The sequence below is a fragment of the Heliconius melpomene genome, chromosome 13 (genome assembly GCF_056956725.1).
Source record: "Heliconius melpomene rosina isolate 202511_hmr_F chromosome 13, ASM5695672v1, whole genome shotgun sequence".
NCBI classification, from domain to species: domain Eukaryota; kingdom Metazoa; phylum Arthropoda; class Insecta; order Lepidoptera; family Nymphalidae; genus Heliconius; species Heliconius melpomene.
Window position 1 is genome coordinate 12,305,664 of NC_140401.1, and position 243,793 is coordinate 12,549,456.

The 243,793-nt window shown below is 31.7% G+C and overlaps 20 protein-coding genes, 1 long non-coding RNA gene and 1 other non-coding gene across 39 annotated transcripts; 11 read left to right on the forward strand and 11 right to left on the reverse strand.

Moving 5' to 3' along the window:
- Positions 1–20,171: 20,171 nt before the first annotated feature.
- On the reverse strand, positions 20,172–27,103 carry LOC146532990 (uncharacterized). 2 transcript variants are annotated; one of them, XM_085196577.1, is made up of 3 exons: positions 27,038–27,103; positions 25,176–25,237; positions 20,985–21,134 (listed from the first exon to the last, which is right to left on the reverse strand). In XM_085196577.1, exons 1-3 carry the CDS (start codon positions 27,064–27,066, stop codon positions 21,001–21,003), a joined length of 225 nt encoding a protein of 74 aa, XP_085052703.1. In that variant the 5' UTR covers positions 27,067–27,103; the 3' UTR covers positions 20,985–21,000. The 2 variants fall into 2 exon arrangements, with proteins under 2 accessions (XP_085052701.1, XP_085052703.1); XM_085196575.1 differs by lacking the exon at positions 27,038–27,103 and having other exon boundaries at positions 20,172–21,134; positions 25,176–25,243.
- Positions 27,104–31,638: 4,535 nt separating this feature from the next.
- LOC146532991 (speckle-type POZ protein-like) lies at positions 31,639–33,332 on the forward strand. The gene has a single exon (XM_085195435.1). The coding sequence runs from the start codon at positions 31,848–31,850 to the stop codon at positions 32,865–32,867; it is 1,020 nt and encodes a 339-aa protein (XP_085051561.1). The 5' UTR covers positions 31,639–31,847; the 3' UTR covers positions 32,868–33,332.
- Positions 33,333–37,942: 4,610 nt separating this feature from the next.
- Positions 37,943–64,800, reverse strand: pod1 (coronin). 4 transcript variants are annotated; one of them, XM_085195432.1, is made up of 23 exons: positions 64,662–64,800; positions 63,829–64,211; positions 62,944–63,130; positions 61,014–61,217; positions 58,515–58,736; positions 57,834–57,961; positions 56,687–56,827; positions 50,527–51,051; positions 50,074–50,110; positions 49,224–49,340; positions 48,837–48,957; positions 48,378–48,476; positions 47,995–48,092; positions 47,558–47,671; positions 46,937–47,182; positions 46,233–46,492; positions 45,803–45,924; positions 45,515–45,653; positions 44,741–44,872; positions 44,237–44,311; positions 43,759–43,894; positions 43,048–43,157; positions 37,943–42,865 (listed from the first exon to the last, which is right to left on the reverse strand). In XM_085195432.1, exons 2-23 carry the CDS (start codon positions 64,135–64,137, stop codon positions 42,773–42,775), a joined length of 3,615 nt encoding a protein of 1,204 aa, XP_085051558.1. In that variant the 5' UTR covers positions 64,138–64,211; positions 64,662–64,800; the 3' UTR covers positions 37,943–42,772. The 4 variants fall into 4 exon arrangements, with proteins under 4 accessions (XP_085051558.1, XP_085051557.1, XP_085051560.1 ...); XM_085195431.1 differs by having other exon boundaries at positions 50,002–50,110; XM_085195434.1 differs by lacking the exon at positions 50,527–51,051.
- A 596-nt stretch (positions 64,801–65,396) lies between these two features.
- Positions 65,397–71,829, reverse strand: LOC146532993 (ras-related protein Rab-30-like). 2 transcript variants are annotated; one of them, XM_085196091.1, is made up of 5 exons: positions 71,778–71,829; positions 71,416–71,619; positions 71,015–71,198; positions 68,990–69,141; positions 65,397–68,697 (listed from the first exon to the last, which is right to left on the reverse strand). In XM_085196091.1, exons 2-5 carry the CDS (start codon positions 71,584–71,586, stop codon positions 68,596–68,598), a joined length of 609 nt encoding a protein of 202 aa, XP_085052217.1. In that variant the 5' UTR covers positions 71,587–71,619; positions 71,778–71,829; the 3' UTR covers positions 65,397–68,595. The 2 variants fall into 2 exon arrangements, with proteins under 2 accessions (XP_085052217.1, XP_085052218.1); XM_085196092.1 differs by having other exon boundaries at positions 71,688–71,828.
- Positions 71,830–73,255: 1,426 nt separating this feature from the next.
- On the reverse strand, positions 73,256–74,351 carry LOC146532994 (putative RNA-binding protein EIF1AD). The gene is made up of 2 exons (XM_085195863.1): positions 74,138–74,351; positions 73,256–74,056 (listed from the first exon to the last, which is right to left on the reverse strand). Exons 1-2 carry the CDS (start codon positions 74,258–74,260, stop codon positions 73,724–73,726), a joined length of 456 nt encoding a protein of 151 aa, XP_085051989.1. The 5' UTR covers positions 74,261–74,351; the 3' UTR covers positions 73,256–73,723.
- Positions 74,352–77,289: 2,938 nt separating this feature from the next.
- On the reverse strand, positions 77,290–91,573 carry PolG1 (DNA polymerase gamma, catalytic subunit tam). 3 transcript variants are annotated; one of them, XM_085195866.1, is made up of 18 exons: positions 91,475–91,573; positions 90,929–91,124; positions 90,538–90,692; positions 89,882–90,081; positions 88,964–89,112; positions 88,433–88,646; positions 87,435–87,958; positions 86,724–86,939; positions 85,336–85,441; positions 84,965–85,095; positions 84,491–84,660; positions 83,851–83,974; positions 82,991–83,195; positions 82,179–82,351; positions 81,611–81,746; positions 78,551–78,719; positions 77,848–77,964; positions 77,290–77,499 (listed from the first exon to the last, which is right to left on the reverse strand). In XM_085195866.1, exons 2-18 carry the CDS (start codon positions 91,070–91,072, stop codon positions 77,304–77,306), a joined length of 3,129 nt encoding a protein of 1,042 aa, XP_085051992.1. In that variant the 5' UTR covers positions 91,073–91,124; positions 91,475–91,573; the 3' UTR covers positions 77,290–77,303. The 3 variants fall into 3 exon arrangements, with proteins under 3 accessions (XP_085051992.1, XP_085051990.1, XP_085051993.1); XM_085195864.1 differs by having other exon boundaries at positions 91,209–91,561; XM_085195867.1 differs by lacking the exons at positions 77,290–77,499; positions 77,848–77,964; positions 78,551–78,719 and adding an exon at positions 80,488–80,676 and having other exon boundaries at positions 91,209–91,561.
- LOC146532996 (uncharacterized) lies at positions 79,276–80,534 on the forward strand. Its single transcript, XR_014878628.1, has 3 exons — positions 79,276–79,720; positions 79,921–80,064; positions 80,266–80,534. It is a non-coding gene; the product is annotated as an uncharacterized LOC146532996 (long non-coding RNA).
- A 430-nt stretch (positions 91,574–92,003) lies between the features above and the next one.
- On the reverse strand, positions 92,004–93,741 carry AP-1mu (adaptor protein complex 1, mu subunit). Its single transcript, XM_085196056.1, has 2 exons — positions 93,582–93,741; positions 92,004–93,433 (listed from the first exon to the last, which is right to left on the reverse strand). Exon 2 carries the CDS (start codon positions 93,423–93,425, stop codon positions 92,157–92,159), a length of 1,269 nt encoding a protein of 422 aa, XP_085052182.1. The 5' UTR covers positions 93,426–93,433; positions 93,582–93,741; the 3' UTR covers positions 92,004–92,156.
- Positions 93,742–94,057: 316 nt separating this feature from the next.
- Cyp40 (Cyclophilin 40) lies at positions 94,058–106,294 on the forward strand. Its single transcript, XM_085196057.1, has 8 exons — positions 94,058–94,340; positions 95,152–95,289; positions 96,822–96,928; positions 97,273–97,455; positions 99,013–99,132; positions 99,572–99,734; positions 100,417–100,520; positions 101,150–106,294. The coding sequence occupies exons 1-8, from the start codon at positions 94,268–94,270 to the stop codon at positions 101,402–101,404; spliced, it is 1,143 nt and encodes a 380-aa protein (XP_085052183.1). The 5' UTR covers positions 94,058–94,267; the 3' UTR covers positions 101,405–106,294.
- Positions 106,295–108,723: 2,429 nt separating this feature from the next.
- Positions 108,724–124,950, reverse strand: Cep97 (centrosomal protein 97kDa). Its single transcript, XM_085196055.1, has 15 exons — positions 124,582–124,950; positions 124,354–124,511; positions 123,867–124,011; positions 122,865–122,980; positions 122,139–122,338; positions 119,810–119,893; positions 119,043–119,199; positions 118,306–118,384; positions 117,670–117,828; positions 116,469–117,015; positions 115,898–116,019; positions 115,465–115,550; positions 114,909–115,022; positions 114,014–114,081; positions 108,724–113,602 (listed from the first exon to the last, which is right to left on the reverse strand). The coding sequence occupies exons 1-15, from the start codon at positions 124,583–124,585 to the stop codon at positions 113,512–113,514; spliced, it is 2,130 nt and encodes a 709-aa protein (XP_085052181.1). The 5' UTR covers positions 124,586–124,950; the 3' UTR covers positions 108,724–113,511.
- A 205-nt stretch (positions 124,951–125,155) lies between these two features.
- On the forward strand, positions 125,156–135,294 carry PIG-B (phosphatidylinositol glycan anchor biosynthesis class B). 4 transcript variants are annotated; one of them, XM_085196360.1, is made up of 10 exons: positions 125,156–125,304; positions 125,657–125,928; positions 126,078–126,303; positions 126,499–126,646; positions 127,254–127,382; positions 127,744–127,896; positions 128,983–129,084; positions 129,484–129,663; positions 130,082–130,307; positions 132,966–135,294. In XM_085196360.1, the coding sequence occupies exons 2-10, from the start codon at positions 125,665–125,667 to the stop codon at positions 133,053–133,055; spliced, it is 1,518 nt and encodes a 505-aa protein (XP_085052486.1). In that variant the 5' UTR covers positions 125,156–125,304; positions 125,657–125,664; the 3' UTR covers positions 133,056–135,294. The 4 variants fall into 4 exon arrangements, with proteins under 4 accessions (XP_085052486.1, XP_085052488.1, XP_085052487.1 ...); XM_085196362.1 differs by having other exon boundaries at positions 125,206–125,299; XM_085196361.1 differs by having other exon boundaries at positions 125,263–125,389.
- A 705-nt stretch (positions 135,295–135,999) lies between these two features.
- LOC146533001 (hemicentin-1-like) lies at positions 136,000–166,590 on the forward strand. The gene is made up of 46 exons (XM_085196058.1): positions 136,000–136,289; positions 137,072–137,301; positions 137,381–137,503; positions 137,908–137,997; positions 138,231–138,371; positions 138,635–138,800; positions 139,143–139,327; positions 139,933–140,005; positions 140,078–140,106; positions 140,471–140,586; positions 141,510–141,631; positions 141,967–142,107; positions 142,260–142,373; positions 143,072–143,341; positions 143,685–143,857; positions 144,340–144,508; positions 144,694–144,954; positions 145,349–145,421; positions 145,624–145,832; positions 145,972–146,134; positions 146,601–146,725; positions 147,055–147,223; positions 147,389–147,483; positions 147,967–148,120; positions 148,535–148,656; positions 149,397–149,540; positions 149,831–149,965; positions 150,233–150,345; positions 150,770–151,003; positions 151,552–151,705; positions 152,093–152,210; positions 152,308–152,518; positions 152,687–152,906; positions 153,391–153,696; positions 154,823–155,100; positions 155,273–155,500; positions 161,344–161,506; positions 161,661–161,777; positions 162,149–162,243; positions 162,565–162,687; positions 162,951–163,064; positions 163,431–163,530; positions 163,834–163,941; positions 164,361–164,489; positions 164,827–164,952; positions 165,229–166,590. Exons 1-46 carry the CDS (start codon positions 136,019–136,021, stop codon positions 165,303–165,305), a joined length of 7,077 nt encoding a protein of 2,358 aa, XP_085052184.1. The 5' UTR covers positions 136,000–136,018; the 3' UTR covers positions 165,306–166,590.
- On the reverse strand, positions 165,484–168,407 carry LOC146533002 (uncharacterized). Its single transcript, XM_085196071.1, has 6 exons — positions 167,991–168,407; positions 167,670–167,881; positions 167,317–167,369; positions 167,138–167,236; positions 166,809–166,909; positions 165,484–165,853 (listed from the first exon to the last, which is right to left on the reverse strand). Exons 1-6 carry the CDS (start codon positions 168,047–168,049, stop codon positions 165,754–165,756), a joined length of 624 nt encoding a protein of 207 aa, XP_085052197.1. The 5' UTR covers positions 168,050–168,407; the 3' UTR covers positions 165,484–165,753.
- On the forward strand, positions 166,411–166,572 carry LOC146533003 (U1 spliceosomal RNA). Its single transcript, XR_014878728.1, has one exon. It is a non-coding gene; the product is annotated as a U1 spliceosomal RNA (small nuclear RNA).
- On the forward strand, positions 168,342–172,928 carry LOC146533004 (centromere/kinetochore protein zw10 homolog). 2 transcript variants are annotated; one of them, XM_085196069.1, is made up of 5 exons: positions 168,342–168,460; positions 168,571–170,082; positions 170,642–170,845; positions 171,047–171,312; positions 172,698–172,928. In XM_085196069.1, exons 2-5 carry the CDS (start codon positions 168,576–168,578, stop codon positions 172,908–172,910), a joined length of 2,190 nt encoding a protein of 729 aa, XP_085052195.1. In that variant the 5' UTR covers positions 168,342–168,460; positions 168,571–168,575; the 3' UTR covers positions 172,911–172,928. The 2 variants fall into 2 exon arrangements, with proteins under 2 accessions (XP_085052195.1, XP_085052194.1); XM_085196068.1 differs by having other exon boundaries at positions 168,397–168,504.
- Positions 172,929–175,378: 2,450 nt separating this feature from the next.
- Positions 175,379–178,531, forward strand: LOC146533005 (uncharacterized). 2 transcript variants are annotated; one of them, XM_085196066.1, is made up of 2 exons: positions 175,379–175,512; positions 176,093–178,531. In XM_085196066.1, the coding sequence occupies exons 1-2, from the start codon at positions 175,498–175,500 to the stop codon at positions 178,310–178,312; spliced, it is 2,235 nt and encodes a 744-aa protein (XP_085052192.1). In that variant the 5' UTR covers positions 175,379–175,497; the 3' UTR covers positions 178,313–178,531. The 2 variants fall into 2 exon arrangements, with proteins under 2 accessions (XP_085052192.1, XP_085052193.1); XM_085196067.1 differs by lacking the exon at positions 175,379–175,512 and adding an exon at positions 175,519–175,650.
- A 964-nt stretch (positions 178,532–179,495) lies between these two features.
- On the reverse strand, positions 179,496–180,857 carry LOC146533006 (UPF0587 protein GA18326). The gene is made up of 3 exons (XM_085196072.1): positions 180,512–180,857; positions 180,026–180,145; positions 179,496–179,660 (listed from the first exon to the last, which is right to left on the reverse strand). The coding sequence occupies exons 1-3, from the start codon at positions 180,759–180,761 to the stop codon at positions 179,545–179,547; spliced, it is 486 nt and encodes a 161-aa protein (XP_085052198.1). The 5' UTR covers positions 180,762–180,857; the 3' UTR covers positions 179,496–179,544.
- Positions 180,858–181,303: 446 nt separating this feature from the next.
- LOC146533007 (uncharacterized) lies at positions 181,304–186,865 on the reverse strand. The gene is made up of 8 exons (XM_085196065.1): positions 186,571–186,865; positions 185,624–186,489; positions 185,356–185,490; positions 184,181–185,009; positions 183,489–183,633; positions 183,162–183,225; positions 182,846–182,907; positions 181,304–181,913 (listed from the first exon to the last, which is right to left on the reverse strand). The coding sequence occupies exons 1-8, from the start codon at positions 186,807–186,809 to the stop codon at positions 181,788–181,790; spliced, it is 2,466 nt and encodes an 821-aa protein (XP_085052191.1). The 5' UTR covers positions 186,810–186,865; the 3' UTR covers positions 181,304–181,787.
- Positions 186,866–187,098: 233 nt separating this feature from the next.
- LOC146533008 (E3 ubiquitin-protein ligase SH3RF1-like) lies at positions 187,099–214,774 on the forward strand. Of its 5 annotated transcripts, none has more exons than XM_085196059.1 (17): positions 187,099–187,439; positions 189,876–189,998; positions 199,071–199,241; positions 200,290–200,381; positions 201,627–201,741; positions 202,251–202,350; positions 202,510–202,636; positions 203,434–203,524; positions 203,743–204,677; positions 204,969–205,153; positions 205,652–205,806; positions 206,152–206,293; positions 206,368–206,432; positions 206,791–206,972; positions 208,241–208,369; positions 209,029–209,130; positions 209,618–214,774. In XM_085196059.1, the coding sequence occupies exons 2-17, from the start codon at positions 189,885–189,887 to the stop codon at positions 209,793–209,795; spliced, it is 2,883 nt and encodes a 960-aa protein (XP_085052185.1). In that variant the 5' UTR covers positions 187,099–187,439; positions 189,876–189,884; the 3' UTR covers positions 209,796–214,774. The 5 variants fall into 5 exon arrangements, with proteins under 5 accessions (XP_085052185.1, XP_085052187.1, XP_085052188.1 ...); XM_085196061.1 differs by having other exon boundaries at positions 206,155–206,293; XM_085196062.1 differs by having other exon boundaries at positions 203,446–203,524.
- An 8,553-nt stretch (positions 214,775–223,327) lies between these two features.
- On the forward strand, positions 223,328–228,216 carry LOC146533009 (uncharacterized). The gene has a single exon (XM_085196122.1). It carries the CDS (start codon positions 223,423–223,425, stop codon positions 223,840–223,842), a length of 420 nt encoding a protein of 139 aa, XP_085052248.1. The 5' UTR covers positions 223,328–223,422; the 3' UTR covers positions 223,843–228,216.
- A 1,837-nt stretch (positions 228,217–230,053) lies between these two features.
- LOC146533010 (uncharacterized) lies at positions 230,054–230,716 on the forward strand. The gene has a single exon (XM_085196417.1). The coding sequence runs from the start codon at positions 230,054–230,056 to the stop codon at positions 230,675–230,677; it is 624 nt and encodes a 207-aa protein (XP_085052543.1). The 3' UTR covers positions 230,678–230,716.
- A 1,977-nt stretch (positions 230,717–232,693) lies between these two features.
- Positions 232,694–242,560, reverse strand: LOC146533011 (nucleoporin p58/p45-like). 2 transcript variants are annotated; one of them, XM_085196415.1, is made up of 13 exons: positions 242,342–242,560; positions 241,833–242,038; positions 241,238–241,321; positions 240,174–240,305; positions 238,700–238,750; positions 238,108–238,179; positions 237,287–237,417; positions 236,653–236,797; positions 236,118–236,261; positions 235,849–236,007; positions 235,389–235,511; positions 234,961–235,044; positions 232,694–234,279 (listed from the first exon to the last, which is right to left on the reverse strand). In XM_085196415.1, exons 1-13 carry the CDS (start codon positions 242,419–242,421, stop codon positions 234,155–234,157), a joined length of 1,536 nt encoding a protein of 511 aa, XP_085052541.1. In that variant the 5' UTR covers positions 242,422–242,560; the 3' UTR covers positions 232,694–234,154. The 2 variants fall into 2 exon arrangements, with proteins under 2 accessions (XP_085052541.1, XP_085052542.1); XM_085196416.1 differs by lacking the exon at positions 238,700–238,750.
- Positions 242,561–243,793: the final 1,233 nt, after the last annotated feature.

The window sequence follows — 243,793 nt, forward strand, 5'->3', positions numbered from 1 at the left end:
GTTGGTTTGCGGCACATTTCACAAACACACACATACATATAGACATACACACATATGTATAGATACAAAGACTCGACTACAGGAACATGGACATCTTGTAAACACTTGTATGTTAGTAAACACTTCACGTAGACACTGTACGTGTTCCGCTCCTCAATACTGAAATGGCCCCAAAACCCAACCAGCTGTCAAACCTGATAATATTTAATGCATATACACTGATAGACCGTTAGGATACAAGCTTCAAACGATTGTATAGAATATCGATGGTTAGCACTATGGCGCATTGCAGTCGGTGGTTGTGAGTTCATAGTGGACTTGAGAAAGGTTTGTATAGCTTCGTCAAGGTACTAAAGCTAGTTTTGTTCTTTGCTTCAAGGTACTCGTACCGTAGATCTGAATATTTGAAATTAATTTTATTTGATACTTCTACGCGATCTCGTCATCCTATATGGGTTCCATTTTCACTTTTTGAGGTACAGAACCGTACGATGTGGCGTAGCTAGGGGGGTGCGAGCAATGCGGTCGCACCGGGCATCAAAAGGAAAGGGGCATCAAAGTCTTAGACCATTTTAAAGGGCATCAAGTCCACTAAGCCGCACCGGGCAACAAATACCCTAGCTACGCCACTGACATTACGTATGGTTTGAATGATCGCTTGGACGGTTAATAAGAGACGAGGCGAGGCGTTTTCTTATCCTTCGTGAGTGCCTAACGCTTTGAAAGTTTTTAATATATTGTTATAATGATTATTTATTCGGTAAAGAATAAATTGTGAACTGCTAACTATTGGGTACAGACACAATGCTTAACTACGGCACTTTAGCTCCCTATAGCTGTCGATAAAATTTGATATCCCTTACAAAACCCCACGGAATCGCTTCGGTGATTTTTAGCGAGTTTCCGAATCAATTAAAAGTTTAATTTGAATAATTATTAGGACCCCATTTAATTGGATTTCTGTGTTTGACGTATATTAATGTTATTATAGAGGAAAGGTGCGCCTCAGAGATAAAGTTTAGATTGACCAAAGCAAATTAGGAGCAATATTATGAGTTTGGAAATAAAATATGGACGCCAACATCTGGCAGGACAAAATATTTCCTGGGGGATACTTACCTATTCTAAATTATTATAAAGTTGAAAAGCTTGTTTGATTTATCGCTCTAATCTCGAGAACTACTGGCTTGGCTATATGACATCGCGTGAATTGTTGAATTTATAGAGTTACCTCGAGCTCTTAAAATCAATCATGTGTCATACGAGAAAAAAACGGTGTCATACGAAAGTATCACATTTATTTCTATTTGACCACACAGGTGGTCCCTTGTCTAGGGCGCCGTTCGCTTATGACGTCCCTGGCGGAACCCTACTACCCGCTTTGTCTTTCAACCCGAGATAGGAAACGAACATACGTATATATGAAAATAATATATATACTTATACAAATACAAATTAAACTTTATAAAATTTAATTTAGTTATTTATAATGTAAACATGTAAATAAATAATCGCGGTGATGTGTTGCGGACGTAATTGAGAAAACCACGGGCGGCGGTCGCCGGTTTATTAAGTCCATTTACAATGTTTTATATAACAATGACTCGCTAATAATGGCCTAGCGTTCATTATGTTCGACGATTGCCTTTTTTAATTAAATACCACTTTATTTGAATGTAATGCTTATTGTTAGGGTTCCGTATCTCAAAAATTAAAAACAAGATCCTTATCACGCTGTGGTTCAACTGGCTATACGTAGTGTTTAACATTCCGTCCCTCCTCCTCTTCCTCTTTATGCCCAATTTTCGAGACGCGTGTTGAATACCGGTACTCAACGCCGCGATTTGTGGTACCAGAAAATAGATGCAAATAATTCATCCGTTCGAAAGAGAATCAAACCCACAAACATCGCGTAAGCAGTCACATAGGCTGTACTACCTTAAATATATTATTGTATATTATTTAATACTTCTAATTTTTTTATAGAATTTCCTAGCAATTGTGATGTTCAAACCTGAAATCCTAGCGTATATCACGCATAGATCCCCAAAATGCAGGCAGGTGTACGTGTGGCACACAAACTTGGACTATAAATTGTATTCTTTGAGCCCAGATTATCTCAGTCCAAAGTGCTTTATTAATTACAACAGACAACATCAATACATTCTTATTTCTATAACAATAGAGTCCAAATTCCCACACAAAAGTAGAAATAACGCGCGAATTTAAGTCCTAAAGCAAAGATGGATGACCAGGAATGGGCAAAAAGGTATGTTAATTGAATTCGTTCTGTACTGTGATTTTTTGCTGAGATTTACGAGAGTTGACCGACGCAGGTGAAATTTGGAATTAGGCTTTATATTTGGAGAAAGAATATGGAAGTTTATTGGATACTTCCGTAATATTAGAGTTTTTTTTGTACTTTCACTCCTATATCACTTTGTTTTATTCGTTGAAAATTCTAAATATATGAAATGGAACTCCTCGCCTCCTCCTCCACTTTATTTATTTACGAGTTGCTTAACTTCTTCAATTATTTTTTATTTATTTTTATCAAATCAAGCTAATAATGAACGGTATTTCTACAAAACATCTAACAGAGAATTATCCAATATAAAATTCCTTTCAAGTACCAACAATACGTTACTGGCAACACAATACACTTGAATTTCGCGCTGCACTGCCCACGAATAAGCTAAAGCGAGGCTTAGGAATAAGAATTGGTTTTATTGATAGCGTCTTAAAAGCTTATTCCTTTTTTAGTTTTAGTCTGTTTCCCGCATAGTAGGGTAAACAAAGAAAACCATATTCCAAGACACTCCTTTCTTCGCTTTTTACGGAGATATTCCTCGAAGTTTTAGAATTTTAAATATAATTTACTTAAGAATTGAAGCTTATCAAGTGGCCGTCGTAACGTAGGGGCACAAGCATGAGACTATAAATGCGAAGGTTGTGGGTTTAATTCCCACTCGCGGGAATGAAATTTAATATTTTAATTTGTTCGCTCTGGTAACGAGTCAATAGCAGGGCGTTAAGTTCCTCCACTCACCACGCAATACCTCGAGAATACGGCCGAAAGTGAGGAACGGAAGTGTCTTAATGGAAACGAGTATCTTAACACTAGTTTCCAAGGTTCCCTCTGTCTACCACTAGTGGCATGTGAATCGTGACTGACTTCAAATATGGAAAAAATGGAAAAACAACACAAATCATTATACAACATAATACATTTACATACAAAATCATAATAACATATATATGTAATTATATCAATTATTAAAACGTTTTCTGGCTTCCTATATTGAGGTCTTAACAGTTAAGCGATTAAGAAGAAATATGTAATCCGATTTTCTTATTGCTATCAGCTCAAATCGACCAATTAATGTATTTAATAGGAAAATAAAGATTTCCTCCACTGTATGTACTTAATATTTTATTCATCGCTATTTGCCAGCATCTCCCGCATTTCACGAACGTTTGATAAACAAACCTAGTTAGCGATACTCCGTGATACTCACTGTTGAGTTCCAATGCTCCTGCAGTGGCACGTGAAAAGATTTTAAATATAAAATTAAATATGCTAACATTTTTTATTCACAATTAGAGAACCCAGTGTGAAAAAAAAGAATTCGAGATAATACATATTACATCACGTAACACAACGCCGCACTCTATCTTTAGCAAAACTGAGAACGAAAAGGTGTACCTATTAGATTCTTGCAATAAAGATTTAAAATCTTCACTTTATAACAGGGAAAGGCATTCTCATGTAAGCATAAGTACGTTTAATGCAAGAAGAGTAAAGTAAAGGAATAAAAATTGTTTTTCTCGAAAACGTCTCGAAGGCAGAGACGCAGTAAATAATCCTCAATGTACAAACACCATTAAACATGGGGCGCTCCACGATGTTGTTGTTTTTTCTCGCCTTCAGCGTCTCGGCTGGCTAATTGTGATGAATGGAGGACTCCTTGCGCTTTTTACTCCTCGGGATGGTTACGATACTCTTTTATTTATTTTTTATTGAACACTTAACTTATTTATAAAATGCAGATGGCGCCGAGGCACAAGGCTGCGTACGTACACGTGATAGGTTGTGGGTTCGATTCCCACTCGAGGAAATGAAATATTTAATATTTTTATTTCCGCCACTCAACAGCTAAGTATATCTTCACTATATCATAGAAAAATATCATATTCAATAATTTAAATATGTCACACAAACGACAAAGCCGATCTCATACGGAAAACAGATATATGACATACATATGTCTCCATATCTATAAGATCTTATAGAAAGCAAGTTACTGATGAATCACCTTGGTTGCTTAATTATGTGTAACATAAGCTCAAAGGGAAGATTATTGTACTGTTAGTTTAATTGCTATAACAATATGTGTGCTAAGATTCTGTTTTGTTGGCATGGTACTAACATATTTTATTTGTATTATCAATTTGATTCATTGTAACATGCAATCATCATCATCATCGACAGCCATCTTTTGTCTCCCCCAAATTCTCCCCCAATTCTAACTACTACACGCGATCCTCAGCTCTTCGGACCCATCCGCTTCCCGCCAACCTCTTTAGGTCGTCGTCGGTCCATCTATTAATACGCAATAACCATAATTTAAATTAATTATAATAAAAACTTAAAATACATATTAGTTGAATAAAAAATACTATAAGAACTAAAAAATTCACAAAATATTTGAACTTGATCTTTTAACATATGCCAACAGCACGTATCTAACGTAAAGTGTCCCTTTTAGTTTTACGACATTTTGGTAACATTATATAGACTTATCGCAGTCGTCCCGTCTACATTAAATGCAACAAGACGCCGCAAAGACCAACACTGCGCGTGAGTTACAGATTCATTTCGGTTATTTATAAAGCAATTGAATTTTTCCACTTGCCCAGATGTACAATGTCTATTTGTTAACTAACTTTGGGATTCGGTACTAGTCTTAGGTTTTTCTTTATAAATGTATAATGTCCTTTCTAGTCCAGCTGTAAGTTCTTTTACCCTATACATAGCTTATACATCAGAGAATTGTATTTTTGAAAACAACTTTAAATAATTTAAAATTGATCTACAACATACAATTAGTTTTTTTGTATAAAGAAATGATGAAACCTGACATCATACTTTACATGCATACAGGAGAAATGAAATTGAAAAATAACATAACTCTCGTGTATGACTTACATCTGTATACATATTTGCATACAGAAATACTTCTAATGTAGTCATCTATGCAAGACAAATTTTAATAGTACATATAACATAAATACATTTAAGCTTTTCAATGTTATAATATAAAAACTGATCTTAATAAACAGACAACAAGCTAATAAGCATTTCCTTGTTTATGAAGAGGTGCGGAACCCTAAAATGTTTTATATCGCTTTGACGCTTCTTCATAATTAAATTTCAAAGATCTATTAACAATTATTACTTTTTCGCTCGCAATTATTCAAATTAAAAACATAATTGACCTTGAAATTTCATCAAAAAAACACAAAAGGTCACGCGGCAGCGAGAAAGTGAATATTAATTACGTTGAAGCACAAATGGAATTTATTTAGGCACATTTTCTTACAAAAAAGTAAGTTTCTTTCTAGCTTTGTCCTTTGTTGTTTTATTTTAAATTAATGAAACTGGTTGTAGCTGGAATTTTTAAACCTGACATCTAGAAAGAGTTGGCGGTAAGAGTGATGAAAGGAGATTCAAATTCCACTTTAAAGTATTATTATTGTATGGATTTGAACTCGTCGTGTCGCAGTGGAACAATTTATGATTGAAAACGCGACAGTTGTGTTTGTGGTTACATGGTCTCGGGTAAATAAGGTTCCCCACCGGGAACCTTTCGGTTATATAAATTATATACCTAAGGTTCCCACACTATTCGCCCGATTTTTCAGAAAAGGATAGACTAAGCTATTTAAAAGAAATCTTTGATATATTACAATAACATACAATCAATATAAATGTAGAGAATCTTAACATGAAGATAGAATATGCTTTTATTTTCACTCCAAGCCGAAGTCGTACTCATATTACTATTATATTAAAAAAAACATATTCTTATATTTCATTTAAAATATATATTTCAGTCGCCTTGTATTTATTTCTTTAAGTTTTCGTTGCGGTTTGCAATGAAAACTCAAAGTAACAGTCCATTTGAACGCAACGCGGACCGGACGTTAACGCGGCACTCGACGACCCTCAAATTACACTGCATTATGACTACATTTCAAGAAAAGTGGAAAAGCTTTTAAACTGAAAACGAGAAAATGTAACAAAAGTTTTCCACGAGAAATCATTATCTATACCTCTTTGCTAAAATTGTGAGGATGAAGAGTTCATTTGGTTGAACACGCTAATCTCGGGAACTATAAGTGTGAATTGATAAAATCATTATGTGTTTTATATTTAAAGTACATTAAATTTATTGACATAAGCTATCCTTCTAACATGATAAATGTAAAAATATAAGAAGATGAATGTTTCTTCCACTTTCATGCAAAAACTACTCGATAAATTTATATTATTTTTACAATAATAGCTTATACATAACAATAAAATGTAAAACACAATTTATGTACAAAAAAAATACATAATTTGGCTAAAGTATAACAATAATTTTTAGTAAGCTATTTTATATCATGTAAAACATGTCGATGTAATCCACTATACGTGGTGTGAGTGTTATCTCCCAGACTTACAATGTGACATGTATCATACAAAACTCTAAGTCATTTCCGTTTACCAAAGCAGGCGAAGCCGCATGCATAAGCTAGTCTTCGAATTTGTTACAAGTTCAAAACAAAGCTACGTTCCCTGCAAATCCCGCTATGGCAATAATGGGTGCAAATTTCCCCGGATTTGCGCAAATCAAGCTGCTGAGCCCAGGATTACCGGCTATACCTTTGACAATGTATTAGTAGTGTTATTATAATTAACCTTAAATCGATATCAAATGGCTAAATAATCGTTGTTTCTTGCTTATAAAGGCGTGTACAAGTAAATAATATAATTTACTTATGTAAAACTTATGTAAACGAAGAGATGTTGGTTGGTTGGTTGGTTGAATTCATATTGCAAATTCAATTTATAACAAAACCACGAAGTGCAAACATATTACTCACAAATAACCGTAAAACACATTCAAAGACCAACTTCATGCAGTTTCTACTGAGTTTTAAGAAAAATTTTATAAAGGAAATCCAAACTAACAAGTTGAGAACATGTAGCATGTAGTAGCATTGCCGTAGTGTACTGTACAGTACACACGTACCGCGACGTGCTGCGCCTTACAAAAGTCCTAAAAACTTGGAACCAGCTGTCAAAGTTAATATTATCGGGCACAAAGTCAAATAAAAACACGCCTTGTAGGTTGTACGCCTTATATGATATGTCTGAGTGACGGACGTGTGCTACATATTCTACGAATCCAATTAACATGAACAGAAACTTTTACTTTGCATATTCTTAATAAAAATTTTGTACTAAATTAGATTTTTAGGCAATTACTGTGCTTGTAGATTATCTTTATGTAACTTTTGTTGTGTTATTCTTATATGAACAATTTTGTGAGCTTTTATAGAGCTTCTCCATAATGTAGTTGTTTTCTTTTTCATTTTTATACTTTCTTAAACGTATTATAACCGAGTTAGAGTTCATTGATAATCACAATGAACAAAAATATTAAATTTCAGTTGTAAAATATAACCTATATAAAATAAAAATATCATTATTAATTCATATACCTACTGCCTTCGAGTACAACAAAGTAATCCTACAAAATATTAATCATTAAATTTTAAATTTCTACCATCCCTTTCCATTGTTAAGTTAGGCTTTAAGGCCTAAATAGTAAATTAAATACATAAAAGGACATAAAGGCGTGGTCTACCGCCATTTTGTTTAGCAGTTGTCATTTTTAAAATGTCATTAGCAAATGGCGGTGGCGGCCTCGTTTTGTTATGCCTTGATTTATTTCGCACTCGGCCCATTATTGAGTGCTTGAAAATATGGGTGACATATAAATAAAGATGTATGACGTTTTTTAAATATAAATAAGGACGTTTTTTTATTATTTTTCTGTAATTTTTATTATAATTTTAATTTTAAATTCTTTTTCTTTATTAATATTTTACTATAGGGATATCTTTTTAAAGCAAATTCTTATTGAAAATCAAATACCTATCTTTAGAATATATTATGTGGGTTAAGTAATTGCTTCATAAATAGATGAAATTATCTACAAATATTAACAAAGTAAAAGATAAAGTATAAAAGTCATTATCATCATTTATTTCTAATAAAAACATAATTACCCATACAACATCACGTCTAGACAGTAACTTTTGTCGCCTTCAATTTTCTGGTCATCACAAACTTTTATTAGGTTCTAAGAGATACAACTTATTGTCGTTTGTTTAAGGCTTAACGCTTAACGGTAAAGCCGGCGCGGCGTCGCGTCGGTCGCGTAACGAGACTCGCAAAACAAAACTTTCTCAATCTAAAAAAACTTTGGAAACTGGAACTCATTCAGCAAAACGATCGTTTCTTTTATATAGAGATAAATTATGTTTACCAAATTCTATATCCTTTTTAGGTTTTTTGTTTACATTTTGGGATTTTTGTTTTAAATATTGACGGTAATGTAACTATGAGTTGAATTTTAATATTCAAATATATAGCAATATGTCACATAATTTACAACCCAAATGTTTTCAAAAGGCAAGGTAAACTTCCATTTTGGTTTGGATGTTTTTTCTTTATTTATAATATAAAACTTACTTCTTGGGAATTTTTATAATTTAAGGTGAGCGAAAAATATTCTTTTAACTCTGATTATAACATTTTCGTACAAAATGTTAAATAAATAAAAAATGTGGCAATACAAAGCATAAACGCTCTTATGATTAGACTGTGTTGACTTAAAACTTTTATTGTGCTTCAATTTTTTTTGTGACTACAGACATAGATTAATTTTAATTTTTTTTGTATTATTTTCAGCTCCACGCGATCTTGAGAAAAGTAGAGAAGACAAATAAACAAACAAACAGACAGCCGCAATAAAAGGGATGATGATGATCCTATTCATTCAGTTATTTTTTATAAAGTAAGGAACCCAAAAATTGATAACAATTTTAATGAATCAATTATATAAAGAAAATACATAAAACATAATAGAATAGAATTTAAAAACAAGGCTATAACAATATAGCCTACATCAAAATGAAGCGCTAACTGCAGCTCGTCTAATGTTGAATACCTAAACAACTAGAATATTCACTGAAGCGGGACAAGTGAGATGCATCTTTGTCTGGAGGCAAGTAGACAGCGAAACAACTAAGCTTCTCTAGTATTCTAATTTAGATTTCACCTCAGGATATAGCGCCGTCCTGGTGGCTTTCGTAGTTAGATTATATGAAAATATACATAAAATATACATTGGAGGTTGTCGTGGAGCAGAGGCACAAGCGTGAAACTGCAAACGCGACGTCTGTGGGTTCGATTCTCACTCAGGGGGATGAACTACATTGAGTTCCACCACTTAACATGCAATGCCTTCAAAATTTGGCGGAGAGTGAGGAATATATAATAGATATTTGCTGCTAATATTTTTTTGTTTTTCCTTGATGAGAACCTAGTGAGAACTAGTGTGTGGAATTCGGAAACCAGAATATGGACACTCCGTTCTTTTCGAATTTGAGACATTTTAAGAATTGACGACGAAATAAAAATAACTCATTGCCCCGAGTAGATAAAACCCACAATCAACACGATATAGTCAGCTACTGTCCCCATTCCAACTCGGGGACCCATAGTACTTTTTATATATATATTCTTTGTTATTTTATATTATAAAGCCTTAGAATATGTATGTTAGCATAATCTTAGAACACGACCAATTATATACTTATTGAATAAGGGAACATCTTAATGTGATTCTAGACAATGCCTTTCATGGAAGATTTACGGCTTCGTGATTTAGTAATGGAGCATTGTGTAGGAGCGTCGCAAATTAATTATTGTTATAGAAATAATAGATTTGATTAAATTTTCACGTTCCACATTTTATACTTGGTTTTGAATGCTGGTTTACATGGCGTTTAACAGATGACTTAACTGTTAAGGAGTGAATAAGGGATAAACAAAACGTTACTTTTTGTAATCACATAGAAGGTCTATGTCTTTTGTGGTATTTTTTTTTAAATTTCCGTTTTTCTATATAATAAGCAATTTTTTAAAAATATTATATAACGCTATAGCGGAGAATGAAGTGTCTTAACACTAAGTTCCCTCTGCCTACCTAAAATAGATAATCATGTAATTAACGCAGACTTAAAATTACTCAAATATTTTTGTGAGTTATTTTGCAGAAACACCAGCAATGTGTCATTCATACATACACAAATATGTAAACTTATATCACCCTTCTGTTTACATCGCGGGTTAATAAAATTGAATTCCAAGTCACCTTTAAAAGCTAAACAAGTGTCTATCTAATATAAACCCAGTAGCAGTAAACACTTCACGTGGTGTACGTGCTCAGAGTGTCAATACGGATGCAACACAAATGCTTATCAAAGAAAATATGAACAGAAAATTAATACATGCTACCTCTTGTCCTAGTACTATATGTAAATACATATCTTAAACAAGTTCATTTTTTTATTAACTAATGTTTGGAGCTTTGGAAATATATATTTTTAATTAAAAATATAATACTTAGATCTCAGTGCAAAATAAACGGATGCCTTTAAAAAAAATTGACTTAAAAATGTATACAGCAAAAAGGAATAAATAATCTATCTATATATATAAAATCAAAAGGTCACTCACTCATCACGGAATCTGAGAAACTACATGTGCTAGGAATCTCAAATTTTGCATAGGAGTTATTTATAGGACGTAGGTGCTCGCTAAGACGGGAATTTGTAATATTCGACTTTTAAGGGGTTGTTTTTGGGGTTGAAAGTTTGTGTGAAACTTCGGTACTACAAATGCTAGAAGTCTCAAATTTTGCATGGACGTCACTTATGAAACATAGGTACTCATGGAGACAGAAATTAATAATAACGTAGTTCACGCAGGCGAAGCCGCGGGCGGGCCGCTAGTAATTTTATATGGCGTAGCTACTAACATTTAAACGTAAATCTGAAGCCCTGACCACTTCTTTTGCGTCCTGGAACTTAGTCCCACTAAGATTTAATATAAAAATAATAAATATAATATTATAATAACCTTTATGTACCTTTGTTCGTCAATCACGCAATGTGGCTAGAAATTGGCATACAGGATATTGCTACCCATCTAGGTTATGAGCTATCGTTCATAACCTACATCCTTGGACAATTCGCATATGAATATCCGGCCTCAAATAAGGCAAAATCTATGTGTATTTGTACGTATATTACGATGATAAACCTATACAATTCATAAACCGCATTATAATTTTCTCTTTATACTAATATTCTCTATCTCTTGTTGTAAGTTCACAGGTTAAGTGTCACAGGTTGTAGGTTTGATTTCCACTCGAGCAAGTGAGCTATTTAATATTTTTCTTTCTTCGTTCTGGTATCAGGTACAATGTGCCGTTGAGTTCCGCTATTCAACACACAATGCCTCCAGTGAAAGAAAGTGAAAAGAAAAGTCTTTCCCCGGAAAGTGGGAAGTGAAGTGTCTAAACACTAGGCTCCCTTTGCCTTTCGCTATATGCGTGATGTAACATGAATCTTAAAAAAAGCTAATATTCTGTATAAATCTGAAAAGTTTAATTGATTAAACGAACTAATTTCAGGAAATACTGATTGGAATTGTAAATTTACTCCACGGCAGAATTCGACAGAAAGTGGGAAACGGAAGTGTCATAATGGGAACGAAGTGTCTTAACACTGGAATCCCAGGTTCACTCTGCCTACCCTGCTATGTGCGGGATACAGCGTGAAGCTAAAAAACCACAAGTACAATCAAACCTTGTCTCACTGCACTTCACTCTAAAATGTTATTTGCTTAGTTCACAATTTTTAGATATATAAAGGATGCGTGCCAAACAGCAAAATATAGTATAGTACAAAAAATTCGTAAATTAAAAAATACCTTTTCCGTTTAAAGAAATTTCCTTGAAATTTTTGCCTGAAACATTTTACTTTTGCTCTTTTCAACTCATTTACAATTAAACACTGACATGTATTCATTGTATCGAGCATTATCGATGAACGGCGCGAGACAAATTCGATACAGAATTAAATTTCACGGTAGCGGAATCATTTCGGCAAAGTAAAAGGCAATTTGAGTGATGTTGTCACAATCAGGCACCGCCACGGAATCGATATGAAGAAAAATGTTTACTGTTTTAAAATGTATGAGTGTAATCTGTGCTGTAATTTATATCTAAAAAATTGTTAATTATAAATTTACTTTTAACTTATACACGCTAGATCCAATGTATGGTAGAGTAGGCAGAGGGAAACTGGAGTTAAGGCTCTCCGTTTTCCGTATTCCGTCTAATTATCGAGACATTGTGTTTTGTGTGGTGGGATTCATCGCTGCGCTCTTCTCTTGTTACTACAGCGACTCAATTATAAAATTTTATTTTGACCTAGTAGGAATCGAACTTCAACAGTCCAACGGCTTTTACAATTAATTATATTTTAAATACATTTTTATTAGGAATACATTATATTAAATTAGGGATTTATGATGTCATTAATTAACAGAGCAGGTACTATTTTAATTAATTATATTAATATGTGTATAATTTTTTCCTAATTGTTATAAGAAGTAGAAAAAATAGTCTTTTATTTTCTTTATGTTATAAAATAACGTTAAAGTGCAAAACAAACAATAAAGAAAATATTAGTGTTCTGTTAAATGCCCCATATTCACTATTTTTATTCATTTTCCTCCATCTCCTTTATAAATTCTTTTTATTTTTACAATATTAAAACCAAATTTTAAAAATATCCAAGTCAAATGCTATATAGGGCAGGTATATAACAGAAAAGTAATATTTAAATACTAAGCCGCCCGTCCGCTCCGGTCCGCACCTAATTCACGGATAAAGTCCAGCTTTAGTTAAATTGGTAAAGTTTTCTTCCTCACTCACTGCATCTCGAAAATCTTAAGCATTAAAGCCTTAAATAAACAACACGATAAAAGTTGTGTTCTATCAAGAACGAGCTACCGAAGCGTTCGTAAACTGTGTGATGAAATAGTCTAAAAGCACTTTGCTTAAAACATACTAGCTTTCAATGTTAAATGGAAATGACTAAGAATTGTGTACAGCCTTTAGCCAATAGTTCCTTAATTAGGGTGCTAATAGACTAAACTTTTCGGCTTTTAAAAATTAACGACTCTATTAAACGAATGAACATAGTAATTATATGAATACAAATTTCATATAGCTACATGTTTACTATACTCTAACTATCTTATAAATATTTAGAAATGTATGTAAAAAATAAGATAGCTGCACTTAAACCTACATACTCGTATATATATTAGAAACAGTCCAAGTGCGCTCTTAAGCTCTATCTCAATTAAGCCATACGTTCTTAACATCAAAATTCTTACTCGTATAAGAATCTTACAAATGTACTGATTATAAAATATAAATAAGAAGGAAATTAAGTTTTAAAGTAAACAAAAAACATTACGAATAAAAATATACAAAATAATTATAATATACATTTAAAAACTATAGATACAGGGTTTTAATAAAAGGAACTGCAGTAAAAACAACGATGCTAACACCTTACTCGTAAGCTTAAAAGTAAAAACTTAAAAGATTAGTCTTACTTTCCATCCGTTAAGAGCTAGTGCATATTTTTTTGCTGCAATTTAATATAAATAACATTGTTATTTATAATTATTAATGTTCAAACAATTATAATTATTATAAACTAGTTATTTTAGTTAAAATAAATAAATCAGCTTCACGCTGTATCCCGCAGTGGAAACTTAGTGTTAAGACACTCCGTTCCCCACTTTCCGCGGAATTCTGGAGGCATTGCGTGTTGAGTGGCGGAACTTAACGCCGCCATTTGACTCGATACCAAAGCAAAGAAATAGAAATATAAATGTAAATAAATATTTAAATGTAATAATTACTTAATAATCTGTAGGTTAAATATATGACACGTCTATCTATCATCTAACATTCAACGTTATTAATATCTAAATTGTAAGACTTCTTGAGTATAATATTAATAACATTTATACGTAAAATATAATAAAACCACAAGACGTAGGTTACGAAGATTTATTAATTCATATACAAATATATAGCTTTAGTTAATTTAAAACGGCCATTTCATTACGAGGCCATTACAGCAAGGTGTTTTAAGGCAGTGTGTACACTAGGAGGTCTGACCGCTAAAATTTATTGTTTCAATTAACCCGCCCCCGTACAAGTTTGCATAATATACCCACTCAAGTTATCAAGCTGGTTCTAATAAGAAGCCTCGTTTTGTGCATAAAAGCATATTTTGGGTAGCGAAAGCTCCCGCTTGCAATGTTGCAGATTTTCACGAAACTTTTTAATAAAGCTTTAAGTTCGTAGTAAAATATTTATTGAGCAACACTTAAGTTTTTATGTTTCTTCTCTTTTAAAACATTCTAAGATATGGGCAGTACTTTATTGGCAAATTGCTAAGATTCTATTTTTTCATTTATAGTGAAATATACTAAATACTTTAGTGCTATAGGCTCATGATACTTGGCTCAGTCGAACAACGTTGTGTCAGGTGTAAGACAGCGTTAAGTTTCGCCGCACCGTTTGAACAGGAGGCAAAAAGTGGAATTTTTGTAAATAAATAATTCCAAGCACTCAGATTTCCCTTTAATATACTAACTTTATTTCACATAAAAAAATCTTATAAACCTTTTTATTTACATTTTCAACCCCCCCACCCCCCCCCCACCCCCTTTAAACAAATTAAGACAGCGAGTTATAAATCCAGGTATCCCGGGACGTCGCAGTCACGGGTTGAATAATTACAGCCATTCGGCGCCATCAGTTACCGACGCTCAGATGACTATCAAACTACAGCTTACTCTGAACTGACGCGGACGTTGCTAGTCTATTGCTAACTTAGTATTCAAATGTTGTAAACTATGAATAAGGTATTTTATACTATACGTATTTTATATTTTTATGTTAAGCATATCCTGTTTTCTAGTTTCGTATTTACAAGATAGTCACTTTTCAAACATTTTAGAGTTTTTTCTCTTCTCAATCTATCGGTTTTCACCAGTATCACGCAAAATGGAAAAGACACGGTTAAGATTGGTCAGTTATTATTTAAGAAGAAATACATATACATTTAGGAAAAAATGTGTTCTGGGCGTCAAAGCTCAACTCAAATTATTATCCCAAGTGGAGATTGGAGCACTGCATCTCAAACATTAACAAAACAAATAGGATTTTTTTTATAATCCACGCAGACGAAGTTTCAGGCGGCCACTAGTATACGAGAACAACTAACTTGATACAACACAACATCATTCCACAACTACTTTCAGGATCCAATTATCTGTTGAGACAATTATTTATGAAATAGAAAAATAGTAAATTAAATTCTATTTCATAAAAGAACAGAATGAAAGGAAACAATTGACTTCAGTCTCAAAATCAATATAAAATTACATCTTGCAAGTAGGTGATCGATACAAAAGAAATTGCTCTCGTATAGTTGTGTTTCACATTCTCTACTTCTATGAATGTACACGCTCTCTTTTTGTACCACAATGTTTTAAGATGTACGAATATATTTATTATGTTTTTTTTCTCGAGCTTCTTTCTTTCTTATCAGGTAGGCAAAGGCAAACTGATAAAAGATATTAAGACCACACTCTCTCCCAGACTCTACAATAAAAAATTTGAGACATTGTGTGTTTATTAGCGGAAGTTAACGCCGCGCTGTCTTATTTACATATTAACGTATATAACGTGGTTGAATTGAATCCATCAATATGATTTTTCCGTTTTATAGTCAACTAGTGGACCCGAACGCGGCTACGCCCGCTTGTACTATACGAATATTTATGAAATTATTTTTAGTTTTGAATAGAAAGATGCGTTAAGCAAGCTCATTTTGGGTGACGTTTTCTAAAAAGTAACTTTGCAAATGGTTACTTAGCAAAGTAGCAAAGCATCTCTATATGACTATTTTATCACAATTAAATTAGCGGTTTAGCCCTGATTGCGTAAAAGACAGACAGACAGACAGACTGAGTTACTATCAAATTTATAATATAGGTATGGATGTTATCCATACGAATTCACAGTTCCGATCTAAAACTCATATTATGTAAAATAAACATTTTATTATTAAGAAACAATAGCGACAACTCCATACAATCTTACATCGCGGCAACATAGTGGAATGGAGCAACTTTTTCGTCACAAATGAATTCCTTTCTCATTGGCGCGTGACTTGCATGAAACGTATGTTCTTTTGACAACGTTACTCCCTAACTAAGTATTGTACGCTATATGACCTAAGGCTTTGTTATTAGACCCCTAAAAACAGATCGCCTTATGTGGATTTGTTCGTAAAATTGCGAATTCGCGGCGTTAAACCTTTTTTTTTTGGCTCATCTCGCTATTGACGACGTTTAGTGTACTATAGAAAACTCGTTGCCTTAAACGTGACTAAAATCAATGATAAGCTGTATTTATCGATAATGTAACTTAAATTTGGGGTTAATGTGAGGAAAATTATGCTTTTTTCATTCATTTCATTGTTCGGCTGAAGCTTTATTAGATTTAACTTTTGGTTAAGGAGAAGTTTTCACTTAATTTTTCCTTTTACACGTTATAAAAATAGACTTTGAATAAAAAGGGACTAATGCTAACATAGCTTATGCCTATATCAAGGTTTTATTAGACTTTGGATGTCACTGTTGAAACCATAATAATAATATTGAAATATACAGCTACGCTCTTTTTCCCTTAGCAGGATAGGGAGAGGAAACCCAGTAGCAAGACATAATCATAAATATTACAAATTCATATAATAATAAATATTACAACGTTTAATTATACATCCTCATATATTTTTAATAAATTAAGCCTTCTTAAGCAATTTCTATCCACTTTACCTCGAGCGAAAATAATTCTAATGCCGGAGACGTGAATAATTTACATAAAACTTTTTTTTCTAAAAGCGAATTCAGATGAAAGATAAAGACGATGAAGGGAACACCTCTTTATTATTTTTCCCTTTTTCGTTCGTTTTTTACGTAAAAATAAATTGATGTGTAAATATTTTTTATGGACTTGAGCGAGAACGGTCGTGTGTTTCTTACATTACACTCATTTGCTGGAGCCATTTAAATTACTATTACAGAAACCTTCACTCTGTAGAAAAAAATATCTTAATTTTTTTCGTTATGAATTTTTAGAAAAGTCTGATAACTGACTTTAGTTTCTATATCTATTTTAAAAAAAAAACTGTTTAATAAAAGATTGCTATAGGTAGATTTGGTTGCTATAAATATAACAAACGACGTCCAGTGTGGCACTCCAATTCTAAAAGTTGTTTTTTAAGCGTTTCATAGTTTGAAAGCTTTATTGATTTACTAATTAGTTCTATTTCTAAAAGTCTATGTATTGCTTAAAAAAGGTTTCCTATATATAGATTTGGTTTATAACAAAAGGCGCCCAGCTTGGGACTCCGGCTCGTAATATTTTAAATTCAAAACAAATTCGAAACGTCGTACTTAAATGTTTTACCGTCGGAAATCGAACCCACTCAAGTATCGTTCGGGGGAAGAATGTTTGATGTGAAACGTTTAACTGTACCAAGTGACCACTTACGTTGATGGTCCTCTAAAAAAGGTAGCTCTCGTTTTTGTCAACATACAGGGTGTTACGCTTGGCTAAATAACGCTTTTTGATAGAAAATGTTATATAGAATTATGCTCTTTGTAATTTTGAGGATAAAAGTCTATGTAAAAGGACTATACAGTATGCTTATTTATCCATAATTATAATGATGATGATATCGAGTTTAAAGCTTGGCATAACATTAATTAGTGATTTATGTGTAGTAATGTATGTGATTACTGGTTACTCAAATTTAATATACGCGACTATTGATTACTAAATGTAGGTATGTAATTTTAGAAATTTTAATTAATCTCTAAAGATTTCACGTTGTGTTGTTAATTTCATCTATCGATTTAAAATAATTTAAATTTTATTTTAAATTCAATCTGTGATTGATTGGCGCAGACTGAAAATGATGTTTTCGTCGAATCATTAGAATTTAAACTATTATGTTTTGATAGTTTATACAAACAATTGCAAAATAATTAATTATTAAATCTATTGGGTACCGAAGTTGCTGCGTGCGATACATTCAATATTTGCGAAAAAAAATCTACTTCGCACTGTATCCACAACTGGATAGGCAGAGAGAACCTAGTGTTAAGAGATTTCATTCCCCACTTTCCTCTGAAGTTATCGAGGCATTGCGTGTTTAATGGCGGAACTCAACGGTTTTGCCTTGCTACCAGAGCGAAGAAATGGACATATTAATAAATAATAAGTCATTTAACCGAGTGGGCACAGAACCCACAACTGCCGCGTTACTGTAAGACCCTCGAACCTCTACGCCATAATTGGACCGAAAAATAAACAATTATAATTTTAAAAATATTCAATAATTCATTAAAAGTAATTAACACTTCGCACACGGTTTGATACATTTGGTTAGTTCAAAGTGAGCAGACGATGTTTCGTCGGTAACACAAAGCGTCGCTGGCGGCCACAATTACACTTGTTAGGGAGCAAGGGCAATCAAAGAGGCTGTGACCTATATATGGACGTTAATTACTTGCACGTTGTATTGGTTTCCTAATTACTAAACACATAATTAGATAATTTTTTGTTTGGCAGACTTACTAGTCTGCTTTACCCGTTAAATCTCAGAAACCGTCCATGAGGTGCAGGTTCAAAGCATGCTACGTGTAATTTTTCATATGCTTTCTAAAATAATTATAATTTATAATTAATTAAATATAATATATTTTTTATTATAACACTTTAAACAGGTTTAATAATTACTTTCATTTACCCGTAATCCCGCATGCCGTTCACTCAATGCGCGATATCTCGAAAATGAAGTAGAAAATGGGAAACTGTTTCATTTATTTGTTTTACTGACAAAAGAGAGTTCATTATATATATATAATTCATTTATTTAGCAATGGTCGCCCGCAACTATGTTTGCATATCCATAAAACTTCTATTTACTACCCGTTATCATTAACATTTAGAGCCAAGAATTTGAAACATTGATTATGTTGAATTTAACTCAACGCTTTATTTTAAGGAACGGGAAAAGTAAATAATTATTCCTCCAAGTGGCAACACCTTTCCCGTTTACTGCCAGAAGTCATCCTGCGCTGGAACAGTCTCTATTATCAATAATTATATAATATGTCAACGAAAACTGCCGACCATTACAAACAAATTAATGTGACATTTCCATATTTTTTTTTTTCATTAACTTTAGCTGGTCCTTCAGCAGATGTTCGAATACTTCAATTTTTATATGACAACAGGAAATTTCAATCACGCTGAGTAACTTTTCTTAAGGCAACATTTTATTATTTCTTTTGTTTTAGCTGCGCTATTTTGGTTCATCACCAGATGTCTTGATCTTTAATTTTAATGTGTCAATGTCAAACTTTTGCAAAGACGGTATCGCTATTACCCGACTACAGCGAAGCCCAAAAGGAGAGTTATGTTTGAGCACGTATGTATGAGGGTACATATGTCCGTTCGTTTGTTCCCTTATAAGTGTTAAATCAGTGAACCGATTTTGATAAATGTTCTTAGCAGTTCAGAAAATATGCATGTACAAATAGGCAAACGGACAGACAAACAAAAATCTAAAAAATATATAGATTCACATTCTCTAATAAAATAAAAATACAGTAACTATATTTGTATATAATGTACAGAAATATTTTATTCCCGTTTTAATATGGTTGGTATACATAACAGTACAGTAATTTGAAACGACAATAGAATGTGTATATTAACCTTTGAACTGTCAATTAACTTGAGATCTTCGTTGATTGACGATTCAAAATCATAATTTAGCGCCAAACAGAATGGAAAAGACAAAACAATTGATTATCATCAACAATTATTTAATATTTTCACAATTCACTTAACAATAAACACTTATAACAAATAATCAATTTATTACACATTTATAATACTTTAACAAATTGTTGTATTAGTCGTCTTATTTAACCTAAACAAACTTTTGTCGACACTAAAAATTATATCATTATTGTTATCAAACGTCATTGCACCTATAACTGGTATATGCATTACTTTAACAATTGTCGATTCTGTTAATTTTGGTCCAATTATCACTTTATAAACACCATCTACCCACCAAGCATATATATCGTCATTTCTATCGACTGCGAGACCTCTGAAAAACCTATTCTTTGAAAGAGATACCACTTCAGTCTTGTAACTTGCGAACAAACCATACGTACCTAAGAATACGATAATATTGTACTTGTTGATAACAAAATTCGTGATAGCCATAACATCAAGTAAAACATCGAACTCATCACCTTTCTTCTTAACTACTTTAAACTCACCCTTTCTAACAAAGTACACATGGCCCTTATAAAATAAGCTTATAATTACATCACCTCTAGAACTATACGGCGAGAGTCTGTTAGCATTGACATCAAATTGGTAAACTCCATCGCTCCCTCCTAAATAAACAAAAGAATTATCTTGATCCAAGTCAAAAGTACCAAAATTTAACATTTGCTTGCCTCCAGACATAATAGTAGTGTTTACTGGATTGTCCATATTAACGAAACCTATTTTATAGTATTCATCATCTTCAAAAGCTGGAACGAAGCTAAAATACAAAGTATTCGTTGATCTTAGTATTCCTAGTTTGGTTATAACTACATTATTACCAAAAGGAGCCTCAATGTCGAAGAGGTAAGACACATTGTAACAAGAGTCTCCATCGCCTCTTATGCAGGTTGTACAGTTTTCCAATTCTTGAGATGTTACCGTTGCGATAATAAAGAGAAGGATGATTAAAATCATGGCGGTCATCTGAAAAGATAAAAATGTTAAATATTATTTTAATTCGTTGTTTGTGGTTCGATTTCCACTCGGGGATATGAATTGTTTTAATTTCTTGGTTATCGTAAAAAGACAAAGTACTCAACACGAATGTCTCGAAAATCAGACGAAAAGTGAGTCTCTTAACATAAGGTTCCCTCTGCCTATATACAGAATACAGCGTGAACCTACATACTACATAAAACATTTTATATTTTAATCATTAATGATTTTTATACAACGACCGTCAGATATAATTATTTTCTTAATTAAAGTAGAATTTGTATCATTTTCGATGGTATTCATTATTTTTAACCTATATTTTGAAGCTTGTTCCATTCTTACGGTGTCGTCAGTCAAAAAATATCATAATTAAATTAAACAAATTAATTTAATTAAAAAGTCTCTTTTACAGTCACATTTTGTGCCTCATTTATATTAATTTATATAGATAATTAAGTCCAAAATATGAAAATTTAATTCGGTACGTGCGTTACGGGATCTACAAACGAAAAATTCAATTTAAGTCAGCAATATTTCTAAGCTCCTTATCATCTTTTATCTAAGGTAGGATCGCCTAATTCTGTCCCACTTTCATCTTAATGTTAATTAAATCTGCTTAAAGAAGTTTTCGACGGACCTGTTTTGGCACAAAATCTGTATATTGGGTTCAAGACAAGTACTAACAATTACATGTGATATTTATTGTTATGCGTATATATGTTATTATATTTGTATTATTTATAAATTTAAATCAATCGACTATTGTTATAAAGCTGAATAGTTTGTTCGTTTGAACGCTTTAATCTTAGTAACTAATAGTTCGAATTGAAATTTCAAAACGAAGATAAAAAAAAGAGATCTCTGCCATGTGTAATATATACAAAACTATCATCGTGCCGATTATCGTTTTAGTTAACGGCTTAACAGCTACAAGCCTTGACCAAGCCTGGATCAAGAACAGGATGTAGAAGGTAGGTGGGGTAGGTAAGGTAAGGTATTTTATCCCTATAGAGGGATGAGGCATGGTTATAGAACCATAGCCATCGATTGCCTGGATCCTTGTCCCGACATCGGAAGACTTTTGTGGTCATATTTTTAATCGTATTTTTTTAAACGCATACTAGTTACAACATTTACATAACAACAAACAAAGGCGTCTATATAATTAAAACTTATAGCTATATTAACTTAAACAGGTTGTTACTAAGTTGAAATTCACAACCGCATCCCATTCGTTTATCTTCGATTTCAAAGAGCACTATTGTGTAAAATTTCAATTCGATGGGTTAAGATAACCCCATTGTCTTTGATAATAAGCCCTTCAGAATAGGGCAATGCTTAAAGTACGATAAGTATAATATATCCATAATTATAATCAAAGTTACAGGCCGTCATGGCGCAGCGACACACAGCTTCAGTAAACGTGAGGGTTATGGTTCGATTGTCACTCAGGTGAACTAATTATTTTCATTTTCTTGCTCTTGGTATGTCAAAAATTAGGCGGTGCTTAGTGAATGGAGTGCCTTAACACTCGGTTACACTACGATTCAATGCGATAAAAATTTAAATTAAGACTAAATTCTCGAGGCATTCTTCAAGAATTTGACAAAACTGGGAAACGGAATGTCTTAACACTAGGTTCTTTCTGCCCACCTCGCTATACATGTAATTCAGCGCAAATACCGAAATACATAATAAATTTAATATATTACATATAATTATGTTGCTATCCTTTGGTATGTTTACGCCAACTTAAGCATCTGGGACAAGTTGAATCAATACATGAACGACCTTTTTAAATATAGTATTTTTATACTTGTAAATATTTGTATGTTAGTAAAACCAACGCCTACGCCTATACCCATGTAGACCTTTCTATGGAACCTCATTTGGTTAAGTGAATTGTGACATAATCAATACTAAATACGAAGATAACAATGGTCTCGACCATTCTGGCGCATTGGGACAGTTTATGACTAAACGCGGCAGTTATAGGTTCGTTCGCATTCAGGGGACGTTACGATGCCTCTCTTTGCATAAAACATTACATTCAATTAAATAAGCAAGAAATAAGCGCGATATTACTTAATAAATCAGCATTAATGTCAAATAGGTCGCTGTACTCATTAACCAACTTGCAAAGTCTAGGAGAGGAAGAGGGTTGTGGAAGGGAGAGATTTTATTTTATAATAAAATGGGGACCCTTATGGGAACCTCATTGGAAGAGGTGTAACTATATTCAACTACACCGCAACTTATATTTCCTATAAAACTTTTATTTTCTCCGAAACTTAAACCTAATAATCTTCGTACCCCATAGGGATGTCCGAGATACTTCACGTATTATTTCGTGTACTTTACATGCGGTCCTCCAGACGTTTACATTTTTTTCTATCTATACTAATATAATAAAGCGGAAGAGTTTGTTTGTTTGTTTGTTTGTTTGTTTGTTTGTTTGTTTGTTTGTTTGAACGCTAAGATCTCTGGATCTACTGGTCCGATTTTCATTGTTTTTGTTTTGTATGAAAGCTGCATTCTTCAGAAGTGCTATAGGCTATATAACATTACATTACACATATATACTAATATATTTTAAAGTACATTCTAATTTGACATGCAATTTATTCTGCCATGTTAATAACAACCGTCGTTGCTACGCGACCGCTACCGCGACGTTTTGATATTCATCCTTATGAAAATAAATATAATAGTCACTTTTAGCATTTTATCTAGATTGAAATTATAGTTTACTGTATAACATACTAATAAATAATTAAGGAGATGTCACTGATTCCAAATCACCTAGCCACCTAGCGGGCGGCACAGTGTGAGTATGACCGACGCGAACGGGCAGATGACGTTGACGGTTTTATAAATTTTCATACATTTTCGAACTTTATTTGTTGTTTATAATTAATTTAAAATACACTTTGATTCTCTTCTTATTTTATTTGATATTGCCCGCTAAAATTATCCTACTTAATAGAGAGAAATGTTTAGTTATTTCGTAGAGTCGATATCTATGCACGCACGTACGGAAAACTTTAGGTACTTTTTCTAATATTAACAATACCTATCCTTTAGTTACTTTTAATCCTTTTGTTAGTTCATTTCAATAACTCAGATATTTTTTTCTAATAATGTGTATCTACTTATTATTCTTTTTGATTATTTGAGCTTATATTTTCTTACTAATTCTATTGAGAATTGAAAATAATTTCATGAATATATTTAATAAATATTCTTATAGTTGAAGCAGGCGTAGCCGCGTCCGGGTCCACTAGTGTATAGATAAAATTATGCTATAATTCCTTTATTCAACATAGTTTTATATTTTTTAGTAAATATTAAAATGGGAAAGTAAACAATGTGACCGACCTGAAGCTAGGTGTTTTTGAATTTATACGCACTGTTCAATGGAGAAGAAAATAATCAAAAGTAAGATAAAATTCTAAAATCAAATTTGCGCAGCCATCTACGGCTAACTTTAGGACGGCCACGACTCGTCGACCGCACTACTGTACATACTCTTATCGTTATTGTGTTATATCACAGTTGCTCCCGTGAGTTTTGTAGCTTAAAGTTTTTAAAGCACAGAATATGTTCGTTACATATTTCAAGAGGTGAATGGATAGTGTTTAAAAGTTAAGGTAAATTTGCGCTGAGATTTTCCTTTTAAGAGATTGTAATTAAAAATCTGTCGTAATGTGAAAAGTAAAAAAATGTAGAAAAAGTTTTTTTATCTCTACATAGAAGTGTAAACCAAGAATAGCGAAATAAAGAAGTTGTGGTCGTCGATTCAATGTCAATGTTTTAACACTTTAGGCAAAAAAAATCTTAAATTTGGTCACCTTTCTTGATTTTCACGATTTTTACACACTTTAAATAGGAATAGAAATTCTTTAGTAGATCATATCGTATTTTAGCATCTAAAATTCAAATGCTTAATAAGGCCAAATTTTTATCATCATAGAAATACTTAGCTAAATCCACTTTGTTACTTATACTATAATCTTAGTAAAAACTCACCAATTCTGGTCATCCAGGTACATGTTGCCACGCGTCGCGCTATGACGGAGGGAAGGCCATGACTAGAACAAGCAGTGTACCATGAAACATTATATCACGCTCAATGAACAGAATGACTCATTATCATGAAACAACGTGGGGCTGTGTAAACAAATATATTTAGGTATTCGATTATACGGAAGGGATTGCAGATTCGATATATGGTTTGGGTATTTCTGGGTGTTATCCAGTGGTTATGAGTAATTCGCCAATTTTTCAAAAATTATATATTTATATATCAGCTTCACGCTGAATCCCGCACACAACAGAGTAGGCAAAGGGAAGCTAGTGCGAAGACACTCCGTTCCCCACTTTCCGCTGAATTCTGGAGGCATTACGTGTTGAGTGGCCGAACTCAACGCCGCACTCTGCCTCAAGCCTATAAAAAAACCTATAATTTATATGCGGTAGTAGTTAACGAATGATTCTCTAATATTATTGGCATTTAATAATTGTTAAAACGTTTATTAGTCAACAAACAAATTACAGATTTAGTACAAAATATATACCTACATATAAAGAACAAATTACAAGCACGAATGCATTTTTCAAAAATTTAAAAGACGCAGGTTTGATGAATTGATTATTTCATGAATTAGCTTTTGTAATAAAAATATATTGGGTATACGTTACTCCATATAATGAAAAAAATCTTATTCTTCTTCTACCTGACCTGGAGACTACCTGCAAGAACCACTTATACCACGGATAACGGCCACGGACGAACGGACCACGGATATTATTCTTAGGTCGATAAGGAACGTGGCCCAACTATCTCACGAGACTCTAAACAGATATTCCAAAAAAAAAAACCAAACTGATTCAAACCCACAAACATCGCGTTTCCAAATACGTTCCGGCTCGAACACGATCCGTGAAATAATCATTACAATAAATTACGTAAAAGTAAGTTTAATTTGGGATATAAAATACACGTTACTTTGATATTCAGCGAAATATGTGTAACAGCAAAAACAAAAATATGATTAATTTAATTATTTTTGATTATATAATTCCTGTAACAAATTTAATTAATATAAAGTTGATTAAATTTATTTTATTAATGCATACCTTTCAAAGCGAATAATTGTAGTGAACTATGAGATTTTGTATTTATTGTATTTAAATTTAATTAATTTACAATGTTTATTATATATTTTAAGTATTATTCTTTTTGTTTTCTATATATTACCTATGGTAAATGAAATACTTAAGCAAGTAATTGATAAGATAAAAAAGATTTACATAAAAAAAAGTTATTTATTCGTTATATTTAAACTTATTTTAATACATTCAAGCTTCTGTTACTCAATTACATTTAAATTGATTTCAAAAATCCGTTTAAACCTAGTTGACGTGTTAATTTCTATTTCGTTACATTGTCCTCGGGAAGCTAATGAATATTAAATAATTTGTGTTAATATATACAATATTTTGTTTTCCTTGAGCCCAGATCTGAAATTCACGCCGTTGTTGACTCTAGCATCGTTATAGTGTAAACAAGATAGTATAATGTACTAAATATACACTAAAGCATTACTTCACAGCCCCTAAAAACCCTCATAAGCCTTCTCCAAACCATGAAACGGGATCAAAGGGCTCATTTATGAATAAGAAAAGAGAAAATTACAAGATACGACTTCTTAGTTAAGATGTGTAACGCCGAAATTGTTTAAATTTTTATCAATGCGTTCAGAATATAGTCAGGTTTTTAAGTTAGGTGACAGGTTTTTAAATCAAGTGATAATTAGGTACGAAGAAGAAACCTAGTGTTTCCCACGTTCTGTCCCATCTAAGGAAATGGAAATTATTCTTTTCTTTACCTGAGAATCGAGCCCACAACCATCACCATTAGAGTCACACGCAAGTGTCACTGCGCCACAACGAACTCTAGTGTAACTCCTATATAATATATTTAATAAATAACAATAAAAATAATAAGAGAAATTAGGACTTATTTATTTCTACTTTCGTACACTCAATAACGTACGAGTGTAATGAACGAATACCAACCGCATTCCCTTCAATCGCCACTAGTATGTGAGCTGGAATGTAGCAGTCATCCACGTAGGCGAAGTAGGCCAGACTAGTTCGTTTTAAACTAATAAATTTTATGTTATTTTTATTCTTCTTAAATGTATAAGATTTGATCTCCTATTTTAGTCATATTTTTCTGACTGTAAAAAACTGATTTAGTGTTTTCATGCTTAAAAACGAAATATTAAAAAATTCTGAGATTGTGGACAAAACTTGCTTGTTTCAGCTAAATAACGTTACTCTGAACAAAAAAATATAAAAAAAAAAACTAACTAATTACTATCAAATCTATAGCACAGTATTAAGTACTCCCATATCATATAACAATTACTTATAATAATAAAATATAATCAAAAACGATATAATATGCTTATTATAATAATTTCGATACACATTAAACTGACAACATAACCAAACAAAAGCTCGTCCATATTAAGCTCAAACGCCATACAATTTTCATCATCGTGTTATGTAGTGTGAGTATGAATAAAGCTCATCGGTACACACTTGTGGAACAAACAGTGGCAACTACTACCACTAGTATTATACGCGGTTTATGAACGAAAACGACGAACAATGTATACACTATTAAAAGAGATTGTAATTTTGTAGAGCGTGGCCCAGTAGGGCAGTTTGGACTGTAACGCGATGGTTGTGGATTCGATTCCATTATTTTTATTTCTCTCTCGTAGACAAAACACGGCGTTGAGGTGCGCTCACAACATGCCTTGATATTGAGAATAATCCTACTATGTAGGAAATGTTAAGCTGTTCTTTGAGCTATTTAGCTTTTGCAATTTAATATACTTAATTTTAATAAACATAAAAGTAAATTTATTCATTTTTAATTTTGCTATATTCGGCCAAATAATTATTTTTATTAATATATCCAAGAGGTGAAGAGGTTGGAACGGTGTGGTTCTCGAGTGGTGGCCACGATCTGTTTCTCCAGTCCAGCTATGCAAAACACAACAAGGCATTAAATTTTACTTCCACTCAAAGAGAATGAAATTAGTTTTCATTTTCTCGGAAATTTCTTAGGAAGAAGACACAACGCGATATTGAACTCCACCACTCAACACGCAATATCTTGAAAACTGGCTAGTGCGTGAGGATCGGAATAGCCTGCTACGTACCTATAAGATACAACGTGTAGCTAAAGAAAGAGCTTCTTTCGCTAATAGCTAATTGGGCAGAAAGTGGAAAACAGAGTTATTCATCACCAGGTTTTCTTCCATTCAAAATGCAAGAAATGTGTAAAGAAAAAAGATCTTTCTAAATTTATTAAGGTACCTCTATACTTGCTGTTTCACGAATACCAGGTAAAAATGTAAATGTATTCTAATGCATGCAGATTGTTCACATTTTTCCCCTTCAGGCTTGACATGATGGTCTAAGGAATCTAGCCACTATTATGTCTCATGAAATGATAATATGCTGAAGGCTATGCCAAGATAATTATGCCTCAGAACTAGATGTAGTTATATGTTAAATATATATATTTATTTACTGAGTCTACCACTATGTAATTATAAGACATATAATTACAGCAATTAACATGACAATATTATAGAGAAACAGAAAATTATAAGGGAACTGTACTCAAAATTAGTCTACTTCTCTGTATTGGGATTTTATAGTTTATTAATACATGTTTGCCCTTCTAATTTATGAAACGATTTTTCTATTTCACGCACACGAAAATCGTTTCATAAATTGGAAAAAATCCTATTGTTAGAAATCGGAAGCGGTTAGCGTTTTTAAAATAACACGTCATTCCCGTTTGACACAATTCCACTGCTTTTATTGTCTTTTCCTCCCACTTTTACACGAGTATGCTAACACTATATAATTTAAAAGATATTTTTGCAATTTTAAGTCGTATAACTAAATACTATAAATAAGAATTGAAAAAGAAAACATTTTCTTAAATGAACGGTACGTAACTTGAATAGTAAAGTAGTAAAGGGCCGGCTACAAAGGGAGAGCAAATAGTGGCTCTAGTAACGATATGACTAAGCGTTTTGCCTGAATGGAGCTCATTTTATATGCCTTTGATTTGCGTTTACGACTGTAGACTGAAAGGGGCGACAGATCTACGATGATACTGCTAGGCTTACTTAGTGTACAATCGGACTTACTTTCTTGTTGCTTTTAAAAAAATTCTTGTGATTTCTAATTTATTTTTGAATAATTATATAATATACATTTTTGTAGAGCAAGTGCGTGAATTATAAAACGTTTATTTGTAGATTTAAAGCAAACTAGATTTTTTTTTAGGAACCTAGTGTTAGTTAGTGTGCACTTTCCGATAAATTCTTGAGGCATTGCATCTTGAGTGGTGGAACTCATCCCCGCGTCTTGCGTCATTACTAGAGCGAGAAAATGAAAATATTAAATATTTAATTCCCCTGATTTTGTATCGAACCCACAACCGATGTATTTACAGTCGTAAGCTTGTGTCCATACGCCACGACGGCGAAGACGGCGATAAAGAATATAAGTGGCATATTTTGTTCTGCCATGAAATTAAAAATATCTTTGAATAGTTACGAAGTTGAGAATAGACCAAGTCAATCAAAGTCAATGCATATATTACCTTTATTTATACTCCGGCAAAATATTACCTTGTTATACAAAATGACGTATCTGCATCCTGCAAAGAAACTCGTTAACCTTAGGCGGCCATAAAGCGTTTACGCATTTTACCTTGGCAATCTGGACCAGACGGCAACAACATGAACAAATTGTATACTATTAAGGCTAAAATTTAACTGTAACTTTATCTCACGTAGAACTGAAACAAGACCATCACCATCAGTGATTTAAATAATGATATTACATATCTACCTACCTACGAAAGTCCTACTAGACTAATTATTAATTATAAACTAAAAGTATATAGTATTCTTTTTTAGTATGCTCCAAAAAATCCTAGACTATACGTATACACCCTGCTGAGTGTTGAAATGAAATGAAAATATTATATACTTCCTGCTCCCAAGTGGGAATCGAACCCGCAATCGTTGCTTAAAGTTCCGTGCTTGTGCCCATGACGCCACGACAGCCTCAGATTTCAGCCTTGGATTAGGCAGACCGTGATAATGCCGTTATTATCATCTATATATAAGAATATTTTCTTATATAGTCTTGCTTAATATTTTCCTATATAGTCTTGCTAAGCTTATAGCTTGCATCTTGTTATCAGAGCGCGGGAAAAAATGATTCGACCGAGTGGGAATCGAACCCACAATCACTGTTTACAGTCAGCCGGACAGCCTGTAGAATAATATTAGTAGTAGTAGTTACTTATAGTAGTACATAACGTAGCTCATTTTCTAAATTAGGTAGCTACTTTGGTTAGCAGTAACATAGCTTTCGTTCTTTGAAGCGAATTTGTGAAACTAGCAATTATCTCCACCGTTGATGTGTAATTGTCGCCAGTAAAGGACCAAATAGAGGCGTGATAACACTAGTACTACACGTAGTTGCTGGTGTTCTTCTGGTAATTTTTCTTCAAATATGATATGAGGCCAGTCGTGGAACAAGGGTTCAAGCGTGTGACTGTAAACGTGACAGGTTGTGGGTTCAATTCCCATTCGAAGGAATGAAATATTTAATATTTTTATTCCCTCGCTCTGGTGAGCAGACAAAGCGCGACGTTGAGTTCCGCCATTCAACATGCAATGTCTCCAGAATTCGGCAGAAGATGGGGAACGTAGTGCCTTAACACTAGGTTTCTTCTGCCCACTCTGTCGTGTGTGGGTTACAGCGTGTAACTAAAAATAATTTATTCACCTCAAAATTCACATCAAGGAGGCAATGTGAACTTAGTTACTGATTACCTTCTCTACGGAAAACTGGACTTTCTGTTCATTTTTGAAACATTGCATGTTTATGCCGGAACATAACGCGACACTTTGTCTTATAGACCAAAAATTAAAGCCATCAGAATATTACATTTTTTACACATTTTCTAATTAAGTATGCCACTATGTCGGATACCACTTTACTAAAGTGATTCAATTTACGTTATTATTTATTAATATTATATTATTTTTCATATAAAAATATGTATTCCTATATTTTTCCAAGAAAACAAAATACAACATATCAATTATAGCTTACACAACGCGTATATAAGATAAACAAAAGTGAATACAAGAACGTGAGCTATATTTAATTTTATTAATTTTCTTATAATTTGACTTAAACGGAAATATTACCGCAATTTGGAAAGAACCTTATGTATCTGGGTATTAAAATTTAAGAGAATTGAAAACAATAATATATTTTTTTAGTGTGAAGATGTAGCGCAGAAAAATTACCAATCCCTGAAATTAAATAGATTATGTGTGTAGCGTAAGTCCGCTGTACTGGTAGCACTGCTTAACTGTCATTTTGACATATGACAACAAGGTAAAATCGATATTGCTTGTAAACTCCATAAATTGACCAAAACTTATACTAGTTCGAAACGTCACAATTAAGGAATTGAATAATTAAAAATACTAGTTTCCAGATCTGTTAATATATTATTATTAAAATACGGCTTAATTTTTTATCCATTCCATGTAATAAAGAAAAGAAAACAGCATGTCAACCATAAATTATACAACACGAACAGAAGGCCAAACAAAAATTAACACAATAATATGGACTATACCTAAATTTATTAATCTCCTTGAAAATAAAACGAAGGAATTCCGTACAGAGAGACCAAAAGATGCTACAGGGAATAATGCTAATTCAACATTTTCACTGAAAATGCAGTTTTTGGGTCATGATAACGACATTATTGAAATATATTACTTATCGCCTAATCCAGTATTTCTAAAGTCCATACTAACCATATGTTTGAAAAGGTTTGAAGAGCGATCCATTGTAATAAAAGAATATCATACTGTGCAAGGCAACAAATGGCAATATTTAGCTACTTTATTCAAGAGAGACATTGCCAGTAATGTTGGAAGTGACATATTTCTTTTGAGTGATGGCAGTTTGAGATTAAAATTTCAATTCATGGTCACAAATGATATAAAAATTGACCATTCAAACATACCTGAAGCGGAACTAAGCAATGATTTTGAAAATCTCCTAAATAATGGCTTATTTTCTGATATTACCATGAAATCTGTTGAAGGGAATGAATATAAAGTGCACAAAGCAGTCCTGGCTAGTAGAAGTGTTGTTTTAAAAGCTCATTTTGAACACAACACAACTGAATGTTACACAAATATTGTTGAAGCCCCACTTGAGAAGGAAGTTCTTACAGAAGTACTTACATTTATTTATAGTGACAAGGCACCAAGAGTGGATGATATGCCAGAGAGATTATTGGCTGCAGCAGATTTTTATCAATTAAGTAGACTAAAATGTTTATGTGAACAAGCCTTACATAAAAAACTGACTGTGGAAAATGCTATAGAAACATTACAAATTGCTGATTTGCATTCGGCCAAAACATTGAAGCAATTGACATTAGAATTTATTAAAGATGGCCAAGCTAAACTAATAACAAAGACAGAGGGATGGGCTAAAGTGAAATCAGTTGAATTAATAAAATCTATTTATGAATACATTATGAATGATGATATTGAAGCTGATATTAAATAATGAAAATATGAGCAATAATGATGAACAATAATTTTGTGATTGTTATATAGATCTTAAACATTAATTGGTGGGCTACACATAAGTAACAGGTAGTTTTATTATATGAGTGAAATATTATTTAAATAATAATTTGCATAATAAATAATTTACATATGTGGAAAACGGACTGTCTTACAACTAGGTTCCCTCTGCCTATCCTGCTGTGTGAGGGATAGAGTGTGAAGCTGATTTGATTTTTATTGTAATTTTACTTTCAAATGTATATTAATTTGTAAATATTGACAAGGAGCAGCACTGTGTCTAATTTTAAATTATTTAAATTTCTTCTGTCTGATAACAAGACAAGGGCTACATTGAGCTTCACCATTTAACAGGCAATTTTTCGAACTTGATACAAATATCTCGGACTATATCACAATGTTATATCTTGTTTAAATATTGATTAAGATAAATTATTACAACTTCTAATTTTATTATATTATTCCGTACATTATTTGGTGGTGTCCATTATGTTGTCTGGGCTTGAACCAGTGTCTAGGACCTATCTCCGAAGTGCCTAAGTAGCCACAAAATATGCATAATTACTTGTTTCTAAGTCCAAACTCTATGTCTAAGATCTTTTCTCGTTTCACCTACACTGCATCTGAAATAATTCTACTAGGTTTGCTTTTTAAATTTCTTCCAGAAATAAATTCATGATAGTTCTAGACAGGCTGCAATCTGAAAAAATCTTAATAAAAAGTTCTAGACAGGCTGCAATTTGAAAATGTACTGCAAAATAAATAAAAATGTAATATATAATTGTATATATTACATTTTTATTTCTATAAAATTGTATATATATAAAATCTATCTTCAATTGTATATATTTCTAAAAATGTATGGGTGATTCTACGATAAGAGGTAACTTGTGCGGCAATCAGTTTAAAATACAGATTTTCTTCTATAAGTTGCTATCTTTTGCTATGAAACACGTCACCTAAATACACTTAATTAAATAACGTCACGATTAAACGTCTAATTAAAGTATATTTCTTTGAAATTCCTTATAAAGTCTAAGAAAGTCTAAAAAAAAAACCCTGGCCTGTTCCTCTGTCGGTTTCAGCTTAATTTCCAAACGAAACTGGTTCCAAAAATTCATACACTTGTGCCACTGCGCCACGACTGCCTCATCAAGTAATTTAAGTCTTTTGAGAATTTATTTTATTTTGTTTAGCTACAAATTACTGTACTATTATAGCAATTAGCAAATTTGTCGAATTAGGTACTATAAATTGACAATTTTTTTTAAATTATGAGCCGATTGTAATGAATTAACATTATATGTTTTCGGAAGCTTGCCAGAATCCAATAGTGAAAACTGCATCTAAATCGGTTAAGCCGCTTCTGAGCTCGCTTCTTCTTCTATTACATTAATAAAGGTTCTCAATAACATTATTTTTTTAAGATACTTATCTTAAACATAGATTGGTGCATGTTGTACACACACGCCTGTAAGTGGCATACATATTTGTTTTTAATTTAGATGCTTAAGTTTTTTTTATGAATGTTGTATATGTTATGCTGTTGGTGGTGTCTAAATAAATAAATAAAAAATTCTTGAAGCGGGAATTAAAACCGCAACCGGCCACAGAGTAAAATAGCAAGCCGTTGATCTTCATAAGATTTTATTTATTTTTTGAACATTATGGGTGACGGACCAGGGACGATTTCCCCTAGTGTCTAAAGTAATAATAATATCTTTATTTAAACTTACGAGCGAACGTTATTCCATTATCTAGGAAATTTTATGTAGATAACATATTTGGATTTTACCTATATTATATTATGAAAATAAATTGTTCATGATTGAATGTCTCAATCTGTTGGCAAATGCAACCTAATAAAAGTATTATAGATGGTATGTGGGCGAAGCCGCGAGTGGGCTGTTAGTGCATACCTAAATAATTTTCGAACGAAAATTGCGAATAAATTTAATAATTCTTTATATTTGAGTCACGAATTTTCATATAGGCCCTATCTTATTTGTATGATACTTCATTCTCATAGGTTTATATTAAGAAAATATTGGATTTCCATTTCTTCCACCCAACATTAATATTGCTTGCCTTTAATAAACGACATATACCAAAGCAAAGTACAAATGCTAAAATGCGTAATACTCCCGCAAAATGTGGCTTCACATAAAATAAAATATATCGCGCAATTTACGAAGCTAAAGCGAAAAGTAACATAAAGTATTCTATTAAGTACGGAACAACCTGCCTTGGATTTTGGCACAATAAACTTTTTTTAGAGTTCCACGTACATAACATATTTCTTTTGGAATAACGAAACTTTTGGAAAAGAAAATCCGCTCGAGATGAATGACGATCATTTGTAAGAAGAAGCATAAAGTGCGGACTGATTGTTGGTAAATTTTTCACTTAACATTAGGTACCTACGTTTAGAGCCAAATTGAATAATGTAATTGAATTAAATTAACAAGATGGAGTCGTTATGGTGAGATAGGAGGATTTTGTTATTTTTCTTTTTTTTTTGTTTGTGTAGGTGTAACATGATGTATACAGTGCTTTATTTTTTAGAAAGTGTTCTTATGGTTTCGACTTCCGCTGATGTTTGAGGCATTTTTTATGTTTTAGGCGGATATTTATTATTGTTGAAATTAAATGTCTTTTTTTAGCTTCACGTTATATTCCGCCCATAGCAAGATAGGTAGAGAGAACTTGGGAACCTAATGTTAAGACACTCTATTCCCATTAAGATTCCGTTCGTCATATACCGGCAAATTTTGAGGGCATTTCGTATTGAGTGGCTGAACTTAACGCCGCGCTTTGTCTTGTTTCCTGAGCGAGGAAAATGAAAATATGAAATAAGTATTTGAGTATATTTCAAGGACAAAATCTCTTTAATACATGTAAATAAGAAACGAAATATTTGAACTGAAGCTGAAAGTTTAAGAAGTAGGTATTCTCTACTAAGATTTTAAATTAATTCAATCTTGAGTAAAGCTTAACGAGAGCGGATATGATTACCGCATCGCTTGCCGACTCAGCGACCAGCGTCTAGTGTGATCAGCTATTACAATTTAGAATGCTGACGCAAGCTATTCCTTAGTCACTTCTTAGTGCATTCACATTATACAGTTACCCTTTCTCGTTGTGTTACTACACTCTGTTCCTCGTGTTCCTTCCCAAGTAAAGTAAAGTAAAATACTCTTTATTGTACACCAAACATGTATCACAATCAGGAGAGATAATATTGTTATGATAGTACAATAGGCGGCCTTATTGCTAAATGAGCAAGCTTGAAACATTCGGTGTTAAGTGTTATACCTTAAGTGTTATACCTTCGAAGACCCACCTATCTCCACTTTAGGACCAGCAACTATAGCTCTTCTGGTGTTACACGGGGTCGAAGGCGGCTGTTATTACTTACCATCAGGTGACCCGTACGCCCGTTTGCCTTGTCTTTTATAAAAATAAAAGAACCCAACACCGCGTGTTTCTCCGCAGAGTGATGAAATATTACTCCGAATGGAGATCGAATCCATAACCATCTCGTTTACAGTCAGATCTTATTCTGTTTGAACACTTGGGATAAGAAGCACTCAATCAATTTGTAAGTAACAATTGCAGCTTTGGTCTTGAACTTGGCAGTAGTTGAGTCATGTGCAGTTGGCACATTTACACTATCTATCGGTCTAAGCGTAGGCAACGCGCAATTGATACAAATAGTATCAATTACATAGAATGTAGGTACCTCGTCATAATATACTAATCTCTTCATTAGTTGTGGCGGATCGCCGTCCTTAGTTTGTCTTTATTTCTGAGATATTGTCAATTTATAAGTTATTGGTACAAATTGACAATTTGAAATTGGGCAATTTGGGTATATTCAAATAATTATATACAGTCAACAAATGTCTTTATTGAGACCAGTCGTGGCGCAGGCAAACGTGTGACTGTGAACGCGACAGGCTGTGAGTTCGATTCCCATTCGACGTATAATTTAATATTTTTTTATTTCCTCGCTCTGGTAACTAAACAAAGCGCTACGTTGAGTTCCGCCACTCAACACGCAATGCGTCCAGAATTTGACGGAAAATGGGGAATAGTAGTGTCTCAATGGTGACGGAGGTTTCTAGGTTCCCTCTAGTTGCTCTACTATAAGCTTAAAAACATTACCCACATTAGTTTTGTATCTCTTTATAGTTAATATGACTATATTAGGTACTTCTTTATCTGGGAACTTTTTCGGAATCCAAAAACCCAAAAAAACCATTTTTAGTTGATACAACTACTTGCACAAGTCGTAATCGAATCTATAATATGCATGTAAAGGCAAACACTTCCTAATTACGCCACTATAAATCTAATGGTTCAAATGACCTCACATTTGTTTATCTCAAACGTCCGTGAAGTTAATTAAAAGCCTACATTCAATTCGCACTTGGATAGATCATCTCGCGTGCGCATTTCGTTTAAGACATTAATTTCCCATGGGTCATTTCATGGCCACTATAAAGGCGTTTTGATCTTTTTAGTACAAATTGCTATGAAGAACGACCGATATTAAAGTACCTATAATTAATTATCCATTAAAATTATTAAATGATATCTAGGTAAGTATCTACCTGTTTACTTATTTATTTTTATTATAGGTTACTCTTACTCAGAATAGCGTCGAAATCAATCGCCTCTCAACTGCCATACTTACTTTACTTATACAGACAATAGTATTTTAATATTTTTTTAGCTCCACGCGGTATACCGCATGTAACGAACCAAAATAAAATATAGTAGCTTATTATAGTAGTAATTATAGTAGCTTTAGGGATAGATTTTATAGGACCTACAACATATCGAGTTTACAGTCACATCACACCTGCGCGGCGATCGCCCTCAATTTAATTAATTAATATTTATATTTCACATACATTGTCATATTCAACGTTTTACGTAATACGTATACGTTTACGTAATTATTGCACCAAATTAGAGATAGCAAATTTCAAAAAATGACAAAATTATAAATTATTTAAGAAGGGTAGTTAATTAAATGAAACAATCAAAATTTAGCAAGAGATTTAATAAAAAAATGCAAAGTAATAAAATATATCCAAATATTGAACCTTAACTAGGGATATCTGTAGGTTTACATCCAAAAATATCAAAAACTACACGCATTCACACAATACCGAGGTTTTCATTACTTTTGTTAGACACCACTTTTAGCAATAAAAACGTATGAGCACTAAGATACCAAAAATATTTTTAAGAAAACGAATGAAGATTTAAGCGTGCCGGGACTTGAATCTGCCTCTCTTGGAAACCAAGTCAAATAACTTTTAATATATATTTTTGGTATGGTACGGTGTGGTTCTTTGATTATGACGTTCCGAGCGTCCCAGTTGAGCAAATATAACTTCGCCAATGTCACGTTGTGTGGAGCAGCAGACATTGAAAAAAAACACACAAATAAACAAGTCAAAGAAATTTAAGTGCAAATATCGATTAACTTCCGAATCGATTTTGTTTATTGTTTTATACGATTTTGTTGCTAAAATTGGCTACGAGTATAATTTTCAAACAAAAATCGCCAGTATTTGGGATCACAAAACAATTGGCACCAAGTTCCGTTATTGTAGCAATCACACAAACAAAAGAACGTATGAAAACCAAAACAATTATTGTCATTTCACAACTTTGGTACAAGAGAAGGTTTGTGCTTGAAAAATTTAATTTTAATAAAATCCTTGCAAACATTTGGAAGACGAAATAAATTATACGAAAAAATAATAATAAAGAAAAAGCATTTTTAGTGATAAGTTTGGAATAAATTGATTGATAATTTCAGTATTGCCTGAATAAAAAAATACCACTAAAAATGATTTCTCGAGACATTCTTTCTAAGATATAAAAAAATGTCGTAATCGATTGTCTACAGTATATTCGTTTTACAACTATTGCGATAAAGTACCAAAGGTGCGTTAATATATGACCGTAGCTTACAGCTCGTATTGATATGAAATTATGTGCAGTTGAATAAGCAAATTTAAATTTAGGCAAACATTTTGTTAAGACTTAAAATTTAATATTGAAATCAAAAGAAAATTATTTAACTCATTTTTCGTCAAAAGTCATAACAAAATCTTTCCCCAAAAGTCATACTAAACTAAAGGAATATGGAGCTTAATAAGAAGTAGTACAAACATTAGATTTAAAGAATAACTTGACTAGCGAATAAAATTACATCTATACATAATAATTTTAAGTAATACGAAAGCGTATGTACGTTGCTACCGACCCCAAAATACCATAGGCCGAAAACTAGCCTTAATTTACAAGAACTTGTCAAAATTAATTTACAAAAAAAAATGGGAGATTCACTTGAATATAGCCAATTAAATAGCATCAAAATCTTTCAATCATTCGAAAATGTTCTTACGTTCATTTCCATTCACATTATACCATTAGGTATAAAAATAGAAAATGATATAAATACGTCATTATGGTATTTTAAGGCTATAATGGCTTACTTATAATGTATCGGAAATAATGACAAAGTTTGGTCGGGATAGGTGAATATGGATTTCCAAAGCCCCAAGTAAAGTTAAAGAGTATAAAAGATTTTTTACATATTCAATGAGTATAATTATAGCTTAGGAAATATAGGGAAATAAAATAAATGTCATACAATAAATGCAAAATAGAGTTTAAACATACTTAAATGTTGTTCCTCAAAGTGGACACAAAAGCTACTTAAATGTAGCAGCTTTGAAATATCGGGAAGGTAAATTTAAACTTCTCTCATTCACAATACAATTTCATAATGTAAATCTTGTCTAAACATCAAAAAAAAATATTTAACCAATAAAATCTGCCTTAAACATTACATAAGACGTGACATGACTGACTCAAAGTACAAAAGATCATAAACAACACTAAACGAATAAAACTCTACGCGCGTTACATAACAACACAAATATTTCGTCAAAATAACAAAAAAAACTGTTAAATCTTTGGCGTCTTGAGCAAACTGGTATGGCGGTACTACACTAGCGATACTAACGCTTTCATTAATAATATAAACATTTATACGTACAAATACTACTATAGATATAGAGACTATCTAGCGGAACGTGTCAACTACAAAATATTTAAGCCAATTTTCAAAATCTTTTCAATTGCAACTTTATTAATCTATCGAAAATTGAAAGGCAGATTTTTAAAATTATTGTATACTAATAAATATTTTTTAGAAGTATCCAATTCTTTTTTACTGTATTATGCAGGGTTTTCACCCGTAAGATTTTTAAATTTGCCGTTATTTTGTTGTGACACGATTCATTAGACAGACCTTAATATAGTGGTTAATCAAAAATTCAATTCCCTAACATAGGATTACCCTATATCCCTTATCTATGTTATATATGTATGTTATATGTATAATAAAGTACATAGTGTAAATAAATGCATATGGCAAACGTAGGAATGATAGGATATTATGAGGACATCGTTTTTTTTATTTAAATTAAATCGAGTTAATTTCAAAAGAATCGATTTTTATAATTTTTTGTCAATTTATGCTAATTGAGCGTAATCGAATTTTCTGTGTAATTATTAAATTAACAGATTGAAAATTTTAAAACACGATCGACGTCCAAACAATACTACTTTATTTATACATGAGCACAAAATGAGCATAATCACGTAATTTGGTCAATTTATTGAGATCACAACACTTTTATCGTTATGTTTAACATATTCTAACATCTACATTCGTTCTCGGTCCATTTCTTACTAAATTCTTACAAAAAAAACTATCAATACTGAAAAAAAAAACTTAATTTGCAGACAATTCAATTAAAAATCCTAACTTGTGAAAACTACATTAACAAATAAAATAATACTCGTAATTTTCAGTTTTTAGGTTACAATACTACACATAAAAAGTGATGAACGAATAATACGAGACCGAGACAATGTTAATTGTATCTTAATGTTCTATTTCATTCTTATTGAACAATTCATTCATTCTATTTTCCTCTAAAAGTTCATTCTTTACCAGATCGATTTTCTTATCGAGATATCGTAACGAATTCGATTTTCAGCTCATTCTATATAAGAATGACTAGCGAACATTAATTATATCATATTTTTTGTTTCCGTGTTTATTAAAACCTTTACTAAAATAAAGTAAAACACTATTATCAAACCTTGTAACATACTCTGAATGTCAAATAAAATTTTAGTTAACTTTAATAAGTGTTTTATTTAAAATTTTCAATAAAAAAGAATCATTTTTGTTCAAATAATTCATTGATTTTTTTTTTATTTCTTTGTTTTTATTTTTTCATTTTATTTCAACGCCAGTTTTATTTCGTTAAGAGCCAGTGTAGATAACATCACACAGATTGAGTTACTTTTAACAAAATGAATGAACCTATTTTTGTCACTCACCACTTACTGTCTATTGTGCCATAAAATATTTTGCTGTTCTACATTTAAGTCATGAAACTACGAGAGCTTTAAGTTTACACAAATTAATAAAACATTATATATAGTAAAGTGTGATGTCAACCCTTTATCACACAATGTCACAATTCGTCGAACTCTTTATATGTGATATAATTTAGACATGGCCTATTAGATCTCGGTCCATATTGTTTAAAAGAATCGGTAATCGTTTGCTACAAAACAGTTATACAGATAATAAAATATATTTCATTACAAAATGACTATTATTATAAAATGCAAAATAAAACTACAAAATGTATTGTAAAAGAGAATAAGTACCACTGATTAATAATATTAAATTGCTGACTCCATTAAATTTTCTAATATTAATTGTTTAAAAATATATATAAACCAAAGTTAATAAATATTAATGTTCATTTATCATTCACTATTTTATCATTCTTTTTCCTCCTTTTTAAAAAAATTTCTTTTATTAAAAAAAATAAATTTTTAACGAAACGGAACTCGGACCCTCAGACCATATTTTAATTAGTAGGATTCAAACCAATTCGAAACAAACACTTGATGGAGTTAACAATTCATATTATTTAGTCGGCGTTACATACTTCTCAAGGTAAATTGGTCACTATACACAATGTGGAGAATAAGAAAGGTGTTTGTGTAAAAGACATCCGCTGTGTAAAATGCAGTATTGAGAGATGTAAATCATTATTTTACTGTAAACTCATTTAAATAACTCATTCGGTTTTGTATATATGTATAATAATTTTACACAAAAGAAAAAAATACACACAATATTATAAAATATTATCTTTGTATATGAAAAACTTAGTAACACAAAGCTTTTGTAAGCATATAAAATAAACTTCATTTGTCTATAAAAAAAAGTTACAAATTTCCAATAAAATAATGATTATGATTATAAATATAAAGCTACAACACTAAATATAAATACTAAATTGTATATAAAATATAGCATGAGGGGCGAGTATCAAACTTTGCTAAACTTTAGTAAACCTACTTCAGATTAACGGATATGGACTAAGACGGATCTACTTATTTCTTATTTATATTACATACTCATATATACTCATGTATAAAAACAATAAAAAACCGATTACTCGAAATCGATAAAATAATATCAATTAACTTAATTTTATATACGTAAAACGATTAAACATCGATACACAAGTACATAATATAAACAATATCTACGTATACTGCACCAGAGTATAAATTCACTGGCTATATTTAAATTAGAAATAAAAAATAAGTTTTCAATTTTTGTTTTCAATTCGAAATTAAAAAAAAGAATAAATATATAAACGAATTTGAATACTTCTAACTAGTCCAATTGAAATACATTCAGTGAATGGTTCATACTGTTCGTGAGTGATAGAATGAGAGAATGACATTTTTCATTCACTGTTCCCATTCTGCGTCGTCGACACCCTCCATACTGTCTTGTTCCAATTTCAAATTCATTGTCACTTTCGCGCTCATTGCTTTCATGATCTGTGACAAGAGAATAAAATTATAATTTATAGATGAGTTTTAAAATGGAACATCCATTTTAAAATCAATTTAATCTATTTGCGTATAATACATTTATATGAAAAATAAACCATCATTCAGCAAAACATAGTGTCTTAATTCTAAGTTATCTCTGCCTACTTGAAATAAAAAAAAATACTTACACTATCTTGTTTTTCCTTTGGATCCATTGGCACATGAGATTTAATTAGATCTGGTTTGGGTTTCTGTGATGGCTTCTCTTTTGCTGGGGTCGGTGCTACATGACTTGACACTAAATAGATAGAAAAATAGGTTAGGACTAATGACATAAACGCGGTCTTGCAACTCCGTTTGAACTCAATTGTTATATTGTACAGATTATACAAAATCTTTACATAAATGATTATAAAGTGAAAACTGAACCTATTGATTGTTACTCTGACATATAAGCAAATTTTCCGTTTAGTAGTTTTTGCATGAAAGTAAAACAAATAACCTACATCAGAAACATTCACATTTATAATATTTTGGCATTTTGATGAAATGTTTTCTCTAAATTCTTTACAGAAAACATTTTGTAAGTAGTGGGATTTGAACCAAATAACAAAAATAAGTTGTAGTAAGTGTATAAGAATTTAGACGTAGCTTGATGTATGGTTTAGTGATCAGAGCATATGGATAATTTCCAAAAAGTACAGTTTCAAATTTCAAAATGTATAATAGTTCTTTGCTTTTCTATATGCGTAAGTAACTTTAAATATGTTAAAAATATTTGTTGTATTTCAACTGTAGAATATGTGACGTCACACTAGGTCACATATGAGACTCCACTCACAAATGGGAACATATGTTGGCCTTTATATATTTTATATAAATTAATATTTCCCACGTACATGCTTCCATGCCAGGCGGTTGTAAAGAGACGGTGCGCGGTATTACCGGCGCGGCGCTGAACCACGCGGCGGCGCTCTGCCACGCTTGCCAAGTCACCAGCGTGGGGGGGAACAGGTCATCTTGGAACAGCTCACTCTGCAAATATTATATAGACTTTTGCTTTTAGCTTCATGCCGTAGTCCAAAAAAGAAGCGAAAAAAAGTGAAAGTACTACTAAAATGAATTTAAAAAATCAGATATGTTATAGATGCTATTCTCATTTCATTTTATAATATTTTTTGAAATACACTGTGTTGACCTTTTATTACCTTGCATTAATTAATTTGTATGGGCTAACTAGAAGAGATTTTATCTACAGATAAGTATTGTCAATTCTTTAACTGGTCTTTTAATGTGTAAATTGAATGCAATGTAATAAGCCAATAAGTGTTGAATTTTAAACATATTATAATAACCTAGTAAAAACATGTAACTTACCTTTATCCTAGGCACTGTGAATGACAATGGTTCAATGTTACCATTCGTTAATCTTAACGCACGTGCGAATTCCACCTGCAAAAATTATAATAAAAGATCATTTGTAAATGATAAAAAGATTTCAAATAAAAAGTAAGTTGCATTTTTGAAATATTTTTTCTTTTATGTATTTTTTTGTTATTATGCATCTTTTACATTGAAGAGACGAAAATTGAGTATCAAGCTACTTCATAAATTCAAATAACTAAATTATTCCAGACGGTCTACAAGAAATTGCAAAATGGATGATCTAAAAAATGAAAAATGTTTCTAGTTTCCAAAATTACTGTTATATATATGTGAATATTAAAACTTATATAATACCAAACGTTTCACGTTTCCTTACGTTTATTATGTATATAATATTCATATCTTTCACGGTGATAAACACGCTTCGCTTGACGCCTTGTAACAATAGACAACTTCAATAATATTACAATGTATTATTAATAAAAAATATTTTACCTTTTCAACGGCCAATAAGTTCTTCGATATGAAAGCAATGCCCTGATGCAAAGTGGCGGCACGGTGATGCGACAATGCGCATAAGTATGGAGGTTCACAAGTCACTTCATACACGTAAATTGTTGAATCACCCTGTGTATTTAGATATAAATATTTATATATATACGAGCGAATTATAATCTATTAATATTTATATATATACGAGCGAATTATAATCTATAATTATTTTTATATTTTGTTTTAATGTCAAGAATCTTCCATATTATGAAGAGAAAACATCCAAATCATTGTAAAACACAGTATTCTCAAGCGATTGTTTATTCTATGTATTGCATGTCTTGCCAAAGTGCAGAAACGTATTTTTTTTATATAAGGTTGTGGTACAGTGCGTCAGCGCCTGACTGTAAACTTTAAGATTCTGGGTTCGCTCAAGTTCGTTTACCACGCAATACTTGAAACTCGAACAGAAGTGTCTTGACACTAGATTAGAGATGTTCTTCTTTATATATGTGTCTTCTTTATATATTGTAACAGGTAGAACAATCCATGTTATCAACCAGGCAATGAAACTATTCATTGTTCCTTTTGCATATATAACACTAATTACAGTTTGATCGACGAGTAGTCGCCGCCCTTGAGTTAGCTGTGGATCGCCGTACAGATTTTATTTTATAATTTTTGTTACTTTTAATTATCGAAAAGTTCAGAAAATCTAACTTTAGACCAAGACTCGTCGACAGTACTATAAAAAAGCATACTTCAAGTAAACATTACCCGTCCAGTAAGAAACAGTGTGCTGGAGTCATGGTCGATGTATGTGTGAAGTATGGCGGGTGACACATCCAAGCCCACAGTACATACAGGTGCAGATAAGTCAGATGCCTTGTATAACATTATTTGTCTCTCTGACACTCTGTTATGGAAAAATAGTTATTATTTTAATATATCTTTTTCATGAAGAAATGTACGTCAAGTTGGGAACGTAGTGTGGAACTAGGTTCCCTCTGCCTACCCTGCCGTGTACGGGATACAGCGTGAAGCTGAATGAATAAATGGACTAACTTATCAAAACCAGTAACAACAAGGTGTGTATCGTGCAGTGCCCATACAATGCGCGCGCCGCGACTCCCCACGGGGCCCGCACCGCGACTTATTGGCTCTGTTGATGAGCGCGGCTTGTATGTCTGAAAGGATAATAAAAAGTGGCAAATATATATTTAAGCTAATAAAGAACTTATTGCGTTGATTGTCGATTGTTGTTGGGATTGATTCCATATATCTATACTAGTATTATAAAGGGGAAAAACTTGTTAAACGCACGCATGAAAAACTGTTTTTGTATTGAACACCACATTAATCAATTCAATATTATACTAGCACTAAGAATAAATCATGGTTGTATATTACATACAACTCTTAATAACTTTCATTTGACCGTACGAGCGATGCCTCAGTTAAAATTAATCAGTATTACATATAACAATAAACTTACTCTAATAAACCCATCTTTGCACACAGTAGCCAAATAGTCACCGCACGGCGACCAATCCAATGCAAATATTTGATCACTGTGACCAGTTAAAGTTATTTCAGCCACTGGGGTTTCCAGACTTAAGTCCCAAATCTTAATAGTAAGATCGTGAGCAGCCGTAGTTAGAATGTCAGAGGCGGTTGGGTGGAAACGTATTATGTAGATTTTGTCCGGATGCGCTGAGAATATACGGTTTGGTTCGTTTGTGGACTCTTGTAGACCTGGAATAAAATATTCGAAGAATAAATTTAAAATAAGTTGATTGGGGTAGTTTATATTGATAAATTAGATATAGAGAATCTAACCAAGGAAGCCAATGTAGTTTTCCCATGCTTCTCTTAATCGTGGGACTGGCACCTAATGAAATGTTTTGACTATTGTTATATTGTTTTTTATCCAAAATAGCAACACAATATTTTTTTTACAGTAAGGGAGTTATAATTCTTAAAGTTAAAGTATATTTTCTCGGTATGAAATTTAAATTGAACGTGACTATAAAAAAGCTCATCAGAATGTATTTTTTCCTCAATTTTTACAATCGTTCTTTTCGTGTCCGCGCCCGTGGGTAACTCTATAAGGCCAAATCGATCTCCGGCTCCGTAATACATTGGGAGCGTCGTGAAGACCAATGACCTCTATTATACATAAAACAAAATGAAACCCACCTCCATCAGGCACGATCCACTCTCGCACCTGTCCATCATCACAGGCCACCATAAGTCTATCATCTCTAAAGGGGTCGAAGGCCCAATCCTGAAGCGGCGCGGGGTGCAGAAGCGCGGGCGGGTGCAGCGCGGCGGGGTGGTGGGGAGGCGCGCGAGCGGCGGGTGTCGCGCCCGTGGGCAGCTCTATGAGGCCGATACGACCTCCTCCGCCGCCGCCGACGGGCACTGCGCAGCGGACGCCGTTCGCTGTGGATAAGATGGTATAGTGTTTTAAGTTATGATCTGATTAGTTCAAATTCGATTGAAAAATATTTATTGTATGCTTGATTTTAAATGTTGACTAACAATTTCGTTTGTGATCCATGAAACGGTAATATCGAGAAATCTATGTGTTCTCCTAAACTCTCCAACTCACTTGCTATGCATTGTCTGGCAGTTAACCAGTAAATAAATATTTTTTACAATCTAGTCAAATATATCTTTGCAAATTGAAATCTGCCATCTGAAATGTATTGTTCAAAAAATATACAACATGGAAACATCTCTGGACTCTTACCATTCATTTCCTTAAATAATGCCTGGAAGAAAATAAAAATTAATTTTAATTTCAATATTACTCACCATAAAAACCATTGCATTCACCAGAAATCTGACGACTGATATTTTTAATATTTTCAACGTGCGTTGACTTATGTCCCGGAGTGCCTTTCAGATGTCGAAATTTCGAAACTTTCCCTGAAAAAGAAAACATTTTACATAGCTTTATATAAATATACAAAATTATTTATCTTTAATTACATTTAATAAAAAAATAATTAAGACAAAATGAGTAATACATTTTTATATTAAATATGCAAATATTTTGAAGCAGCACAGCGTGTAACGCGACAATCGTGGGTTCTACTCTCACTAGGAAAATTAATTATAAATCATTGCCCCGCTTTGGTAGTAAGACAAAGCGCGACATTACCCTAGATTCCCACTCCATGCTCTTTTCTGGCGGAATCCAGCGTGAATCTAAAAAAATAGTTTGGAATAAAAAACACTTTTGCATTTACCAAATACTGTAGAAGTTCTTTTAGTAGTAACATTAGGTACAGACGATCGTTTTTCTTCACGGTCTGGACTCTTACGGGATTTTAGGGAATCTCGGCGTCTAAAATAAAGTAAATAACAAAGTGTTAGACAAACACGTAGAAGCCGTGGTGGCGCAGGGGCACAAATGTGCGATTGTAAATGTGATGGTTGTGGGTTCGATTCTCAGGGAAATATCTAATATTGTCGTTGTAAAGCGCTGCGTTGAGTTTCGTCACTCAACATGCAATGCTTCAAGAATTCAGCGGAAAGTGGTAAATGTTTTAATGGGTCTTAACACTAAGTACCCAGGTTCCCTCCGCCTACCCGCTATATGCGGGATATAGTTTGAAGCCATAAAAAATACCTCAAAGGCGCAGGAGAAGGCGGCGCCTCAGATTCCACAGCGACGCTCATCGAACGCTCGTACGTGCGACGTCTGTCCGCTATGGATTGGTTCGCACTACTGGAAATGACACAAATAAAATTATTTTTTTATGTGTGCTTATAAATTAATTAATATTATTTTACGTCACTTTTTTTGTACGGTTTTCAAGAAGCGCGGATTCATATTTTAGTACTTTCAGTACTTTATGTGTGTTAAAAAAGCCGAATTCTTAATACATTGCGTGTTGAATGGCGAAATTCAACCACGCGCTTTATCTCATTACAAGAGCAAAAAATTGAAAATATTAAATATTCCATTCCCCGGATTGGGAATCGAAACTACACCTCCCGCGCTACGACGGCCCCAAAATAATGTGACTTATATACAACTCTTTTTTTTTCGTATGAGATAAAACATCTAAAAATATGTATAGCTTACTCAGTATTCTCAAACATTTTCCGTCTCTCAGCAGTACTGGGTGTTTTGGGTCTATATCCAGAATCTGAAGAATTCACCTCTTCCTCTAAGCTAGTATCCGATTTGCCATTTGTGTACTCCTCTGTAAATGTTTGTGTTTTATTTTAGTAAAAAATATATTTTTATAAATAGTTGTTTTATTCAAATGTTTAGTTACAAGTAAAATTTATAAATAAGGTAAGTAACAATGTAAAAATAGAAAATATAGCTAATAATTTAGAAATAAGAAAGTTGCTTGGTTTATTGTAAAATAACATAATAATAAAAAAAACGGTTAACAACTCGTGGCCGCCCTGATGTTAGCTGTAGATGGTTACTATAGTAAAAGAGTTTCAAAAACCAACTAACCCTTGGTAGCAACTTCGACATCACTAGTCGGAGATAGTGATTTCTCCTTCTCTTCATCTTTAGTGATGGGCGTAGAAGATACGGGTGTGGACGCTTGAGTCGCTTGTGGGGATAAACCTGACAATTATGTTATAATTATGTTATATGATGCAAGACAGTCGAAAAATAATGAAGCAAAGGGACGGCAGACTACTATAACAGCATTGACACTAGCCTTGCAGGACCCAGTGTTTTATACTCATCGATGGAATAGTGTTACGATAGGTGCCGTGCAAAACAAATACTGTGTAAACTATAAATGTTTTTCTAAATCATCCCAATAGCTATTCCATACAACACAATGTTCCAAACATTATACACATTGGCTTGGGTTTAAGTTTATATAAAAAAATATTCGTTTGTAAAAAAACGGTTGAATGGTACAAAATAAGTAAGTTCTAAAAATAATATATATTTGTATCGTGTACAATTGAATTACAGATTATAACACTCCTCATTTATACACAGTATAAATATAATACAACAGTGTTTAAAAGTTCTGATTGCACTAGATAGTAATTATTTTAAAAAAACAGATTTCCCGCGGACAAGAGCAGGCAAAGGATACTTTGTGTAAGGTTACTCAGTTAGGCAACGTCTACCAGAGTGTGGAAATGAAATAAAAAATAATTATAATATCATCATTCCCCTAAGTAAGAATCGAACCCACTACCATCGCATTTAATCATAGGCTGACCTTCTGCGTCACGACCGCCTATTTATCAGTTTATATAATTACCTGAATCAGATTTAGTAAGACCGGGAACGGCCGGTACTGAGAACACTTTATCAAATGAAAACTCTTCACTACCTGCAGATGCTGAAAATGGCTTCGGTCCCAAGCGAGGCTATAAATGGAAATAAAATGTATTATATATAATATTATATTATTTACTGGACCAAAAAAAAAAAACAAAGAAAATAAAGTTACAGAAAGGAAGTTAACAAAGGTGGTCTCTAAAAGAGATTTGTTCCAGTCAACATGTTTAAAACTTTTAAGCATTTATATAATAAATTATATGAAGTAATATGTTTTACTTTTGTAGGTAAAAATATAAATGGAGTTACTAAACGTATGTTAAATAAAAAGTTTCAAAATCGTGAATAAGTAAAGAAGATAGTAAGTGTAAAATGTCCGATTACACAAAATCATATCTACTCACCAATACAAAAATATATAAACAAAAACACGCATAACAAAATGAAAAAAAAAACATTTAATAAAAAAACCATCACACTTTTACAATAAACAATACAAAACTACCTTATATCCAGATATAGGCACGGCAGTGGTCCTCGGCTTAGGTTTTGGTACTTCCGAAGTATCATCAGATGATCCCGCCTCAGATATTGAAGACCGTGGCAAAGGCTTCGGGACTTGAACCGGTACCCCATTTACATAACTATTACTTCTAGATAACGACTCTGATGAATCAGAACTTTCAGTCTTTTCTAAAGTCTTCTCGGTCTTTTCGTCGGTCTCGTCGTCTTTTTTGTCGCAATCGTGACCGTTGTCCGTTATTTTCTTGTGAAAGCCATTCGTTTCTTTATTATAATCTCTCGGTTCAGGTTTTTGCCTTTCCATGCCTTTAATAAGATCTTTTACGTTTACAAAATCTATTCGGTCTTCATCTTTTTCTTTTTGGTCTGGAGGTGTCGATTTTGATGTAGTTTTCATTTCTTCAGCTTGTTGTTGAACGTTAGTTACTATTGGTTTAGGTTCTGTTTTCTTGGGTACAGGCATTGATAATATTGCCTTCACTAAGTCTTCTAGATTTCCTCTGTGAGTCTGTAGAAAAAATATATAATTAAACACATTTAGATTGTATATATTCTAAAGCTTTAGCTAAACAACAAAAATTTTATCAGTAAAAAGCGAGAAATAATATCTGTTTCATAGTCATATAGCAAACAAAAATAATACTTACGTACCAAATATTAACCCACTAGCACTAACTACACCAATTAAAACCAAAAAACACAAAATCACCTACTAAACTAAAACACAAACACAAAATCACCTTTAAGACATAAAACATATTTTAATTACACAAATAAATAAGAAAAAAACACTAGATACTTAAAAAATAAAAAATAATGAACCAAAAATAAATAAAATCATAAAAATCATCATGCATCATGAATCATAAATAAATTAAATAATATTAAAGTTCTTAACACCTTGTGATGCGGTCCTGCTATAAGAATTACTAAGAAATTGTGTATTCACAAAGTTTATTTATCTAAGAGAAACTTATTAGAAAATGCGATTTTGTTTTATAATAATAAATAAATAAATAAAATAAAATAAAAATAAAAAATAAAAAGCCTTTTATTTCTTGCTTCTTAGTTAGTAGTACATTTCATAAAATAAAAATACAAAATTTTTTTCAGTAGATGTTAGTATTGAAGTTAGTATATAATTGATTAGTTTTTCCATGAGTTAATTTTACTTTCTCAGTTCTTCTTATTCTATATATATATTTATTTTTTTTTTTTTTTTTTTTTTTTTTTTATTTACTATATATTTTTCTTCTTGTTATATATATATATATTGTCGAAATTATTATTTTGATTTATTTATTCATATTTTTACTTTCTGTTTATTTATGTTATTTATGAATGTTATGCAAGAACCCCTGTGCAGGTGAAGGCCTCCTCCAAAGATGCCCAGTATTCCCTTGACTGGGCTTTTTGTGTCCAATTTATTCCAGCTGTCTTAATTATATCGTCTTCCCACCTAGCGTGGGGCCTCCCTTTTCTACGGTGTCCGTGTGGTCCCGGCCAAGCTGTAACTTTTTTCGTCCATCTATGGTCTTGTAGGCGCGCTACATGGCCGGCCCATTTCCATTTTAGTGATAGTGCTTTTACTAGCCCATCTGTAGATTTTGTTACATTTCTTATTTTTGTGTGTCTTATTTTTTGCATTTTTTTGATGCTTAGCATGCTGCGTTCAATACCTCTTTGGCAAGTTAATATTTTTCTTTTTGTTTTTGTATTAAACTTCCAAGTCTGGCAAGCATATAATAAGCATGGCAAAAGGCAGGTGTTCAGGACATGTGTTTTTATTTCTACTGACATTTTGCTCTTAAATATTTCTTTTAAGCCCCAATATTTGTTCCACGTAAGCTGTACTCGTCGCTCCACCTCTAGGTCATTACTTATTCGCTCGAAACCAATTTGTTTGCCAAGATATATATACTGTTCTGTATATTTAAGCGGTATTCCTTCTACTGTTATATCTATTTCTGTGCTGTTTGTCATTAACTTGGTTTTGGTTTTATTCATTTCCAGACCAATTTTTTTGCTTGCATTGTTGAGTGATTTTATCATGCTTTGTAGTTCTGAGCCTGACTCTGAAAACAGGACAAGATCGTCTGCAAATCTTAAGTGGCTTAAGTATTCGTTTCTAATTTTTAAACCTGATTTTTTCCAATCGAGTTGGTTTATGATCGACTCTAGTATTGCTATGAATAGTTTTGGTGACAGAGGGTCTCCCTGTCTTACTCCTCTTTCGACCGGGAACCAAGGCCCTACTGTTTCTAATTTTATTCTGCTCTTGCATTTTCCATATATGCTTTTAATAACTTTGATATATTTATCTTCCACCTTCTGCGTTGTCAGTGAATGCCATATACTGTCATGTGAAACTGTATCGAAAGCCTTCTGGTAGTCTATATAGGCAATGTAGAGTGGATTTCTCATTTCTTGATACTTCTGTATTAGTAACTCTAGAGTGTGGATATGGTCGACTGTGGAATAGCCTTTTCTGAACCCTGCTTGTTCTACCGATTGACTTGCATCCAATGTCTTGCTGATTCTCTGATTTATTAATGAGGAGAACAGCTTGTAAATACTTGGTAACATGCTAATTGGTCTATAATTTCCTACGTCGTTTGGATCGCCTTTTTTATACAATAAAATAATATCTGATTCTGACCACTGAGTGGGAGTTACCCCAGATTTCAAAATACCATTGAAAAGATCCGTCAGTGGTAAGGCAAGCGTTTTGGAGCCTATTTTTAATGCTTCATTTGTAAATATAATCCGATCCAGGGCTTTTATCTGTTTTTAGGTGTAGCAACGTACTTTCGACTTCACTCACTTCGATTCTTGGTATATCATTTGTGTTGGTCATTACAGAATTATTGTCTAGATAGTTATTATCATGTGAAGGCGCTTGTGCACGGTAAAGGCTCTTATAGAAATCAGTAGCAGTTGAGATTATGTCTCTACGATTGTATGACCTAGTACCCTTACGATTTAGACCATCAATCCAGGTTTTGTTTGTCCTAAGCTCTTTGTAAGCTTTTTTTGTGCTTCCTGTTTGCTTTAGATGTTTGTGGATAGTGTTATATCTGTGGTCGGTATAATCTTTCTTTATGTATTTGCTCGCTAATTTGTATAGAGCTGCGAGTTTGTTTTTCATTGCTCGAGTTTTGTATTTTGTTTTTTGAAGCTCTTGTCTTCTTTTTAGTAAAGTTAACGTACGTTCTGACATAATTTTTGGTTTGAAACCGGCTATTTTGTGAGTATTTCCTGCGGCATGTAAACTTTTGGTGATTATATTTAGTAAGTTGTCGTAATATGTTTGTATAGATGGATTTTTTTGTAAATCTAGACGATAGTGAGATTTGTAAGACATGAGACTTTCTTTATATTTTTTTATCTCATCTTCGTTTTTTAAGGCGGCACATTGACTTTTGTATTGATTTCGACTCTTTTTTACGTATTTTAACTTTATTGTACCTCTAACTGCCCTGTGGTCAGTTGGGTAATTTATATTCAAAACTTCTATATTTTCAAAGATTTGTGGTGTGTTTGATAGTATGAAGTCGATTTCGTTTTTATATTTGCCATCTGGTGATTGCCAGGTCCATTTGTTTTTAGTTTTTTTCTTAAAATAAGTATTTAAAATTGCGAGTTTGTTTTCAATGGCGAAATCTATCAATCTCTGTCCTCTTGTGTTTCTTGTTCCATATCCATTTGGCTTTGTGATAAGATATTCTTCTTGCTTGGGATGTCCTATTTTAGCGTTTAGGTCTCCCATAAGAATATATAGGTTATGTGCTGACTTTACTGCCTCGTTAATTGTCATGTAGAACTTTTCAACTTCTTCTTCGCTTGCTTTTTCTGTGGGTGCATAGACTTGTATAATGGACATTTGCACTTCGTCTAATTTGATATTTAGTAGTGCTACTCTTTCGGTGAATCCAATATAGCTTTCGATATTGTTTTTGAGATTTTTGTTTACTAAAAACCCAATACCATATATCGCAGACTTAAATCCGGTATGGAACAGAATGAAATTTTTATACTCCTCTATTTTATTGCCAGCGCGTCTTATTTCACATAAGCCTATTATGTCATACTTTATTTCTTTTAGTGCTTCATTTAGTTCTAGCAGGCGTTCGTAAGATGATAGAGATCTGACATTGTACGTTATTATGTATAACTTATTGTTGCATTTTAGTTTTGGTAACTTTGGAGGGTTTTGGTCTTGATCTTCCACGGTGACCGGCCGGATTGGAAGAATTGATTCGTTAATAATTTTTTGCGATTTTTCTTTGTGAGAAGGGGGTATTAATGGCTACAAGACGTTGTCTGCTTCTTCAAGCTTCTTCGAGGGATAGTTTGAGCTTTTTGCGCTAAAGAAGTTCAGTATACCCGGTTTTACTGGCCCCTCGGAAAGGCTGGACGATCTGCAAAAATTACTCCTAGTCTTGTTCTTTTTATTAAACTGTATATTTGGTTCGTTGTTTCCATTTCCAGGTGAGTTGGAAAGCATTCTTTTATTTTTTGAAGGAGTCTTCGGATTATTGTTAAGGAACTTTAGTTTATCGTAGACAATGATTGCTGAGTTTCCTTTTTCTTTTTCAATCCTCACTTGCTCTTGTAATTCTCTCCGTTTCTTCAAAATATGCTCTGGGTAGTCTTCTTTTATATAGTATGGAGTATTTTTGAGCTTTTTCTTTTGTTTTAGAATATTTATTTTAATGCCAAGTGTTAAAAGTGTGATTTTTATTGGTCTAGGTTTATCTCCTTTTTTGCCTATTCTTCTAGCTTCCTGTATGTCCCTCTGATCGACTTTTACATTGAAGTGCTTATCAATAAAACTAATTAAGATATTTTCTAAGTTTGAATATGACGATTCATTTTCTTCTAGACCGAATAACACGATATTTCTTTGTCTTGATTGTTTTTCCAGGAAATATATTCTTTTTTCTTGACTATCCAGTTCAATTTTAAGGTGCTCGTGCTTTTCTTCCCAAGATTTTATTTTTTCATCTAATATGCTGTTAATGTTCTGTGTAACTTGTTCTGTTACTTGTTTTCCATTTTTTAAAATCATAGTTTTGTGCTCGTCGAGTTCGCTTTGAATTTTTCGTAGAGCGCTTAAGACTTCTTCCATGTTTATGAGTTTAAATATTTATTTTATTTTATTTTAATTTGGGAAATATTTGCAATAACAAAATCCCATAAGTTTCTATAATGTTTAAAAGCGACCTCTTGTGACTTGATTTCGAAAACTGGTACCCAATAACAAACTTTATCGGAGGATTATATATCACTTGGTTCTAATTCCTTCCAGAAGATGGCGTTGGGTGCTTAGAGAGTTGTTGAAATTTATCGATTTATTTATAAAGCACTTTTTTATTTATGTATTTCCTTGTATAGTCCACAAACTTTATATTTAGTTTGCACTAGACACAGTTCATGAGTTAGATCACTTTAAATGCTGTATTTTTTAAAAAATGTCACAAGATAAAACACACTAACGGTCGTTTTTTGTTTCCACTATATCACGTCTTTCACTGGTTGTTTGATCGTATCCACAATATATCTTGTGTATCTTGGTATCTTCCAACGGTTGTCTTCTTTCCGCTGACTATCAACTCGTAATCAATTTTTAAAACGTACAGTAATACAGAGAACGATGCGAACCGTGGCACAGTGGCGCCCCTCCTCTTTGTTTTATAATATAAATAGATAATTAACCTTATAGTAGAACTACAAACATAAAAAATATAAAACCAACCAATAATAAATAAAACAAAATGTAAAAAAAATATTTTCTTTAGCTTCACACTGTGTCCTACATTTAGCAGGGAATCTGTTTTAAGACACTCCGTTCCCCACGGCGCAATGAAAATAATTCATTCCTGCGAATTCATTTCTGGGAATCGAACCCACAACCGTCGCGTTCAGTTATATGTTGTGCTGGTGACGGCCTCTAATACAATTCATTATGTGTAATATTAGGAGAATATTGTCTTTTATATATTTGTAAATACAGTTATTAAATATTAAGGATATTTAAAGAAACTATATTTTATTTCTAAAATGAACATCAAGATCTGGGGCATCTGAGATCTCAAAAATAATACTTTAAACCTATATAAACGTTAAAAAAACCTACATACCTGCACACAGTTATTAGCGTCGGGATGCAACGATATATTGGGCACGGGGTAGTCCTGGTTGTCCAGCCACATGGGCGCGCTGAGGTAGGTCACGGCACCCGTCGTCTCGGGGTAGAGATCCGCGTGGTATTCGCGGTAGCTCTAAAATAAAACAAATATTATATAAAAAATTTAAAATCATTTCTTATGTTCAATGTTTGTAATGTAATGCATTTATGGATGGGTGTGTGGTATTTTTTATATTATCCAATCATTTTTCATATTACTGGGGTCATCGTGTGAAGTTCAGGGCAATACGGGCAAGGATTGTAGGTTCAAATTTCGTTCTGGTTTATATTTATAAAGAAACATGTTATAAAAAATACTCAGACCCATAAGAGATTTAATAACTTTTTGGAGGCGAAAACTTTGCGTAACGAGCTTATCTTTATTTCTCGTTCCTATTGTATTTTTACTTCATAGTAAAAATAGTGACAGATCTACATAGGAACGAATCCATGTCATTATTGAATGTGTTGTCGGACAAACAGAATATTATAGTATACAAATTGTTAAGCAAGTGTAATAATACCTGCATTTTTAATCTTTATTTATTCTTTATTTTCTTTTGTCTAATATTTATGGCCAACATAAAATTCTTAAAATTACATCAAGTAGTATTCAATGATATATATAAAAAAATATCATTATTAATGTAACCTTTTAAACATAGAAGGTACGATTTAGTAAGTACTAACTTCCTATATTATGTAAAAGTACTAAAGGAAGTGGTATTCAAAGACCCTAAGTGGTTAGGAAGTGACAAACCACTAAACCATTAAGTACCTACACAATATAGGGAGAAAAAGGTAAAATACTTTTTAAAAATATAGGTAGTATAGCGCAAAAGGCAACAACCATGCGACTGTAAACGCGACGGTTGTGAGTTCGATTCCTCAGGCGACTCAGGGGAATGAAATATTTCATATTTTCATTTCCTGCTCTGGTAACGAAGCAAACCACGGCGTCGAGTTCCGCCACTCAACACGCAATGCCTCAAGAATTATTGGGAAATATGGTAAAGTGTTTTAACACTACGTTCCTAGGTTCCCCCTGCCCCTGCCCCTAATACAATGTAAAGTTAAGAAATATATATATATATTTATACCTTTCTAGGCACTTGATACATAATCGGCACGACAGATGACCCTGTCAATTGTAACACGCGATTCACTTCGCCTTCCATCACGCGGAGAGCTCTCTTTGGTACTAGACACGCTCCTTTTGTTTGTTCGCCTGTGGGATACATAATATATTTTATTATACAACTGGCAATCTAGTACCAAGACATGTTTACCACGCACTAATTTTCAAAATATTGCGTGTTGAGTAGCAAAATCAACACTAAACAGTCTTTTAAAAATTGTTACTTTTTAACTAAATATATTAGAATGAAATATTTATTTAAATGTATATTTCCATTTCTTCGCTCTGGTGTCGAGGCAAAGCGCGGCGTTGAGTTCCACCACTCAAAACGCATGCCTCCAGAATTCGGCGGAAAATGGGGAACGAAGTGTCTTAACACTAGGTTCCCTCTGCCTACCCAGCGGAGTGCGGGAGCGTGAAGCTGTTACTTTTCAATTTTTACATCATAATTATGTCAGATCTTTTAAATGTCTCTTATACAAAGTAAATTGGATTATAAATAATTATAAATATCTAAATAAATCAAAACAATATATTATATAAAATATTTATAAAAATAATTAGCATATTATGAAAAAAATTTTTAAATAAAATAAAACAATATAACTCTCTATACATAATATATAACATTAAAAAAACTCACCAGAATGCCTCAATCCTTCAATCAAATATGGCTCCCTATCACACAATTCCATATAAAGTATTGTAGTATCTCCTTTTCCAGCCAAAAACAGCATATTAGTATCAGCGTCGAACAAAGGCATTAAAACTCCAGTGGAACAGTCCAGTTCTAACGTTTTTTGAGTTTGGGACAAATTGCGAATATCACGTATCATGATTTGACGGAGGCGGGCTGAATCAAAACCTAGGACAAAAAGTATGTACAAATATTAGAAACTAAGAAATATTCTTATACACATATATTGAGGCCGTCGTAGTGCAGTCGCACAAGGGTGTGATTGTTGTTGTGTGTTCGATTATCACTACAGGGAATGAGTTATTGTTTCTTAACATATACATTTCTTCGCCCTGGCACCAAGCCAAAAAGCCCGGCGTTGAGTTCCGCCAATCAACACGCAATGCCTCAAAAATTTCGGCGGAAAGTGAGGAACGAAGTGTCATAACACTAGGTTTCCTCTGCCTATCCTTCTATATGCGGGAAACAGCGTGAAGCTGATTTTTATATTAAATTAAAAAGGTATAATAATAATTTAATTTGAACCTACGAAGATATGGGAGAGGAAACGAAGTTGAGAGGTTAAAATATAACCACATAAATTTTCAGTGCCTATATCCAATTTCAAGCATCATCAATTATTCATTTTTATGTCTTATCGACGAAGACCACCCTATTATCATACGGTTTAAAAGGGTTAAAATGGCGGAAAAATGCTGAATAATATTAGTAATTTTCATAGTAATTAAAATTAATATTTTAATAAAAAAATTGTCGACGAACCCTTCTAAAAAGGATATGATTTTAAACAATAGAATGTCCATATTCAATGTTTTTTATCTCCAAACATCTCCCCTATATGCGTGGTAGGCAAAGATAACCAAGTGATAAGTCACCCCGTTCCCTACTTCTCGTAAAATATTCGAATTCATATTCCAAAATATTAAATGTGCCGTTGTTTTATAAGGATAAAACATACAACTGAGCCCTTCCCATTTGACACAAAAAAACTACGAGTGACAAAAGTAAATTCGCATTATATTTTCCTATTCTGTTTGTACAAGCAATGGTTGTGAAGAAGAAAACTAAAGATAAAAATCGAACAGATGTCACACCCAATATGTTTATTACATCATCTCAGCAAACCCCAATAATATAGAAAATGCATGAGCAACCTGAATGCCACAAAGTTGTAACAAAGGCGGTTTATAAAAAAATAATGAAAAATTTGTATTACACGAAAAAAATTGTATTAAACTCTCCTTCCGTAGTGTTAAAAGAAATATACATTATATATGAGATCCTTTTACAAGTTGTATAGAGGACTTGGCTAAAAATATAACTAAAATATCTACGGAATCATAAGCGTATTGATGTAGTAATCTAGAATGAATGTTCTCAAATAGTTTGAACACTTAAAATTAGCGATAAAAGTCTGTTTATAAAGATATATTATGATGTGAATTGTAAAAAGAGATGGAAAAAACTTTGATCTGTGTTAAAAAAATATTACTTTTCTAAAAAAATACTAAGTAAAAAATTCTACTACCAAATTGAACATCTTATTATATTCTAATTTATGTTTAATTGAATCTACAATGAAAATAATCGACCTACACCGAAATTTTAAAAAATCCTTTTTCGAGAAGCAAAATATTAAAATTACAAGATCCTATGCAAAAATTTAAATAATTTAGTCAAGAATTCGTCCCAATTTTTGTGTGAATATTAAATTAACGAAAACCAACGAGCAAGAGCTTTAACTTGCGAGCTTAATTAACATTTTTTTGTCAAAATGCATTATGCATGAGTCATAAATAGTAAGTCCTGTTACTAGTTGGATATGAAACTACAAAAAGAAGTAATATAAAGTATTACAATTTATATTTTCACTTCCTCACTCTGATAAGTCTGATAACGAGGTAAAGCGCGGCGTTGAGTTCCGCTACTCAACACGCAATGTCTCCAGCACTCGGCGGAAAGATAGGAACGGAAGTGTCTGAATGGCATCGAAGTATCTTATCACTAGGTTCTCAGGCTCATTCTGCCTACCCGGCTGTGCAGAGAAACTAGTGATATTGTGCACTAAGTAAAAAAAAACAATATCATATTTTTCTATAACTAAATTTATGAAATATGCAGTTGCACACATCATATTCTATAAATTATATCACAAGCATGATGCACGAATTTCCATTCATATTAACAAATTTTCTCATTAAATATTGTTATACAAAACAAAGTAATAGCTCAGATGTTTTAAATGGGTGTTAATTTAAGTCCTTGCGTATTAAAATTCATTATTAATATATATATTTTTATTAATAGAAAATACATCATACATAAAAAATATTTTTTAGAAACGGTACTCTTTTTATTTTTTAAATCGAAATTAAAACTAATCTCCTCTACACAAAACAAATAAGAAAAATAAACAAATGTAAACTATAAACAAATATAACTTACCAGTAGTAAGAATCCTGTCAGTATCCCCGAGCCACACTAATCTACTATCTTTAATGTTCTGATGGCTGTTTGCCACTCCCAGAACCGATGCAGGGGCTCTAGGATCCAAAATGCGCACTTTCTTGTCTTTGCATGAAGTTGCTACTAACTTGCCATCTTTCTTCCAAGATGTAGATTGTATCACTTCTGTGTGATCTCTGTTTACTGTATAAAATATAAAAGAGAATAAATAATAAGAATATTTAAAAAATATATAATAAAGGAGTATTATTTTTTTTTGCATTTTATAAAAATATTATTCTATCCTCACTGTGGAGTAACAATTTAACAATGTTAGAATTACTTAGATGTTAGAATTACTTAGATGTTAGAATTACTTAACAATGTTAGAATTACTTGTATAAAATATAAAAGAGAATAAATAATAAGAATATTTAAAAAATATATAATAAAGGAGTATTATTTTTTTTTGCATTTTATAAAAATATTATTCTATCCTCACTGTGGAGTAACAATTTAACAATGTTAGAATTACTTAGAAATTATTACGTTTAGAAAAAGTGTAAATTTTATGATATATTATTTAAATCTCAAAATAGACGCTGATGTGGTGCAGTTAAGATATATGACTTTTTTTTATTTTTCTCTTTATTTTTTATATCTTTCAGCTTCACAACTGTATCGCGGGATACATAATAGTAGTTTACAATATTCCATTATAAAGAGATCTAGTGTTAAGACACTCCATTCTCATTAAGACACTTCCATTCCCCACTTTCCACCCATTTTTTTTAGGCATTGTGTGTTGAGTGGCGGAAATTAACGCCACGATATGCCTCGTTACCAGAATGAGGAAATGAATCTTTCCCTATCTTTATCTCTGCCTATCTTTATCTGAGTGTTTGCGTACAAAGCTCAGAACCAGTTTGACTGATTTTAATGCAGTGTTCACTGTTGTATTTTGGGGAACAACCCAATGTAGCATAGCCCAATAACAAAATTTTGTGTTTTTGTTATATTAAAATTGGTTCATAAATAACAAAGTGATTTATATAGTTTTTTTGCTATAAAATAATTGCTTTATTGAATTGACTGAAACTTTAGATTTAGATATCCTGCAGTGGAAAGTATTAAAACTTATTGTCTTTAGAATGATAATATGATTAGAATACGAAAGTAATTTAGATTAGTAAACAAATAATTGTGTAGTTAAAACAGGTCTCTACAAAGATAATTCCCTTGGTAATAGACATATGACTCACTTATTTACATCCTATTATTAATATATTCATATTAGTTCCTTTTTTTATATGTATTATACAACCCAAATCTTTAGAGATAACAAGGATAAGTGTGTAAAATAGTTTAATTTTTTAATATATTTTTTTATTACATATTAAAAGTCAGAGCTTTCATGTCTTTGTATTTTCTAAACTAACCAGAAAAAACGAATATACTACAAACTACAAACAATATTAAATTCAAACCAGCAACCACTATCTGCAATCTTCCTATAATAATATACATAATTATAAAATTGTACACAAACACTGAATTCATAAGAAATCAAAATTAAATCAGCTTCATGCTCTATCCCGCACACAGCAGAGTAGGCAGAAAGAATCTAATGTTAAGACTTCCTTCTCACTTCTTCCTCACTTTCCGCCGATTTCTGGAGGCATTGCATTTTGAGTGGCGGAACTTAACGCCGCGCTTTTCCCTCGATACCAGAGCAAAGAAATGGAAATATAAATTTTCAAAAGTATTTCATCTCCTCAAGTGGGAATCAAACCCTCAACCAGTCGGTTTTACAGTCACACTCTATGCCACTGCACCTCAACTGGCCTCCAAATATTTAATAAAACATATATTAAATAAAAAAGTGTGAAGTAACACTTGGTAAAATTCTAGTATAAAAAAAGTGTATTACCAAATGCCTCTTTCTGCTTAGTCAAATCCCATAAAGCAAGTTCATGGCCCGAAGCAACATGAATTAGGCCATCAGCTACTGGGTGGAAACCCACATTCTCAACCCTCCTTTGTTTCTGTGATAGTGTACAATCTGGTGTTGATAGCGATTCTTTGAGACCTTCAGGTGGAATATGCCAGACTTTTACCTAAGTTTAAGAAAAGAGAAAAAATTAAATCTAAAAATTACATAACTAGACATGCAAAATATATTATTTTCATGTTGTATATGACTAATCTGATATATTGCCCATATTATTAAGATAGGAAAGTGGGGATGGAGTGTCTTAACACTAGGTTCCCTCTGCCTACTTTGCTGTGTGCAGGATACAGTGTAAAACACTAACACTAACACATATACATTATTAAATAAAATGCTGTTTTAATTAATTGAGGAGATTATTGCACCTATGATTCTTAAAGAAAATTTAATCCATATATAATGTGCACATCAGACTAGTATTACAGTGGTGAAAACATTTTCCATGCTCTGATCAACATGTAGGTTAACAAAAATCTGTTAATCTTGAGCAATGCTCTTTTTATGCTAATTCTATAAACATCTAATTAGCTTGTTTAATAACTGTTAAAAAAATATACATATTATAACGGCAAAATCTGTACCACAAAATGTCTTAGGCTGAGGCCTTTGAGGGTATTGTTGACCAGCAACTCAGCTTCTGAATATGAATGCTGCAGTTGTGGGTTTGATTCCCACTCAGAGAAATAAGTAATTTTTAAATATTCACACATCCATTGGGAGCAGTGTCTTAACACTATATTCCCTCTGCCTATGATATGTGCAGGATATTGTATAAAGCTAAAAAAACTGTTTTACTGAACATACCAAAGAATCCTGAGATCCAGTTAGCAGAAGTCCATCATGGAATGGAGAAAATTCCATATCAGTGATTGTATCTGAATGGGCATGAAGCAATGGCATTGTTTTGCTCTTCCTGCCGCAGTCATCAAGTGGAAGCACCGCCATACTGGACCCAACATGCTCCCAATTGAATGCCATAAATGCAGCTGATGCACATATATTATTTCCATATGTTTGATAAGATCCCACACATATATCCCGTATGCAGGCTTCAGGTTTAGGCACAATGGGCGCCGCATTTTTATACTTAGAGGCTTTAAAACGCCAGGCCATTTTCAGCCAATTTTTAAAAAGTTATCAGTCTTTTATTTATGGAATGATCAGCCTCTTCTAGAGGCAATGTGTATCTGCAACACATTTAAACATATGTATGGTTTGTCCTTATGTATAGTACTATTTTTGATGTATTTAATAAATGCTTAACATTGTTATTGCAATTGTTATGAGCTTCAGCTATGCAACGATTTTTGTTGTTCCAAACAAAAATCGTTTTTATTAAATTTATGAATATTAAGTGAAGAAAAAAGTAATCCAAAATAAAAATATAAATAAATATTTTTAAAAATAGGTTTTTCATTTGCAAATATAGACACAATAGAACAATATGAGGCACTTCCTTACAGAGTTATAAACAAGAATATTTATTAAAAATTCGAAACACTTTGTTTTGAATAACTTGACCCGGTCGCGGCCGGAAATGCGCTAAAATTTGTCAAGATCAAGGTTTTAATTATTTACATTAGGTAAACAGTATTTTTACACTACACTTATCATTAAAACTAACTTTTATCACTCACCTATTTGAGATAAAACAATCAGAAACCGATTTCCGCTAGACACTCCCCCTAAACGTCGGCCATTTCGATTCAACTTAAAGCGACGTTTTGTATGGATCGATAATAAAGTTACGAGTCGATGACACTTATAACAAACGATGTTAAATATTTATATAAATAAATATAAAACATGTGTTTTGTTAAATAAATATAATATATTCAATTGTTTACTATTTTATGATGATATTATTATTTTTAGAAAACAATTAAAATCAAATACCACATAAAAATAAAAAAAATGTTTTCTAATCAAATTAAAGAAACTACAATCTTAAGACGAGATGAGACGAGACGACGAGAGAGAAGAAGGATCATATAAAATAATATTTCAAATTGTATCTTACTAGCATAACATTGTTTATTTGTGTATTATCACATTTTTAAATTTTGTTACTGGCAATTTCAAATGTCGCACCATGTAAGTATTCAAAATTTTCCTCCTAAAATGTAAAAACGAGAAAGCTACTCTTAATTGTTTAATATTATTTCATCGAATTTATTAAAATATTTTGTACTTTATCATATTAATATTTCTTATTTTATTTTGAGAACGAAATTCAAAATTTTTTTTATGATAAGAAAAATCTTAATAAATGGACAATAATCTCCACCTAAGATTTAATAAGTACTAGTAGTCTCATTTTAGTTCATACAAACAGGGATAAAGTGGGAAAGGAAGACAATTAAAATAACAAATTCGAAAGTGATTCTTTTATTTATTGCGAGTATTACAATTTAGTATCTTTGGTGATATTACTATGACCGATGACATGAAGTTAAGTAGCTATTTCAGATCCAATTAAAATTGTACCTTTGTAGTATTAATTATTCTACTAAGTAAAAAGTAGTAAAGATCACTATTATAGCTATGTATCTAACAAACTAATTGTTTCCAAATTGCTTAATGTAAGATGTAATATATTACTTACATTATGTATAATTGCTGTAAATAGCATTTCATATATATTTTTTTAAACAAAACAAATTTGGATAGATACACTGCTATAAATTGAAATATTAATCCAGAAAATTGCTACATAAACACTAATTAATAAATTTAAAGCAGTTTTATAACTTTTTTGGAGAAAAAAGTTAATTGCACAAATATTTCTAGATAACAATAAATATATTTGAAAAAATATTTAAACAATCTAACAATAAAGTGCACAAATATCAATTGTGATGTTATATATATTGTCGCTAAGCAGTGAAGTCCTCAGATAAAATACATTTTTATTGTACTTATTATTATTACATTTCTCACTGTCAACTTTGTTGGTTGGTTCTAAAAAAGGAAAATTAATCTGTATTCAATCTTTTATACCGAAAAAGATAAAATAAAACGAGACAATCGTCTTTTATATAAAGATGTTATTGTACAAATTTATGAGGTATATACTGCACTGCAACTATACAATAGTAAAGTAAAACATTATAAAAAATAAGCACCTAAATTTGCAATAAATATTTAAATGTTAATTAATTTAAAAATTAAAGCGCACATAAGTCAACATTTATATAAAAAATAAATTAAATATAGATTGTTAAGAAAAATCCTTGGCCATAATATAGAAAATACAATATCCAGTCCCGGCATGTGATGTCTATACCATCCACAAAAAATAGGTTTAACTTCAAGAAAAAATAAGAGTAACAATAGTTTGACCCAACCCAGCTTCAACCCAGTATTTCGACCCCTGCTCAGTGATGTTATTAATTTTTATACCACTACAAGACAACATACAGCATAGAGCTAGTATTCGGACGAGATGTGGAAAACAGAGTATCTTGACACTACATTTTCTACCCTGCAATATACGAGAAAAAGCGTACTGCTGAAAATAAAAAAACAAGCCAGTAGGCTATAAAAACTAACTTGTCCATTACTAAGAAAATTAAAATAAAATTTTACTTACTTTTTCTACCTTTTTTATTTTATCATTATGTCATACTTGAAATGAAACCTTATATTAAGAAATTAAATAAAAACTTAAATTTAAATATAAATTAAGTTATCCATTAAATACCTGATTTGCACATGCAGTGTTTATAAATAGCTGTTCAAAACTGAAAAGTCACAGCCACAAAATATCTCGTACATGTGTAAATTGGTAATTTTCAATATTGATAATATGACTGATGTTGTATAAACAAATACTGTCAACAACAATACTGATTAAGAAAAAATATTTAATTATATTTATTAAGCTACAAAAAATAAAAAATAAATTTATTAAATTCATAAATTCAGGTTTTATTGAGCCTAGTGTAGTGACACTCAAGTCTATGCTTTCGGCCCGAATTCGAGACTGCGTGTTTCGCGGCGAAACTAACTGCAGCATGGCCTTGCAGAGCAGAAAATTAAAATAATTCATTTTTCGGGCTGGTGATTAAACCCACGTTCATTGTATTTACAGTAAGACATTGTCCCACTACATCACAATGGCCTTAAATTCTATTAGAAAAAAAATCACATCAATCGTATTATCATTATGAATTTACGTTATAAAGTATAAAAAAATAGTAAAGATCGGCATCTGTAGTAAACCTATGAATATCATTAGTCATTAATATTAAAATCCTACACAAGTCTAATTAACGTTTCACGAGACACTAACAATGTAACTACTTAACAGATTTTATTTTAAAAAACAACAGATATTGCAACAGCAAAATTCTTTTATCTTCAGTGAAGTGGTACAATTTCATGTAATATTTATAATTAATTTAGTTATGATTTTTTTAAAACTTATGAATTTCTTTGTTTAAATGAATGAAAATGAAAAATTCTTTATATGTTGGGTATAAAAGGCTACACTATATTGCACATGTTAATCATTACAGTCTGTCAAATACAACTCTTAGTTATTATTTGATTTATATGGGAGAAGCCGCAGGCAAAAAATATTTTTATAATAAACTAGAATATTCTTGAATAATGTCTCTTTTGTTTCTGATATCATGATAACAGATAATATAATGTACCAATTTATTCAATGAAAATTCAAAGTCATATATAAATTCCAAGACAGTTTGATTTTAAATTTGTAAAACCTTAAAATTTAGTTAACTTTTTCAATTACTTCTCACATATTAATTATGATAACTTTTTTTTAGGAAACAATATTTATGAATCTGGATGGTTTACGGAAGCACAGCTTCAAATTTTAAAATACCGGGAATTGAAGCTGCGCTTCCGGAAACCATTATTATTATTATTACTTTATTTGTACACCAAAATAGAACCAAAAATACACATATATTTATATATTAAATAGAAAATGCACAAAAGCGGCACCATCCAGGTTTCTTATATATTTTTTTTACTTTCGTTTCTTTTTCTAAAAAAATGTCTTTTTTAAGCGTGGAATAACATTTTAAAAATGATAACAACAAATAATTATATCAGTTAGTCAATTGATCATGAAATTGTAACAACATCAAAGATTATTAGATCCTTATAAGCAATGGAATGATCTCAGCACTATCAAATATTTAAAACTAAGATAAACTTTATAAAGAACCTATTCAAATATATTAATAATCTAAAACAACCAATAAAAAACCCTACTACCAATATAAAAAGTATATAATATTATCGTATAACATTAAATGCCACGGTTATGAATTTGATATCCACTCTAGGGGAGAACAAATTATTTCTTCCTCTGGTACCAACAAAAAGCGCGGTGGTCAGTTCCATCGTTTATCAATTCCCAGAGTTTGGGCGGTACGTAGAAAACGAAACGTCTTAATCACTGGGTTCTTTCTGCCTACCCTGCTATATGCGGGATACATCATGAAGCTAAAAATTAAAAAGTATGATGAAATAAATAAGTTCTTTATAAGCTCCAGGTAATCTCCTACTAATATCATTGAGATAAATTCGTTATGTTTATGATCGTAGACAGCAAGAACCGTCGCCAATAGATGATGTTTTTCCATTTATAGGACCTAAGCTTCCATCGTATTTGGGCAATTCCTTGCATTTTGCTTGCTGAAATTTTAAAAATGATATCAATTATAAATATGATATGTAATTTGTATATTAAACTTTTCTATGTTAATAATTTTCATTATCATATCATGAGAGTATGCAGGGTGTGCAGAGAGAATATAGTGTTATGCCACTCAGTTTTACACACCCCACTCAATTTTCAAGACAGAGATTGGACGTAAGACTGCTTTGTTATGTTACCAGAGAGAGAATTTTTTTTCCCCTTATTAGGAATCGAGCCCATAACCATCTCAGTTACAGAAGAATTTTTTATAATATAATATATTTTTACCTCCATTAATTCAACAGCAATCTCCATGAACAGTCTTTCAACATTTTCAGCTTCTTTAGCCGAAGTCTCAAGAAAATACATTCCATGTCTTTGTGCAAAATCCTCACCTATGTGCCGGGGAATCTCTCTATCTTCTCTGTCGGTTTTGTTACCTGGAAATCATAAATCTATATATATAAAAGGACTTGTCCTCACTGACTGAGGTAAGACGCACGCACAGCCGTAACCGCTGATGGTAGAAACGTGAAATTTGGACAGATGTTTACTTTCGTAATCTGAACATCCACTAAGAAGGGATTTTGTAAAATTTTAACCCTAAAGGGGTGAGATAGGGGTTGAAAGTTTGTATGGAAAAAAAATTAAATCGGCACCGATTCTTATAAAACTTGAAACTGAGATTTTTAAAAGTATTTAATTGAATAAGTGTTTCATAGTTTTCTATAATTATCCCGCTAAGGGTGTAAATAAGGGGTTGAAAGTTTGTATAGATTTTTTTAATCGGCACATATTTTTATAAAATTTGAAATTCAGACTCTTAAAAGTATTTAATTGAACACATGTTTTATGGTTTTCTAGAATTCACCCCCTAAGGATGCAAAAAAGGGGTTGAAAGTTTGTATGGAAAAATCTTCAAATCGCCACCGATTTTTATAAAAATTGAAATTTAGACTCTTAAAAATATTTCATTGAACACGTTTCATGGTTTTTTAGAATTCACCTCTAAATAAGCTAGCGAAGCTGCGCGGGTCCGCTAGTATGACTATATAATTATATATATTTTTTTAGTTTCACTTTGTCTCCCACACATGGTGGGTGGGTAGGCAGAGTACACCTGGATACCTAGTTTTAAGACACTTCCGTAACTCACGCTCCACTGAACTAGGCATTGCATGTCCAGCGGCAGAACTTATCGTTGGGCTTTGCCTCGTTACCAGAGCGGAAATCAAACCCACAACTTATTAAATTTAGAGTTGCACACTTGTGAACCTGCACCATGATAGGCTTTACTATCTTATGTATATTACTACCTTTTAGATGTGGCTTTGTATCCTGTATGGCATGTGACAAATTTTAAATGCAGTAGTCTGACCACAGTAACAATAGTGTAATAATGTAATATAATATATAGGTAGTAGTAATGTAACATAAGGGTGGAAGCCTCAGCTCTCCTTTTACAAGAACAGCATACAAGGTTAAATATTTCACACCCAAGAAATTACCCATGTTTGTCCTTACCTGTATTTCGTGTGATGCAGTTACACATAGATAACAATAAAGTAAACACATACAACTACAAAAACTAAACTAAAGGTTACACAACTTTAAAGTTTATCGCCAATACCTACGACTCGATTTCATGAGGCGTATGTGGTGGTATCCCTTTGATAGGTTTACGTGAGCGTCCGTCGTCCTTAACAAATGGTGTTTAATTTTACAAGGATAATTTTCATATTTATTATATTTGAAAATAATACTTTTTTATTATGGGAAAAAAACAATTTCATTGTATTAGGCTTTTATAGAGTAGTTAAAATTGTGGTTTCATTTAAAGTGGTGCTGGCAAAAACATTCTGTATAGCCTATAGGTTTTTTTGATAAATACAATACCCAACATAAAAATCATCAATTTTTTAAACATGATTTTTCCTGACATTAAATAATATCACATATACTTAAGTATTATTTTTATTGCAATGTTTTAATAATTAAAATAATGATAAGAAATTGGATACAATTTTCCATGACATGTTTAAAATTTATAAGTAAAAGGCTGGGGCAGTATCAGACTTGATGCAATTGATCCCTGCTCACTGCAGACATTATATTTTCATCATTTTCATTTCTTTGCTGCTGCAGAGAAAGTGTGGAACAATGATCTGCTAGTTAACATGCGATGTCTCTGGAGAGATTAGATGAAAAGTGGCAAATAAAGTGCTGTAACACTAGGATCCTATTATGCCAAAAAGACTGAACATTTTTATGTATAATATATTGTATTGATATCTTTCTAATTAAACAACTTACCAACTAATATTCTGAGAACCTTATTATTAGCATATTCTTCTATTTCTCTAAGCCAGTCCGGTAAACAATCAAAGGTTGGTTGGCAAGATATGTCATAAACTAATATTAATGCATGTGCCGATCGATAATAACTTTGAGTTATAGATCTGAATCTTTCTTGTCCAGCTGTGTCCCATATTTGTAACTGAAAATTGTTAAGAGTTAATTAAATTTAACATGACATTCATTTCAAATTTAAATTTATACAAATCCTACTTTAAATTTAGGTAACATTAGGAAACAATACAAATTATGAGTAGAAAACAATCATGTGAAGGCAATATTACCTAAACAGGTCATCATACCATATATAGCAATATAACAATACTACTTAAAGACGTCATGTGAAATATCCTGCTCACCTTCACTTTCTCTCCGTCAACTTCTACAGTTTTTATCATGAAATCCACACCAATCGTAGCACCTTGTCCTGGTGGAAATAATCCTTGAGTGAATCTTCTCACTAAACACGTCTTCCCGACCCCCGCATTTCCCACTAACACAACTTTAAATAGAAACTTATAATCCTCCATAATGAGCACCAAATTACATTTGTCGAAAAGTAGCTGAAAAGAATTATAATAAATTATCACCTCCGTTCACAGTTACGCTTTAGTGAATTGACAAGCATTACATTAAGATATGATGCTGATATTCTATCTTCGATTATAAAACAATCAAATATTCATTATAGATAAGATAAAAAAAAATATTTTGATTTCACATCCAAATGGAGATTCCAAAACAACACAGTGAGAGAGCAATGAGAGAAAAAATATCGACGTTTCATAGTTGACTGTTGATAGGCTAACGATGTAGCATTTACAGAGACAGTTATAATTAAATAATTTTTGTTCAAGATAAAATTAAATATCTAAATATTTACAAAATTAATACAAATGACTACATAAGTATTATACAGAAAGTTGATATAAATTAATATATGCATCGAATTAATTAACAAATCAAAGAGATTTTGAGTAATGTAAATGCTTGATTGATTGATTGATTTCTCGAAATATGGCGTTTCGAGCGTGCCAGTTGAGCACAATTCATTTCGCCAATGTCACGTTGTATGGAAAACACACGAAGGAAATTGACCGGTAATAAAAAAGATAAATATACACAATTATAGAATACATGTAAAAAAAAGAGATCCTGTGTTAGTACAGCCTTCACCTAAAACAAAACAAACACAAATTTACAATATATACACAACACATTAGATTAGTAATAAATAATATTTTACATGGGGGTTAATTTAAAGTTTTATTTTGTTAAGTTTAATATATTTACATAAATTCTATTATTCTGGCTTAAATGTGTAAGTACTGTCAAGTGTCAAGCAACAGCTGTCAACCAACAGTGATAATAAAATTCCGCAGTGTATTCTAAATTTGCCATTACCTATCTTTTAAAAAAAATTCTTACAAATAAAGCTTATTATTCAAGAATATTGTATGAAATTAATGTCTATTGAATCAATTGAATGTCATGCAGGATAGCTGCCAGCTAATGTAATAAATAATTCAATTATACCATTAATTTTGTAAAGAGCAACTGTAGAGTTTCTTGCCAGCTCTTCTCTGCGGAACTGCCTTCCGAACTGGTGATAGCTTTCTTGTTTATATGTTCATTCGACGATTCAAAAGTGCTTATAATAGTATAAATTGAACAAATTTAACAATAATTAATATTGAGAATCTTAATTTTATTTTCAATTGAAACTGGTATGGGATATTTTGAGCAAAAGATTTATTGTATAATTTTCAAGGCTAATTAAAATTTTAATACATAATTAAATATCAAAGAATAAATGATGACTTATAGTCATACTAAAACAATTATTTATTAGTAAAGTAATTACTGCTCAAGCAGCATGTTCAGAAGCCTATAATCAAATAACAAAACACAACAGGAACATATTTTATCAAATACACAGATTTGCTAAATCAAATGCCAGTTTAAAAACCAGTCAAGTATGAGTTATTATTTTACTGAGAGTTCTATATTAATTTCATGGTTGTAAGTATCCTATGTAAACATACATTCAACACAACAACATGATCCTGTAATGATTTAGTTTTTTCTTTTAAAATATATATAATATTTATATTATTCATAATAAAATTTGAAAAATGTACAAAAAATAAGTGTTATTTTATTTACAGTGTTGCAGTAAGCACAAATAAATACAAAAAATATTAGTATGTATATTTAATTTTTTTCTGTCATAATTTGAAATAAAAAAATAGTTGAACAAATACCAGTTGTATATATATTTTACTTGGAGCCAGTGCCCTGGACCTCTAAATATATGAGAGCATAAATGCCTTATAAACAACTACAACATATATTTTTTTAGCTTCATGTATTCTGCATGCAACAGTCACCAGAAAGAATCTAGTGATTAGACACTCCCTGTGCATTGCCTAAATTTTGAGAGCGAATGACTTCGCAATGCAAACAAGGAATTCCAGAGTGCGAAATAAACCCGCAACCATTGTGTTTAAAGTCTGTGCCACCAGTTATTTCAATTATTTATAAATTTCCTAGTGGGCACCAAATACCAAATAAAGTCCAAGGTTCTCAACTAGTTAAACAAAAGCTGTGGCCAATATATTTAAGTTAAAGGCACTTTTAACAAATTACACTAAAGAGTGAGATAAATTATTCATTTTCACTTTCTTCACTTTCATCACTAGAGTCAGTATCAGAATCACTACTAAGTTGTTTCATGTGCACTCGGTTTGTATTAACAAATAAATCGTCATCATTCTGAGTTTCCATTTTCTGACTATCATCAAACTCTTTTGGCCATATATTATTTTCCTTATAATATTTGATAGAGTCCTTATTCATAATTTTCACAATTTCAGCTTTTACTTTATCCCCTTCAGCAATTGGTTCAACGAGGATATAGTCTCCACGTTTTACCCAAATGTTTTTGCGAAACTTAGTAGGCATCGATACTAAGTATTCTTCTCCATTGGGTGTAATGACCTATATAAATAAATATAAAAAAATATATTTAATAAGTTATTATATTAAATTAAAATTGTGCTAAATAAAACTTGTGTTTACCTCGTGAAGATTGTTCCCTCTACTTTTCAAAACTTTAACAATACTTTGATTTTCTTTCGGTAACTCATAGTCGTCCCATAAAGTTTCATTCATAACATGTTTTCTCTTATTAACTTTCGACATTTTTGTGGTTTAATTAAATTATTACATGTACATTTTGTAAATATATTGCTGTATGCGGCTATTATTTTAACCAAACTTTTTGACAAAACCATTTAGTAGACATGGGCGTTACGTAGCGTCACTAGTTTCAGAAACTGCTTACAAGCCAAATCACGGCATAACTAGTTTCGGGCTGTCCTCGAAACTAGTGATTGTGATGATTCGGAGCTACGCGGTGATTGTGAGCTACGCGGTTATTCGAAACTACATACATGTTGCGTTGTGGTTATGTGTCTGTACACATAGCCATTATTTCACATACGTAGTTTCATGAGAGTAAGCAGTAACCACTAATCAAGTTACATCGACACTAGCACAGTTGTATCTCGCTCTATTATAGTACGTACCGCAACAAAAATAGAGACGAGAATAGGCGAATTTGATTGAAAAGCTACAAACATCGTACTTTTTTGTATTATACACCCAATGAAACGAAAAAGCGATTCTAAACTGTAAACGCAGAAGTTAAGCTATATTATTTATAGTTTTATGAAAATTCCAAGAAAAAACTATATTATTTTTATTAGCTACATTGACACTTATGTAGTTGCATCTTGCTCTATTTTAGTACGTTCCGCAAGAAAAAAAGAGACGACAGTAGTTTAATATGTATGCATTAATGCAATTTGATCGATTATTATTTTATATCGATAATTAAAAAATAAATTCTGCCTTGACACCAGAGCGAAGAAATGAAAAAATAAATGTAAATAAATATTTAATTTCCTCGATTGGGGCTCGAACCCGCAACCGTCGCGTTACAGCCACGCCCTTGTGCCGCTGCGCCACGACGGTGGATTTTAACCAATTCCGAGTTTTTTTTGTTTAGCGTGACGTAGCTTTCCTAATGTTTATTATTTATTAAAAGAGGTTCGGTTACAATGCGACGACTTGCGACGTTCACTTCACACTTGTATATTTTAAGCACATTGGGATTTTTTATGCGATCTACTAAGACTTTTAAGAATTCCGAGAAACGAGGTTCGCTACAAAAAATTGAGGCCTACACCCATCACTTAATAGAACTTTGAATGTTGATAATAAATTAGCGCAAAAATCTGAATTTGATGTTTTTAATGATTCCTTACGTTTGTATAAAGCTCAACAGAAAAAATATTTTATATACGTAATAAAGAATCCATAACTGTGCTTACAATTTTTATAACTTTTTTTAAGATCTTAATTTTGGTTTTGTATTTTGTTATTTTTTTTTGTTTTATGTTTAGCTATATAGCAATAATGCAGGCTGCTAAAATTAATTACTTTTTAAATGTTTTTAATTTTAAGTCTTTTAAATTTTTATTGTATACTTTATTTTAATTATGCAAACAAAAATTCTGAAATGGTCAGCGAATAAAGGCTTTATTTATTTATTATTTATTTATATTCAGTAGTAAAATTTTAAAATTTAATTTTAATTTAAATACTAGATAAATAAATCAACTTCAATACCTAGTGTAACACTCTGTTACACTAGGTTCCCCACTTTCTGCCGAATTCTGGAGGCATTGCGTGTTGAGTGGCAGAACTCAACTCCGCGCTTTACCTCGACACCAGAGCGAAGAAATGAAAATATTAATTTAAATAAATATTTCATCTCCTCGAGTGGGGATTGAACCCATAACCATCTGGTTTTTACCTCAAGTTTGGTCTCAAGTTTCATCCAATTTTAAACCATAATATTTTGCTATTACGTGTCAGTTTCGCGTTTATGTTTTATTTTTTGTATTTTTAAATTTCTTTTTCCATTCTGTAAGTGTAAAATTACTCTTTTTGAATGTATTTTGTGTGTAAATTTTTTGTTTTCACTTAATTTGGAATTTTAATTTCACTCCGTAATGAAATATATCAAATATTATTAAAAAACGATCAGCGAAAAAACTATATAAAATTCTATATATTAAAAATATATAATATAATAAAGTGTGTATAAAAAAAATATATAAAAATAATTGTATATAAAATAAATTAATAAATAATTACATTTTAGTAGCAAGATATTGTAATTTAACCTAAAACGTTTTCAATCATAACTATAAAAGTAATCGTATTAAACTTCCAACTGTTTATGAAACATTTGTAACTAGTTACAGAAATAACTAGTTTCTGAAACTAGCTACGCGTAACCCCGAAACTAGTGATCACCGGTTATGCTTAAAAGACGTTACGGCCCATGTCTACCATTTAGCCTTTGTGGATTTCAAACTGACCTGTCAAATGTCAATGTTGACAAATGTCAAATGCAAAAAACATTATACTCTATAGAGGCCATAAACTAAGAACTGAACTGATAGTCTGGCCAACAAAAGCTAAACCCGGCAAAGCGCGGTGAATTCAAATAAACTTATGCTGGTAACACAATGCATACTAGGAATTTTAAGTTTTGATACTATTAATTTTTTTTTTTATATTTCTGATGAATTTATATAGCCCATGGTGTAGGTCTCCGTTTCGACATGATAGGCCGATTTTGCTTTCGTCAGTTTGTCCGTTTGTTGGTTTTCATTCGCAGGTTCAGCTAGTTAGTTTATAAAAATACATTGCATTATTAGTCAACTCGACAGCTTGTTGTGAATGACGTGAACAGCGCATATTGAACTTCAGCTTGGTCAACTTGGAATTAACAAACTGAAGTAAGAAGTAGATTACATTATTAATTGTAAAGTATTAACATCACTTAGTTCAACTCACCAAACGAAACGTCAAACTGAAATTTGTAAGTGTTGCTGCTCAATAAATAACGTGGTTCAGCTTTTGTTGGCCAGACTCTACTGAATATCCATAAAAAATATATATCAAATACAATAATAAATATTATGGATATTATAATTCATCGTTGTCTGTAGTAGTTAAATAGTGGTTTTTTAATTTTATGACTAAATGAAATTTAATGTCTATATAGGATTTGTATATAAGCATAAAAGATTCATGTTTGTTTCATATATTTTATAAATTATATAGTAGTAGAATACGGTATAAAAAGAAAGAAACAATAACAAGATTTTTATTTATTAATATTACATTTTTTCAATAAATCAAATATAGTCAAAGACTCCCCATTGGGTATTCCATAGCCTTTTTCTAATCCGTGGGGATTTGAGGGGGTTGTGCAACAAGCGTTGGCTTCCTTTCTTAATACTTGGTCCACTTCCACTGATGTGAAAAATGCTACTGACATAGGCAGGTCGTAAATACCAACCCTGGAAAATAAAGACATAAAATAAAGTTTGTTAAAATGTCATATGTAATTGATTAATCAAAAATTTTATGCATCTAAGTTCAGTTAATAAATTATTTTAATTACTCTAATCCTACCTTAGACGTGCGGCATTTTGTTCCGCCACTCAACACATATTGTCATAAATTCGGGTGAATAGCGGAAAACGGAATATCTTGACTGTAGTTTCTATCTGCCGACCCTACTGCACGGGATACGCTCACGCCTAATAATTATTCTTTCTAAGAAATCTCTTTTTTCAATAATTTAATAAACAAACATATGTACCTTAACTTATGACAAGATAAAATTTTAGAAAAAGTATTTTTACCTCTGTGAACAAAATGCCCGTGTAAATAAGTTAGTAATTTGTAAGGCTAGTGCGGTTTGATATTTGAGTTCTTCTGGAACTAGGTAGCGAACTTCGTCGTGGAAACTGAGACAAAATCTGCAATCAACATAAAATACTAATATTAAATATGGCGTATTATTCATGTTTTTAAGGCTGTCGTGGAATCGATCTACTTTTAAGGGAATGATTACATTTATATTACTTACATTTCATTTATATGGCAGACAAAGCGTGACGTTAAGTTCCGCCATTCAACACGCAATGTCATAAAATGACATGCGACCCAAGGCCTATAGGTAGTAACCTATATACGCTTGTGTCGCAAGTCCCAGACACGGCTCTGACCTATTTTCTTTGCAACGCAAAGGACGTGGCACCTTCAAAGTGAATCTATAGAACACTGAAGGACCTTTTCTTTTTCACTTATATTAACAATTTTTCAATTTCAAGCTTTTGACAATTTATAGCATAGATGTAAGGGACACCATTCTCCCCTTTTGGTATATATATTCTTTAGGTAAATATATAATTAGCAGTGAAACATGACCCAGTATTAACCTATATTCTTTCCATGATATACAAAATTTTGCACATTAAAATTTAAAAATCTTTCAAGCAATTGACAAATTTCTAAAAATGTTGAAATGATTAGTTTTCCAAATGGTTATTATAGAAAACTCACCTAGCTCCCGGCGCCAAATGTCTGACACTGACAAGCATGAGGTGCAAGAAGTCGGCGGCGGCGCTCTGCACCGCCCAGTTGAGGCGCGTCGAGGCCCAGCGCCCGCGCGCACCGCACAGCGACCGCGACAGGCGCCCGCGCAGGAACGCCGTGCTAGGGGACGGCGAGTCTGCAGGAGAATAACGTTAGCGTCATTATTATCTTTGTCCTCATTGTTATATATGTCAGAATAAGAGAATGTACTTTTAACATTTTTGAAGTATTATTTCACACTTAGCAAAGAACAATATTTTTTTAGAAAACATAATAATTTGAGCATATGCTATATTCAAATTTGTTTTTTTTTTCCAAAATTATCGCTATGCAATTAAAATGGAGTAGCGCATTTTTTTTTAAATCTCTCTACAAAAATGCTAACAACAGAAATTAGTTGTAAGCGTATTATTATTTCCACGTAGTTAGATGAGAACATAATATGACTTAGCGGTCAAAGCACTTGGATGAGTTTCAAGGGGCGCAGGATCAAATCAAGTTACGTTTGTATTTTACACGGTTCCTAAAGACGTATATAACATTGTCAACTCCAATCAAATTTTAACATAAGTCAACTCGCAAACAGTTATTGTTTTGAACGACTTACGCCCAATGTTAATAATCGATCCTAATCCATAAATTGCTACCATAGATTAAAATATCAATCTATTTTTTGAGTTTAGCTTGCCAATAACCCATCGAAGTACTTCATTTTCAATCTTTAACTTCAATCTATCGTTGGGAGGACTAACTGGAGATGAAGAGGGAACTTTGTATGAAAATTACAGCTTGTGCGTGCCAATAAACGATCTGTCCATTTTGACATTACGTTGGATAGCAAAAATGACAGCTAATTGCGATCCGACATATTTTGGGGTTTACTTTATCATATCCCCGGATTGCAAAATTGCATTTATATTATATTTGATTTTTAAAGTAAATAAATATGTGGAGTGACATTTCTTCGAGTGATAGTAATGATAGTGTTATGTAGTCAGTGTCAGCAACTACAAATATATGCAGTGAGCATATAAAAATATATCAAGAGAGTGCTAAAAACTTCTATCAAGTTGGTGCCTTTCCTGGAGTTATTGCTGCAATTGATTGCACTCGAACACTTATGTGTTTAATCGCCATGTGAGTATTATTAAGTTATATAAAGTTTTCTTTACAAAAGCAATTATGGAAACTTTTTTTTGTATAAGTCTCAGTTTAACTCAGTTACAAATTACCATATCATTTCTTAATTTGAGCTCTGGGCTTATTAATTTCAGTTGCTGATTTTCCAAATTACTATCTCATATATTTGTAAAATAATATTTTATATTTTATTATAGGCAGCAAAATGTGATGCAAGACATTATGGTAATCAATGGAAGTAAAGTACCAAATAGACCATATTTATTAACACAAGTTCTTAATCCAAGTACTAAAGCAAAGCTGCAAGCAAGCATATATTAAACCAGGAACATAATAGAAAGGTATTATGTTAACCTAATATTACCTATGGTATGGAAAAAAGGGGACGGACCATATAAAAAAAAATCTTATTATAATTTATTAGTATGATGTGTAAATAGTATTAAACTTATTAATATTCATGAATTATATACCTAATATAGAAATTTTATATTTTTAGAACATTTGCAAGATAATTTCATACTATGGCACTCCATTTGCAGAGATCTTAATTTGGAGGAAGTACCAGGAATGGAAATACCTTCATGACATGATAGATAATGAGGACAGCGCTGCAATATAAGATATCACAGAAAGGACATAAATAATTGTTTTATAAGATGAATAATTATTCAAATATTTTATATTTATTAATTACTTAAGTGAGAAGATTGTTAGTTAATCATAGTTTTACTTGTTTTTGGGGGTGAATAAGGAAAACAATGTGTATTGTAATTTTTTTATTATTAAAAAAATGTAACCTATTTTTTTATTTGTCTCTTTATATAAATATTTTTTATTTCTTAATTCTAGCTTGCTCCATGTTTAGTAATTTTATCAGCTTTATTCTCCATACATTTCTTATAAGCTACAAAATATTTAGTGAATTTCTTGCAATCACTGTTTTGTTTTTACTGAAAAAAATAAAGTATTTATTAGTTCATTGTTCAATAAAGCATTCATCAATATAAGTTAAAATAATAATCTTGCACTTAATCTCAAATTTTATTCTTTGTTATCCAATGTAGCAATAAACAATATGAAATTGAAATAGCCAAGCAAAACGATATTAATATTATAATGAATTCAAAAATTCTATAGAGACTAACGCCTTTATATAATTTTTCGCATGTATATTTAAACTTAATAAACAAAATTATGAATACATACGATACTTACCTTTCTATGCCGGACTCCATTAATTAAATTAAAATAATTATCTTTAGTTTAGTTTAGTTGTAATTTTATGGCGTTTCAAGTTATGTTTAATAATTTATACATGAAAATGGGTTAGGAATAAAGTATCTTAAAACTAATTATATTATAAAAACATATGCTGTCAAAATGACATGTTCAAGTTCCATTGTACGCACCTAAGCATATTGCATTAAGTTTTAAAAAGTGGTTTAATATTATTAATTTTTATTCTTTTTTAATATTTTGGGACTTAAAGATTTATTATTTTATTAAAAATAGTTTTTATAGGACTTTTATAAGTAATAATAATTAATTTTAAATTTAATTTAGCATATATATTAGGATTTTGTTAATTAAAAAAAGATACGTAAAACGAAACTATCGTTACCGCAGGGAGGGCCCTGCAATCCACTTTTGATGATAAGTTGACATTATCCGGAATGGTTATTGGCATGCAGGTTAGAGATTGGATAGATATGTCGAACATTCCAAGATTGACGTTAACTGGAGATCGGAGATACATTATTAATTTCGGGCGTTAGTAAATATGAAATAAAGGAATCTTTCTTTTTATTCATAAAATAATCAATTAAATTATTTTTTCAAAATATTATATTCCATTTATTTTTTTAACAAAAAATCATAGCCTACCAGCGATTTCCTCCAATTTATTGAACATTTGCGATTCAGTACCTCCGACCCACAGCGGTCTCTCAAACATGTCCTCAACTTTCTTACCGCTGAGCTTAGCGAGACGTTGCGCTTGATACGCTGTCATTTCCAATGGCTGAAATTAAATATACCCCAACAGTTTAGAAGACAAAAAAAAGTTCTATATCTGTGAACGTTTTTAACTCTGCTGCCATATGAGAAAAGAAATAAAACCACTTTTAACCGACTTCTGTAGGTTATCAATTCGACGGGTTTTTTTAATGTTTGTTACCTCAGAACTTCTTTTTACCTCAGATTTCTTCCCGTGTATTCCCATTCAGTGCCAAGTAAAACAAACAGGCTTATTATTGGATATTGTAGTAAGGTTGTTGTAGCATTAGCTTGACACAGACTTCAAAATTATAAAATCTCTTTTAATTATTTTTGTTTAACAAAATCAAAGAAGTTTAAAGTTATGTAAAATATTTTTTTACTTTTTAGTTCGTAGTTTGAAGTTGGTTTTATTTAAAATATGTATATATATAAAGATAAGTTTAAAATTACAAACCTGATCCATCATATCTTCATCCATGAACCCTTCCATATATTTATTCTTCAGTCTGTACACTCGTCTGCCTTTAGTGGTGGTGAACATTTTAGCTGCTTTGCTTTTAGCTTCAGATATGGTCATTGTGGGATTGAATTGCTTGAGTAATCTCTCCGCAAAATTTTGTCCGGCTCCTGTAAGTTGAGTACTTCATCATTACAAAAAATACAAAATACAACCCCGACAACTCTATAAAGTAAACAAGGAACTAGAAAAGAGCTAATAGTCTTCAAACAGCCGAACATACTTTCTTTAATCATGGCTAAGAATACTCTCGATAAAGTCACCTTTCAAACAAAAAAAACTATGTAAATCAACAAAAGTTCTTCCGTTTAATAGCTACGATGCTTCAAACAGACACACAAGTTTTCATCGGAAATATTAAAAATGGGAACATTACACTTTTAAATTACGGAAATCGATCGCAGTGGGACAGTGTATGTCCCGTCAACGTGATGGTTATGAGGTAGACCCTCACTCGGACGATAGAATTATTTATCTCTGTTCTGGCATTGTTTTCTATTTTATGTTAAATATGTTAAATTTGGGCGCAAAGTGGAGAAAGGAGTGATTTGACACGAGGTTCCATCTGCATACTGTGATATATCCGGGACAAAGTATAAAGCTTAAAACATTTTTTTTATTATTGTTATTATTTAATAAATGTTCATTTTTTGTCAAAGTATTGAAAATATTTATATATAAGTATTTATTATTGTATACAGAGGCGTTGTTGATATTAAAAAGAATAAGTATTATACAGTGTACATTACCGTATATCCTCGCGTAGTTGATGACCTTGGCGTGGTCGCGCTGCACTCCCGCCGCGCGCGCCGTCAGCGCGTGCAGGTCGGTGCCGCGCGCCTTGTCACCCGCCAGCACCGCCCACGAGAATGCGGACGACCCGCACGTACCACTGCCACTAATCTCACTGCCACTAGTCCCACTGTCGCCTAGCAATGCTGCTATCCATAGTTCCTGTACATAATTAAGAAGTTGTTTTCATGTAGTCCACATACAGTAGGGTAAGGCTAAGTTTGTACACTTGTGCTACTAGTGTTAATATCAATATTACTAGAAGTGTTAATGTCGTCAGTTCCAATGTAGCCGAATAATGCTGTTACTCTTAGCATGTAGTTGTGCCAAGAAATGAAGTATTAAATAGGTTGCTAGTTCGAAATATGACTTCAAGGAACACGTAGAATTTCGATATAATAAAAAACAGTACTTAGCACTTTATTAATTGCAGTTAATGTGGATGAAATTAATAAGTGCATGCTATGTGTGTTTAGTTTAATGCTAATTTGCGTTAATTTAATCAATTTAATAAATATCTATTCTTTTTTAATAGATCTTGGCTTAGATAGAACTATCATCAATAATAGAATCATTTCGTATGTAGTGTCGCTCGTCGTTGTATAGAGGTGAGCGTTAATGAGCATTTAAAGGACATCCCTGAGCCAAGTCGTTGTAGTACCAAGTCCCAAAATCTGCTCCAATTTCCTTACCATGCAGGTGAATCGATGGAAGGCTAAGTACTAACTTCTTCCAGCAACAAAATCGTTGAACCCATAAAATGTAATATACAATTTTAGATCGTACAATACCTGGTAAAGTCAGTTAGCTATCTCACCTGCGAGTCAACATCAGCCCCTACAAATTTATATCCAGGCGGTGCTTGCACGAGAGCTCGCAGTTCAGAACCGATGCGTTCTTTTTGAGCATTACTTGCAGTCATCCATGTTGGTTCTGATGCCCTGATAATTCATTTAAAATTTTGAAAAATATGTATGCATTATATAAATATTACGTAAACGCTTACTCATACGACAGACTATAGTCTGTCTAGTCCATTTCTATAAGATAATATTATTACGATATTACATGACGTTAATCGTTTTGACACACTGTACCTGTGGTCAGTTAGGTATTTGGTCATTTCCATAAGATCATACAGGCATTTGTAGGATAATTTTTCAGTTTTTTTATGTTAAAAAAAGGGAAATTGTATACAAATAGATACATATATGATGGCAATTAAATCTTACCCATATCCTACCATACAAATACGAGATCCTACTAATAACTTAATAGATCCTACTAATGTTAAACATGTGAAATTCACGCAAAAACTACTAAATGGATTTCGACAAAACTTTACAGTAATATCATATTTCATTATAACACGCAAGTTACAGTGGCTACAGTTAATGGTGAAAATTTTATATAACTTGAAAATATAATAATAACTTTAGGTCGCTAGTTATACATACCTTCTAGTTAACGTTCCACATACAACCACTTGCGGTAATATTGCACCATATCTACGCTTGTCTTTCAAAGCGGAGGGTAGAGAGCTTTCCGGCAACCACACTACTTGTTGACCCATAACACGCTCCCTGTTGTTACGCCAGTAGGACATCATACGACCGAACGATAATACCTTTATGATATTAAATTAAAGATAAAATACACAAAGGCGTCACGCTGTATACCCGTGGCCTGTATTACGTTTACGTAATACGGCATTATCAGATTTTTTTATTATTTATTTATTGTTGGGTTGAATTCCCACTCGTGGGAATGAATTATTTTATATTCTGGATAACAAACAATGCGCGAAATTGAATATTGCCACTGAATACGCAATGTCTCCAAGATTGAGCTGTGCATGAGGAACTGGGTGTATATCTAGATGAGTTGGGATACAGTGTGAAGCTAAAAAAAATAACTTAATTATTCCTCACTTTTTCCGCCTCATTTCCCTGCGCAGATAAAACATTCTGACTGAACATATTTAAGAAATCTCTTGCGAGGGGATTCCCCACTTTATATTTAGGTCCATCTTTGTGTGGCAATCGAAGAAAATGGCAACAACCTGTAAAAAAATTTACACGTAGATATTAAAATAGATGCTGAATTATCCATTTCTTGTATGCAATGATGAGGATCGTAACTTTAATACTAATAATATATATTTCATATTTATATTTCGCCTTAGATGTTAAACAGTTACAGCATTTTTTTATTAAAACAAAAAAACATCATAGTTAAATCATTGAAGACTAGTAAGAGTGACATACTAACTTATTATTTTTTTTAACTATTAAAAAAAAACCTTGTAACTCAACACCGCACCAAACCCCCAGACCATGGTATTGATTAGCTGCAGCTTGCTCGTCGCGTTTCTTTCTTGCATAGTATGCTCTACGACCTAAATCTTCCTGTAAAAATTAATAAAAAAGAAAAAGAACTAATACAAACAGTTAAAAAAGAACTAATAATCTTCAAACAGCTCAATATATTTTCATGAATCATGGCTTTCTGGATTAAGTCACATTTCAAACAAAAAACCGAACAAGGGCGAGTTGGGCACTGAGGGTCCCGTACAAAAATTGTAGGTCTCGCATTATCTGAAATTCAAGCTTAGCTTAGCCAGAGTCCTTTCACTCTTTATAGTGTCAAAATACGCGTTTGCGATATAAACGGCCATATCTTTTATTAAGTAAATGTAGAAATATATATTTTTTTTCTGGAAATCATTGGGCCGTAGATCAGAGTATATGGTTTGAATTTCAACTCGATATCTTTCCAGCGTTTCTGAGATAAGGCCTCTTCACAGACAGAAAGTGATCACAAAAGGGTTCATTTTTTCCTTAAATGGGACGGAACTCTAAAAATTAATATTATTTATCCATTTAGGAAATTTGATGCCACAAATAGAAATACAGATATTCACATACAAACACCCATACTGTTCGTCGGTGGTTTAAAATGGACAAACTACATCTCAGTTATAAAATATTACATGTAGCGGCTTGTGGAATGTATTCAAGTATATAATTGATAGGAGGGAATAATAGTTCAACTGCAATATTAACATTTTTGCATGAAAATCATTTTTATACAATATTACCAACTTAAAAAAACTATTAGAGTATATAAACACAGCGAAGGTTCTTGATAGCAACAGCATAAGGGTGAGCCACTCTCGCCCCTCCCCGCTCGGTAGCGGTAAAATATTTAAACCTAATCTATAAATTGGGATTATATTGTGTCTAACGCCCTATTGTAGGGCATTAGCAAAGCCTTTATATTATATGTAGCACATTCATGTTATTTTTATAAACTCCTAAGTATTTATTAATATTCAGTGTGAATGTAATACCGTTGTGGGTTCGATCAGCACTTAAGGGAATGAATTATTATTTCTTAATATTTTCTTTTCCTCACTCTGGCACCAACGGAACGCGCAATGTCTCGAAAAATTCGGCAGAAAGTGGGGAATGGAGTGTTTTCTCACTATTTTTTCCTCTGCCTATGCCTCTATGTCTATTTATGTTATTATATCTATCTTCTATGTGTGGGATACAGCGTGAACCTGATTTATTTATTGGCCATATTGTTTCAGTTTCAAGGCAGCAAAATTTTAACTAATTACTCTATTTGAGTTCTAAATATACTTGAAAAATAATTATATCATTTAGTTTACAAATATAAACTTACCTCTACAGTCTTGGGTAGCATATTCAAATCTGCTTGTACAAAATTCTCCTTACTAATCAAAATGGGACATGTTTCTAATAACTTCTGTAAAGGTACTTTGGGGTCATCTTGCGAGTCTAATGCCCTATTGTAGGGTACAAGGAATCCCCAGCCTTCAGATTGAATATAGTGTAAGGGATAACCTTCCCAGGAAAGACGCAGGAGTTTTGGTGTTATCTGTATGAAAATGTATTTTATTTAAATTTTTTCTTGTAGAAAATATAAAATATGAGAAAAATTTGGACGTGATATTTTTAAATGTTTCCTAAATAGTATTTTTCTTTCCTAAATGTGGAATAACAGTTTAGAAAATGATAATTGCTCGCCAAATGATAAATCTAAGCAATTATCTTTGGGTAGCGAAAATTTGTAAAAATCTCCCTTCAGTGATGCTAGCAACAAAAATAAGTTGCAACAGGCATATAACTTATAAACTTTGACGTAGCCCAATAAGAACGCATGGCTTAGTTGGCGTTTGGATGGTTTGATTATATGAATATGATGGTTAAATAATTAATTTCATTTTCTCGCTTTGGTAACAAGACAAAGCGCGGTGTTAAGTAATTAACACAAATATCTTGAAATTTTGGGCGGAGCGTGGGGAACGGAGTATCTTAGTCTAGGTTCCTTCTATATGCGGGATAAAGCGTAAAACTAAAAAAAACAACAAACCTGCATACTAGTAGTAATGTTATTAGCTCCCGGTACCCAATCTAATTCTTTACCCGGTTTAGCACACAATTTGCGATACCACGCCGGATATCCGGCCAAATATGGCCTCTTAACCGGTAACGATTTGCCTAACTCATACAGATAGTTAAATTTTTTATCTATATCATTGATATTTGCCTTTTTTATGTTATCTTGATACAAATTTTCAATGTAATCTTCATTCAGTATATTATTATGTACTATTTGTTTATTATTATTCACATTTTTAGCTTCATTTTTCTCAATATTTTCAATAGTATTTTTATTTTTTGTTGTACTCTTTTTTAATTTCAATTTTTGAATGGACCAATCTTGGTCCCACATCCAAAGATCATCTTTATAACTCTCATTTTCCATTAAGCGACAAGTTTCATCCGCTTTAGATGATAAAATCTGTCGCGATTCGAGTTTAAGATCTTCGAATACTGTCTCCGCTGAATCAATGTATTGGAGCCAGTTTGTATTAACTGGTAAATATGCGGAACCTAAAAATTACTTTAATTCAGAATATTTATAAATATACAGAATGGAAGCGTCTGCGCTCCTTTTACGGGAGCAGCATATAGGGAAAAGAAAGAAAGAAGACTAAAGAGAATGGTAAGTCCTGAAGAGTTCCCCCTCATTATTCTGCTAAATGGTAGACATATGTTAACAAAAAAAAGAGTAAACATGCATTTATTAAAATTATAATAGATACTTTATAGAATTTTGCAATAGTTTACTATTACAAACAACATGAAGACTAGAATAGAAAATTTTAAATCTACTAAAAGGTATAGTATGGTCGACGAGAAGTGGCCACTCTGAAGTTAGCTGTATGGCTGTCTAGTTTTGATTTTAGCAATTTTGCTTCTTCTTGATTATTTATTTTTGCGAGTGCACAATATGCAAAAGTTTAAAAATCTAATATTCAGGGCGACCACGACTAACTAGTCGTATAGGAACCGTATTAAACCTACCTAATTCGAGCATACCAGCAAAAGTAACAGGATGGGGGAACCTTTCTAAGAACAAAGGCAATAATTCCTTTAGCACATTATGCGTCGCTATGACGTCCCCCGCACAATATTTCATGAGATGTTGGAAATTGTCATGGACATCTTGTAAATTTCCTTCTACGAATATATCTCTAGTTTGTTTGTCGATTGATACGCCGCAATAGAGTTGGTGGACCTGAATATAGATCTTTATTAACTTCACTTCATCTTACAATTTCATTTACTTTAACCGTTTTGCCCACGCACGTCTTGGCTGTCACGGAATTGAGCTGCTACGTAAGAAGTAACTCAATGCCGCGTTGGAGGAAATGAAAATAATTAATTTCTCCAAGCAGGCGAACCCGAATCGAACCCAAAACTTCTGCGTTAATATACAGACGCTCAGTCGTTTCACTACCACGGCCCCATCTATATGTAATGCATATTAATAGTTGAAAAGGATATTGAATATTACAAGAAGCCATTTAATTAATAAAAATAAGATATTCTTACATCATTTAAACTATTTAATGAGCTAATCTCAATCCAATCATCATCGGAAGGATTCGGTTCTTTATTTTTAGCTTTTAGTACTGTCCTTTGATAGCTAGTGACCCCACTCACACAAGTATGCATTGACATTGTGTCCATGAAACGCACACCTACAAATAAAAAAAATGTTATTATTATACATATTTATTGAGAACATTGAGTTCTACTAGAAATAGGCAAATTTATTGTAGACAAAATTAATAACACCAGACTCTTTTTACTGTTTTATGGAAGCGTCAGCGCTTCCACCCTGTATAAAAAGAAATTATCAAATTTTAATTAAGAAATTATTCAAATGAAATTCGATCAAAGAAATTATCAAAAAATTTCAAAGAAATTATTCAAGATACCTCAACAGTTTAGACATAGGATTTTTTTTCATTTAATCCATATTTGTCCATACCTGTATTTAGTGTGACGCAGTTACGCATAGATACCAATAACATAAACACTTAATTCTACAAAAAGTAGGTTGATAGGTTTATGTGTGCGTGCATCGTCTTTAACAAATGGCGTTTTATTTTACAACGACAATTTTATTATTTATTTTGTTTGAAAAAAAGACTTTTTAATTTTTGGAAAAGATTTTTTTTTTAATTGTATTAAGCTTTTAAAAAGTGGTGCTGACAAAAACACTCTGTATTTATATATATTATATATATAAAAATATTATTTTTTTTGACTTCTTCACTTTGACTTCTCCATTTTCAGCCAAAATATAAGACTGCGTATGGACTGGCAAAACTCAATACTTTATATTATCCCATTAAAACAGAGAATTCAAATTAATTCATACCTCAAAGTGGGTATTGAACACGCAACCAAGGTAAAAAAATATATTTCATAATATTTTGTCAAAGCAAACTCAATTCTTATTACCTGTTCTATTTAGCCAATACTGCTCTTTAATTTTACTCCTATCATATGAAACATTATGACCTACGACTATCCTTGGCCTATCTAAATCTATCCCTTCATTTTTCCCATTAGTTTCTAATGGTATAAGACTTTCATATTCTACAGTGTCGAAATATTGATGATTCTCTCCACTAGACAAATTTTCACTAACCCAACCATACCTGTAAATTAATATGACTATTTTTAAATCTTTGTTGTTTTAACTAAATTAACTAAGCAAAAATGGATAATGTGTTATATTTTTTATTCTTTAACCAATTAAATATTTCCAAGAGTCCTGTAAAATTGTAATTGTACATCTTAACTGTTAATTCTTCCATTTGTAAAAAATTATATTTTTTTAGTTCACACTGTATCCGCATGCTGCAGGGCAAGGGAAATTAGTGTTAACTTATTGCCCCATGCACCATCCAATTCTCGAAACATATACAAACTTATTCATGGATTGTTATATTTTTCCTCATTATACTAACATAAAGTAATTACTAAACAGTAATACACTTTATTAAAAAAACTAGTACAGTAAGCTTATAGCTAGTCAATGTATAAAAAGAAAAGGCTGGCTGTCTGATCAAAATTTTATAAATTAATCATTTTTTTATTTAATTAATACAAACCATGCATTAGGTGATACTGCACAAGCCAGTGTAGGTCTTTTACCAGCTTTCATGAGTACTTCCACATCAAGGATTAATGCATCATCCGGAGGGAAAGGAACAGCTTGTGATCCTTTTGATGTATATTTGGTCCAACCTTTTTGTTTAAGCCATTTCTATAACAGAAAACAATATTTATTTATTTTAAATAGTATTTTATAATAAATGTATCGGTAAAATTAATTTAAACTCTGTATGATTTGAATAAATAATTTAATAAACACTATGTATTAAAAACATAAACTAAGGATATTTAATACTATATTCAGAGCCGAAACCTGAATATACACTGTAAAATGAAAGTTGCGGAATACTCAATGGATAAAATAAAAAAATTTAAAAAAATAATTACTTGTGGCAACTGTGGCAATTTACTAGTAGATAATATTTTTAACATTTCTCTATATGGGGCACATTGTTGTTCGCCAATATTATAAAAATGTTCTACAATATCTTTCCCCTCCAGTTTGGGTAGTTTCACTGCTACATCTGACATATAAGTATTTTCTTTAAAATTTATTCCATGGTTTTGAAGATGGTCTTGAAAACTAAAACATATAAAATATGAAAAGAAAATGTAAGCATTGATTAAATCTTTGTATGCGAAACTAGGTAAGATTTAACAAATTAACCTCTTTATTAAATATGAATCAATTTGAGTTGTCGCACCCTTAAATAACTGATCATATAAATTTTTTGAAATCATTTGTATATTTACACCATTAACTCTAAATTCTTTTGATACATTTCCGGGTTCGTTTAAAATTTCCACATCTTTTAGGTTATCATTATTTTCTTGATTATTTTGTTTTAAGACTTTAATTTCGCTTGATGGTAAGATATCACTAATTTGTCGTTGGCAGACATAACAAAATTGAGCATTCTTTAGTGTTCTTACTTTGTTAAACATTTTATTTTGTACAAAACAATCCCCGCGAAAATCAAAACAATATATGATATTCAAGCAATAACAGCTGACATTGGTAGTTATACAGATAAACTAAAAGTATGTAGATATAATATTTAGTTGATACCGTACGTATTTAAAATTGATGAAATTCTTTTAAATATTTTTATAATTATTATGAATACTCTACAAGCCTCTCTTAGTTTACAGCTGTACTGCTGTGAAACTTACTAAAAATAACAAATTCTACGTCTTTTTAAAGAAATATTTAAATATTAAATAAAAATTATTAAACATTTTAATTATATTATAGGTTGTGATGTGAGTTCGATTCTGACTCAGATTCAAATCTTGACTAGGGCAACAAGGCTGTTTTAAATTCCCCCACTTACTATACAATGCCTCGGAAATTCGGTGTAAAATGGGAATTTGGGAAAGTGTCACTAGGATCCATGTGCTATATGTAGTAAACATCATAAAGCTGAAAATGACAGGTTCAGGAATGAAATAATATACAACATTAATTTGGGACTTTTATTATATCGTCAAACAATGCTTATATAATAATACTTCTATATATAATTAAGTAAGTGTGAATATATAATGATTATAATTACATACTAAGTGCAACTTAAGCATATAAGGAATGTAACAAAAACAAAAAATATTTATCTTAGTTAGTTCTCAACTGATAGTCTCCATTCTGAGTGATGTATCTTACCCATGGCAGTGCTTGGTAACCACTTTTTTCTATGATTTTTAGATATCTTACTTGAATACCAGAAGTTGTGAAATAAGGAATTTCGAATTTTACTTGAATTGGTGGTTTACCATCAGTGTCTTCACACTCAACTGATGGTAGACCAAAGTGAGCTCTCATTAAATACTCTTTTCCACCAGGGAAGGATTTGATGGACCAGGTAATTGCATTTTGCTCTGGAGTATACTTTACACTTCCAATAGTGGTCTTAAATTTCGGAGAGTCAGCATCGGCAGGAACAGGTATAATAATCTCAACATTGTTAGCTGTTGAGCGTCTCTTGAATTGCGACTTAGCTTTGATCATATACTCCACTCTGGAATGGGCATGCCGTTCAATGACAGATTCTATCCATATCAAAGGTTTAACATGAGTATTTAACCTGTAAGACATTAGCTCAAATTCACCATCTGGGGGTATAAAAGATATGGTCCTGTCATTTTCAAAGCGTGAGAGCCTAACACATTGATGGAACTTCACATCTTCTAACTCTACGGACTTGGATTTTCCTCGACCAGTACTTTCAAACAATACTTTGTCATTCAGTCCAAGACGTAGCTCAGGCATACCAGATAAATAAACTCTCATTTTGATGGCACCAACAATTTCACTTCTCAAAACATTACCATTCGAATTAGCCAATAAATTAACAGATTCTATCACATCAAGGAATACTTCATTCTTTCTATACTTAATACCTTCTGATCTCCAAGAAACAGCATTAGTGACTGCCATAGGAATACGAGGTTGCATTTCCAACTTATGACCTTCTTGTGTTATATATTCTTGCAAGATTTTGCTATCAGTAGTTTGGGGATATCCAAAATCTAAAAGTTCATCCATTAATTCATATATTACAACAAAATTATCACGAATACTTTCCTCTTCAAGTTCTTTGAAATATTCAGTCATGACTTCAACTATTTTATAAAGGAATACAAAAACAAGAGCAATGTTAGCATTTTTTTTAGTAGTAGAAACAATATAGAGATTGTTTGTCTTGATATATGCAAATGTACATTCGCTTGTTTGCAATAAGGGTGTCCACATGCCTTCTTCCTCTTTCTCCATTAGGAGTGGCATGAATTTGTCTATAACACCCATGTCAACATCTCCACGGTAGTTCCTGGATATGAGGACTTTACCTTTTACATCCAGTATATAAATTGCTGACGAAGACATCGTAGAATCTGAAAACAGAATTGTCAATAAGTGACCGTCGTTACCTACACTTATACCTTCAAACCAGTTGTTATCATTGAAGTCTCGCAAAAACTATAAAAACACTTATTTTTTTATGCGGAACTGTTGAATATCTTCATAACTTTTAATACTTACAGGAAAAGCTGTATATTTTCACGAATTAAAACACATAGCTGCACAATCCAATAAATTAACTATCATAAATCTTGATGACGGCGATGACGCAACGCCTGACAAATGACAACTTATTTATAATTTATTGACAATGACAACACGAAAGACTGCTGAGTATTGCTAGTGCACTAACGCCTATTTTTACCATACCGTTTTGTGCCGCCTGTCTTTGAATAATCATTTATTAAAGTAAAGTACACCTTTGAGTTTTGCTGACAACTACGAGGTTATATAATTTAAATAATAATTCGTTTATATAATATATAACAAATACGATGATAAGATTTAATTTTTCTTCTTTTTCTGTAAATATTATAACGTATGTCAGTAGTTCAGTACTACAACAGTATTAATTTCGACTTGGCAATTTATCTGTAGATTATTATCAATATTATTATATAGCAACAATAACTATCTGACACGAACTTGTGTCATTTTTTTATTAATTTTTACCGTCTCTGTGTTTGGTGTTTGGGGTAGGTCGGCGTCGGGCCTACTATTTTTACTTTGTTTTTATTTAGTTAAATGAACTCAACGGTTTTTGTAAGATGAAATAACCATGAAATGGTTAATTAGTGCTTTGTTTAGATTTATGTATACGCTTTATTTCTTATAATCGGCAAACCTGCCGTCATTTATGGAAAAGAATGATAACGAGGACTCAGCAAAAACAAAGAAATCCTTTAGTGTTCTTAGATATCTTAATCGATGGAGAGAAAGGTTAGTTATAATATTAACTTAAGTTATTGAAATAAATAAATGTCGCCTTGCCTGTTAATATTAAATAAGGGTTATGTTAGTATTTCTTAGTTATGGTTTATTTATGATTATTCTTATTAGAATTTTTAGATTTTATATTCAGTTCAGTGGGCCGAGGCCGCGTAAGTTTTGTATGGTTGTTATGTTACAAATTGAGTGCATTTGTCAGCGTGCCTCACATTGTTACATGTTAGATACATGTGCATTATATATCTACAATTTGATACTCATTGTATGTAAATAGAATAATAAAGTATTTTTTATTACTTTGTCATGATTTCATATAGTGACTAATTGTGTAGGAAAATTGTTATATATTTTTTTTAGAATACACATTGGACACATTCATGAATTTTATAAACATAATACTTTATTGCAGTACTTTTGTTTTGTAAATTTGCTTTGTTAGTATTTATAAAATAAAATACATAGATATGCTATTTTCCATGTTACTATACTATACATATATTTGCTATTGTCTATAACATATTAGATAAGGACAAAGTATTTGTCATACATTAAACTACATACATTAAACTTGCTTGCTCTTTATAAATATGCATATAATATTTAACAAGATTAAAAAAATATATAAATAGATTAATCTTGAGAACAACCTATTTAGCATTCCACAAGTTCACCATGCCGATGCTGGGCCTTTTTAATGATGAATTGGTTTAATTGGACCCATTTTAATTTCAAATAAACATAAACATATGCCTATACTGTTCAAGCTACTCTTTCTAATTTATTTTATGTTATCATGTTGAAGCTGGGCGTATTGTAGTGGAATTGAGACATGATGTTGTGCCTAAAACGGCGGAGAACTTTCGAGCTCTCTGCACTGGAGAAAAAGGTATTGGGATCTGTGGAAAACCTCTCCATTTTAAAGGAGTTCGATTTCATAAAGGTAATTTATACTATTATTTATACTGTGTTACTAGCATACCCATTCTTCTAAATAAGATATGTTCTGAGTTATAATAAACAACATTCAAGGGCTTTGTGGTCATAAACCCAATGATTGTATGTTCAAATTTCATTCGATGCTGCATTGAGTTCCACTACTCAACACACAATACATCAAGAATTTAGTGGAATGTAGGGAAGGTGGTAAGACACTTCATAGGAGTATGAAGTGTCTTACCAGTTTTTCCCAGGTTCTCTGCATAATTTTCTGCACCATGCTATATGTGTGTGGTGATACAATGTGAAATTGAAATAAAAATAATAAATATTATACATGTTTTCACTATGATTTATGTTTAGATAACAGAGCCACCTTTTGGAACTATTCACAGGTAGAGTGACAAACACACATAATAACATTAAGATATATTTTAATTCTGCTGTACATTATTTACTTACTAAAGTTTTTTTTAAATAGTAGTTTATTTAAATAAATTGTTTATTATTTGTCTCACGACAAGGAAAACTGTAAAATTAAAATGAATATTACCATTTTTTTTAATTTATATGAGGAAATTCATACACTTTTAGTCAGGAAAATTCATTACTTAGGGCCATTATTTATTATTATTATATTATGTTGTTTAACAAATAACTATTTAAAGTTTGAACTTGTGGTCAAACCTTGACAGAGTAATTGTCTTTCAGTCAATCAATACAGAGTTATGGATATTTCATGAAGTATTAACCTTGATCACTGTTTATTGCAAAACGCTATATGCAACAAATGCAATAATATATTTACATATAAATGACAGTATTATTATATTTTTTTCATTTAGGGCATGGAGTTTAAACCAGAAAATTTTAATAAAACATATTTCGACGGTAACTATGTAAAATATCGAAGTTGAAAAATTGCAAGTAACTGTTTTGAAGCACTAACAACAAGTTTTCGACGTTTATAAAACGCAAAAATATTTTTTTTTTTGAAAAAAGAATCATAACTACACTGCTAATATAGTAGTTTAAAAGAGCGTAAAAACATAGCGATTTTTCGCTTTTGATACTTTACCTAGGGCCCTTCGATTTATATAGTGGAGCTAAAAATAATACTAGTATAACAATAGTATTCCACTCACAGCAGAGTAGGCAGAGAGAACCTAGTGTTAAGACACTCCGTTCCTGACTTTCTGCCGAATTTTTCGAGTCATTGCATGTTCAGTGGCGGAACTCAACGCCAGGTTTTTGCCTTGGTGCCAGAGCGAACAATTGAAAATAATAATTCATTCCCTTGTGTGGGGAATGAACCCACAACCGTCACGTCACAGTCGCACCTTTGTTCCAATGGGTCACGATGGCCTCTATTTAGCGGAGATAATTTGGACATAATCACTCGTATTGTTTTTCTTCTTACATTCTATTTTCTTATCTTATTACGATTCTATAAAAATATTCAATTTTGATCAATTTAATTGTGTAGGTCATTAATGGATAAAATATATTTTAAATTTTTTGTTTTATTTTTTACAGCAATATCACAGTTTATGGTGCAAGGTGGGGACATAATCAATGGAGATGGGACTGGTGGCGAGAGCATATACGGTCCTACGTTTGAAGATGAAAATTTTAAACTACAGGTAAATATGTTTTTTGCATTTTTGCTTATATGTAATATTCATATTTATAGTCATAGAGAAATCTATATATTTTTTTTCTCTCCACCTGTCTCTGTCTATCAGGTAAATATTGAAAACTGTTGTATTGTTATGAAAGTCAGTTTCACGCTGTGTCCCACACACAGCAGGGTAGGCAGAGGGAACCTAGTGTCAAGACACTCCATTCCTCACTTTCTGTGAGGCATTGCATGTTGATCAAAACTCGACACCGCGCTTTGCCTTGACACCAGAGCGAAGTAAATGGAAATAGTAAATTTTTTAAGTTGTACTTCTCATTTACCTGACCGGTTTTTTCTCATATTTAGCATGAAACCGGGGTCCTCAGCATGGCCAATGCGGGTCCAAACACAAATGGTTCACAGTTCTGCGTCACAAGCGTGCCGTGTCCACATTTAGATGACACTAACGTAGTGTTCGGTAGAGTGCTGGCGGGCTTGGGCATTGTGGTGGAGATACAGAGGCTGGCAGACGATGGACGGCCCAAAGTGGTGAGATTATTTTAAATATGTTTTTTTCCTTTTGATTTAGTTTTACATTATATTCTGGTGTCCGAATTCTTTTAAGTATAGTCGCATAACTTTAGATAGTAATTTATTGCGAACCTTGTATCTCGCATGTAGCAGGGTAGGCAGAGGGAGCCGAGTCTCAAGACACTCCACTGCCCATTTTCTGCCGAATTCTGGAGGCATTGCGTGTTGAGTGATGGATCTCAACGCCGCGCTTTGCCTCGACACCAGAGCGTAGAAATGAAAATATTAAATATTTCATTTCCTTGAGTGTAAATCCAACCTTAACCTATCGCATTTATAGCTACTCTCTTTTGCTCTTGTGCCACGACTGGCCTCTAATGAATAAACTAATGCTCTAATCTATTAGAACTAGTGGCATCGTTCAATTGTACTGCAAAATTTATATTTTCTTATCTAAATTACGTTCGTGATCTATTAATAACATTATCACTTTAAAGACATGATCCATACATTGAAAATTAAAGCCAATTCTAGAAAACAATTATTTTGTAGTAATATTATTGCATGCAGTAGTTTATACTCACATAATCTTTTTATTTATGAACCGATTGAAATAAAACATACACTATAAATGTTAAAGTTTGAGAAAATACCAGAGTGAAAATTAAATTTACGAACGGTTATAAAAAAAGTCATTGTTTTGGGTTTTATTACATTTGCAAATTCTTCCAATAACAGTGATCAGTTACACCTTTAATATGAGATTAAGACATATCCTATACTTTAATCCTATCCTATTCATAATATTATAAATGTAATTTTTTTTAGGATGGATGTTTATTCCACTTTTACACAAAAATTACTGAACAGATTTAAATGAAACTTAACAGTTACCCAGCTACAGTAGCAGGGTAGACATAGGGATCCTAGTTTTAAGACAGTCCTTTCCCCAAGAACCGTTCAATAAATGAGACATTACGTGTTGACGGGCGGAATTAAACACCGCACTCTAATTATTTGAAAACAATAAATAATAATAAAAAACTACCATTGTGGCTTCTTTAATAATATAAATACAATAAAAATAAATGTGTAATAACAATGGTAATTGGGTTAGGTTTTTTTCTGTAATAATCTTGTATTATTATGTATTCTTTTAAATGTAATATCGACATCAGCAGCAGCAGTCTATTTCAAACCAATAATAACGTCATACATACGATTGTGAAAGCGTTACTGTAATAGCATTAGGTAGATACTACAAATAAAGTTTATTATTTTACAATTATAATCATTAATTTTTAACATGTATATTGATTTTTTAAATAATAAACCATGGCAGTGGGACAATGTGTGCTTGTTAATGCGATGGTCGTGAATTTGATTCCCACTCGCTGCAACGAATTATATTATTTATTTCTTGAATCTGGTAACAAGATAAAGCGCGGCGTTGAACTTTATTGCTTAACTAGAAAATTGAACGGTGCGTAGGGAACGAAGTGTTTTAATATTAGTTTTCCCTCTGACTTTAAAGTGAATACTTGATATATAACGTTATTTTACATTTCCCCATAGGAATGCATAATAGAAGATTGCGGCGAAATAAAAGACTTCGATAACTGGGACGTGTGTTGTAGCGACGGCACCGCTGACCACATGCCGGAGTATCCAGAGGATCTGCGCACCAATCTTACTGTGCGTTTTGTATTTGATTTTTATACTCTGTATATCTAAAATACCTATGTCCAACAGTGGTCGTTGAAAGGCTAATAGGATGGATCTAAAATATATATTTGCAAAATTTCTCAACTTGAATAACATGGTCATCGAAAGTCTAATTGTTTGTCGATTGCTAACGGAATGTTTTAACATTACATTCCCTCTGCCCACCCTGCTGTATTCGGCACATACTACTAAAAAATATTTTCTTTTCGAAGCCGTCGTGAGGCAGGAGCACAAGCGTGCGACTGTAAATGCGACGGCTGTGGATTCGATTCTCACTCGAGAAAAATAAATAATTAATATTTTAGCAACGAAACGTAATAACGTATCCGTCACTCAGCACCCAATAGCTCAAGAACTTTACATTAGGATAGTGGTATACAGCGTTAAGCAAGAAAATATTATATTTCAGATAGAAGAGTTAATGCAAAACATACGCAATATCAAAGAGAGTGGTAACAAATTATTTGGAACTTTTCGATATAAAGCTGCCGCGAGGAAGTACCACAAGAGTCTCCGATTTCTAGAATACGCTAGACAAAGTTTACACGATATTAAAAAAGGATATGATAATTGTAAGTATGTGAATCTGTAATAATCATCAAAATTATATTAATCGTCTGATTGGTAAAACGATTGTCGTAGGCTTGATTCTCATTACGGGGAAAGATTATTGTAGTTGTATATTTTTCTAAAAAGCCTTTATTGAAAGGGCTTATAACTTGACAAAAAATCATTTGCCGGCTTCCTTATTTTTTTTTATATAGAATTATAATATTTATGCTTGTAAAAATGAGAATAATATCTTTAAAGATTATAATTGATATAATAAAGATTAATAAATTTCTTTTAATAGTTTCATGCAATCAGGTTCTATGGCACAATTAAAATTATATAATTATAGTTTATTTAAATACATAAATAACATTTTTAAATCATTTGTTTATTGAATCAGGCCAGTCGTGGCGCAGGGCACAAGTGTACGGCTGTAAACACAACAGGTTTACAGCCGCAACAAGTGGGTTCGATTCCCATTCGAGGAAATCATATATTTAATATTTTCAATTTCTCACATTCGTAACTAGGCTAAGCGCGGCGTTGAACCACGCCATTCAACATGCAATGCCTCCAGAATTCGGCGGAAACTGTGGAACGGAAATATTTTACTGGAAAACAGCGTGTCTTAACACCAGCTTCAGGTTCAGGCTTGCACAGGTTCACTCTGTGAAGTGAAAAAATAATTGTTTTTGTTTTTAGTTTATGAAGAAATAACAACATACAGTCTACAATGCAATCTCAACTTGGCCGCGTGCTACTCCAAATTAGAAGACTATCGAGCCTCCATTAAAAGCTGTTCAGATGTAAGATATTAAATTAAAATTTTAAAAGGAAAAGATTTTTTTCATCTAAGTTTTATATTATTTAAGGTAAACCATAAAGCTTTTGACTATTTAAAGATTTCAAATACATTGTTGTAAAAATAAATCTTTTATATATTACGCGAGTTACTAAATGTTTGTTACTTTTTCTTCTTCAGTAAATTCTTCTATTGACTACTAACGTATTTAAGTCAAAAAAGATATCCTAGGATATAATGTAAAGAAAGTAAAAATCTTTAAAAAATAGTGATTGTCTACAACTAATATGACCGTATACACGAAACAAAATCTCAGTGCGTTAAGATACTGTCCTGCGTCACAATAAACATAATAAACCCACGATATCCAACTTATAAAAACAGAATTTCATTTAAAATAAATCCAGTTGGTTCGCCCGCTTAAACTTATTGTTATTAACAAAATTGTACAATTTTTTTACATAAATTGTAGGCTGTTTTATTCTCATGTGTAAACTATATTATTATAAAGTTTCATCTAAATCCATTCTGTAGTTTTTGCGTGAAAGTGGAACAAACATCCATCCTCACAAACTTTTACATGTATTATATTAGTAGGATAAAATGTTTGATATTCATTAATATGCTCTACAGGTGTTGCACATCGATCCTCGCAACGAAAAGGCTCTATACCGCCGTGGTCAAGCAAATTTCGCCCTTAAAAACTATGACGCGGCCCTCACAGACCTAAAACACGCAGACAAAATATCACCCAAAAATAAGGCAGTCCAGAAACTTCTGGAAGAAGTCCGCATGTCGAATAAGAATTACAATGATCTACAAAAACAACGGTTGTCAAAATTTTTTCGTGAACAAAAAGAAAAAACCGCGACTGTCGGCCATCACTGAGATACGACTTAATGTTCGAATATATAAAATTTTTTAATGGCCCTTTTTGGGGCCATCAGAGTGTGCACGCGGCGGTTGTAGGTTTGATTCTTATTCGTAGGATTGATTTGATTTCATTGCGTGCGTGTGTGTGCGGAGAAAATGAAGTGTCTCTACACTAGGTTCTCTCTGCCTACTACATACAGGATACAGCGTGAAGTAAAAATAAAAAACCTTTTTAGTGTTGCTTGTGCGTTGTTAATTAAAGATAAAAAATTTTTTGCATAAATGGTCATTTTTGTGATCAAAAGTGTATTAAATTGATGATGGTGTGTATGTATTTTAAAACTTGCGTGGATATGCCTTAATGATAAAATTTGGAGACATTTTCAAAAACAAATTATAACCATGTATGTATTTATGTGGTTAGGTTAGGTTACAGCTATTTAAATTAGCAGCCGCCGACCAAATTTTAAAATTTAATGTAATATACACATGTTAAAATGAACAAATATATTGTGTGATATTAAAGGAGTAGACTCTTAGTACATTTTCCAAAAAGAATGTATGTATATCTTTTTAGTCATTGCCAAAAATATCTTTGCACCTTTCTCGCAATCGATAGTTAATAACAAAATTATCAAACAAAAGTTTGGCTGTAATACCTTTAAGTCATTGTCTTATCTTGTCTGTGTCGTGTCGTCTCGTCTTATAAGTCTTTGAGTGAAAAATAAAATATTCTTTGCACTTTTTCCGCCATTTATTGCTAACAACAAAATTATAAAACAACTTGTTTTAAATAATCAAACCTATATGAATCAATTATTTAAGTGAATTGGGACACTGCCATTTTTTAAAATGAATTTTTATTCCATTATATTGTTGAATTCGTTTTTTAATTTTTGTGGTTCTTGTGTAGTGTAGAGCGAAATTGTTTTAGTAAAATTTTTAAATGTCAATTGAATTTCGAAGCGCAAATTCGAATATAAGACAATAAGGATTAAACTTGTAAAGGTTGGCTTTTTAGCATTTAATTAGGTTTTAGTAAAATGTATTAAGTTATAATGGGAGTTAACGATTGAGATTTCACAAATAAAGTATAGTGATTCGTGGCTCTTTTTAATATAAATACTTTTAGTAAACACTTTTTGTTATTACATATTTTTTAAATTTTGAACTGTTATAGAATTTGCCTATATATCATCACCTATATACATAATAAACGTAAATTAAATCACTTACATATAATCTTAAATTTTCTAAGAAACAGCTATAACATCGTCAAAACTTCGAACGATAGCTTCCATTACACTTAATTTCTTTGTCAAGCTAAATTATATTACTTATCTATCATCCATCCTTATAGCTCGATTGGAGTAGCACAATTGGAGTTAAAAAATAATACTCGGCGGTTTTATTGGCGTGTTTTTTATATGTCCATACAATTTTTTATAACGAAACTGATATTTTGTTCTTGAATTTCTTTAGATAAATAAGTTTATTTTTGTAATGAATTCTTTGCGTATACGTGACTTTTACTATATTTAAATTTAATTTTACAAATAAATAAACGTAATATTTCTGTTGTAATCTGTAGGTAATAATTTTTTACTGCAATATTTTTTCCATCTCTTTGTACGTATAATTCATTGATCTCTATTCTTAATGCGTATTACTTAATTATTATAAATTAATTAATTGTAGTTTTGTTTCGATAGAATTTTCAATTTTAGTGTAAACTATGAAGACTGTTTTGAAATTTTGATTGCTAGTTCCTAAATGTGTTAACGTTATATTTGTATACAATATTTGAGTTTTGTAGAAAAAAAAATAAAGCTAATTTGGATTTAAATTAACTATTTAAATTACGTATGTTTTCGTTATAATACGTTAATGAAACTTTCGAACAAATATTATTGGACTGTAGCAGAGATATTATATCACATTTAAAGTATATGAAAATAAAATAACCACTTACTTATGCATTTTGCATCGAAAATATATTGGATAAATTGTTTTTACTTTAAAAAAAAAATATTACTTTACGGTACATGACCTATATGATTAATTTTCTGTATAAACAATGTCAACCAACCAAATACATTTGTTGTTCCTTTATTAATAATTTTAAACAAAAATTGAGATTTATTATTTTGTTTTATTTGTATTTAAATTAATTGTAGGGTATTTGTTGTGCTATATTAATTTAGGTAACATGAATATGTTTTTGTTTGTATAAATGTACTCTCGAAGCACCATAAATAAAGAACCGAACCGAACCGATAAATGTACTCAATGTTTGAATGTAGAAAATATCATCGAAAGAATATTGATTACCAATCGATTTTTCGAGCAGTCTTCTTTCTGTAAACCTTTTTTAAAATTAAGCATTAGGTATAATGTGATAACATTATCAAATTTTAAGTACTTGCAATTGTTTCGTCGTGATCATGGAATAAAGACAAAGTAGACATGAAATATACAACAAAATGATCGTGTTCTATCAAAAATAAACCTGACGTATATTTTTTAAAATTTATGTTATTTTTATACAGGGTGGAAGAGGCAGCGCTTCTTTTATCGAAACTGCATATAGGGTGATATATTTCAAACCCACACCTAAGAAATTAATCAAGGTACCTCAACAGTTTGGACATAGGATATTTTTTTTCATTTCACGATTTTTATCCATACCTGTACTTCGTGTGACGCACACATACGTGTGCCGCACACATACGTGTGCGACGTTTCCGATTTGACAGATAAGTGTGTGCGTGCCTATGTTAAACTATACAAATGGTGTTTTATTTTAAAACGATAATTTTATTATTTATTTTGTTTGAAAAAATAACTTTTTCATTTTTGGGAATTATTTTTTTTCCGAATTATACTAGGCTTTAATAGAGTAGTTAAAACTGTGGTTTCATTTAAAGTGGTGCTGACAATTCCACCCTGTATACAATAATTTTTATTTTTTCTTATTGGTTGTTTTTATTCTAAATTGTACGATTACGACTTATGAATTTTAGTGAATTATTTAAATATTATAATGGAATGGAACACAAAATCCTTTTAATTTTATAGCTAGCGCTTTACAATACTGTAATATTATTGAGCATGCGTGTTGACGCCTTCGAAAAATATTTCCGCATAATGTAATATATAATTTGTTTTCTATATAATACACAATTGTGCTTCTGAAATTTAATAAAGTGGTTATATATATTCACGTAACATTTATGTATATAAAAAAACATTTACAGAGTAATATTTTCTTTGAGTTTAAAATCATACGTTTCTACTATAAGCATTTTGACAAATAAATTTTATAATTAGAACAAAACGTTGGACTAATAAAAAATATTTGCCATCGCAATAGCAGGCCATTAAAATAAAATTAAAAAAGAAATGATATAGCATAATGACTATAGATATTCAATATGCAGTAACATCGTATTCAGATACGTATTTTTGTCGTTGTACAAAAGAGGAATCAACTTGCTCCACTGTACGGAAATTAATTAAAAATAATTAAACGAAAACTGCCTATTAACATCTAATGAATACTTTATTAGAACTATTATGTTATATAAAATTTCTAGCTTAATTAACTGAAATTAATTCAAAATAATGTGTATTTAACGGAGTGTGAACTCCCTTGTTACCACCTGAGGCCTAACGGCTACGTTCATTTTTGTAGCTTCGAAGTAAAGGGGACGGCTAGTGAAATGTAATGTTTTTTTATTAAATCATTATTATTAAATAAATATTTATTATAGTATATTGAGCTAACGCTGTTGCAGATATTTATAGGCTTGGTAAGTTTATTAGTTAATTCGGATTATATATTATTGACTATTGTATATCAGGCCGGCAGTGAAAGTCGAAAAATAATATAATTGTTTAATTGTGGATGTAATGTGGAGGTTAATCAATATTTTATTGAGTCTCACCACGTCGAAGTATATTATAAGGAATATTATTCGTATTCAGTCAAAACTATTCATATTACACTAATTTTCATAAACATTTTATTATACTATATATGATTTTTTTCTTACGTAAACAAATATTTTGTACAATACACTGATCGTCTCATATATGCATAGCGTCATGCTTAATTGTTGTATTTTTTTAATGTGTCACACAGATTTGCTGTTATATAATAATTACTGGCCGCAACATAATTTACAGCAAAAATTGAAATTATGTATATACGATTTCTGTGCTAATTGTACTATTTTATAGCTTTTTTTATATTTAATTATGTAGGCTTAATATTTCATGTGTACTGACGACGATGATCAAATATAATTAATTTATACTAATTGTAACCTCTACGCGTTGAAGTGGATCTAATTAGTTTTAAATTAATTAAAAACTTAGTGTTAATGTTATTCTTTGACTGTAAACGCGATGGTTATAGGTTCTATCTCCACTTACGGGAATATATTGTTTTTATTTCTCCGCTCTGGGTGTAGTATTAGATTCCACCACTAAGTACACTATGTTTCAAATTCCCTCTTCTTCATACTATTGGTATATCAACATGGAGAAAATCTAGAACACATTAAGTACTCGGTTTTTTACTTATTTAAAATTTTTATTAAATATTTTAGGTAACAACTATCGCTTTTATTAAAACAGTATTATAGTAGCCTTCTTTAAATTAATAAATGTTTTTATTTCATTATTTAAGGAATATTTTTTTTTACTTTTTACAAATTTTGTGCAAATTGGTCTAACGCGTAGAGGCTATTCAAGCATAATACATATTTTGATATACTAAAGAATAAAATCTATCAAGGAAACGATGATATAAATTAAGTCAGTTTGTCATTATGATATTATTATTGATTCCACTTTAAGTTAATTTTGTATAATATATAATTAATATACGGGAATTTTATATATACTGTGTTTGAATTTGAAACCTGTGCTTATATTTAGTATATAATTTTTGCACACATAAACCTATCATAGGCACACTGCCGCATACTGCCTCCGAAATCGAGTCGTAGGTATTGACGGTAAAGTTCAAAGTTGTTTAACGTTTACTAGTATTTTTGTAGTAGTTACATTATTGGTATGTATGCGTAACAGCTTCACACGAAAATATCCACTCCGTATTATTAACCCTTTCAGGACCATAAGGTTTTGAGAGGTATTGCAATTATTTTAACTGTTTAAAATAGTTAATTATCGATCTAATACACATATTTTTAAATAAAAAAATTAAAATTACTTTTACTTTTTTTATGGGACACGGTTGTCCCTATGGTCGTAAGAGGTAATTTTTTACCATAAAAATCATCTTTGTAATTACATAAATTATAAATTAATTAGAGGTTTTAATAACATAAATCGCTATTATTATTACACGTATTCTTATTTTTAAATGAAATAATATAATTACTTTACCTAAATAATCAATTTACTAAACTTTACTGGTTATGAAAGTAAGCGAAACAATTTCTTTCATTTGTATAGCAAAGATGAACTTTACAAATAGAACAAGTATTATATGTACGGTTTTCCTCTTTTAATCTTGGCACAATTTACGCATCTCTTTCTGGCACTGGCCTTTTCCATTGGATGTAGTAGTAACTGGCACTTTATAGACTTTCGTACAGCACTTGCTTTAGAAGTAAGAACATCTCTGTGTCTGGGCGAGTAACGCCGTTGACTAATCTCCGAGCTACGACTTGCCTAAACTGTAGGCTGGTCAAAAGACTTCCTTCCAGGTTCTTTTCATTGTAAACCTAATATTGAGAGCACTTTGTAACGATGCATTCAAATGTGTTATCCTGGGCCTAATTTTATATGCTCGATCAAAGTTTCGGCTAGTAGGTTCCCTTACTATTTCATTATTACAAAAATGTAGATTTTTACGTATGCCTTCAAATCGAGCCTGTGGCATAATATTTGAAATAAAATGTACTGCCATATCTGGCTCTGTAGCCCAATAATCTCTCAAAGATGGTAAAACATGATAGCCCATAACTAAATTCATTCCAAGAAAAGCTTTCATCTCATCTATTTCAATTAAAAATTCCCGTCCATTTTGGTGAGCGTATCGCATTGATTTTGTTACTATCATTTGAACTAAAATACAAAAAATGTTGTAGAATACAAATATATCAAAAGGGATCAAATTATTGTTTTCAGTATCTTGACAAATTTGCACCTTTCTAAATTGATACTCTATATTTGAAAAAACATTTGGAATGTATGTTCTCTTCCTCCACTTAAAATCAGGTAGACTTTTTTATACTTTGGTAGAATTTGTAGCAGAAGTTGAAGGCTCAGGTGATTTGTTTTTTATTTCTGGATGGTGCAATGTTTTGTCTTCAATCTCAACATCAAGTACGCCTTAGTCATCCTGTGTCAATAGTTTTTGAGCTTCTTCGTCGAGCAGTAAATTGTCTTCATCATCACTATTATCTCCCATCAAAATATGTCAAATTTCATCTTCCTTGAGTTCAAAAATTCCACAAATAATAAATTATTTAGGATAATAATGAATTTTTTTGCAACGAACTTTATGTGCAAAATATTTCTTTCATAGACAACAGGGACACTGGCGTCCCTTTAGGTTTGCGACGACTTATACAAGTACATAACATAAAAAAATGTGTTTTATGTGCACAAAATGAATAAATACTTACCACTGAATAAATATTTTAGGAAATAAATCGTTAAGCTTTACTTTTATGCCGAGAAATACTTTTCTGAAGTAAAGGAATTTTGCGCGAAGCAAATAGCCACTTTTCAATGATGATAAATCAATATGTGATGGTTGGGTAGCTAATTTACTATATTCAAATAATAAATAGGTACTTTAAGAAACTAATTGACATACAATAACGGATATCTGTTTCTTTTTTTGAAACTACCCTCATTTTTTTCAACTGGGACAAATGTGTCCCCGTAGTCGTGAAAGGGTTAAACTCTGCTTTACAAACAGAGTTGAATGATAGTTTAAAAGAACCTAGAAATGCAATGCATGCTTCATTTTCTTTTTACATAAAAAATATTTCTTTGTTTCAACCAGAAATAAATAAATGGCTAAAAAAGCTACCTTACTGTTAAAACTTGGCTAAGGTTATATATTTTTGTAATAGGATATAAGCGAGGCTTATAATAGCAAACTCAACGCCTCACTAACTAGAACAGCGAAATAAGGTAAATAGAATCGGGCCAAGAACTTTCTCTCAGTATAATATAATTAAAATTAAAAAAATATATTATCCCTACCGTAAAATATATTTTTTCGGAATTACTAACTTTCAATATTATCTTACATGATGATATACTATGATTTAAAATAAAACACACAGTAGTTTAAAATGGTTTTATAAAACACAATAAATACAGGCTATAAAGTAAAGACAACAAAAATGGTGGGCACGCGATTCATAAAAGTGGTCAGGACGGCAAGTATTTTGGGACGTGGTGACTTCATGATTACATTAAATTGACATTAAATCTGTCATTAAAGTACCAAATATAAGCTTTCATTAATTACCACTCGTACTTCATTTTCGAACATCCCTTGAATAGAGTAACATTACGCTGTATGGCTGGCGGGGGAGCCAGTGAGAACCCACACATAGCCGCATGTCGGACCTCATCCTTTTCACGTGATCCTCCTCCAGTGTCATCGACGCTGCGTTTCCAAAGGTCTCCCATTGATGATTAAGACAATCAAATCTATAAATTTCCTTGCATACATTTTTCATATACTAAATGTTTGGAGGGGGACACCATATATTGTTTTCATAATTATTTCAAATAACTCTTAAAAAAATAATAATAATAAAGTCACCACGCAAACAACAGGTAAAGGACAACAATACAACACGTCACGTACAACGACAGCCAACAACAATTACAAACAAATGTCTCATTTCATATTATATTACGTTTTTTGTGCATCTTACATTACGCAGCGAAGCGAGCACTAGCAAAAGCTGATTTTGTGACGACTATCTTTGGCAAATAATATAAATATCTAATTGTCTTAATTAATTTCTTCATAAATTACAAATTTCATAGTATTTTTTTAAAATTGCTATGAAACAAATGTCTTTTTAGTTTTATCCAACTTATAAATAACTTTCTGTGAAAGTCAAAATAAATTGTTTACAGTCTATATTAATATATTTGTACGCGATCATTTCAAGGGACGAATATCAAAGAATTATACCACCGCTGGCGTATAAAAAGCTAATAAATGTAAAATGGTTTATTTTATAAAAACAAAATTGCAATTATTAGATTATTTAATTTAACGATATATTTATTAAAGTTAAAGGGGGGGGTGTAGAAGGATATTTGCCTGTATTTAGCATGTTGCAAATTTATTTAGTATTGTAAATAGTAAAAAAGATATTAAATAATCTGACTGCGACCTGCTAAGCTGCCTCTACTTATATCTTTGTATCATATTCCATATAGAAAAATACTGAATTATATTATATTATAAAGTGTTATTTATATAGTTAGAATTGTAAACATATTCAAATTACGTAAAAAAAAAAAATATGAAAGGACCTCCAGGAAAGTAACACGGTTGTTACAATTTGTGTAAGTTGTTGCATTGACTATTATCCGTGAGGCACATTAAAATCCAATCACATTCCTATTTTTATACGAATTTCAATATATTTAAAATACTCTATTGTAACCCTGAAAAATTAAAACCCGCAGTCAGACGATACTCCGATAGCTACACATAAGAAAATGACGTGTAAATGACTAGTAGAACGTACATAGCAAATTAACTGCTTGGATTCACTAAACATATTATTGTTTATTTCAATCTATTAAGTAGGTGTATTCAAATACTAAATAATATAATTTTACTTTCAAATGAATAAAATATATTAATATTTAGTCACTTTTAAATATATATCCAAGAAAAAATAAAAAAATATTTTGTGTAAGAATTATAAATAATAAATATTTTATTTTATTTTATGTACAATAAATAATAAAATAGTGAATCCAAACAGTACACAAGTATACTTATACTATAATTAGAAAAAAAAACAAATACAAAATTTCAAGCGTAGTGAGATTCGGTGTTTACTTCCACCTTAAAACTAATCAAAAAGTGAAAAAAAAATAAAGCTTTCTTATAAGGCATGTGTTTCGCCAATATTCAAGTTACACTATAAATAAATTAATTGCGAAAAAAGTCTATACAAATTACAATAAGGGAACTTTCAGATTTTAGAGTGTATTATTGCATATTTTGCTCGACTTGGCACCGCCAAGTATTGTCGTACCCCCAGAATAAACAAATATTATAATTTCGAAATCTGTATAGAACTAACCCAAAAACGAGACCATTAAACCATTAAAAAAAATAAATATTAAAATTATAAGTAATATCTGAAAATTCCCATTAATTTATTACTCTAATTAAAACATATCCTAACATTACAAAATAACCCTACAAGGGGCAATAGATAAATTACATCCATGAACGTTTACGAAATTATGTTTGTACAATACGGTTGACGAGTTGTGGCCGCCCTGAAGTTAGCTTGTAAACGGCTGCGCATTGATTTTAGTTTTTTTCTTACTTTTGATTATTTCCTTCCCGAGTAAACAATGCAAATTCTGAAAACCGAACTTAAAGACGGTCATGACTATTCGACCTAACTGTACAATAATTTCACCACTCCACGTCACTCTTTCGATCCCCCCCACCTTAACGTGTGACGTAATTAACGGATGGCCTCCCAAGTGTAAAGCTACTCTAAACAACAGAACAAGCCCCTAACATAATTTGGTATAACAACATTAATAAATAAACTAACGTTAATAAGTTTGTCGATATCTAAAATCTTATTATTATAAATAAATCGTTTAAAATTAGTCTTTGTTATATTTACAAGAAAAGCTCAATATGGCGTCGATGGTCCTTCGAGCCGGACGTCAATAACGACCAATGTTTTCGTTCACTTGTCATATTATTTATTAGACTTGGCAAATTAATATTATATGAAGCATGAAATCACGAATACAAATCAGGCTTTAAGATATTTTTATGAATTTTTTTTGTTTAAAAAAAAGTTAACACAATAATCAATTTTGAAATAAACCACGAGATAAAAAGAAAAAATAAGACCACGGGAAAAATCTTTTTATTAGGTTTATCATAGCAACGTTTTGCCCTGTACATAGACAATAAAATTAGGCAAAATTTACTGAAGATTTATCTTATTTTTATTCGTTACATTTATAGAATAATGTCGCTTTTTATGCATGCATTTTTTATCCGACAGGTAAGAAATGCATTTATAATTAAAATATCCCTGTAAAATGTTATTTCAAATGTTCTATTATCTAGACATTGCGTGTTGAGTTGCGGAAGTCAACACCGGACTTTGTTTTGTAACCAAGGCGTGGACAAAATATTTGATTCTCTCGAGCGGGAAGCGAATTCAGTCGGCTTGACGTAAGGGTTGAAAAACTCAGCCCTTACGTCAAGCCGGCCTTATAAAGTGCTATGCTGTTTGTTAATAATTAACGAGTAATTTTGTAGTTTCTCCTAAGATATTCTAGAACATTTTTTTGAAACCTGATACATGTGTTTGTATATTTATTTATTAATGTCTGTTGTATGAAGTTTTAAATATTGAGTTTTGACATTATTCTACATAATATATAAATCGTTTTATTTAAAATGAACAGACACAATTCATCAGTGGCAGTGTCAGTGTAATTATTAAGTTTAATTTGAGGTAACCTATTTAAATTTAAATATTTATGCATAATTCTATTAACTTCAAAGTTAATGTAGCTTTTTTGTTTATTTTAAATTATTTAAGTAAAATGATGTAATTAAATACTACTGAATGACGAAATACGAGTACATTATAGCTAAAAAAAATTCGATTCGAACCAACAACCATGCTTTGTTAACGTAAGTATTTTAGTTATTTATTTAAAAATAAATATTTTTAAAACCGACTGTTTGTTATATAATAAACAAATTTTAAGTGTGAGTGTTGAAATTTCTTGAGTATCAATAAAAAAAAAACTTGAGACATTGCGTATTGAGTGGCAGAACGCCGCGCTTAAACGTAGAATGAAAACAATAATTGCTCCGAGGGTGAATCGACCCCGTGATATTTACGCATAGTCTAACGCGATTCCAGTGTGCCACAGTCGGCACACGGCCTCAGTCATATGATGATATAGATATTTTTTTCAACTTACAATAACTTCAATGAGATTGTCCAGCACAATTGTAAGAATTTCATCTTTTACTACTGTCACACTAACTAATCGATGCTAAAAATAAATAACTACTACTAGTTATGAATTGAACTCATCTCTTAATATAAATTTAAAACCTAAAATAACTTACGAATGATGAAATAATATAAAACTAACTTTTAAACGCTCGCGCTAAAGCTGTTCCTGTAAATTATCATTCGAATATCATGTTATCAAATTAAAGTTTGTCTTCAGCCTGTCTTTTACGTTAACAATTACAGATTAAACAAATTTTATGGAAAATGATATAAGAAAAAAACAATACTGCATTAAAAAAAAACAAACATTTCTTTGTCCGTTAAATAAAAAATATCACTATTTAATGAATGACACAGATTATATATATATATACGACATTATAATAAATAAGTTATTAATATTAGCATTGTGTTTAAATTCCATTTTTATTCATAGCTTTTCCTTATATATAAGGCTTTTGTTACCCATTTTAATAAATTCTCTGACGCAAGCTGATCATTTTAATTGTTCATTACTTAATTATTTTTTAAATTAACACTAACTCAATTTAAAGATTAAAAGTGTAAGCCTTTTTCACATTACATACTTCCTGTTGACATACAATCATGAAATTGGTACTTATTTAAGAAATTTGTATGAATACAAATATAAGTTTGTAATATTTCTGCATATATTTTTTTACTTTTAATTCAATCTGTTAATCTTAAAGTTAGAGGATGCGCACAACACATATATAATATTTTTATTATAAAAAAAGTATAATACATCGCGTCAGAGAAACTATTAACTTTGTGTAATTAATTCTTAATTAAAATAAATATATTTACGCACTAAGCAAAGCATTAAAGCATTAGTTAGTCTACAACTAATTCCCTTTCACGAGGCTCCTCTATGACTGATTCGGTTCGTTCTATGTCCAATGGTTCTATTTCTGGAGGTTTTTCTCTATAATAAAAAAAATGTTTAAACAGTATAATATTACAAAATTAATAATACAATTTTACTTACATTGTTATATAAGCCAGTCGTGACGCAGGATTACAGGTATGCGACTGTAAGCGCAACAGATTGTGGGTTCGTTTCCCACTCGAAGAAATTAACTATTTAATATTTTCATTTTCCTCGCTTTGGTGACGAGACAAAGCGCGGCCTTTAATACCACCATTCAATATGCAACCCCTCCAAGATTCAGACAGTCAGAGATACATAATGTCTTAACACTAGGTTCTTCGATGTGTCGAGTCGTGTTCTAGGAATTTCACTTGGGGGAATGAATTATTTTCATTTACCCCTTTGGTAACGTTGGTTTCGGTCTATCCTGCTATATGCAAGGAGTTATAAAGTATATAGACTTACATATGTTCTGTGACGCTACTTGCAATATTGAGTGACTGTGGTCGTCGCAGCCATCCGCAACGCTCCTCCTATTTACATAATATATTGTTTATATTAAACAATATTATACACTAATATTATATAGTTGAATACCTCAGATCAAAATATAACGAATTCTAATGTCAAATTATGGATTGATTTAATACTTTTTTTATCATTATTAAACAATACAATCCTATTTTCTATAATTAAACATCCACGTCAAGTGTCACTTTAGGATAGATACTCAGCAACATTAAATTTTATTAACATTTAGAAACTAAAACATTTTGAGATAAAAAGTGTTTTTTGTCGTTTAAATTAGATTAGAAACGAAGATTTTCTTACAGATTTGAAATTAGAAAAATCTTGTATTTTTTAAAATCATTCTAATTTCAAATGTTGCTTGTTGATAACTTTCGTCAACGTTGTGGTGACATTTACTAAGTTCAACCTAAGTACTTAGGCTTTGTGCACTTTTGCGCACTGTACAATCAGAAAGAAAATAATTAAAAGTTAGATTCAAAATCAAATCTACAAATCAGCTTCACGCATACAGCCGCATACAGCAGAGTAGGCAGAGGGAACTTAGTATAAAGACACTCCGTTTTTCATTTTCTACTTAATTTTTCAGAGTATTGCGTGTTGAGTGGCGAAATTCAACGCCGGGCTTTTGTCTCGGCGCCAGAGAGAGGAAATGAAAAAATTAAGAGATAATAATTCATGCACTCGAGTGGGGACCCACATTCGTTTCGTTACAGTCACGTCTTTGTGCGCCTGCGGCACGACGGCCTCTAAAAGTAAGAAAAAGTCTTCAAATGCACACAGCTACTACAGCAAGCTGCAGGGCGGCCACGACTCGTCGAGCGCACTGTACCTGCGGCGTGAGAACGGCCGTGATATCAGTCTGCGTGGCAGCTGGAGCGGCGGCTGTGGGGCGCGAGCATACCGCGCGCACCACCTCGCGCATACAGCCCTGGAGCTCTACTACCTGATATACAAAAAAGGTGTACGCGTATTTGAAGTTATATATAGAAAAAAAATGTTTTACCAAATAATAGTCGATAAAATTCACTATAGCTAGACAAAAAAAAGATAAAAAATGTTCTTGGCCCAACCCAGTACAGAGTATTTTTGTCATCACCACTTTAAATGAAAGCACAGTTGTAACTATTATGACAAGTTCACCACTATTAAACAAAGTTCAATACAATTAAAAAGAAAAAAAAACGTTATTAGTATCTATTTGTAACGTAATACAGTATGGATAAAAATCATGAAATAAAAATAATAATCCCACGTCTAAACTGTTGAGGAATCTTGCTTAATTATTTTAGGTATGGGTTTCAAATATTTTACCTTATATGCTGCTCCCGTAAAAGGAGCGCAGGTGTATATATAAAAACCAACAAACTAAATAAACAAAACCTTACCTGAGCTTGCAACGAAACACATGTTTCTGTGAGCTGTCTTAAAGCTTCGGAATTATCGTCTGACTCAGAAACATGGTTCTTGGGATCTAAAAAAAATATTATTATAATTGTTGTAAGAAAAAAATCGAATTTAATAATATTTATAATAATAATCAGAAAATCTGACATGCTCGATATTTTTTTTTGTTTTCTTTTTTTCATTTTTAACCACGACCACCTCCATCATGGAAACAATCAAATTCTCATACTTACATTTAGTACAAGTAAATATCTTTCTTTTTATAATTCAAATAACAATAAAAAAATTGAAACACATTTGGCTCATTCACCATAGTTGAATGTATGTAGTATCCAAAAATACTTTTGTGATATTGTCATTACAAACTTACCCCCTTTATAATAACAGATATAGAATAGAATAATTATATCTTACCCGTGTTTTGCAAAGTGGACACTTTCTTCCAGAGAGCATTGATTGCCTGCATTTGTAGCTGTTGTATTTTTCGTTCGCTTTCTAAGGCGGCTTTCGTGGCTTCCATGTCGCACGTAAGGCGTCTATAATAAAAGACAACATATTTTAGATTTACGCTGTATCTCGCACATAACAGAGTCGTCAGAGGGTCAGTTTTTTGAATGAATTTTGCTACGACAGGCTAAACAAAATCTATTGAAGCAAAATTTGTCACATTATTTTACTTCAATTTCTTAATCGATATTAAGTTGTTTTAGTTAGTTCACTCAATATATCTGTTTTTTTTTTCAACATAGAAAGAAAGGCGGAGAAAACAAAGTTCGAGATAATCCGTTTTTGAAATGTCGCCGGTTGAATGGTAGAACACAACGCCGCACTTTATATTACCATACCAGAAACATCAAAATAACTCATTCCAAAGTTACAATCGCCGTGTTCGCAGCCCAGTCACTGTTCCAATTTACTTGAACGGCCGTTACTATATCTGTTTATATAGTTAAACATACAAAATTGCTTAAATATAACAACTCACTGTATATGCTGTCTCGCCCTCGCCGCTTGAATCGCATGCAAAATCCTCAACGTGTCCTTATTCAAGTTCCTACTTCTGTAACCCCTCCACATTTTCTGTATGGTCACCGCCGCCATTGTTTCAACACTCATTTTTTTCTGCCTTCTCTGATTAGACGCTAGCTTTATCACTTCTAGTTTATCTGGATCAATTTGATCTTCTACACCATTGAGTTTTTTTTCATCTTTCAATTCTATTCTCGAAAGACTTCCCTTTCTCTCCATTTTGGATTTCAATTTAGGTGATGACGCCGCACTTTTAGTTAATTTGGGTGACGATTTAAGATTTTTGTTTAAATTAGTCGGTCTTTTATCATCATGGTGACTGTTGCTCGATTGTGAAGATGCACTAGAATTAATAGCTTTGGGTATTTTCTGTATATCGTATATAGGATCTTGGTAATCGGGGCTCATGAGTGATTCTGGTACAGGGACCATCTTTGAAGCAGCTTCGAGTGAATGGTTTGATGGTTTTTGCGGTTGAACTGGTGGTATTGATTGGTCTGGTGCTGAAAGGAAATTAGGAGTTTTCTTGTTAATAATAAAAAAAGGTAGCTTCACGCTTTTTCCTGTTTTGCAGTTTGCAGGGTAGTCAGAAAATCCCTAGGGACTGTACTCCTAGGGACTCAGCGCTTCCCACCAAGAGACGCTGAGTCCCGCCTCAACACGCAATGTTTCAAAATTAGAGTGGTGCTTGTGAGTGTTGGAGTGTCTTAACATTAGATTCCTTTTGACCTTCCTGAGACCACGTTAACCTGTTTTTAGCATATAAAGAAAAGAATAGTGACGTGCCACCAAGATTTATTTAATTTACAAGAGCTTTACTCTTTATCCATCATAATAGAGTAGGTTGAAAACCTAGTGTCATTCAACAAGACACTGTACTCTACTTAACCTGCGACTACGAGACTATGTGTGGCGAAAATATTAATTGCCAGAAAAATTGTAAAAACAAAAACATTAATCTTTAACATACAACACAAACGTCATCCGTAACAGTTCTTACTCAAAACCCAATGAGACGCAGTAAGACAGTGATATGACAGGTGATTGTAAGTGTGAGGGTTGCGGGTTCGATGCCGTTATGGTAAGATAAAAAAGTTGCATACAATAAATATTATAGCAAACAAATAAAAAAAATATTAATTATTTTTACCGCTTACCTTGTCCTCTATCCCTATCCCGGTCAGATGAGTCAGTGGGCAGTTCCCCGGAGCAGGACAGCGACATCGTATGTAGAGGGGAGCTTTTCTGTACTGCTGAGTGGAAGCTGGAGCTGAGGCGGTCCGGCGACCTGCCCACGTGGCGCTGGGAGATGCGAGCTGGAGGGGATACATTATAAAATATATATGTATATTTATTATATTCCTATAATATGTGAAATATATAATTTAATTATGCAAAAATTAAATAAATTATATAGATAAATAGTGACCTTAACTAAACTACACGCCTTAATATAAAATGGTAGGTAAATCTAAGTATGATTTTTCGGTAATAATTTGCTTTGTAAACTCAACTTTGTACAGTTCAGTTATATTAAGTATCTTATTCCTATTTAATAGCAGGTATAATATTCAATAATACTGTAATTTCAAATCAACATTTGGTTTATGGTATAAAAAAATTTAAGATGATCATGCTTTTATTAGAAATCTTAATGAAATTAGTAATAGTAAATTTAAAAAAAAACGTAAAAATATTATTATTGCTGTCATATGTCACAGTAAAAACAATCATTTGACCATACATATTTATAAAATTTCAACAAAGTAAATAGATGCATGATATACACTTACATTGCATTCTAGGAGACTGTATTCGAGACTTTATCGGACTATGATTTTGATCCTTAAGTTGTTGCTGATGATGCTGCGCCTGGAAGACAGTTTCAAGTTTCAAAATTTGGAAAATTAATACATGACTACTATATGATAAAATTTTATGCTTTCTTGAGAAGAGTGTGCCTACACGTTATATGTTTCGAGGAAATGAATAATAAAATAAAACGGTTAAATAAAAGATATATTTTGAACAAAGAACTGATGATTCAGATATTATAGACAAAATATATATTTTTTTTGTTTAAACGTCTCCAGTAATTCCGATAAAAATGTAATGGTTTCTTCACTCTCTTCTTTAATATCCTTTCATAATATATTCTTAAAGAACTTCATGGTGTTAAAACCAATTTTACTAATGGGTGTAAGAAAAGGTGGCGGGGTCTGGACCGTGCCCGTCCCAAAAATATTACTGATAAAAATCCAAACTGAAAAATAAAAAAACTTTACATGAACAGATTTGTTCAAGGCTAAAGTCCGGCACCCCCTGGAAAAATATCCCTAACTACACCCATGATTATACTGCTGCTTACTTAATACAATATAAGTGACCGTAAATATAAGTAAGTGAATTCTTGATATTATATTACATTCTGAATATACGACTTTTAAAATAAACAAAAAATAAACGATGAAATGCGGATGCAAATGGGAAGTATTACTTATAAAACACAGTATCCCATCCCTTATCTTACCTTGCTTAGAATAAGACGTAACTTCCTCTGATCCTCCGTCTCTAGAGCATCAGCGGTGAGAGGGCAAGTAGAGGCGAGGTATTCGCACAGCTCGTTCTGCTGGCCCGAGTGGAAATGCCTGCCTTTACCTTGACTGTACAACCATTCTGCTTTGAGGCTGAAAACATAATAATTGAAAAAAAGCAATCAAGTGCGAGGCGGATTCTTCATTTACACACGCTGTATTGTGTAGACAGAGTGAACCTAGTGTCAGGACACTTCATTCCCCACGCACCGCCCAATTTCTGAAACTTTGAGTGTCGAGTGGCGGAACTCAATTTTTCCCACCCTCGCTCTTGTCTTATTACGACAACGAGAAACTGAAAATAATTAATTATTCCAAGTGGGAATCGAACCCACAACAGACAACAGACAACAGAAGATTTTATCTAAAAATATAACTATAATAGGTAATCATTTTTTACTTTTTTATAATAGCTTTTTTTATAAAGATCTTTAAATCCCATCTATTATTTAAAATTATAAAATATAAATATAATAGGCAGTATTTAATCAAACACTACACACAATTTTGACTTCTAGTTTATTTTTTATCTTCACGCATTTTGCGCGTGCTAGGTGGCAAATCTAAATCTATGCTTATTTTAATACCTGTACAAATAGTATTAAACATGTTTTCGGAAATCCGACTCTAGTGAAAAGGCGAACATGAAATGTACCCAATTCTCACAAAAAAATATAAATAAATATTTTTTACGATGATTTACCTTTCTATAGCGCTGACAATGAATCCATCAATAGATTTCACACTCATTATCCAGTTGAGAACGAACGGTCGATAATCAAAACCTCTGCATATTCGATATAAGGAAATATTTGTTTATTCTTTATTTGTACAACACTTATATAAAAATAAACAAAAAATAACAGAAAACAAAACAAATGTACAAAAAGGTGGTCTTGTGAGTAAGTAGCCATCTCTTCCAGGCAACCTTTAGGTTGAAAAGGAACTGTCATAATTTTAAGAAGGTGAGTGGTGGACGTCGTTAAAAAAAATATAAATAAACATAGATATATATATATCCTCTTCCTCCTGGCATTAATCCCGGCTATTGCCAGGGTCTGCCCTCCTACTCAACCTACTCCACTTTGCACGGTCTTTTGCGTCCTCGGTGGTTAGACCATTGGCTCTCATGTCCTGCATCACGACATCCAGCCAGCGCTTCCTTGGGCGTCCAGGAGGTCTCACTCCAGGAACTGATATAGCAAGGCACTTGCATCCGACATAGTTCTTAGGCCGGCGCGTAACGTGGCCAAACCATCTCAGGCGGCGCTCTTGGAGCTTATCCGCTACGTCACGGACCCCAAGACTACCTCGAATGAATGTGTTGCGTATGCGGTCAGACCGCGTTACGCCGCACATCCACCTCAGCATCTTCATTTCCGTGACGTGAAGCTCCTGAGTGTGCCGAGATAGTGCCGGCCAACATTCGCTGCCGTATAAAAGAACCGGTCGGATGATGCTCTTGTATATCAGCCCCTTGAGCTTGGGCGGTATTCTGCGGTCGCAGACCACACCAGTGACCTCCCGCCATTTGGCCCAGGCAGCGCTTATCCGCCCTTGGACATCGTGATCGATGCCTCCAGACTCGTGCATAACGGATCCAAGGTACCTGAACTTCTCCGACTTAACGGCTGGCTCAGGACCTATAAGGATGGTGCTCGAGTCCCGGCTCCCGCAGGCCATGTACTCTGTCTTCGACACATTTAGTTTAAGACCGCCGTTCTCAAGCGTACCCTTCCAGAGGTTCACTTTACGCTCCAGCGTCAGTCGGTTCTCGGCAATGAGTGCTATGTCGTCGGCATACATCATCAGCCATGGAGGCTGGTCCTGGATGTGAGCCGAGACAGTATCGAGCACTACATTGAATAAGAACGGACTAAGAGCCGAGCCCTGGTGAACCCCCACTGTAATCGGGAAGAGTCTAGTGTCGCCAACAGCAGTCCTAACCATAGAAGCGGAATCGTGGTACATGTCTCTGATAATCTCAATATAGGCCTCAGGGATCCCTTTGGATCGCAATGCCCACCAGATACACTGACGAGGCACACAGTCAACTTTGTAAATAGGGGTAATGAAGCTAAGCCGCCACTGATACGGCATCTTACCAGTGTTCAAGATATGGTTAAAAAGGTCAGTAAGCATGAGCACACCAAGAGAGCCCAACGATTTCCACGCTTCGATCGGAATGTCGTCAGGTCCCACCGCTTTTCCGTTCTTCATGCGTCGCTATATACTGTTATATACTGATACGTAGATATATAAATATACAGAGAGTGTTTTTGTCAGCACGACTTTAAATGAAACCACTGTTTTTACTAGTCTATAAAAGCCTAATATCATTTTAAAAAAATTATATGTTATATGGTGTTAGATTCTGTTATTCAACACGAACATCAACGTGGACCGTAGAGAAATAATTATTATAATCTATAATTAAACATATAACTCATAACTGAGGCACGACGATATAATCATCAAAATATAAAAATATTTACGTACGTTCACAAATTTCTAAGTAACATTTCTGGGAGCTGTCATATATTTTTATGTTATTGTTTGAACTCGAGGTCAAAGTGTCAATGGTCAATAGCTTTTAGGTCAAATATGTACAAGTCAGGCATAACTCATTAAGATTATGATTAAAAGGAACTATGACTAAAGCAAAAAATCAAATATTTAGTATTAAAATAATAATAACTATTCATTTTCTTAACTTATTTTTATATATATTTTGTTTTAAAAACGTTAAGCACTTGGCGCTTTATCCCGCCATTGTAGGGGAGGGGAAAAAGAAACCTAGTCTTGAAACTTTTTCTTCTACTTTCTTCAGCCAATTTTGTAACATTTTGCATCAAGTGATATAAACCAAAGCCACTTTATGTTATCAAAATAGTGAAATTTAAAACATACATATTCATTGCTTTGGATGAGGATCAAAAGAAACGTGTGTCCAATTACTTTTACGGTGCCTATTCACTTTTATGGAGTACCCTTAAAATTTTATATCAAAATTGAAGTTTTCAAAAGGATACAGTTTGTCCTTCCCTGCCATTGCGACACAGGGGTTCCCCTGCACTGTGAAGCTGTCTAACTGACTCAAATGCACCAAATGCGATATTTCATTTAAATCTGGTATATTATTATGAGCTAGACCCAAGTGAGTCAAGTGGGGTGGTAAATAACGATCGCACTGACGGAGGTCCACGATTCGATTACGTTCCAAATTAAGATGCTGCAAGTAAACATTATTGATTGTTTTTTATTTTGTTTGATTAAGCAGATTGTCTTTTATACACGTAATAGGATAGGCAGAGAAAACCTACTGTCAAAACACTGTTCATTTTTCACCCAATATCTCCCATATTGCATGTAATGTGGTGGAACTTGACCCTCTGTTTTGCCTACCACATTGAGGAAATAAAAATAAATATAATAGTTCCCCCAAAAAGGAATTGAATCTACAAAAATCACATTTTCAATCAGATGTTTTCCCACTAATAGGCCACGAAAATGACATATTGCATATAAAATTATATGAAATCCTATATTCGATATAATTTTTATTCAAGTACAATAAGCAAATTTTTAACTATATGTTAAAATATTTATGTGTAAATAGTCTTAGTCTTCACAAAAACTTTCTCCATCTACAATTAAAAGTAAATTGTTATGACTGTGAATAAATAAATAAGTTTATTATAATTTGTATAAAATAATATGAATTAAAATAAAATTAATAAATGATTTCTAAAACTTACCTTTAAATGCTTTAGGTATGAAATATCTGCTATAAATGATATTTGATTATTGGATAGATCCAGGTGTTCCAAATGTATGTTGTGGTTCAAGTGTTCTATTGATTTTATGTTGTTACCTTGAAGTGCAACAATATAATATTCATGTAATCAATAATGTTTAGACATCAATCTAGTTCTAAGTAACTATTTATAAAAAAATTAAAAATATCTTTTCTGTAAATAGGGGCCATGTGTCTAGTGTTCATAATATTAAAGTAAAAAACATCAACAATGGCAAGACTATGAAAACATAAATCATTATTGATAATAATAAATGTGTATATAAAGCTCTAACAAACAAAAAGTTATATATTTTCAACATTTCTAAAATATTACTTATTAGAAAAATGTTTTAGAAACCACTAATATTTGAACTTAGTGGGATCAAACATGCACCTTTTGGAATCCATCCTCTCATGCTCTAAGAGCCATATTTTGTCAAGATACATTTATATACACTTAAGAATTAAGTCAAAATAATCCAATCAGCTTCATCTTGTATCCTGCACACAGCAGGGTAGGCAGAGGGAACCTAGTGTTAAGACACTCCATTCCTATTTCCGTCGAAATTTGGAGGCATTATTCGACGCCATGCTTTGCCACAACACCCGAGCGAAGAAATGAAAATATATATATAGCTGGATAGGCAGAGAAAATCTAGTGTCAAGACACTCCCTTTCCTATTTTAATATAAGATATTGTTTTGTGTGGTGAAACCCAACACAGCCTACAGCAACAAAGAAACAAACATTTTCCTATATGAAGAGAAGGAAAAATACCTTTCACATATTTATTACATTTTATATTATTTACTTATAGTTGTACCGACATTTTACAGTAATAATAATTTTAATAAATAAGGAAAAAAGTATAGTACAATTATTCTACTTTATGACAGAATTTATTAATCTAAAGCAACAAGGAATAAAAGCATTTAAAGATATATCACCTATCTTTACTTACCAGCTAATTTCAACACTTTTAAATAGATCATATCCTTCAGACCCTCTATTTGAAGAATGCCATTGTTATTCAGAGCTAAGATTCGAATATTAGTCAGCCGAGAAACTCCATGCATGCGGAGTAAGAAATTGTTGCATATTGACAACTAAAACAAATAAATTTATTACATATAAACTATATTTTAAAGTACAGCAAATCTAAATAAGTATATTTTTTACTTAACAACTTTGATATGAACATACATGAAGTAATTAATTATATTTAACTATGAAGTCATTAATGGAACAAAGCAAGCCATGCATAAAAAAATAACTGTAAGCTATGAGATCTATATTTCTTTATCCCTTTAAAGGTAACAATTGAATAATTAGCTAACTTCCATCATTTGAATGTTGATGAGAATGTGATTTAAATTCAAATTACGTACGCGCAAAATATCAATGATTATGTTTTATATCAATGCAATACTATGTGAACATGATCTTACATTTTCCACACGACTATAAGTGTCGATATTGTCCAAGCGTTGAAGCTCGTTTTGGTCAAGTATCAAATTAATTATTGTTTTTGATTCTTCTGGAGGCGCTTTCTCTATTTTCTTCAGCCCACGCCTCGATAAATCAAGTGTCTCATTTTTAGAGACGTCTGAAACCGAAGCGACTTCTTCGTAAACACAAGACATTTTTAAATTTTCATTTAAAGTCAATTTACTCACCCATTTTTAATAAATAATTAACATGTTTTTATTTTAAATATAACAAACGCTGCACTCCTTTCCAAAAATCAACATTTGTAAATTAACGTTCGGAATACCATAACAAACTTCAAGTAATGTCAACGTAACATTGATTAAAAATGTTAATTATTCCAATTGGAAATTTACGGGATTTATACCATGGTGTTGAACGAGTATATTATATTTATATAACCTTTTTTTAATATAGTAAATAGTGACTGAATAAATATATATATAAAGATTTTTTTTGCCACGCCTTTGATAATAAGCCTACAAAATTACATTTTGATTCGTTTTGGAACAGTTCTGAAATGACATAAGAGTAGCTAACTGAACTGGCTACATTCATTTTACTGGCACACCATGACCATGGCCACAGAACACATTTACTCATGGCAATGGCAATGGCACACTCACTGACTTTTGATCGCAAGTTCTCAAGTCGCAACAGAAATAGGAAAACATTGATTCGATATTGACAAATAAAAAAATTTGTTAATTTATTATTATTTAGTAAATATAGTCATTTATTTGTAAAATATATTCAGAATATGCGCTAACTAGCTACTTAAATATTTTATAACTTGGTAAAAAATACTTAAAATAGATAATTATGATTTGATGCATGCATCTATGACTCTATGATGCGAATTTTATAATAACGACAACACTACGCTACGCGCTGGTGTATTTGTTGGTGAGGTTAGTGTTATTTATTATTACAAATACAAAATAATTAGTTTTGTGTACAAATAACATTAAAAAGATAAAAGAAATATAGCTTAATGTAATTATAATCTTTTATATTGCATTTTTAAGTAACCATCCATTCAGATTTACTTCTAATTAAAGAACAAAAAGGACGCGGTTAGCGGTAGTTGACATTTTTACTAATATTCCACTTTCGAGCTTACTTGTTTTGTTACGAGATTCTTATTAGATTTTTCAAGTAGTGTATAATTTAAAAACTATTTTATAGTCAAATTGGTAAAACGTTATAGAACCGGGCACGTTTAAAATCTATTTATAGCTGATATGGTGTAACCTCTTTTAGGCGGGAGAATGGCTTTGGCAAAGGGCCTGAGGCCCGCGCAAATTGTGGCGGTGATAATAGTTTGGCGGATTCTTTCAATTTTTTTGGTGCAAACATGGTATGTTCCTGACGAATATTGGCAAACATTGGAGGTGGCTCATAAACAAGCTTTTGGATATGGAGCTTTGACGTGGGAATGGCAAAAAGGCATTAGAAACTATCTGTATCCCAGCATCGTAGCGTTGTTATACTCGGTGCTAAAACTAACGGGATTGGACTGTCCAGAAGCAGTGGTAATTTTTTATTATATATATATAGAAAGATAACACAAATAAAAGGAAATATACAGTTTAGGGAAATATAAATAAATATATGTAACTAATATGAATATATACCTAATATAAATTTGATTGTTTAACTTATTTTTCTTTTTTACTTTTAGGTAATTGTGCCTAGAATTTTACAAGCAATTATCAGTTCAATAGCTGATTACAGTTTCTACAAATGGACTGGCAATAGAAAATGGGCATTATTTTTAATACTTACTTCCTGGTTCTGGTACTACACAGCCAGTAGGACATTGTTACAAACCTTGGAAACAGCATTTGCTGCAATTGCTTTATCTATATTCCCATTTAAGGATGGAAAGCTTGGTTATTATGAAAAAGGTATGTTTTTTTCTAGAGTGTTGATTATCCAAACTAATTGGGGAACATGAGTGTTTGGATTATTTTTTCATATAAACAAACTTTTAATTTAGCCATGAATATTTATTAATTTATTTAAATAAATAAAAAATACTTTAAATATTGTTTTATATTTTGAGACATTTCTTATATTAATATTATCATACATTTATTTAGAAAACAACAATTGGCTATGGCTAGCCTCCATATCAGTGTTTGTGAGACCTACATCAGCACCTCTATGGATAGTTTTAGCAGGATACAATGTGATGACCACTAACCAAGGAAAGTTGAAACTGTTGTTGCAAGCTTATTTACCTATTGTGTAAGTATTTGAAAAAACAGGGAAACATTTATAATTTAAATAAAAATAGATTCAAACCTGTGCTACTTCGCTTGTTTCCATCCACTTGTTCAATCCCTACATGCAGAATGAATTATCTACATTTTTCTTGTGGTGGTACAAATCGTGACATTGAGCCCGTGATTTACCTACACTTACTATGTGTGGGTACAGAATGAAACAGGGAAAAAAAATATTATTTTCCTTTTTTTTCTATTGTCTATTAATTTCTATAACAAAAATAAAATCATTGTCAGTTTATGTTAGTAAACAAATAGCTTTTTTTGCAGATATAGGTAAATTATTTAATGTGTTTAAAAATTCGTCTAAAAAACCAATAGTAAATACACATAATATCTTTTAGAAGCTTCCCCTGTATCCCGCTTGTAGTAGGGTAGGCATGGTGTCCGATATTCCAGACATTGTGCATTGAGTGGTGGAAATCAATGTTGCATTTTGTCTTCTAACCAAATGACATCTCCACTTGTCATTCTTGAACTTCATTCCCCCTAGTTAAGAATCCAATCCACAATGGACACATTTACAGTCAGTCTGTTCCACTAACTCTTTTTTTTTTCATTATGTTTAGCCTCATATCTGGTGGAGCTTTAGTGGCATTGGACTCTTACTTCTATGGTAGATTAATTATAACTCCTTGGGAATTCTTTAAGTTTAATGTGCTTCACAATATTGCCTCATTCTATGGGAAGCACTCATGGTAAGTATTATTTATTGTATTATTTTAAAATAAATAAATAAATAAAATATATTATTGATATTATTAATTATAATGTACTATCTTATATTTTTAGTCTAAGTACTATATATTGTTGAGGAAATATATATAGTCTATTTAATATGATAAATACACTTAAAATAGCACTGAAGAAGCTCTAGCTGGACCTGACCTTCAGACCTTTTTAAATATAAACATTGTTTCTCCAAATGTGAATTATTCTCCTAACTATACCATGTAAAGTCTCTTTAAATACAAAAAAATATAAAATTTAAAAAAATATATATATAATGTGTAATGAATGTAAAAAATTTCATTTTTTTACATAATTTTAAACTTTCAGGCACTGGTACATCACTCAAGGTATTCCAGCAGTTCTCGGCATAAATTTAATACCGGTTCTAGGAGCTGCAGTCAAAATATTAAAAAGACCAAAAGAAAACAAAGTCGGAATACTTTTACTAGTTGCTGTTATATTACATGTTGCTGTACATAGGTATGTTTTATATATATTTTGTTTAATTTCATACTTTATAGCAGGTTTGGCAAAAGGAAACTATTGATAGGACACCCATACAATTCAATTAAATTTTTGAGACATTGTGTGTTGAGTGGCAGTGCTCTATGCCTTGCTTTGTTTACCGGAGCATGGAAAATGAAAATTATTTAAATATAATGGATTCTTCTGATTAGAGATTGAACCCTCAATTATCGCATTTACAGTGAGTAAGTGTTCCATTACGCCACAATAGCATATGGTTGTATTTTTTTTGGACTTATGGCATTTATCAAAGAAGATTGTAGGATAATATATTAAATCATGTTAATCATTTCACTACAATCTGAATCTGTACCAGTGTTCAGAGTTCCCTCCTGCACTTGTGTCATGAGTACAGTAGACTATTTATTTTAAAAGTGACCATTTGAAAGAAAAAGCTAGTTATAATTGATTTATACACTTCTTGTTCTTCATTAAGACATCGCATATAAGAATTGTCATTATAGCAAGTTTTGAAGCTACACTTGTTAGCTTTGGTAACATTCTACCTTGTTTGATCATGATTCAAAAAGAAAAATTTATACATTTTATAGTTTATTTATGGAGGTAGGCACTGTACTTGTGAGTATAATATGTCAGCCTCATACACAATTTTGTGTTACAAACAGACTACGACAGAAATTCGGACATAAGTGTGAGACATTAATCTACATATAATGTACGTGCGGGTTTTTTGAGTCTGAGTAGTGTCAGTTTGTAATTGTACGGAGATTGTGTCTGAGCTCACATGCGAACTTGTTATAATATAATGGCTTTTTTGTCATGTCATTGATTCTGTGGGTGTATTGAAAATGCCAAATTTATTGAAACTTTTCAACTACACTTGACACTTGGACACAATGTGTGCATGCAACTGCTGATGCGACACTAATTATTACTATCGTGACACAATAAAATTTGGAAATAGAGACACTTGTATTTGTACAGAGACACTAGATCTATACATTGACTATACTGTTTAAAGTGACGTAGACTATTATACCTCTGTCTTATATTTAGTGAGTTTAAAATTTTTGTTTTCAGTTTCATACCGCACAAGGAATTCAGATTTGTTTTACCATTACTGCCTATTCTTCTGTACTTGGCTCAAGATATTATTGTACCGTGGAGTAGGAAAGCTAAAAAGTGAGTTACCTGCATAATTAGTCTATATTTTTGAATATATGTTATTCTCTTTAATACACTTTTTAATATTGAAATCAACTGAGTCAATTTACTTTTATATATCTGATATTATTTTTATTCTAATAAAATAAATAAATAAATAATCCTAGTTCAGGCATCATTCTCTATTCCATTTAAATCAATTGCCGCCGTGTTAGATTATAAGTCAACTTTGTCAACTGTACTGAAGTTTTTTGCTAAATTATTATTATTATTAATACCATAACCATTGCAATTTTTTTGGCATCACGCACCTACCCGGAATCCATTACTCAGATACTACAATCCCATTAAGACACTTTCACTAAACACCTTTACTAAAAATGAGATGAAATCTCTAAAACATATATATTTTTACAGATGGCAGTTATATAGTGTGGCGTTATTTATTTTCCTATGCAATCTAATACCGAGTTTGTATTTTGGAGTCGTACACCAAGCTGGTACATTGAAAGTAATGCCATTGATAAGAGACGCCACTCCCAGTAATAGTTCCTCTGTGTTGTTTATAATGCCTTGTCATTCTACGCCGTTGTACAGGTAGGTTTTGTTTTTTTCTACGACTTTGTAAAGAACATGATATAGACAGTTTTTATAAAAGAAAATGGTATATGCTTGCTTTACTAATGCTAATAGTAAGTTAAGGTTGTCACACGTTCCGAGTACGCACTATTTTAAGAATATTATCTTCGGGGTTGCAGTGTTCGGTTACTACATATGAACCAAACAGATATTTTTGTTTTTTTGAGTTATAAATAGTCAAGTACACATCCTTTTTTTATTCACAATTGGGCTTTACAACCAACAAAGATAATCAAACAGTGACCATTTTTATATTGTTACTTATTAATTATAATAAGGTTAGTTACTTGTGTATTTTTTCATACGTTATCATATTTCATACGTTTTCGTTCTTAAATTTTTGAGCAAATAATATTTTTTTTATAAAAAATTCCAGCCATCTCCACAAAAACATAACGACACGCTATCTCTCCTGCGACCCGCCATCACCGGGCAGCAGCTACGAATCCGAGATATTCTACAACAACCCGCAACGTTGGTACCGCACTGAGTACAGCACGAGACAACCGCCGAGCGTTGTGGTGCTTTATGATATATTGAAAGGAAGAGTCGCGGATTTGTTGCAAGGATATGAAATGTTGCATGAAATACCTCATACACAGGTTAGTTTAGATTTTTTTATTTGTAGATCATTTTAGTTGCATATAACAACACGAGAGAATATGGTTTGTTATTTGAGACGCTGCGTATAGAGCGGCGGTACTAAACGCTGTTAGAGCAAGATAAATACAGTTAATGTAAGACAAAGTGCCATATTGAGATCTGTCATCCAATATATAATATTTCGAATTTCCCGAAAACATAGAGAACCCTGCTTTACAGGATAGAGCTTAAAATTGAAAATCTATCTCTCAACCACACAATTATCTTTTATACAGTTTTTTTGTGTTACATAAAGTACACTTTTTTTAAAAAGGAATATACCATCTTAAAATAAGAGTAATATTTTAATAATTAAAATAAAATTATTTTTTAATGCATGATGTTTATATTGATAATATGATTAAATGATAAAATCTATTTTCTATATTAGTATAATTAGTGTATTTTTAATATTTATCTGGAATTTGAGGCCTATCTTTAAAGGGTTGTTTTTTTTAAATTTATTCTTTTTTGTTCAGTTTATTATTTTTTCAAATTATCTTAGGATTCATAATAAAATAATTAAAAAAATTCTCATAATAAAAAAAACTTGTCTACTACAAATAATTTGTAAATTCTATTATAAATTCATTAATTACAGAAAATAAGTTTACTCTAATGTTTTCGTATTGTATACTAACTAACCTGCTTGAAAAAATTGTGCATAACATGCATACAATAATGTAATGTAAGAACCATTGTGGTGCAGCTGTACAGTGTGTGTTGTGGATTTGATTCCCTCTCGTGGGAATAAATTATTTTCATTTCACCATTCTGGTAACAAAACAAATCGTTGAATTGAGTTATGCCACTAAACACGAAAATACTCTAAAGTTGGGAAGCACTAAATTCCCTTTTCCTATCCTGCCATATGTGGGATACAGTGTGAAGCTGAAAAAAAAACAAGTGCAAGACCGACTTTAGAAGAAACTTCCACACGCTACAACAGTCATCGTTATTAAAAATATTATCCAACATATTCTTAGTAACGACGGCTTCTGTGGCGTAGTGGTCTATTACTTCTCATTGAAGAATGAACACCTAATCCTGGGCGCCATTTTGATTGGAATATTTATTTAACTTATTGTGGTAATATTGTAATTTGTATGTAAAGTAAAAATTATAGTGTAAATTAATTATTCATCTGTCATGTTTACTGATATTTACAAATGTTGTATTTTTTTCCTTAATGCTTTTTCTCCGTCATCCAATTCATACAATACCTAGAGTCAATTTAAATTATATATTTTTAATAGTTTTGACTAAGATTTTGATATAATAACTGCGGACAGTTATAAATGTATCAAATTCACATTGACAGTACCTAAGTTACATTATTAATATGAGAATTATAAATGGTATATCATCATCATCAAAATATAATAGTAGTAGTAGTGAAGTACACTCACTCTAGCATTAACCATTCTTATTGTAATAATAATTTATCGCATAACATTCGTACTTTTCTATGAAAATACGTACTACATGCATGAATACATGTAAGCAAACAAGTACAGCTTATAGTATTTAAGAATATTTAGGGGTTAAAAATGTATGGAATTAATATTTGTTGAATGTCTTGCAGAATAGCTGTCTTATTATTATCTATATATATAAAAGGACTTGTCCTCACTGACTGAGGTAAGACGCACGCACAGCCGTAACCGCTGATGGTAGAAACGTTAAATTTGGACAAAAGTTTACTTTCGTAATCTGGACATCCACTAAGAAGGGATTTTGAAAAATGTTAATGTAAAATAGGGGTTGAAAGTTTGTATGGAAAAAATTTAAAACGGCAGCGATTTTTATAAAACTTGAAATTTAGATTTTTAAAAGTATTTAATTGAACACGTTTTCTAAAATTCTCCCCCTAGTTTGTATAGATTTTTTTTAAATCAGCACCAATTTTTATAAAGTTTGAAATATGGACTCTTAAAAATATTTCATTGAATACATGTTTCGTGGTTTATTAGAATTCACCCCTAAATAAGCAAGCGAAGCTGCGCGCGTCCGCTAGTATAATAATAAAATTGTATCATTGCCATTAAATAGAGCAACAGTTGAGTTTCTTGCGGGCTCTTCTCAGCAGAATTGCCTTTCGAGCCGACGGTCGATTAATATTTGTTCGACGATTCAAAAGTATTCATCTACAGGGTGGAATTGTCAGCACCACTTTAAATGAAACCACAGTTTTAACTACTGTATAAATGCCTAATATAATTCGGAAAAAAAATAATTCCCAAAAATGAAAAAGTTATTTTTTCAAACAAAATGAATAATAAAATTATCGTTTTAAAATAAAACGCCATTTATAAAGTATAACATAGGCACGCACACACACACTTACCTGGCAAATCGGAAACGTCGCACACGTATGTGTGCGTCACACGAAATACAGGTATGGATAAAAATAGTGAAATGAAAAAAAAATCCTACGTCCAAACTGTTGAGGTACCTTGATTAATTTCTTAGGTGTGGGTTTGAAATATATTACCCTATATGCAGTTTCAATAAAAGAAGCGCTGCCTCTTCCACCCTGTATATCGTAGTCTATTTGAATGAAGGATATTTTTAATTAAAGTTATATTTCTAATATAATTATTTATGCTTTATTTCAGTTCCCTGAAGGCGAAGTTGGCGAAAAAGTGCTAGTTTATAAAAGAAAATCGAACCAAGCGAAAGTACAAAATGATGAAATCGTGCAATGAAACACGAATTAATACTAAGTTAGTAACATATTTGTATCGAAATAACATTTTTATAGATAGGCCTGTTTGGCCTCTGTCCATAGAGTAGGTTTTCGATAATATTTGGATTTTGACAAAAGGTAGAAAGAAAAAGTTTTTTAAATTTAATTTTGCTATATATGACATTTTCAGCTTTTTATTCTAAAACTAAGCATATACTCACATCCAGTTCTTTCTTTTTATTTTCATAATGGATAGATGTTTATTGAAAGTCTATGATTATGAATTAATAATTTGCTATGATTTTGCCATGGCTTTTGATTTTATTGTTATTTTTTATTATCCTGACTTGTACTATTAACACAGTACATACAACATTAATGACATTATTTTCAATAAGAATATTTTATATACAAACATACGCTGACATTTATATATGCATTTTATTATTAGCCTAGAGTCTATAGTTTAGACAAAGGGAATTTCGCTCCATGCCTTTTTAAAATATCTTTATATTTAAACATAACTTTTGTGTCGAAACCAGTGTTTTGTAATATTGGGTATTATTTTTTTTATAAATGACCTCCAGAATACAACAAATGACAAAAAGTTCTGATCTTGATGATGTGATTTTTGGTTTTGGTTACATTTTTATTGTTATTCAATTATACATAATTTTTCATTTTTTTTTATTCGGCGTTGGTAGTGTTTTTGTTATATTAACAAAACTCATGTTAATAACAGCCACAAGATGTAAGATTGAGGATTATGTGGGATTTTCTTAATTAATATTGAATCTGTATGTCCATTCATTATTTAATATCAAATAGATTATTATTTGAAATGATCTACCAATATTTTAATATAGCAATTTTTATACTTCTATAATATCTAAATTAAACCCATGGCGGTGAGTACAGGACTCTTCATATTTATTGTGAACTGACTTGCCAAAGCTAATCATTTAATATTAATGCCATAGATATCTATTCATAGAGCAACATAGAAATAAACATTTTTTTTTTATTTACTTATTTAGTTATCAATCCTAAATATCGAAATATCAATACTAAAATTAAATCAGCTTCACGCTGTGTCCTACAAACAGCACGGTACGCAGAGATAACCTTGTGTTAAGACACTCCGTTCGCTACTTTCCGCCAAGTTTTGGAGGCATTGCGTGTTGAGTGGCGGAACTCAACACGCTTTGCCTTGTCACCAGAGCGAAGAAATGAAAATATAAATGTAAATAAATATTTCATTTCGAGTCGAGTGGGGATTTAACCAACAACTAGTCGATTTTACAGTCACACTTTGTGCCCCTGCGCTACGAGGCTACAACTGTTCTCTAACATCAAACTCATTTCAAATTAAAAAAAACATGCACCAGGTATTCTTTTTTGTATCTGCATTTTATTGCTCTATGAATAACTTGTCTATAAATTTAATGAAGTAATAAAATTTAAACAGATAATTACAATTTTGTATTGCTACCACCGAAAAGTTCACAATAGAATAGATACGCCATTTAGAATCTTAAATAATGTTAAGATTTTATTAAAATATATGTATTAGGCGCTTTACTTTGCTTAGAAAAAATAATATTTAGTTTCATTTCGGCTTTTGGTTAGTGCTTATTTAATTCGATTTAGTTTTATTTTATTTTTTTTTCAAATCTTTATTATATTTGCAATTTTAGGTGATATTAGTGAAATGAGAAGTAATAGTCTGGCCAGAGTGTATTATTTACACGTGAGATATTTATGTTTGCTAAAAAATAAATGAACGTAGGAAGTAAAAATATTTACAGTATTTTTATATATCAACATTATCAAGTGTTTTATCATAGACACTATATTTTTTTTTATGTATCTATGTTGACCCACTTAATACATTTTGGGATTTAGTATGGCATATTGCCATCTTCGTCTTATATTCGGAAATATATCTGTCAGATAAGGTAAAGTTAACTTTAAAGTATTAGATAGATATTAACATATTACTTGAAAATATTAAGTTATTTTAATCATAATTGATCTCATGTGTTTATATCGTCTGGCTCCAGTTCTCAGGGTATTAAGGCAATGCCTAGCTCAATATGAAAGACGATGTATATTAAGATCTTATATTTTTGTCTTTAATATAACAATTTGACTAATAGGTATTTACATTTTTTATAACATGTAGGTATAGGTATAATATTTATGCCTGCCAGGATCGTGTTCGTTCTATAAAGTGATTTGTTTACGTATTTGTTGTTTTTATATTATAATTGAATTGTATGTAATAAAAAATATATATTAATGTAATTTGTCTATAATATTAATTTCTTTACTATGTCATTTTTTATGACAAAAATAGCAACACTGAATAGGCAATTAATACGTAAAACGAATTTAAATGAAAGCAATTTTAAATGATTTTACTTGATAGGTTGTTTTTTTTTGTGTAAGTCAAATATGTCTTCTAAGTGTGAATTTTAATAAAGATTTTATTTTTAAGCTTGTGTTTCATTTAAAATTCCTATATAGCTGTAATTGTACCATCATGTTTAGTTGTTTTTTTTAGTTATTACATTATATCTATGAGCAATAATAAGTGTGATTATCGTGCAGATGATACAACTCAACTATATAATGATAAAACCATAAAATATATTCGAATCCACATGATTAACCTAAAAATCATATTAAAACAAATTAAAATAGGCAACACATTGTCCACTGTTAATCAGAAAAGAACCTGATTGCTTGTATTAAACAATATTTACATAACATTATATCGTATATAATAATATACGACCAATGACAGTTTATTAATTTGCGTTACACACTATTATATTATGAAGTTTAAACAAAACTAACTTCCTTTAGCCTACATTGATTGCACAGTCAAAGGTCAAAGATAACTCCATTGACAAAAGATTAGTGCACACTAAAACTCTAATAAGAATTGACATGCCTAATAATGTTCTATATTTGAAAATGTGCGCGAACTTTCTATTTTCATTGGTTTATTTTTTAATTTGTGTCGCTTTCACGCAACAGATTAATGTTATAGAGACTAGAAATTCGTCGAAATTAAAAATTGATAAAGATGACGGGAAAGGAAGCTTGGTGTTTGTTTTCGATACGACAGGATCTATGTTCAATGATTTGAGGCAACTTAGAGAAGGCGCTGAAATGATTTTGAAGACGGCGCTAGAGGACAGTAATGTCATTGCTGATTTTGTGTTTGTTCCCTTTCATGACCCCTGTAAGTATGCATTTAAAGTTATTAAATAAGGTCCAGATTACGAATGTATTGATTAGGTATTAAGATAATATCGAAGAAATTTAAAATTAATAAACACTAGTCTACTTATATCTATACTCGTGTATCTGATCGGTGCCTGTGTCTGTATATGGAAGATGAGAGAAAAAATATTATTAACCGCCAATAACTATTTTGTAAATTGTTCTAAAATAACAGTTTTATTGAATTGGCCCAAACTGATTTTTAATCTATAGATATTGTCTTTAAAATTATAGTGTTATTAGAATTTAGAACACGTAGTCAGTGGCGTAGTAGGGGGGTGCGAGCGGTGCGGTCGCACCGGGCATCAAAAGGAAAGGGGCATCAAAGTCGACGCTTCGCTACGCCACTGCACGTAGTTAAATAATTCAAGTTAGTAAATAAATAATTGGTTAGTTCAAGTGGGCGAAACCGCCAGCCGGTCGCAAGTAGGTAATATGATAAATATATAAATGTTCATGTGATTTAGATAAGATCGACACAAATAGTGCGTACCTATTATCCTTAACATTATACAATAGAAATTTATTTTAATAACTTATCATTTTAATGTTATGTTATTCAAATAAAAGATTTTCTTATTTAATTCTTTATACATCAACATGAATAAACACAAAAAGAAGAAAAAGATAAGCACTATTTTGGTATAAAGTACACCTCTACTGTAAAAAATAAAATATACACAAATATGGGTTGATGTACATATATTCACTAGCTATAATAAAATATTATTATATTTTTAGCCGTCGGTCCACCAACAGTAACGAGGAACAAACAAGTATTTAAATCAGCCCTTAACATAGTGCACGTGTACGGAGGAGGAGACTGTCCAGAGAAATCTTTAACGGGAATACAATTGGCTTTGAACGTTAGTCGCCCACAATCATTTATCTATGTGTTCACTGATGCAACGGCGTCCGACCACAGGCTGGTCGGCAAAGTGTTGGATTCAATTCAGAGGAAACAAAGCCAGGTAAGATTATAAAATTCTATGTACATCATTGAATGTGGGTAGAGAGTGCCTATGATATGAGAGTGCGTTATATATTCAGGTGGTGTTTGTCCTGACGGGTCACTGTAACGACTTAGACAAGCCTCATTACAAAGTGTACCAGCAGATAGCAGCCGCCAGCTCCGGGCAAGTGTTCAATTTGAACAAAACCAGCGTGCACAAGGTAATTTTCCATTATATTGCATTAAGCATTTTATTATTATGTTCTATTTGTATCATGGCGTTTCGAGCGTGCCAGTTGAGCACAAAATCACTTCGCCAGTGTCACGTTGAATGGAGAAATTTATTATTATTTGTTGAGGCCAGTCGTGTCGCAGTGACAGGTTATGGATTCGAGTCTCACTCGACGAAATGAAATATTTAACTTGTTGGTTCAGGCTTTCAATATAGAAAATCGTGTAATCGTGTATCGTGGTAAGAAATGGAGAATAGAATTTCACTCTTAGTCTATTCTATACTTTTCTCATTGCCTACTCTACACTTTGACACAACGTGAAACTAAAAAAATTGCCCTCTCATTTCGTAAGCTTGTGTAACCAAGATATATAAGGTATATTTTTCTTAAAGGTATTGGAGTTTGTGCGAACGTCTATAAAGGGAAGAACTGTTAATTTGGCTTCTGCTGTGAATCCCGCAGGATATAATTACACACAAGAGGTAATTATTATAAATCAATTTAATAATATTTTTACAGTAGTAATCTTCTAGTCATTTTATCTCTTGTAAAGTCTCCAGAAAAGTCTAGAGAATTATAAAATTTCAATAAAATCAGAAATACATGTCTAAGTACCTATACAAATAGGCCTATTGTGTACAAAAAAATATATTATTATGATAGAAAAATCCAATATATTCGGATATTTCTTTGTATTATTCTATAAAAATTGTAGATACCAGTGGATAAGACAGTAAATGAAGTAACAGTGTCAGTGTCTGGAGCCAAGCCTCATATAAAAGTGATCAACCCAGGCGGCGAGGAGCTGACGGGGCCGCCGCAACTTGTCACCACATTGGATTTATCAGAAATTATGGTAAATTCTTATTCCTAAGTTACCTGCAAAAGAAAATATAAAAAATGTTTTTTTTTATGTTTATAAGTTTTTTGTGATATATTTTTTTATTTTACAGCAATTACATTTATAAATTTCCCAATAATATTTTTTCTCCTTTATCTTCCATGTACAGACAGTTATTGATAAAAACAATCTACCATATTTTATTTAAAATATAAAAATATATGTATAATTTTTTTAACTACTAGTTTCGTCATCACAATTTAATTTATATGTTCTAGATAGTAAAAGTGCTACAACCGGAACCAGGTAACTGGAGTATAACAGTGGGGAGCGAGGAGGAGCATTCAGTAAAGGTGGTCGGGATGTCGAATTTGACGTTTAAACATGGGTTTTCCGTACAGCCTCCCAGATCTATGGACGAAACTAGTTATCGGCCTTTACAAGGTAATCTAAAAAATTACATAATATTATTTGTATTATATGTTTCATGTTTCTTGAGAAAACCAAAAGCAGTTCTCGTTTAGACCCTTTGTACCACTGTTTTTACAAATGCGGTAATCGTTAAATGATTTTGAAATTAATCATTATATGAATAGCCTCATGCTTTATTGCATGTACCGAAGAATATTGTATGTTGAGTGAAAACACTCTACGCTGTATTTTATATTATTTTATCTTACCAGAGCAGAGAGATGATAATTAATTATACATTTCCGCCTCATGGGGATCGAACCCACAACCACGATGGTAATATCTGTAACGATTATTTATTTCTTATATATCCAGGTACATACAACCACATGTTAATATCATTAACTGAGAACAATGCGTCCTTACAAATGGACCACGTACAATTACTAAGTTTGAACGGGACGCCGCTATACGAAATACCTTTGAAGGAAATGGATAAGGAAACCAAAACTTATGTTGTTAACGCCTTTGTACCGCCTGATGATTTTTTTAATATAGCTGTAAGTTGTGTTTTTTATTATTGAAGTAAAACTTGACATGCGCAGTAAGTAAGCTGGTGATGGTAGCAATAGAAAAAGGCATCAAATATGCTAAAGAAGTTTTATTACAGTCTTTTGGTCTAAAGCACACTCGTTCCATTTTATATTATTTTTAGATTCTCGTATGTGGTAGGGTACAGATAAAGAGCAAACATTGCAAGAGAACAAGAGAGACCCTCGACTGGGGATCGAACATACAACTAAGGCGTTTGCAGAAAGACGCTGTCTGACCATTATGAATTATTATTATTATATCAAGTACATATACTATTTAATAAAAAAAAAAGGCTATTGTAACTTGATACTAACGAAACATGTTAAGTGCAATGCTGTTAATATGTAGTCATTACGCATCCCTCGTATTAAATAAAATTAGCTTAGAAGATCTTGTATCAATACAGTTTCCATTTTTTTCTGCTCACTTTAATTAAGAAGATAAGACCCCTAGCTACACCTACTACACCGTCAAACAATGACATTTTTTTAGTAAAAATGTCCCCTAAATAAGGATTGAACCCGCAGTTATCGCGTGTATATTTAGTAAAGGATGTAATTTTCTATTTTAGATAATTGGCCGCGATGAATATGGACAAGAAGTACGTAGAATCGGTCCTACGGCAGTGCAAGCAAAACCACCTGGTAATAATTCATGCTATCATAATTAAAATTCTTTTATAATTAAACTTAATTAAATAAAATATTTTTTTTCAGATGCACCTTATTTGATAGTGCCTAAAAGGGTAAGAAACTCGATTGAAAAAATGCCTTATGATTATGGCGCCCTCTGTGGGACAAAAGAAAAGAGATAAAAAAAGGGTTTTTTTTCTTTATAACGCTAAAAATAACTTTGATTACAATAACTTAGAATGCTTATGGTGATATTTTTACCTATTTTTAACTTTTTTATTATAAAATAATGAAATTAAAATAAAAAAAGCTTGACTAATACTTAACTTTCAAATAGAAAAAATATATTGAGTTGAGTTATTGTTGAGTTTATTAGTCATAGTTGAGTTATTGAATAAGTAAGTCAAATATTATTTGCAAATTACGTAAAGTATACAATAAATTGACAAAGTAAATACTAAAAACAAAAAAATACAGATAGAAGTCCGGAGTCACGAGCGTGTGTCTCTAGAGTGCCACGTCGAGAGCTTGGTACCCGTCTCCGCGACTTGGACGAGACAATACATGAAATTAGCTCCCGCTACCACTAGTTTGTATGTATTTATTTATTACCAGCGACCCTAACGAGGCATCGCCCGTTTAAACTTACTGTTATATTATAGCCAAATCTTATAATATTTTTACATAAATTATAGCCTATATCATTATTAATGTTAATACACAGTTACCTACTTATAAGTATTTTCTTAAACAAATACACCTATACCCCGATACACGGTAGATACGTTCCATGTTTGAAGCAGAAATATTTACATTATGAGAGATGGTAATAAAATCGGTTATTAACAATTGCTTCGAATTTTTTGTACGATTTTTGTAAACTTCTTCATATTGAGCCAAGCAGCGGTTTATGACACGATGTGTACACAGCGCACGTGTTCAATCACAGTAGCATTTAGTAGAGTGCAATAAAAACAAAAAAAACTTATTTGGAAAACCGTGTAAAAGCGAAAACGTGTAAAAAAAAGTACCGTGTAAATCGGGGGATAGGTGTACTTATAAATAGGTAAGATCACTCAAGAAAAATACCAAGATTAATCTTTGTATTTTTTCTTGAGTGTTGAATTCTCTAAATTCTGTACATTTCACTTTGCAACATTTGATTTCATTTTTGCATGTACGATTCATTTGAGTACATGCTTCATTTTTTCATACTTGCATTTCTCATAAAAATAATTTATTATTTTTAAATTCAACACATCTTTCGAACCTAGCCTAGATTTGATATATGTACTGATATATATATAAATTCTTCCCAACAATATTAGCCCACCGTGGTGCAGTATCAATCACTAATCGGGGCAATGATTATTTCTTAATTATTTTGTTTTGGCAAGAAAAAACGAGAAAGCAATGTCTTGACATTAGGTTCTCTATCTACTCTGCTTTGCCAGATAATAGATGAAGATAAAAAATCTATAAATTATGTAAATAAATATTTTTTTATCGTTTAAAGGCAAAGTACGTCCATAGAACACATAATACCAGACATGAGCGAGGGTGACGTGGGCACGTACCGCTGCGTCGCCAGGAACAGCGCGGGCATTACTAGAGCTGGTACACTTGTTGATTTGATTGGTGAGTTAGGTATTTTATTTATTTATGTATGTTATGATAATTATACATGGTGTTTGTTTTGCGCATTTTGATAAAAAACATTTTTTTATTATTTGATCTCAAAAAATTGCATTAGATAATTGTTTTGGTTAGACATGACAGTTGTGAGCACAAATTCTACGTATTGAAAGTGAAAACTATAGAATATAAACTTTCTCTATTCTATTAATGAAAATAAAAACATATAATATAAATTATTTCCTGATAAACAAAAAAATAGATTAATTTAAAAAAAATCCGGATAAAATAACATTAAAGGAAGCGAAAATTAAAAGAAATTTTAATATTTTTTCCAGTTGATCCACCGCGTGTAACAATATCGCCTGCTAATATAACAGTGACTGAGGGAGAACAAATTGTTATTTCATGTTCTGTGTTTAGTGAAGCTTTACTAAAAAGATCTACCATTAATTTTTATGGAACCAAACAGAATTATTGTAAGTTTATATTTTATTAATATCCATTTCTACAATATTATTTTTCTAGAATAATTTTGACAATAACATAATAATCTAACGTCATATAGTAGACACATTTTCTGAAAATAAGTTAACCAATACATATTATAAAAAAACATTATTTTATATAGCAATTGACATACATTTGGAGCCAACGAAAGACGGATATTATACTTTAAACAAAACTATACAACTACTGAATGAAAGCGATAGTGGAGTGTACACCTGTGAAGCTGCGAATAGAGGTAACATTATTATTGGTATTTTTGGTTAATATATTTTTATTATTAAAATCACTTAAAGACTACCTTGCTTTGTGCGGGATACAGCGTGAAGCTGATTTTTTTGTCTTAGAAATTTACGTTTAGCGTAATAATACTTTACACAATTCACTTGGTTTCCTTTACGCTTAGATAACGTCGGGGAAATATTAAACGTGGTTTTTCATAGAAGTATGATCTGCGAGGTGTAAGCTGAGTTTTGTGTTTGTGTGAGTGATCACCAAAAGTAGAGCTCAAATAAACACCTTTAAATATAAAACTTATTATAAGTCATCGTTGACATTGAGGCCGACGTGGCGCAGTGGTGCAATCGTGTGACTGTAACCACGACGGTTGTGGGTTTGGTCCCCACGCGGAGTTTGAATAATTATTTCTTAATATTATTTCCTCGCTACTAGAGTACCAGAGAACTGAGGCGCGGTCTTGAGTTCCACCACTCAACACGCAATGCCTCAAAAATGTAACCAAGCATGCTGTCGTCAGACCTACATTGTCTGTACACTCACGGAACGGAAGGATTGTATATGGATATTGAATGTATCCAAATCATAGAAAAATTTAAAAAAGCAATATAGATATTAAAAACATACAATACATTAACTTTAATTTGATTTAATTTTTTTTCATTTATTATGTTATATTCTTCAATTCTTATATTTCAGCTGGTAAATCCATCCACTCTACGTACATAAATGTTCAATTAAAACCGACAGCTCAAATCATTGGGCCACACTCTCTAACAATAAGTATACATACAGACACACAATTTGTATGTCAAATAGAAAACGCTTTATCCGTACAATGGTTGAATAAGAATAAGCAAATTATAGAGAAATACGATGTAAATGGTAGTTTTACATCTGCTTTGGATATTAAGAATGTGAGTGAAGATGGCGTGTGGACTTGTATGGCTATACAGGGTCATTATAATGGTAATATAAATTATTCTTTTTATTTTAATTTAATATATTTTTATAATTTTTTTACATTTTCCATATATTGGGATAGATATAGTGACGTATTACTGCTTTCTCCTTTTTTGGTAAATGTTAGATACTCTCTGTATTTTTTTTAATATTATTTCTTTATTCCACAGCTTTTTAGTTGAAACTATTATAAAGATATTGAAAAATTGTCGTGTATATTTGTACAGTTAATATTTGAATCACACTTTAAGAAATGCATCTATTTGAAATATTTTTTCTTATGTCATAAATACTTACATAAGTTATAAAATTAATCTTCTAAAAATCTCTCAAATTAATTCTTTTTTAGCCTCAGATAGTATACAGGTAACAGTCCTAATAAAACCGCAAGTGCATATAGAGGGTGCTCACAATGTGACAGTATTAAGTGATATCCAGTATCAAATATTCTGTACTATTGTTGCTAAACCCGAGCCAAGGATTATATGGCATATGGAGACGGAAAGGTTTCTGCCTTGTGACGTGAGAAAATTATAATTATTAATTAATATTCTATAAATTTTAGTTATATAAATAAAGCTAAATACGCTTCCCAATTCAAGACATTGTGTTGAGTGGCGGAAAGACCTCTTTTCTCTTGCTTCACGCCATATTTTGTACATAGCGGAGTAGGCAGAGTACACTTTAGTTTCCGAATTTCCGCTGAATTGTGGAATCATTATGTGTTGAGTGGCGGAACACAACGCTGCACTTTGCGTTGTTGCCAGAGCAAGAAAATTATGTCATTAAATATTTCGCTCACCCGAGTGGAAATCGAATCGACAACCGCCAAGTTTTTTCTGCATATTAGATTGGACAAAGAGAACCACTTAGAGACTCAATGCTAAGTAGGGGAACTCAACCACATTCTCGTCAGAGAGGAAAATCAACCCACGAACCCACAACATCGCGGTTACAGATAATATTATAATGTCATGTAAATGAAACTTTCTAACATTTTACAGACATTAAATCCGGAACCAAACGTATATAAAAGTATGCTCACTTTGGACAGTGAGAAATATCCTCTAAACGGCACTTACTTTTGTATTGGCGAGAACTCTGAGGGCATTGGCGAAGATAGCATTATAATTAATGTTAGAGACAAAATGAAATTATTGGAGGGATTCACTGGTAAATATCTTTTACCACACAGTTTTTTTTATATCTTTATGTATAATCTGTATAGGTAATAAGAGGACAACTGCTACTACTAAACAAATTATAATATTTTTGTATTTTATTAAACATAGTTAAAGGGGTCTAATTGTATAATGTAAATTTCTGCATCAAAAATAAAAAAAAACTTATATTTACAGATACATCAGTAGAATTGTACTCTCATATCAACTTCCATTGCAATATAACTTCTTTTCCTGTACCAACAATAAAATGGTTTCACAACAATACAGTTATTTTAAACGACAATGAAAACAACATTAACATCAATATATCTGAAGATAAAACTATGCTTAATATACAAAAAGTGGATTTTAGAGATCTGGGTGAATATAAATGTGTTGCGGATAATCTATTTGAAAATATAACTGTGAAAGGCAATTTGACTGTACGTGGATTAAGTAAGTATAGTAGTAGGATTTGTAAATGTATATTTTTGTATTATTAGCTAAGTGCATTGTATTCCTACAAGAGCCCACTACCCAGCGAGCTCTCACTGCCTGTATGTTTATACAATTATTTATTTTTGTTTGTTTTTTCTGCAAACGCCGGAATTTGATCGAAATAAAAGTTGTCATTTAAAATTAGTATAAAAACATTTTAAAGTACTTAAATTAAACATTTCTTGAACCAAGAATCTCGATGTGGGCAATCTTAGGATATACAGGAATAGATTAGTCCTGCATAATATCTTTTAAATTTGATTTTATATATTTTTAAATGAAAAAAAATAATAAAAAAATACAACTAAATACAATTACAAGATGAAAAAAAAATATTATGTAACTGTTTTAGGTAAACCGATAATACTAAAGCGGACGGCAAAAATTATATCAAAAACTGGAGAATCTGCGAATATTACATGTAGGTAAGATTTTGTATCCTAAATAAATATTGAAAGTAACAATTATTGTTTCTTATTGCCATTTGCTTTTTTTAAATAAAATAATGTTTACTTTATGTTTTAAAATGATTAACTAACTAACTGTAAGGAAAATCAATATTATTAAGATTTCATTAATATAGAAAAAGGTTAAGAAAAAAACTAAAAAAGAAATACTTTTTTACAGAATTTTGAAAAGCAGTCCTAATCCAACAATCACTTGGCAGTTTAAGGCAAATTTGCCAAATAATTATACGACGCTACCTAAAACTGTTACAAAAAATAATGATATAATAACCATTGAAAATATAAGAAAGGAGCATACAGGCACGTATCGTTGTATAGCAGATAATGTGATGGGACAAGATGAACATAATGTCGAATTAATTGTGCAATGTAAGTTTAATATTATAAAATGAAATAAATTTATTCTCAATAACAATTAAAATTATTTTATAAATTATGGTCTGTGCAAAGAATATTAACGGAAAAATTATAGTTCCTCAAACTATTATTTATATTTTTAATATTTCAGATCCTCCAGAACTAAAAGAAAATTCCAAACAATCTCGCATAGAAGGTCCCATTCAAGTAAAAGCCGGCGGCAATGTGAAGCTAAGTTGTAACGTAACGGGGATCCCCCCACCCATCGTTACTTGGACTAAAGATGATTTACCTATCGCTTATGCTAATAATGTGTGGGTATTTATTGCTTATATAACAAAAAATATATTAATTATATAAATCACAGTTTTTGGTAAAAAAATTGGTATTAAAGCCGCAAGTTCAAATGAGGTATCAGATGGATGGGCTCTGGCGAAACTAAGCCTGAATTTCAGAAAAAGCTCGAGACCTCCAAGTTTGTACGAAACCTTCGGTGGGTAAGTCCGATTCGCGCTTGGCCGGTTCTTTTTACCAAAGCAGAAAAAAAATAGTCTTTCCTCCAAATTAAGATATGAGTGCGCTGTCGCGGCGCAGGTGCACCAGGGTGTGACTGTTACGTGACTGTTGTGGGTTCGATCTACTTATTCATATTTTTATTTCTTCGCTCTGGTACCAAGGCAAAAGCCCGGCGTTGTGTTTTGCCACTCAACACGCAATGCCTCGAAAAAAATCGATGGAATGTGGGGAACGAAGTGTTTTAACAATTACGTTATTTTCCAGTTACATCGCAAATGACAGTAGTTTAGTGATAGAAAACGCAACGAAGTTTGATTCTGGAGTATTCGCGTGTAATGCGAGTAGCGTCATAGGCTTTGTTACGAAAAACTTCAGTATTGCCGTATTCTGTAAGTATTGATACGTATTTTTTCTTTTAAGTATTATTTTTTTTATTAGAATAGTTGGACACGGGAACATACTATATCTCATACTTAATTCTATTTTCTCCTCTTACATAGATATTATTTAGATCATTATAACACACTGGGACCCCGTCTAACTTGATGGTTGTGTATTCGCTCCCACTCGGAGGAATTAATTATTTTCATTTCGTTGCTTTGGATCAAAAATGTGTCGCAAAATTAGACGACGCGAAGGAAATCTTGAAGTGTTCTAAAACTAAATACTCTCTGCGTACACTGCTATACAGCGTAAATCTATAATATTTTCCTTACAGCTCCACCAATAATAACAGTATACGGTGAAAAAGAAATAGAAGTGCTAGAAGGGCAGCTAGTGCACCTCCCGTGCAGTACTGCGGGCGTGCCCGAGCCACGCCTTACGTGGTTACATGATGGACGACCTGTTGTCATGTACAGGAAGTTTATTGATGAATATGGACTTAGGTAGAGAATTTATTATTAGAAAATATAACAACATTTTTATACCCCATTCTAATTGGGCAGGCGGAACTGGGAAAGGAACAAGGAGCACTTGACACTAAGTATTAAGTATCCCAATAAAGATTTGTCTTTGTCTTGTTTGTTTGTCAATGTTTAATATATTTTCAGATTTGTAGCAAATTTAACCGATTTCGGTGAATACACTTGCCTCGCCAGCAACGAGTACGGAAATACTTCTAAAAACTACACTGTATATGTTTGGGGTAATTACATACCTAATTTTTTTTAAATGTAGTTGTCATTTGAAAATTTTTAAGTGTTATGCACACTCTAAAATTTGTATTTAGAAACGTATAAACATTTTAACGTAGGAGGACATAAACTCCCGTATTTTGTTTACTGTCGCCAATCACTCATCGTCAACAGAGTTATACTTTCTTATCAAGATGACGTCGAAATTCTTATACGTTTGTTGGGCCAATGAGACAGAGGTAACAACATTTTAAGCTTTAGGTGTTTTGAGAGCGATTGAGACGAGGGTTCGAATCCTGTTAAGTTAAATTTTGTATACTTTCTAAATATAATTGATTCATTTCAATATTTTAAATGAAGAGCCTTCTATAATGTAGAATTTAAATAAATGGCTAAATTCACGGCATGTACCTTAATATATTTTAGGAAGTTTATTAAAAAAAAACTATGAATTACAAAATTAAGCTAAATAATTGTTACTGTTTATATTTTAGTGCCACCTCGTATGCTTCCACCTTTAGAAGAATTAAAAGAAGTTCTAATTGGTGCCAACGTACACTTACAATGTGACGCCATTGGATTCCCAATACCGACTATAATTTGGGAATTTAAAGATGAAATTTTATTAAATAATACAATGGACATAAGGTAACATTTCAGTTTGATAAGTTTTCATTGTTATAACTTGTCTTGGCTTAGTGCGGCCGCGTTTTACTCTAAACGCGTTGGTTGTTGGTTGGTTTTCATTTCAACTGTGCTAAGATAAAGAGCTAAGATAAATCTCACTTCAAATCAATTAAAAATATTTTATTAAATTCATTTTGTTTATTTAAATTGTATCTACCTATTAAAATTGAATTTAATTACATTGCGGTCGACTAATCGTGGCCGCCCTGAAGTTAGCTGTTGATGGCTGCGCAGATTTGTTTTTTTATTTTTTTCTTACTTTTGATTATTTTTTTCCTGAGTGAACAATGCGCAACAGTTCAAAAAGCTTAACATCGGGGCGGCTACGAGACGTCGATTTTTTTCTAATATGTGGATTTATGTTGTTGGTTTCAGCTATGACAAATTTGGTAATTTGCATATAACAAATAGTTCTTCTATACACGAGGGTCTGTTTGTGTGTATCGCGCAAAATGTTGCCGGCGAGTCGAGAAAAAGTTTCTACGTTACTGTGAATGGTATATTTTTTTATTTATTTATAATCATACATACATAGAAACTTACATAGAAGAACTACATACATAGAAATTTGTTATTTTATTATAACCAAATTATTCAAATCTTTACATAAATTTTAGCCTATACAGGGTGGAATTGTCAGCACCACTTTAAATGCACAAACCACAGTTTTAACTACTCTATAAAAGTCTAATATAATTCGGGAAAAAAAAAATTCCCAAAAATGAAAAAGTTATTTTTTCAAACAAAATAAATAATAAAATTATCGTTTTAAAATAAAACGCCATTTGTAAAGTATAACATAGGCACGCACACACTTACCTGTCAAATCGCAAACGTCGCACACGTATGTGTGCGTCACACGAAATACAGGTATGGATAAAAATCGTGAAATGAAAAAAAAATCCTACGTCCAAACTGTTGAGGTACCTTGATTAATTTCTTAGGTGTGGGTTTGAAATATATTACCCTATATGCAGTTTCAATAAAAGAAGCGCTGCCTCTTCCACCCTGTATATTATTCTGATGTATGAGTTATATTATTGTAAAATATCATATAAATCCGCTCTGTAGTTATTGCGTGAAAGAGAAACAAATATCATCAAATATCAAAATAACATTATAAAATTTGATATTTATTGAAACATTATTTTGTATTCTTGATTAAATTTTTAAAATATATCGAATCTTTTATAAATATGTTAATTTATAATATTTTATTATCTATATTATATTTCAGAAGCAGCAAAAATTCAAAATGATAACTATACGGGACCCTACATAGCGTCTAATTTAGATGTCGCATTAACAATCAGCTGTAGAGCGACCGGCAAACCTGAACCTTATGTTACTTGGATTAAAGACGGATTTTATTTGGATAATGGTGACTATAATTTTATTTTACTGTTACTCGTATGTAATTGAAACTTTTTTAAAAGTAGAGTTTTAAAAAATCTTCATGAATCTTAAATGTATACCTGTTATATAGTTAAAGTTATGGAAAAACTTATAAGAAGTATTAGAAATAATTTTCAGACATTTTAAAGCAGAAAGGTGTTGTGTGTGTGTGTGTGTTTTATATTCAATCGAGAACCAGTATAGTAAAGTCAGTATATTGTTAAAATATTTGCCATTTGAGTAGAGTAAATAAAAAAACTATATTATCTATTTCAGATCCACGTTATATAATAGAAAGAGATGGTACTTTAACAATAAAGTTTCCTTCAGAAGACCTAAGCGGTATTTACATGTGTGAGGCGCGGAATGCCTTTGCAACTGATAGGAGGAATGTACCCGTTGAAATATACTGTAAGTAATGGATTAAAATTTAAATACTGAAACTAACAAATAAATATATACAAGTTTAGTTTTGTAATGTTAGCATAGATTGCGTTTGTGTGATTCTTTTTAAATGAACTTTAAATAAAAGCCAAATCAGTATTTACCTCTTTAAAAAAAAGTTGCATGAATATATGAAACCCCTCTGCATACATAAAATAAAATTTCTAACTGGCTACCTATGACCACATACACAAACACCTTGTATTAAAATAAACTAACCACTTTTTCCCTCAGCACTACCAACGTTACAAGAAGAAAGTACTGCCACTACTACAACTGTAGTAGAAGGCAGCAGTGTAGAAGTGCAATGTCCCGTCCGCAACGGATACACTGTCAAATGGTACAAGGTTAACGTTACTTTTATATAATATTAATATAACATTGCTTAAAGTATTTTTATAGTAAGCAAGAAACGAATTTTAGAAAACGTATAAAAAAATTAATAGTGGAATTCAAACCCGTTTACCGTAAAAAAACTAAATTAATAGCCTTTTTACGTCTTATTCTTTGCATAAGGGGACTTAAAGCTACTACACTATACTTTTATATTTCACTTTTACTTTCTGTTTTTTTCCTTTTTTTGTTATTTTTTTATAAGAAACAAAAATTATAAGAACATTGATATTATATAATTTGTGGGTATTACTAAAGGAGTAACTTGACGGAAGATTTTTTTTCAAACGCTTTAATTTTTTTTGCTCATGAATAATATTTAAATTTATTCATTTATTTTTAAATATGTTCATAAACGTTCCATTTGCTTCCAAACAGGATGCTGCCTTAATTTCCAACGGATCTCTAATAGTATCTAATATATCTCGGCACAATGAATCTCAGTTTGCCTGCGTCGCGAGCAACGCTTTGGGTTCTGTTCATACAAATATTTTTTTGAAAGTTGTATGGCCACCCAAATTTTTGGTAAATGGTAGTACAATAAATATGGAGGCGGTTATAGGAGAGGATATTTATTTTGATTGTAAAACTGATGGAAAACCTCGTGGTGAGGTTAGTAAATATCATATCATCATAGTAAATATCATATCATCATAGTAAATATCATATCATCATAGTAAATATCATATCTTTATAGATAAACAGTCCTTTGCTTTGTGAAAGATTCAGTATTATTACCTACGGAGGATACCATGGTGCGGACAGTGTATCACTGAAGATGTATAAATTTTTAGTGCGGTCGCCAATAATAGGGATTGTATTCTCGAAGGAAAAATGCGGCTTTGAGTCTCAGAATTAACGGAGTTTCATTAAAACTAGGTTCTCTCTGCCTAACCTTGCTATTCACAGGAGAAATCGTGAAGCTAAGGATGCCTGTTGGGTAAAAGTACTTTTAAAACTTATACCAGAGAACTATTTTAAAGCAAAACCATAACGTACGAATCAATTATTTATTTATTTAACTTTTTTATCTAAAGATGAAACAAAGCGCAGCGTTGAGTCCCGCCACTCAACACGCATCCATTCGGAATTAACAATAAATTTTCATTTTTTTTCATTTCCATTTTTTAAAATTTCATTTCATTTCAATTTTTTTTCAGATAAAGTGGTATTTTAATTCAAAATTCCTATTCGGAGAAGATAAAGAAATATTGAAATTAATGAATGTACAGTTAAAACATAATGGCGTGTACAAGTGTGTTGTTAAGAATGAATACGGCACTGTATATAAGGAGATTAATTTAGACGTATTGGGTAACCATGTTTATTTATAATTTAAACTTTTTTAAAAAATATAAACTACTAACTATACTAAGGGCACTATGACCGCTTAATTTTTAAAGTTATTACGGAGATAAAATTGTACTGTAATATTTAAAAACGTATTAACTTGTTTATGTAGTGAGACTTGCAACTTTAAGCCTATAATGTATCAAAAATAACACTTAAGAAAATATTAAATAGTATCCTAATGAATCTCTTTGTTATATTAATCTAAAACGCAGTAGTTGCAGATATTTATCGACAACCACTATTTTAGTTTTCTGCTTCACTGATTGTTTTTTAAATTGTTTCGAGTCTATAAGACATACTTGGCAGATTAAAAATAGTAGTAAGAATATATTTTTTATCAATTTCCAGAATCTCCATTTATATCAGATTTTGATCTATTGGATGTAGAATTGAAGTCAGGCGCCAACGCTACTCTTGAATGTAACGCACGTGGCACTCCCAAACCTGATATTACTTGGACTTTCAAGTGAGTACTTATATCTGTATTGACAGTCAGCCAGCTACGTATCGTATTAAATTATATTATAACATTTAACAATTATAACTGATATTTTTCTATACAGTAACACAAATTGGATCATTCAAAATACAACAATTACAACAATTAATGTAACACAACAATCTGAAGGTCTGTTCCAATGTACGGCGACGAATAAAGCTGGGAAATCGTATATAACTTATAGAGTAATTGTTGTATCTGGTGCTAAAATACAAGAAATATTGATGTTTGTTAATGGAACTGGGTACAATGTGGATAGTAGTACTGATTTAATTGTAAGTAATGATTTGCTCTGCTTATATGCGGGATACCATGTTACAATATTTTTAAAATATTTCTCAATTATACATATATATTTTAATTGATGTTATTGGAATATAATTGAGATATACTACTTACTTACACTCTTATTAGATGTTTGTATTCTTAAATAAATATTTCAGGTAAATACATCAGTTAGAATAGCGTGTAAAGCGACTGGCAACCCAGCACCAAATATACAATGGATAAGATATGGAAACATTATCAGTCAGAATGAGAAAGGCATTAATTATGTTGACCTAGTGTTGCCAGATGTAAAAACTTATGATTCTGGGGAATACATTTGTGTTACTTCCAATGAAGGCGGGATTGATGATAGAACTATAAAAGTTAATGTTTTAGGTATAGTACAGTTAATTGATTTTTTTTTATGAAGCCAATCGTGACGCTGGGACACAGGCGTGTTACTGTAAACTTGACAGGTTATTGGCTCGATTCTCACGACGGATCGAAATATCTAATATTTTTATTTTCCTCGCTCTGATAACGTGGCAAAGCGCACTCGCTTCTAAATCCAGAAAACTTAGTGCTAAAAAACAAATACTATTACTAAAGTATTTAGAAACGTATAAAAATATGTACTTAGCACGACTTAAACTCGTTTTCGAGCTATAATATATATAATGTAATAATCAAAAATAGTTTTTTTTAAGTATTTCATTTTCTCGAATACGAATAGAGCTATTGTGTTAAAGTCGCGCGCTTGTGCGCCTGCGTCACGATTGGTCTCATGCGCGCTCATAGCGCGACCGAAAATAGATACGTTTCAATTATAATTTTTATAACAAAAAAAACTATTTAAATAAAAAAAACAATCAACTTACAGAACCACCAAGAATATTTCAAACGTTACTTCAAAATGGTAACAAGTCTGAAAACCTCATAAGTGTAGAAGTAATATCCGGCCAAGCGTTCTACTTACACTGCCATCCCTATGGGAACCCACTGCCCGAGATCTACTGGTTCAAAGACGGCTTACCACTAAAATTATATGATGATAGCATGGTTTCTTCAGATTTTGGGGAAATTGTCTATTCGAAAAGCGCAATGTATGAACAAATTGGAAATTATACTTGTGTTGCCAGAAATAAAGTTGGGGAAGAGAGCGTTGTTTATTTGGTTGATATCTTAGGTAAGAAATTATGTAAAACAAGAAAAAATTGTTAAATTTCTTATGAAATTTTAACGTTGCTTAATTGAATTGTCTGAATATGCTCATGATGGTCGTGATTTTAATTTACTCTATATTCTTGTAATTCTTAATCTGTTAAATAACGTATAACTCTGGGATTCGCACTGAAATGTTTAAAAGTTAACGAACTTTTAAATTAACTTTTGGTTCACTAACAGTTATCCCATTTTATATTTCTCTCTGAAGAACAGACAATAGTATTGTTTTGTAGTGTAATAGACAAAAATAACAATTATTAACTAACTAGTGGACTTGAACTATAAGAATATTTATTAAATATATTTATGAATAATTAATAAGATAATATAAGATTAAATAATCCAAAAGAACAATAAGTAGAGACAATATCTGAGTTATTGAAATGAACCAACAAAAGAAATAAAAGTAACTAAAGGACATTCTTAATATTAGAAAAAGTAGGTACCTAAAGTTTTCCGTGCGTGCATTTTTCTATATTAAATAAGATAATTTTTGAGAGCAATATCAAATAAAATAAGAAGAGAACCAAAGTGTAGTTTAAATTAATTATAAATAGCAAATAATTACATAAAAATTAATAATAGTTCGAAAATTTATAAAACCGTCCACGTCATCTGCCCGTTCGCGTCGGTCATACTCATACTAAGGCTAGGTCATTTCGAATCACTGATCTCCTTAATTATTTATTAGAATCTTATACAGTAAACCATAATTTCAATCTAGATAAAATGCTAAAAGTGACTATTATATTTATTTTCATAAGGATAAACATCAAAATATAAGTTCATTTTGGGTGACGTTTTCTTAAAACAACAAAGAAATTTAGCAAACCGTTGCTTAGCAACGACGGTTGTTATTAATGTAGCAGAATAAATTGCATGTTAAATTAGATTAGATTTTAATTTATTAGTATATATGTGTAATGTAATGTTATATAGCCTATAGCACTTCTGAAGAATACAGCTTTCATACAAAACAAAAACAAAATGAATCGGACCAGTAGATCCACAGAGACCTTATCGTTCAAACAAACAAACAAACTCTTCCGCTTTATTATATTAGTATAGATAATAATATAAAATTTCAGTGCCTCCCCCATCTTTAAAAGACAACACCAAGCAAGTGACCGTCCTACAACATTCACCACTAACCATGACATGCGGGGTGCATCCCTTACACCCTCTACCCCAGGAAGACAACCTGAACCCATTATTACAAAGTAACCCTTTGAACCACGTCCAAAAGAATCCTATGAACCCTTTGTTTTCCGCACACCCCTCACCTGCCATGTTGTGGCTACGTCACCCTTATACAGAAATAGCTGAAAGTCCCCGGGTGAAGTTGCAAGATGATAATTATACTTTAGTAAGATATACAAATTTACCTACATTCATAAATAAATGTGCAATGAGACAAATAATTAAAATTTTAATATATGATATTGTGATTCATTATTAATAATCTTATAATTATCAATATCTAAGTTTTACTCGCGTAATAATTATTTTAATATTATAATAATTTATTTCCAACATAGATTTTAACAAATACAGAAGTGGCAGACAGCGGCAAATACTCTTGTATTATGACTAACAAAGTGGGTACAACAGAGCTTATTTATGAAGTAATCATTCAAAAACCACCAGAAATAAAGAACAATAAAGAAAATGAAACAATTGAAGAACACATAGTATCATTTAGGAGGAGTGTTGTATTGAAATGTGAGGTAGATGGCAATCCGCCGCCGAATATAACCTGGTTTAAAGTAAGTATAAAATACTAATTATATTAAACAGTAATATTTAAAAAAAAGTTTTTTTTACTTTTTAGGCATATAGAAATTTCCGGCAGTAAATGTGTAATAACTATTTTATGTATTATTTTCAATGTGTTTTGGCTGCTCCGATAAATTCTTAGTTGATACTATGAAAATATTGTTTAACGGATCCGCGCATATGTGCAAATGTTTCAAAGAATCTAATTGACATGGATTTGGAAATGGGTTGAAATAAATAAAATAGCAGCGTTTTACCTGAAATAAAACGTTTATTAATTTACTTACCTTATTCGAAGCTTATTAAATGAGATAGGCACTACGTTTCCCGCCTGTACTTCCTTCTTAGGCCACGCCTTTTTCCCCTGACGTCACTTCCACTTGGCAGTCCCTTCCTTTTGACAGCCGTGGGTAAAAATATTCATTGCGTTTTAGTAAACACCAGGCAGCGATTAATCGCAAGCTTCGAATAAGGTAAGTAAATTAATAAACGTTTTATTTCAGGTAAAACGCTGCTATTAATTTGACTGTCCCTTATTCGAAGCTTATTAAATGAGACGTGTTTGTTATCGCCTGGTGGAAGTGACGAACGCCAATGTGATAGCAGTATAGATCACTTGAAGACTGTATACTAGAGTAGTACATAGTATAGGTATATTGAATGCAATATAAACTAGAAAATGTCATAAGGCGTATTCTAACAAATCTACTTTTATATGAAATCACAATCATTGAACTCTTACTTTAGAGTGAAAGCAAATTTTATGAGAAATAAATAAAAGAAAAATTGTTATTATAAAAGTATAACTAGATATTGCTTTCTCATTTTAATGAGAAATTTTATTACAATTATTCATACATTTATCATCAAAATATAATAAACTTACTTATTTCAGGCATACAAATCAGAATTGTCAAACCAATTTTTAGAAACAACCGCAGATCTAATGCTTCCGGTGATAGCTAACACGCCCGCATCCTTAAACAAGGATTTGACCTAACCGCCTATTAATGTACCTGACGCGGGTCTGGGCTCACCTCCAATATTGATAAAAAGGTTAAACGATAGTCTTCTCCGATCTTCTAGTAATAATTTTGTTAATTTTATCTAGAAAACGGGGTCCATTTTCTTATTTTCCTTATTAGCCAATAATTTACATCCTGACTACAGATTTATTACGTACAGACACGTAATAGAATCGTAATATTACGTACAGACACGTAATAGAATCGGATTTGACCCAAATGGTGGCCAACAAACTATAAAATTATCGTCAAGGGAGTAATTGTCTGAACCTACTGTTAACAAGGTCAAGTCATGAATTCTTCTTCCTGAACAAAGTAATAGCAGAGCAGCTGTATGTCTTTGCACTTGGAAAACACTAATTTTGTCTCTTAACTCTGTAACTCTAGCTCCAAATAAGATACCAAGACGTCAATATTTCAAATTGGGACCTTCATATGACTGATAGCTTACGCACGCTATTGATTTTAAAATGTACTTTACAAGTACATGGGAACTAAGTTGACCTGATAAATTCGGATGAATTGAAATGATGAATTCGGGTGCGATTTATGAAGCAAAACAGAAGTATATGATAATTGAAGATTAGTGATGTAGATCTGACAAAAAAACTAGCAAATTCACTAGCCATTAAGCAAAACTTAAGGTGATTTATTTTGTTAGATCTACACTAAGAAATCTTATCGTTTCCACGCGATATTATAGACCTTACGTGTTGATGAACGCCAAGATTCCCTCAGAAACTTCAACTGGTTAAAGTTCCATCCATCTAGTGCCCCAGACTGCCACACTATTAGACCTCCATTGTCATTTCAAACAATTTCGGAGGAGGTAAGCTTGTGATCATGTCTACGACAACTTTGTCCAGGCGAGGAATCATGCATGGTCCTGCTAGGGCATGAGCTTTGACATCCGGCTGCCAACATTCCCGTCTCCGTCGAGGGATTATAAAAAGATAGATTCCATGAGCCTGGTAAGATGACACAGTACCTTGGGAATAAGAAAAACGGTGGGATACCACGCTAGATTGAAGTTCCGGGAAAAACGCATCATGAAAATCACACCAAGCCTGATCGACGTTTAAATCCAGTGAGACGTAATTAGTCACTACATGAGCTCGACTGAATGCGAACAGGTCTATAAATGGAATTCCCCATTTATGAAAATTCTGTCCGTGCAATCGTGTGTCAAATGCCACTCGGAGCTCTCTTGCAGCCTTGTTAAACGATCAGCGTGATTGTTATAAATTCTAGGAATATAAAATGCTTTCATATGAAAGATATTCATTCTTGTAAATATAAGAAAGATATTCACCAAATGCATTTGCATCTGGTGAATATCTGGAATCAGAAACACCTGATATGTTAGATTCATGAGAGATTCTGATTTTGTTCCCCCTTCATGACGTGGATGCGCTATCACAGACCTGAATAAGAACAGTACTGCGTTGCATTTCTTTTTGATTGTAATGGAAACGGCGCTCTGTTTGTAACCATGAACCGGCAAGAGTCATATTGCTTAGGCAGGCTCCATATGTCACATCCAACGCATCGGTAGTGAGAAAATGACAGGTTGGATCGAAATGAATAAGTATTGACCGCCTGCAATTTTGTAGTCACCAAAGCAAATTTTCCATTCCAGTCAAAGGAATAGCGTGAAGTATTTAGGTTCGTAGCTTTAAAATTTTTGTTCAAGAATTTCATGAGCACAACAACAATTACAAAACTGGCAAAATTGAGAATCCCGACAAGCTTTTGAAGATTTCTGAGGCTTGTTTGTTGATCCGTCAACATTTGGTTTATTGCTGATACTAATGGGGTAATTCATCTGCAGGTAGACACTTTGTTTGTCCAAGGATTCCAATGAATCCCCAAAAACACTAAGCTCTTCTCTGCAACCTTGGATGTTTTTTCCAAATTTATCACCCATCCTAGTTTCTAGTTAGAAAAACTATCACTTTCTGCACTTGCCCCAGTAGGATGTTTTTGTCCTGGTTGGCTAACAGAAAATCGTCCAAGTAGACGATAATTCTTATTGTTTGCTCTGAGAATTTGAGTTATCCAATTCGTTATTGCTGCAAACATTTGTGGAGCCATACTCAGCCCGAATGGCAACCAGGTCATCTCCAGGAGTTCCCCGCGATAATAGAGACGCAGAAATCTCGAGTGGCTTTACCCAATAGGAAGGTGAAAATAGGCTTGTGAGATGTCTATTTTGAACAACCAATCTTTCGGTTGTAAAAATAATATATGCACTGAACATTTACGAGCTTGAAATGGCGCGTCATGACATATTAGCTTAAAGCCTTTAAAATAAAAATTGGTCGATATGAGCCGTTTCTTTCGGAACCAGAAACATTGACGGTAGAAACCTTGGAGAGATCGTTGCCTTTCCTTTGCTGTTTCATCTTCCTTATGATCTGAGTCATGTCAGTTGATTCGGGCACATGTCATTATGAATTGACAGTACCGAGGTACACCAGAGGTGGCTTTAGACTGAAAGGTATGCGACACCTCAATATTATTTTTACGACTAGGTTCGGAGCCCCTAGACAAGGTCATTGATCCCGACACTGCGCCAGGCGACCGGCTTGAAACTGATCTGATTCAGAATCTCCGCCTTTTATTGTCTTTACTTGGAGACGGTGATAATGCTCGTTTTCGTCCAACCTTATCTTGATCACGTTGTCTCGTGTTTTGTCGAAGGGAACTTCCCTTATAACAACTTTGAAAATTGCGGATATTCGGTGTGGCCGAATGAAATGAGGCATGTAGCTGGTAACTTATTAGCCACCTTGCGGAGGGGCTGCATGAGAGCAATGTGGATGCGGGTAACTGCGGTTACACCAAACTGAACCCTGCGAGGGCTAAACATTTCGATTGGGCCCCTGCGAGGGGCCGTCTGACTTTTTTAGAGCTGCCTGCGAGGCAGAAGTCATATTTGTTTTCTGGGCAAGCTGCATGAGAGCAATGTGGATGCGGGTAACTGCGGTTACACCAAACTGAACCCTGCGAGGGCTAAAAATTTCGATTGGGCCCCTGCGAGGGGCCGTCTGACTTTTTTAGAGCTGCCTGCGAGACAGAAGTCATATTTGTTTTCTGGGCAAGCTGCATGAGAGCAATGCAAACGCGGGTAACTGCGGTTACACCAAGCTGAACCCTGCGAGGGCTAAAAATGTTGATTGGGCCCCTGCGAGGAGCCATGTGACTTTTAGAACTGCCTGCGAGGCAGAAGTCACATTTGTTTTCTGGGCAGGCCAGAAACACTTGTTAATTCCACCAGCATGTTCTAAACTACAGTAAACTTTTCTGCGCTGAAAAGATTAGTAGCTGACGGAGGAACCTTGCGAAGATCGGATTTAGCAGCCAAATCCTCAGCCAATGGCCACAGATTAATTGAATTAGATCTGTGGAGCTTTTATGAAAATCGGCAGACGAGCAAAGAGCGCTTATTAAAACGTCATAGTTCGACATGTCGCAATCTTTCGCCCACGACAGTAGAACCCGTAAACCATTTTGTAAAGCTTCCAGTTGCTTAAAAAATACACATGATTAAGGCAGCATATGTCTTATCGGCGTGATTGAGATGCCGAGGGTTTTCATAAGAACCCGTTTCTTCATTAATTTCAAGCCCGGAGGAAAAATTGTACCTACAATTTATTGAACGTCCGCGTATTTGATATCAAACCAATCACCTTTATTCAAATGTATATGATCAATAAGCATTGAAGGCCGTTGAAGCCTTAGGAAATAAAAGAATTTCAAAAGAGAGAGTCAAATCATTCTTACAATTAACAGATCTTCCAGAATTTTCATGAACGATCTCATCATTTATACGGTCACTTTCCCCCTGCCATAAGCGATATGACATGATCATTATTAAAATCTGCACCCACTTAAAATCAGCACTCACGTGACAATGGCTATTTCTCTGGAACACGACCTTTCCACTTTCTATTCATTATATTTCTACGGTGTTTACTCTTCGAATCATTTGACGAGGAAGAACTACTTGAACTTAAGGACCTTCGCCGCTGCTGATTCGGTGAGAAAGAAGTTCCCGGAACCACGGACACTACATTGTTTTCCATGCTAAACACAAAAAGGGAACACTATTCTCCTAAACAAGATGAGAGAATGATTAACTTTTATTAAAAATTTATCAATTAGTTACACGAAACAAAGCCGTTAACATTTACGAAAGTAAAACGTTAATAAAATATAAGAATAAAAATCTGAACATAGATTAACAAATTATTTCGGCCTACTTAGCCATATAATTTCACTATTCAATTTAATATTTAATAAATTAAATGAACGAAATGTGAAGTGAAAAGAAAAAATATACATTATTATAATAAAGTAAAAACTTACTTGTATAATAATTTTAGAGTCGGAATACGTACTCGGATGACGACCGACTCGGCGGGAAAATAAAACGCCAATGAATATTTTTACCCACGGCTGTCAAAAGGAAGGGACTGCCAAGTGGAAGTGACGTCAGGGGAAAAAGGCGTGGCCTAAGAAGGAAGTACAGGCGGGAAACGTAGTGCCTATCTCATTTAATAAGCTTCGAATAAGGGACAGTCAAATTAATAAATATTTTATAAAAAAATTTTTTCTGTAGAAAAAGTATTTATTTACGACTCATAAATAAATAGTAACCACGCGTATATGAATTTCCAGGTTCCTTGGTAGGAACGTATGGCTGAGTGGCCAGAGGACTTGGGCGGTAAACAAGAGGCGCGGGTCAGATTAAAATTTTTAAGTTTTTTAAAAAATGTCTAATAAATTCGGTACATAATTTCCAGGATATACAAAAACTGAATGACAATCATCCAAACATACAAAACGTGCAATCCACAAGTGTGGTCGCGTTGTGGGACGCGCGTGTTACGCACGCGGCGCAGTACATCTGCGTGGCGGAGAACAACGCCGGAACCGCGCTGAGACGGTACAATGTGCGTGTTAAAGGTGAGCTTAACTTGTAGAGATAATTCAGTTATTAACTATTCTTATTAAATGGTGAACGGAGTGTCTTAACACTATGTTCCCTCTGCATATCCTGCTGTGTGCGGGATACAACGTAAATATAAAATAAAATTTTACATTTTCTTTTTCTCCTCAGTGCCAGGCAAATGGAGTTCCTGGTCTCCCTGGTCGTATTGCAACGTAACGTGTGGTCTCGGATACCAACGCCGGGAACGACGCTGCCAGTATGTCGACGATGATAATAATGTTTTTGGTACGTGATATTATTTGAAAAATAAAACTATACTAAAGCGAGGAAATTAAAATGATTCAAATTCATAATACTTTATATTCTTAGTTCTTTAGTTCCTTTTCAGTATAAAAGTTATAATTTTATTATTTAACAAAAATATACCGTGGTAGCGAGAAAGCATCTATGATCTATATGCTACACATTTGTAAATTTTATAAAAGATTTATTTTTCCATTATAAAAAATAATTTAAATATAAAGTAGGTATCTAATTTCATATTCTCGCCTAGCTTACTTGTCATACATCTACTTACCTTTAGTAGGTACATATGATTGTTTATTACTCGTATAATTCACACTTAAAATATTATTATTTCTTATTTTATTTTACAGATGCAATGAGTCGTCCTGATAAGATTATTTTAGACGAATCAGAGTGTAAAGGCACAACAAATGATAGGAGAAAATGTCACATGCCGCCGTGTGAGGTAACACGTATTTGCTTAAATATAGAAATTAAATCAGTTAAAATACTTCTATTAAAATTTTGACATTTAAATTATACCGCGTTAATTCTTTCTCATTAACGTTTTTTGGTCCATTTTTGCAATTCTGTTTTCGATAACTACTTTGCTTAAATTCACAATGTTGCTTAATAAACAAAGGGCGAATAAAACATATTTTATCATTACTATCTTTTCTTCCGTAATTAAAAAAACTTACAGAGAAATGGGAACCGAATCCACAACCGTCGCCTTTGTGCGCAACGACGGCCTCCCAAAATTGTAACAATTAATTAAAATTAAAAGGAAGAAAAATCCCGCTGGTCTTCATGGTCCAAGTGGGGCTCTTGTTCCGCCACGTGCGGCGTTGCGACGCAGGCGAGGTCAAGAAAATGTCGAGACGATAAGTGCCAAGGTGACAATATACAGGTAAATATATCAATCATATTTACATATTTAAGTTTAATATAAAATTTGTACAATTTTTGTATTACAGTACTTATTTTAGTATTCCTTTTAAGTTTGTTAATGTTTTTCCTGATTATAACAGAAGAGAACTTAGTGATAATATAATCTATTCTTCATTTTCTGCGAAGTATTGAAAATATTAAATATTTCCCCCGAGTGGGAATCAAACCCACAACAGTCAACAACGGATTTAATATTAAAAACAATACTTCTTATTATTTTAGATTAGAAAATGCTCAGGTCTGCCTCCATGCAGATTCCAACGGACACAAACAAACGACGACGCTTACAACAACGGCGATGTTGATGAAGTTGAAGAAAATATAATGACACATACTGTAAATATGATTTTTAATGATTATTTTGTAGAAAATAGTATGTTATAATAATATTTTAGTAACCTATTGACATTTCATATAACATGTTTAATATCAACTAGTTGAAGTTTTATAAATATGACCGATATAAATATAATATTTGTATTTATTTTCTTACAAATAGGCGAACTTGGGGTAAATACTTAGCTTAATTGTCCAGAGTCATATTTTAAAATATTCTTGGATTTTCAATTTTGAATATAGTTTTTTTTATAAATCTTAATAATGCTGGGCATAAATTATACTTAAAAGACGAATATTACTATAGTTAAGAATTTCGACATAGTTCTATCGCTCAACTTAAAGAGTAAATTTTTTGCTCCATAGAATTCAGATTATTTACCTGAAGCAACATTTGAAATAAATCCCGAAGCTAATATTCCAGAACATCCCGACGATGGCAATAGTGATTTCTACATTCCTCAAGGTATACACTTTTTGATTTATTTTTATACCATATTTATTTTAAATTAAGCTGACTCTCTGCTCTTCATCATCATCATCAACAGCCATCTTTTGTCCACTGTTGGACATAGGCCTTCCCCAATTCTCGCCACCACACTCGATCCTCAGCTTTTCGGACCCATTCGCTTCCTGCCAATCTCTTTATGTCGTCGGTCCATCTCGTCGGCTCTGCTCATAGGGCCTCTTTAAAATATAATAATTAAAATATTTTAAATTCATTTTACAATCATATTTAAGAGGTTAAAAAAAATAATTTGCTCCATAGACACAATAGAAGGAGTATACTACGATGTGAACGTGACAAGTAATTTAGATGGCAGCGAGCAGGGACCTTGTGAACCTGGATACGCGTACATTAATGATAGTTGTCACGGTAAGATTAATATAATACAATAAAATTAGTAGTATTGTCAAAATTAGTAGTTTGTTACTACACATTATTGGTTTCCATACAACGTAACATTGGCGAAATGAATTGTGCTCAACTGGCACGCTCGAAACGTCATATTCCAAGAATTCAATTCACTTCACACTATTGTTATTAGTGTAAAATTATAAAATGCTCGTGCATTAGTACTGGTGCGTTTAAAGGCAGACGTTTGACGCCATGACGCCATTAATCTAACAATGCCGTAGTCGTAGCCTCCTTAAAGATTTCGATTTCCTGAACTTTTGTACATTGAGCATTCGGTATAAAAATAATCATAAAATTAATCTGGGCAGCCATTCGCAGCCGCAGACTCGTCGACCGTACTGCATTTTATATTTTAAATGTATAATATGTATATACAGATATAGACGAATGCACCATAGACAAGAACGCGTGTCATCTCACGCAAGTGTGCGCGAACGTGCGTGGGGCGTACCGCTGCTCGTGCCCGCGGGGGTACACCTCGCTGGGGGCCGGCGAGCGGTGCCTGGGTATGGTTTTATTATTATTTGGTAGAAACTAGAGTGAAGTTTGTTTTTTTCTCTATGCTTTGTATGACTTTTCTAACAATAACATTTATTTTGTTAATATATTTTTTACTTCATTTAGATTTTATTTTTTATGAATGCTAATATGATTACAATGTTACAGTGTGGGTATTTATACCCCTTCACATTATAGTGCCACGAGTCGTTCTCGTTCCGATCTCAGTCTATTAAATATATTCTTATAAGAGAAATTATAGCTTTCTTACTATCGTTCCGGCCTAGTTCTGGTCCAACCACACATATAAAAATATTTGTCATTCAAGAAAATGACCCATTACAGATATAAACGAGTGCCAGCAAGGCACGCACGGGTGCTCGTATGCGTGCGTCAACGTGGCGGGCGGGTACGTGTGCGCGTGTCCCGCGAACTTGAGACTGCATACTGATCGACACCATTGTGTTACACGTTAGTATTATTGTGACTACAAAATCTTTTTTAGAAACATTGCGTGTTGAACGGTGGTACTAAACGCCGTGCTTTGTCTTGATACCAGAGTAAATAGTAAGGTAGTAATCACTCCCCCGAGTAGGAATTAATCGTTCGCTTATAATCAGATGCTGTATCGCTGCGCCGAGGACGGCTTCTTTAACAATTACTACCAGAATAATTAATTATTAACTAATTTACTGACACTTAACTATATTATTCTATAATAATTACTATTCTATTATTTTATTTTAGCGTCATCGTACAAAAAACCTTTTTCATATGAAGACATAGAAGACGAAGATTATCCAGAGAGACAAAAGATACATTAGTACAAAATAAAACCGGAAATAAATTTTCACTACAAATATTATTGGTTATTTATTGAACAAATTAAATTATTTTTTATTAGTTGTTTTATAAATTATATTTCTTATTTGTCACCCTACTCCTAAACGACTAATTGAGTCGTCGAATTTCACTTAACAATAATCATTAATAAAACACACATTTTTATTTAATTATTTATTTATTCCATGCATGTTGTTTTTCTATATTAATCTAATAACTGTAACAATAAATTACACTTAACTTATATTGTGTGCCTTCTACTTCTATATAATCTTCCTTACATCTAGAAATATTACATCCCGCTCGAAGGACCAAATTATAACAAAATTCTAAAATGGTGACCTAACTATGTGAATTATTTTAAATTGTTACTATAGTTGAACATTAAAATTTTTTTTAGTATTCATTTTATTAATTTTATATATCTTATTACGTAACGATGGGCGGTAGGCGTTCGTTGCAAAATATTTTCCTTATAGGTCCTCGCTTTGGGTCCAAAACTCTCTCGTCATTTTTACGGGGAATATGCCTGGAATGTTATTAAAATTATGATTTTATTATAAATATATAAAAAATTATTAAAAAAAATTTATACCTATATGAAATAATATATTTAAAAGTATTTTATATATGACAAAAATATTTAAAATTATTTTAATTCATTAATTGTTCGATTCGTATATACGATGATTGTGATTTCAGGGTGACGCTTAAATTATGTAAAAAAATTTAATGATTATATTTCAATTATTAATACATATATATTTTATATAAGTGCGGCGTTTGATGTTTTTACATAAGTTTGACGAAATTCCGCTGTAATAAAATGAGTGTAAAATAGAATGATATCAAAAAAAGTTACGTATTTTAAATTTGTATCATATTTGGGGAAGAATCACAAAGTTATTTTTGGATTAATATAATGGAAGAGATTGAGCGAAGCTGATAGAGACAAAAATGTATAACCATGAAATTGTTTTCCAAACGCGCTAATAGATAGCGTTGTACAATATCTCACGATTCCTGAATCGCGCTGGCAAGTTTTTCTCAAAAAACATGACGACCTCAAAATTTCGCCGTTCAGGCATACTTACCTGGCGTAGGGGACACCGTGATCATGAAGGCGGTTCCCCCAGAGCGAGGCCCTTCCATTGCACTGCGGTCGGGTTGACCTCTGCGATTATCCCTAATGCGGATAACTCGGACGCGTAATTTTTGGTAGTGGGGACTGCGTACGCGCCGTCCCCCTTATAAACATTAAATAAATTATGTGGCTATTTCGCTACAATGTTCTAAAATATCTTTTAGAGCTTTAGGGCTAGGGGTGATATTGTCTTGTGTATATTAAAAATAGGAATATTATGTTTTACATTAAAATATCTCAGTTAATAAGTTTTCTTTACATTTTTTGAATTAATTAATTAAATTTTCTTATATTTGTCTTACATTACCTATTGATTATTTACTTAATAGTTACTACTTACTGCCAATACGATCCGTTCTTTTGAAGACGCATTATATTATTTTGACAAATCATCAATTCGTTTTGTAAGTAAGTACGTTGATCGTTTACTCTTACAAATAGCTGCAACATGGAAACAGTATATAATTTTAATCGCTGCTCGATAGTCATAGTTGTCATGTTTATAATTGTAATACGATGGTTGAAAGTTCAATTTTTATTAAATAAATATATATTTGAGTAGTTTTGTTTGTCCATTTCATTTATTTAATCAAATTATGAATATAGATTAGTTTTATACTAACCAAAAATACAATGAATTACTGAGAGTACTACTTAATATCTATATACCTTAGATTCTGAATCGAGTCTCCATTCTCTGCTACGTAAAGTGCTTATCAAGTCAGTTTTTAATCTCTCGAATCGTTTCACCGTTCGTAATAATTCAGCCTGAAATAAAAATATATCAAATATTTATAATAAATACAATGTATTAAATAATATTTGTTTAATCTGTAGTCTATACTCACTGGTGTAAGAATGTCCAAATTGATATTTAAATCGTCATGCTTCAGCTTGCAATCTAAAAACATAAAATAGGACAGGAATTCGGCCGAAGTGTCTTTAGGAATAATGTGTCTTAACACTAGGGTCATTAAGTTCCCTTTGCCTACCCCATTATATGCGAGATAAAGCGTCAAATTAAAAAAACATGAGTAAAGTGGTATATTAAGCATAATAATAAAATATACTGTACAGCATAAATCCCAATCAGGAAAATATTTAGTAAATTCCAATATATATTTTTATTTATGTAAGCGAAAAATAAAGAAGGAAATTGATACATGAATATAAAAAATAGTGTGAATAGTGTAGACCCTACCAGGTCCACAAACTTTGGCTCCTCTGATTTTCTCCTTTAATATAGGCAATTGTTGCTTCAACGTATCAATAGCTTCTAGTAACTGTTTGTGTTTTAAACTTTCTTTCTGTAAATCAAGATCCAAGTCCCATGGATAGTCTGCCTTACGCAATTCTTCTTGTATGCAAACTATTTGTTTTTCTATTTCACCATTTTGCCACGCTGCAGATTCCCTGTTTTTTTACAGAAAATATTTTGAACTTGCCATTTTCTTGTTTATTATTTATGTAAATAATCTATTTACAAAAAATATACTTATATATTATATTATTACTTATTTACCTGCATGTCTTTTCATGTTCTAATTCAGTTTTTAAGTTTTCAATTTCATGATCATTCATTTTAACCTTATTTATAAATTATTGTTAAAAGAGGCGAAGCTTATTTAAGAATCTCGGATATAGGTGAAGGTCTTAACTCTGTAAATAGTTAAATCAATTGAATCATAGCAACCAAATAATATCATGTTAAAACTTTATCAAACTGTTAGCAATAAAATAAATTATTTTACTTTATTGATAAAAAAGCTTACGCATTATAGAAATTATGATAAAAAATAAAACAAAAGTTACGACTTAACCAACTCCATCAAAGTTAAAATAGATCTATACCAAATTTGTTCTTTATTTGAATATTTTTTGCAGTACGTATCACTATTTTAACTATAATCTGTTAAAATGATCTGTCAAAAGTATTAATCTGTGTATTGAATGGAGTTGAAATTTGAAAATTCGAATCGAACGAACGAACCGGTAGAAAATAGAAATTAATTATTAACGTTTTGATTGTTATTTATGTATGTGTAAATTGTTAAAAATATAATTTGTTATTTATTAATTATTAATAAATCTTATTTATACAGAAACCATGAGTTTACTCAGTGCAGTTTTACACGAAGCGGACAAAGTGACTACAAACGAACTGAAAAAGTGTCGCGATGAATTACTGCCTGTTTTAAAAGACCTCACTGAGAGAGTGCAAATGTTATCTTGGTCTTTGCAGCAAAATTTTATCGATACCTATTTTCATTTTACGCCTACGAAAAGCCTTGAACAATTAAATTATAAAAATCGCAAGCAAAACATAATTACTGATTACGAAAAATTTGAGGAAGATATCAAAAATCTACAAGAGAAATTCGAAAACAAAGAGGCAATAGAGGAGTTTAATAATAGCTGTAAAAAATTACAACAGCTAATGAAAACTTTTAACGACTTGTGTGTTGTTTGTGAAGGGAAAACAATATTTTACAAGGCTAATCGTGGTTTTGGTAGAAATAATTATATGGATGCAATATTAAGTGTTAAAGAGTTTCAAAACAAATTACGCGACCTTAAATTCGATGGTAACGGGACAAAGGCATTACACAACTTGACTGATCAAGCAGAAAATTATCTGGCTCATTACACAGCACAATTAAGTATAGAATGGGAAGATATTTTTAGTTGGTCAGAAAAAAAGGGAGTTCATTTTCTTATATTCTCCCTTTCTGTACAACAGAGTGATCCCACTCTCAAACAAAATATTTTAAAAACTCTGTATTACACAGAGAGAATAAATGCTGAGCTTGCACTGTTTTCACATTTTTTCATAGATAAATTACTACACAATATTATAAGACACAACTGTGAAATATTCACAGAAGATTATATTGGGGCATTAGTGTTTAACATCAAAATAAACTTCAATGATATGAAAAGACCTAATTTTCAAACAGTATTTAATAATTTAACAGCAATATTTGAATTTCTACAATCAACTTTAGGGTCCCAATTTGAAGCTGAAAGAACATTTATTGAAGTATTTTATGACAATATCAGTGAGAAATTCTTCAGTAAAATAATTGAGGATTGTATTAGAAACAATTTGCCATCATGCGATAGCAGTTACCAGAACTATAAAAACATTGTTATGGAACTTGATTCCTTTAATAAATTTCTGATTGAATTAAAATTTGTTGAAGCTGATAAATCACCTCTTAACAAATACATAAATGACACTGAATGTGTATTATATAATAAAAAATGTGACAAATTACTTTCTGATGTTCGTAGCTTGCTTAGTGATAGCTTATCCTATGGCACTATAATTGTAGGAAATTCTTTTGAAACTGGCAATGATTCCATTTTTACTACTTCAATTAAAGAGATTGATTATGACCTAAATAATCCTTTGTTCTTACCGAGATGTGTGATATCTCAAAATGTAAAGAGAATAATGACAATGATTGTTGAGCACTTAGAAGAGAGTATCAAGCTGCCTGAGAAATACAGGAATCAATTAGTAATGTATATAAAAGATATAGCAGTCATGTACCAGTGTATAATACCCAAGAAGTTTAAAGTTAATTTGGAGTGTTGTCCTCTTGATATTGGTAAGAAACTTTTTATAAAAAATATTTTTAAAATTGAGACCAGTGAGCACAGGGACACAAGCAAGCGACAGTAAACGCATCAGGTTACGGATTGGATTTCTACTCAAGGAAATGATATGTTTAATATTTTCATTTCTTCTCTCTGTTAACAAGGCAAATTTGAAACTCAATACAAAATGCCTTCAGATTCGATGCATATTGGAGAACAATATTTTAACACTAGCTCTCCCTCCCTCTGCTTACCCTGCTGAAGCTAAAGGAAAATGAAACCATTATGGCACAACATCTGATCACATCGTCTGATGATGAATCTGGTAAATGCAAAGGTTTTGGTTTAGATGCCCACTAGAGGGATTAAATTTAAACAAGAAAAGGTGGTAGTTGTCTATTACCCTGGGACCCATAGTATCTCAAAAATTAGGTGTTATCTATCAATCAATCAATCAATCTAACCATATTAGGTTCCCTTTGATTACCTTATGCTACATTTGCAATACAGAATGAAACTAAGAAAATAACTTTAAAAGTGAAAGTATTCATTATTCTAATCTGGTTTCAGCATTATTTTTCAACAACTGTTTCTACTTGGCACACAGTCTCTTGGGACCTCCATGGAAGAATACCATGCCAGCTGAACTTGCAGATCTTTTAAACACAATGCTGTTGGAATGTATTCAAGACCTAAGAGTTCTTGGATTAGAGAAAATGTCACTTTATTTGCAAAACCAAAAGAATGTTATTATTGAGAAAATTCAATCTAATGGTAATCATCATCATCATCATCAATCAATAGTGTTGTAAAACTTATACAATTAATTTTCTTGTTTTGGTAGAAAGTGGGCTTGAAGTGAATGGAGTGTCTCTACCTACCCTGAAATACAATATAACACAATCTAATAAAAATTTAAATTTTAAATATTTTTTTATAAAACTTTTTTTTATATTAAACCAACATTTCTTTCAGAACTACCCTGGACTCATGCATCCTATGAAACATTAGACAGAGCTATCAATTACTCTACTACACTCATGCAAGAACTAAAATTAACTTGGCACAACATATTACCAACAAAAATGTATGAATTATCTGTCTGTACACTCATTCAAGCACTATGTGAATCAATGTTGGAGAGGATATTTGCTAACACTAAACCAATTTCTGAAGATTTAGTGTATGTGATGGTTGTTAGATTTGAAGATACTATTGCTGAAATTAAAACTTTATTTGAGGTAAAGTTGCATATGTTTGTTTTTATATTTCTGCTATCTATTACTGCTATTAGGCATCAAATTCTGCCTCAGAATACATTAATGTCATTCATAAAAGTGGAAAACAGCGAATGTTTTAACAGTAGATTCTCTCTGTCTATAATAATATAGGCAGAAAGAACTTAAGTGTCCGTTCCTCACTTTCCGCTGACTTTTTTGAGGCATAGCGTGTTGATTTTGCCACTTCGCTTTTGTCTTAGTGAAAGAGATAAAATTATTAATAACTAATAATTCAATACCTGGAGTGGGGACTGAACCAACAACCATCATGTTACAGTGCCGCTGAGCCTGTTTGCCCATGACAGCCTCTACTGCATAAGCTCCTGGGGTAGTGTTTTTAAATCTCACTTGATTCAGCTCGAAAGAGCTCAAAGACCAGTACTCAAGGTGATGCTTAATAAACCTTTCCTTTAGCCAACCCAACCTTTAAGCTCTATCAGGAAAGTAACGTCCTTACCGTACGTCAATTATTTTTCTTAAAAATAGCACTGAAAACACATCAAAGAATAGCGTCCTCAGTAGAGTATAATGCTCTGATTAACCATAGAAACTTTAACTTTCCACTGCCTAGTATAAAGTCTTGTCTTGCTAGGCGTTTCAGTCCTTACATTGAATTATTTATTTACAATAAAATTGCTAGTGCCTGTGATATTAAGCTTTGCTCGTTAAAAAAAGCTAAAACTAAAATTTCGTCATGGCTCGCTACCTTAGACTATAATACCACTGAAAATATTTTATCACATATACAATAGAAACTTATTATTAATTTTATTAATACTAACTGTAATTACAATTTTTCAAAAAAAAATCATAATTTAACTATGTTTTTAATAAATTTCTAAATTTGTTATGATTATTTACCTTTTTACTGTATTATCTATATCTTTTATACGAGTATCAACATTGAACGTTAATTGTAAAATCATATATTGGAACCCACGATACAGGAATACCTAGTGTGGGTACCATCAGATGTAACAAAAATTGTGCATGTTATTTGTTTATAAATATCTTTTATCTTTATCTTATTATTTAAGTTTTGAAAGGCGAAACTCAACGCCGTGCTTTGCGTCGTAACCAGGGCGAGGAAATGAAAATATTAAATATGACATTTCCTCATGTGGAAATCGAACCACCTGTCGAGTTTACCTATTTAGTTATGTAAATATTTTCTCTTCTAAAAAATGTGAGCTGGCTGAGCTGGCTCTATCCACATAATATTTTATATAACCCAAAGTGGACAATCCCCACTTTTTGCGCCTTAGGTTCAAGACATTGAGTGACTAAACTCATTCTGTACTATCACTTAAACTGTATACTATAAATATTGTATATCAAATTTCCAGGAACCTATACAATTTGAAACAAAAATCAATGTGTGGAACAAATTTATTAAAATGCCACAACTACTTAAAGCTCAGATGCTTGAAATAGCTAATTTATGGAGCAAAGATAAGGAACTTTCCCAAAGCTACACATGTGAAGAAATAAGACTTATAGTCAAAATGAGGTTCCCCGATGACAAATACAGATTAAAAATATTGAAGGAAATACAATAAATTATATAAATATTTATAGATTCTTTGTTTTATTTTATTATTTCATATTTAAAGTTGCATGCATATAAGTGCAAAAGGGAAAGCATTAGAAACGAATGAAATGCACTCTAACAAATGGTAATATTTGTAATGAAGTATTTTTTATCTTAACGTTGTAGGGAAGGAAACCTGGACATATAGTGTTAAAACATTCCGTTCTCTTTATGATATATCCTCTCCACTGAATTCCAGTGATTCCAGACATTGCTTATTACTTGGCGAAACTCCACATCGCCATAGAATGCAATACAACAATAATTCGGCGGAAATTGGGTAACGAAAGTCTTTTAAGGCGAATGGAGTGGCTTCACACTAGCCTCCCAGGTTGTTCCCTCTGCCTACTCTGCTATGTGCGAGTTATAGCTTGAAAGTAAAAAAAGTTACTTAAAAAATGTCTTACGTATTTCACCGTTCAACTACTAGTACCCTCCTGCACTTAACTATAATACAATTTTTTATTAAAGTATTACATTTTTTCAACATTTCATAAATATTACATAAAATTTAACATTCAAAATGGAACAGTTTACTGTACTTCCTATTTCCGTTCTTCCGCAAATACCAATAAGAAAATCGCTTTATACCTACTTATATAATAACGTAAACAGTCGGCACGCAAACGGCAAAATGCAAAACTTGAATATTATCCTAGAGTTTCCCCACACGAAAGTGACTAATTATATAGACATGAATGAAGGCCTGACGGTGCGCGGACGTGTCTAGCTGAACACGATGGTTGGTAGTTCAAAATTGACCCAAAAAAAAAACATAATTACGTATATTTACTTAATACTAGCGCCCAGCTCGCAGGTCCGCCCGCTCGCAGGTCTGCCCGCTCGCAAGTTCTAATCTGCATTATTTTCGTTTTATAATAATAATAATATTTTACAACTCTAACTTGGAATCGTTTTTAAATGATTCAAATTAGCAAAAAAATACATTAGACCTTTTTTGTAGATCGTTTAATTTCCTACAAGAATATGCATGAGCTTTTACATCGGTAGTATTCGTTTAATCGCAACAAAGTTTCAAATGATACAAAATTCTCTTTGACATCTATATGGCGAAAATCGCGATGAGACACTTCTTATGTATTAATATAAAAAATTAAGAGCTGCCCTTTTTGCATATGTATTTTTTTGGAGTCCAGAACATTTTCATTATAATTATTAAAAAAACATTTTTGGCCCACCCTAATGTTTATGTAGATTATTTAAGTGTATTTGGGGAAAAGTTTATATATTACTGTAGTGTAGTAGTAGTTTTTTACTACTACATTAACTTCTAGCATGTTGTCATTTGGGCTTAGACAAAGAGAACAAAACACATTGCGTGTTGAGTGGCAGAACTCAACGCCGCGGTTTACCTGAGTTAAACCTGAGCTGACTTTACGTCACAGTCACGTCACAGTCACATATTTACACAAATATGTCCTCGAATGTGTTTGTTAGCACAAAGGGGTGCCCCTTACACCTTAAATAAAATATTTATTTAAGTTTATATTTTGATGCTCTCAAACACGCAACACCTCCTGAGTTTGGCGGAAAATGGGGAACGGAGTGTCTTAAAATTAGGTTTCCTCTGTATACCCTGCTGTGTGTGGGATACGGTGTGAAGCTGATTCAATTTAATTTTAATTAATCTTGATCTATAAACTAACATTTTTATTGTTAGTTTAACTTATATATCTCACGCTCCCTAAAAAGGGTGTTTAATATTCTTAAGAAATATGTCGTCTCCGTTTAATTCACTCGATGTCTGTGGACAAGTGATGTGTATCGATACTGAGTAGCGAGTTCGGTAGTTATATGAAAAAATATCTATTAGCATTTAAACATAACGAAATTATTAAGCCTTTCAAAGATATAAATTTAATTTAGTTCGAAATAAACAACCAGGTTTACCGCCTAGCAGGATAGACAGAGATAACCTTATGTTAAAAAACTTTTTTTCCGAGACATTGTTGATTGACTGGTGGAAATGAACGCTTTTTCTTGCTACTAGAGAGTGAAAACGATAATAAATCATTCCCCTAAGATAAATGTAACCACTGCCCCACGACTTCTTACTACGTCTTAATAACACTTAAAGTAAAGAAGGAAAAAGGAAGGGCGATGAGTGTCTGCTATTAGTAAAAGATCTTGCATCTCTCGTAGACATGAAAATCATGATTTTTAACTTAAAATAAGCAGCTGGGACTCTAACGGCTGGGAAAATAACCGTTTTTTAATTATTTTAACTGTAACTTTTAAAAATGTTTAAAATAAAAAAAAGAGAGTCACAAGTATTGTTATTGTTGCATATAAAAGTTTTCTATAATCAAATTAATTGGTATAAATAAAAACACACCTGGGCCATTTATGAATTAATAAACATTCTAATAAAATGATGAACTTACTAAAACAAATACTAAGTAAAAATTAGGTCGGGACTATAAAATCATTTGATATTGGCATTGGCAGAGAAAGTTACAAGCTATATAAGCGAGAAATGCTTCCTACCTCATATCATTACGTATAAATGTCTGCTGTCCACAGCGCCACACACTATGCAACACTTATCGGTAGGTATCCATTTAAAAATTTAAAAAATGGCGGGAAAGTGAAAAATGTTTTTTTTTGTTAAGTGAAACAAAAGGAATGTTATAGTTACAGTGAGGTGATAAACAAGTGCCTATAAAAATTGTTCAATGTCGAAACAGGTAAAGTCTACTAAATAAGTGATATGTTGAAAAATTAACTCTTAATATTTTATTTTAAAGTTATTAAGACATATTATACATTTATTATTTTTTCAAATATTTAAATATTTTTAATTTAATTAAATGTTTAAATCTCTTAATAATGTGATAGTGATATGAAAGAATAATTTACAAGTGCAAATGAGAGTGATTTAGAAATTGACAACGGCTTACAATATTATAAAAACATAATACTTTTTTTCTAAGTATGGTTTGCGTGATAAAGAATTATACGCACTACTAGTAAAGTAAAAGTAATTAATGAAATATAAATTTGTAAAAAAAATACTTAGATTTTCTCAAATTTCGTATTAATTAATATTAATTGTTCCAAAATTTCGTATTTCAAATATTTTTTAATCTAATTAGTAGAAGTGCTTATATTGTAACATTTATTTTTCAGACGATATTCCTGATCATAGCGATCGTCGTCAACAAACATGTCACGAACGCACAAAATATCATCAGCTCGGATCAAGTGGCCGTGGAGACTAAGAATAAAGCGGTGACAGTCGTTGAAGGCCCAAAAATTGAGAAGCCATCGCAACCTATTCAACCTCCGAAAGTTAACCAAACCAATAGTCCCGAACTACGACCACCTAGTAAACCGCCGATTTACCATACGCCAGACAAAAAATATTACTATAATATGCCTCCACATTATTATAAACAAGGTCAAAAAATAAAAGCACCTACTGTACATTTATATACAAAAGAACCATTGAAAATTTCTAACTCAATGTACAAATATTCAAATGTAGTTCCGGTGCAACGAGGGAATCTTTATTATAATAAGCCGATGCGACGTCCGATTATTTTTGCCGCATCCACTGGGAAACCATCTATAGTTACCAGTCCTAAGTTCAGCTTGCCAGTTCAAACTATAAATGGTATACGGACCGAATTTGTAAGACCACCAAAATTTGAAAATTTTACAATATCAACGACAACTACAACTGCAGCACCAACAACAACAAGAATTTTAAGAACAAAACGAATATGGCCCAAAAGAATTTTAGATAAAATGAATATTACATCTGAAAATATCACAATGCCATCCGATATAATTAAAACAAACATTACGAATAATACTGACCTGGCTACATCTTCCAGTCGGGTTCGCTTCAGGTATGTTACGACAGAATCAAGTTTATCTAATGTACCTCAGCCAACGACTCGAAGCTATCGCAGAGTAACCAGAACATCAAAACTCACATCTACTACAGGTGATTATGGTCCAATCAGACCAAACGACTGGGTTCCAATAGTACCTTCACGTTTGGTAAAAATAAGAAAGACCAGAGAAGCACCTATTGACAAACGGTCAGATTTATTACTTCAACCATATAGATTGCTTCCAATAGGTGGAGCATTCAGAGGGGACCCAGATATAGGTGGAAGAAAAAAAATGATACTTTTTCGTAAACGAAAACGACAAATGAGTCCGTATTCAATAGGAAATGAGTATGATCCCAAACTGGCTTATCCACAACAACAAGTTGGTTATGAGGACTTACAGCCAGAAGCAAGCCAAACAAAACTTGTCACAAAAATCAAGCATCACCACCATCACCATCATCATCGATACATCAAGACTGTGGAGAAACCCGTCAAGGTACCGTATAAAGTCGAGGTTGAAGTACCGAAACCATATCCCGTAGAAAAGAAGGTTCCAGTGCCAGTGCCTGTGGAAAAAGTCAAAGTTGTCAATAGGCCTTATCCAGTCGCTGTAGAAAAAAGAATCCCGTATCCTGTAGCCGTCAAAGTCCCGCACCCAGTCCCTGTCAAAGTTGTTGAAAAAGAATATGTCCCTAAACCGTATCCAATAGTCCATCATGTCCCAATCGTAAAGCATGTAGAAGTTAAAGTACCACACCCGGTGCCAGTTGAAGTAGAAAAGAAAGTCCCATATCCGGTGCAGGTACCAGTTCCGGTAGAAAGACCAGTACCTGTACCTTACCAAGTAGAAAAAAGAGTCCCATATCCAGTGCCCATTAAAGTATTCGTACCTCAACCTTATACTGTAGAAAAGAAAATACCTTATCCCGTTGAAGTCAAAGTTAAAGAGCCCTTTGAGGTCATAAGACATGTTCCAGTCCGGGTACCGTATCCACAACCGTATCCTGTAAGAGTACCTCACCCTGTTCCCATTACCGTCGAGAAAAAAGTCCCTTATCCCGTTAGAGTAGTGAAGAAAATCCCTGTCCCTGTAGAAGTCGTTGTTCCCCGTAAAGTTGAAGTCGAGAAAAAGGTTCCAATCTATATACCAAAACCTTATCCGGTAGAAAAACGAGTACCGTACCCCGTAAAAATTCCGTATCCCGTTAGAGTGCCCGTTAAAGTGCCGGTCCGTGTGCCTGTAGAAGTACCTGTGTATATCCACCATCCTTTTCAGATCGTAAATGACGACGACGTCGGTGCTGATGGAAACCAATATTATGGGGATCCAGGACAAGGGAACCCTTACTTTACGGACGAAGATAACCAATATGAGCGTTCGGGAAAAGGTGCGGTCACAACCACGTCGCTGCCGATCGTGACAGTGCATGGAAACACTGGGTTCACAGGCGTCGTATCACGATCTGATAGTGAAACTACAACGGCAAAAGCGGCTACAGAATAGCAAAAGACAATAATTTATTAGTAAGTGATGCATGTGTGTGAGTGCTACGGACAGATAGAAATGTATGATGCTGTGATATAGTTTGAATATCTTATAGCATGTTTTTCGTGAAAGAACCCACCAGTTAATTTATTACTTCTTAAAAAATTGTATTATGAATAACCTAACCTTGGCGGCAAAAAAATAAGATTAATAAAAAAATGCCATTCTCATACAGTCTTTTTATATTTTTTATTTTTATGTGTTTTAATAGATAATCTAATGTTAGGGTACTCTGCTTACCATTTTCGACATGATATCAAGATCTTGTGAGTTGCGAGTTAAGTAGTGGTTGGTACTCGAGTCAATATATCTTAACCAAACAGGGAATAAAAATAATTTAAATATAATAATCCCCCTGGGGAATCCACGAGGGTTTATAGCCACAATCACTTTACAGCTAATCGCTGTTCTATTGCCATAAATGAACTTTAATGCAAAAAAATATACATATTAAAGTGCATACCCAAATAAATAATGAAACTATATATCATAAAAGTAAATAAAATTAATAATGAATATTTTTTTAATTATCACATGCTGGAATGCAGTCATAACTCTTATGTCAAATTATATTTCAAAAAATTCCAAGTATTAAAATACTACAAAAGTAAATTAAAATAAATTTTAATTTACTTTTTCATATAAGTATGTACCTATAAGAAATGGTGATAAAAACTTCGCAACATATGAGCGGCTAGCGATACCGCGTGTTCATTTAGGCGTGACTTCACTTTCAATTAATGTTCTTCCTATTCCGTAGATTACTGCTTTATTGATTTTAATTGAACAATTAAAATATACGTAAGTTATATTTGTAATCATTTTATAATATTTACTCAAAAGTCGTGAAAATAAAGTTTCCATGCCACTGTTTTTCGATGCTGAAATTAAAATAATTTCTAATTTAAACATCCTCTAGAGTGCAGATAAAAGTCACAACCATGTAAATTCTGACTAAGCTTCATAATGACCTCATTGATTTATAGTCTTTATTAATTTTATTGTAAAAAAATCATCTTCAGATTTTTTCCCATATATACAAGGGTAAACAGAGGCAATTTAGTGTTACCAGACTATCCCCCGTGTTCATCCAATTTCAATTTAAAAATTAAATAAATGAAATAAAAATAAAAACAATGAATAACGAAAATATATAACTTTATTAATATAAATTATAAATGCAGAAAACATTACTTCACTTTCACAAATTGCCACTCCAGTTCATACACTCCAACTGATGTTTGATTTTTTTCATCATAGTCGACCCATTCTTTTTCTGTTAAATCTACATCATCGAAAGTTTTGCCTAAAAATTAAAAAATACATTCATAGAATTTATATTTTGTTGTAGATTTTTTAAGGTTTTCATTGTAATTTATGTAGCAGGGTAGGCAGAGGGGACCTAAGAGTTAAGATATAATTTCCTTGTTTTAGGTCAATTTTCACTTCCATTCTTTACTCTCTGCTGAATTCTGGAGGCATGTTGAGTGGATGGGATAATGGGACTCAATGCCAGAGAGGAAATAAAAATACTAAACATTGCATTTCCTTGAATGGGTTTGATACCCATTCTATAATATTTTAAAATAATTATAATATTTAAAAATAATTTACATATTCATAAATATATAATATAGTATAAATTTATACTGTAAATTAAATATAACATACCATTTTCTTCTGCTTCTGCAATCCATCCAGATTTAGGTTCAAAGTCAACAGGCTCTACACCTCTGCAGTCAAATGTTACAATAGATTTGAATTTGCCTAGATCATTATTTGTAAATGCACCTGAACAAAAACAATGTGCAATATTAGTGCTTCTAAAATGTTATAAGCAATACAATTTTAAAATTTAAATTATTATAAAACAAGCTGTTTGGGTGCTATTAATCCATAGTATCCATCATAAGAGTTAAGAGTCAAAACCTGCTAAATTAATGCAATGAATTATATTTTTATACCATTCGAAAGTGTAAAAAAAACAATTTTCAAAACGTGTTTATCAATTTTCAAAATCGTTAAAGCCTCTTGATAATAAACGCATACTCATAGATTTTTAAAGCTTTTTGTCGGTCTTCTGAATTAGCTTTAAATACACTGATAGCAGATTCATACTCTAAGTTGACGATTTGTGTAAAGGTTATCTTTACATACCATTGCTTCCTTCGATAACATCTATACTATTTTCTCTGGAACACAATTTGCACTTTATAAGCAAGTTCGTTTCTGATCTATTATGCTTTTGCGGCACTTTATCTTCTTCCGTAAGGTCATGGAACTTATCCGAAACTTCACCGCAATTACCGCATTTTAACTTTAAAAACCACTGGTAGTGTGGATGGTTGGTATATAATTTCTCTATACATTCTAAATTAGCGCGTATTTGAAGTGATATTTTGACCATATTTATTAAAAAAGTACTGTTTATATTTTATCAATAACAATTCTAATTATAGAAGTTACTGTCAGTGTCAAATTGTCAATCATCGTTAGTCGTCAGCTGTCAATTAGACAACATGGTACATTGACCAACATTCAAAATTTGAAAACAGTTCGAAATGATATAATCGGATAGTACCTACAAACAAAATAATAATAAAATAACTGCATGAAATATTCCGTTCTCTTTTTTGAAGTAACATATTAACATAAATATATAATAATGAAGTCGTTGTGGTGCAACGGTATATGACTGCAAACTGCTGAAATGAAATAATTTCATTTATTCGATCTGGTTACAATGCGAGGTCTGCCATTGTCTGAAAAATTAAACCGAACGTGGGGAGACGTTCCTGTCCCCTTAACACACACTAGGCTTTCTTTGTCGATCTTATTAAAATGGATACCCCATGAAGATAAAAGAAAATTACTTGTATTATTAATATTACGAAAGAATTGCTAAGAATTGTAGCTCAATAAATTTTCTATTAAAATAAAACAAATTAATGGTGTTATAATTTATTGCATACTGTTTAGGAGGATAAATAGATATCTACATTGCACTTAAGTTCTTAAGCAACCACTTGAAGATAGTTTGTATATAAATACAATATTATTTGTTTACCTTGATATTTTCCTAGCGGTACATATTGAAACTGTATTTTTTGAATATAATTCAGTATAAGCCTAAGCCTAAGAATGGAAAAGGTTTAAATTGCAAAATGAAGAGTTATTATTTTATTTTATACCACAGATTTAATTAGTACAATTGAATAAAAAAGCAGTCATACATCTGGAAGTCCTCTCACAGGGTTTATTAAACAGACCAAATTCGTTCGCAATATTTCAGTCCATTTTTAATTTAGACAAAATCACATCATTCACTTATGCTTAGCAGTCATTTTACTTGTTAAGTAAGTGTTTAAATATTTTCTGTGTTACTGCAATTTCCATTTATTGCATTAAACACATTATCGTGATAATGTTAATTTTAATTTCTCGGTAAAGGAACAATTTTGATAGAATTTCCTTGAGAATCTGTATTTAGTGTTAGTCCCATTTCTTGCAGTACTTCATTGTCTACTGGCCCTTGAAGTGTCATTTTTGAAATCACCTCCTTTGAAAACAAATAAGAATAGTTTTAATGAAAATATCTTTTGAAGGTAATATTGCACTCATAATAATATCGTCTACAATCATGTAGTCAAGACAATACACCAGCAACTTTATAAAATTACAAGTACTCTACAAACGTATGTCGTTTTGAAAATAGTTATGTGCTTTGCACAATGAGACCGGTCGGTCTACTATTACTGACAGGTATATTGTTGCCAATAGACCTGATACAGTGCTAGTAGACGGAGTGACGCGCCGTGCAGTGTTGATGTCACCGTAATATTATAAACTTCGTTATATTATAATCTCTTCCGCGATATTGTGATTTATAGATACTTTGTTAACCAACATTGTAAATGCACAAATTCACCATAGAATCCAAAAAATATTGCAATAGCCTATAAATAGTAAAAAGTATAATTTATGTACTGAGGCCACCGCAGTGCACCAGGCGATTTTTAAGTGCAGGTTTGGTTAAAACTTTTAACTTTAAAATGGTTGTTTTAAAATTGGTTATGATGTATAAGCGACCAATTTCAGCCAGCACTTATTACAGTGTATCGATAGATTACAATATCACGAAAAAAATATAAACTAACAGTGTTTATAATTTACTAGTGCACACGATAAAAGAAAAATTATCTAAACACTTTGACTTAGCCCATGAGATTACTGTCATGTGGGATGTCAATGCGGCTATAGTTGTGCCATTAGTGATTTCAATTAACGGTTTCATAGCAAAGCCTCGACTAACAACAAAATAACACTTCAAAGTTATTAAATATTTCACCACATAATCAAAAGTGGCACACTGATTGACTGTGTGAGAGAGGGTGTCTTAATTACTGCCTCCCGAGGTACTTCTGCCTATCCTTCTGTATGCGGGATATAGCGTGAAGGTAAAAAGAAAGTAAACTGGTTAACATTACATACCTGATTCTCAGGACAATTTTCGCAAAGATTACGAACAGCAAATATTACCCATTGCATAATAACTGAATTTATTTTATAAGAAATTTTATCATTAATTTATTTGTGTATGATATTAATAAGATGTGAAACCTGTGTGCCCAAATTAACTTGAATTTATACATAAAAAGGAAACAATATTATATATTTACTAATATAAGATTACTTGTCTGTATAGTTTGTTTACTCTTCTCTGTTCCATATTATTTCTACTAATGTTTGAAACATGTACAATGTAAATATTTGTCAAGTAGTTTTTGAAACATTTTAAAAAGGATACGAGGATTGCGCGCGTCGATATTGCAACAGTCAAGTAATACTGGAATCACTTCTAATTCACGCATCTGAAATATTTAAGTAAAATATTTTAAAAATATATTATTTGTGATGCCGCGGCGCAATTTGCGGGTTCAATTCTCATTCGGGAATTAATTTTTTTTTCAATTTCATGCTCTAGTAAAAAGACAAGACACCGTGTTGAGTTCCGCCGTTCAACATGTAATGTCTCGTTGGAGGCGGTGTATATACTGCTATACACTAGTTTCCCCCTATCAACTATCCCACTATATGAAGGCTACAACGTGAAGCTAAGAAAAACAAATCTAACCTGGCGTTTATTTTCTTGATTTTTCCAACACAGATTGGCTAAAGTTCTTACGAGAGATGCCTTGAAACCAAACGCAACATGCCTTTCTACTGTTTCCACACTAGTTACTGTCTTTTTGGGTGTTGACATGTCTATTGCTCCTAATCTGTAAATGTTAATTACAATGATGAAAAAGTGTTACAAGTATTTGTCAGCTTGAAATACACAATTATTTACTTAATAAATTTAATTGTATTAGTATTCTTTAATATATGAATGTACAGTACAATCGACGAGTCGTGTTCGCAATGAAGTTAGCTGTAGATGGCTGTGCAGATTTAAATGCAAGATTTTTCTGACCTTTCATTATTTTCTTCTTGAATGAACAATGCGCAGAAGTTCAGATAGCCTAACTTTGTTTGTTTTATGGCTGGTCTCAAGAACTTACTATCTTTAGCAATCTGTTAAATCTATTGTATACAGACACAATACACAATTATACACCTATTCTTAAACCTAACATTAGATACAACATTGTGTAACACATAAATCTATTATATGTCTGTATATTGTGTATCATTTAAAAGATTGGTAAAGGGAGATAAATTATAACACAATATATATAATAAATACTTCATCAATTCATTTTTCTACTCCTGCAACAATCCGGACATTGTATATTTATAAAATAAAGGAGTCAGTACTATAAATACCTTGTTTTTTGGCTTTCCGGTGAATCAATCTTCACAAATGGCACTTTGGGTGCAGTATTATCTTCCAATATCTTTACTTCTTTGACTGGTTCAGTTTTCTTTTCGACATTACTATTATCAACTCTTGCCTTTTCTGACGAAATACCCAGAATTTTTTGCAACTGTTCACTCAAATCAAAATCTGTTGACAAATTTTGACTCTTTTTGACTTCTTTTGGCGTATCTGGTGACTGTTTTTGCGATTCTGTTTCTGGTTGATTTTCTGACAATGGCGGCGATATTTCACTTGGCGATGTTTTAATTTCTTTACTATCTGATTTAGTTAAATGTATTTCTGTTGGCGGATCAGTCGGCGAACTATCTTGCGACTCGGTTCTACTCGATTCTTGCAACTCGAGTCTCGGCTGTAAAGCAACAGGGATAACTTCAGCAATAGTATTCATGCACGTCGGGGACAGTGCATCCATTATTAACGGTGGTTCGTTATCATCAATATCGATTTTGTGCTCGAGACTTATTCGTCTTGTTGGTAAATGTATACGTTCGTCTGTTTTTGGCACTGAACTACTTCTTTTGAATGCGACTTTCGTTAAGTCATTATCGATTTTCACATTGGAACTTCCTTCTGAGCCACTTCTAACTTGTTTATCTGGCATATCAAATTTTATTGGTTGTTGTTGATTGTCTACAATGTTGTCAAATTTGTCAATGAACGGTGGATTGTCGTTACACTCGTAAAATTGTTCACTACTTTCTGATTCTGTACACTCAGACGTTGTTTCGTTGCAGGAGAGCATGTTATCTGCTGAATCGTTTTTACATAGCGGATCTGAAATAATATAAAATGTTGCTAAAGATTATTTAAAAATTTTGAAATTTTTCCACGAACATAATATGTATTTTTTAAAATAACTGAAGTCATGCCTACTACAAATGTAGTATGTAGCAAAATTAGAATAATTTAAAATGAATGTCTTGATAGTTTTTTAAGATTTACAATGTTTTTTAGTTTTTAGTTTATGCTATATGACACATATAACAGGGTCAGGGCATCTTCGTATTGACACTTGGTTCCTTCTCATTATGTGGACACTATCGCCACAAATGATGTTATCAGTGGTGTGTTTGTATCATGTGTTTTGTGCTATAAAAAAAAACAAATACAACAAACTTACTTTCAGATGGTACATTTATAGCAGGCATATCTTCATCATTATCAAATTGCTTTCCAGTAGCTTCATACAGTTTATTTATAGATGAAAAAAAATTGTTACTCTCCTTGCCTAGTTTATGAATAGCTCTTAGGAGAACTAAAAAAAAAAAAGATTATATGAATAAATTTCATAATATCAAATCATTCCCTGACTGGAGATTCAACTCATAAACATTTTCTTCAGAAATCCCACTGTATAGCAACATAAAAATAAAATATAAAATACTTACAAGCACAATTGATAAATAAAGAAGTATCACTTTGCAAACAATCCATATAAGTGTCCATACTGGATGCTGTTGCTACTATTTCCAACAAAAAAACCACTTCTTGAGGCTCAATAGTATTTATATATTTATCAACAGTTTTCAAAATACAATCTGATTTACTTTTAAACTCGTGAGCCATGAATTTTACAAAGTTGACAGAAACATTGATATCTTGAGATTCTGTTGACATCAAAATGTTATAGGCAAGATTTAGTACAAGCATTCGACATTCTGGATCTAATTTTGAGTATAATTTTTCTATATACGTATTTTCTACACCAATCAAATATTCTATTATAAGATGTGGATATTCTGTGTTTCCATTAATATACATATAAGCCAGAGAATTTAACACCGCTACATCTTCTGGCAATACATTTGGTTGACCTAATAATATGTTGTATACTATCATAGCTGCAGCAGAAGCAATTTTTTCATTATGACCAACCAAACAATTTAGTATTATAGCATCAAATTTGTTCCAAATCATAATTTGATTGAAAGGATTATTCACAACAAGGTTTCCTAGTGTTTGAATCAAAACTGTCATACATGTTTCATATTTTTTCTGTAATTCTTCGTTAATGAATTCGCCACTGGGGTGTTGGTATTCTGTGGCTAAGATTAACATGGACTCCAAAATGGAAAGTTCCTTAGAAATATATGTTTGCATTTTGGTACCAGCTGCAGCACACGAGCGAACTAAACGTAAGCATTGTTCAGCTACAGCCAAAGTGCTGCGGTTATATGAAGCCTGTTCCACATCTAACCGCATTATATGTAGAACTTCTGCTATAAGACGTAATGTATACTCCGACGCTTTTTTACTAATAAAGAAAAATAATCATTGTTAAAATAAAATTAAACATTAAATGATTAGGTTTTAATAATTTAAAATATATGCTCACGGTCTCAATTTTCCAGTCTCTGCGTCTCTCGAGAGTTGCGCCTCTGCGCGTAGCATTTCTTCCACTGCATCCCATTCACCAGTTTCCAATTGAAAATTTATAAGTTTGGCATCTAATAGGATTTCTTCAGCAAACCACACGCTTTTATCCCGTGACATTTTTATAGAAAATATAAATAAGTTTTCTACTTTTTGCAACTTGCATGTATGTTGATAATTCGCTGATACGTCAAAACTCATGTCAAATTGACTCTTTTACTCTGCAGTCAACACGCCCGACGATGTCAAAGTCAATTTTGCTTTGACGTAGGTTTACTTTTCAGAAGCCCATGCGTCAAGGACAATCCTTATAATTTAATTATGTTATTGCCTTATTAGAAAAAAAACAATAAGTTATAGTCAAAATATTCATACGTATATATAGCCAATTATGAATAGTTATTTTATAGTGCATTTTAGTAATAAACCTTAACATTTCTGTTTACGAATTTTTATGATGGCAATTCAGAAAAAGTTGGTTTTTGCTTATTCCTTCCCCCGCTTCACCTGTCGCGACTTGTCTCGTTCGGTGAATTGGTGATCGGTCGAAGTTCGTACGAATGAAAGGAACAAACGGCGAGAATGGCATTTGTGCGTGAAATTATATTAGTTTTTATGTGAACAAGTGCATTTTTCTCACAATAATATCTTAGTCCGGCAACCCCTTGAGAATTTGTGATATAATTACGTTCCCAGGGCCGTTACGATGTTGTGTTTTGTGTAAAAGCGTTGGTGCCTTAAAATTTAGTGACTGGTTTGGGGTGGTATCCTGGTTGAGTTTCGTGCAATAATGGAGCGACTTCCCGCTAACGTTGGAATTTAAAACATCTGGTGAGTCATCAACGTTTTCGAGATGTTATCATTTCACTTTGTGGCCATTTACAACGTTAGTTATAGATCTTATAACAACGCTAACTAGTCGACATGCCATGATGTTACCGTCAGGATTATACATCGTGTTAAAATGTAGTCGCGTTATTTTCGAAATTTAGCCTTTTTCCTATATTCAAGATTTAGAGGAATGTAAACAACTTTTATTTTTCAAATTATCGTCTTGGCACCTGTCCAAATTTCACGTCCTCGTAATGTCTCGTCTGTGGAATTGTAACAGGTTGCTATATTGTTTTAAGTCCAAGTATATAAAATCCACAGTTACGCGGTTTTGTTTAAATTTTAAATTAAGTAATTTTAATAATAGTTTTAGTAATAATTAAATTATTTTTGTAATTGTGTACATAATATGGTATAAACTATAAATTAAATAAAAAACGTATGACAAACTCCTATATTATTACTATTTTATTTGCATTTGAGAAAATTTCATAAAATTTAATTATTTTGCCTATTCTTTTTACTTCTACAACAATGTGACATTTATTTTTACCAAAATTAATAATGATACTGCAAATGAAACAAAATTTGTTAATTTTAAGTAATATTTTACAATAAAGATATTGGGTAAAACCAGAAATATTTGTTGATGTCACCTTGTGATTCGATTGTGGTTTCCTTTTCAAATGTTGCTAAAAATAATGACAGTATGTTCTTATATTTTTTTAATAATTTCTTTAAATTAAAATATTATTATATATTTATACAAGTTACATTTATTTTAAATATACCTACTCTAAAAATAACTTAAACATGAACATGAGTACACTATTCATATAATTAATTAAAAATTTATTTATGAAATAAGAATTAATATATTATAATTATTAAATAAAATGCTTAAAATGTACAGAGTATTTTACACACACAATTTATTTTTCATTAAAGTTTTCATTTAAGTGTTATTAAATAGTAAATAATATTTTATAAACAAATTAACAAAAATAGATTCTTATTTCTTGAATCTGGTTGACAAAGTGCAGTGTTGATTTCTACACCTCAACTTGCAATGTCTTGAATTTGGAAATCAACATTATATGTTCCAAAAAAAGAAATAACCATCATGAAAACTTATAAGAAGTGAGACAAATGTTTGTCCGCTTATTGGTTTGTTTATTAAACTTTTTGATGAATGTAGCAAAGATAATCATCAATAATAATCAATTATTCAAAGAACTACCATTGTTATGAGAACTTAAGTATGTAATGTTCATATAATATGTGTGCATATTCATTTGTTCTTGTAAATTGTCTATTTTAATTGTCTATTTCCCAATATTGGTATTGAACCAACAACCATTACATTTGCAGTTAAATACTGTACTGTAATGGTCTCAATATTGTAAAATGACATATTTTGTTAATAGTGTTTGTGTATAATCATAATATGCAATTCTATAAGCTAAATATGTTTTATTTAATTACAAAAAATTTGGATTGTTGTGTAAATATCAGGAACTACTGATTCTTATATAAAAGAAAAGTGTTTTATTGTACAGTTTATTTGTCAAAGAAGATTTAACATCAAGTTAATTATTTCGATGTAGCTCACTGTGTCTGTAGTCAGACTAACCTAGGACAATTAGGTACAATGTGTTAGAAGTTATTCCATTAAATCATGGGCAAAACCACAATTAAAAGCTAGTAAATTATAAAAAAAGAAGTTTAATAATCTGTACAGCTTTCTCCTCTTAGTTATAAAATTATTTTCTTTGAAGTAGGTCAGATTTATGTAATTGGAATAATTTGTAGGTTTTTACATAATGACTTTAATCCACCTGTCAGCTTGTTTCTAAGTGTTATGACATAAAAAGGGTACAGTACAATGGAAACATCCCATGTAAGCTCTTAAGCTTATTTTAATTATTGTTAGTATTAAAGGAAATTGCATAAATTAACTGAAGTAAGGTAACTTCTATTAATATTATACCTGTAAGATGAAAATGAAATCATTCTAAATTAATGAATGTCTTGATTATTGCATAATTAGGTTATCTGATGATTTAACTTTAGGTATTTTTTTTTCTCATTTAAGCTTATAGAGCCTACTAACTTCATTTATATTGACAATATTTATTCAAAAAAATAAATATTCTATTTGGTGTGATTATTATATTGATTACACATTAAAATAGATTATTTATGATTCTTTGACAAATGTTTAAAAATAAATAAAAAGCTTGTATTATTGATTGACTGACAGACAATTTGCAAGGGATACTATTGACAGAAAGCAGAAATTAGGCACATATAGTATCCTTGTTGAGTATAGTTTAGGTATCAGAGATTTTATGTTTTTTATACTTTAAGCAATCAAAGTATGTAACTTGTTTGTTACAACTCATGTTTTTATATAATACTGTTGTTATTTTATAGGGAACCGGGATGGATGAGGGTCTGTTGAATGACCTTCTTGAGTGCTCCGTGTGCCTGGAGAGGCTTGACACTTCCTCCAGAGTTCTACCATGTCAGCATACATTCTGTTTGAAATGTTTAAAGGTAATTTTATTTTAAATTGTTTTTTTTTAGCTTTATGGTCGTAACAGCTCTATCTAAATAGATAATGTAATTATTAAATAGAAAATGGTAAATAGTTGCACAATGTTGGAACAATGTATTTTTTTTGCAATCTTTTTTATTTGTTATTTTGTCATCAATCAACACTAATAAAAAGGTTGTAAAAGAAGTAGAGCTTGAACCCACAACCTCTTTGATAACATATCTAAGATTTATGTATTTATTTGTTTTAAATTTATTTTTATTGACAGTAGTGATTGATTACTTATGAAAAAAATCCCATGAACAATACTTATTAAAGATATTTAATTAATTATCTTTCAACTTCCGTCATGGCAGGAGAAGTAAGAAGAGTAAAACGCGGCGGTTGTAAGTTCGATACCCACTCGGGAGAATGATTTCTTTTTTTAGCTTCACTCTTTATCCCGCTCATAGCAGGTTAGCAGGTAGGCAGAGAGAACTTGGAAGCCTAGTGTTAAAACACGTGTGTTGATTGGCGGAAGTCACCAAAGCGAGGAAGAGAAAATATTAAATATTTCATTCTCTCGAATGGGAATTGAACCCCCTAACCTTCCAGTTTATAGTCACACGCTTGTGCCTCTGCGCCAAGACGGCTTCAATTTTTAATAAGCTAGTTGTTTTTATTTTATATTTCGATAGTAGATAAAATATAATTATTTATATAGTGTAATGGATGTATGTTCCTCTCAATGTCAACACTCCTCAAGTCTCAATGTCTTCCACATAATAATCTGTATTACGACAACGTAACTATCGGATACTGGGATAGACTATATCCGTTACTAGGAAATCTAGGGTACAGTTAAGCATAGATGTGCTTATTATTAATTTTTAATATATTATATTTTGTATGTTTTTTTGGCTTCACGCTTCTTTTAGCCTACAAGATTTCAATATAATCATACCCCTCTGAGGGATTCGAATACACAAACATCGTATGCATCCATCCATCCATCCATCAGCCTTTCAACGTCCACTGCTGGACATAGGCCTCCCCTAATTGTCGCCACTCCGTCCGGTCCTGCGCCCTTTGAATCCAGCGGATTCCCGCTGTCTTTTTAAGGTCGTCGGTCCACCTGGTTGGAGGGCGGCCTGTGCTCCTTTTGCCGAGACGGGGTCGCCATTCGAGGACCTTTCTTCCCCATCGGTTGTCGGCCCTCCTGAAAATATGGCTTGCCCATCGTATGCATACTAATAGTGATTAGTATGCATACAATTCCAATATGCCGCGGCAGCCTCAATTTTGTTAAGTTATAGATATTTTTAGGCAAAAAATCGTTAGAGGATTTGACTTCCAGATATGTTTTATTTTTGTAAACTCTATGTTTGGCCATAACGTAGTTGGTACTGTCTCGACGGGAAACAAATAAAAATGAAGAACGTCACTATTTTTAAGCTAAATATATTCATGTATACATTTATCTTCAAAGCTTCAAAATAGTAACTTACTTTAATAACTCTGTTATACTATACAAACAACATTTTAACAAACATTGAATCATTTACTTTATTTTGGTACTAAGTTGAGACCAGTCGTGGCACAGGGCACAGGTGTCTGACTATAAACGCGACAGCTTGTGGGTTTGATTCTCGCTCGAGGAAATGAAATATTGAGTATTTCCATTTCTTCACCCTCAATGCATCCAGAATTCGGCAGAAAATAGATAGCGGTGTCTCTTAGCAATAGACAATGCTAATAAGACATAGTAATATCATTTACCGCATTTTTTGTCTAGCCTTAATGGGTAAACATCTTGTTCTAAATATAATCATTCCCCCAAAAAGATTTCAACCAATAACTATCTAATGCAGCAGCCAGCAAGACATTCCTCATGATGTGTGTAAAGTGTAAAGTTCCTCGTGATAAATACGTAGGTATCTGGATAACATCCTTAAGTAGATATCTAATAAACACTAGCTTTAATTTACTCATTCGTGGTAGGATAAAATGGGAATTTTCAATTAACTTCAAGAAAAATATGAACTGAATGTATTTTGTGAAGGCAGCTAAAAGCATAGCTAACTTGTTAGAGAATATTAAAGCAGATCTCCTCAAATTGGGGCGGATAGCACAAACAATACACCGTGGGTACACTGAAGGGAAAATACACGTAAAAGTAAGCTACAATGGCCGGTTTATTTTTTTTAGCAACGCTCTGTTTTTGTTTTATTTTTTTTGGAAATTTTTCACTTTTTAAAAAAAAACGTTGGTGCAAAATGAACCGTTGTTGAATTTAATTGTTTGTTTATGTTTTTATAATGGACTATTGGATCCGAACGCGCCTACGCCCGCTTGAACTATACGAATATTTATTAAATATATTTATGAAATTATTTTCACTTTTCAATAGAGAGATGCGTTAAGCAAGCTCATTTTGGGTGACGTTTTCTAACAACAAACTTTGCAAATCGTTGCTTAGCAACGACGGTTGTTATTAACATGGCGGAATAAATTGCATGTCAAATTAATAAATATTTTAATATATTGGTATATATCGAAAATATTACAAATATGACAAAAAAAAGTATCCTATGTTCATCCCGGTACTCTCAAGTATCTCTATATGAGTATTTTATCACAATTAAATTAGCGGTTTGGCCCTGATTGCGTAAAAGACAGACAGACAGACAGAGTTTCTTTCGAATTTATAATATAGGTATGGATTCTGTATTGTATGCTGTCGATCTCCTAACCGTCTGTTTTGAATATTGACATAAATTATATGGAGCTCAAATGTTTTTATACTTGAACTAAAACGATTCTCTCTATAGAAAATCTACACCTATTACTATTACTTAGCATATGCAATTAGTTAGAATTACTCTAATATACTGCGGCCTATTAGTATTCCGCAAGTAAACTAACATTAAGCTAATGTTAGTTCTGTATTAACACTTTAAATGACATACTTATGTTCTTCATATACAATATATATCCAAGAGTTGTATTTTCATCACGATTGTACCCAACATCCTGAGTTAACAGCCCCTTCTCCCGTAAATAAACATTAGTTTATTACTCTGTCTAATTTAAACGGCATTTTGCTTTGAGTCATTTGATTGACTCACGGTCGCGTACTTTATAGTGGTGGTAGGTATAAGACAATACTCGTATGTCATTCAATGTTTGTTAGCGATTAGAGCGCACTTGAAGTAATGTAATGTAAACATTGATGACTTTGTTGTTTTTTTTTCTCTCTCTTATTTTTCTATTGTTTCTGTTGTTTTTTCTATTTCATTCAGATTATAGCGTTTGTAATGCAAAAAAGTAGATTTGTCTTTACCGCTTTAGATATCTTTGATATAGAATAATGCATTACAAAATCATACAGTGTCTGCCAATTTATTCTTTATTTTTTTCTATTAATTAATAATGAGTAAAATATTGTTTTTATATTACGTTTACACAATATTTCTAATGATAAAGTATATAATTTTGCTTATTTTATTAAACAAGGTGGAATCACTGCGTAATTGCAAATATCAACGTTATGTGATAGATATGTCAAAGACAGCTCAAATTAGCTGTGAACATTAAAGTTCACCTAAACCGTTTTAACACATTTAATTATTCTATTCTTTGTTTATTCTCTTTTTTATGTAATAAAAATTGATAAAATAAAAAAATATATAGTTTTATTGTTTATTTTTTTCCCATCGCGCATACCAGAGGCAGTCGCCACTTTCCGCCGAAATTCAAGATGTCCGATGTTAAATTTGTATGGATCTGGAAGATGTAACCACAACCATCGCTTTTACAGTCGAACTCTGTCCCACTGCGCCATGATGGTGACTGTTTATTATTACGGTTATAAAATGTTATTGTTTATTTATTTTTATCTTTACACATTTCCCGTTTCATGGTGGACGATCATGAAAAATGTATGTATATATTATAAACACGTCATTCTTATCTTCAATATTCGTCTATTTTAAGGAAAGACGCTTCATATAGAAATAAAATTATTTTTTAATATCTCTCTATTACTATTCTTTTCGACAGACATCAAACCCACTACCTCGCCTACACTATAGATTAATATAGTATTTCAACGCCTTAACTAATTAACGGAGTTAGGTCTTACTTAATAGGTACAAGTAGTAAATATTCTCGCTATATCCATACCTATATTATAAATTCAAAAGTAACTGTGTCTGTCTGTCTGTCTGTCTTTTACGCATTCAGGGCCAAACCGCTAATTTAATTGTGATAAAATACACATATAGAGATACTTGAGGGTCTCGGGATGAACATAGGATACTTTTTTTTCTCATATTTGTAATATTTTCGATATACATATACCAATATATTAAAATACTTATTAATTTGACATGCAATTTATTCCGCCATGTTAATAACAACCGTCGCTATGTGACCGTTGCTAAGCAACGATTTGCAAAGTTTGTTGTTAGCAAACGTCACCCAAAATGAGCTTGCTTAACGCATCTCTCTATTGTCAACTGAAAATAATTTCATAAATATATTTAATAAATATTCTTATAGTTAAAGCGGGCGTAGCCGCGTTCGGGTCCACTAGTTGCATTATAACTTTTTGAACGCTTTTAACTCTCATTCATCCCGAAGTCGTCAAAGGTTGAGCGTTTTCATGATTTTAATATAATTTAATATGAAAACATACCAAGTATGAAATGAACCAAGTTTTGCATTGTAAATTCAGTTTGACGAACGACCGAAATGAAGTAGGCACGTGCTCAGCGCTAGATGAAAAACATTGCCCACGCATACCAACATCCGTTCTATGGAACATAAAATTAATCTCATTCCTGTACATAACTTTGTAATACAAAGAAATAAAGTGGAGAAATGTTACTATACCTATACTTTTTTGAATGGTAATAGTACACCTGTAGTTGAATGTGTTTTTTTTTTACATGCAAAGGTTAATTATTATAGTTGCATTTGGTCTTATTTAAAAAAAAATAGAGTTGAGTAAAAGTAAAAGTAAAAGAGACTTAGTGTTGAGTGGTGAAACTCAAAGTCGCGCTCTCTTGTTGCCAGGAAATGAATATGAAACGTTCCCACGAGCGGGAATCGAACCCACAACCGTTGTATATGCATTCTTAAGGGGGACTTTTTAAAAAGTTCTACTCAACTGTAGTTTCTTTTCCACTATTGCCTATTAAGTGTGGGTGGCTTAGTAATGTAGCGATACTAGAACCGTAACAACTCATTCATCAACGGTTCTAGTCTCGCTACGTTTGAAAATTGTAAACGAAATTTCAATACGTTTCTTGCCAATTTGAACTAGGTATATAAAAAAAAGCCTTACCTAATTTACTTTGGTTATTTGCTTGGATGAAAGTAGGTCGATTCAGGCGTGTTTTTCACTGCGGTACACGCAATATTGTTGACATTGTTCTAAATATCTAGTTATTTTAATAAAAACTAAAAAAAAAATGTATTGTTGTAAAATATTATTTTTTTTGCTCTTTTAGGGTTGCGTACCCAACAAAGCTCCCGTAAAACGAAACGAATGGAAAAACTTATGTCTAAAACTACCTTTAACCTAAAGTACATATATTATGCTAATATTATAAGTATTCCGCATGGCAGAGGAAACCTAGTAATAAGACACTCTGTTCTCACTTTTCGCCGGATTTTTTTGAGGCATTACGTGTTGAGTGGGGGAGCTCAACGCCGGGCTTTATGCCTTGATGCCAGAGCGAAGGAATAAAAATATTATTAAATAATTCACAACCATTGCATTACAGGCACACCCTTGTGGCCTTTAACTTCAAATGAAGTATTAATTAAATTAATACTTAAACTTCACATTTAAATGTAGATGTTAATTGAAATACATTTAGCTAATAAATGAACATGCGACATACCTCGGGTCAATTTACTACCTTGCTTCCTCCTACAAATACACTACTCAGATACAAAACATCCGTATAAGTGTAAACAGTACAGAGTACAGACAGTAATATCTGAGGGATATAGGGATAAGGGAGCATAGGGGAGCGCTAAGAGAAAATTTCTCGAATATCGTATAGGAGCGTGAAAAAACGGGATAAAAACAAAATTGCGGACGAGACCAGTATGTAGAAATTATTATTCTAGTTTATGAAAAGCTTGACCTTTTACATTAATAAATTCCCATTTTTTTCGACGTTCTAAAGGCTACGGACCCGTGAAACAAACGGTTCTTTAAATTCTACTTCATAAAGTCCATGCAAAGGAAGTTGCGACCACCAATTCGTATAAAAATCAATCTATTTAAATATAAACGTTTGTAATGGTTCTAGTTACAAATAAAGAGTAAAGTTCTTGTTCAACTGTGTAGAAGTCAAATGTATATATAAATTATGATAACGTTAAATTTGTGGCCGTATTCTAGTCTCTTATCAAGAATGACTTAACTCTGAGCACACAGAAGCAGAGAAAATGTTTGAGTTGTATTTTTGTAATTTTCTTATGCGATTTTTATTGTTTGTTGGTATGTAAATTTATCTTTCTTTCTTTTTTCTTTCTTTTTCTATTTTTTTTAATTGCTAAGTGGTGTTATTATGTATGGGCGCTTGCACATAGATATTCTATATGCCCAAGATAACTCTGACCGTATGCACAGTAGGCTACTTCTAAACGTTCAAATCGAATATAGCCTCTAGCCTCCTTTCATAAGTAAAATATCCAACAAAAAAATATTTTTTCAATTCCGGTCAGCAGTTCCTGAGATTGCGTGTGCAAAATAAACAAACTTGTCTATTATAAAGATAAAACTATTATTAGTATAGATTAAGCTCAGTCTGAATAAACATATATAAGTATTAATTATATAACGTAGGTTAATATTACTTAACATGCTTTTAAGTTATTGCTGCGTCGAAAACAAAGCTTCACATTTCAAAGAGTGGATATTTATAAAAGTTGTTAATATCGATATAGCACCCCGTTCTCACAAAGAGTTTCAGATCAAAGCCAAATAATAATACGGGAATGTCGTTAAGTACGGGGAGTACTGGCGGGGTGATCTATTTTGGTTACGCTAAAAATACATGTAACAGCTTTCAACTGGGACAATTAGATCGATACAATGACGAGTGTCGACTGACGTTGTACACATTGCTGGTTAAGAGATGGGGTGGTGTCGGACCACTGCCATTGCGTTTGTTTTTTTTTTCCTTTAATTTTTTTTCTTTTTAGTTGAAGATTGGTCTTGGGTCTGTGTTTGTAGGTTTCCTTTTTTATGCTGAGTCACGGTTTTTGCGTGGTGAGGAGATTAAGGAAACGAGAGGATCTCGTTTGGTTCTTCAGTTTTTAAGTGTAGCAGCTTTACGTTTTGCCTACTTTTACCGGAATTCGAGACTATAATGTTAATTCGCAAAACTAAACGCCATGCCATCTTTATCAGTGTGGGGAAAGGAAAATAATTTCAATCTGAGTTAGATACTTATTAATTTAAACAAGTATAACTATTGAAAATACATAAGTAGATGTATATTGATGACTTTGACAAATTTAAATGAAGTTCTCTCAAAAGCTTTATATTTATTTTTAATATTTGGACATAATTTGATTTTTAAAATATAAAATATACGTCTCATACATGAAAAGGTGCATAGAATCACCTTGACTCACTTTCTAAATAATCGTAAAATGATAAGATATCTGTTATTGATTTTCATACGTCAGATTGTGACTTATAGTGGAACCAAATTTCCTTAACTGTAAACGCGTTGGCTGTGAGTTCAATTCTCACTCGAGGAATGGAGTTATTTTTATTTTCTTGCATCGGTATGATAAACCGCGGCTTTGGGTTACGTCACTTAACGCCTAATGTTTCGAATTTACGCGGTAAGTGATGGACGGAGTGTGTTGACACTACCTAAGTTCTCATTGAAAACTAATTTTATAATACAGTTACCAATCTACAATTATTCAAACGAGATCAATACGAACTGAGACGGTTAGAAACAATATAAATGTTTTTTTTTTTTAAATTTAATTTACAAAAATGCTGATACTGACAGTATGGGTTCTTAAAAGTTATTAAGTGTGCGAATGCGAAGTTTGTTGTCCTGTAGTCCTGTACGCAGAGTTCTTCTACAGACACGACCTTTGCAGAGTTCACGCGTCCTGCGACCTTTACATTTCTATATTCGGTTACATTTCCATTTATGCGATAGATAATAAATATGTTTCAGCATATCTATTTGCCGGATGTTGTCTAGAGAAGAGTATTCTATTTTTAAAAAAAAAATCAATTAATGGAATTCCGTATTGATATAATTTTAATATGCCAATATGTATTTAAATATATTTTAAAATCATTAAAATGGTATTTTTAATTCTGTAAAAAATATAAATAAGCTTACAGATTGTATAGTAAAGAAAAAAAATAATTAAAAAGTTTCGATAGAAATTTTGACTCGGCAGTGTCGCCATATTAATCATGCCAGTTATTACCACACGTGACGAATAAAACATGTTTCATCGTAACATAAACAAACTATGTATATAACTGTACATATACACATATATTCACTTAATGACAGTGTGTTATGTCCAAGACCCCCTGGGATAGCCCTATAGTGACACTTGTCGTCTTATTTGGAAGGGAAATGTTTATTGTATATACAATATTTGATAAGGAATCAGTAAAATATCACTCTTGTCTTTATTATGTAGATATGTTATCAAAATATTATCGATAAAGTTAAGAAAATGTACATATCTTTGACATTGAATTTACAAGTTTATTCAATCAAGTTTTTAAATTGCTTCATCCCGCCTGTTATGAAATGTTAATAAATAAGTGCTGTATGAAGCCTATCTCGATAAATGGACTATCCAATGCCCTATTTTTTCAATTTGTTTCGGACCAGTAATTTCTGAGATTAACGCGTTCAACCAAACAAAATCTTCAGCTTTATAATATTAATTATTATAGAAAGTATAGATTAGTTACTTCTTGAATGTTTATAATAACTGAAAATGCTAACACTAACAATTTTCTGTTAATTTTCTGTAATATTGAAAGTTTTAAATCGTAAATTATTTTGTTTTAGGTAATCGTAGAGTCCCACAAAGAGCTACGATGTCCAGAATGCCGGGTATTAGTGGAGACGAAGGTGGAGGAATTACCTCCGAACGTCCTCCTCATGAGGATACTGGAAGGTATGAAGAACTCCGCGCCGAGGAAGATAAGTGGCCAGCGAATTAGGAGTGGACATTCTCAGGTAAGAATCTTATATTTTATTCTTTCAGTTTCACGCTGTATCCCGCACAGCAGGGTAGGCAGAGAGAACCTAGAGTTAAAACACTCTGTTGCGTATTTTCCGTCCAATTTTCAAGACTTTCCGTGTTGAATGGCGGAATTCAACGTCCCGCTTTTGTCTATTAACCAGAGCGAGGAATTGAAAATTATTCATGCTCTTGAGTGGGAATCATGTGTGTGTCAAAGCAATGACAAACGCTGCGCACTGTGCCGCTTTGACGGCGTCTTTCATTACTTAAACATCTCTCAAAAATGTTAAAGTTAAAATCAAAGTCTTCTGAACTAAACTCACATGGTTAGTTTTGTATGAAAAGACGATCGTTATCTTGTCTGGTTAAGATAATATGTGGCGCTTGCCTTCGTCACATAACTGAAGTAGGAAGTGATTTGTCATTAGTTACTCTAGTCATTTTGTTAATTATGCGTATATTCTAGACTATATTCTAGTCATACTTTATTTTGTTACTGCCTATTTATAAAAGGTTTTTTTTATTCGCCGAAAATATTTAACTGTGGAAAGATAAATAATTGCAACATTACTCTTTTCTATGTTGCACATCGACGATATCCGTCAAATTCAAGTAATTGATAGGTCTTCGAAGTTGACCTTCTAATAGGAATATATAGGCTTATGCAGTATGCACCCAGTGTCATTTAGGTTTATCTCGTTGGCCTTGATATAAGTTATTCTTAAATATATATTTTTTTATTTATATTGTATACTTTAGCAATGTTTATTTACAATCGAAATGCGTATTTTTATTAGTTTTTGTTATCAGATAATCATTTAACAGTAGATAATAAATAATTTATGCTCCTGATAATATAACATATAGCGTTCACAGATAAGAAATGCCAATCACTTTTTTAGAAAACTAGAAGTTATCGAGACCGAGAGGCGCGGGTTTAAATTTTTACATGCTTTCAGAAAAAAAATCATTTCCTGCCTCTAGTGGAATAAGATTTGAAAAAGTTAAATTTACTTAATTATATTCGTGTTATCATTACAGATACAACAATTGCAACAGTCGTCGCGATCGGAAAACAAGCAGTTACCACCGCACGCTCGAGCCATGTACGACTACATATCTAAAGAACCAGGGTGAGTTTTAAATTTTAATACTTAACGTCTATTTTTAGGAAAAAAAATTGTTTGTTGTAGACGTGCTTGAAGGATGTTTGAATAATCTCCAAGGTCATATTGAGATTACTAGTCAAGTAAATGTTATTATACTAATAAAATTTTGTTAATATAAATTTATTTTTGTTTATTCCGCGTTTCAGAATCCAGATTAAATGTGCAATCTTTTAAAGTTACTTGCTAAAATAGTGTAGTACATTTTTTTACACTACAGTCGGTTAAAGTTTCGTGTAGTAATTATTTTAAATTTAATGTTTGGCAAAAACACGACATTTTATTGAGAACTGAGGCAGGTATGTTTCAATTTTAAACTGTAATTTACACAAGAGTTAGTAATTTACAGTTTAAAATTGAAACATACCTGCCTAATGATTACCTTACAGAAAAAAAATATATCATAAAAAGGATTAAGATGAGTGATAATTAAAATAAATAATTTTGTAATTCAAGCGAGCGAAGCCGCGAGCGGGTAGCTAGTTGTTACATACAATACTCACAGACAGTTTTAACTGATGGCATTTCGAATTTATACTTACGTGTTATGTTGCTTGGCAACAAATTTTTTGTAATGTTTTAAACGAGAATTCTATAATTGGTTATCCTTCAACTTCATCCGTAAATAGGCTATTTTTTTGTATTTTGTACAATTTTTAAATATGCCTAAGAATTGGGTGGACTGTTATAGTAATATTACTTTGACTCATTTAATTTTATGCGTTATTCTAAAACGGTTTATTAAGCAGTATATTACTTTATATTTTATTTCAGTGGAATGAAAAAATATGTCTTCTGAGTTAACCAGATTGATAAATGTTGTAACTTTGTAAGGCTTTATAGAAATAGCCTATTTATTTAGGTATCTATTATTAGGTGTCGGTCTTTAAATGTAAATAAAAATTAGTACAATTCCCACTGAAAGCAGTTTTTATTAGAAATATTTGAATGAATGAAATGAAAAGATCAAAATAATTAAATAAAAAAATATGTATTTATGAGATACAGTTTCATATACTAGCAGTGACAAAACAATACAATAGTACTTGTAAAACTATATTTGAACTAATCAATAATCAAGGCATTTAAGCGACAAACGCAAGTTCATTCTCATTTCTGGAATAACTGTATGAATCATACAAATATACTGAGAAAACATATGTGAATCAGTATTTTACTTTGTTTTAAATTCAAATTAAATATTCATTTCAGTGATCTGTCCTTCAAGAAGGGTGAAACGATTATTCTGCAGAAGAAATTAGATACGTTTTGGTACCAAGGCGAAGTATCCGGCAGGACCGGCATGTTCCCTATTACTTTTGTACAGGTAATATTTAAACACGTATAATATTTGTGATAATATCAAATATCAAATTGTTACTGTTTTTTTTATAATAACTACTATTTGATTTTTAGAAATTAAAAGGTGTCAATTTTTTTAGGTGACATATCTAAATAATTTAAGTAAATAAAAAACTAATGAATTACAACATCAAATATGTTTTATTTTTATTAAAAATGTTGTCGTTAAAGATAAAAATGTAGGAGATACATATTGTACTGCGTAAAGCTCAACCACTCAACACGCAATATCTTGAATTCAGACAGAAAGGTAGATAACGGAATGTCGTGACACTAGGTCCTCTTTGACTGTTGTATGTGACATGCAGCATGTAGCTGAAGAAGTATAATTTTAGAAATTTTTCTCTTAGTACTTCCCTATACTCCCCTAGGAACCTATATAGTAAATGTTCGTTTTCTGCGCTTTATACTTTCGACATTGTTTGTTAGTCACTATGGAAAATTTCTATGTAATAAATATTGTAATGATTTCAGGTGGTGGTACCATTACCAATGAGTACTGCGTTGTGTAAAGCACTGTACGACTTCCGAATGTCGGCCCCTGACGAAGAAGGATGCTTGGCTTTTGATAAAGGTGATATTTTATTATATAAAATATATATTTTAAATTATTATATATGAAGCCCCTGTCAGTGATTGATCTCAGGGTGTGATTGTAAACGCGTTGAGTTCCATTGTAATGATGCGAAGCCGCAAATAAAATATATTGTACTATATAATATGAAATTTTCAGGTGCAATAATATCGGTGCATCGTCGTGTAGATGAAAACTGGGCGGAGGGTCGTTTGGACCAACGCGTCGGTATATTTCCTATAGCCTTCGTGGAGTTAAACCACGCGGCTAGGCAACTTATGAACAGGTAATTTACTTAATTATTATGACATTTTATTTCTTCATATACAGGGTGGAATTGTCAGCACCACTTTAATTGAAACCACGACCACACCACCACAACCACCACAAACAACGCCATTTGTAAAGTATAACATAGGCACGCACACACTTACCTGACAAAGCGGTACCGTCGTACACTTATGTGTGCGTCACACGAAATACAGGTATGGATAAAAATCGTGAAATGAAAAAAAAATCCTACGTCCAAACTGTTGAGGTACTTTAATTATTTTTTTAGCTCTGTGTTTGAAATATTATACCCTATATGCAGTTTCAGTAAAAGAAGCGCTGCCTCTTCCACCCTGTATATTCATATAAATTATTATGACTTTAATTATTATGATATACTGAACAGATACTGCTGTTTCTTTTTTTCTTGGTGTGTCAGAAAGTTCATGAACTATTGTTTATTTTTGACTGACTACTATTATTTTAAAAAGTATATTAGTATGAATAAATAACTAATATTGTAATGTTTAACAAAATTTAATATTTACTTGAAACTAAAACTGGATTCATTTTTTTATTTTATTTTGACGACAGATTAGATAAAACCTCCATAACCTCTAATTTTGTTCCTTAGACATTATAGTATCTATATATATATTAGACATTAGGTTATATTAACATATTTTGATTTGGTACAGTGTAGTATCTTTATAATATAAAATGTTTCGGATTTGATCCCGCATCCCTCATCTATTCACCAAGGCACTTATCCACAAAACTGCAATTAAATATATTTATTATTTACATAACTAGACAAAATTTCAGTGCACCAATAACTCGGCCTGTGCCGCCTGTGCCTGATGTAGTGAGATCATCGCATTCCGACAGACACCATGGAACACAGGTATTTGGGTTACTTATTCTATTTTAAAAAAAAACACACACTACCTTAATGATTGAAATTGGAATTTACAAGGATAGTTCAATAAAATTGTTGTCATTATTTCTAATAAAATCATCTTGTAGTTTATTTATATTTAACTCTTAGATATTAATAATCAATAAAATTATGTGAATGTCCTAGACAATTTACTTATTTTAATCTTTTACTTTAATCCTCAGGCCCGTGGCCAACCCATGTCACTATCAACTCCCACAGCCGGACAAGGCAACTATCAAAACCTGGCATCAATGAGTCAATCCCATCCAAACTATCACGCAAATCACGCTCAAACAATCACGCAACCACAGATTTTGATACCGCAACCAGTGAACCAACACATAACCGTGAACCAAGTGGTTGCCAGAAACGGACCTCTAATGGAACCTACGACCAAACACTTAGATCTGATCCATTTCACCAATGTACATAATAAAAGCCATCAAACAATGGGAATTCAGAGTGTTTCCCGTATAAGTGAAAATTACGACCGTTTAAGAGGAACTAAATTTGAAAATTACAATTCGACGCCATTACAAAAAGTTGAGACGACCACCTATCAAAATGTACGCGCTGTTAATTTTACAAATAATAGTTCGGACTCTAGTTCCAGTATGAACACTCCGTCTGGGAACGCCGGCAGTTGTACAACCACGCCCAATACAAGTTCCAATACAAGTACTTGTGAAAGCGCCGAGCCTAGCTTACCTAGTTCACCCGACAACGTTAATACTGAACGTTCAGCCAATGTTAGTACTCAAGAGGAAGAAAATCAAGAATCGTTAAACGCATCTGGTGCATTAAGCTTAAATGAAAGCTCAACAGCGACTAATACATCTTTAAATGTCAGCCTACCGCCATCGGAAAGTCCAAAAAATCAAAATCAAAATGATAGTCAAGATAGTACAGAAGTATTGGAAGTTCCATCGCATTCTAGAAATGTTATGAGTGGTCCGAATTCCTTGTTTAATTTTGGCTTGGGATTACAGGCTGCTTTGTCGCCATCACACAAGGATGGGAATTATATGGTGTCAAGACACAGGGATCATAGGGATAGAGAAAAAAGACATAGCTTGACACCTTCTACGCATTTACAATCCAATCATATACAAAACAGGTATATTTTTTTTGGTTTTATGAATATTTTTAACAAATTGTATAATAAAAACAAAATAAATAAAAAGAAACTGGTATTAAGACATTCTGTGTCCCACATACCGGTGAAGGCATTGCGTGTAGAGTGGCAGAACTCAACGCTGCGCTTTGTCTCGTTACCAGAGTGGGGAAATGAAAATATCAAATATTTAATTCCTCCGAGTCCCACAAGCGTCGCATTTTCAGTCACATGCTTATGCCCCTGAGCCATGACAGCCTCAACTAATATTAATCCGAATATACGTAAATCCAGGCATTCAGCAGAGATCCTAGCAACGAGTCTTCTAGATCATGGAACAGAGAGGGAACGCGAGAGACCAGAAAGAGACAGAAGAAGGCGAAGATCCGGTAGCAATGAGAAACCTTTGCCAGCTGCGTATATAGCTCTGTATGCATATAAACCTCAGAAACCTGATGAATTGGAATTGAAGAAAGGAGGTAATTTATGTACTTTTTATAAGGGTTCTTTTTTGTTCTTTCTACTAAAAGATTTCCGCCAATCCAGAACTATCACAGAGTAATTATTAGAACATTGTTCAAAGCCGGCTTTACTGGGTTCATTTTAAATTTGACTATGTGGGAAAAGGAGGTAAGACACTGGAGGTTAAGAAATGGGTTCATTAAGTACATGTCGACCCCTACATTACTAATGCTATGGTATGCTAAGATGCACCATTTATAAATACTTTTCAATTTTATATACCCCTGTCATATAGCACTAAATAAAACTTAGTGACAAGTTACTAATAATATCAATAAGCTGAAAAAAATTATATGAATTGAATGCATACTTTTCTATTGTTTTTTCTTTTATTTCACAATAAATATGTCCAGACATCCTTCCAATCGCCGAGCTTCCTTAATTTTTTCTTTAATAGTATATTTCTATGTATATATTTACACAACACAGAAAAATAATTCAATGTTTGGTTCCAGGTGTGTACACAGTAACGGAAAGATGTCGAGACGGCTGGTTCAAGGGGTGCTGCGACCGCATACAGCGTTGCGGCGTGTTTCCCGGCAACTACGTGGCGCCCCTTGCGCCGCTGCCCGCGCACGCGGCCGCACACGCTAGGGCTAAACACGACAAGGTAAGTAAACATGCTTTTTTGTGTGTTGTTGAGTGTTCCCCGGGAACAAAGTTACGACGAAAAAGTATAATTTTAAATAAAACCTATTAACTGGATTAATTGTTTAGGCGTTTACCCGTCTAGCCATGACCACGTATTACTGCAAAATGTTCGAAACGTCGGGTTAATCCAAAAATGTATAATCCTATATATACGATTAATCCCGTTCAATAGTTTAATTTAAAATGTGTAATAATCGTGAAAACCAAAGATTTTACAAAATGTATAATTTTATGTATTTAAAAAAATAGCGATAATATAAATTGAAGCAGTTTTGATGAATAATATCATTATAAATGTTTACAGCAGAACACATCTAACACAACAGCCACAACAACAACAAAAGTAACAACAACTAGCAACACGAACACGACAAACGCCAATACTAATCCCACATTGGCGCCTCCGGACGCGCCCCCTCGCGCTTCCAGCCCTCTTGTTGCTACAGGTATGTATAATATGATTTATAGTGTAGTATGTTATTATTATATTTATTGCAATTAAAATTATGTGTTGTTTTAGGTCAACCTTTAACATATCCTTGGAGTTCAATACAACCTCAACAAACAACTCCGAGAACGGAAAAGGTATAAATAATAACATAATATTGTTTCTTCTTTCTGGGGTCTCCTTACCAAATAAAACGATTTTCATTTGTTATTTATGTTATAAATGAAACCTACAGTACGGTCGACACGTCGTGGCTGTTCTAAAGTTACCTGTAGATTTGATTTTAAAATTTTTATGCTTTCTAATTATTTACCTCAAAAAGCCTAATTTTATAAATTAAAATATATTTGGATGGATTTTTTAAAATATTTCCTAATGAATTTTGAATATCAACCAGAATGAGAACACATTTAATACCCTTGATAAAGAATAGACATGCGGGAAAAACTTTTTACATAAAAATGACTAGCGAAAACAATTAATTCAAAATTATAGCCTAAAGAAAAATCCAAATCGGACAAATCATCAATATCAACGGGCGTCTCGCTAATGAAACGCCTCGCCGCCATGAAGAAGTGTAAATCACCTCCTCCAGTAGGTTATAGTATGGATAATCCGGTGTTTGAGGATGGACCCGGTACTTCCCTTATGTTGCCAGCGCATCCGGTTCATGTTCGGTAAGAAATATGAAAAAAAAATTTTTTTTTTGCTTCACGCTGTATTCCGAGAGGTAGGGAGATGGAATCTAGTGTTGAAACACTCCGTTACCCACGCCCCTTCGTGCTATCGAGTCATTGCGTGTTAAATGTTGGAAGTCAACGCCGCGCTTTGTCTTCTAAAAATTGTTTAATACTCTAAACATATTTTTTTTACTGAGTTAAAATTATTGAATTAAAATTGCGATGTACACCAACAAAATAAAAATACGCTATAACGCTAAACAATTTTATCACAAGCATACTATTCATTGTGAGTGGATTTTGCATGCGTATTGTGTGTCTAATTTTATGTAAACGCCCCATTAACATCACATATCATTTTGACCATTGTTTTTTTAAGCTGTAGTTTGTTTTAAAAAAAAAGTATAATATATTTAAAAAAAAAAATTATCTGTGAAGCAAACTATGACTTCTATGTATGTCATTATGTATAAACTAAATCACTATGAGTTTTTCATTACAGACAAGATGTTTAAAATAAAAAAAATGCAACTTATTTGTATTAGTTTGTAGAATATATATATATATATTTTTCATCTTGTCTATGCATTGTATGTATGAATCATGCACACGTATACGATTGCAATCCCATAGTCTGCATAACTTTTCCCTTCCCTTTTTTATTATCTAATTCTTATAGATACATAGACATGCACTACTGTTATTTAAAAAAAATAATGTAAGCTAATTGCACGTAGTTGAATGAATTGACTAACATTAATATAAAATTTAAGACGTGAAAATTTATAAAGTAGGTATGTGTGTGTCAATAACAGAAATATAAATTAGTTTAAAGGATTACATGCTATCATCATATTATATTGTAGAAGGATAATAATTTACAGCCCGTTTTTTCTTCAATATAAAAAATAATAAAAAGGCATTACAAAAAGGCATTATAAAAAGGCTGATACAGGCATTCTGGTACATTTTAAACAAATCTATTATATATGTTTACATTACAAATTAAAATAATACCTACAAATTTATGTTAGAATACCCTTCCCTTTATTTTTCTATTTAAATAAGATGAATTCACACATTTATATATACATATACTTAAAATTCCTATCCTATGTATATATATGATTATGAATCCTATTCTATCTTCTTTTCCTATCCTCTCATAATATCCTATTATTATATTATTTTATCGTATCTTATCCTATCCTCTTAGCCTACCCTCATATCGTATACGTATGCATACAACAAGCCGGGAAACGCAGGTCGGGGTCGTGTCCGTCGCAGCTGCTCCGCTCGCTGCCCGCCTCCGCTCTCTCGCCCGCCACCGCCCAAGCATCCGCTTCTGCGTCCGCCTCCGCTCGTGCGAGGCACCGCGATCAGCGGGCGCACAGGTTCGGTTGTTTATAATATAGAGAGGAATTTAAAATATGACAAACATATTTGGGTAATTTGAATTTAGCAAATACTATATTTAAAATATACATTTATTTACATTACTTGAAATTGTTCAAAGTGATAATTAACAAAACCAAAATATATTTTATTTTGAAGTTATTGTTCACATATTAAAAGATTCAATATTGAATTACATATTATAATATTTAAGTCTAGCGAAATGATAACAGTTAATTGAATGAAACTCGTATCATCATGTAGATTTAGATAGATCACAGCACTATTACTAACTTGTATGTTTGTTTGGTCACTTTTTGTTTTGCTTTCACAGTGTTGTTGCACTTCACTATCACTATCCACTGTCGCATCACACTAATATTATAAATAATTAAAATAATTATAAAAGTTAAATTATTAAGTCTTTTGTTATAAAATTTGATCAATAAGGGAAAATTATTATATTGGGAATTAATAATAAAATTATTCTGTGTTTACTAAATACACGTAGAAGTATTATTGCAATAATAAAATGAAAAACAGATAAAGATACAAAAAATACAACCATAGATAATGTAAAACTGATATCCTCTGTAATGTTTTTTATTACTTAAATTATATATGTAATACCGTTATTATTCTTAAATTTCTTAAAAAGCCGAGGATCGGGAGAAGTGGAATGGGCGGGTCATCGTAAATCCGCGTCATTAGACGTCACAGTGCGAAGAGATAGACATCACTCGCAGCCGGTTAAAGAGAAGTATGTATTTTGTTTTTTATATATTCATATTTTATTATACTTTTGCCTATACAAAAAGAGCATGCAAAGATAATCTTTTTTTAAGCTTTACGCTGTATTTCGCAATATAGCATGAGAGGCAGACGCCTATTGTTAAGACATTCAGTTACTTACTTTCTAACAGTATTTCGAGACATTGGCTGGCGGAACACAGCGCCACGCTGTTAACAGTACGAGGAGATAAAAACTTAATAATTCCCCTAAGTGTGAATTGAAACCGCACATATATTTTATAAAATAAATTTTAATGTGATTCAAATTAAAAAAAAAAAGTTTATATTAATAAAACAAAGCTTGATATAAATAATTAAACTATTATTATTGTATTTTTTTTTACTTTTATTATTTTGCACTTTTAAAAACATGTTTTACATAATAATTTTTTTTCTACTCAATTAGCCAGATAATGTAAGAAAACAATTTATAGTTATTTAATTTTTGTTCTCAGATTTCGCTGCATAGTCCCGTACCCACCTAACTCTGAATACGAATTAGAACTAAAAGTAGACGATATCGTAATCGTATGTAAGAAACGTGGCGACGGCTGGTATAAAGGGACTTTACAAAGAACAGGTCGAACAGGTTTATTCCCAGCTTCTTTTGTACAAAGTTGTCCACCTGATTAAATTTACACTTACTTGTCTCATAAGTTTCTGTTAAATTCTTATTTAGAGTAACTAGCGAATACTTATCTGTTAACGGAAACTTATCAAGCACATAAAGAATAGTACTTGTTTATATGAATTACCAGATTAGAGTAAAAGTTGTATGTACTAAATACATATATATGTGTATGTATATATATAATTTAGTGCACTCAAACGTAAATGTAATTATAATTCATGAACGACTTTATAAAAAGTTGGAAATCATTGATAAGTGTAGTTTGTAGTCATTTAAACTAATGCCTAATTTTGCATAAAACCCACCATATTAAACTAAGCAAACAAAGTGTCAGATAATATTATTTTCTTTTTAATGACAATACCGAATAAATCTCTATTTTAACCATATGAATCGAATATAAAAAATTTCTTAGTTATTTATTATGGCAAATATGCAATGTAAATTATGTAAATTGTATATTTGAATTTTCATACATTTTAATATATATATCGAATCGACTTTGCATGCTTATTGTAGGAGAATCGATTTAACAATCAGAATGTTCGCATAAATAAAAATCTATATTGTATATTATGAATGTAGATTAAAAAAGGAAGTAATAATAAAAAAACAAAAAATGATTGCTTAGTAACAAGTGAAGTTATATTAATATCGTAAAAATGTTTTCTATTCTTCGTTGTGAAAAAAAGGCGATTTAAAATTGTAATTTCAAATAATCTCTATTAACTTAGAATAGCAATAAAATGTGTATTAAAAACACTGTAACTTATCTTTTTTAAATATACTAAATTTGATAATTTGTTAATAATTTATAACAAATAGGACCATGAACGATAAATAAGGAACGAAATTTAAAAAGGGTATCAATGATAACGAATTACAATAGAAAGTGTAGTGAGTGAGCGGGATTTGATATATTTATTAATATATCAATTCATTTCAATACATTTTTTTAATTCATTCATTAATTAGAAAAAAGTAAAAGTAGTCGAAATAAGACTTGTTCCAATTTTGTAATTGTTTCGTAAATAGAAGTTTTTATATGAAAATTAATTCAAAATTAGATAAAATTTACGGAAGTTAAAATTTTTGATTCGTCCATAAATTTTTAAATTTGATGTTGTGTCTGAATAGATTAATTATTTGGTTAAAATTCGTAGCAAATTTTAGGCGAAATAATATGTTCTATTTATTATCTTGAATCATATTGTGTAACTTTAACACTATGTCACTGAATTTTATTAACATAATATCGATAAATCATAAATATCGATTTTTAAATGTTTAATAACTTATATCTTTCTATAATTACACATCAGATATAATTGATTTGAAATGTCATTAAAACTAAATCTAATTATGAATGGAATAGATAGAATATGTCTCTCATGGTACACAAATAAAATAATAATGGTATGATATAAAAAAAAACTTGTAAACTTGAATTAATTGATAATTTCTTTACAAAGTCTTTATTTTTCTTCGTTTTTGAAGAATGCTAAGGAATCTTTCCGGTACCTTTCAGACAATGTTTTTTAAATGGCAGAAAATTGAGAAACGTGTCTAAAAATAATTTTCACTTAGATATGTATTTAATGTCATAGTGTTAAAGCGAATTATCGAAATTTATACTATTAAACATTAGAATCACATAAAAAACACAATTTTAATTTAGCATCATTTTACCTAAATTTTTATAATAATACCATTAGATTAATTAGAATAGAAAAATAAAATTTCTATGTAGGTAACATTAAAAACTTATAGAGTTAGGTAATTATTTTTTTTATAAAGGAAGCTTAAGTGAATTGAAATATAGTTTTCTAATAGACATATAAGTAATTTGATTTATATATATATATATATATAATTATGTTCGTTCAAAGTGCTGTCTGTGTATATTTTTATAATACACTACTATATATCTGTCTTAATATATTTACAATAGATATTTTTTCATAACTTAGCACCTTTGAGAATAATTAGATATAGCGATTTGTTTTTATTTATGTTTTTAATTATGAATTTATTTGTTATATCTAGGTTCAATACGCTTATTACTTTAATTTATTTTTAAATCTTGCAGCTGTCAGATTATAATGCCAGTGTCAGAGATGTTCTTATTTTTTTTAAGTTTAGTGTTAGATTTTTTTTATTAAAATTTAACAAAAAATCTGCGTTTTTTATATTTATAGGCCCACTCAGAGATATCAATTAGTGTTCAAATGACACAAATATTAATTGATGTGAGTGTGTTTGTTTCATATATCTACAATAATCATTTATATTTTAATATTATTTAAATGAGGTGTCTATAGGTTTATTAATTTTTAAGATAACATGATTAAAGTGAAACATGAACAACTCCTATTTTGTAGATATATAATTCTTTATTTGCAATATTATAGTATATCACTTTATGGTGGTCATGGCTGCAAATGCAATCCAATTACATATATTTTATTGAAATAGAAACTCTCAATTTTTTTCTTTATTCTTTTGTGTTATATAATTTATTGTATACTTTAGCACTATTGTAATTCGGCTGTCCTTTCAGTTTTTATAATATGTATTTTACAAATAGAAATAAAATACAGTTAAATAGTTTGTTAATTAAATATTAACACTGCCATATTTATATTTCTATACTAAAGTTTAAAATTTACTAAATTTTGTATGTGTATGTTTTTTTATATTTATACATATAATGTGATAGATGAGAATAAGTTGACAGGTTAAAGACAAACACTGCCTAATGTTTATGGTTGTGGGTTTCTAATATTAAATTAATTTTCAATTGTTTTAACAGTTTAGTACATAGTTTAAAATCATTATTTACGTTGTTTTGTTATTTTATAGGATGCTAGTAGTATAACTGGTACTGGTATTTCTTAATTATTTTTTTATTGAAATTACTACTAAATAAAACAATAGCGCACTGACTTGTAAAATTGTAATAATGATATTTTGTAATATGTTATAATAATATCTACAAACATTTTTATTTTCATGTATTAGTTTGCCTGTCCTTATTCGTACTGTTAAGTTATTCTCGTTCTATATACATTATTTTCATTTTGAGAATTATACTCTTTGTTTTGTTTTAGTAGTTGAGAGTTAGAAATCTAAGCAGTGGTAGAAATTTATCGATTTCTTACATTTAATTTTTTCGGCCATTTTGAAATAATATAACATTTTAGTCAATATTAACAATTGTAATATTGACAATATTAACATTGGTCAATGTTTTGTAAAAGATCCGATTAAATTAAATATTTTTGAAAAATTGATTAATGATTACTTTCTAGTATAATTAATTTTGCATTATTTAAAATCGACGGTGTGAATTTAATATTCACTTTTATAATATCGGGACATCGATTTTTCTACAAAACACTGAAAGTAATACGATTTTTTATTGAATTTTATATAAATATTAAATAAAAACAATATTGAAACTGTAAATTATGCTATGAAATATGGACGCGACCTCTTTGAGTATATAATCGATTTACATGATATAATCGATTGTAATTGTTTTTTATTAATAACCATTCGATTTAACCTACTTTATTTGACACGTTATTATTGTTTTGCTGTAGCCGAGAATCAAAATGGTGGCCGTGTACCTTTTTTAATGAAATTAAGACTGTATCATAAATTTAGATTTTTTTCTAAGTGTCATAGCATAAATAGTGATTTTTTTCTCGTTTTGTATTCTAGGCTAAGGCTAATTATAACTAATTTTTATTTATTGTATTTAAGTTATTCAATTTTGTAGGCTAAAGCCATATCTACGTATAAAATTGTATTTTTTTATATGTATGTATGTATATGTATATAAAAAGCTCAAAACATTGTGACTGTAGATGATTTTAAAACTTTTTTACATTCAAGTGAGATGTGCGTTTTGTAGATTTTCTTGTGAATTTAATTTTTTACTGATATTAATAGTTTAGCCTACAAATATATGTACCTTTGCCCTTTTAGAAAATTAATTTTGACGTTTTTATTGTTTGTTCGCTTTAAACAAATAAGTATATAACAAGCGCTAGGGCGCTTTGTCGTTTTGTCCAAGGTTCAAATCCTTTATTTTCCAAATTAAAAAAAATATTATTTTAGGTATGTTACCTAAATTTTAAATTGCTTGACGGAAAGAACTGACATTGTTTGTAGGTATTTAATGATAAAAAAATTTTAGTTACTTTTAACCTTTTCATACTCATCTACAACGAAATTTTTTAGTGTATGTATATAATTTTTGTGTCAATGATGGAACATTGAAGTTTATCACCTGATGTCTAAATACTCTTTTATTATTTTATTTGTTTAAATTAAATCAAACGTCTTTTTATAATAATTATTCTTTGCTAAACTAAAAGTATCTAGTATTTTACTATTAGATAGACAATTTGGAGATTTTAAAGTTTTAATATGAAAAGTTTTAAAATTGAAAAATCGTATCCGAATTTATGCGTTTAAATATTCCATGTTTACCTAATTTTCTTGTAAAATAACGTTAATTTAATTCATTTTTCTTTTTACAATACTTTATAAGTAAAATGCTGAATTGTTATTATTGTATAGTATACCTATACTTCTAATTTTTATATTTTTAATTTGTAGGTATTGTCTCGTCTTATACTTTGTATGTACACAAATTCAATATACTATTATATACAATTTGTTGAAGTATATAGATATTTTTTTTATTTTTCAATGAACGAAAATAAATATCTAATCGATTTCACTATTCCGGAAAAATTAAACTTATTATCTGTAAATTTTAGTGGTGTAGTGATTTTTCTCTTTTTTTATTATTAATTTTTCTGGAATATATTTATGGAATCTAATAGTTAATGTAGGAATGTCCTTGTGCTACACATTTTATTTTCTTTGTACTTTTGCTTGTAATGTAAGAAAATCATATCGAAAGTTGAATTAGGTAACTATGGAACGAAATAAACATTAAATTGAATTAGATTTTTATTCTACCTTTCCCTTGAACTTATGAATCATTGATATAAAAATGTCGTTCTGGGTAGGACTTTATATTAAAATATTTCATTATTTACTATTTATTTGAAATAAAATACTATAAAAGCTACTCTTAAACATTTATTTCTATATTAGAGGGAATTTTAATAATTTGGTCTTTGTTTTGAATGGAATGATAGGCACAGAAAGACTGTTCAAAAATTGAGTGGCGAAACTCGGCGCAGTTTTATCTGTTTTAGTAGAGTAGAGAAATGAAAATAATTAAGTATCAAGTAAATGAAAATCTCAAGTAGGACCGAACCCACAACCTTACAGCTGCTGCGACATAATGGCCAATAATTTAATAATAATATTAATAACATATAAGTATATATTAATACGTGAAGCAAAAACTTGGACGCCTTGGAGTATGAAATTTGACTCACTTATAGTTTATATGTAAGAGAAGTGCAGAACGATAGTATTTTTTAATAAAAGCTTAGAAAATACATTAAATCATCAAATAAAACATTACACACATTACCATACATTTGAAAATATTTACACTTTTATGTTTATAAAATGGCATACACTGGTTCTCTAATTATATTTATTTTATTATTTATTAATTCATAATGGAAAAATGCCCTAATTTTGGCAACCTGACTTTACTAGTATTTATTAAACTACGTAAAACATTCCACAATGTTTGTAAGAACGTTTATTTTATATAGAGCGTTTCTTTAAGCTTTCTTTAATTAAAAGATAAAACAATGTTAAAAGAAATTTGTCGAGACAGAAAAAAATATATAATAATAGTATCGCAAATAGTGACGGATTAAAATCGATCTCAACGTTCATTAAATCCGAAGCTTTCACGCTATTGTGCACAATGCTTTCACTTACAGATAGTACAGGTACACTTTGATCAATCTCTAAACACTTTCAATTTTTTTAATTGCTTGTTTTGTATTAAATTAAATATTATTATGCAATTAAATTTTCATAGATTTAACGAAAAGTGCCAAACTTGGGGAGGATGTGCGATGTAGTCAGCCCCATGAAAATAAAAGAAATACGAGTAAACAAATATCACCTGTAAAAATATTTAATCAAATTTACCTCAATCTGTTTAAGCAATTATAAAACAAATATTAAGACTTAAAACGCTTGTGTAATCTGAATAATTAAAAGTTATCTTCATTTAGATAAAACGGAAACAAGCTTTACGCTTCACTTAAAGCTCTTGGGCAGACAAACGTAATACCTTTGCTACTGCAACTGACTTAGAGAGGAAAAGGCTCCGTTTGACAGCTATGACGTCATCGTCCCACATGACTGAAATCTCGTGACGTAAAACACTACTAATATTACTTAATATATAAGTATACATTGGTGTTAATTATTGTCTAGATTACGATGTTAATGATTTCCGTAATTTGCTTTTTGTTAGGCGTTTATAAATGTCATTATTTAAAAAAAACGGAAATTTTCTCTCTGTTTATTGCAATAGTAGTCTAACTTATTTGAAAATCAATAAAAATCAGCTTCATGCACACAGCAGGGTAGGCAGAGGAAACTTAGTGTTAAGACACTCCGTTCCCCACTTTAAACATAATTTTTCGAGGTAATGCGTGTTGAATGATTGAATTCAACGCTTGAATTTTGCCTTTGTGCCAGGGCGAAGAAATAATATTAAGAAATAATAATTCATTCCCTCCAGTGTGGATAGAATCCACAACCAGGACGGCCTCAAACAACATTCAACATTTTATAAAATGTAATTTTCAAATACATACTTATTTCATAAAATGTTAAACTTTTAATGTATATAGTCAATTAGGTCTCTATTATGTACAAGTATGCCCCCGACGAAGTTGCATTTAAAAAATGTTATATAACTTTTGAAGAGTAATTTATAATCTTAATAATAAATGCAGGAATCCATTCCTTTTGCTACAAAAACCACTTTTAATGTTAATTGGACTTATTTATGAAAGGAATCAAGGAAGGAAGACAGTTGTGCCTTTAATATTTAGTATTCGTTTTGTTAAGATATACTTACTTAACAAAATGTATTATAATTAGGCATGGTTTAAGATTACATGAATATTTGATTTAAATGGAGACCAAACTAACGACCTTCGAATTAAGTAACAACTAACAGTTACTGTCAGCAAAAGACAGTCCAATGACAGTTTCTAGAAGTCTGAATGAAGTCTTTTGTTTTTTAAATAACCTAATAATTTATACAAACGTTATGACATTTAACGACTTAGTTATGATAATATTTTAAGCAGGTGTTCTCTGTTTAATGTACCGTGCATTACTTAACAAAAATTCATATTATAAAGTTAAAGGAAACCGCTCGTAACAGTTGCGTAGATAACGGTATATATGGTTATTGGTTATATAGATTTTTGGATTAGGTCACACTTTGCCTGGAAATCAGAGCGAGCTAGTGGAAATGGTCAAAGCGCGGCGTTGAGTTGCGCCACTCAGCACTCAGTGTACAAAGTGTATGTGAAAATTGTGTGGTGTGTGGGGAACGGAGAGTAACATTTCTCTCTGTCTTAACATCACCCTACTTTACGCCGGATATAGCTGTTAACTTATACTAATTAATTATTATCTCGTTTTATCAATAATGAAGTTATAAATCTAAAACACCTGAATTAATGATTTATAGTTTTCAAAGCAAGTTTTTTATTAATAGATAATAACGCAAGGTGACATGCAAGGCACGTTTGCTATCGGTAACTGTCGTTTTTATTTTATTTTATTATTGTTATTTGTGTTTTTAATAATTAATTTAGTACTTAACCATTTTTTTTTATTATATAACTTTGCCACTTGTATGTATTAGTTTAATATTTATTATTCAAAATTAAAAATACAATTTTTAATTCAAAAGTATTTTGTAGTCTGGTTCATAATATTTCGAATAATAAAGTATCTTTAAACTGTTAACTAACGGACAAAAACTCTATAATTGTTGTTTTATAACATCTTTAAAGCTATTAAGAAATTATATAATATATACGGAAATATGAAAATACAGTCGTTAATTAAAAAGTTAATTGAAGTATACTTAAATAGCAGCTGCTCTTATTACGTGCAGTCTAGACTCTAGAGGTAGACTAATATTAGAATTTTATTTTTCGTATCTTTTTTAAATATTTAATCATTTTCTACTGTAAAATGTTTTGTTATATATTTTTTTGCTTCACGCTGTATTCCGCAATTAGCAGAGGGACCCTAGGAGCCATAAGTGTTTAATTGATACTCCGTTCTCATTAAGACCTTTCCGTTACTAATTTTCCACCTAAATCTAGAGTCATCGCTTGTTGAGTGGCGGAACTCAAAACCACCATTTGCCACGTTACCTAAGTGAGAAAATATTAAATAAATATTTCATTTCCTCGAGTGGGAATCGAGGACATTAAATACTTATTTCATATTTTTGTTTGTGCCTATATTTTTAAATATAATTATGTACCTAAATATTTCTACGAAAAATATTATTTTGAGAATTTTGTTGCGCTTAGTCAAGTTTCCATTTAATACTCTAAATATACAATAAGAAATACATAGCTATAAAGAAATTAAGAAAACTAAAACAATTTTAGAACTAAGCATAAATAAAAATAAGATTTACAAAATCAATCATTTGTAAAGAAAAAAAACAACAATTTAAAAAAATTAAGCCACGTGCAACACTATACATGCCACATACAAATATTTTCACCTCACAAAGAGGTTTTGATGAAAAGACGTAAACCGTGAATAGAGGAAAATTTTCTAACATAAAGCTTAGGCACAACCCGAGGCCGGGTCAAGTGCTGTCGAGTTTTTCTAACAACTTAACTCTTTAATTGGACGGTAACCACTTCTCTACCCGTTTGACATTTTAAATATATTAAAAACATAAAAAAATGGCAGAAAAAAAAGGCAAAATAACTTGAAACATAAATAATCAAGGTTATGCCTTTTAATGCGTCGAGAATATAAACAAAAATAAAAAAACTACATGTTGCAAATAATTTGCACTTATTTGTAAAAAAACTGTTTTGTATGCTTGGGCTTTATATAATACATAAAAAGTTAAATTTAATATTTATTATTATATTTGGTTCGTAAAAATTTTGAATTGGATGCTTGGATGAGGAGGTTCCTCTCTCTAGAGCCCTAGCCACCGATGGCTTGGATCCTTGTTCCATCCTCGGAAAAGTGTTTTTGTATATGTATTTGTTTTACAACAATTTATATTAAAAAATGTAAAATTTATTTCTCTTGTGTAATAAAAGTATATATTATTAAAATATGTAGGCAAGGCCACGGTCATCAACTAGTTCAATTTCAATAACGTAACGCACCCCGTGTCAATAGATTAAGTGTAAGAAGTAAGAAAATACGGGCTTAAGTTTCGTATACATTGGAGAAGAGCCAAAAGTAAATTCCAAATACCGCAAACAATGAGATTGACAATATTTCAAGGGGGCGAGGGCGTCTGAGCTCAGATATAATAACTAGTTATTTATATCCAAAGTTTGTATTTTGTAACAATTTTCATATGTCATACTAACTTTGATCCCCGTGGTCAAATGGAATTATTTTTAACATTTTGAAAGTGATATTTCACACAAGAAAATTACTTATTCAGGAAACGTATAAAAATCTCTGAAAATATCTTGAAAATCTTTGGTTGTGGTAACACTGACCGTAGATCGAATGAGTACCATAGATGTCATGTAGGCAGAGGAAACCGTGTTACGACATTCCGTTCCCCACTTTCCGCCGAGATGGACATTCTGGATCTGGAAACATTGCATGTTGAATGGCGGCCGCGCTTTGCTTTGACACTAGAGCTCTAAGGCCTACTCTTAATTTTTATTAGAAAGAAAATAAACGTAAATTATTTGCAGAAATTCTTATATATAATTATGTATTTATAAATATTTTACAGCTTGCTTGAATCAATATTTATGTAAAAAAATTCAAAACATATAATTATGTCAATTAAAATATTTTATTACCATTCCACTATCTAAATATGAATGTAGCGATTTACATACATTCCTACATAATATTAAAGGTAATTTATTTCTTAAGGCTTTTAAGTAACTATTATAAATTAAAATATGCACTGTATATTTATAAATAGTAGATTTTTCTTTTCAGCTCTTTTTTTTACGGCAGCTTTTCAGCTTTACGCCATATCTCACACATAGAGAGCTCGGCAGAGGGAAGACAACGTCAACAAGATGTGAGACAGTTTACGGCTTCGGGTTATATTCCTGTAATGCAACGAGTAGATTTTGGTACAAATGTTTGAGGGAACTGTTTTTTTTTGTATGAAATATGAAACTTAAGAAAGGTAAAGCTACTAAACTAATTGGACTTTACAAAATTTAAATTTAAATTCGAACTTATATATATTTAAATTATTTTAAAATTCTATAACATACATTTAAATAAATAAAAAAAACAAAAAAAAACAAATATGATACTATTAAAATGCCAGACGCTTTAGGTACGGTCTGCATAATAGAATCTGCTAACCTTTGCGAGTCAAAGTTTCGCCAAGGTCGTGTACATATTCATTGCTGCTAAATGCTAAATCGAACCAGAGTTAAACAATAATATGAAATGCAAAATACACTTTACTATAAACTGTGGGATTATATGAATATAAGCGTAGAAGTGATTTCACAACCACTTGCACTCACATTTATAGTTTTTATAACTAACTACATGCTGTATCCCGCATCTAGCAAGGTAGGCTGAATTATTTAAAAAAAAATACCAGAGCGAAGTAATCTATTCCCTCGAATTGAGCACATAACCGTCACGGTAGCACCCAGATGCTGTGCCCCTGAGCCTCGGTGGCCTCACATCTTTCTTCTTAGCTCTTACTCCGCATAAAGCGATAATTACAAAACAAAGGCAGAAAGTAGAGAATTATATTTTTTTTTATTTTACGAGAAAGTCCATTGGAAGCTATGACTATGAATAATTAGAACTAAACAAAACAAAGTCACTCAAGTAAGTTTTACCGATATTACAAATTATTGAATACACAATATCTCAGTAGACACAGGCACAGACAGTATACCTACTAAATGTCAACAAGATTTGTAACATTACTACCGTCGGCGCGTCGACGCCATAAAATTATTATTTAATGAGGCTTTTTCACATCATAGTATAAGAAAAAAGCCGGACAAGTGCGAGTCGGGTTCGCCCACCGAGGGTTCGTACAAAAATTGAAATTCAAACTTAGCTTAGCCAGAGTCCTTTTATCTGGTATTTCACTTGAATTAACGGCGGAATATTGCGTAAGTAAAAGGTTATCGAATATTAAAATATGGAATTTAATGAGAAATAGAAAAAGGGACCACGTGGCATAGAATGACAATGTGGCTCTGTAATGGATGGTCGTGGATTCAATCTCCATTTGGAGGACTGAATTACTTTATTTTCTTTGTTCTGTTTTTCTTTTCTTGAGTTGGACGAAGAATGGAGAACGTATTGCATTGATATAAATTTCTTTCCGTCTACCATGCTCTAAGAGCATGAAACTAAAAGCGAAAATATTTAACATATATTTTTAGACAAGATTAGAGAATTGTTTCTCTAAAACCGTAAAAAATACAATAATGATAATTATAGTAAGAGTAATCTTGTATTAAAAAGTACAGAATAGCTTGCAAGACAATGTAGATATTTTCAATGGAACATTGGATTATTTGTATGGCTTCTCATCTGATGCTCTTTTTTAATTGTTTTAAACATACACCCTTTTACGTAAATATATTTACTGTAAAAAATATTTTATTTAGTATTTTTTTACAATTTAATTCCTTAATTTCTTAAAACACTTCTTCACTTATGAAAACTTTTAGAAATATTGCATATGGCATAGCTTAGTGAAACCCGAATCGTTGTTATGCGTAACAAGGCCAGAGGAGCAGAAACATTATTTTAAATATAAACTTCCTAACTGTACCATGGTAGAGTCAATTATTATCTGTTGCAGATAGAGTTCACGTAATTACACATTATTTTATAAAGCCTATTAGGAGATTATCTTCACGCATTTTTTTCCGACCAAATGCGACACATTGCGTGTTGAGTGGCGGTGCTCAACGCCGTGCTTTTACGTGGCTGAGCAGAAAAATTAAAATAATGCATTTCTCTAGTGGGATTCTAAACCACAACCATCCCATTATTGCAGTCAGTCTGTCACGCTGTACCACAATGGTTTCGTTGAGCATATTGGCTTTCAAGGAAAAGTCAGAACGAACGTAAAATATATTTACACAGCTTATAGTTCGAAGTCTATTTCTGTAAATTAATGTTGGAAAGTAAGTTATGCATATTAATAGGGCTCGTGGAAACTTTCCTGATTTGTTGTTTATAGAGTTCATGAATACCGGATTGTAGAGAATTCATTTAAAAGTTCGGATTAGTGTTTTAACTGGCGAATTTATACTTACATTCTAAAAATATTTGTTGGTTAACTATTTTAAATATATACTAAAACTAGCAGTAGGTGACCAGTTCATGTTCATGAATGTAGCACGCGTCGATTTTTTTTATAATATCTTAATTCTTGCCGTTAATCATACAACCAAAAAAGTTAATATACCTTCTAAATATTTCAGAATTAATGCAACTTTCAAAGGAAATATTTAATTAAATTATTTTACATTTTCAAAGAAATTACGTGATGAACCTACACTCTGTTTATACATAACCAAAGATAACATCCACAATAAACCAACTCTAACACCAAAACAACAATTTCTAAAACATAATTGACGCACACCAAATTGCTTGGTGCCATTACTTAGTAATATACCAAAAAACAGAATTCCTAGAAACTCACCGGTAATGACTTAAAAGTACTTGTTTTGAAACTTTCACTATTTCACTAAGCTTCCTACATAAAAGCTGCTTTCAAGCATAATATTGCAAGCAAATTGGGTCCACAACTTGCTTTTCAATGTGGGCGAGTTCTGGTAAAGCTGGTAGGTACATAATATACTATTTATTCTTTTCAAATGCAAAGGAAGAACATAAAATGGAGCTAACAAGTATTCTTGTTAACTATTATTTGTATTATAAAGAAAAGCCGGAAATACCAAAATGATAAAATTATATATTTTTCTGAGTGGTGTTTGCATCTTCAAACGTCACGTTTCGGTAAACATGTGCTAATTAATCTGTATAGTTTTCATAAAAAATGTATAGTTGCTTTTTTTAAATAAAATTTCATATATAATACTGTTACAGTATGAAACCTAAGATCTAGTTCAAAGGCATTGCAACTAAACGCTAATGTCTGGGTAAATTAAGCTCGGTAAATAATACACAAGTCATATTCTTGACTCATAAAACCGATTTTCCCACAAAAAGTAGCGAATTCCTGTCGCGGCCATTGTCTGTTACATTATTTCGAGAGATTAACATTTTTGATTGAACCCGATAAGCCTTCGCTTCAAGTGAATGCAACGAGCGACGCCGAGAGAGACCGATGCAAAGGTTATACCTATAGGAAAATATTCAGTTTGTTTCAGAGCGCGCACGGAACGGACGTCGCGCTATTCTAATTTTTGTTATGCATTTATTAAAATAAATAGCAAAATGCCTACCGATATAATGCAGTCGTGTCGCGCGGAACACTTCGGTCAGGGTTTCAGTAAGAAAACGTGTCACGCGGAAGTGAAATCTGGCTTTTTAGTTCTCCTAGCGCCGGGCGGGATGCGGCAGGACGTGCGTGTGGTTGTATATAGAACATCCCTGGAGCACTTCGCTGTGACATACCCGAGAAAACGACTATCCAAGCCGACGGGGGTTGTTAATTTACGGAACACGACCGTTGAGAGAGCGGATTCGAATTCGGGATTTTACGTGAGACAAAAAGGGTACGACAACACTGTGTCGGCGAGGTTTTTGTGCTCAGAAAGAGATCTAGAAGCTTGGCTGTCAGCGTTCTCGGCGGAGTCCCCCACGTGCCAACACGCCACGAGTCTGCCCGTCCTGGTCGAGACGGAAGAGAGCTAAGCCATCGACCCGAAGTAAACGGTTCAAATTTTTAGTTCCTCGACGCGAGGTTTCGTGAGAAACGTCGAACGAGGTTGTGTTTGTTTTGCAATGTGATATGAAAGTGAAAGCTGAGTTTTTTGCAAGTACGAAAGTTAAGTTGTTTACGCCTAAATGCCACTCCGAGCTTGGAGTTCCGCGAAATTTAAACTTATAAAATAACTGAATCGATGTCACTTCTACTTAAACGAAAATATATTGATAAAATAGTCAAGATACTTTTAAATTTAATATCAATAGTGTAGAGTAGAATGTTTATATTCTATCTATTGTATACATTACAAATAACATTAATGCATTCATTATTAGAAACCAGTTTTACATGACAACTTGTATCGATAAGAGGTCCAAGGCCGGGTGCAAAATAAAAGGGTACCTAATTGATTATTCTTTTTAATAGGGTGCCTAGAAACAGCACAATAGAAAAACATGTTTTATATTTATAATTCATTAATAGTGATGTCATCAAGAAAGAAAATGAAAACTACGAGAAGATCAATGAAGTGGACATATTGTCATTTGGATAATTTAAATTATGTTCTTAAACAAAAAAAAATATTTATGTTTTTTTTATGAGAAATGGCAAATGTACAAAACGAAACGTTTCAAATAACGATTTTTAAAAACAATTACAAACTAATTAAATATAAACAGAAATTTAAATACTTATAACTGTATTAAAAATGCTTTTTATTGAACCACGTTTAATATATTAATATTTAATAATATTAACAATTAACTAAAAGTATACAACAGCATATTGGTTAAATTAAAAAAAAAACAAAATGATTGTAACTAAAAGGGTAGGTTGGGGTGATAATTATTATAATAATGTACTTTACTGAATGAGCTTATTTAAAGGTGGAAGGAAGGGATGTTTTGATATATTGTAATGAATTGTGAATTCTTTTTAACTAGCAATTAGCCTTCGACTTCGCTGTCAATAATAGAATACAAAAATACTTTATATGTGATGATTTATGAGAAACGACAGATAACAGTCGTTATTTTTTTCTTACATTACAACTTTTAGATTGAGTTAACTAATAGAATAACCGCAATAATATTATTATTCAATCAACTTACATCACAGTTTTACGTATAACACGAATGATTATATCAATTTCTAAAACTACTGGTTTGAAAGCGATAGGTCTATTATAAAATCGATTAAAAATTTTAAAATATTTTTATTTACCACGATTTTTTGTTTTAAACTTTCAACTCAAATAATTATTTCTTTTTATTTCTAAATAATACATTCCAATCAAAATTTTATATTTTCAATCAAAATTTTAAAAATTAAAAGGTTAAGTTTAAAGTTATATTCGAATATTTTTAAATTCTTTTAGTGTCAAATATGAAAACGTATCAATTTTACTTATTGCATTATAATATTTTATGGAGCGAATAAGCAGATCTAAGACCCAGTGATCAAGATTTGAGTTCACTCAACCAATAACATTGCGTAAAACTAACATAACATGCCGGCAATAAAGCATGGAATAAAACTAAGATTAAAAATGATGTACATTTTTTCTTGTTAAAAGTTATAAGTAATGTAAGATTAATGAGAAAATTATAAATATCTGAACTCTAAGAATTATGAATATTTTTTTGTAATGTAAGTTCTACAGTTAAAGTTGTTATTATAATAAAATTCAATTTACAATTGTAAATCTATACCTTATTTCTCAGTCAATTTCCCTATCGAGACAAAAACAAAATATAAAAAAACTGTTTTTTTAAATGGTTTTACTACAACTGTCATTAATAAGAAAAAAGTATTTACTGCGTTACGAGTATACATGTAATTTAAATCTTAAAAGCTCTCTTGGAAAAACCAGCGATGTCGAAGGTAATGTTTAGTAAAAAGACGTAATTTAGTTTTGAAAATGTTTAAACGTAACTACACTTGTAATGTGTAGAAATTGTGATTTTGTGTGAGTGGAAACAGTTTATACACTATTTTTCCTATTTAATGTTCATTTTATTTATTGTAATAAAGAGATTGAGTAGCGGCGAAGTTCTAAAATTTCTGAAAGAAGAAAATTTGTAGCCACTGACTTACTGTCCTAGCTCATTTAAAATTATACTTTATACGTTTATCGGTTTACCTATTATCAAATAAACATAAATATGCGCACATGTTTGCAGGTTAAAAAATAATGAGGGATTCATTATTTTTTTTTTTATTTTATGGTTCAGATGATAATGAATTTGTTTCCATTACACGCGTCACGACTAAGAACTAACGGTTGCTTGGAGAAAAATACAATTACTTATAACATACAATACCTATGCAGACGGTTTATACTATAAGGATACGACGACTCGTGTTATTTATTGATATAATTTTTAAGAATTTCTTGTTTCAAGAAATTAATTAATTCTTTCTAAAGAATACTATTAAAGGGACATATTAGTATTTTTAGTATATACAAGTTACAAACACATACTGGCATGTGTAAACAATCGTTGCGCCATTAAATATTGCGTTTCTAGCCTCGAGCCTAATACATTTCTAAGCGAGAATTAAGTAACTCGTGTTTTTAAATAAATATTTAATATAAACTTTTTCAATGACGAATGTAATAAATAGATTAGCTGTGTAAATTGAATTCAATTGTGCAATTGTGTAATTTTGACATTTAGTGATTATCCGGTTACAATGTAGATTCTAGGTTGTTAGTATAAAAATATCTTGGTACAGAATATATATTTTTTAAGATTAATAAAAATACTTTATGTTATTATTTATTTATTATATGTGTATATATTGTGTAAAAATAATTATTTGTTATTTAAATGTTTTTTTTTTATAATCGAACCTAAAGATCATTTTTATACTGACAGCTTGATATTATATTAACGAATACTGTGAATGCCACTGCACACTGTAACTTTTTATTGTTAAAATTAAAAATAGTAAAATTTAACATTTTAGTAACTAGTTAACTATTTTTGAACACTGACAATACTTAGTTGTTCTAGATATCATACTTCGAGGTTATATTTGTCTCGACGATTATAATTCCGAAGTAATCTATGTCGGTTTTTTTGTAAATATGAGAAAAAAGAATGCAAGAACGACTTAATAACATTAAACGCATATCGCATACGTACAGTGTCTCTTAGGCTTTGTATTTTGTAATGGATACGATGTATGCACGAGTATGTAGACCACTGTTCTCGTTACCTTGAGATATATAGGGTATCATACGCTTCGTGGTATTAAAGGAATTTTATATTCTGGTTAACAATACTGGCCAGTGATATATTGTGTTATATATTTGTAGTAAGAACATAATATAATATTGGTTATCAATGTTATTATCGAAGTATTAGGATATTTCTTGGGCCTTAGGCAAATTTGGGGCCCAGTTGAAAATTGAAACATAATATTATAATTTATAACATGACGTTGTAGGTAGTTGTTTAGAGCTCATTTGGACATTCGGCTGTAAGCACGGGCTTAGTGCCCTTATAGGCAGAAACGTAAAGGCAGAAAAATTACGGAAACTATTAAGTTCACTCTGTCAGGGTACCGTACTTGTTTTACTTTTAATTACCTCATTCAAATGTTAAAATTGTAGTCAGAGAAGTCCTAATTGCGCAATTATAGTGACGTCAAATAACAATTTAAAATACCTACTATTTCTATTGTCGTATATAAAAATTACGGTGTGCTGTGTGACTTTTATATTTAAAACAATCATAGCTGTAAACTTTTATTATTCAGACCTCATGTTGAAAAAAATATTTTCCATGTATTTATGTAGTTATAAATGTACCGTAGATGAAACTAGTATAGTAAAATTACTTACTTATGAAGGTACCTAGCTTGAATTACCGTTTGAATTTTGACCACATATTTAAACGTAGAATTTATATCTTTAATACCATATTACAATTGCATAAATTGACCAAAGTATTTTAAAATTATAAAAATTATTAGTCAAAAAATCAAAAGTCAACAAATTATGCATAAAAAAACCATTTTTTGTCTTACATTAGGTATATTATTTTTTATCTGTAATATGTAATTTATGAAAATTGTAAAGTATTTATATTACTTACTTAGTTAATTTACATTTATTTAAAGAATTACACTATTCATTTATTTTATCAATTGTGAGCATTCCAACAAATTATCGATTGTTTAATTATATATTGTTGTTATGTGAATAATCATGGCCGTCTGTGGGCAGTCATTTGTTTTTTCTATTTGGAATATAAAGAACATCAATGTGATATAATGGAGTGATTGTATTATTTACTTACCTAATTAGAATTAACTTATGTTTAGTGTCTATTTAATAAACATTAATAACATTTTTGAAGTTTCATTTTTACATACATACCAATATTTAATTTTAAATTAATATTTTTGATAAATTATCAAGTAATTTCCAAAATAAATAGTTGTATCATAAAATTATTGTTATTATACACGTAAAGCAAGACAAATTGTTATCGCGTGCACGTGCGTCAACAACTTTTTTACCGTAACTTTAAACGAAATTAAGTGTACAAAAATTACATAGTAATAAATAATTTAAACTGCTAACCAGTACAGAAGTTTAAACAATTTTCATAATGGATGTCTAAACTAGACAAAAAAGAATGAAGAAGTCATATAATCGTCTGTCATTTAATTTAAAATACATATTGTGCATATTTATGTAAAACCTAAAAACGAATTAAAAAAAAATTACTTTAACAAAAAAAAATGATTTTTTGTGTTTTTGTTACATGAAAAACTTATATTGGAACCTGAGTCATCGCCAACCTAATGTTAGGCCTTCTGTACTTTGCGCAATGGAGCACTCGATAAGAAAATAATCAAAAGTCAGAAAAATCCCCAAAAATGAATTTGCGCAGCCACTTGCAGCTAACTCCAGTGCCGCCACTGGTCGTCGACTGTACTAAACCTACAGTTGTTACGACCACAGTCTCGTAAGCCTTGTCTTTGAAATGGATCTTATTGTAATATTATATGTACGTACATAATATTTAGTACTAATGCTGACCAATGAAGCCATGCTAAGTAGCCGTCAAAATTGCATTATTCTAAAGCCGATTAGACATATTTACATACATAGATATTAAGTGGGAAACGGAGTGTCTTAACACTAGGTTCCCTCTGCCTACCATGCTATGTGCGGGATACAGCGTGAAGATGATTTTACTTTATTCATAGATATTAAATGTAAACAGCTCCAAATAATATGTTTCAAATACAATTTTTAGAATTGTTCACTTGACCCATTTTTCAGCTACTGTATAAAATGTGGGGCGGATGATGGGTGCTTTAATTTTTTAATTAGACAAGAAGATGAAATTACATCTGAAATTGTTTTTTCCTACAAGGGAGAAACACAACCTATCTAACATTATGTGTTTCTCCCATTAAATATTATCCCATTTATCATAAAAACAGTAATAATAAAAAAAGTCATATAAAATAATCATGGTAGGTATTGTATATGAAGGTAACGAGAAAGAGCGATGTAAATGTAGGTAGATATATTTATTTACCATAGCAAAGGTTTACTCGACCTAAGTATGACCTGTTTATTCCTCATCATTTACAGACAGCAATTTATCTTCTGAGGCTCACAAAAGGAGTAAAACGTCGTGGAAACTTATTTAAAAAAAAATAAAAGCGATGTTGACGAGCAAGTTTGGCCTGTTTAAATGCTATTATCGTATTAAACCATTCTCCATTCCAAACCATTGTCCATTCTCCATGTTCAAATCCATTTTTTATCCTAAATTAAGCTGCACCTCGTCCATAAATTAGTTTCATTTTCATTAGGTGGTTTAATCATTTTTTTTACACAACGGGCAGAATTTACTGCCATATTCTCCGTTTTTCGCCCGAATTCAACACGTTGTGTATTGAGTGTAGAAACTAAACATCAGATCAGAGCCGATAAAGGAAATATTCGAACGGGTATCGAACCCGAACCACTGTTTTTACATTTTACCAGGCGTTGTTCTTCTGAATGAATTTAACAACTGTATAGGCACCTTTAAGATGTGGGTGATTAACAAAAATATACAGCTTAGCTATAAAACGTAGCTGAGTAAAGGCAATAACTAACAAGCAATTACTAAAAACGACCAATTAAGTTTTAGTGTCAGTGGCCATACAAAAGAAAAAAAAATGGGAAACTCGATTAAAAAAGACGAAGAGCAACACGCTATGTTTCGAATCAAATTTTACTATATTGTAATATTCCTTATAATATTCACGGCATTCATTCTTGTTATGGCTTTTACACCACTAACAAAAGATGAACAAATTGATAAATTTAATAAAATGAACGAAGGAGTGGAGCCTTTTAGACGAAATCTAACAGAGTGCGCCAGACAAGTGAAAGCGTCAATGGTCGACGTCGAGAACTTCTTGAAAAGGATACCACAAACCTCATTACAGGGCAAATGCTTCGTCGCCTGTATCTTAAAACGTAATTCTATAATAAAAAATAATAAAATATTAAAAGAAAATCTTTTAGAAGCCAACAAGGCTGTATACGGTGAAGATAGTGAGGTGCTATCTCGACTAAAATTAGCGATAAATGAATGTAGTGATGTAGTGGCGAATATATTTGAAATTTGTGAATTTTCATCGGTTTTTAATGATTGCATGCATATGAAGATGGAACATATTTTGGATAAGGTAATCATGGAAAGACGTATGGAAGCATTGGGACAAATGACTGGAGATCCAGATGTTTGGACAGACGAGGAGGACGAGTTACTAAAATTAGTAAAAGATGAACTTTAAAGTAAAGCTTGTGATTAAAATACTTTTTAGAATAATTAGTTATTTGTGTACACATTTATGAATCTGTTGTTTATTATAGGTTCTGATTTTTGTTTTTATTTAAAAAAAAAATAGCATGGCCAAAATAATTTAACACTGCAAATATAGATTATATGTATTTGCAATTTTAAATTTCTCATAATAGTGACTACATTACTAAGCACCTACTTTTAGTACTTAAGTTACTATTAAATAAAACAAGCAAAATGGAAGACTTATAATATGTATATGTATAAAATGTTAATTATGGCCGTCGTTGCGCAGCGCCTGGCTGTGACTGTGTCGCGGGTGTAGGTTCTATGCCCACTCGGCAACCCAAAAGGCGAGGTATCCAAAATTGGACAGAAAGCTAAAAAAAGATAATTAACATAAAGATATTACATAATAGAAATTATAATATTATGTAACTTATCTAAGTTGAAACATTCTTTATTTTATTCACGTATTTTCTCGGTTAACTAAAGATTTAAACATTATTGTTATCGTTTGCTTCATAGTTTTGCGCCATTCTTTTGTATATCCATTACTTAAGTGTGTCTTGGCAAATCAAAAAACATAATTTAGTTTAATATTAAGTACCTACTTGTTTTATAATAACATGTATAGTTATTATATGTAAGTACTATAAATTGGGATTTGAATTCAAATCTTTTAGTTAGTGAACAGTATGCGATCTTAATCTGTAAAAAAAGAGTACCTACCTACCGAGCACATTCTACGCACTTGTAGCATTTCGTGCAGCTTTTGTGCATGCATGTGCAAAACTATGTCATGACATATACATACATGAAATGTCATGCCATTTCAAATGCTTGTAATAATGCTTTATTTGTAATGGCCAAGTTGTGTTAGAATTTAGTTTTACATCGTTTTTGGCTTAATTTACTTTTAAATTCAGTTCTCACGTTCCACTGACACTTTTATTTTGTTATAAATTGACTTTTAACTGCTATGAGGCTACAGTAATTAACATTTACATCTTAAGATAAATGTAACGCTCTCTTTTAAGAAATGAAGTCTAACTGGTGACAAAATGGAATAATGAATTAAAATACCAAAATGTTTGAACAGTTTGGTTTTTCGTGAAATATTAAAATTATTTTATAGGCACTCCCCTAGTCCCTAACCTACGTGCTAATAGTAATAATAGGTATGTTATAATGAAAGTAAAATTTGGAAGTGTATAATCTATACTAATATAATAAAGCGGAAGAGTTTGTTTGTTTGTTTGTTTGTTTGAACGCTAAGATCTCTGGATCTACTGGTCCGATTTACTATGTTTTTGTTTTGTATGAAAGCTGCATTCTTCAGAAGTGCTATAGGCTATATAACATTACATTACACATATGTACTAATAAATTAAAATACTTTCTAATTTGACATGCAATTTATTCTGCCATGTTAATAACAACCGTCGTCGCTACGCGACCGCGTTCGTTACCGCGTCATTTTGATATTCATCCTTATGAAAATAAATATAATAGTCACTTTTAGCATTTCATCTAGATTGAAATTATATTTCTATAGAAATTATATTCTTATATTTCAAGCAGGCGTAGCCGCGTCCGGGTCCGCTAGTATAATATACACTTCGATTGTTCGTTATAGCTTTAACGACGTCTATCACAAAAGATATCGCAGCTCGCAGGAGACTTGTAGATACGAGTATGTGAAACTGATTGTATTTTTTGAGATTATAGGTATACTTAGTTACTTACTTCTGTAAAAAAAGTTTAAGGGCCTTCTTGAATAGTTCAATTTCAATTTTTTATACATACTTTAACATTGTGTGTTGAGCGGCGTGGAGCTCCGCGGGTCAAAATGCAATGCCTTCAGAATTTGGCGGAAAGTGGGTTCATTTCCTCGCTGTGGTAAGTTAGGCAAAGTGGCGTTGTTTTCTCCCACTCAAAAAGAAATGCCTCCAGAAATCGGGATACAGTTCGATGTATTCAGGAATAGAAAATAAAAATACATAAATTTTAATTGAAAAAAATGAAGATTTATATTAAAAAGAAACGTATTATAACAGAAACTACAGGCACAAGTGAAGCTACATAAATATTAATATATAAAAAAAATGTTACAATACAATTACTACATAAATCTAGAAATAGATTATAATAAATATGTTTGTTTATGCATTTAAATACAATTGTGATTTCATTAAAGTAGTTTAATATTTACTTTGTCCATATAAATTTTAAAGGCCAACAAAATTATACATCATATTATTATATGTACTAGCGACCCAAACGCGGCTTCATCCGCCTAAACCTATTGTTATATTATAGCCAAATTATACAAAATCTCCACATAAACTGTAACCTGTATTATTTTGATATATAAGCCATATTAGTGGAAAGTTGCATCATAAGTTTCAGTAATTTTTGCTTTAAACATCTATCAATCTTCTCAAACTTAATATTTATGATATTAATAGGATTTATTAAAATCTACATGTATCTAAACTGAGGTATATTAAGTTAACCGAGGGAACCTAGTGTCAAGACACTATGTCTCTACTTATCAAAATGGGGCAATAAAATTAATTAAAATATTAATCATTTCCCTAAGTGGGGATTGAACCCAAAACCTCCTGATAGTCAGATGTTACCCTGAGCAACAATTACCTCAATGTGGCTTAATTTCTTTTAACTTTCAAATTGAACTACTATTATAATTTTTACCAGTAACATTTTCATTATTCATATATAAAAAATGACATAACATTACTATAAAAAGTTTCCATGATTTCACAACAGCCAGATCTTAGAACTACAACTACAGTTCGCGAGGTTAAAGCTGAGCTTTGCATTTATGTGTCTCTAAAACACGAGCTAGAAAAACACTTAAAAAATTAAAAGAACCTTTTTAAAAACACACTTTAATTTTTTTATGTGTATCATATTTTATTTGTAGAGATATATTGCATTTTATACAATTGTTAGACACTAGATAACATTGTATCCTCATTTTCACTGTTATCCGATATATTTTTTAAATAATGAATTGTTCTGTTATATCACCAAAATAGTGTTGAGTCCATATTTTTTTTCTGTTTTTACTGCTTACTAAGATACATTTTTTCAATCTTCTACAGTCATATTAGAAATTTTAACTTTCACTTACAATAAATGGAACACGCTGCAATACTGCTTTTAAGAGGTATAAGCCAGATGTGAAAAAGCAGTAAAACCCGGTTTAGGCCAAGCAAAAATGCGTACTCACACAAATACAAAGTTCAGCTAGGACCTCTCGGACTCACATTAAAATGTCAAGCCAACCTTTCAAATAAAAGGTCACAGGTGCAAATCCCTTTCCATACAATTATCAAAATAAAATAAAAAAACTTTCAAATGTTTATTTACTTAACTAATTTATGTATAATCACTGAAAGTCACTAATATTCCACAATTAAGTGGAATATTATCGCATATATCATTGTTTTCCTCGTTTTCCCGGCGGTTTCTGTAGCTGGAAACCAGAATCATTTTGGGTTGTCGAACCAAATGATAGATTGGTTGTGTTTAATGTAGTTTGCGGTTGTGGTTGCCAGTTCGAACCTGGAAAATAATTATATTAAAAAAAAAAAACAATTGCACAAAGATTACATAAAATTAAACATCTTACATTCCAAACAGATTATATTATAATTTAGTAATAGACTAAGAAATTAAAAAGAATGGGTCATGATGATATGATATAGTACTCATTAAGCAATAAGTCTTAACTTATTATACAATTAAATCATTATCATAATCATTAAGGCAAGCGTGCGACTGTTAACGCGACGGTTGTGCCTTCGATTTTCGCTTGGGAGAGTTAAAATATTTAATACTTTCATTTCCTCGATCTGGTAACGAGGCAATGCGTTAAGATTCGCTACTCAACATGAAGTGGGAATGGATAACAGGTTTCCAGGTTCCCTCTGTGTGCTACCCCGCTATGTGCCAGATACAGCGTAATGCTAAAAAACATATTCATTGACACTGTCCGACTGCGCTAAAACAACGATAAAAATATTGATAAAGAGAAAGAAAATTAACTTTAGGAGGCCAGTTGTGGCGCAAGGGTACAAAGTTAAAAGGATACAAAATCGATTCACGCAATGCCTCCAAAATTCGACGGAAAGTGGGGAACAAAGTGTTTTAACACGAAGTTCACTCTGCCTACCCTGCTGTGTGCGGGAACCCTACTTAATTTTTAATTTAAAATTAACTTCAAAGCCATAAAAAAAAAATTACCTGTCGTATCACCAGTAGGGAACGACGATAATGTACTGCCCACATATGAGAACGGAGTTGGTCCAGCCAGTAGTTGAAAGTTTCCTGTTCCAAACAAATATTGTTAAATTTTCATATTATATCTAACTAGAAATAACTAAATGAAAGAGAAAAGGCAACATTTTACAAATAAATTCTGGGATTAATTTCATGGCATAGGTTCGTTTTACAAATGAATTATAGGAAAAGATGAGCTAAATACCCAACATTTAGCTCAATATGACAAAATATCCAAAAATGTATTAATTAACACTCCATTCCTCACTTTCCATCCAATTTTCGAGACATTGCGTATGGAGTGACGGAACTTAACGTCGCGCTTTGTCTTGTCACCAGAGCTAAAATTTACTGTTATAATTTCGTATAAGAAAAAAATACATTTTTCATACCTAATGCAGCCCTAGGATCCGATAGTACAGCGCTGTTTAAATTAATCTCTGAGGAGTTAGCAGATTTTATTTTCTTCTTTGTACCTTCTGTATCATTGAATATTTGGTCTAAGTTTCCGTTGGCTAAAAATTTGAATATTTACAATATAAATAAATTGCGTTCTTTGTTATTCACGTTGTATCCTACATATGGCAGTGTAGACAGAGGGAAGAAAGCGAGAGTGAGCTTCATATGAACCGTATGGCTTAGTGATCGAAGTGCTTCGACCGAAAACGAGCAGTGCGCGGATTCGAGTCGCTGTTTTTATACGGCATACAGTACTTAAACAGTAAATATCTCACATTTTACTATTCTTATACTAAATAATATTATTATTTATTACTTACATATAAATACTAATGCAAGCTTTATAAAGCAGCACAAACAGAATACAGAAAAAAAATACATATCAGAACTTACTGGAAGGTGTCTCAAAAACATTAGTCGGATCTTTCAGTACATATTTCCTTAAATTAAGATATTGTTCCTTCTGGGCTTCCACTTGAGTGTGTATTGCTTGTAATCTTCCCGCGAGAGCTACTAGAGACTCGTGCATTCTTCTTATGCCGAGAGTTAATTCTGAAATATATAAAAAAGATATTAAATTGTAATACAAGGAAATCAGGATACAAGTGTCGCCTCTTCCCTTTTTTCTGTTAATGTGAAGCTAAAAAAAAAGTAATCCATACCCTGTTCAGTTAAAAGTTTAGGAGATGACTGCATCTGTTTGTCTGCTTCGTCCATCTGCCGTCTGAACGTTATCAACTGTTGTTCCAATTCAGCTATTAGGTCTTTCACGTAGGTAGGTGGCACTAGGCCTTCCAGTTCTAATCCTAGAAAGAAGTAAAATATATTTACGAAAAAATAGTTTACTTGCTAGAAAACATTTTGTCGAGATAGGAATGCACTATATAATTTAATGAAATGTTTGAAAGAAGGTTTTGCAGTTTTAAATATTATTTGAAGTGTTTTAGTAATTTGGTATTTTTTGTGACATTTCAACAAATTGTATACACTATTGTCTAGGTTCAAACTGCAAATATGATGAATAAAATAGGATGATTACAATTACAAAGGTAATTGATAGTCGCTAAATCGAAATCGGATGACTTTGTTAGCCATAGCTAAGTTACCTAGCTGGTCGAAACCGAAATCATGACAGAAATTAGATTTATAGGCTTATACAGTAACCGAGCGTTCGGTCGATCACTAAAAATAACTTACCAGGTGTATCTCGTGTAGCGCTTTCAGCGGCTGCAAGCGCTGCAGCGGCGGACGCGCGCAGTCGTTTAGAGTGTGAGCGCGCTCGGCCGCACTCGCCGCGCAGCGCTAGAACCGTTCGAAGCGTTGTATCCGCTTCACGACCCACCTGGAGATCAAATGTATATAAGTAGTTTTTTTTAACATATTTAAAGTGTTATTCCACACTTAAGAAAGAAACATACTTATTAAGAAAACGTATAAAAATTTGAACGTAGCATGAACTAAACCCGCACCTTTTTGGAAACCGTCCAAGCGCTCTTACTACTAACCTATACGTAACCCATACCCATCCATACCCATACTAATTGAACCTAAGCTAAGTGAAGACAATTTATTATTTATTTTCGCGTTTTAAAGATATAGTGTTATATGGTGGAACCTGGAACTTACTAACTTTAGTCTCATAGAGTGAGGAATTGAAAATAATTTACTGCCTATGTATGTACGAGAGATAGACGATTTAAAGAGTGGCTGTTAGAGATGGATGCGAGGCCTAAACTGGGATGGTTGGCGCTCAATGAAGAAGGCCTACGTTCAGCAGTGGACGGCGATAGGCAGAGAAAAAACATATTAATAAGTAAGTAAAATTGCGAACCTTATGTAATGGCTTAATTGACACTCTCATGACGTCAGAGCTCAAAGACTTCTGTTTCTTCACAAACTCCTTAAAAGACTCCACTGTTGTTGATATTTCATTGGGCAGTTTCGTCTGTTTTGGTGGTTCAGCTGAAAATTAAGTAATTTTTATATATGTAATTTTTATTGAAATAGTAAATAGATTTTAATATGTGAATTTTATAAATAATAAAAGTATGCTATACTATGTAGCTTACATAGAAGAAAAAATAGTATGAATGTGTCTACAGTGTGACAAACTAAACATACGTTAGTAATTTAATATGCATTTTGGCTTCTATAGGCCAGGGAAAAAATCTACACATTTAATAACACTCAGGCAACACGGCACAAACTATTCTAAGGTATATGAAGACAGAGGAAACCTGGGAACCTGGTGTTAAGAAACTCTGTTATCTTTAAAACAAATCAGTTCCCAATTTTCCGCCGAATTCTGGACGCATTGCGTATTGAGTGTCGGAACTCAACTCCGTACTTTGCGTACAGACGCACCAGGGTGAGGATATGAAAATATTAAATATTTCAAGTGGGAATCACACCCACAACCTGTCGCGTTTATGGTTGCACGCTTGTGGACCTGCGCTATAATTAATAAATAATTAGTAATTCATAAATAATTGATTGGAATGCAAATACATAAAAACTATAGTTTGTAAAGAATAAGAGACTTGAATATAATACTTGTAACAATGCATTATTACTAGCTAGTGTTATTCCATCCATATCCAAATGACTACCGACATATACAATTGAAGCAAATGATAATCTAATATAACTTACTTTTTCCATCACTTGTTGTTGTATTCGTAGTTCCCGGTTGAGACACACCGCCTAAGCCTAGGCTTGGAGCCGCTATAAAAACAAAAGTAAAAACTCACTACAATACTAATACACTACGGAAGTATAATTTGTAAAGGTCTCTTTAAAATAATACACTAACAACTTAATAGTTGTTAAGGAGGCCAGTCGCGGCGTAGATGAGCGACAGGTTGTCGGTTCGATTTCCGCTTGAGGAAACGAAATATTAAATATTTTCATTGGCTTAGCTCTGGTATCGAGGCATAGCGCGGCGTTAAGTTTTGCCACTCACGTCGTCAGAAATCGGCGGAAAGTGGGGAGCGGAGTGTCATAACACTAGGCTCCCTCTGCCTACCCTGCTAAATGCGGGAAATGGACATGCATAGCATGCTAACACTTTTCAATCAATCAATTTAATATATGTATGTACATAATTAACCAAGAATTAAAAAAAGCCTTAAACCTCCTCACTAACTCAAAAAACTTTTCCGATATATTTCATATATAACAACTTTATAAACATACATATTATATAATTATAACATTAGTATTATTTACAAGTGCACTGTAATACCTGAACTTGAAGGAAGTGTACCGGTTACATTTGTTGTACCTAAAGCGTTGCCTGAAATGCCCAAATAAATTAAATATAAAAAATAAGCGAAATAATAATAAAAAAATATATCTAAAAAGCAGTATAAATCAATTTACATACTTCTAATAAAATAAAACGGGCATTTAAAATAAAAAAAAAAACGATTATTTTTAACTATATTGTGGCTATTTTAAAAAGCTGTACTGTACTTATGTGATAAACCAATTAATAATATAAACACGAAAATGAACATGAATAACATAATAAAAATAAAAAAATCTTTATATAACTTAGGTAACAATTTCTAATGTTTTTGCAAAAAAAGATTAAGGAAAAGAAATAAAATTAAACAAACATATTCTAATTGAAAATTGCAATTAATATACTGCTATATCTAAAACCAAAATAATAGTTGTATTTTTAACTTACAAGGTGTAAGACATTGGTAGCAATCTTGTCTAGCACTTTTTATAACATATTTCCTATTATTCATATCATTAGACATTTCAAATGTTTGTGTTATTGGTGTATATGGATCCATTTTTATTTAACTATCTGTGTAAATAATTATTTTCTTATAATTTATACCACAAATTAGAAATATTGAAAGAGAATCTGGTGATATATTTTATTACTATTTCAATTATAGTAGAAAACCTATTATTCATATCGTATAAAGCAGCATGACATTTTAAATGTCTGTGTTATACATAGGTGTACACTTATTAGAGATCCATTTTTAATTACCTGTGTATTTCTACTATAAATGGCAAAGATATAAAATTTAAAAAACCCTTGACCCAAAATATAGAAAAAAAATTTAGATACAACCCATATTAATAGACAAAGTAGTGAACCATCTCTTAACAAAATGCTTGTAGCTCTTAAGCTGCTTATCCGATTTTCATAGCACAAAACTACCTCTATGAACAAGGCTTTCGATTGAAAGAACTGCACTTAAATGGGTTCATTAATTCAGGAGCTACAATGCCACTGATAAACAGACAGACAGGTCAAACTTATAACACCAATTTTTTTGCATCGCATATAAAAAACCCAAAGACATATTTTAGTACTACTTTTAATTATATATTTTCTATTATTTCTATCATTACTGTAATTAACTATCTGTGTAAGTTAATTTTCATTGTATGTTTTACAGATATTCTTGACTAAGCAGGAATATATTTCTAAATTATTTTTCTCTTTTCACCCATTTTAAAACTATTTATTTCTATTTATTTATTTAAATATAAGCAAAGAAAGAAATCAAAAACAAAATTTGTGGAACATTTGAAAATAAAATATATAAACAAATGTCAATCATCAATAAAAAAATCCTAATAAAACTATAGCAAATTATAAATTTTAAAAGTAAAAGTTCAAAAATGTTTGAAACTAAATAACTAATAAAACCAACTATAAAATTATAATATCTGTACTTAAATCTTACCAAAGGCACTAGAAGTAGTAGTAGAAGTGCTAGTAGAACCAAACAATCCTAAAGTTGATTGTGTTGTCCCGAACCCAAACCCTCCGAGTCCGCCGAGGCCTGAGCTACTTGTTGTTGTACCAAAGGATAGACCTGGAATGAAAATATTAAGAATAATTGTTTTTTTACTTTTAGGTTTTAGTGTAATCTATATATATAAAGGGACTTGTCCTCACTGACTGAGGTAAGACGCACGCACAGCCGTAACCGCTGGTGGTAGAAATGTGAAATTTGGACAAGTGTTTACTTTTGTAATCTGGACATCCTAGTGGATGAAGAAGGGATTTTGAAAAATTTTAACCCTAAAGGGGTGAAATAGAGGTTCAAAGTTTGTATGGAAAAAAAATAAAATCGGTACCAATTTTTATAAAATTTGAAATTCAGACTCTTAAAAGTATTTAATTGAACACATGTTTCATGGTTTTCCAGAATTCTTCCCCTAAGGGTGCAAATAAGGGGTTGAAAGTTTGTATGGAAAAATCTTTAGAACACCACCGATTATTATAATTTTTTTAATTTAAACTCTTAAAAATATTTAATTGAGCATGTGTTTCATGGTCTTCTAGAATTCACCCCCTAAGGGTGCAAATAAGGGGTTGAAAGTTTGTATGGAAAAATCTTTAAATCACCACCGATTTTTATAAAATTTGAAATTTAGACTCTTAAAAATATTTCATTGAACACATGTTTCAAAGTTTATTAGAATTCACCCCTAAGCAATAAGCAAGCAAAGCTGCGCGCGTCGCTAATCAGATATAACAAGGTAGACAAAGGGCACCTAGTGTTAAGACTGTCTGTTCCCCAAGCAACATCGAAATTTTCAGGACATGGAAAGTTAGTGGGATTCATAACCACACTCTATTAGAGAGGGGAAATAAAAAAATGTCAATCACCAGAGGGGAATCAATCAAACCCACAATCATTGCTTTTGTATTCAGACCAATGTGCAAACAGACTTTTAACACTATACTATAATAATGTCTTTACCTTAAGAAAATATATAATTTAAATAAAAAAAAAAATACCTGTGGTGGCAGTAGCGCTTGTTCCGGTACCGAAACTGAGACCGCCCCCGAGTCCACCACCAAATGCAGAAGTTGATGTTGCTCCTGCCAAATAAAATTTAGTTTTTTTAAACTTCACACTGTATTTTGCACATAATAGGGTAATCTAGAAGGAACCTGAAAATCTAGTATTAAGACAGTTTGTTGCCATTAAGACACTTGCCATTCCATTTTCTGCTGAATTCTCAGGGCATTGTGTGTTGAGTGGCAAAGCTCAATGTTAAATATTCCATTCCTCCGAGTAGAAATCAATCCCATATATGTCGCCTTTCAGTCACCTGCTTGTGTCTTTACACCATGACGGCTTCAATTCAATTCAAATCAAATTTTCAATGTTTTTATTATATATGTATATGGGTGGAAATAATCATATAAGTAGCTGGTAATAATTTGATTATTTCTAAAGCCCAAGACAAATAAACAAAGGCTTTATAACCTTGAGGAGCTTTACAGTAAACCACAAATAATATACACAAGAAAAAAATATTATTATATATATAATAATATTTGTCTAAGCATCTCATTTAAAATATTAAGAAGTAGTATTAAGAAGTACCAAATGCAGGAGTTGTAGTTCCAAAAGCAGGTGCCGCTGAAGTAGTGCCAAAAGACAAAGATGTATTAGCACCAAAGCTAGGAGCTGTTGATGTAGCTCCAAAGGAAGTGCCAAATGCAGGTGCGGATGTGGCTGGTGTACCAAATAGGCCAGTTGAGGGTTGAGTTGTGGTTGTGCCTAAACCAAAACTTGGAGCCGCAGCTGGTCTTAAAATACAATTTAAATATGAATAAAATATTAGTAGAAGAAAGTATAGTTAATTATTAATTAATATTATCCTAGTTTTCTATCCAGTTACCAAGTATATAGTTAATAATTTAACGCCTAACTTTTATTTTTTCATTAATTGTAGGATAATACAGATGTCAAAAGTAAGCAAAGAGGTTATATATTTTAATGATATTTTTGAGATAACATGTAACTATAGCATATTTTTAAATAGATTATTATAGATATGAGTTTATTAGTTAATTATTTTCATAATTTAATAATAAATACAGTTTACTTACTTATTAGCGCCAAAACTAAACCCGCTTGATAGACCTGTTGTAGCAGGGGCACTAGATGGAGTACCAAAAGAAAACGACATCTTGAATATTATATGTTTATTACACTTTTAAATACAACATAACTTATTAAAATATATTAATAAAAAGTTATTTAATACAAGTTATTTGAATTTTTTAACGATCGGAGAAGTATAGGAACTTTTTTTAAGATAAGTTTAGCGTAGATAAAAAATGACACATGAAGTCGAATGTTGTCATGTCGTAAATATAAAAATTAGATTTTGTTTAATTTAAAACTTTTTTACTTTACGCTAATTAGTCATTCTTATTTTCATTAGTCCTTTTTAAATAAAAAAAATATTTTTTATATAATCAAAGTATAATTTTCGTAAATAATATAGAATTTTACTTTTAAATCATTGGTTTTGTGAACACTTTGGTTTTTTAGATGACAATTTAAAACTTTTTATGAATAAATTGTGACATTAAAATTTCAATTGCCATTTAGTGCTTACAATTTAACGATTAGATTCAAAGCGCTATCTATCTTATTGTCTGTATCTTATTTAAAACAACATACTTACTGTGGGATAGGATGAATTTCTTAGCATATGGTGGTTCACTCATAAAACGATGTCAAGTTACATTCAAAACAACGCCAATTGCAACAGATATTATCTGTAAGTCATATTTTCAGCCTCCACGTGCTTTAAAACCATTAGACTATGAAAGTAAAATTATACACAAGCAGTATAAGTCCTTGGTTACTGGCAACTTGCGCGTTTGTAGTGGTTATTCAAACCCAAGTAGAATAGTCCAAATTTGTCTATAAAATGTCTATTCACTTATTAAAACTTATAAATATGAATTGTTCGTTTTATCTGTAGTGTAACATAATATAAATATTTAACTTAACCTTGTGGAACTACTAAAATATCATATAGAACATAATAAACATAGTAATAAAATATAAAAACTAAGAATATTAGTCAGTCCATCACCCAGTCCGCCCTCAGTAATCAAGGTTATAGATTGAGCGTGTAATCTCCGCCTAAGGTCTTTTGTGGAGTTAAGTCTTCTTGTGTTACCTGCCAGTTCCATGTAAAACATGTAGATGACACTATAATTAAAAATGAACTTATTACAAAGACACTTTGAATTTAAATCTTTTTGGATTGGATATCAGTAATTTGTGTTTAAATAAAGTAAAATTGGTATATTATAATGTCATTATATTGAAACAAACATATATGTAGATATAAATCAAATTTAAGTTTCTTGGTACTTATTTCAAAGCTTATTTTACATAATAAAAAACAGGAATGAGTAAGTTAAGACTACGTACGTACGATTAAGTACTAAGTGCTTATTAAATACTTTTTTATTTACACCGATTAACCACTTACAAATCAATAAATTTAAATTAATGTATAGAAATAGAAAATGCATTCT

Excerpts from the sequence above, each read along its gene's own strand:
- LOC146532990 (XM_085196575.1), bottom strand. The coding sequence starts at position 21,134 with ATGACCGCCATGATTTTAATCATCCTTCTCTTTATTATCGCAACGGTA.
- LOC146532991 (XM_085195435.1), top strand. The coding sequence starts at position 31,848 with ATGTCAACCATAAATTATACAACACGAACAGAAGGCCAAACAAAAATT.
- pod1 (XM_085195431.1), bottom strand. The coding sequence starts at position 64,137 with ATGGCCTGGCGTTTTAAAGCCTCTAAGTATAAAAATGCGGCGCCCATT. Across the intron at positions 49,341-50,001 it reads TCTTACTAAATCTGATTCAG|GTTTATCCCCACAAGCGACT; the intron begins GTAATTATATAA and ends CATAATTGTCAG. Across the intron at positions 45,654-45,802 it reads GTTGTTACTGGTTTTGATAA|AGTGTCAGAGAGACAAATAA; the intron begins GTTAGTCCATTT and ends TTTCCATAACAG.
- LOC146532993 (XM_085196091.1), bottom strand. The coding sequence starts at position 71,586 with ATGGAGGATTATAAGTTTCTATTTAAAGTTGTGTTAGTGGGAAATGCG. Across the intron at positions 71,199-71,415 it reads TTGACGGAGAGAAAGTGAAG|TTACAAATATGGGACACAGC; the intron begins GTGAGCAGGATA and ends AACAATTTTCAG. Across the intron at positions 69,142-71,014 it reads GGTTCTCAGAATATTAGTTG|GTAACAAAACCGACAGAGAA; the intron begins GTAAGTTGTTTA and ends TATGATTTCCAG.
- LOC146532994 (XM_085195863.1), bottom strand. The coding sequence starts at position 74,260 with ATGTCGAAAGTTAATAAGAGAAAACATGTTATGAATGAAACTTTATGG. Across the intron at positions 74,057-74,137 it reads GAGGGAACAATCTTCACGAG|GTCATTACACCCAATGGAGA; the intron begins GTAAACACAAGT and ends TTATTTATATAG.
- PolG1 (XM_085195864.1), bottom strand. The coding sequence starts at position 91,486 with ATGTTTAACAAAGTAAGAACACTAAAGAATGCTCAATTTTGTTATGTC. Across the intron at positions 91,125-91,208 it reads GATTCATATTTAATAAAGAG|TTTTCAAGACCATCTTCAAA; the intron begins GTTAATTTGTTA and ends TATATGTTTTAG. Across the intron at positions 85,442-86,723 it reads TGCTACCCAAGACTGTAGAG|GAAGATTTAGGTCGTAGAGC; the intron begins GTAAGTTTATAT and ends TAATTTTTACAG.
- AP-1mu (XM_085196056.1), bottom strand. The coding sequence starts at position 93,425 with ATGTCTTCGTCAGCAATTTATATACTGGATGTAAAAGGTAAAGTCCTC.
- Cyp40 (XM_085196057.1), top strand. The coding sequence starts at position 94,268 with ATGATAACGAGGACTCAGCAAAAACAAAGAAATCCTTTAGTGTTCTTA. Across the intron at positions 94,341-95,151 it reads CTTAATCGATGGAGAGAAAG|CTGGGCGTATTGTAGTGGAA; the intron begins GTTAGTTATAAT and ends ATCATGTTGAAG. Across the intron at positions 100,521-101,149 it reads CCATTAAAAGCTGTTCAGAT|GTGTTGCACATCGATCCTCG; the intron begins GTAAGATATTAA and ends TATGCTCTACAG.
- Cep97 (XM_085196055.1), bottom strand. Across the intron at positions 122,981-123,866 it reads AAAAGTGTTGAAATTAGCTG|GTAACAACATAAAATCAATA; the intron begins GTAAGTAAAGAT and ends TTGCACTTCAAG. Across the intron at positions 122,339-122,864 it reads CATACCTAAAGCATTTAAAG|CATCTTAATTTGGAACGTAA; the intron begins GTAAGTTTTAGA and ends GTTTACTTGCAG.
- PIG-B (XM_085196360.1), top strand. The coding sequence starts at position 125,665 with ATGGCTTTGGCAAAGGGCCTGAGGCCCGCGCAAATTGTGGCGGTGATA. Across the intron at positions 125,929-126,077 it reads TGGACTGTCCAGAAGCAGTG|GTAATTGTGCCTAGAATTTT; the intron begins GTAATTTTTTAT and ends TTTTACTTTTAG. Across the intron at positions 126,304-126,498 it reads GCTTGGTTATTATGAAAAAG|AAAACAACAATTGGCTATGG; the intron begins GTATGTTTTTTT and ends ACATTTATTTAG.
- LOC146533001 (XM_085196058.1), top strand. The coding sequence starts at position 136,019 with ATGTGCGCGAACTTTCTATTTTCATTGGTTTATTTTTTAATTTGTGTC. Across the intron at positions 140,006-140,077 it reads AGTGCAAGCAAAACCACCTG|ATGCACCTTATTTGATAGTG; the intron begins GTAATAATTCAT and ends ATTTTTTTTCAG. Across the intron at positions 144,509-144,693 it reads ATTATTGGAGGGATTCACTG|ATACATCAGTAGAATTGTAC; the intron begins GTAAATATCTTT and ends TTATATTTACAG.
- LOC146533002 (XM_085196071.1), bottom strand. The coding sequence starts at position 168,049 with ATGAATGATCATGAAATTGAAAACTTAAAAACTGAATTAGAACATGAA. Across the intron at positions 167,370-167,669 it reads AGCCAAAGTTTGTGGACCTG|ATTGCAAGCTGAAGCATGAC; the intron begins GTAGGGTCTACA and ends TTATGTTTTTAG. Across the intron at positions 166,910-167,137 it reads GACTCGATTCAGAATCTAAG|CTATTTGTAAGAGTAAACGA; the intron begins GTATATAGATAT and ends TCCATGTTGCAG.
- LOC146533004 (XM_085196069.1), top strand. The coding sequence starts at position 168,576 with ATGAGTTTACTCAGTGCAGTTTTACACGAAGCGGACAAAGTGACTACA. Across the intron at positions 170,846-171,046 it reads TGAGAAAATTCAATCTAATG|AACTACCCTGGACTCATGCA; the intron begins GTAATCATCATC and ends CATTTCTTTCAG. Across the intron at positions 171,313-172,697 it reads AAATTAAAACTTTATTTGAG|GAACCTATACAATTTGAAAC; the intron begins GTAAAGTTGCAT and ends TCAAATTTCCAG.
- LOC146533006 (XM_085196072.1), bottom strand. The coding sequence starts at position 180,761 with ATGGTCAAAATATCACTTCAAATACGCGCTAATTTAGAATGTATAGAG. Across the intron at positions 180,146-180,511 it reads TGTTATCGAAGGAAGCAATG|GTGCATTTACAAATAATGAT; the intron begins GTATGTAAAGAT and ends GTTTTTGTTCAG. Across the intron at positions 179,661-180,025 it reads TGCAGAAGCAGAAGAAAATG|GCAAAACTTTCGATGATGTA; the intron begins GTATGTTATATT and ends TTTAATTTTTAG.
- LOC146533007 (XM_085196065.1), bottom strand. The coding sequence starts at position 186,809 with ATGAGTTTTGACGTATCAGCGAATTATCAACATACATGCAAGTTGCAA. Across the intron at positions 186,490-186,570 it reads GAGACTGGAAAATTGAGACC|TAAAAAAGCGTCGGAGTATA; the intron begins GTGAGCATATAT and ends TTTCTTTATTAG. Across the intron at positions 182,908-183,161 it reads TATCGACGCGCGCAATCCTC|TTATTATGCAATGGGTAATA; the intron begins GTATCCTTTTTA and ends AAATAAATTCAG.
- LOC146533008 (XM_085196059.1), top strand. The coding sequence starts at position 189,885 with ATGGATGAGGGTCTGTTGAATGACCTTCTTGAGTGCTCCGTGTGCCTG. Across the intron at positions 202,351-202,509 it reads ATGCTTGGCTTTTGATAAAG|GTGCAATAATATCGGTGCAT; the intron begins GTGATATTTTAT and ends TGAAATTTTCAG. Across the intron at positions 204,678-204,968 it reads TCCAATCATATACAAAACAG|GCATTCAGCAGAGATCCTAG; the intron begins GTATATTTTTTT and ends ACGTAAATCCAG.
- LOC146533009 (XM_085196122.1), top strand. The coding sequence starts at position 223,423 with ATGCCTACCGATATAATGCAGTCGTGTCGCGCGGAACACTTCGGTCAG.
- LOC146533010 (XM_085196417.1), top strand. The coding sequence starts at position 230,054 with ATGGGAAACTCGATTAAAAAAGACGAAGAGCAACACGCTATGTTTCGA.
- LOC146533011 (XM_085196415.1), bottom strand. The coding sequence starts at position 242,421 with ATGTCGTTTTCTTTTGGTACTCCATCTAGTGCCCCTGCTACAACAGGT. Across the intron at positions 241,322-241,832 it reads AACTACAACTCCTGCATTTG|GAGCAACATCAACTTCTGCA; the intron begins GTACTTCTTAAT and ends TTTATTTGGCAG. Across the intron at positions 238,180-238,699 it reads TACACTTCCTTCAAGTTCAG|CGGCTCCAAGCCTAGGCTTA; the intron begins GTATTACAGTGC and ends TTGTTTTTATAG.